Raw genomic sequence first — 288,358 nt, 5'->3', positions numbered from 1 at the left:
TTCCAATCACGATCAAGGTCATCAGAATGAAGGGGGCTTGAAGAAGAACTTGTAGTAGTAGTAGTAGCAGCCCTCCTTGACCTTTTTCTTGCTGGGGATCTGGAAGACAATGGATCATCCTCAGGAGGAGTGGCTTCCTCGGATGATACCTCCACTTGAATATCATTTTCCTGATGGGCCCCTACTTCTGGAGGAACAAGCGTTGTAGGCAGTTGTAACGCTCCATGAACCTCTAGTTGCACCTCCCCATGCACCTCTACTTGCGCCTCTCCTTGTGCATGTACTTGCGCCTCTCCTTGCCCATGTACTTGCGCCTCTCCTTGCCCATGTACTTGCGCCTCTCCTTGCCCATGTACTTGCGCCTCTCCTTGCCCATGTACTTGCGCTTGTACTAGTTGCACTTGTGGTTGTCGTTGCGGCTGTGATTGTTGAACACTCGCTAGCTGAGTTACACCCGGCGTAGATTGGATGGTACTTTCTTGTGATGAGCCAACATCACTGGTCGATGTTGATTGAGAAACTAAAGTGGTTGCCTCAGCAGCACTCATGGTCTTGGACTTAACTTGGCGTGGTGGCACTGAGCCCAATGAAGCGGAGGTGCTGCTTCCAGCTTGGTCCCCGGCAGACACCGCTGCTGCTGCAGGCGTAGTTTTTTTCTCCCAAAAAAGGTGTCGGTGGGCACACCAGTCTCCTTGGTAGGTGGTGCCACTTGCTTCTTCTGCTCCTTCTTATGGGCAGTGGCGCTGGCAACTTTTTTCGCTGAGGCGCTACGGCCACCTTTCTTTGGGGCCATCTTCTTCAGATGTCAGAACAGCCGGCCGCAGTGGCACGAGTTGCAGAGTTGTCTTGTCTGTGGCCACACGTGACGTCACGTGATGTTGTGCTGCACACACCGTTGCAGGACTTCTTCCTGGCACTGGTGGTTCTCTTTTGCACCTAAAAACAATGGAAGTCAGAGGAACATCAGTTAAACACCCCAAAAAGTCGATAAACACACATAAATCACCACAATCCAATGCCATCTATGCCCTCAATGATGTTTACATTCAAGGCACCCCACAGAAAGACTTGGTCCATGCACCCCTGAGTACCCCTGGGCCTAATGGAAGAAAGCAAGGCAAACTGGGTGCAGGCCTGAGCACACTGCCTGCCTTCAAAATGGGCCCTTGACCCCCAACTACATGGCCAGACCCTGCCTGGACCAGGCTTCAAAATGGCCCCCACCCACATGGCCAGGCTCCAACACCACCCCAAAAAGTAAAAAAACAAACAAAAATCACCACAATCCAATGCCACCCATGCCCTCAATGATGTTTAAATTCAAGGCACCCCACAGAAAGACTTGGTCCATGCACCACTGAGTACCCCTGGGCCTAATGGGTGAAAGCAAGGCAACCTGGGTGCAGGCCTGAGCACACTGCCTGGCTTCAAAATGGCCCCTTGACCCCCACCACATGGCCAGGCCCAGCCTGGACCAGGCCTCAAAATGGCCCCCACACACATGGCCAGGCCCCAACACCACCACAAAAAGTCGGAAAACACACACAAATCACCACAATCCAATGCCATCCATGCCCTCAATGATGTTTACATTCAAGACACCTCACAGAAAGACTTGGTCCATGCACCACTGAGTACCCCTGGGCCTAATGGAAGAAAGCAAGGCAAATTGGGTGCAGGCCTGAGCACACTGCCTGCCTTAAAAATGGGCCCCTGACCCCCAGCTACATGGCCAGGCCCTGCCTGGACCAGGCCTCAAAATGGCCCCCACCCACATGGCCAGGCTCCAACACCACCCCAAAAAGTCGAAAAACAAACAAAAATCACCACATTCCAATGCCACCCATGCCCTCAATGATGTTTAAATTCAAGGCACCCCACAGAAAGACTTGGTCCATGCACCACTGAGTACCCCTGGGCCTAATGGGTGAAAGCAAGGCAACCTGGGTGCAGGCCTGAGCACACTGCCTGGCTTCAAAATGGCCCCTTGACCCCCACCACATGGCAAGGCCCAGCCTGGACCAGGCCTCAAAATGGCCCCCACACACATGGCCAGGCCCCAACACCACCACAAAAAGTCGGAAAACACACACAAATCACCACAATCCAATGCCATCCATGCCCTCAATGATGTTTACATTCAAGACACCTCACAGAAAGACTTGGTCCATGCACCACTGAGTACCCCTGGGCCTAATGGAAGAAAGCAAGGCAAATTGGGTGCAGGCCTGAGCACGCTGCCTGCCTTAAAAATGGGCCCCTGACCCCCAGCTACATGGCCAGGCCCTGCCTGGACCAGGCCTCAAAATGGCCCCCACCCACATGGCCAGGCTCCAACACCACCCCAAAAAGTCGAAAAACAAACAAAAATCACCACAATCCAATGCCACCCATGCCCTCGATGATGTTTAAATTCAAGGCACCCCACAGAAAGACTTGGTCCATGCACCACTGAGTACCCCTGGGCCTAATGGATAAAAGCAAGGCAACCTGGGTGCAGGCCTGAGCACACTGCCTGGCTTCAAAATGGCCCCTTGACCCCCACCACATGGCCAGGCCCTGCCTGGACCAGGCCTCAAAATGGCCCCCACCCACATGGCCAGGCTCCAACACCACCCCAAAAAGTCGAAAAACAAACAAAAATCACCACAATCCAATGCCACCCATGCCCTCGATGATGTTTAAATTCAAGGCACCCCACAGAAAGACTTGGTCCATGCACCACTGAGTACCCCTGGGCCTAATGGATAAAAGCAAGGCAACCTGGGTGCAGGCCTGAGCACACTGCCTGGCTTCAAAATGGCCCCTTGACCCCCACCACATGGCCAGGCCCTGCCTGGACCAGGCCTCAAAATGGCCCCCACACACATGGCCAGGCCCCAAAACCACCCCAAAAAGTCGAAAAACAAACAAAAATCACCACAATCCAATTCGACCCATGCCCTCAATGATGTTTAAATTCAAGGCACCCCACAGAAAGACTTGGTCCATGCACCACTGAGTACCCCTGGGCCTAATGGATGACAGCAAGGCAACCTGGGTGCAGGCCTGAGCACACTGCCTGGCTTCAAAATGGCCCCTTGACCCCCACCACATGACAAGGCCCCGCCTGGACCAGGCCTCAAAATGGCCCCCACACACATGGCCAGGCCCCAACACCACCCCAAAAAGTCAAAAAACACACACAAATCACCACAATCCAATGCCATCCATGCCCTCAATGATGTTTACATTCAAGACACCCCACAGAAAGACTTGGTCCATGCACCACTGAGTACCCCTGGGCCTAATAGAAGAAAGCAAGGCAAACTGGGTGCAGGCCTGAGCACACTGCCTGCCTTTAAAATGGGCCCATGACCCCCAGCTTCATGGCCAGGCCCTGCCTGGACCAGGCCTCAAAATGGCCACCACCCACATGGCCAGGCTCCAACACCACCCCAAAAAGTCGACAAACAAACAAAAATCACCACAATCCAATGCCACCCATGCCCTCAATGATGCTTAAATTCAAGGCACCCCACAGAAAGACTTGGTCCATGCACCACTGAGTACCCCTGGGCCTAATGGATGAAAGCAAGGCAGCTTAGGTGCAGGCCTGAACACACTGCCCGGCTTCAAAATGGCCCCTTGACCCCCACCACATGGCCAGGCCCTGCCTGGACCAGGCCTCAAAATGGCCCCCACACACATGGCCAGGCCCCAACACCACCCCAAAAGTAAAAAAACACACACAAATCACCACAATCCAATGCCATTCATGCCCTCAATGATGTTTACATTCAAGACACCCCACTGAAAGTCTTGGTCCATGCACCACTCACTACCCTTGGGCCTACTGGCTAGTGTGGCTTTACAGGCACCCCAAAATAAAATAAAAAAAATCCACATATAGTGAGCTAAAATTCAATTACATTAATGAGATTTAAGTTCAACAAAACTCACAGAAACAGTCGTATCATGCACCCATGACTAACCCTGCGCCTACTGGATACTGTGGCTACCCACAATATATTTTTTTTAAAGTTGTGAAAAAGTTTTAAAATTGTAGTTGTAGCAACAGCAATGCCCCAAACAAACAACACCAACTTACTTGTTTTTCAGTTTTTATATAGTCTTTATTTCGAAGATTTCCTTCATAAAAGACATCACATACACAAAAGCATTTCAACAACGATAAAAGAAAAACATTTCAACAACGATAAAAGAAAAATATTATTCAAGATTTACTTAAAACGTAAAAAATATAATCCTTAATAGATGCTAATAACCACAAAGTACATTTTTATAGACAGTTATCAGCAAAGAATATACTAGCAATATCAAGAACAATTTACATATTACACAATGACTAGACCAACAGATATAACAGTCGTTATGTCCCAGTTCGTATTCAGTCAATTTCAAGATAATCTCAGTAAATTAATGATGGACGCTACTTGTTAGCTTCTTTGATGTACCTTGCTCGAATGACCCAGGCCCATCCAAGATATTTCGCCATGCCAATAGACACCCACTCAGCTGTATTTGTTTTTAGGATGTGTATTGCTTCTTTACACACCCGTACATTAGTTCGTCGACAGACTGGTTTAAGCCACTTCTGGCGGGGTGCATGATAAGCAGGACATTCGAATAGGAAATGGCTCTCAGTTTCATTAAGTCCTAAACAAAAGGGACAATGCATTTTCAAACTATTCTGCCATTTGTTAGTAAATTCCCTTATTGGTAAGGTGCCTACTCTAAATTGATGATAGAGTTTTCTATCTAGGCCTTTGGTGATGTTATCCCAATATGTTTCAAGTTGGGAAATAACTTTATAAAGCAAAAAGGAACTAGTAAGTGAAGAACCAGCTGAAAGTAAAACCATATCATCTTTAACAACTGTCCAAAACAACTGTTTAAAATCATTCTTTGAGGGAAAGGTTTGGTTGCCTGGATCTGACCAGTGTAAAGGTAGACCCATTTTAAAGAGGGTAGCTTTAATAGTTTTGAACCAGGGTATATACCCTGAGCCAAAAGACAATTGAACCTCCCGAATCTCATTAGCAAACATTATCAGTTCTGGGGTAGACCAAATTCTTCTCCATAAAGCAACCATTCTAAATAGAGCTTGATTTTTAAGTGATTGGCAGCCCATATCGAACATTAGGGGGATTGCGGGGGTTGAGGGCGGTAAACCTACCAGGCTACGAAAGAATTTGTTCTGGATTTTATCCAGTGGTGCGAGTTCCACATGACCCCACAGATCAGAACCATAAAGAATGGCTGAACTAATTTTAGCCTTATAGATTTTCATGGCAGGGAGTACTCGTTTCGTGAGGGAGCAACGCTGTTCCTTTACGAGACACCCTGATAACCTAGCTAATTTGAGGCACATGGCCTCGATCTGTTCTCTCCACCGCAGTCTATAGTCAATAGACACGCCTAGGTAGGTCATTACCCATACTTGCTCCAATGCCACTTCATTCATGGTAACATGACCCCTATGTGGTTTACATTTTGAGAAAACCATAAACTTGGTTTTCGAGACGTTAATCTCCAGGTCATTTAGTTTACAAAACTCCGTGAATTTATTAATGGCCGTTTGCAACCCCACCTGGGTTTTAGCCAGAATCAGGGTGTCGTCGGCAAATATTAAAAGTGGGAATTTAGTCCCTCCCAATACAGGGGCATCAGTTGGAACAGACGAAAGGAACTGCACTACCTGATTAATAAAAAGAAGAAAAAGGGATGGTGCCAAGACACACCCTTGTCTAACTCCCCGCGTAACAGGGAATGCGTCGGTTACCTGGCTTTGAGAACCCCATCTTACTCTCGCAAAATTGTGATTATGTAACCTAATTGTTAAGTCTAATAAATCAGGAGGCATTCCCATTTTTCTTAGTGCCAACCACATCTTGTCTCTGGGGACCAGGTCGAACGCAGATTTTAAATCTACGAACGCAGCGTATAATGATCCTCCACCTAGATGGACTATCTTCCAGTAGATCATGGTGAATCTAACTACCTGGTCGATAGTGCTTGTATTGGCTCTAAAGCCTGCCTGTAGTGGGGACAAGATGTTTTCTTCCCTCACCCATGTCTGTATTCTGCCTAACAACAATCTGGCCATTACTTTTTGAAGTGCGTCGATAAGGCTAATGGGGCGATAGTTCGCCGCACTAGACTTATCTCTTTTTTATGCACTGGAAGGATCTCCGCCCCTCTCCAAGAGTCCGGAATTTCAGCGCCCTTAGCAATGGCATTAGCCAGGGCGGTGATGTACGGAACCCAGTTTCCCATATCATATTTAAAAAGATCTGCTGGAACACGGTCCATACCGGGTGCTTTGCCATTTTTAACTAATTGCAACGCAATCTCCGTCTCACGTTCACTAAAATCCACAATCCGGCAATTCGCCAACTCTGGAAGAATCAGCATACCCTCCTCACTAGAATTACCACTTGTTTGCTTGCCACAAAACTGAGCTGAAAAAAACTCAACCCACGTTTCTGCCGAGACATGGTTGGTCGGCGTTTGCAAATCACTGCATCCTCCCCATTTCACTACCTGCCAGAACTTCAGTTGGTTGCCTAATAAGCTAGCCTCATAGAGGTCCTGCCAACGATTGTCCTCCCATACAATTTTGGCTTGTTTCAGGGTTTTTCTATACTTTGCCCTCACTACTTTAATTGCCTGAGTATCCCTAGTTTTAATAACAGATATAAGGCGACTATGTGCCTTCCTGCAGCTTGCATCATACCATTTTGCACCCAAATTACCTTTGTTATTTGGATTCTGGCCACCTTTATGCGTAAAGTGGGTTTTCAGTGAGGTAAATAATGATTCATGTATTAAACCTACCTGGTCAAGAGTGCCCTTATTTGCCAATATTAGCTTCAGCTTTTCTGTAGCCAATGAGACATCTTGGGAAATCCTGGCCAAGACACTAGGGTCTTCCATAACCCTATCCCAGCGAACCCTGCGACAGTCGTTAGTATGAACTACTCTCGCTGATGTGTAGATCTCAACATTTTGTTTTTTATCTATACCCATTTCCATTTTTAGCGTAGTTGACAAAGGGTTATGGTCACTTTCGGATCGTGTAATTACTTCCATGTCTACCAAGAGGTTCCAGTACTCCATTTTAAATAAACAGTAATCAATGCGGCTGTTGCTATAGCCATTATCAAAAGTGGGATTTCCTGCAAGATCTGACTTGGACCTCCCATTGGCTGCCCTCAGGTTCCACTCCAGACATAGCCCAAGCCATTGTAGTACTGCCTCTGTTGCTTTAATAATTGGTGGTATAGTTAGACTAGGAATATTCCAAAGCTGGTCTGCTTCCTCATAGCAACCATCATCCATAGTCAATATGGGCTCAAATGTACAATTCAAATCGCCCATTAGCATTACACAATTGTCAATACCAATGTCATTTAACAAGAGTTCGAGATCTTTCATCACTTCAGGACATTTTCCCCCAGGTCTTCCCCTTGCATATACATTGATCATGAATAAATCCCGAGTTTGAGCCCTAGTCAATTTCAAACCCATGAGATCATCATTCAATGTTGGTAACTCATACACCCTAACATTTAGCGATTGGCGAACCCAGATTACAAGCCCCCCAGACGGCCGTCCCCTTGGGCCTTTGTGAGCTGGTTTGTAAAAGTTCAAGTAGCCCAGCCTAAAAAGTGCATCCGTTGACCAAGATTCTTGGAGGACAATAACATCATATTGCTCAACAAAGACCCCCCAGTCAATCTCAGCCATTTTACCCCTAAGCCCTGCAATATTCCATGATAATACCTTTAAACAATTTACAGGCTCACATAGGGGTTCAGACAATAATAGGTTTGGTGGGTCTATTAGTTCAACTGCACCTTCGCAGACCAAAGTAGAACACATGCTCTCTGTGTGATCTACCACCACCAAATCAGCAAGAGGATTATTACTCAAGAGGTCGTCCAAGATTACTGCTACATCAGTTCCTGGAGAGATAACTTCATCCACTGGTTCCCGAATACAGTTAAGATGTAGGGGTATGACAACATTGGTCAAACCTAAGTTTCCCTGACCATTGACCATTATGCCACTATCATGTCAATCTACTCCATCCAACCAACTAAGTGGAGCAAATCGATTAGAGAGGTGAGGCCGAAACAAAGGATGGATGGACACATCAGGGAAGGATCGTTCTCTTGGACCATTACCACTAGAGAAATGATTGTAACTCGGGAGGGTATTAATTTGTGGGTAGAAATATTGTAGTGATAGGGTCTGTACATCACCAGTTCTACCAAATCTGGGCTCTCTACAAATATGTTCAGCAACCCAGGGTTCTCTGAAGCTAATGACTATGCAGTCACCCTCTAAATCTTTTTTACTATATCCTACCCACTCTACTCTTCTGACATTGAGTATAACTGCCTTCGAGGGCGGTGGGAGGGGTCGGTTCTTATTTAGCCAATAATTAACTTTATTACGCAATTCATTATAAGATTCCTGTTTACCCACTTCCAAGGGGACCACACCAGTTAAAATGACAGTATAGGGTAGTGATTCCGGTGGGAGGTTCACATTACGTTTTATGTTAACCGTGGGAGTTTTTTTTTTAGCTGGGTTAGTTTTAGGTAAAGGCTTGGGGGTTTTGGGTATAATGCTAGGGATGGGATGAATATTATTAGCTGTGGCGATTTTACTATTTCTATTTGCTACGGGGACCTGAGTACGTCCAGAGGTAGTTGCTTGATCGGAAGCACATGGAGCGTTTGACGGCCCAGCCAGTTTTCTTATAACCCCATCGCTTGTGTCCCTCAATTGCTCTGGGGGGATTACTTGTGGCACCACCAGGACTGAGCGTTGTAAAAGATTGTGAGATATGGACATATTTTCTTTAATTAATGTTTCCATTAAGTCCATTTTATCGTTCAAGAGCCTTGTTCTTTCAAAGATAGGTAATAAAAGCGATTTGATCAAGAGCTCAATTTTCCCCAATAAAGTGACATCTATTCCGCCAACTGGAGCATTGGTACTCCCTGAAGGTTCTAAGAACCTAGATGACAAAATAGGCTGAGAGGTAACGGCAGAGATTGGACTTGCCGTTTGCTGATTACCCTCACTATGAATTGAATCCTCTCTTTTCCTTTTGCTCGTTTTACAAACGGGCGGGTTCTCCAAAGACATGGGGTGGAAATTATTAGCAGGACCAAGTATATTACTAGGGGGCAGCTTTACAGAGTCACTATCCTTATTCACAGGAGAATGTATAATGGAGCTACCTTCCAACATATTGTCAGAATCGGAGTCTGAGTCACCATTATCTTCCACCAATACTACATCCTGATTAACTGGAATCGAAATAGCATCCCTATCAATCAGAACAGTATCTGTCTGCTCAGTCAATGGGACCGGGGAACGAGCATTACGGATCGGTCCTAGTGAAGAGCGCCTACCAGTCACCAAATCCAGTGATAGGCGCTTTTCAACCAGGGCGATTTCATTTTCCAGAACACGAGTAGTGCGCTGGAAAAATTGGTCTATAGTTCCGGTGAAGACCCCATTAGAAGTAGACATCTGCACTTGCCTGACTTTGCCAGAACGAAGAGACATAATAAAATCGTGGGGGCAAATAGATTAATATACAGATACAAAAAATACCATAAATAATTAAAATATCACAATAGTACCACGAACACTATGGAATACTTAACAAATCGACTAACGTCCTCAAAGACCAGCTATGGAAAATAAAATAAAAAAAAATGTAAAGGGAATAGCCCTACCCGGCCTCAATCGGCCTCGGACGGCCGCAGACGGCCCCGCCCTTGTCCCGGGCTTCTCCCGGGCTTCCCGCGCGCTCTCCCGCGCTGCGGGAGTGCTAGTGACCAATAAAGCTTATGCACACAAGAGGTGGGAGGGGTAGGAGGGGTCGGGGAGAGCGGCCCAGGTGTTACTGATCAGGGCTGGCGGGCGCTCCTGGGAAATGCAGTCCCAGTTGAGCACACGCACTCGCTCGCAGCCCCGTGAAGACACTGTCCTCGGCGTTCCCTTCACAAACCTTCAAGCGGCTGCAACAAAGTATCCCAAACGATGCGGGACCCGCGGAGCGGGTTCCGCGAGAAGTAAAATAAAATGCAGGTCAGTCCCAGACGGATGATTTCAAGTTCAGCAAAGCGTCCCACTCGCCGTCTCAAAGGGTAATGATTTTAAGTGCTCGGTGGAAGGGTAGGAGGGGTCGGGGAGAGCGGCCCAGGTGTTACTGATCAGGGCTGGCGGGCGCTCCTGGGAAATGCAGTCCCAGTTGAGCACACGCACTCGCTCGCAGCCCCGTGAAGACACTGTCCTCGGCGTTCCCTTCACAAACCTTCAAGCGGCTGCAACAAAGTATCCCAAACGATGCGGGACCCGCGGAGCGGGTTCCGCGAGAAGTAAAATAAAATGCAGGTCAGTCCCAGACGGATGATTTCAAGTTCAGCAAAGCGTCCCACTTGCCGTCTCAAAGGGTAATGATTTTAAGTGCTCGGTGGAAGGGTAGGAGGGGTCGGGGAGAGCGGCCCAGGTGTTACTGATGAGGGCTGGCGGGCGCTCCTGGGAAATGCAGTCCCAGTTGAGCACACGCACTCGCTCGCAGCCCCGTGAAGACACTGTCCTCGGCGTTCCCTTCACAAACCTTCAAGCGGCTGCAACAAAGTATCCCAAACGATGCGGGACCCGCGGAGCGGGTTCCGCGAGAAGTAAAATAAAATGCAGGTCTGTCCCAGACGGATGATTTCAAGTTCAGCAAAGCGTCAACTTACTTGTTAAATCTCAAATCCAAAAGGGAAGTCCAAAAAGTCCTCAAATACAAATATCCAGCAGCAGCCACAAAAAGTAATCCTTCCAGGTCCAGATCCAAATGAAAAGTGACCAGGAGATGGACAAAGCACTGGGAGCAGCCTGCTGGACAGGAACAGGAAGTTGGAGACTCTGGGGCACTTCCTTCCCCCCACCCCCCAAAAATGGACTCCTTCCACAAAAAAGTGCAGCCAAATCTCAAACTGAGGAGTTATTCTGATCAAAATCATGATTTTCAGAAGGTTTATGCTGCCTGCGGTGGATTTCTTGTGCAGAATTGCAATTTTTGCAATTTCGGAAACGCGAACTGTTCAAATTTCCCGCCGGATGTCAGCTGCACGCCGCATCGACGTGTTCGGCATTGTTTACTCCCGTAAGGCGTAATCCCGGGCCCTTATGACGTACTCGCGTTGTCAAACTCTCGCTGTGCAAGATGGCGAGCCGCGATAATTTAATTGCGTTCGAAAAACTCTCGCGCGATCACGCAGCAAGATCTAAAATGGCGCAGCACACGCAAACCAGGAGAAAAACAACTCGGCGGACTCAGAATCACGGTAAGTCAATGCCGCGCGCGATATTGGATTTTTCAAGCGCGACCAAGCAAAATAATTCGTAGCTTGCGAATGTGCGGATTTGTGGGCAAATTCGCACGATTCGCGAACCGTGAAATTGCCAAAAATCCACAAATTCGCCCGCGAAACGGATTTTATGCCCATACTTACAAACATCATGTAGGATGGGATGAGGACTCTCCTAATCATAAGATCCAGTTAAAAAATCAACCAACTGCACAAAGGCAGTGCCCAGTTAAGCAAGAAGCTGAAAAACAAGTCAGGGAAATATTAGATCAACTTGAATACCAGGGGATCAATTGAAACATGCACCTCGTCAATGAACAATTCTTTGTTTCCTGTCTCCAAACCAGACAATATATATCGTCTAGTATTGGATTACAAAGATTTAAAATCTTGTTGCAAAAGTTTTGCAGTACAAAATGCACACAGTGCAGCATTAATGAATAATTAACGGCCCCAGCAACGCCGGGGATGCCTGGCTTCACCTTGGGGTGCCCTCTCACAGGGAAAGCCAGGACGGGTTCCCCAGCAGTATACAGCGCCAGGACGCCACGTAACGAGGTAACAGTGCGCTTTACAAGTATACATACATTACATTACATTACAATAACATTGTGCGAAAAAAATATAAAACAACATTAGATATTTCTAACGGTTTCTTCTGTCAAAACATTGCACCAGAAAGTAGGTATTTGACCACTTTCTCAATTATGGGGACACAGCGTCACTTCTGTAATCTCCCACAAGGATTCAAGAATAGTCACTGGTTATTCTCAGCGAGCATTATCATATGTGGATGACAACTATCTGACAGATGATGACTTGGACAGGCACTTGAATAGGATGAATACAATAATATTGGGAATCGCCTCTGAAGGGTACAAATTCAATTTAAAAAAATCTAGAATTGCCCATTTAAACGTCCTCTTTCTAGGATATGAACTTTCAAGTGAAGGCAAAAGCCTGGCAGCAAACTTTCTAGAGAAATGTGCACTGCTCCAACCTCCAAAATCGCTGTAAAACTTACAGTCGATTCTAGGTTTCCTGAATTTCGGAAGAACTTACATACTAAACTACGCAGAAAGGGTTAAACCTCTCTACAAATTAATCAAACCTGATTTCAAAACAGTTAATTGGACACAAAAACACACAGAAGAAATTTTGCGTTCACTGCAAACAGACATGTTAGCAACTAAACATTTGCAAAGACGCGTAAACGTAAGCAATTTAGTGATCCGAATCATTCCAGGACAATGCGGATTCACGTACTTAACTTTTAACGAACGTGAAAAAGTACCAATAGCTTACAAATCACACTTGTGCACACAAGCAGAAATGAAATTCCCTTCAACAGAAAAAATTCTGACAGCGGCTCAAACTGCAGTAGCAAAAGAGAGAGGCCTCGCACAGGGTATGCGGATTATGGTCGTTACACCTGTTCATGCCTTAGAGGCAGTGACAAAAGCAAGCATTCCAAATGCTAAAGCTTTACATCCAAGATGGATATAATTGGTTAATTCTCTTGCTGCAACAGACATTAAATATGTTTTTGACCAATATTTGAAAACACAAGCATTTCTATAATACAAACAATAATGTCCTACTGCCTACTGAAATTCTGCCTCTAGAGCAGTATGAATGTATAATTTATACTGACGGATCAGCTCAACCCGCTACAGGGGGTAAACAAGCCTATAGCGTGGCGTGAGCGATCGTTAAAGGTCGCTGGCGCGATGGCAAATTCCGACCAATGGTCACTAAAACTCAATCGCTAAGAGATTGTACAGCTCAGCGAGCTGAACTACAAGCATTCAAGATGGCACTTGAAAATATAGTGTGCGATTCGTATTATTGTGTGCAATCTTACAATGAATATTTGCAAAACTGGCTTCAAAACGGTTACAAAGATGTAAAAGGTGTCACAATCAAGCATGAAATGCTTTGGGAACAAGTAGTTCAGTTACCACAAGGACTACAAAACACTCATGTGATACATACGCTGAGTCATCAACGTTCATGTTGCAGGGAGTTCATTGGCTGATGAAGCCGCGAAGGCAGCTATGCAAACAGCTTCCGTAGCTCCAATTAGTCGTTCAAAAACGAAAATAAACAGTGAAATAATGCTAGCTGTCAATGCCACAAACAAAGGCAGCGGTGCAGCATTATCGAAAGGTTTTCCACTCAAATACTCGTATATAACTGATGCGAACAATGTTCCGTTTGCTCAAATCCCTGGAGTGGGGGATAGGGTAATTCCAAACATGGAACATAGATTAGGACTAATCCTAGCAGCACATGAAGGGCTTGCCCCTGCACATGCAGGTGTTTCCACCACAGTGTCATTATTAAAACAGCGATACTGGTGGCTGCGCATGAGGAAACAAACCAGAAACTATGTTTTGGAATGTTAAATATGCTAATAGATGAAAGTCTCTACTGTGAAAGGTCCTGCGCAGACGCCCCTGTTAATTTCGGATAAACCATTAGCTTGTGTTTACCTGGACCACTACGATCCCTTACAAAGGGAAGGCAACTGCAAATATATCATGGTCACAGTGGATTTGTGCTCAAGGTTCATTTGAATATGGCCTCAGCGCTCGGCTGACGCTCAAACTGTTATAAACGATTTGTGAGTCTTTATCGGCACATATGCAGTCGGCGCACTACATTCTGACCAGGGTCCTGCGTTTAGCTCTCGAGTTTACAAGAAGGCCATGGCCAAATTTGGCGTTGCTTTGCGGTACTCTAGTCTATTCCATTCTGAGGTCAATTCGGTAGTGGAGAGAAAAAAACGGGACATAAAGCAATATATAACAGCTACGGTATTAGGCTCGGATGACGGGTGGGTCAAACATCTAATAAGTGTCCAACATAGTCTTAACAATCTGCCAAGAAAGTCTCTAGAGGGAATCACTCCATATGAAGTCCTTGGGACCAGAATGTTAGTACCGGACGTCGATTGTCAGACTTCAGTGGTAGACCAAAAACCATTTGATATCAAAGAACGTTTGGCTGTTTTACATGACTTAAATGAAATAAGAATGAAACAAAGTAACATGTTTCTGAAGCCTACCACCACTGAAGAAAAACCAACCATCCCATCAAGGCCTGTCTGGATTCCTAAGCTTGGGGATCTAGTCAGAGAGAAGATCGCGGACAAGAAGGAATTGGGGCCTTCTTACAGACAACCGGTACCTGTCCTAGCAATTCCCAGATCAAGAACAGTATTACTGCCGCCCATTGCTTGTAAAAAGGAGACCAGGTTTGTGTCAATCGACCTGGTCAAACCACATCATGTGACCGATCATAAGCAATTGGCCAAGTGGACTCCGCCAATGTAACAGATGCCCTAATCTAGCTACTTTTCAAGAGGTTCAAACTGAGAGACTCATCACCTTTGAAGAATCTGCAGTGCGAAATGAAGGACTATGCAACAAAGCAATGGAACTTGTACCTCTTGAAACCCAAATAACAGTTTGTCAAGAAACACCCGTTTATAATGAAGTAAAAAATGATCAAGTGGTTCCAGCGATTTCAACTAATCCTGATGCAATCCCTACCATTGACATAACTCCCTCTGGCTATTTCATTAACTTTGATACGTTTTCTGTGGATCCCAGCGAACCAATAAAAAGAACTTTCAAAGAACGAGTTACAGAACTTTTTCATCACCTGGAAAAGACGTATCTGGTTTCACCATGGATTGAACTTTGGATAGTGTTTTATGTGTGCTTCTTCTTCCAATTTGGTTGACTCTGGTGATAACTTTGGGAATGCTGCTAAATGGAAGATATGTCAAAAAGGACACAGCAAGTAAGAACATCAACTTAGTCCTCAAGCCACACAAATCATCCCATTGTGAACAAAGAGACTTGTCAACAGTGAACATCACAGCCGTTCCTAAACCTGGGGGTATAGCTTGGGACAGAACTGACTATGACATTTTTGGCCCGTCGGAGCTGTTGAAGATTCTACACCAATTCAAGATCTCATTAAATGACTTTGTTTCATATAGTACCTTTTCTGATGATTGGGACTTCGAGACTGTTAATAATATGATGTCAGACCTAGAAATGTCTGCAGTATTCACAATCATGAATATTTAGAAGGTATATCAGACTATGAACAAATGTATTGTTATAATCATTATGGTCATCACTTCTTGCACAAATCTGCAAGTCCTAGAAATGTATTTATGTATAACCTATAGGAACATTGTCCTACGCCACCAAAGGGAAGCTCAAAAACATCTACAAGATAATTCCAGTACTTTTCAGGGTTCAATGTATCCAATGCTGAGTCATTTTACTTTAGGAATGTAAACAAAACAGGCATGAAAAGTATGTTGACATATACCAAACAGATTTATTCTGCAGCCTTTTATCATCAATTGTCTAAACTAGGTTTCGACTTTTGGAAAGACAACATTGACACGAAAACTGTCTGGGGCACAAAAGATTAGCAGGTACAGGGGATAGAAGCTATGTTTAGAGCCTGTATCATCCCTGAGCAAATTATGTTTTTGAATGACACTGTCCAACAGACATCTTGTCTTGGGTTAGCCAAGATAAAAGACCTGAACAATCCGTCCATACCTACACCTACACCTGATAGTAACACTTCAGAGGGGGAGGTCGACGTACATACTGTTTTGCATCACAACAGAACAGATCCAGATTGGAAAAAATGGTTGATCTGGCCCACAGACACAAACAACTGTCAAGATAGATTACTGAACAAAACACAGGGTTTCACATTCACTAGGCCAGACCCAAGATATGTTCAAAGACACCATCCAGGAATAGTAACATCACACAGTGTAGGGAAACTGTGCCTTGAATGGTTACATAGATGTACACTCAAGGATGCAAAACAACACTTATCTTTACTTAAAGATGGCGCTGATCTTAGGGAATTCTTGCTAGGACCAAGAACACCGCGTTATAAACGTTTTATATATGCCGGTATCTATGCTGCATATAATGAAGCATGGAAGATTACACAAGCAGAGACTGGAAAAAGAATACGAGAAATTGATCGTATTCATTTAGACAAAACTCTCTCTGTGGTTGACAATGGGTTAACGACTCTGTAGTCCAGGATATATTCTTTGGACAGCATAGTGTCTTCTGCCATAGACATCATGGAACAGGACTTGGTCATGTTGGAACATGGTCAGTCGCAACTACGTTCTATCATGCTATTAGGCTGGATGTTGCAAAACCTACATTCAGGCTATGCGCCTGGGCGTTTTATCAATACTACGTCACTGTTTTCAGAATTCAATCTCACTGATAAACAGATCAAATTGGCACAAAGGGGAGCAGACTATATGGTGCTTAGCATTGATAAACTGGAAAGATTGCCATTTATGGTCGCTGAAAAGCCAGCTTCTGAATGGATAGTACAAGGAACAATCACTCTGCCTGTTACAATTTCCCATTTTCAGTATTGCCTAAAACATATACCAGCAGGCACATATGAAAGGTTGGGCGAATAATACATCAAGACATCCTGGGAATTACCGTACACTCACAGATGTTGGAGTGGGGGAAGAGAAGTGTTTCTTAGTGGTAAACATTGTGAAAACGCACTAAGGGGTTCTCTCCTTTGTCATGGTATTAATTTACACAGGGCCTGCGATGGTTCCTCTACCAACTTATCCTGCCACCAGCTGCGGTGATTGATCCAATTTTTGGACAATTTTTCAATGGAAGTTTCCTCACGATCACAGCTGCTGTGCATGTTGCCAGGTTTACCATATCTGGTAACTGTGTCAGCCAGATACATGCCCTCTTAGCAACAAACTACCCTGTACATTTCTCAGAAATGTTATGTCGTATCTTAAACATGTTTGATACGAGTGGTATTGTACATGTATTTAAGATCATATTTTCTGGACTGTTAGCACCTTTTGAAGCAGTCCTAGGAATATTTCTAAACTTCATGCACTCAGTGTTTGGCGGACTGCCTCTCATTTTGGGACTCGCTGCAGGGATTCTATTTTTGCTCCTACTGCTGCGATATAGCAAGCCAATTCACCAGCTACAACCAGTTCTCCATGGAGACAACTCTACTGGCGATGAAGTGTTGTGAGCGCATCGTCTAGATTTTGGGACTACCTCAACTACGAGAATTAAATACACATGGTTTCTGTCATTCAGACCAATTAGGCAACATTGCATCCTACCTGTTCTAAGCTCCCTGCTTTGCGGAGAAAAATACGTGTCAGACTCATGTCTCACACTCCCATTGTCATGCCAATGGATGTTGATACTTTGCTTGAACCAGTAACGGCCCAGGCACTGTGTTGTCCCCAGCGGCTACCAATTCTGATGACGGCATTCATTAAGATCTCACAGACGCAAATTGCAACTGCTGAGGTACGAGAGGAAACAGGCGCGCAGGTACCATCCATTACAAACATTGCTAATGCGACCAATGCTAACGACGATGCTTCACATTTATGTGCGGTTAATGTTCTAAACAAGGTAATCCAACTTTCACCTACAATGGTAGACGACTTCTTTACAGACTTAGAAGATTTAGGGCCAGATGTAGGTCGGTCGGTAACGGCCGAAAATCAGTATTTTCGGCCATTACCGAGCGGTATTGAGCGATCGGTATGTAGGTGATAGAAATTGGGCCAAATCGGTAAATTTACCGAATCGGAAAATTTACCGAATCGGTAAAAAAACGAATTGGAAAATGTACCGATTCTGAAAATTTACCGATTCGGTAAAAGTACCGAATCGAAAAATTTACCGAATTTGAAAATTTACTGAATCGGTAAAAAAACGAATCGGAAAATGTACCGATTTTGAAAATTTACCGATTCGGTAAATAAAATAGGATAAATCGAAGAATGAGATGTAGGTAAGCTCTGAAATACCGAATTTGCTTCAAATTCGGTATTTAAGAGTCGGTATTTACCATGGATTCAAATCAGGTGGTAACCAGGTGCAGCCTATAAAAATGGACCCAAAATGCAATGCTGTTTGCACAATAGCGGTAATTGCAAACACAACAGTGATGGACAGAATGTGGATCAAGGTCACACATAGCGGCATTTTATGTCATCGCAAGACGGCTACGGCTACAGGAGGAAGGAGAGAGGGAATGGCTGAGACAGGAGCAGGTCTACAGGCAGAGGGTGACCCTGTTCATGCTCACAGAGGCAGAGATACAGCAGAGGTACAGGTTGGATCCAGACACCATCTTGGAACTAATCAGGGACCTCCAACCACTGTTGCAGCACACTACCCCAAGGGCACATGCAATTCCATCCCAAGTACAGGTGCTGTGCAGCCTCCACCTGCTTGCGTCTGGGAGCTACCAGAGCGTGGTTGCTGTGGCGGGTGGGGTGACCCAGAGCAGCCTCTCAAGGTTTTTTCACAATTTCCTTGACGCCATGTTGCAGAGGCTGGAGCATTACATTTCTTTTCCTGCCACCCATGCTGAACTGGTACAAACCAAATCTGACTTCTACCAGATGGCTAGATTTCCCCATATCATCGGCTGCATTGATGGCACGCATATCCCCATTTGTCCCCCTGCTGCCACGGAATACATCTACAGGAATAGGAAGTCAACGCACACCATCAATGTGCAGGTGATTTGCAATGCAAAGTGCGCCATCACTGACCTAGTGGCAAAATACCCTGGGAGTACCCACGACTCCTACATATTTCAAAACAGCGGCATCTATGCACGGCTGGCTGCAGGGGAATTTGGTGAAGGATACCTCCTAGGTGAGACACAGTGTCAGACCCCCATCATACCAATTGCAGTAAGAAGTACATGTATGCATGTGAGTAATGTTCAAGTTCAAGTTCAAGTTCAGAGATTTATATAGCGCACTACTCACCCAGAGGGTCTCAAGGCGCTAGAGGGGGGGTGCTATTATTTATCGAATATCCAGGTTTTTAGCTGCTTTCTGAAGGAGAGGTGGTTCTGATTAAGGCGGAGGTTGGAGGGGAGAGAGTTCCAGGTCTTGGCCGCTAAGCAGGAGAAGGATCTGCCCCCCATGGTGTATCTATGGATGCGCGGAATTGCTGCGAGGGCTTGATTGGACGATCGTAGTTGGCGGGTGGGGGTGTAGAAGGACAGTCGTGTGTTGAGGCATTCGGGTCCTAGGTCGTATAGGGCTTTGTGTGCGTGGGTGAGGAGATGAAACGTTATTCTCTTGTTGACGGGGAGCCAGTGAAGGTCTTTCAGGTGATCGGAAATGTGAGCTTGACGAGGGATGTCCAGTATTAGTCTGGCTGAGGCGTTTTGGATGCGATGGAGTTTTTTCTGTAGTTTGGCTGTGGTTCCGGCGTAAAGGGTGTTACCGTAGTCCAGTCGGCTTGTGACCAGTGCGGGGGTGACCGTTTTTCTTGTTTCGGTGGGGATCCAGCTGAAGACTTTTTTGAGCATGCATAGGATGTTGAAGCAGGATGATGAGACGGCGTTGGCTTGTCTGGTCATCGAGACAGAGGAGTCCAGGCTGAAGCCCAGGTTGCGTGCATGATCCGTAGGAATGGGTGCGGTTCCCAGGGCCGGTGGCCACCAAGACTCGTCCCAGGCAGCGGGGGATGAACCTAAGATGAGGACTTCCGTTTTGTCCGAGTTCAGTTTTAGACGGCTGTTCTTCATCCATTCGGCAACTTCTTTCATTCCTTCGTGGAAGTTGGTTTTGGCGGTGTTTGGGTCTTTGGTGAGAGAGAGGATCAGCTGGGTGTCGTCTGCGTAGGAAATGATGTTGAGGTTGTGTTGTCGCGCGATGGATGCGAGGGGGCTCATGTATACGTTGAAGAGGGTGGGACTGAGTGACGATCCTTGTGGTACGCCGCATATGACTTCGGTGGCCTCTGATCTGAAAGGGGGGAGGCGGACTCTCTGGGTTCTTCCAGCGAGGAACGAGATGATCCAGTCCAATGCTTTTCCTTGTATTCCGATGTTGCTGAGGCGTTGTATGAGGGTGCTATGACAGACTGTGTCGAAGGCTGCGGAGAGGTCAAGTAGGATGAGGGCGGCTGTTTCTCCGTTGTCCAGTAGAGTGCGAATGTCGTCTGTTGCTGCGATGAGGGCTGTTTCGGTGCTGTGTTTGGCTCGGAAGCCGGATTGTGAGGGGTCGAGGGATTTGTTGGATTCAAGGAAGGCGGCGAGCTGACTGTTGACGGCTTTCTCAATGACTTTGGCAGGGAATGGGAGGAGCGAGATGGGGCGGTAGTTCTTAAGTTCAGTGGGGTTTGCTGTGGGTTTCTTTAGAAGGGCGCTGAGTTCGGCATGTTTCCAGCTTTCTGGGAAGGTAGCGGAGTTGAAGGAGCAGTTGATGACGTCACGGATATGGGGTGCGATGATCGAGTCTGCTTTGTTGAAAATGTGGTGGTGTAGTGTGTTTATCTAGGGACCTGTATCGATACTCCAATTTCTGACCCTTGTCCGGTTATAAATCACTAATATCCATACAACGGCACAGAAACCCGTTTCATAAATTAGTCATAGCGCATGCTGTCACATTAAGCAAGCACTATTCCTCCAGCCCCCTAGAAAGCACACCGAGTTCTCTAAACAAACCAAGCCTCCAGCAGACCTTGGAAATCCCCGCTGCTATTGTTTTGATTTTGTTCGAGAACTCCTGTAAAGAATGTAAGAATGACCAGTTCTTAATTGACGTCTTATGTCCATCCTTACGTCAACCCCGGCACCTCTCAGGTATAAATATACCGACACTGCCCTAAGTAAAGACATGGTGGTGATGAGCTTGGAGCAGCGACTACTTGCCGGAGAGCCCAGCTGATGCGAGAGCGCACGGACGCTGCCCCTCCCTTTTTGACGCGCTGAGGAAAAACGCTGCCTTTCCTCTTGCCGAGGAATCCAGCCTCCAGCGTTTCCAGCTTGCCCTTGCGGGTAACTGGGATACAGAGTCCTGAGAAAGAGATACCAGCCCTCCTGCCTTCTAAATCCCAGGTACTGAACTGACTAACCCCTTACAGAGAATTCTTGAGTCAGACTCTTGGCAAAACAAACTTAACTTAAACTGCTACTTACTTACTCCCTCCCATGTATTAGGCTTAGGTCAAGTACACCGGGGTAGGCGTAGTTAGAAGCACCAGTTGAGTAAGATTAGTCAATGTATATATGTATACATCTTTTATCCATTTTAAAGTAATATATGGCTAAGAAACCATATCAATGCTTTTACAGTATTATTTTATAATCCTGCTTTTACTGTATTTATTTTACTTAACCATCAGTATTACAATTGTAGCGATTCATTTCTCTTGTATGAGAAAAGAGACAGATCAATAAATAACACCTTTTATTGAAAACACCCGTTTCTTCTTTTCTCTACAATCTGGTGAAACTAAGTATGCACGTATTGACTGAGTAAAATAGCTGTCTTTTGTTTTCACACGACTCTAGAGATATACTCTTGATCAGGGAGAGCAAAGTTGTCATGTTCTATGGTTGTCAGAAACTAAATCCCTTCTTGTCTATCCAGGGAGGTTAAACTCCTCCTCGCCTATTCGAGAAAGTTTCTAGTGAACTCTGAGCTAGCTGGCACACAAAACTTAAGTCTAATATTGTCAGTAGAAGACCTAGTTAACCTCTGTCCTACGTCTATACTATTGAAGATATTATTCCAATGCGCAGAGCCTATTGGGAATATAGGAACTACACTACATGGCGCCCAACGTTTGGTAAGGCGATAAATCTAAAGCAAGGCATTAGAGTAACTCAGTCGTGCTTTTTCACACAGACCCTTTCTCCCATAAATACTCCAAAGACGTCTGGAGTGGGTCAAAGGTTAAAAATCCGCCAAACTTAGTAGGAGGAGACTCCTATGTATGGTTTGTGGTTTATTCAACGTTGAAGGATACAGTGTTCCAAAATATTGTGCACCTAATCTTGGTTTCCTTGGAAACCTGATCTGCAACAAATTCCTTTCTGTCAGTAAAAATGTCAGAAACTGAAGAAGAGAGGGAGACAGCTAGAATAGCAGCTCAACTCCTAGCGGAAGACACAAGTCTCCTACAGCAAGACCCGGATGCAATACTCATCCCGGTCAGCATAAGAAAAACTATAACACTTAAACTTATAGAAAATGGACTAACACCAAGAGGTGGTACAGTCATATTCGTAATTGAGGCACACGAATATCGGCAGACAGAGGTATTCTATTCATGGATAAATGTTCCAGCAGCAAACGCTGTCACAAAAGAGTTCCACTATTATAAAATAGAGGAACCTCCGGATGACTACACTCCTTTCGAGGAGGTGGAAATCCCATTAAAATACCAAGAGCACCTGCTCTGGTTTAAAGGCGCCCTAAAACATAATAATCACATCACCAGGCTCGGTCCACTAGGTAGACCAGGAGCAACGTGGCCGGTTCTAGCCAGCTACACACCACATCCAGACATTGAAAAAATGTCAATAGCAGAACTTTTAGCACAGCTAAAACAACTGATTAAAATACATAGACAATTAGTCCAATATGTAATACGGTCTTCAACAGTCCAACCAACTATTAACATTCCACAGCTGACCCCTCATCAGGGGAACATAAATAAAATCACACCACAGAACATACAATCATGTCTGGGTAAAGTACCCATAAAACGGGAACAAATTCCATTCTGGTTAGCACAGAAAATCACTCAAATAGAGGCAGTATTTCCGGATACTACCCCTACTGAGAAACACAGAATTCTGACTATCTGCCTTCCAATGGGGATCGCACCACATGTGGAGGACTGTGACACTTGGGGCACAGTCTTTGCTTCCATTTACACAAAAACACATGGTGTTCCGTCCGTGGCGGTAATACCTGATGTGCTAAAACTGATTCAAAATGAATACGGTCCAGAACCTGCTTTAACTCTGGGTATGAAATTACTGAAAGACTTCAAGCAGGTCTCAGCTTTATTGTTATCCAACATAAAAGGAGAAGCAGCATCTGTGGCGATCTGCCAGAAGTTGAAAGAAACAGATATAGCAGAACAACCATTTGAACTTGCCAGAATCATAGAATAGTTTGGGTGGGAAACCAGTGAAACCCCAACTAACTGAAAATCCTGAAAAGGTATTTATTAAAAACAATCTAACCGCTCCAAAAAAGAGCTGGGATGGAAATAAACAATCCACTCCCAAAGAAAAAAGATTCCAGTCCAGAGGAAGGTCTCCTCGGCGGAGAGTGAGATCTCCGGACCAAGGACACAAGTCTCCCCAGAGGGAGCCCTCTGAGAAAAAATACAACCTTAGAAATAGGGATAATTTGAAGAAACCTGATAGATATCAAGATATTGATACACGTCCCTCTCGATCTTTTCAGACTTCCTCGCAGAAATCGGAAAGAAGAGGACGGTCAGAACAAAGGGAAGAGCACTTCAAGTCCAAAGACAAGGAGCCTGCTCATCAAAGTAAAAAGTTACAATTTCCAAAGAAGAAGGTAGCCAGTATTAAAGTGATCAAACATGCTGAGGATCCTGAGGACACAGCTGAAAAACGGAGAGTGGGCTCAGACAATGCTAGACAGCGCAGCAGAAGTGAGCATAGCTCGCAAGATCCTGATGAATCATCTGTAGACAGTGGACACGAATGAATACATTCAGGTGGAAACTGCAGACACCAGAGTTAGCAAACCTCATAAAATATACGAAATAACATTACGTATAGAGGGAGATAAGACTAGGAAAATAAGGGGTCTATTTTGGGATAATCTCTCCAAAGGCTATGACATCCTTTTAGCTGAAAAAGACTGGCCTCCGGAGTTTGTCAGGGAGTGCCCTCATGGCGAAGAAATGATTATGACTGCCTTCTCAAATCATAAAAAATATACACTTGCAAGAAAGTGGGCAGTAGCCCAAGCTCCTGCATTATATAAAAACCATGTGGGATGAGATGAGGACTCTTTTCCTCACAAAATCCACTTAAAATCACAACCAACTGCACAGAGGCAGTACCCAATTAAGCAAGAAGCTAAAAAACAGGTCAGGGAGATCTTAGATCAACTTGAATACCAGGGGGTGATTGAAACATGCACCTCACAAATGAACAATCCTTTGTTTCCTGTCTCCAAACCAGATGATTCATATCGTCTAGTTTTGGACTACAGACACCTAAACTCATGTTGCAAAACTTTTGCAGTACAAAACTCACACAGTGCAGCACTAATGAATAGCATAGTGCGCAAAAAATACAAAACAACATTAGACATCTCTAATGGATTCTTTTGTCAAAATATAGCACCTGAAAGCAGATATTTGACCGCTTTCTCAATAAATGGCTCGCAGAAAATTTCTGTCGTTTGCCACAGGGGTTCAAGAACAGCCCAGGATTATTCTCAGCGAGAGTAACAGAGTTACTACAAATGTATGATGATGAGGCATTATCTTATGTCGATGACATCTATCTAACAGATGATGACTTGGATACTCACTTGAAAAGAGTGAACACCATAATACTTGGGTTCGCAGCAGAGGGTTACAAATTCAACTTCAAGAAGTCAAGAATTGCCCATCTGACTGTCCTGTTTTTAGGATATGAATTATCAAGTGAAGGCAAAAGCCTGGCAGACAATTTCCTAGAGAAATGTGCCGTAATCCAAGCACCAAGAACTCTGAAAAACTTACAATCAATTCTAGGTTTCCTGAATTTCGATAGAACGTACATTATAAATTATGCAGAGAGGGTTAAACCTCTCTATGACCTAATAAGACCAGATTTTAAAACAATCAATTGGACTCAAAAACACACAGAAATTTTGAGATCATTGCAAACAGATATGTTAGCTAAAACAAAATTGCAAACATGTGATAACACACGCAACCTTGTAATTCGGGTCATCCCAGGAAGATGCGGATTCACATACCTGACCTCTAATGAGGGAGAAACGGTACCAATAGCATACAAATCACATTTGTACACAAAAGCTGAAATAAAATTTAGCCCAACGGAAAAAATTCTAACCGCGGTACAGACTGCTGTAGCGAAAGAAAGATCCCTAGCACAAGGTAAACGAATAATCATCGTTACACCAATACCAGCCCTAGAGGCGGTAACTAAGGCAAGCATTCCAAATGCTAAAGCATTACATCCGAGATGGATACAGTGGGTTAATTCTCTTGCTGCAACAGACGTGGTATACGAATTTGATCCTAATTTAAAAACACAAGAATTTCTCCAATATGAATTTGAATGTCCTCTGCCGACCGAAATCCTGCCTCTAGAACACTACGGCTGTATAATATATACAGACGGATCAGCACAGCCCGCAGTTGGGGAAAACAAGCCTATAACGCCACATTCGAAATTGTTAAATACGTGTGGCGCGGAGATAAATTGAGACCTCTGGTAACTAAAACACATTCAGTGGAAAATAATTCAGAACAACAAACTGAAATAATAGCGTTACAAATGGCGCTAGATAATGCCGATCGCGAATTCCCGACACTAATAGTGTGCGAATCATATTACTGCGTCAAATCATGTAATAAAGATTTGCAGAACTGGGTTCAAAACGGTTACAAAGATGACACAGGTGCCACAATAAAGCAAAAATCGCTTTGGGAACAAGTAGTTCTTTTGCAGAAAGAACTACCAAAGACTCACGTGATACATTCATTGAGTCATCAGCGTGATGGCGTTCACGCTGCAGGGAATTTATTGGCTGAGACAGCCACAGCGGAAGCAACTAAATCGGCTTCCGTAGCTACAAAAAAGCGTTCAGGAAAATACGTTGACGGGGAAACCATGCTGGCGGTGAAAACGTCATCAAAAGGCGACTGCTCAGCGCTACCCATCACCTATCCATTCAATTATACATACATAATCGATGCAAACTCCGTTCCTTTTGCTCAAATCCCTGGAGTGGGGGATAGAGTAATTCCAAACACGAACAGGAGAATATTGTTAATAGCAGACGCACATATGGGTGAGGGTCTTAGACACCTTAAGCTAAAGGATTCTCTGGAAGAATTGCAATCCAGATACTGGTGGCCAGGAATGAGCCTGCAACATCACATATTTGCGAAAAACTGTCCAAACTGCAACAGAGATCGCAGTGGCGACCGAGACGGTGTTTTGCCATGGCGTTTCGCTCACGATAGGATTAAACAATTAATATATAAAACCCAGTATGATTAATGCGTCAAATTAACATATAGAGACTATCATTACTTAAAATGTAGACCCCAGCTCTCGGCTGACGTCTGAACTGTTATAAAAAGATTTGCAAGTCTATAATGGCATATACACAATTGGCATGCTACATTCTGACCATTGCCCTGCGTTTAGCTCTCGAGCTTATGGGGGGGGGCATGGCCAGCATGGGCATTGCATTGCGGGACTCTTATCACTTCCTTCCTGAGGGAAACGGGATGGTGTAAAGAAAAAACCAAGGCATAGAGCAATCTATAACGGAAAAGGTATTAGGTTCGGGAGCTGGGAGGGTCAAACATTTAATAAGTGTCCAACGTAGTCTTAATAAACTGCCAAGAAATTCTCTGAGAGGTCTCAGTCCGTACGAACTATTGTTTGGGACTAGAATGTTAATCCAGGACCTCGATAGTCAAACTTCAGTGGTTAAAGAGAAATGCTTTGATATCAAAGATCATTTGGCTATTTTACAGGACTTAAATGAAACAAGAAAAAACCTGAGCAATATAAAGTTTAAACAACAGCCAACAACCACTGAAGAGAAACCACCTGTCCCAGCAAGGCCTGTCTGGATTCCAAAAATCGGGGATCTGGTCAGAGAGAAAATAACGGTGAAGAAGGAATTTGGGCCTTCTTACAGAAAGGCAGTACATGTCTTAGCTATCAACGGAACAAGATCAGTTGTACTACCGCCCCTTGCTGGTAAAAAGGCAAACCGAGTTGTATCCATCGACCTGGTTAAACCACAATCATGTGGCCGATAATAATTAGTAGTCCAAGTGGACTCCCAAGAAATAGCAGAGCACCAAAATTTGCTACAAACACAGAGGTTCAAACTGAGAGACTAATCACATTTGATAAACCTACAGTGAATCAACAAGGACTATGCAACAAAGCCATGGAACTTAAACCTCTTTAAACCCAAATCACAATAATGCATCAAGAAACACCAGTCTACAATGATGTAACCACAGACTATGCTAATGAAACAAAGCAAATTCCAAAAACAAAAAGGAATCCAGAAGCAATTGAAACAATTGACAGAACTGCATCAGGCTACTTCATCAACTTCGATGATTTTTCTGAGGATCCAAGCGAATCTGAGGAATAGCCAACAACTTCAAAGACTTTTAAAAACAAAGCAAAACAACTCAACTACAAGAAACCTATCTGATCTCTCCATGGATTGAATTTTGGGTGGCACAAGGTGTATTTGTCCTCATACTTTGGCTCATCCTGGTACTATACTTGGGTCATTTCATTGAGGGAAAATATGTTACAATGGACACAGCAAGTCAGAATATCAACTTGGTCCTAAAACCACACAAGTCTTCACACATCGGAAAAGAGAACTTTCTTCAGTAAACTTCACAGCCAATCCTATACCCGGTGGGGTAGCATGGGACAAAACTGATTACGAAATCAATGGCCCTGTCGAGCTCCTGAAGTATCCTCATCAATTCAAGATTTCATTAAGTGGCTTTGTAAAATCAAGTACATTCGCTGATGATTGGGACTTTGAAAGTATTAATGATATGATGTCAGATCTAGTGATGTCAGCTAAATTTACAGAACATGATTATTTACAGGGTTCATCTAATTATGACCAGATGTACTGTTACAACCACTATAGTAACCATTATCTGCATAAATCTGCTCAACCTAGAAATGTTTTTAATTATAACCAATGGGAACATTGTGCAACTCCACCAAAAGGCAGTTCGAAAACATTTTATGAAAAATGTCCATATTTCTCAGGGTTTAACACAAGTAATGCATAAACGTTTTATTTCAAACTGTTAAATAAGACAGGAATGAAAACCATGCTTACAAATACAAAATTGATCTATTCAGAGACATTTTTTGACAAAATGAATACATTCGGTTTTGATTTCTGGAACAATAACATTGAAATGAAAACAATCTGGGGTACAAGAGATTGGCAGGTCAAAGGTATAGAATCATTGTTTAGAGCCTGCATGATCCCAGAACAAATTATATTCTTGAATGACACAATTCAACAGACAACCTGTTTTGGCCTAGCCAAAATTAAAGACTTAAACAAACCGTCTATTCCAAAACCAACACCTGACAGTAATAACACTACAGATGATGAGATAGACGTATCCCATATTTTAAACCAAAACAGAACACATCCTGATTGGAAAAAATGGTTGATCTGGCCCACAGACACAAATAACTGTCAAGATAGATTCCTGAACAAAAAACAGGGGTTCACATTAACCAGGCCAGACCCTAGATACTCCCAGCGACAACATCCAGGGATTGTAACTACATACAGTGTAGGAAAACTCTGCCTCAAATGGCTACGAACATCCACACTGGCAGAAATTAAGCAACACTTGACTTTACTTAAAGAAGGTGCTGACTTGCGTGATTTCATTATGGGACCACGCAAACAGCGTCAAAAACGTTTCATAGCGGCCTCTATATATGCAGCTTACAACGAAGCTTGGAAAGTAACTCAAATTGAAACAGCAGAGAAAATACGGGAAATTGACCGTGTTAATTTGGAAAAATCACTTTCTGTTGTGGACAATGGGTTAATGACTCTGTCTTCCAGAATGACACTCCAGACAGGGAGGGAAAAATTTGGCCCAGTTTGAAAATCTCTTCTATTCGAATTGATACTTTAAGCAGAATGAAGACTGTGCTCCTACAGAAGCCAGTTCACTTGACGTCATCAAAAGAAACGTATGATCTCCAAGTTGCAAGGACAACGGGAGAGATACATGCATTGTTATCAACAAATTGCCCCCTACACTTTGCAGAAATACTAAGCGAAATCTTAAATATTTATGATACAAATGGTATCGCGAGTGTATTTAAGACCGTTTTTTCGGGACTGTTAACTCCATTCAAAGCAGTCCTGGGAATATTTCCAGATTTCGTCCATTCTGTCTTTGGTGGACTTCCACTCCTTTTGGGACTCGTAGCAGGCATCTTATTTTTGCTACTCCTGCTTCGTTATGGCAAGCCATGTCACAGACAAGACTCCAGCAACAATGGAAGAAACAATCCTAGCTATACGCTATCGGGACCCCATAACTAAAGTCCTTGGATTAGCCCGGCTAAGAGATCTGAATATGACCTGGTTTCTTTCGTTCAGACCCATATGGCAGAATTGTGTCTTACCTGTATTGAGATGCATGCTATGCGGCGAGGAATGCGTGTTGGACACATGTCTTACACTACAATCAGAAGTACCATTGGATGCAGATACTTTGTTGAGTCCAGTAAAGGCTCATGCATTGTGCTGTCCCCAGCGGCTACCTATCCTGATGACGGCATTCGTGGAGACTTCACCACTACGATTGAAGGGTAGTGAAGTACAGGATGAAAGCAGCATCAACCAGGTACGGCCTCCTGTAAGCAATGCTGATCAAAACATCACTGAAAGTGAACATGCGCACGACTGCATGGTAGCGACATTTTCCAACTTGGTCGAACTTTCACCTGAGGCAGTAAACTGTTTTTTTGAAAATCTGTCTGAAATGATGTTTTCACCAGAACAGAGAGAGGGACTATAAGCAAACGAGCACACAGCGTTCCCTGAACTCTGAATTTGGCCTTCGGTTTTAAAAACAAAGCTACTGACAATTTTTTCCTTCTTCCCCTGAAAACTAAAACTTTTTTCCCAAATCCAAAATATTTACTTTTTGGCACTTATCTTCTGCTTAAAGTAGAACTATTCTTAGAGAACAGAGCTTCTATTTTTAGGAACTCTAGAGACAATACATTACCTCAGCCTCTAGCGTATTTACAAGTAATTGTGTTTATATGTGATGGAGTGGCCTCGCACTTTTTTCTTCTGTATTAAGAGCCATTTCATGTGTTATTTTCGCAAATCATTCATGCTGAGATAAATTGTGCATCCCTTTTTTGAATTATTACACTGCTTGAATGCATACAGTACCTATACTAATTTTCGTGTTTTTCGAATCTGCCTATTTTCAAATGCAAAAAATTTATTTTGGGGTGGTTCGGTATACACATGCACTATTAGTTATGTTTACTATTGATTAGGTTAGTAAATATGGACATGAATTCGTGGAGTGGGTGTAGTGTGTTTATTTAGGGACCTGTATCGATACTCCAATTTCTGACCCTTGTCCGGTTATAAATCACTAATATCCATACAACGGCACAGAAACCCGTTTCATAAATTAGTCATAGCGCATGCTGTCACATTAAGCAAGCTTTATTCCTCCAGCCCCCTAGAAAGCACACTGAGTTCTCTAAACAAACCAAGCCTCCAGCAAACTTGGGAAATCCCCGCTGCTATTGTTTTGATTTTGTTCGAGAACTCCTGTAAAGAATGTAAGAACGACCAGTTCTTAATTGACGTCTTATGTCCATCCTTACGTCAAACCCGGCACCTCTCAGGTATAAATATACCGACACTGCCCTAAGTAAAGACACGGTGGTGATGAGCTTGGAGCAGCGACTACTTGCCGGAGAGCCCAGCTGATGCGAGAGCCCACGGACGCTGCCCCTCCCTTTTTGACGCGCTGAGGAAAAACGCTGCCTTTCCTCTTGCCGAGGAATCCAGCCTCCAGCGTTTCCAGCTTGCCCTCGCGGGTAACTGGGATACCGAGTCCTGAGAAAGAGATACCAGCCCTCCTGCCTTCTAAATCCCATGTACTGAACTGACTAACCCCTTACAGAGAATTCTTGAGTCAGACTCTTGGCAAAACAAACTTAACTTAAACTGCGACTTACTTACTCCCTCCCATGTATTAGGCTTAGGTCAGGTACACCGGGGTAGGCGTAGTTAGAAGCACCAGTTGAGTACGATTAGTCAATGTATATATGTATGTATATCTTTTATCCATTTTAAAGTAACATATGGCTAAGAAACCATATCAATGCTTTTACAGTATTATTTTATAATCCTGCTTTTACTGTATGCATTTTACTTAACCATCAGTATTACAATTGTAGCGATTCATTTCTCTTGTATGAGAAAAGAGACTGATCAATAAATAACACCTTTTATTGAAAACACCCGTCTCTTCTTTTCTCTACAATCTGGTGAAACTAAGTATGCACGTATTGACTGAGTAAAATAGCTGTCTTTTGTTTTCACACGACTCTAGAGATATACTCTTGATCAGGGAGAGCAAAGTTGTCATGTTCTATGGTTGTCAGAAACTAAATCCCTTCTTGTCTATCCAGGGAGGTTAAACTCCTCCTCGCCTATTCGAGAAAGTTTCTAGTGAACTCTGAGCTAGCTAGCACACAAATCTTAAGTCTAATATTGTCAGTAGAAGACCTAGTTAACCTCTGTCCTACGTCTGTACTATTGAAGATATTATTCCAATGCGCAGAGCCTATTGGGAATATAGGAACTACACTACAGTGGGGACATGGGTCGGTTGGCGACCCTGAGTGGATGAGGTTCATCAGGCGGATGGTGTCTTCGGTGATGATTGGGTTCCAGGCGTAGAGGTTGTTGGAGTGCTGTTTTAATTCGGGGGTGGGTGAAGAGGGCTGGTCTTCGGACTGGTTTTTGAAGCTGTTGTGTATGTCGGCGATTTTGTTGTGGAAGAATGAGGATAGAGAGTCGCAGAGGTCTTGGGAGGGAGTGATGTCGTTGCTGCCAGCGGTGGGGTTGGTGAATTCTTTGACGATGTTGAATAGTTCCTTGCTGTTTTGGGCGTTGTTGTCAAGTCGATCCTTGAATGCTGATTTCTTGGTGGATCTGATGAGTTGGTGGTGTTTGCGGGTGGCGTTCTTGAAGGAGGCCATGTTGTCAGTGGTTGGGTTTTTTCTCCAGGCTTTCTCGAGGGTACGACAGAGCTTCTTGGATTTCTTAAGGTTGTCATTGAACCAGGGGGCTTTTTTGCTACCCTGCTTGATTTGGTGGTTTTCAAGGGGGCTAGTTCATCGGCGCAGTGGGTGATCCATTGTGCGATGTTGGTGGCTGCTTGGTTTGGGTCCGATGATTTGGTAGGAGGGTTTTGGTGAAGCGATGTGAAGAGCTGGTCGGTGGTAATTTTGTTCCAATTTCTTCGGGGAATAGGTTGTGGGGGGTTGTGGGTCGTGGTCTTATTGTAGTTGAAGTGAACGCAGCTGTGGTCCGTCCAATGGAGAGCTGTGGTGTGATTGAAGGAGATGTGCTTGCTGGAGGTGAATATAGGGTCGAGCGTGTGTCCGGCAAGGTGGGTGGGGGTGTCAACAAGTTGTTTGAGTCCGAGATTGGCCAGGTTGTCCAGGAGGTTGGTGGTATTGCTGTTGTTTTTCTTTTCCAGGTGAAAGTTGAGGTCTCCCAGTAAGATGTAGTTCTCGGAGGGGAGGGCATGTGGGCTGATGAAGTCAGTGATGTCTTCGCTGAATTGTGTACGGGGTCCTGGTGGTCTGTAGATGAGGGTGCCTCTGAGTGTGGTGTTGGGGTCGGTGTGGATCTGGAAGTGAAGGTGTTCGGCGGTAGCGAGGATATCGTCGGAATTGGTCGTGATGCGGATGTTGTTTTTATGGACGATGGCAATGCCTCCTCCTGTTTGGTTGGTGCGGTCCTTTCGGATGATCTTGTAGTCGTCCGGAATGGCTATGGCGATGTATTCCCTTTTCATTCCAGGAGACAGTGCATATGCCCTCCGCTCATTCATACTGACCTCCTACCTCAACCCCTCAACACCCAGGCAGAGGAGGTATAACCAGGCCCACAAAAGCACAAGGAATGTAGTAGAATGGACCTTTGCATATGGAAAAGCAGATTCAGATGCTTGCACAAGAGTGGAGGTGCAAGGCTGTATACCCCCATCACCTGCTGTAAGATAATTGCTGCCTGTGCCATGTTGCACAACCTTGCTGTGCAGAAGGGCACTGAGGTGGAGTTGTCAGACTACGAGGATCATGATGACGACAATGCTGTGCCAGAAACCCAACCTGCTGGAGTGTCAACACCAAGTGATGGCAGATACAGACGTGAGGAGATTACAGACAACTATTTCTGAGTGAGTAAAGAGACACAGACAGATTGTGAATGTGAAAAACGATTTTTAATGTTGCCACAACGTTCATGCACTGATGTGGAACAAAAAATAAGTATTGGAACGTGGGGACTGCTAATGTCCCAGGTTGCCTCACCCACACTGTCAATGTCATTTGCGTCCGCGCTTCGCAGGGCCACTGGGGTGTTGCTCACTCCCTTCAGCATGGCCTGCAGGTTCAGCTGAGCGCCTGGAGCTCCGGCGTGGCTCAACAACTGCGCTAGCCGGGCCGCTGCGGCTGCTGCTGTCGTCTGCCTCAGCCATGTCCAGGGCAGGATTCACAGCAGTATGGGAGATGATCATGGCCTCCAGGGCACTGGTGATCCTGCCCATGCCCCTGGTTACCTCCGCGGTGTTCTGCGTGAGGCTTTCCTGCATGTTCGCGCACCTACGGCATCGCTGGGATGATGCCGTGGCCAGCCGGTTCATAGCCCTGTTGTGCACACGCGCATCCCTGCGCCTTGTGTGCTCCTGGGTATCCATTTGTAGGCACAGCTGGTTGATGGCGGTGGTCATGTGAAGCATTCCAGATGCAATGTTACTGTTGGTCTTTGCAACCTCCCTGTTGGTTTCCACTAAATCACTGATGCCCTTGGCCATGTCTCCCATTTGCTGATTTAGGATTCGAAATTGGCGGTGACAGGTCTGAATCGCTTTCCCCTGCATGCGCTGGATGCGCACCATGCTCCCCTCAAGGCCACGGAACACAGTGCCCTCTCCAGGTGGACCTGCACTGCTGGGAGTGCGTTGACGGCTGCGAGTGCTGCTGGACTGATGGGTGCACACCTGTGCAGTAGGAGTGACTGGTATGGTTGCTGGAGCCTCACCCTCACCTCCCGCCATGACTCTCAGTGGGGCCACATTTCTCCTCCTGGCTGGTGAGGTAGCAGGTGTTGTCAGGGACCGTGATGGGGAGTTCTCAGGTGAGAACAGCAATGGGGGGGATTGGGAAAGGTCTGGGGAGTGGGCAAACACAAGGGGACGAACAGTGTCATCCTCATGGGAGATGGCAGTGGCGTCTTCGTCCTCCTGCGAGGCTTCTGAGGTGCTTGGCCCTGCCTCAACACTCTCCTCCCTCGCTGGTGCAGTTCCTTGGGTTGCAGATGGTCCACTGCCTGATGTTGGCCCTAGGTATAAAGAAGCGTATGTACACTGAGTGCTATTGTCTTACAGTCACTACAATAAATGCATTGCACATTTCACTTTCATTACTCTGATTGGCTTTCAATGCCTTGCTGTTTTCTGTGCACTTACATGTGGTCCTACATTTGCTGACTACATTTCCCATAATGCATTGCTCATGTATAGTGCTAGCAGTACTGAACTGGGGTTGGCCTGTACACAAAGGTTAAAGGGAAGCAGTTTGGTTTGGGGTGTCATGCTGCGCACGCCTCTTACCTTTTCTAGAAGCTCTGGCTGAGCTGTCCACATCTCCTACTCCCACAACACTGTCAGGCTCGATGGTTGAGGCCACCAGTTCCTCAAGGTCAGTCAGGGGGGGCGCTGGGTTCCTGCCTCCACCGGTCACACCAGCCTGCTTGTGGATCTCTGCCATTTTTTTTGTTGGTGAGGCTCCTGAGGTCGTAAAATCTTTTCTTCAGGTCCTCTTGGCTCCTGCTGGTCACACCGACAACATTCACCTTCTCCCCTATGGCAAGCCACAGTTTTCTTTTGGCTGACTCTGGTACTGTGAGGGACAGCCTGCCAAAAAGCTGTTTGTGGACCCTCACCACTTCCTCCACCAGTACCTGCAGCTCCATGCTGCTGAACTTTAATTTTCGTTTTCTTTCAGCCTTCTGGCTCTCTGTGCTGCTTGCCATTATGACTCTCTTTCACTGCAAACAAATCTCTCCCTGCTGCTCTGTCTCTCTGCTCAGCTCTGACTGCCTCTCCAGAACCTTCTAATGAGTTGCAGCTGCCTGGGTAGCCACTTCCTGGTTGGGAGGGGGAGGGTGGTAGCACCTGATTGGCTGTTTTCATTAGTTTCACTTTTGCTTGCTTTCCAATTCGGAATTTACAGATTCGGTATTTACCGATTCGGTATTTACCGATTCGGTATTTTCAATGCATTCCTATGGGCCTTTGGGCCCATTGGGATGAATGGGAAATACCGAATTGGAAAATACCGATTCGGTAAATTCCGAAAGTCCGATACCGACTTTTACCGAATCGGTAAAAAATACCGATTTTTTACCTACATCTCATTTACCGATTTTTGAATACCGAATCGGTAAAATTCGGTATTTAAGAATCGGTAAAATCTGATTACCTACATCTGGCCCCTAATGTTTTCTCCAAACACTAAAACTGACTTTTGATTTGGCACACAGTTTTCTGAGAGACTTTGAATTCGACCTTCCTTTTTTCAAAACAAAGTTCTAACTTTGGGACTCTTTTTTTCTAAGATTAATTTTATTTCTCCAAAATTGTATTTTTTCCTTTTTGGCACAAGTAATCTGCTTAAAGTAGAACTATTCATAGAGAACAAGAATTCTTTGAAAAACTTCCAGTGACAATATTTGACCTTGTTCACATACACAAACAGTTTTATGTAATCTGACATGAAATGGTCTTGGTCTCCTTTTTATCTTCTGTATTTATGAGCCATTTCATAAAATGTATATTTTCGTGATTCATTCAGACTGCATTTACAAAAGTCAATTATATGCTCAGAATAAACCATTGCTTTAAATGCGTACAGCACCAATGCGCTTTTGTGTACTGCCAGTACCATTGCATGTTTATGTTTTTGGGTGGGTTTTAACACATCATGTTAAGATATGTTTTATGTGTTTAGAACTTAGTAATGTCGTACATAACAAAGTGGAGTGGGTGTTGTATGGCGTTTTAGATTCCGAATGAATTTTCCCGATTCATGCCGTCATATAGGTATAATTTGCATTGCCCTTATATAGGCATAGAAATCAAACCCTTATTTAGGCATAGCCCATGCTACCCAAATACAGGCATGGCTACTTCCATCCGTTCATCAACGTCACTACAATTTCTTGGAAAACCAGACTCTTAAGCAGAAGGGACTTTCCCTAGCCTGGATATTGATTTCTCCAAGAAACTCATTATTATGCATGAACAACTATTCCTTAGGGGTTCATCCATGATGTTCATATAGCCGACTTTACGTCAAATCTGGCATTCCTAAACACCTTCAAGGTATAAATATACCTTCACTTGCTGTAGCAAAGCACGGTGTGGTTCGGTGCAGTTCGACTACGACTTGCCCGACGCAGCTCGCTACAGCAAGTGCCGAAGGAAGCCGAGTCTCCAGTTGATGCACTGACAAGAAGCTGTCCTCCTCTACCGAGAATCCAGCACCAGTGTTTCTGACTCCCCTTGTGGGGTGTTGGGAAATCGAGTCCGAGACAGAGATACCAACCTCCTTCATTCTAAAGTTATGGAGCTGATTAGAACCTAGAGAAACCTTTGGCAATTCTTGGCAAGAACTAAAACCTACGCTAAAGACCACGCTGACTTCTTCCCTTGTACTAGACCTAGGTTAGGTACATTGGGGTAGGCGTATTTTAGAAGCACCAGTTGAGCATTTTAGCCTGTGTTATTTATGGATGTATTTTTATATGTCATAGCACTAGACAATGCTATTACAGTACTATTTTATAATACTATTCCCGCTGTAAGCATTATACTCTGCATTCTAATGATTGTAGCAGTTCACCTCTCTTGCATGAGAAATAAAACTGTTCAATAAATCCTTTTATTGAAAACGCTTGTCTCACTATTTCTCGGCAACTCTGTAGAAACGAAGCATGCACGATTGACTGAGTAAAATAGTTGTCTATTATTTCCACGACTCTGAAGATATTTGTTCCAGTCCTAGGGAAACAAAGTTGTCATGTTTTTGCGGTTATCAGAAACAAATCCCTTCTTGTTTATTCGAGAAATTAAGTTTAGTATATTTGATAGAGGCATACTGACCTCAGTCCTATGTCTAATCTATAGGATATATTGTTCCAATGCGCAAAGTCTATTGGGAATATAGGAACTACACTACACTGCAACCTGTTACTGTCATTGGCACTCATTTTAAAAGGGTGGGCATCAACATTATTGGACCACAGCACAGCCATGGGCAACAGGTTTATTCTGGTCTTGGTGGACCATGCCACTCGGTACCCGGAGGCTATCCCTATGCGAACAGTGGGTGCACCCACAGTGGCCAGGGCACTGATGGGGATCTTTACATGTGTGAGCTTCCCCAAGGAGCGTGGTACCAACTTCACTGCAGGGTATATAAAGGCCATGTGGAAAAGGAGTCGGGTAAACTACAGATTCTCCACTCCTTCCCACGCTCAAACTAGCGGGCTTGTTGAGAGATTCAACTGGACCAAAGCATGATAATGGGCCTATCAGATCCCATGAGGAGGAAGTGGGACGTTCTCCTGCCGTGCCCTTTTTAGGTTTCGACTGCAAAAAGCTGCGCAAGCAGCTTTTGCGCAGGAGAAATCTAATGAGAACTGTAGTGTGGGTTTGGGTCGGCCCTCGTCATTCATTGGCTGGCTCCATAAATGGAGCATAGCCATTGGACGAGGGGCCTGTCCGTCAATGCCGGACCAGATTCGGGGGCGTTCCCGAGATTCTTTGGCTTTTGCCGACGTCACGCGACGTCAGCCGAAAGCCGGGAACGCCCCCGAATCTGGTCCGGCATTGCCGGCACCTGATTTTCGAGTATTTTGTCCGCTGGCAGGTGCCCACCCTGCCAGGGACCTTGCCGCTGTTGTGGTACCCCGAGCGAGTGCCCACCTCGCTTAATATTTAGATTTAAGGCCGGTGCCCACCCGGCATTGCTCCGTGTATTCACCGCCGCGGCCCCGAGTGAGAGGAGGAAGCAGCGCCCGCCTTCAAGCCCGGGCCGCGCTGGGATTGGCCCAGCCGGTCGAGCCCCCTTCCGCGTCATCACAGGAGGAGGAGGAGAGAGCCGGAAGGAGGAAGCAGCATCGACCGTCCCGAGGCTCCCGAGCACAGGAGGAGCCCCGGGGAAAGAGAACGTCCCTCCGCGGCCCCGGAGAGTCCCGAGGAGCGGGAGCTCTCCTCCAGCAGCCGCCGGACCCGGTGAGTGCCTGCAAGGGGAGAGGGGCGTCGGGACACAATGTCGGTGTCCGCCCCTCCCCCCGTAGTGCGATCTCGCACCCAGAGAGCAGAGAGCTCAAACCAGAGACCCGGGGCAGGGGGGGTTAGCCCATTCTGCCGCGGTTTGCACGCCCAGATCACTTTCTGCTGATCTGCAGCCCAGAGCCGTCCACTAGGGCTTGCAACAGCATGCAGTTTCCTTTCAGAGGAAGTATGCAGCATCGAGCCTCGCATTCTCTCGTGCAACCCCACCCGATCCCAGGCAGTTCCATACTTTACCCCTTAGCCGTGCTTCAGTGTCGTGTGCGCTGGACTTTGAGAGCCCCACTGATTTGCAAGATCTGATAAGGGAAACAGTGACGCATATTTCATTTGCATGCAGTAGCCAGCCGAGCACGCTGTCTGAATAATTAAACGCATTTAAGCATTTTCCTTATCTAGCGAGCTTTTGAAACGTACCTAAATGTTCGCACCGAAAATGCGCGCACCGTATGACTTTGATCACTTCTTATTGTACAAATAAACATGCCTGGCTTTAAGATTTCTTTCAAGCTTCGGCCCGGAAATATCTGTGCAGGTTTCCCACAACCTAGAGTGCCTGCATCATTGATATCAACATAGGACTCATCTGACTCAGCATGTCATCAGTGAGATCCCACAATCCTCCACCCCTGGTGCACCCTTCACAGTGTACCTTCTCTTGCCCATCTCGCACTGTAAACTAAACTACATTCTCCATATTCAGATGTCCTGTATGTGCCATTCTTTAGTCGTCCCCACCTCGCCTAAAGTATACACATTGGTGGTGGCCCTCAACATTTTGAACAGGTGCAGCACCAAGTCTGGGATTGTACAACCCTTCTCAAGAGGTTCGCACTCTCGTGGACATCTAGGGCAGAGTTACACTATGGCGAGGCTGCTCAAAATAACAATGGCCGACCAGGTGATGGCTAATTCTCAGTCTGTGGCCCACCAAAAATTCACCAGAAACAGAGGCTGTGCCAGTGACAGCAGCAGGATTCTTCAGATGCGGACGTGAAATATCAGCTAACCAAGAATGTGGTCTGAACTCGCACATTCACCAACTCATCCACCTGCACATTCATCTTACTGATAAGGCACCCACTCTAGAGTTGTCTGCAGCCTACACCTTTAGTGTACTTATTATTCTGTGGGCGATGAAAGCTTGTACTAGGCTGCCCTGCTGGTTCTGTTCTGCGGTAAATGGAAGATTGCATGAATTGACTTCTGTGAGAGGGAACAGCTTGATTTACTAATGCCATACTTTCCCTTTTTTGTGAGAAAGTTAACATTGCGCTTCTGCTTCCTAATTTGCACCTGTCCTGTGATGGGAACACGTGCGCTGATGCTACTGTAGTTGTCTGTAACTTCCTTCTGAAGTTGGGAAGTTTTCATAGTTTCTTCCCTCAGTGTACCAGTTCTGTAAAGAGGGTTGTTCTGTATGTGTGAGAGACCCTTGTGATATTCCCTCTGTCACTGCCACCTGTCTTTCATTTATTATTTTAAAGGAAGATTGCTCTGCTGGGGTCTGTTATACATTTACTGTGTTGTGAAGGCATGTATGAAACTTTCCACTAAACAGAAGACCAAACTATTCACATCACCAATACTTGTTTTAATGCATGATGTAGGTGAGTTAGAGGGAATGCATAAGTTTCACGCATGAAACAAGTAATTTTTGTAATGGAATAGAAGACTGTAACATTTGAAAACATAGCTGACTAGTGGCTCTGTCATGTGTAACACCTCCAGCATGTTCTGGCATTTTAGGCAACAACACTTTGTATGCTGGGATTTTGAGCCTATGATGAAACGGTTAAAAGCATAACTACAAGCCCAGTGATGCAGAATGCTGTTAGTCAGATAAAATAAAAATAGACCATTGTATCTTATGTCATGATGCCAAAGCGCAGAGTTGTGAAAGGCAAAATACAATGTAGTTCCTAGCTTGGTCCCTTTTATTCTTCTAGCCAAAAGTAGGTTTACAGCCTAGTACGTGAGTAGGGAAAGGTAGCCAGTCAGAATCAAATGCCTGCATCTTACTGCTAATGGATTAACATTAGAACTCCCTTGAAAACCAAGGACATTGTTTTACCAGAACAATGCAAAAAGCAACGGTTAGACATAGCTGGAGACACAGAGGGAAACAAGCATTTACAATGCAACGGTTTCGCCTTTGGAAAAGTTAGAGCTATTGGCAATGTAAAGGACAATGCCATTTATTTATCTGTTTTCAAAACCAACACATAAATACAAATGTTGTCATTTACAATGCCAATAGCTCAAACTTTTCCAAAGGCGAAACCGTTGCATTGTAAATGCTTGTTTTGACTGCAGTGAGATACTGCAGATGTGGGCCAGCTTCAGCACCTTTGAACTTCTGTACAGGTATCCTATGAGAGGACCTCTCAGTCTGGTGAAGGAGGGCTGGGTAACCAGATACTGGGAGCAAGTGCAGGAAACTCTGGAAGCCAGTCAGGAGGACATAAAATGGCACTATGACCAGAACCCTACTCAGAATTTTAGCCTGGCCAAAAAGTAGGCCTTTATTGAGCCTGTGGAGCCCAGTGTCCTACAAGACTGCTACTCTGGGCCCTATGAGGTGAATGAGCGCAAGAGTGATGTCTCCTATCTGGTGGACCTCAAAACTCCCAGAAACACTTTTAGGTTCCTGCATGTCAATTGCCTCAAACCCCACTTCGAGAGGTCTGACTGACCTTCCCAAAATCATAGGTCAATCAAATACAATTAGCCTTAAAATGAATGGTCAGCATATTCGCTGTCTTTTATATGCAGACAACTTAGTGATTTTTGATCTGACAGCAATATGCCTCCAGAGAAAATTAGATATATTTGGAGATTACTGCAAGATGAAGAAATTAAAAATAAATATGGAAAGCACCAAAGTGCTCACAATAGGGAAACAAAGGCACAGTCTATGCAGGGCAATAAACAATACCAGGAACGAGAGTGTTAAAAAATACAAATACTTTGATGTATGGTTCTCTCATGATGTAGGATGGAAGGACCATCTCACCTCAGAACAAGTCAAAGTGCTTTCATCTGTAGGGAGATTTAAGAAATGCAATAACCGTTATGGGGGTCCCTCCCTGCTGCCAGCGCTGGTGCCATATCAGGTAATGATAAGGCCTCAGTTTCAGTATGGTGCTGAGGGGATCAGCTTGCTGGGCAAAAAGAGGTGGGACCATAAAGAAGGTAGGTGCCTGAAAAGGCGACTTTCTCTCCCATTGTCATCTTTGGTACAGACAGACAGAATGGAAACAGGCCTGACAGCATGAATGGATATAGCACATGCAGAGATTATAAAATGCTGGCTACGAATAGATAGCGTGGAAGTCCTACAAATTTCCCTGCTAGTCTGGGCCTATGATGTTTGGAGGAGGATACTAAATTATTATAGGGACCTAAAAATAGAATAAGGATTAACCCAATAGTCATGACTAAGGAAGGGCTGAAAAGAACAATAAAACAGGTCTCATGGGAGGAGGATTTCACATATTTGAGGATTGAAAATTGGTCTCCCACTTGATAAACTCATGGTTGGGAGGTGAGGCCTTTCGCTATTTGGAGAGACTTCCAAACACTAAGATGCGCAAATGTCTTCTGAGAATTAGATGTGAGATAAATCAAGTCTTGTTGTCCGAAAGATATACAGCCTGATTCATGAAAACCGGACTTTGCGAGTCTCAAATTGCGAAAAACTGCGAATCGCAATTGAGAAACCGCAGAACGGAATTCATGATGTTTTGCAACAAAAAAAAGCGAATCGCACGCGGCCGCAAAAGCCGTTAGCGATTATCGATATTCGCAGAAAAATCTCTATTTCCGGCTACATCCGTGTCGAAATTGCGAATTCGCTAAAAGCGGGATCGCAAAATCGCGAGATCGGGAAAACGGGAAGTCGCTTTTCGAGCACAGTGATGACATCACAAACAGGAAGCAGCCCGTTCCCAGCCCCATTCACCACAGTGAGGCAGACCTCGAGTCAGCAACTGGGAGAGCTCCTGCAATTCTGTTTGGATACAACTCTGAAAGATCAGTGCAGCAATGTCTGAGGATGCAGTTCCTGGGCCCAGCAACACCACAGGGCGGAAGAGAAAGTTAAAATTCTCCGAGCAGGAGCTGGAGCATTTAATAGAAGGGGTGGTGGCCACCACTCAAAACTGTTTGGGAAGGACTCTAGGAGGGTGCCGGAGCAGGAAAAAAGCAGGATCTGGCAGGGTATAGCGTACACGGTGAACTCCGTGGGTGTGGCTGATAGGTCACTGGACGAACTTAAAAAACGCTGGTACGACCTCCGAGGTCGTGCCAAAGAGAGGGTGGCTGAGCGCCTTGGAGAGTCATCGGGCACTGGAGGGGGAGGACCTACAGTCCCTCCAAACACCCCCATGGAGGACCAAGTAGAGAACACCCTGGAGACAGAGGCGGTCATCAGAGTGACTCATCTGGACTCATCCTGCCCCACCCAAGACAACCAAGGTAAGTGGCATACGACTGCGACCCTGTCCCCTATGAATGTCCATGACCAATTAGCCTCCCATATTGTTCCATAGTCATGCCATCGTTCCACATCAGGTAATGCCCTGAAGCATTGTGGGACATGTAGTGTGGCCACAATGTAGATGTACCACAATGCAGCCAGACAGGTTCCAAAGTACGCAAAGCCATAGCTAGTCAGGGAATGTCACCCAGCATGCATGTAGCAACTGCACGTGTGACAGATACATGCAACTAATGAACGTCCACTTCCCCTCACAGGTGGTGCAGACAGCAGCGACAGCGAGAGGCTGCAAATAGATGAGGAGGCACAGGATGAGGAGGAGGTGCCGCCACATACACAGCCACCAGCCCCTGCCCCAGCAACTACTCCCGCAGCCAGGTCCACCACCAGTGTGCCTCCTGCGTCTGGCGCAGCAACTACTCCCGCAGCCAGGTCCACCACCAGTGTGCCTCCTGCGTCTGGCGCAGCAACTACTCCCGCAGCCAGCTCCACCACCAGTGTGCCTCCTGCGTCTGGCGCAGCAACTACTCCCGCAGCCAGGTCCACCACCAGTGTGCCTCCTGCGTCTGGCGCAGCAACTACTCCCGCAGCCAGGTCCACTACCAGGGTGCCTCCTGCGTCTGGTGCAGCAACTACTCCCGCAGCCAGGTCCACTACCAGGGTGCTTCCAGCCCCTGCCGCACCAACAACGCCTGCCGTGACACCACCAGCAGCTGGTGCTTCAACATCAGGGCCTGCGACAGCGGCAACACAGCGGCCACCCACTGTGTCAGGCCAGCAGAGCAGGCATGGCAGGCCTCGCCTGCAGACCAATGCACCTATCAGCAGGAGGGGGAATGGACAGGAGCTGGTGAGAATGAGCGTGGAAAGACGCATGCTCCGTATTCATCAGCTGCAAGCACGCCAGCAAGGTGCCATACAGCTACAGCTGTACAACATTGGGCGCAATGTGGCCGGAGTGGGGGACCAGATGGACCGCATGACGGCAGCCATGGAAGGTGTGGGGGAGGGAATGGCCCGCATGACTGCAGCCATGGCAGGTGTGGGGGAGGGTATGGCCCGCATGACTGCAGCCATGGAGGCCAGCACTGCTGCAAATACATCGCAGCGCAACGCTGCACGCCGCCGCCACCGTCAGCTATTGACCCGGCTGACCGCCTACACCAGGTCCAATTATCTCATAGGCAATGCCACATCACAGTTGTCGCGGCGGTCCCTTGCACAGCAGCAGCAGCTCATCCAGTTCTGTGAGGATGTGGCCAGGGTCCTTGAGCACCTGACCAGTGCCGTGACAGCACTACACCCTCCTGCTCTACCTGCCACTGTTGGGGGTGATGATGCCAGTGAGGGGACATCGAGTGTGAGCAGCCACTCTGCCTCACACGTAGGGGCACTCAGGCGCAGCACCAGGCCCACAGCAGCTGCACGTGCCTTGGATAAGGATGAGCCACAGAGGCGCTTGGGTGGTACGCGCAGGAGGCGCACATGACTTCATATGACTATTACAGGCACAGGCTGAGTATAAGCCTGCCCTGTCCTTTCACACAGCAGTATGCTGAAATACTGTTAGCAATGACAACATTTAAAGTGGTACCATTATTGTGAATGAAACAATAATATTTATTTTAGCAGCACACATTGGCGTTGTGTCATTATTACTTTTTGCATGCATTTGTGATTTGTGGGGTGAGGGAAGAGGGTGCATTAGAAACTGTTCAGTGTGATGTGGTTGCGACATCTGTGGCCTTCAGCTGGATTCTCCCCGCGTGCATGGCGCGCATGTGCAGGTGGCCGGTCGTCCCCTTCAGATTCACTGCCAGAGATGTCGACAGGTGTCCGGCGCTTGGTTGCAATGTTATGTAGTATTGCGCAGACAGCCACAATGCGGCAGCACACTGCAGGACTGTAATACATGGCCCCACCTGTCTTGTGCAGTATGCGGAACCTGCTCTTGAGCAGCCCAAATGTCCTTTCTATGCAATTCCTTGTCCGAATGTGTGCAACATTGTAGCGCCGTTGCTGGGGTGTAGCAGGGTTGAGGTATGGGGCGAGGAGGTAATCACGGAGGGCGTAGCCACTGTCACCTGAATGAGAGGAGCAGAGGGTGAGTGCCTGTGCTGCGCTGCTACTTCATAGCAATGTGACATTGTCGACAAAGTGTACTTACCAAGTAGGTGTCCTTCCCCAAAGTCTCCCCTGGCCAGTCGTGTGTGGAGGCCGCTGTGCCGGAATATGTAGGAGTCATGGGTACTCCCTGGGTACTGGGCCACAATGTCAGTGATGTATGTTTTAGCATTGCAGACCATCTGTATGTTGAGGGAGTGGTAGGACTTGCAATTGCGGAACATATACTCCGTGGCAGCTGGTGGGCAGGTGGCAATGTGGGTACAGTCTATGCATCCGAGTACATGTGGAAAATGGGCTACATTGTAGAATTGTAGCTTGGTCAAGTCCAATTCCTGTTGGCTGGTGGGAAATTTGATGTGTCGGTGTAGCTGGGTAAGCATAGCGTCAACAAAAGTCTTGAGGCAGCGTGACATGGTGGGCTGGGATATCCCCCCAGCAGCCGCTACTATCCCCTGGAAGCTCCCGGAGGCCAGGAGGTGCAGGCTACACAATACCTGCACATGTGTAGGCACCGCATTGGTACGCCTTGTTGGGTGCTGCATCAGGGGGTCAAGGTCCTGTATTAGCTGGATTATCATTTCCCCATTCAGCCTGTATTTTGCATATATCTGCTCTCTGGTTTGGCCCAGCAAGGTGACCCGCTGGCGGAATATCCTGTCCTGGATCCGGCCTCTCCTCCGTGCTGCTCGCTGTAGCCTTCGCCGCCTGACCACCATGTACATTCCTGGCATTGTGGAACTCCTAATGCTGCTGCTGATTGTCCTTATCTGTGATTGGTCAGGCCTGAACCTGTTACTGATTGGCCAACGGTTTTTTGAAAAATATTTTTGAATGGCTTTTATGGTTACCACCTGCTTTGAGTTGTCCTTAATTTGCGCCGCGCAAACTGCGATTTTTGGGTTTTTCGCTATTTGCGGTTTTTCATGATTACCGATTGCGATTGTATAGCCAAATCGCAATTTATTTCGCAGGATCCGTGGATTGTCGCATTTTCCGATTCGCTAATGCTCTCCTACCGGGATTCTGCGAATATTATTGCGAATTCGGTATTATGTGTTTGCGATTTCATGTTGAATGCCGATTACGGACATTGCGCCCGCAATTGCATTTTCGCAGCGATTGCGGGCGCAATTTTGCTTCATGAATCAGGCTGATAGTTCCTTGTTAAATGAAGAACAAATATGGACTTTGAAAAATGCCATGGACAATTGAGTACTCGCAACATTTTAAATCTTTGAGCAAATGGAATGCGTTATCCCACTGTGACGTGAAAGTGTCCGGAGGAGAACTACTGTCTATCCCTACTCTGGAGTTTAAGCTGGGAGCACCCATGGAGCTTTTACACAAACTGAGATCGTACTTTGGGAGCAATACGGAGACATCAGCTGAATTTTGAATTATCATGGCGATATTAACCAAACAAGTGCTTAAAGAAAGTTTTCAATGCAGATATGCAGCCCTGATGAAGTTGTGAATGCAATAAAACACGCGTTGGCTGAAGTTGGATTGACAGACCCCTGAATAAAGCAACTCACAACTGTTGAAGAATGTGTACATCTCTTGAAGACTGGATTTCTTATTTTTCATAGTATGTGAAATAAGGCTGTATTTAAGTTTGCTTGGAACATAGGTGGATGTTGGGTGGGTATCCCTCCTTATGACTGCACCTCTTTATTTATATTCGGAAACATTGAATTAAGTGTGTATTTCTAAGAGCGCACCAAGGAGCTTCAAATCACCCCCTGTTGTTAAATCTGGAACTGTAGCCTACCCGCACTCCATCTTGATTGGCCTGAACTTTTGACTGTGACTCATTCCAGTGCGACCACGTACCCACGGTTGCCACTTAATGCTTTTAGGCCCTATATTGTAGATTATTCTTTAAAAATTCAGAACTCATGTTCTACTGATTGGACTTTTGTTGTTTTGGTCTTGTTTTATTTATTGGAAGAGGTGTGGCACAGTGGCCTGGGCAACTGACTCCGGAACCCGGGAGCTCACAATTCGATCCCTGGTGCTGGCGGCATATCAGCCTAGCACCATGTGACTCTGGGCAATAGCTCACTATGGGCCAGATGTAGGTAATCTCCATTTACCTATTCTTAAATACCGAATTTTACCGATTCGGTATTTAAGAATAGGTAATTGGGATGTAGATAATTTTTCGTTAAAAATTACCAAATCGGTTTTATTCGGTAATTAAGAATCGGTATTTAGCCAGGATACCTTGACTCCAGTGGCTTAGTGAGCACGGGACCCACATCTGGGCATACCCTTCCCACATAGGGTAAAAAGCAAAACACACAAGATGATGGACGGAATGTTGCACAATGCCAAATGATTCATCCCTAGTCACCGATCTGGGTTTAATCCTGGCTGAAGACGGCTGATAGCCAGAAACCGGTCCTAGGATGCTTGAATCCGGTCCAGGGAAGACATGTCTTGGCAGTTCAAGCTGGACTGTTCCCATGAGGCTGAGGGTCAAGGCTGATTTGCATATGGCCATGTCTGAACTGGGGTGGTGTGGAGTGCAAAAAAACAATGGATTTAGGCCCCGATCTCTGTACTGGGGTGAATGTATGACATTGTTCTGCATTCTGTCCATCAACTGTTGTTTTTACATCTAAGTTAAGCCTGACAGCTCTGTGTCAAGCTACTAGGGGGGTTCCTTATGCCTTATACTTACTTGGATTGTGAAGGCTGCTTGACCAGGCCTCACACACCAGTCAACAAATAACCCAATTTCTAATAGTAAATCGTTCATGCTTTTTGTTTTTAACAGTCATATAAAGAGAGGATATTGTTGGACTTGGCCCTTTTGGCAGGTTCACCCCTAAACATTTTGCTTTTAAATGTGACCTGGTGTTAGTTGTTTTAGGCTTCTGCGCACTTTAACACTGTTACCCAGTGTAAAGTGCGTGTGCAGCCTGAGTGCGCGTGGTGACATTGGCCCGCCCTCCCATAGGAATGCATGGGGGAGATGAGTGTCCATGGTAGTTCCTGATGTGAGAGGAGTGCAGGGGCAAGTTTGGTATGTGCGAACTGGTGAGAATAAATGCTGTGCAATGGTGTGCGCAGATTTATTATGTATAGTGGAGAAGTGCCACTTCTACAAGTTGGCATGTCTGTGTGCAGTGAATGTGAATTGCCTGTCTGGCTTGTGATTGACAGGAGCTGGCTGGTGTGCCTGGCTCCAGGAGTCAGGATGGGTCTGCCCGGTGGTGAATGGGGAGATCTGCATGTAGATGGGAGGGAGGAGTTGCACCTGGAACCTGAATAGGGCTGGCCCTTCCCTCCACAATGGTGGCTCCACCCCCTGTGGTGAGTCTGCTGTCCATAGCCTGTCCTGTGAATAGGGAGAGGGGCTGAGCACAACAAAGTGCTCCAGAACCAGTTGCATCTGGTTTTCCCCTTGCCCTGCACCCTTGAGACAAAGGGAATTTGTGTATAAAACGGGGTTGTGTCCCCATGTAAAGTGTTCTCTCTTGTTCCTGACTTGATGGGGGCCTGCTGCTGCTGGGCGCCAGGAGGAACCGCCACTGGAGACTGCCTCCCTGCTGAAGGGCCCTATGAGCTGGCCCCTGGGCTCAGCCTTTGCCCCCCCTCTGCACTCTGCAAGACTTTCCTCTGGATTTTGGGCTGCAGCGCCGGGGAAACCTTTATTTTTCACTCTGAAGAAGCGCTGGATCTTACCTTCCTGAGGAGCGCTTTATTTTGGTGCTGAGTGGAGCAGCGCTCCTATTCTCGACTGCTGCAACAAAGCTGCGATCCTTTTCGAGGAGGGAATCCCCAATGCAGAGATTCCCTGCCACTCTGCTTATTTACGGCGTGGGAGCCTACCCCGCACATCTGCCAGTCTTATACCCCTAGCGGGTGCCCACTCCTCCAGGGGCTTTGCATTCAAAGAAGTGGGAGCCCACCCTTCGTGAATGCCGTACCGGAGGATCACCGCTGCGGCCCGGCTTAAACAGGAAGCCAGGCAACCTGTGTGGTGACGTGGGTGGGGCAGCAAAAGAGTCGGAAGCCGACGGGAGCCCACCCCGCGCCCTGGTGTGGAAAGGAGAAGTGAGCGGAAAGAAGAGTCCAGGCGGAAGCGTACCCTGCACTGGACTTTGCCCGAAGGAGCAGAGGAGTCCAGGAGAGCCCCCGCGGTCTAGCCTGTGAGGGCGGGGCTTCTGCGCCATGAGGAAGTTGCTGCGGCGGATGGCGGGGCTAGCGTAAGCTGAGGAGAGCCCCGCAAGTACAGCAGCCGGAGGAGAAGTGAGGAGGAGGGGGGGCCGAGGCACATTGCCGGTGCCTGCCCCGCGCATTAAAAGTCCCAGCATTGCCACCGGAGGAAGGAGACCGGAGGATGCACCCCGAGAGAGGAGCCGAGTCTCCACACCACTCCGGTGAGTGGGGGATGCTGTTAAGGGACTGTGGGTGTTGGGAGTGGCCCCCGAAGTATCTGTGCTAGTCTCACTCCACAGCGGCACCACAGAACGCGGGCCGCTGCACTGATGGGGCAATTGTTCCACTCCAGAGGCCCTGAGTAGGACTCCAACGAGCCCCTGTTTGGTGCTGATTTCTTCCACAGCTGCCCCGTCGACAGTGGGCAGCTGCAACATTTTGCCCCACTACTCTAAGAGCCCCAATGGGGGTTCAGGAGGCGTAGTGGCGCCAGCCCCATTCTTTTCCTCTGGGCCCTTGTTCTGTTTGAGTCCTGTTGAAGGTCAGCAAAAATGGTCAGGCGATTTAGTCAATGTTTCTTAAGTAATTTTGCCCGGCGTTAAACGCCTCTAATACCTTATGAAGATTTATCAAAATAAAGAGGCAGGCGCTGGTGACAGGAAGACAGGAAACACGTTTTATTCCGACGGAGCAGAACACATCAGATCAGACAACAAGGTATCGTCTCGAGGTGCTCTCTGTAAGCCTCTCTGAGGCCTGATCTTTTATACACTGGTTTATGAATGAGTCCGTTCTTTATTACAATAAAGACATTGTGAAGTAGTGAAAGATGACATCCCCGGTACCCCCCCCCCGTTCCGGCTCATTCCAACACGTGGCTACAGTAGAGGTCCTCACCCCCCATGCAACAGGAGGGGGCTATCACGCAGCTGAGTGTTTCGCCGATTCCTTTGGAATGTGTGCGCCTGATCGAATCTCAAGGGGTGGGGAGGCCATGATCAATAGTAGCTTCTTTGAAAAGGGTCGAGTGCATACAGTAGTGGGCAATAAACTGTATCCTCAGGCCAAGGGATGACCAGCGGTTCGTACAGACAATCGGGCTCAGAGGAAGGGATCATCAAAGGAGAGGTATTCATGGAAGGAAAGGGTCAGTGTGGATAATCACGCGTTGAGGGAGGGTTTATCGACTGAGGGGCATTCATGGAAGGAAAGAAGGTGTTGGTCAGGCGCGGGGTGTGATTCTCAGAGACAGAGTCATGTGGAAGGAGAGGTCATGACTTGTACATGTGAGAGCGGAGGCAGCCAGGGTGCATGGGGGAGGCTTGCAGGGTCAGGAAAGTGTGCTGGTGACCGATCGTGAACAGGGAGATCATGGTACCTAAAATGGCTGTCGTGTATGTTTATACGTGAGTCTGAGGAATGGACAAGATGGCGCAGATGATGTTTAGTTCACGATCTAAAATTCCACAGTCCTCCCTTTTAACATGTCTCGCCAGTTTGTCAATTCGGATCTATCCCCATAAGACCACATATTTCTGTCTCATAGAGGGGACTCATGTGCTCAGTTCTGAAGTCCAAAGTCTTAGGGCACATATAGTTAGAAATGAGTGAACACAAAGGTGGCAGACATTGAATACCTAAGCAGCATCCACACAGTACCACAACTGGTATCAGTATAAATGTAAACAATCTCCATCCCCAGTCCTTCAAAGTGTCCCAAAACCAGCTTCCAAGCGACCATCCTTCTTGCTCTTGGTGAACCTCTGAGGATAGTCTGTGGAGGTGTTCAATTGCTTTGTAGACTGAAGGCGAGTTATCTGGCACGTAGGTGCAACAGCTGGAGCCGATGATGCGGCATGCTCCTCCACGGTCGGCCAGAATCACATCTAGGACAAGGCGGTTTTGGAGAGCCACCAGGCGGACTGCCTGAAGCTCAGCCGTGTTGTTAGCAAGGACGCCAGCCGTGATGTTAATGGTTGTTTCTATTGCCTGAGTTAGGTGTCGGATAGCGCGGCTGTTTGCCATTGGTCCCCACAGAGGAACAAGTCCCTTTGCTGCATCCAGGAACTGTGCTCCGGTGGAGTCGGCTTGTTCAATGTCTCCGGCGCGCTTTTGCCGGTGATGGTAGGCTGAGGCCACATACGTGGGAGGAAGAATGGAGGCGATATAGCACGTACCCCTCCAACCTCTCGGGAGCCAGGTGTAAGCTTTGGTACCACAAACAAAGTACATATTCGGAGAAGCAACAAAGGAAGGAGGATCAGCTGAGACCAATGTTCTGGTGATGCGGCAGGAACTGTGTCCCACCAGCTGCGTTCCCTGGCCTTCGAGACACACAAATCCTGTGACATTGATGACAGACAGAGCCACGGTCAGGGTGGCAGCTGTTTGCTTCCGCAGGTGGGAGAAGGTGGGTCTGGCTGGATTGTGGAGTACTTGCACTTCGACTGTTTCTTTGGCAGGGATGTTCATAAGGAAGGCAGAACCTGAGACCGCAGGACAAATGGGGGCAGACGTTCTTCCTGTTTTGTTCAGCCAGAACCCATAGTAGAAGTGTGACACTGTCTGACCGGAAGCGGCGTTGTCCTTGTTGCTCTCCTGCAAGAGGATCAACCAGGCGAGGCAGGAGCCATGAACTGAGAAAGGAGAAGGAATGAAAGGTATGGAGTGTTCAGTGGCATGCGGGAGCAACCCGCAGATCCAGCAGTTCGTGGCATTTGTAGCAAGGTTGTGCTGGTGCAGCAGTTGCACGAAGGAATTGTTCCAGAACTCCCTACGCCTCTCTCGGAGCTGAGGCGAAAGGGGGATCAAGTGATGCTCCTTCATGGTGGTTGGCTGTACAGTGGCCAGCAATGTCTGGTGAGCGGGTGAGCTGTCCTCCAAGATCCAGAAGGAAGTCATGAGGAGGAGGCAAAAGAGGAAGACAATGAAGAAGGCGATTGTCTTTGATTTGTGCAGATTGTCAGTCTTTGGGTTCCTGTAGTGGGTATTTCCTGTTGCTTTCATTATCTTCTTATCTGGCGCTTCCATCATCTTCTGATCTGGCGCTTCCATCATCTTCATCTTCAAGGTGCTCGGTAGTGGGCAGAACCACAGACTTTGTTTAACTTCTCTCCGGGTGACCCTTGGTTGTTTTTAGGTCACCGTTCTGAGATTTTAACTTAGTCAGTGGCCTACTTAGCCGAAGCTCCCTCCTTTCGACGCAGGAAATACCCTTCCCGGGATGGCACAGTGGGATCAGAGAATTTTGCAAGTTCAAGTGCCTCGGTATCAGGATAGCAGTTCAGTGATGGCCGATCTTTGTTCAGGAGCTCTTCTTGGGTGTCGACGTTTTCTGTCGTGGCCAGGGTCGAGGAGACCTTCTTGCAGTGATGGCCGTGCAGCCAGTGCCTCTTTCCCTCCACTCGAAGAGCCGTCCGAGTGGTGATCAGTACTTGCCAGGGGCCCGTCCACCGGGGTTCCAGACTCTTAGCTCGTTGAAAGTTCCGGACTAGAACATAATCTCCCGGTTAGATATCGTGACCGGGGCCCCTGGAAGCATCGGGGATGGCCTGCTGCACCTGTTGATGAATGACAGACAACGTTTTAGTTAATTTGCACAAATAATCTGACAACAGGACGTCGGGGACGTCGTGAATGGAGGTTGGTTTGGGGGCAGTCCAGAGGTTCATTGGTCGCCCAAACACCACCTCGTAGGGGGTCAAGTGGTGCTTAGTGGGAGTGGAGCGCATCGATAGCAATGCCAGTGGGAGGGCATCTGGCCACTTAAGTCCTGTAGTGGCCACTATTTTTGACAGTTTCAATTTCAGTGTAGCATTGTGTCACTCAACCAGGCCAGCGGATTGGGGGTGGAAGACCGCATGAAACCTTTGTTTTACCCCCAGCCCCTTCAGGATTAGTTGGATAACTTCAGCTATGAAGTGGGGGCCATTGTCGCTCCATAAAATTCGACAAAGGCCGTAGCGAGGGAAAAACTCTTTCAGTAGTACTTTGGCAGTAGTCATGGCAGTGTTATCACGGGTTGGATAGGCTTCCACCCATTTGCTGAAGGCACATACAATGACTAGTACATACTTCAAGCCTTGGCATCTCTCCAGTTGGATGTAATCCATCTGAAGGACTTCAAAGGGGTGGTCGGGGGTCCCAAACCCTCCCCGGGGTACCACAGTTCCTTTCCCGGGGTTGTGTTGTAGGCAGATAAGGCACTGCTGGACCAGGCGTTTGGCTGAGTCGGGGATTTTGTTGTTGTGCCAGACTTTGGAAATGAGTTCAATCATGGGGGCAGAACCTATGTGTGCAGGGGAGTGTGCCATAGTCAGTATGGGGATCAAGTATGAGTCAGGCAGCAACCATTTGTTTGTGTCTTTTGTCCGCCAGCAGCCTTCGTCGTCCTTCAAACCCACCCGTGCCCACTCAGTCAGTTCGTGAGGTGTGCTGGCCGACTGGATGTCCCTAATCGTTTCCCTAGCGTCAGTCCATTTTTCTGCTTGTGACCTGGTCACATACATGCGTGTCGTTGTCCTATTCTCAGCTGTGGTTCGGGCAGTGATGTCGGCCAGTGCGTTTCCCTGTCCAACTAAGTCCGTCACCTTCTTGTGCGCCTGGCATTTGATCACTGCTAATCGTTCGGGGAGGAGAACTGCTTCAATCAGGGCGGAGACTAGATCTCCGTGGAGAATGGGTGTGCCATGGGACGTCAGGAATCCCCTTTCCCTCCACAAGAGCCCAAAATGATGAACCACCCCGAAGGCATACTGGCTGTCTGTGTAAATGTTCGCTGTGGTTCCTGCTGCTATGATACATGCTCGTGTGAGGGCAATCAGCTCGGCCGCCTGTGCGGATCGTTGTGTGATGCGGGCGGTTTCAACTACTGTTCAGGCTGTCGTCACCGCATAGGCAGCTGAAGTGGTGCCATCTGGGAGTTTGATACAAGAGCCGTCTACCCATAGTTCTCCATCAGGGTCTGTAAAAGCAGTGTCTCTAAGGTCAATTCTACTTCTGGTCTGTTCGTCCGTGAGGGTCACACAGTCGTGTATAGGGGGCACATCGGGGTCATTTTCAGGCAAGGGCAACAGTGTGGCAGGATTCAAAGTCGTGCATCTCTTCAGAGTGATGTGGGGTGCAAGTAGAATCAATTCGTACCCCGTCAGTCGTGCACTAGTCAGGTGTTGGGTCTTGGTCTGGTTCAAAAGGGTGTCAACTGCATGGGGTACTAACACCGTGAGAGAGTTTGAAAGTACAATTCCCTCACTCTGACGGATAGAGACAGCAGCGGCGGCTACTGCTCGAAGGCAGGCAGGTAAAGCTCTGGCGACTGGGTCAAGAGTGGCAGAGAAGTAGGCACAAGGGCGTTGTTTGGCGCCGATGGGCTGAGTTAGAACAGACAATGCGCATCCTTCCCTTTCGTGCGTGAAGAGGGAGAAGGGCTTGGAGTAATCTGGTGTTCCTAGGACGGGTGCCGAGCAAAGGGCATCCCGCAACTCCTTAAAAGATGCTTGGCATTCGGGGGTCCAAGGAAGTGGGAAGGGTACATCTTTGGCCAACAGGGAAAGTAGGGGCTTTATAATGAGACTGAAATTTGGTAACCATTGTCGGCAAAAAGAGGTAAGGCCCACCAATGAACGGACTTGCTTCTGTGTTTTTGGGATGGGTGTGTCTAGGATGGTTTGGATTCGGTCGGGTGTAAGTTTCCTCCCTTCTTTGGACAGGAGATGGCCTAGGTAGGTTACTTGAGGTTGGCAGAACTGCAGTTTCTTCTTGGAGACTTTGTGGCCATTCTCCGCAAGAAAGTGCAAGAGTTGGATAGTGGCCGTGATTGCAAGTGGAGTGGTGTCGGCCGCCAAAAGGATATCATCGACATATTGGATCAACACCACTCCATCTGGTAGCTGGACGGCGTCCAGCTGTCTTTTGAGGGCCTGGCTGTAAATGCTGGGACTTTCAGTGTAGCCCTGAGGAGCTCTACAAAATCGGTACGAACGGTTTTTTAATGTGAAGCCGAAGAGATAACGGCTGTCTGGATGGATGGGGATAGAGAAAAATGCATTCTTGAGATCGATAACGGTGAAGGTGGTGGCAGTGGACGGGATGAGGGTCAGAATGGTGGTGATGTCTGAGACTACGGGGTACTGTGGTACCACCACTTTGTTGACTTCTCGCAGGTCGATGATGAAGCGGTACGCTTTCTCATCTCCCTCACCTTGCTTCTTAACAATGGGTAGGATAGGGCTGTTGCAAACATTACTAACCACTTCCTCTACCACTCCTGCATCTACCAAGGACTGAATAATCGCTACCAATGCCTTCTTGCCTTCGGGCGATATCCGGTATTGTGGGAGTTTCGGGAGCATTGCGTCTGGTCGAACAGTTATGTGCACAGGGTCGATCATCATTCGTCCTACATCCGAATCGTTTCTGGCCCATAGATACGGGGGTAGGGTGTCGAGCAAGGTTAGGTCAGCATCAGTGATAGAGTACATATGTCGTGCGGGGCAGGATCTGGACATGCTCGGGTTGTCGTACAGGATGACTCGGACTCCATCTGGGGAGCATCTAATAGTAGCTCGGAAATGTTTTAGCAGGTCAATACCCATAATGGCGTCGGGGGAGTTGGAGGAGAGCAGAAATGTTGTGTCCGTGGGGTTGTTTCCTAGGTCAAAGGAGATAGGTACAGACAGGAGCCAGACAAGGGTGCCCTTGGAATCAGTCGTTTTGATAATACACTACGTGTCGCTCCAGTATCTACCAAAAATGGAGACTTTGTACCCAGGACCTTAGCGGTGACGTAAGGACCTTGCTGGTCAACACAGAGCTCGACTGGATCCCTCCCTCGCCCTTGGCAGTCCTATGCAAAGTCGTGAGCATTGTCGCAGCCGGACTGTTGGCACTGATTCTGTCGGGGGCGGTCAAATGTGTTCGGTCTGTCAGGTTGGTTACTGCTGGTGTCGTGGGTGTGCCCTCGTCCCTGCCCTCTAGTCCTGGGGCCATTTGTCGTGGCCCTTGGCTCGTTATTTTTAAGCATTTCTCGGAGGACCGGGCGTTGAGACTTCCAGTGGCCAAACCCTTTGCAAAACGCACACTGGTTCTCATCGAGGTCTGTTCGCGGAGCGCCAGGTGTGGGTGTGCGGTCTCTAGGGCGTGAATTTCTAGGGGCATTCGACTGGTAGTTTCCCCTATACTGTTCCCTTCCTCTTGTCACTCCCTGCAGTTGAGCAATCATCACTCGTTCTTTTAAGTCCTTTTTCTTTCTCTCAGTCGCCCTCTCGTTCTCGTTCTTTTGGTGTTCGTAATTCTGAGCCATCTGAAGGATAGCTGCAGGTTTGGAGGCCCCCCAACTACTCTCGCTTGTCTGTAGCTTCTGGGAGACCTCTTGTAATAGCCCCTTTACGTAGTTTTGCACGAATAGGTGTTGTCCGGTTGCGGTGGTCATGTCTTGGCCACTGTAGTCGGAGAACACTGTCTCAAATCGGGAGAAATATTCTGATACGTCTTCCTGGGGTTTCTGGCGGCAAGCCGTGACTATTGACCAGTCTACCTTTTTCTCTGGGATCAATGTCTTTAGCTTCTGCACTATTTTGTCCGGGAGTTCCAGTATGTCTTTTACAGGTTTCCTACCGGGCTCTCGCTGCCTATCTAGTTCACTGAGTTGATTCCAAGTATGTCCGAACAGATCTGTGTGGTTGGCCTTCCGGATTTGCTTCCACACGTCAGCCGGCAGACATAACCCAAAAAACAAATCAATGTCCGCTAGAGTCATTATGCTTGAGCCCAGGGCTGTATTTAGTTCAGTATAAAATGCTGTCGGGTTCTTTCTTAAATCGGGCAGGGTTTGCCTAAAGGTTAAAATATCTTGTCGATCCCATGGTTGATAAACCCAGTTGTACACAACCCTCCCTTTTGCATCTGCGTGGTTAATATCGTCGTTTGTTCCCTGACCTCTTGGGGGAACCCAGTAGGGGGCGGCTTCTCTGATAGGCATCATAGTGTTGGCTACTTCTAATGGGGGCTCGTCCGGGACTGAGACAGTGAGCTTAACCTCTGGTTTCTGTTCAGTGATGTGGCGGAAGACCTCAAGCGTTTGCATGAAGAGGTCCGTCACGTCATGCTCAGTCCCATCTCCAACATCGATCTTTCTATATAGAGTCGTCAGCTTAGCAGGACCCTTAGTTTGATACCTATCCTCATATGCGTTTAGAGTGTGGAAGCTGAACCGTAGGATGAAATGCCGTTTGTGGCTACCGGCATGTGAATTGCACATATCCATCGCATATTCTTCGCTCTCTTTCCGTTCTACCAGTGTCTTTGCTATTTTATCAATCCCATCCCGTTCGTCTTTGCTCAACCTATTTGGTCTTGCCGTTAGTTGCTTGCTAGTCTCAAGTTCATTTGATGTTGTTACCGATGTGGCTGGTGCGAAGGCCGTAAGGGCCGGGGCACTAGCGCTAGAGTCACCCTCGCCCGCACTCAGGACTGGTAGGTGCTGTGCCAGTGGTTGGCAGGGGGCATAAGGAGGGGGCATGTAGATGATCGGAGGACCTAGCAGTAACTCGTCGTTTGCCCGTTGTTTGGAGGGCATTTCTGGGTAGAGCGCAGAGGGGGTCCTAACAGGGCATTGGCCTGTTGACCCTGATTCTTGCAATTGTCTAACTTCCTCTCTCCTTTTTATCTCTTCATCTAGTTCCTTCGCTGCCAGGTGGGCTGCCTTTCTCAATTCTTTCCCTATTTTTGTTTCTTCTCTTTTCCTTCGTTGCTCTGCTTCTTTGCGCCACATGCCGATACTATCGAGCATAGTGGGTGTTGCCTTATTTATTCTAACAGCTGCTTCTAGCGCTTTTATTTTATGATCATCAAAAGAACCTATCAGTGGCCACTGATTTTTGGGGTCCCTTTTCGTATATTTATGCCATAGTTTACTATAAGCTATGGTGACTAGTCCTTGTTTAGTGAACATGTCCTTATTAGGGGTGCCTTCCAATGGAGCTGGATGGTTCATCTCTAATAAGCGGTCCGGGTTGATCCAACTACTGACCAATGGGGAGAAGATAGGCATGACGGGTTACAACGGGGACAAAAGTCTGCACTACCTATCCTTCACTACTTCGCGAAGACTAGACAGAATATTTTTATTCTGCAGTATTCGCAAATAGGGAATACCCAAAGAGAGAACCAATATCGAACAATTAATGTTCGTTCAATCAAACAATCAATGGCGAGAAAGAAATAGGCGCGACGGGTTACAACGGGGGCAAAAGCCTGCACTACCTATTCTTCACTATCTGCAAAGGAGGACAGAATACTTTTTACCCTTCCCCGTTTGTAGACAGAGAATTCTCGAGAAAAACAATCCTCGAACAAACAATGTTCGGGCAAACAATCAATCAGTGGGGGAGAAAAGATAGGCACGACGGATTACAACGGGGACAAAAGCCTGCGTTACCTACCCTTCGCTGCATGCAAAGGAAGAGAGAATATTTTTATCCCTCTCAGTTTGCAGACAGAGAATCTCCAAGAGAACCAACAATTCGGAGAGTAATACTAGTATTTTCAATCAAACAATCAAATATTTCTTATTTTGTCGTGTTACACGACCTTACCCGGACCGCATGGACAGTTTCTTGTCTTCCGTTTCCAGCGCCCGATCGTCCTCTACTCTCTGCTGCTACCGTGGCACTCCTGATTAAGCATGAGCGCAAAATCCGCTACGCTCGCGGATTTTGCAAATTTTCGGTAAATCCGCGATCCGCGAACTCTCGCGAATTTACCGAAAATTCGCAATCCGCGAGCGGCGGATTCCGAGGCCAAAAGTTCAAGCCTTCCTGGCCTGTTGTTGTAACTAATTTACGATGGCGCCGGCAAGCTGCCAGCGCCATCGTAAAATAGTTACTAAATTAGCTTCAACAGGAAGCACTAATAGATAAAATCAAGCAGGCGCTCGTGCATCTGCTTTATTTTATCTATTCGAGCTTCCTGTTGAAGATAATTTAGTAACTATTTTAGGATGGCGCTGGCAGCTTGCCGGCGTCATCGTAAAATAGTTAACAGGCCAGGCAGCTGTGCCCTCTTCCCAAATATACCATCGAAAATCGGCTGTGATGCTGGACAGAGGCCTTTGCATCCTTGACTGTCACGAGCGCAATCCTCGTGCTGTTCCTGGGGACAGGAGCTTTTATAGCTCACTCAAGGGACCCCTGCGCCCTTCGGCGCTATTGCATAGTAACACACACCTGGTCGCTGTAGACAACTCTCTGGCACTTTAGGCAGCTGTAGTGTAGTGTAGTGAAAGCACTATACATTTAGCCAACGAGGTATGACACAAAACGGTGGCGTCTTCTTGAATAAATATGAAGGGCAGGGTTCATTCTGGCACGATGGTCCTGGCACAAAAATTAAACCTCAACCGGAAGCACTTACAGATATCATTTAAGCATGTGCCCTAGTTGAAGCTTAAATTCAGTGACTCATTCATCGGCCCAAAAAACAATCGTGAGCGTTGTCAAGGCTGGGCAGCTGTGCCCTCTTCCCAAATATACCATCGAAAATCGGCTGTGATGCTGGACAGAGGCCTTTGCATCCTTGACTTTCACAAGCGCAATCCTCGTGCTGTTCCTGTGGCCAGGAGCTTCTGTATCTTCTTCATCCGCTTCTCTGATCGGTCTCTGACCTTTTATACACACAAGAGGCATGTGCACTCGCATGGAAGCCCCGCCCCAAATCCGCTAATCCGCAAATACGCGGATTTTGCGGATCCACGATCCGTGAATACGCAAATCCGTGAATCGTGGATCCGCAAAATCCGCCCATGCTTACTCCTGATGGTTCCCAGTCAGGACCAAAGATCACTCGGGGAGAGGTCTGCTCGGAACCAGTGAAGTTCAGATGATCGGCTGTCAGACGAGGGTCTATTGGACAGGAGCTCTTCCGATCGTTGCAGTCGTTCACTCTGTCGTTGTGACCTCTCCCACCGGATCCACGTGTCGCTGATGGGCCCCACACGTTGGGACGCCAATTGTTGAAGGTCAGCAAAAATGGTCAGGCGATTTAGTCGATGTTTCTTAAGTAATTTTGCCCGGCGTTAAACGCCTCTAATACCTTATGAAGATTTATCAAAATAAAGAAGCAGGCGCTGGAGACAGGAAGACAGGAAACACGTTTTATTCCGACGGAGCAGAACACATCAGATCAGACAACAAGGTATCGTCTCGAGGTGGTCTCTGTAAGCCTCTCTGAGGCCTGATCTTTTATACACTGGTTTATGAATGAGTCCGTTCTTTATTACAATAAAGACATTGTGAAGTAGTGAAAGATGACATCCCCGGTACCCCCCTCCCCCCGTTCCGGCTCATTCCAACACGTGGCTACAGTAGAGGTCCTCACCCCCCATGCAACAGGAGGGGGCTATCACGCAGCTGAGTGTTTCGCCGATTCCTTTGGAATGTGTGCGCCTGATCGAATCTCAAGGGGTGGGGAGGCCATGATCAATAGTAGCTTCTTTGAAAAGGGTCGAGTGCATACAGTAGTGGACAATAAACTGTATCCTCAGGCCAAGGGATGACCAGCGGTTCGTACAGACAATCGGGCTCAGAGGAAGGGATCATCAAAGGAGAGGTATTCATGGAAGGAAAGGGTCAGTGTGGATAATCACGCGTTGAGGGAGGGTTTATCGACTGAGGGGCATTCATGGAAGGAAAGGAGGTGTTGGTCAGGCGCGGGGTGTGATTCTCAGAGACAGAGTCATGTGGAAGGAGAGGTCATGACTTGTACATGTGAGAGCGGAGGCAGCCAGGGTGCATGGGGGAGGCTTGCAGGGTCAGGGAAGTGTGCTGGTGACCGATCGTGAACAGGGAGATCATGGTACCTAAAATGGCTGTCGTGTATGTTTATACGTGAGTCTGAGGAATGGACAAGATGGCGCAGATGATGTTTAGTTCACGATCTAAAATTCCACAGTCCCCGAGTGGGGCTCATGAGCCACGTAGTGCCAGGCCTCTTTCTTTGATACCCAGTTGCCCCACCAGGCAGAGGGCGGCTGCAACGTTTCAGGTCCAATCGTTTTCAGGGCACAGTGGTGCCAGTGCTCCCATGTTGGCATTTGTTCTTAGGGCGCATTGAGAGCCCGTGCCCCATCATTTGGATTCTGCAGCTGCCCAGCAATTAGTGGGCAGCTGCCGCGTTTCGGCTTGTTCTCTTGCGCATCTTTGCTTTTGCTGCCTGCGCAGCACGCCCTGACTATTTGGACCGAGGGCATTTGAGCCCCATGGAAGGCCAGTTGGCCCGGGGTCAGTAACTTCTGGGATTATTGCACACGGTAATTGCGTACTGTACTTGTGATGATAATTGCCTAATGCGATTTATATGTAATGTGCAATGCCTTTCTGCCTGTTTCATACCTCTAACTGTGTTTTCATGATTAGGAGGTTGTTTTGCCTTGTATAGTTTATGCTAGTCAGTTTATGTTTCACTGCGTGACCTATGCCTATGGTGGTTAGTATTGCGTAGTGTGTACCTACCTTTTACCAGTGGTTACTGGTGGTGTTCTACAATTGTTATTTTGTGCTACAATTATCCTATGTTCTACATCTATTTCTACTAAGTGCTGATTCTGACAGTGGCCCACGTGGCCCTGTCTTGTGTAAATAATCCCCTGTAAATACTGCCCAGTGCCAGTTGGCACAGTGTATATGTGTGATTATTATCTAATGTGTTAATGGTAATACAAAGCCTATTTTTATATATACCCTTGTGTGGAGTTCCTTTTTGTGGTGTGCCTAGTGTGTTGCTGCTGTGTGTGTGTGTTTCGCAAACACTTTACACATTGCCTCCGGGATAAGACTTACTGCTCGTGCCAAGCTACCAAGAGGGTGAGCAGGGGTTATCTTGTCGTGTAACTCCCTTGCCCTGACTAGAGTGGTGGTTTCTGCCTGGCTTTGTCGCAAGCCTTAGCCAACCAGAAATCCCATTTCTAACAGATATTATGAAATGCAAGGCCGGAACAATGACAAGGGAGATTGGTTAAATGTTTGAGTCTGCAGTGGAAAATCATCTGTCAAACCACAGGGGGTATACCAACCCAGCCCTGATGTCTGAAAAAAAAATGTGTTAGCTACAAAGGTAGATTGAAAAGTACACTAACCTGAATGTCTAATTGGCTTTACAGCAATACAATCTTGCATTCAATCTGCTTGCAGAACCTCTGCCAAAGCCATGCCGGGTGATTGTAAAGAAGACCTTGTAAATGCTTCAGGCTGTAAATTAAGCTGCTTGCCTCCAAATACCTCTGAACCATTTGTCTGGTGGTTCGTGAAAAGTGGCTCACTCGTTTTAAAGAACAGGCACTTCAATAATGGTGGTCACAATTATGAACATTTTTTGGAAGGATGGAAGGCTGTGCATTGGGCAGATCTCCATAGCAGGCACATAACCCGCTGAGCAGCCTTGCTAGCCAGGGTAAAAATCTGCAACAAAGTGATTTGCACCCACCTTCTCCTTTCCCCATGCACACAAGGAGTCCAGAGGTGAGGAAGGCTCAGTCGATAGCTGTGGAGATATATTTTTTTAACAAACAAAAAAAAACATTAACATTTGCAATGCCAATTGCTCAAACATTCACTAATGCGAGACATATTGCATTGAAAATGCTTGTTGTTAACTGCAGAGCACGTCCGCTCCAGCGACTGACCACTTGCCCTTGTGGCTAGGTCAAACTTGAAACTCCCTCTGCACTTCACAGGGTTTGACAGAAATTCCGATTTACAAGGCAGACATCACACCCATAAATGTTCACGACAGTGCCTTTCGTAATTACACGCTGTGTAATGCTTCGGGTGGGGGAGTCAGGAACGTGAGATGCAGAAGGCGGAGCATGTTTAGTTTATTGGCAGACGCCATATATGGCCGTGTCTATCAATCCTTTCAGTAGGCAGGGCCGGACTGGCTGTAGCAGGCACCGGGCGGTTCCCCAGTGGGCCGCTTGGGTGGGGGCTGGTTTTGTGCTTCTGGGGGGCCGTTTTTGTTACCGGGGGTCAGCAATATCAGCCCCTTGTAACAAAATCGGCCGCAACCGGCCCTCGCAAACTGCTCGGCTGCAACCCCCTCACCCCAGGGGGGCCTGCTGAGCAGTTTGCCAGGACCAGTTTCGGTTCCCAGTCCGGCCCTGTGAGTAGGCTCACACCATGCAGGTCACACCACACAGTACACAGGCCAGATCGGCTCAAACACGTCATCACAAGCACTTTTAGACACTGGTACGCAATGGCAGCATTAAAACAGCATGCGCAGCACCACAGACACCTAACACCAATACAAGGGCATGCAAATTGCACCGTGTGCAATGTAAATGGCAAACATAGATCAATACAGCATAACATAACATGACCCGACAAACATAAGGAAAAAACATAACAAATTGCAATATACCACCACAAGGTAACACAAAGTAATAGAACACAATACATTACATGCCAAAATAAAACAACATAACACAACAGTAAACAAATGAACATAAATATATCATAACACAATAAAACACAACATAACAAGAAACAACACAAAATAGCATAACCTTCCATATCCTAATGTAACATATAAACAGTGATACGTCTCTTACAGGCAGATGCATCAAAGAAAATATGGGAGCAAATGGGCAGATTCTCAGATTCTGGCCGTTTGTTCCCGGTATTTTTGCATTTGGGATGCATTATGCTAGTTACATGTTGCGCACACACATGCCCTTAGGGCATGTGTGTGTGTGTAACATTTGTGCACAGGTCCATTTCAGGGGTGCAACAGGGTGTCCTTTGGACACCCTGGCACCCTTGAAATAGCGGAACATTAGCGATTCGGTAATAGCTAATCGCTAATAAGGAATGGCATTCCCATTCAGTCCTAGGCCCATAGGACTGAATGGGAATGCCATTCCTTATTAGCGATTAGCTATTACCGAATCGCAAATAAAGAATTTGTAGGAATTGCTAATAACATTGCGATTCCTACATGCATCCCGTCTTTAATAGCAATTCCTTAAAATTCGCTATTAAGGACTCTCCAAAACATAACTTTGATGCATCTGCCAGTAAGTGCTCAGAAATAGATGATATTTTCATCAAAGGCTTTGATACATTGTGTCAACCCCTGAAGGAAAATAGGCCGAGTCTTCCCTGGCCAACAGATTGCAACATTATATTTACCATAGGCAACCAACTATCTAAACTTTCTTCACACCCGGTGGGATTGCCCTTAGAAAATTAATACTGAAGGCAAATTCCTTGATCTATAATCGCAACGCAAAATAGCCCCATACAGAGCACTGTGCCCTGCAGACAAGTGCTCCTCTTTGGACGTCTGCCTATGTGTGATGCAATGTGTTTATTTAGGAAGCACCTTCTTTCGACAAGACAAGACAGAGAAAGCCAGAAAAGGTGGCTAGTGATATCCAAAAGTTACTGGAACAATTGGCAAGCAAGAATCCACATAATTACTTGGTATAATCGATTTCTGCTACGTTTATTATTCTGCTGGCCACGTCCCTGATAAAGTATGAGCAATGACTGTAAATTGATAAACTGCATGTATTCCAACGAGGCGAAGCAGCAAAACAGGGCAGAGACTTATGGGTTCATCTTATTACAAATACAAACTTGCAAATTGCTATGTTGTTTTTTTCAACAGGCATTAGTAGATGAAGGATGTAAGAGAAGATGATCTGTTCCTGGCTAAGATACTTCAATAGGGAGAGCTATCGTGGTCCCCTTCACTCACCCCCACAATCATTTTCCTCATTTAATGGACTTTTTCCATTGCGTGAAAATATGTACTTGGAAAAACACTGCACATCATTTCAGCCATGTTTTTCTATTATTATATTTATCATGAAAAGGTAACCTTTTCCCATGGTAGGGCCTGTCAAATGGTGGAATTCAGACATGTCTGCATTCTGGGAGGGGTGTTCTTTTCAGGCTCAGGTGGCAAGGCCAATGGTTTGGCGGCAGATGATAGGAGCCGGGTGATAGGCCCAGAGAGATCGAAAGTGCACGAGGGGCTGCGCCGAGGTTTGGCAGGAGGAGCGGGGTTAGTGGTCGCGGAGCTATTATTATTTATTTGTGCAACACTTCAAAACGGGAGGTTGAGGAATGCAGGGCATGCCGTCTCGCCCATGCCTGGTGGATGGAGTTCAAGGGTGCCAGCTATTAAGCATCAGAGGCCCCCGGTGGAGGGTGAAGCCTGCGAAAGCATGCGCGTCCTAGGGCAGGTCAGGCAGGCGGGGAGGTCGGAATATCCGGCAGGGCTTGCCTGAGTGCTCGGCACTGCTGCAGCTGCTGCTCACACCTGCAGTGCTGCACTTGTATGAGGACCGTAACGTGGCCCCCTGCGGTGCAGCCCACCCCCTCAGGGGCTCAAAAATTTCACTCGTCCAATTCAGCACAAGCCCAATATCTGTTAGATATAGGAGTCTCACGTGCCCGCACAACATTTTGTAAAGGGGGGAGCGGGTGGTGGGTAGGGTTATCGTTTTGCGCTTTGCCCTTTCACGAGATGCCATTGGATTTGAAACGCCATAGAGACAAGCATTGGCATATTCAGCAAGTCAAGCAGGCACCTACTAAAATAGCATGGCGCCCCTGTTGCTAATGCCAACAGTTAGGCGCTATGTAGGGTGATCAGCCGTCCGTAAATTTCACGGACAGTCCGTGATTTTACTGTTTTGTCCGTTGTCCGTGCAGGAAGTTTCCACGGACGGCATTTGTCCGTAATTTTAGCCTTGGGGCTGGGTGGCTCTCTACAGGGGCCAAAGGGCAAATGTTCAGCAGTTGAGGTGGCTGAGCTCGGGCAGAAGGGAGGGGGTTTACTGTGCAATGATTCAGAGGGAGGGGCAGCCAGGGTGCTGGGCTGCTTCATAGAAATGGAAATGTGGGGCCAGGTTAATCTGGGGATGTAAAGGCTGCTTGAATGAGACATAAATAGGTGTTAATTGACCCTAAGCTACCTGAGGTGAAAGATTTCTTCCTCCATGGTATTGTTAAGTTGCTGATGCTTGGCAACCACTGATGTCACAAACCACTGTTACATTACATTGCGACTTACAAAGATGATGCGAATAGCTCTTTCATGCCGCTCACGTTTACAATTCAGAAACTCTTTCCCCACTCTTAAAACAGGTTCTTTGCATTGTAAAAAGATGTTTAGCTAATGAAGCATGATTCAAAGACTTTGCAGCTAAAAAAAAAACCTTTATGACATGCGGCCCCTGGTTAGTGGGAGTACCGGCTGGGTGGTGACGTGGGGAGGGGGAGGGGCAGAATGGGGGGTAGTAATGTATGGATTACAGACTATAAAAGGTAAGTAAACATAAAAATAAATAAAATGAATTTCGTTGCACACATTGCATCACCAAATGCGATGCAGTGTGTGCAACGAAATTCGTTTTATTTATTTTTATGTTTACTTACCTTTCAAAGTCCGTAATCCATACGTTACTACCCCCCACCCTACCCCTCCCCACGTCACCGCCCGGCCGGTACTCCCACTACCGGCCGCTGCTGGCAATGACAGCACTGAGGAGAAAGCGGACGAGCTGCCAACCAAAAAGATGGGGAGGGGGCGCGCTGCACCCAAGCAGCGTGTGCGTCCCTGCTCGCTCAAAAGGAAATACTCCAGGGGAGTGCACTCATGAAAACAGGTGAGACATGCAGCCACCATTAGCCATTTGTACGTTTTTTAAAGGACAACCAGACAAGCCAATTCAGCACATGGGAGGAATCAGACCCCACAAAGTAAAGATAACAGATCACTTACAGTGCAAGTGCTGGGTAGGCTCGACCGAAAAAAGGGACCTGGAAAACAAATGATTTTGCCAGGTTAAAGTGGCGGTTTAAAACTGCACGAGAAGCTGCAGTGGCAGGTCTGAAACAGGTTTTAAAAAGTTACTCTAGGGAGTGGAACAATGGGTGCTTCTTCCAACTAGCAGCATTTAATTTACAGGCCCTGGGTACATACTGTACCATTTACTAGGAACTTAAAATTAAATTAAATCTGGCCCATTTTACCCTGTTGAAGGGAGAGAGCTCAAGCACTTTGCCACTGGTTAGCAGGGGTGAAGGGCACAGAGTTCCAAAGCCAACATAAATAAGTTTAGCAAAACAGAGGGGTAAAGGTAAAAAGTCTGGGGTTTAACCACACCAACGGTGTCAGGTCTAACACTCTGATTCTCTGGGTTCTTTTTTTGTGAATCAATCTGTTATTGCATTCGCGCTCTTGAAGTTACTGAAGGGCCTCATGCTGCACTTTTTTTTTTTTTATTTTTAGAAAACCTTTATTTCCATGTAATACAGTTTACGCAGCTCATCGCCTACAACCAAATATAGTTTGGCTGGCAGCGCCAGTGATGCAACATCTCCCAATCTGTCATTGAGGCATAGCAATTGTCTACTCCTACACAGCATGTCGCCTACAACCACTTCGGGCCGGCCGCGTCTCAAAAATAATTATCATTGCATATCCATACATCGAGACCCGAGTACAATCGCAGGCTCATGCCAGCAAAGCGCTATTACCCCAGCTTAGCTGAGCATGAAGGAGATGCTATCACCAGCCGACATATCACCCAGGAAGCATAACTAATAGGATCTGGCGTAGGTTTGCCTGATTCATGAAGGCGATTACATTTATGACGTTTCATAACTCTAACCAGGAACAACATAGGTTGCAGTAACAATTTATTCGTCCTAAGCAGACATAGCGTGTAAGAGCCTTTCTCAAGCGCATCCATACAACTAGCATACAGAGTCTGGCAGACGCCCCGGGAACGCGGCCCAACGTGTCTCGAGCCATCTGCAGTGGGAAAGCCTGTAATTAGAGGGGAGTAGCTCTAGTGACAGCAGGCAAGGACAACCTCTACCTGAGTGTCGTGTATGTCAATGTAAGGGAGTGGTGGGGGGGTGAGGGAGGGGATTAAGTGGGGGGCTGGGTGGGGGGTGATGCGCTGCACAGAAGGAGGGAGGCAAGAGGAAGGGTAGGGGGGGAAGTGGGGGGACCAGACGTGTCCCTTCTTTCCGGTAAAACTGGGCCTTAAGACAGAGCAGGCACAGATCCATTGTCTAATGATGTCGCTGCTCCAGCCGAATCGGGGGACGTCACTCTAGCTCTAGTCCATTGGATAAAGGGTTCCCAAATGTCCCGGGGTCTAGATGCAGCCGGCATAAGCTCCCAATAAATTCCCAATTGTGTGTGACCATATGTGACCGCTGACAGCCAAGCATCGAACGTTGGCCGTTTTTTTCCGCCCCCATCTGAGAGCAATCTGTCGCCTCGCATATAGTAACAACAAGGCATGCAGTTTCCTACTGCCAGGTGCAGTGTCCATTACCATACCTAACAGGCCCAAATGCGGAGAAGGGGTGTCTAGTCTACCAACAATTTGGTTAACTGCCTCGAATATTTCCAGCCAATAACTAGCGAGTGTGTGACACCTCCAGGCCATATGTAAGTAGGTAACATTATCTGTCCCACATCTCCAACATCTAGCGTCCTCCCGCAAGTGCATTCTATGGAGACTCACTGGAGTATGGTAGTAGCGGTGTAGAAATTTAAAGTGCACTAGCCGTAGCTTGTAATTAGGGGACAATTCCAGAAGTTGTTTACAGCAGAAGGACCACTGGACGTCAGTTGAGGGAGGGTCTATTTCCTCATTCCAGAGGGCCAGAGATTTAGGTGTCACTATTGGGGCCTGTTCCTGCATCTCAGTATATAATCTGGTCACCAGTTTCTTTGGGAAGGCGTGAGCCAAAATGTTCTGTAGGGCGTTGAGTGTGGGCGGGGCCTCAGGGAATCCCTCCAATAAGGATCTACATGCCATTTTCAGCCGATGATACGCAAATGTTTCGCCAAACGAGATTTCCACCCCTTCTTCTGCGGTCCGCTTATCTCTAAACTTCCCATCCGGGTACAGGTCGGCGAAGGTGTGCATCTGGGTGCCACCGAGGACCAGCTGTCCCCCGCAGTGCTCCAGACAAGCCAGCATAGGGTTGTTTTTCAGTGGTATGGCAGGTGCAAATAGTAGAGGTAGCCTCGCTCGTCTTTGCAGCTCTCGCCATGCCCAGCGCAGTGTATTAGCCGAATCAACATCAGTCATTGGGCGAGGACTTTTCTGGTAAAGGGCAACTGCCAGGGACAATGGCGATAGTGAGTCCGCTTCGACCGCCACATGCGGCTGATAAGGAGTAGGGTATGCCCAGAAATGCAAAAACTGAGCCTGTGCACATATGGCATAAAGATGCATATCTGGAGCCGCCAGTCCTCCTTGTTTAAGCGGCAAGGTCAACAGGGCCCAAGACACCCGGACCTGTCCGCCCGCCCATACCAGAGTGAGCAAGTGTGATCTAAGACACTTAAAGAACTGCGCAGTGAGTGGTATAGGAATATTTGTGAACAGGTAAAGGAATTTCGTCAAGACCACCATCTTGGACAGGGCCACTCTACCAGCAATAGACAGTGGCAGTTTAGACCATATCGCTACTTTAGATTCAGGCCAGTCTATCGCTCGCCCAAAGTTTAGCGTCCAAATATCTTGGAGATTGCGGCTCACCCAGACTTCCAGGTACTTGACCTCATCTCCAGTCCAACGCAGTGGGAACTCAGACCGCACCTTTGGGGTGCTATCCGTCAAGGGGAATATTACCGATTTAGACCAATTAATCGATATGCCCGAAAGACCTCAGATTTTGACAAACTCTCTCAGCAGGGGGTCCAGATTAATTGAGGGGTTTAGGACGTATAGGGTGACATTGTCAGCATAAATGGAGATCAGCAGGCTACGAGAGCGGAACGCAATTCCCCTAGCAGTGTGATGTTGCCTAACCCTCGCCGCAAGAGGTTCCATTGCAATGGCGAAGAGGAGAGGCGACAGAGGGCAGCCTTGCCTCGTGCCTCTAGTCACCGCAAATGGCTCCAAGATCAGACTATTCACGCACACCTTCGCCATTGGGCCCGTGGCGAGGAGCCGGATTTGGGCTATAAATAACGGACTAAAGCCCATTCGCTCCAGTATCCGGAATAAATAGGGCCATTCGAAAGAGTCAAACGTCTTTGTGGCGTCTAAGAAAACTGCTGCAGCATGCACTGATGGTATTAGATAGTGCAACACCGAGAACAGTGTCCTCAGGTTGTGGGATGTCGATCCCCCATGTATTAAACCTGATTGGTCCGGGAGGGCCACCATCGAAAGGAGGGGTTGGAGACGTTCTGCCGCTATTTTCGCATAGATTTTGGCGTTGACATTAATCAAAGAGAGCGGCCTGTAGGAGTCAAGGGAGTGCTCGTCCATGTCTGGTTTGAGGAGCGTAATTATCAGGGCCTCCCGCATAGATGCCGGCAGTATCCCAGTTTCCAGGGATTCCGCATACACCGCATGCAGCCTTGGCGCCAGTTCTTCTGAGTAGGCCTTGTAGAAGGCCGTCGTCAGGCCATCAGGGCCGGGGGCTTTGTTCAGCGGCATACTTTGTATTGTCTTTTTAATATCCTCCACTGTCACTGGGAGTGCCATGTATTGGCGGTGGGCATCATTGAACCAAACTAGTGCAATGGAGTCAAGAAACGCTTCCAAATGTTCAGGAACACCTAGTTGCGTCGTAGAGTAGAGACCAGCATACAAGGTTTTAAATTCCCGCAGCACCTGTTCTTGCCATGTCGCGACACCCCCTTCCAGCCCATCAAGTCGTGTTTCGTGAGTAGCCTCCATATGTGAGGTCAGCATGTCCAGTTTCGCATCAATATTCCGTAGGCTGGACCGCACATCCAGCATCAGCGAAGATCTTCCTCCTGATCTGTCCCATTATCCTCACCTCCGGTCGCACCAGTCCCCGCCAGCGGCATGTCTTTGGTCTTCGCGGGCTTGGCGTTGTCAAATGATATTTTTGCCTGCTTAGCGTCGTTTCTTCCCATGGCGATCACCAGATGGGTACACCTGGCGGCAGCAACAGCGGTATGGTTCACCATCCAGCGCCCGCGTGGCAGCAGCACCCTACTCACCGACTCTCCAATCCAATAGGGGCAAGAGCGGTGCACCCCTCACAGCCGGCTCGCCCTCCGCCGACCGTGACCAGTTCATACAGCAGTGGTATCCCGCGCGGGTGGTCTGCAGGAGCAAGGGAGACCGGCAGCAGTATCACTTGTCCCTCTTCGCTGAGTGTAGCCCCCTAATTGATCTAGGCAGGGCTTCAGTGTGTCCCGTATGTCTACAGCGCTATCCACAGGGGCCTAGAGGGTGCACCGGGGGGAAGCCCCCACGCCAGGTCCACGGATCGCCACCTGTAATGGCGGCGTGTTTCACCTCCCCCGCGCAGCACACACCACCGTCTTGACTAGCAGGCTGTCCAAGGACAATTCGGTCCAGCCCACAGCAGACAATGTCAGCCTAAGCCCAGCAGATTCAGTGCGAGCCCCGCAGATCACAACTAGTAGAATCAAGGCCGCTGCCTCACAAGAGTCGGAGGACGGAAGAGCTAACATGGCGCCCCTCGCCGTCTTCGATTACCGCCGGCAATCACCGCGTCTCCCGTCCACTCCGCTCTGTCGTAGGCATGCCTCCGGTACAGCCGCTCTTAGGCCTCCCCTTGTGGCATCCGCTTCAGGCCCGCAGAGACGCCCGCCGTCTCCGAACCGCACCACCGGGTTCGTGGAGGGCCCAGCATGCCGCGAGGTATATTTCCGGCTATGCGGGGAGGAGGAGCTCACTACCTCGGGCTCCGGCGCGGGCCACGTCCCGGGTCAGTCCACACTGCCGCCAAAAGTTCTTCAGCCTGGGCAGCCGGAGAGCCAAGAGTCACTTGCTGCAGTCGCCAGGGTATCAGGATTAAGGGGCGCTGTTTCCCAGCACACAGGTACGCCTCGTTGTAGGATTATTTAAGGATTTATAACCATGGCCGGCGGAGCTTGCTCAGATGACAGCCATTTCGCAGTCCGGCTAGCCACGCCCCCCAAGGGCCTCATGCTGCACTTTAAAATAACTAGTTGAAGAGTTTTGACTTCCAGCGTACTTCTTCATTCCTTTCTATCTCAATCTTGCTCCCTCTGAATCTCTCATCTCTAAGTTGCTCGTTATGAGTATCTAGATATTTTGCACCCTATGATTTAACATGACCAAGAGGCCTGTTCATTTCAGGGAAGCAGAGCTGACAAGTGTTCTGAGAGGAACCCAGAAGTTCAACTGGGACACAGGTAATTGTAAGGTGAATTAGTAATCACGGGTCTGATACACATGGTAGTTCAACCATTCTTGCAGAGGCCGCCCCGCAGGGGGCCTCGAGGGCTGACGCCTTAACGGACGCCAGAGCACAGGAAGGATCCGGTTCCAGCCGCCGGAAAGCGCCCAGAAGAAGAAGGGGCACTTTCATCGCGCCAGGTTGGCGCCTAGTCGCCTGGCCAATTGGGGGGCCAGGTAAGGTTGGACCCTCCCCCAAATGGCAGCAACCGCCCATTTCACGGCGGGAAAAATTGTGGGGGATAAGACGCCGCTCCCCATATTGCAGCTCCTCACTACATCGTGGAGCTGGGGAGCGGAGCAGAATGATTTTTGAGTTGTTCGAGATGTCCTTGGCAGAAGATGTACTGAGCAGCTTGTCGGGCTGTAATTTTTTGTGCTGCTTTCAGCCGGAGGACCCATTGCGCCGTGTGGGAGTGTGCAAGAGATCTCCCCAAGCTCCACGAAGGGGTTAAGCAGCAGTCGAGGAGTGCTGCAGTGAGGCCCAGTCGGTGTGCTCAGCTGGCGAAGCACGGGGAGTCGGGTGGTGCCCGATCAAAGAAGAAGCACCCCCCGCCCCAGGCCTGTGGAACGGTTAGGGCAGCGGAGCGACATCGGTTTGAGGCACCAGGCAAAGGGCTCGACTCCCCTCGACACCCAGGGGCAGAGGGAATCCGACTGGCCGAGGACAGCAGCGGAGGCAGTGAAGTGACTCTGCATGACGGACCATGGCGTTGCCGACCCCCTGCGATCCAGAAAAGGGGGCAGTGCCCAGCTGCCCACGGAGAACTCCCAGGCCAAGGCGGGCGGTGACAAGGAGGTGAGGTTGAGGTGAGCACTGATCGGGGTCTTACACGGAATGTATTGGGGGAGCAATGGGTGCGAGTTTGTTCCATAATGAGCGCGTGCCCTCCCAGCCGGGGTAAATAGTTCGCAGGGCATAACACCGGCGCTGGCGGAATGGGGGCTATGGCAGGAAAGCGCACGCTCGCTAGCATACAGGGAGACCCAGTGCGAACACCACGTGGGAACAGCATGTGATAGCTGAGTAATTCCTGGTAGCAATTCCCGTAGGAAGTGATCGTCGACGGGGAGAAGGGCCCCCGTTCCACCCTGTAATGGTGCAAAATATGGAGCAGACCATGGTAGAAAGCATGGAACAAAGTGTAGGGGCCTCATCCACATAACCCACCCCCCTCCTCCTATTTTCATGTAGTCGTGAGCACCGCGAGGCCGGGAGACTCCGGACAAATCGCAGGCACTGAGTGAAAAGCAAATGCGAGTAGACGATAAGTTACATTGAAGATTTTGTGGAACTGGTGAGGAGTAGGCATGGAGGGGAGCGCGCGCTACCAGAGGTGTCGAGCTCGCAGGGGGTTCGAAACGCAACGCTGCCTCGAAAGAGGGGGCAGGGCGTGCCTCCGTTGCTTCCGGTCTGTGCCCTGTTATTTACAGACAGGACGAGGTTGAAAGAGACCATTGACTGCCGCTAGTATTTTTCTGTGTTTCCTCCGTCAAGTTGTTTCGGTTGCTGATACCCGTGGGTGCGCCCAGCGAGGAGGGGCGCATTTGGGGGGAAATTTGTGTAGGTTGATTCTTGCCGTGCCCCGTTTGCTGCCCGAGAGGACAGGGTAAATGGGGTCGAGCGGGCACATCACAGAGGGTGCAGATTGGGGGACCTCTGGACACGCGAGAGCTGAATCGCGGGCTGGGTCCACACCGGGCTTCCCAGCCCCCAAGGTTGGACGCTCTGGCCGTTGTGGCGTTCCGGTTGGGTGGGGACCTGGCGTCCCGGTCCACGCCCCCGGAGTCTTTTTGTCGAGGCATGGCGGTCATGTGAGGATAGTACTTGTCCAGTAGGGATGAGTATATTGTAGGGGTCTGCGATTATCCCCAGGGGCACGGGTTCGGCCCCCAGCGGGTCCACCCAGCTTTTCATCCACATGGGAGTGGAGGAGATGAGTCCCAGTTTCAAGTGCGGGTTGCACTTCTCGTCAATGCTGTGCCCTATGCCAGCGGTGATTAGCATGTGGAGGATTGGCCAAGCGCACATACGTTGCAATTAGAGCCAAGCGGAGAGTTTATGTAGTGCCCTAGGCATCTCCAGAGGTGTCATCGCGCCGGCGGCTGGTAGGAGATGGTCTCTTTTCCTGGGCACTCTTATGTTATGTTTAAACACGTGCGTACGTGTTTACCAGGGTCGAAGGGTCTGGAGTTGAGAACAGTATTATAGGAGTATGTTGCGTTACAGCACGCCAAAGCTTCCAGCAGGTGGAGCCCGTGGTGTGCAGTAAGTAGGCCCCCATTGCAGGAATATGCCCTCATGAAGGATGGTGACCTAGGGCCCGATTCACAGAATGAACTTAAGACTCAATCCTAAACTTACTACTATTTTGGTATTCACAGAATGCACTTACTACTTTTGGCATTCACAGAATGAACTTACTACTTTTGGTATTCACAGAAGTTAGGATTTTGTCTTAAGTTTGTCTTAAGACAAACTTAAGACAGACTTAAGACAGACTTAAGACAAAATCCTAACTTCTGTGAATACCAAAAGTAGTAAGTTTATTCTGTGAATGCCAAAAGTGGTAAGTGCATTCTGTGAATACCAAAATAGTAGTAAGTTTAGGATTGAGTCTTAAGTTCATTCTGTGAATCGGGCCCTGGGTGTTGGACGCTCGGAGGGTCCGCGTCGCTTGCCACAGCTTTTTGTGACTGAGGCTCCGGCTGGTGTGCGGAGTCGCCGTTTGAGATGCCGGGGATTATTGAAGATGCTGTCATGCTTGCAGCTTTTCATCGGGGTAGCGGAGAGGGCCCTGACATGAAGGACGGCCCCCGCGGGGCACCGCAGGCCATGGTTATTTCTGCACTCGGCATCTGTCTCGCTGCACAGACTAGGAGTGTGGTTGCCGTACCACCTAGATAGGCAGGCGCTAGGAGGCAGCCTCCCCCATAAAACGAGAGGAAAACGGAGTCTGACACTTCGATAGCTTTGGGCGCACCTAACGTACTTCCTTTCTGTCTCTGACGTTTCCTGGATGTGTGGAGGAACGAGGGTGTGCATCCTCGGGCCTGGGGCATTCCATAAAAAAAAAAAAAGGAAAGATGGGGTGAATAAATGAATGTCTGTTGTGAAATAGTTTCACGAATTGTGGTGGAATATGGACCGAGTGGGGAGTTGCATGGCAGATGAAGCCGCGGTGCGGCTTTATAGTCGGAGTGCGTCTCTGCTGTTATACAGGAAGTATTGTGTTGTCGGGGTTTTCAGGGGCATCAAGTTGTAGGCTTGTGCAATCTTTTGTTGCATGTTTCGAGCACGCGACACATATCTGGCACCTTGCTGGACCGCTGCTTATGAGTCGGGACTTGGTGAGGCAAAGAAGTTTCTCCAATGTATCGAAGGACATAGGGGTTGAAATTGTGTGAAATTGAGCAGCTGTACAATTGTACAATGTCAGCGGGAAATGAGAGGGTTTACAAATCGACTTAGTGCGATCTTTCACCAAAAAAAAAAAGGAGAAACCACGCTTGCTTGCAGTTCCAGCCGGTGAGAAAGCAAGGTTCCCAAACAAAACATTTTATTTTCATTACTAAATGCCACATTTCAGTTGGCATGTTAGCGTAGCAAGGGTGTTTGGGGGGGTTTCACCCTGGGGACGTAGTGGCTAAACAAAGTGGATCTAACAAATGTGTTCCTTCTGTGGGCGACAGCGTTGCGCGGTCATAAGGTCTCCCCAGTTGGTGTTGCTCACACGCCATACCTCTTCGATAAGGAGGAATTTGTTGCCTGCTCTGATTATTTAACATGGGTGACTTAGAGTGTTTCTTTAGCAGGCCGCTGCCTGCTCTTAAATCCTAAGGGCTCACGGGGGGTCGCCACTGAACCCCCACGATGGCTGGCGAGGAGTGGAGCGGGATTACTTGACTGCGCCCAGAGTCACAGCTGATGAATGACCTATTGGTCCCCTTGATCCAAGGGGAACGAATGTTACTCTCTGGGGGTATGCGGGGGCTTGCCTGCATGAGCGTGAGAGCCTGATGGGGACATCTGAGACCTCACCTTTCTGCGGTTGGGGTTGCAGTTCACTCTCCTGTGCGGGAAGCGTCTGTTCCTGCGAGGCTGTGAGGGCTACATATCTATTGACGGTGGTGATTACAAAGCGATGCAATTTTACAGCAAAAAAAATAAAAAAAATGTGTTTGTGCGCTGCTATTCTCATTTCAAAACCCTGGCTCCAGCCCGAGAACAAATACACTCAGTCGTGCCTGCATGTTTGAGCTCCAGTATTCAATATTGGCCCAATGCAAGCATGAGTTAGTTACTTTCTGGAGTATATACATTCTGGTAAGCTCTTAAATCAAAAGAAAATCTGACATATAATTCTTTATGAGGGGTGCCTCAAAATGCAGGCGCTTCTGACCCCTTTCGATTGAGTTCTGCAGCTGTTCATACTCACTCGAGAGGTGGAGCATTGATGCCTCAGGTTCACCGCTATAGTGTATTTTGTTTTGCACCAGCTACAAATCTTGAGCTGGTGGTTAATTCATTGTATCCACCATGCCCTCACATTATAAACGTATATTTCAAAATGTGCAACTGTTATAAGTAAGGTTAGTTGCCATCGGGTGCGGTATCAGGCATCCATAAGCTGCAGCTGACTGTCTCCCACTTTTTATTTGCATGTATGGCCCTTGCCGTGCTGAGACGGTGCTGATGAAGCCGCATGGTGAACAAGTGGACCAATATACAACGGCAAGGAGGGAGCGGAGCACGCCATTGACAGCAGGCTTCATAAAAAGAGCAACAAAGGTGGAAATACAAGTGTCACAGGAAGGGGGGAACTGCAGGAAGACGTAAGCCTCCCTAGCGGTGTGGTGGTAAGAGAGGTACAGCGGATGGTTTTGGAGGCACACCGACGGGGCGGTGTGTGGAAGGAGGGCCACTCAGTATGGGATGCCGAACGGCAGGGTGAGTAAGCCTGACAAAAAGGGGTAGCAAACAGAGACGGCGCTCGCAGCCCAGACCCAACCGGACGGCAGGGCACAAAAAGAGACTATCGAGTTGGGGCCTAACTCTCGGGAGAGGCTACACCCCACATGCAAAGGAACGTAGAAAACAACGGAACAAGTTGGACCCCAAAAGTGCCAAGAAAGTAGATACGCCTATAAGCGGCATAACAAACTGTCATGGTGATTCACGATTCTATGATATGCAAAGGAGGTATGACAAGCAAATGATTTATGACCAGGAATGATGGATGACAAATGATTTACGACAATGTAACACAAATGATATATGATGTCCAAGTTATGGCGGTCCATGACACAAATGATTTATGGTACACAAATGATTTATGACACATGATGTACGATCCTATGATATGCAAATGAGTGATGACAGACAAATGATTTATGACCGACAAAATGATTTATGACAAATGATTTATGACAAGGACGCCAATCATGTATGACGTCCAGTTTATCATGACACAAATGATTTATGACATACGGATAAGGTATGACACATGATTTATGTTAAGTCGTGATAATGATTTATGCCCCTGGCCATAAGAAAGTTATGCCCAAGGGGCAGAAAGTGAGTTGGTATATAATGGTAATAAATCTGCGGCCAAGAACGACCACAACAAAAACGACACCTCGTGTTGGCTGTGTTTGTAGTAATACGTATGTAAGGAAGTTGGCAGGTCATCCGGTAATGGGCCTGTGCGGGAGTTATTCCCTTCAGTTTCACTTTGAGCGTTTGGAGGTTGTGCGCAAGCTAGATCCACAGGGTTTCTGCAGCCTTCTAGCTCTGATGGACTCCATGACGCTGTTACCCTGCCCTTGTGAATTAACACACTATGGTAATGAGCGTGTAGATGTCCATTTTCTGCTTTCTCTTTTGTAAATTTATTTCTTGCTTCATTTGTCCATATCACTTTGTCATTACTTCTCTTTGTTTTGATCCTCTCTTTCATTACACCGCTCTTTCTCTCTTGCTCTGCTTTCCTTATTCACATCTCACTCTATTTATCTTTCTCTTCCATCTCTCTTTTTTCTCTCTCCTTAGTTCATTCTTTTTTATGAGTTTGTTTCCTATTCTTTCGCTTGTTTTCTCACTGCTTCTTCCTCTAATTTTCCACAAGCTCTGTGTTTCCTTCCCTATTTTCTTTGTCTACACACAATCTCTAAATCTTTTGTTTTTCTCTCTTTCCCTCCCTTTCTTCTTTCTCTTATGTCTTACTTTCTATATCTCTCCATTATCTCTCCCAGGTCTCTTTCCTTCTCTTTGTCGCCCTTTTTTCACTTATCCTTTCTCTCTCCCTCTCTTGCTAGCTCCCTTAATTTCGATTGCCCTTTTTTCTTTCACTCGATTTCTTTCTATTTTGATCTCTCTAAGTCCCCTTCTTTAATTCTCCATTAGTTATCTGTGGTATCTTCCACTAATTCTCACCCCCGGCAGCTCAGCTGACATTGGAGCGGCTCACGGTGAAGTCATGCCGAATGTCACCGCGACCAGCGTTCTAAGTCGAGCGCCTGAGTGAGTGAAAGTGTCACCCGCCGTGGTTACCGCTGTGGCTGGGGTCGCTGATGTTCATACTTGCTTGAGGTTTAAAATAAACTACCATTTGGACTCCAAGCCTGGTTTCCGGTCATTTTATACTGCATTTCACACTGGCGACGAGGACCTTCTTATCACAGCGACCCCAACACACTAAGAAGAAAAGAATCGGGTATTGGAAGAATACCGCGAGCGGAGTAAGCAGACTGTAGGGCTGCGAGTCGCCGAGGGAAGGGCAGCAGAAGGTTGGCAAAGGCTACGATTACTGCCACATCCTAAAAACCCACCAGTGCAGAGAATTATCGCACCGTGAGTAGAGCCAATTGTGCGAGCAAGGACCGTGCTGTCACTAGTGCCTGAAGGAATAGTGTGTATGTCCTGGTGGCGGGCTTCGCAGGGATGACTGGTGTAGAAGAAGGAAGAAGCGATGGTTTCCCGTCTCATCAGGAAGGAGTGCCGGGCATACGCGTCGTAAGAAGGGTGGTGGACTTGTGTGCCTGAAGTGTCTGTCGGAGCACTTTGACCTGCCGGCATCGCGACTGTTGGGAGTGCTGGCTGCGTGAGGTGAGAAGTAGCCTAAGAACTTTTCGGGGTGTTTAGTTGCTTTCCCGAGACGTTGCCAGACCCGACAGCGAGCAACTGAGCAATCCCTGCACGGCGCACGAACCTTAGCCCTCAGAGTGCATCGGTGTTGTCGAGCAGTGCCAGCTACCCGTTTTCTCGGTTTACCCCCAGAGACTGAATGGATGACAGAGGTTATCGTAACGCCAGCGGGAAGATCCTGACCTCGGCCCAGCGCTTAACTCACCTGTGTTCCCCTTTTTGCTCCTCGCCATTTGCTCGCAAGGGTGCTAGGTGGATATCGGTCTGGTGTTCTCCTCAGACCGGGAATATCCGGGTCCTGAACAACGACTGGGCAATATTTTCAAGATCTCTATCACTCAAAGGAGAACTGACTGTAACCACAGTGCCACCCGGTGGTTAAATTTGGGATCTATTGAATTATATGTGAGAGGGCAGCAACCTTATCCTGTTCAGTGAAACTATTTTGTTATTTACTCGCACTGTGCTGATGTATGGTAGCTAGTCACTGCATTTACAAAGTTTTGCTCCCATTTACTATTTGGAACTTTAAACATGCAGAGTGTGACACCTCCACCTTTCTTCTTGACCAACCCAGGGGAACCCGCTATTCAGTGGAAAAAGTGGAAAAAAGTGTTTTTAAATTATGCCACCGTGTGTGGCCCGAACCTGGGGTTAGAGAGAAAGGTGGCACTATTGGCGTATTACCTGGGGGCGGAGGGGGAAGAGGTCCTTGATCACCTCCCAGACCTCGGTGTGCAAGAAGCGAGGGGGCTTAATGAACTAGAAGTAAGCCTTTAAAAACTAGATCTGCACTATCTCCCGAAGACTAGCACCATTATGGAGCGATACCACTTTGGGAAAAGAGTACAGAAAGAAGGGTAATCTATAGAGGATTTTGTCTCAGACCATAGGAAACTAGCTGCGACATGCAAATTTTGGGGAACAAGTGAGGAAAGGATCAGGGATCAGTTCGTATTAGCATGCAGGATGGAGCGGGTACGGGAAGAACTGTGGCTTAAGGATGACCCACCCCTAAGAGAGGTCCTAATAATAGCCAAGCAGGTAGAACACATGTTGCAGTGTGTCAGTGAGATAAAACAGGACAGTGGGGAGAAGAGAAGCGAAGACAAACCCAAAGTAAGCGAGGTGGTGACTGAGCCAGAGGCGGTGTCTGCGACCAAGGGACAGAAGATGGTGAATAAAAGACAGAATGAAGACAAATCGGGATGGTCATTCAAGGGTGCCTGCTACCGGTGCGGGAACCAAGGACACATGGCCAATGATAAAGAGTGTCCTGCTCTCAAGTTCACATGCAACAAGTGCGGAAAGAGAGAGGCCATTTCAGGCAGTATTGCAAAAGCGGACAGGGATTCAGTAGACAGGGTAAGGACAGGACAAACACGGTCTGTGATGAAATTGTTGTGCAAGTGAAGGAAGGTCAGGTCTGCAGCCCTAAAGACACCGTAAAAGTAAAAGGCACTGAGTTGGAAGCACTGTTCGATTCCTGTTCAAGGATAACAATTATTAGTGCGAAAGAGTTTTCACGTGTATCCAAGGGGAAGATAATCTTAAAGAAAATGGATGTGAGACCCGGAGGATATGCAGGTCGTCCTATCTCTATGAAAGGATACTTTTGGGACATAATCGAATACAAAGACAGAACAACAATGTCCAAGGTATATGTGTCCACTGTCGGTGACAACATCTTGGGCTGGCAAGCACAGAAGGAGTTGGGGGTATACCTGAATCCCAACAGCAACCCCCAAATTTTGATACAAGAGGTACAAGAACAGGAAGAGAGGCTAGTGACAGAGTTCAAAGAAGTGTTCAAAGAGGAGCTGGGGTGTCTGAAGAATTACTGTCACAAGATCAAGTTAAAAGAGAATGCGAAGCCGGTAGTAGCCAAAGTCAGGAAACTACCCATTGCCATCCAAGAAGCAGTGAAGACAGAACTCGAGAAATTGTGCAAGGCAGGGATTATAGAACCGGTGGAAGCGACAGAGTGGTTGGCACCCATCGTGGCCGCACAGAAAAAGGATGGGTCAGTTCGGCTGTGCATCGACCTTAGAGCCTTGAACAAGGAGGTTGTAGTCGACCGTTTCCCGCTACCCAATATCACCCAGATGATGAGCATGCTAGAGGGTGCGAGGGTATTCTCCACGCTTGACCTTACCTCAGCCTACTTTCAAATCAAACTTCATGAAGAGTCGCAAGAACTCACGGCGTTTGTAACACCCATGGGGGCATACAAGTTCAAAAGGATGCAGTTCGGCTTAGTCTCTGCTGCAGCCGTGTTCCAGAGGCTCATGGGAAACATTTTGAAGGAGATTTCAGGGGTTGTATGCTACCAGGACGACGTCCTAGTGTCCGCCAGAGACCATGAAGAGCATGATAAGAGACTGAGACAGGTACTATCAAGGTTCCGGTCACAAGGACTTACAGTGAAGAGAGAAAAATGCGTGTTCAGATGTGCGGAACTAGACTTCTTGGGGCACAAAGTAACGACAGAAGGGATCCGTCCCAAGGCTGAACTCCAGAACACCATTGTAAATCTGGCGGCCCCGAAGAGCAAGGAAGAGATCAGGTCTTTCATGGGAATGTTAGAGTTCTACGGAAAATTCATACGGAACCTCGCAGGGAGAACGCATGCCATCAGGCTGTTGTTGAAAAAGGAGGCTGTGTTTGATTGGAGTCGAGAGTGTCAAAGGGAGTTCGAGGATGTGAAGAATGCTCTTGCTGAAGCATCCAGTCTGAAGTCTTACATGCCTAATCGTGAAACAATAGTCACTACAGATGCAAGTGCCAAAGGGCTAGATGCGGTGCTTACGCAAATAAGTAAAGACGGAGAGGAAACGATAGCCTTCGCCTCAAGATCCCTGCAGAAGTCAGAAGACAACTACTCCGTGATCGAAAAAGTTCTTTAGCAATATTCTGGGCATTGAGCAAATTCAGAGATTTCCTGTGGGGCACGACGTTCACCCTTCGTACAGACCACAAGCCATTGGTGGAGGTTTTCAGTAAGAAGGGGCTGGATGCGATCACCAGTAGGATCAGGCGTTGGGTGGTCAGCCTCCAGGAGTACACCTTCAAGGTCGAGTACGTCCCAGGTGCCCAGAATCTGGCGGCAGACTGCTTGTCCAGGCTGGTGAAAGAAAGTGATGGGAAGGAGACACAAGACAGAATGGAGAAAGATTTGGATGATCACCAAAGAGAAAATGTTTGTACCATCCAGAGAGCAATAGGCGAGGAGACATGGAAGTGTGCACTAAAAGATGACGGTGTCTTAGATAAGGTGTGCAAGAGAGTAATGGACGGATGGAAACATGAAGATAAACGCGTGGAGGCTCTTCGGCCATTCTGGATTATAAAGGATGAGTTGTCCGTAGTTGACGATTGTCTGTTCAGAGGAACGAGGTTGGTACCTCCTGTGACGGTGAGAGAGAATCTTGTTGACAATTCTCACGATGGCCATCTGGGCATCACCAAGACCAAACAAAGGCTGAGAGAAGACTATTGGTGGCCGAGTATGGACCTGGAGATTGAAAGGAAGGTGAGAGACTGCATCCCATGCAGCATCAGCGACAAAGTGCTGAGGCAATTGACACCTCCAATGGTGTGCAGACCACCACCATCAGGGCCCTGGGAGGAGTTGGCGTTGGATATCGTTGGTCCGTTGACAGGAGAGGTGCGCACTCCGTATATTCTGGTGCTCATGGATCTGTACTCCAGATGGCCAGAAGTGAGGTTGGTGAGTGAAATCACGACTAAGATAGTCATCGAGTTCCTTCAAGGGCTGTTCGAAAAGGAAGGATTACCCAGCAGTCTACTCACAGACAATGGTGTACAACTGTGCTCGAAGGAAATGTTGGATTTCCTTGGGGAGAGAAGAATCACACACAAGCGTTGTGCCCTGTACCACCCAGAGACAAACGGCATGGTAGAGCGCTTTAATAAGACCCTCAACTAGAGTATCCAGTTAGCCAAGGCCAGTGGTATGAATTGGAAGGAGGAGGTATGGAGGCGCATAGAAGCATACAGGTTCACCCCGCACCAGACGACGGGGGTCACCCCATTCGAAATGCTTCGAGGAAGGATTCCTAACACCAAACTGTCACCAGGGTGGATGGGGTGGCGTAAGGGTTGGTCGGACCACTCCAAAGAAGCGAAAGGGTTGGTGAGGCAGGAAAAAGCTATGGGGGAGAGGAAAGAAAGATTCGACAGGCTTAACTCTACACGGGAGGCTGGTTTCAAAGTAGGGGATGACATAAAGATCAGGACACCTACCGGCAGGGCAAGTTGGTCAGGATACAGTAGGCCCACCAAGATCAAGAAATTGTTCAGGAATGCGGTAAAGACCCAGGAGGGGAAGATTTGGAACCTGGGGAGAGTAGTGAAGTTTTGCCCACCCGGCCAAGGTTCAGATAGAGGCAGTGAGAGGGAGGACGACTCCGAGGAAAACAAGGGTCCCCCTCCCAAAAAACGGTGGTCGAACCCCCAACCTGGTAGAAGGGTTAGCCAGAGAATGACCAGGCCACCCAGACATTTTGAGCAGTACGTAATGATGTAATTTTTCAGAAATACTGGTTGTTGTGTTATTTTCTTTTCCGTTGGTGATTTACGCAGGGGAGGGGGATGTGTGGTATCTTCCACTAATTCTCACCCCCGGCAGCTCAGCTGACATTGGAGCGGCTCGCGGTGACGTCATGCCGAATGTCACCGCGACCAGCCTTCTAAGTCGAGCGCCTGAGTGAGTGAAGGTGTCACCCGCCGTGGTTACCGCTGTGGCTGGGGTCGCTGGTGTTCATACTTGCTTGAGCTTTAAAATAAACTACCGTTTGGACTCCAAGCCTGGTTTCCGGTCATTTTATACTGCATTTCACATTATCCTTTATCTCTCAGCCTCCCTCGGTTTTTCTCTCTCAGTTTTTCTACCTTTCATTTGACTTCACTTCATCTACTGTCCTCTCCATCTCGATTTCCCTTGCTCAGGCTGTCTCCTTCTCATTTTCAGCTCTGACACTTTCATTCTCTCGTTTTGTTCCCTTGTTCCTCTCTTGGATTTATCCAATTAAACTCACTTCAGTTGTGTTTTTATTGATATAACATAGATTTATAAGTGCTTCAGAGCCCTGTAGATTCATAGTGATTGGAATTTACGGTGGCCACGTCTTTGAAGTGTTTACAAGAAGCTCAGAGGTGTTCTGCTTTTTACTTCTCCCTGTTAACTCATAGCAGGGTGTTAACCTTCTGCCACTCTGGGCCCTATCATACTAAAAGAGCACTGCAAGGGCTAATTTAACACACTGTCCCTGCCATGAGTCGTGTTTAACAGCTGAAGCAGCACTATTTTACCAGCAAAGACAGTGGTAAAAGATAGACATCCACATGTACTTTAAAGGTATGTGGGGCATATTATCAAGAACAGCATTAAAATTATCGCTGGTTTAGAGGCAAAAAACTGCAGCTAAAGCGGTGATAATGTACTTGATAATATGCCCTGGAGAATTCCAATAGAAGCCCATGTTCACACCAGAACATGGGCTTTTATGAGAATTCACAAGGGCATATTATCAAGCCCATCATCACCGTTTTGGCGGCAGTTTTCTGTCGCTAAACCGGCGATAATTTTTAACGCCATTCTTGATAATATGCCCCTGTGTTCTTTTGACTGAAAATGTAGCAGCATTTGTTATTGCTTCTAAAGTCAACAACAGAGCACTGCAAATTACATGCTTTGTTACTCCTGATGGCTAAACGTAGAGTGTCCATACATTGGAGGTGGGGATGGGGAGACAGGAAAGCACCCGCAGTCAAGGCCTGGATCCAAGACGTCACTTTCAGTCACACTCAATTATCGACTTTCTGGGAGTTAATGCCTGTAGCCTCCAGGCCAAAAGATATGTGTAGCCCCTTCTTGAACTGACTAAAAACACTTCAGGAAGGCATCCCTGGCTCCCCTGCCCGAGCTACATCTCGCACTTCTCTCGAACCACATGCAGATACGCACCCAGTTTAGTTAAACTCTCTCGAATGGTTGTTGGGACCTCACAGCAGGTTCAACGTGAGTAGCTGATAATAGTATTGATATGGTGTGTTCTCCATGTGGACTAGCCTAATGCCTACTGTCTTTAACTCGGTGTGGTGAGATATGTACGAAGCCTCCTGTCTGTTTTGAAAATGTTGTTTTTTGTTTGCTTGTTCACACATTCGCGACAAACATGCTCTTTAATTATTCAGTCTTGAGAAAGCAATGCTGAATGCGTATTGTTGTAAAAAATGTCAATAAAAAAAAAAGTAAACAACAGAGCACAGCACACAGAGACATACACAAAGCAAAATAACAACATAATTGAAACATACAATGGCAGTACACAAGGAAATTGCCAAGGAAATGTATCATGGAGTACTTCATGTCCTAGATTGAGTCAAAGGCGTTTATTTTAACTGAGGCCTAGGATAAATGCCCCTTTCTGTGTTTTGTGGATGCATCTGTTTACCTATGCACTAGTGGTTTATGTGTGCTCAATATCCCTGTCAATGCCTTTGTACAAGGTCCATGGCCTTTTAGAATAATTCAGTCATGAAAACATTTTGTACAAGTGAACATTTTCATTATAAAATAAAATGAAATATCCATGTTATTTGAATGATTTTACAAATGTAGATAAAACAGCCAGAGAATCAGAGAAAGTAAAAGGGAAGACAACAAAGGCATATGAAAAAAGAGCAAATGATAGGAAAGAAGGGAAAGGGAATTGAATAATATGAAAGAAGCAAACGTACGGCATCTAATATTTCCTTAATGTGTCTAATCCTTCTTTACAGATGGTTTGTCCTCCATTTCAGTATATTACACACAGTGGTTAATGCGTTCTCTGTTTTCGGTCACCCTTGGTGCTATGGGTCGAGCATACAGCACTGTCACCGAAGTGGCTCCTTATCGTTTTCATTTTCGCCTTTTTGTGGCTAGAGGAGTTGTATGAAGGCAGCGAGTGCCTGGTATAGTGGCATTTTATGGTTGTTATATAATTTACTGCATTCATCTTTAGATGCATAATGTTAATTTTCAGGTGTTTGTTTGAGAAGAAGGTCACGTGGTAAAGGTTTTACTTACATGTATCATTGAAAGGACACTGTGAAGCTCTACTATATCCAATATGTTAAATCTGGCTAGGGTACATAGGTGTCTTGCCTACAGCTTTGTTAAGTGCAAAATGTGAGGTAGCGTGTGTCAAATTCGTCCAAATATGTCTATCCCGGGGAAGTATTTTAGGTCTTTGGTCCTTTCTTCCAATACACTACGATTTTTAATAAAATAATCAGCACTGGCTATTTACCCCTAGATTGGAAGAAAGTTTCCATTCAACCTTTAATAAAAAAAACTGGGCTTGATTCACAAGAGTCTAGAAGTCATAGGCCCATCTCCAGGTTACCTTTTCCAGCTAAACTGCTGGGGAAAGCTCTTAATATGGAACGCATGTTACATATTGACTCCACCCAATACAGTTTTAGAAATGCACATAGTATGGAGACAGCACTGGTAGCAGCTTCGGAGGAGCTGAGATGGCAAGGTTGCACTGATACTCTTGGATCTCTCTGCAGCTTTTGGTACAGTCAATTATACCATTCTGATTGACAGGCTCGCCAAGATAGGGATAAGCAGCCTTGTCTTCAGCCTAATAAAATCCTTTCTATCAGAGAGTGTGCAGCATGTTGCATTAGGACAATTCATTTCTGATAATTTCTGCCTGCCATGTGGGGTGCTCCAGGGCTTTTCGCGGATCCCTATGCTATTCCATCTTTCTGTCACCCCACTGGCCAGGCTGATCAAATCATTTGGGTTCTCGTGGTACCTTATACCAATGGTACCCAAATTGTGGAATCGATAGCGAGCAACCACGAAGACACTTCTTCAAGATTCAATGCTTGCATGTTTCCAATAGGTAACTGCACGATTTATAACTGTGTAAAACTTAACTCTGAGAAAACTGAGGTTCTTCTCTTGGGCTCAGATGCTTCATTTTGGTCACCATATTGGTGGTCTCTGGAAATGGGGTTCTTCCCTCGCCAGTTTGAAAAGTGAAGAACCTGGGGATTGTCTTTGACAATAAACTCAACTTTGAAGATTTGGTCAATGCCCATGCCTCACCAGTATTTTTCACACTACAAATAAGCAGGAAAATGTGCCCCTTTATACCCACAGATCTTCAGAAAACAGTGGTTACCTCTCTTGCTCTATCCAAACTAGATTATAGGAATGCCTTATTCGGTGGCATCCCAAAAAGATTTCTTCATAAATTGCAGATGCTACAGGCATGACTTCTGGCAGGAATCTCAAAATATCCGCCCGTGCCTCAATCCCTGATCAAGCTACAATGGCGACCAGTGGCAAAGAAGGTAGAGTTTAAGGCCCTCTACATATCCGTTAAGGCCTGGCATAACATTAGCCCAGTTTACCTCCAGGACAGATTTATTTAGTATACTCCAACAGAAAACTCAGATCCTCTAAAACCAAGAGTTTAGTGCTACCAAGGACCAAACGAGCATCCTGGGGAGGAGAAGCTTTCTAATGAGGATGGAAAAGCTATGGAACTCTCTCCCATGGCCGAAAGAATAGCTCAGACCCCATGTCCTTTAGGAAATCTCTTAAGATCTGGCTCTTTAATAAATGAGCAGCTCTATTTTAAGGTTCCCATTCACGTCAGCGGCAGTGCCAAGATGTTCCCGGGCATTCGAGGGCTATATATAAAATTAAAAGAAACTTTAAAAAAAGAATGTTGTATGTCAAGTTAAGCTTTATCTAATATGTGTTTGGGTGGCAGCCACCCGTGAGGAATTATGTTTTTGGTAGATTGAACAGCTCTGTTCCAGGTTATGTTTTAGGTCTGACCTTGAAGGACTGGGTTCTTTAAGGCCCAGCGGTGCCAGGGAACAACACCTGAAACCTTCGTGGGTTACCTGTTCTGGCGTACAAGTGACAGAGACACGGGACACTTCCTTCGGCGTCAAAGATCAGCGTTTATTACTGCAGGGATACAGAAATCGCAAGAAGTACAACATAGTGTAGGTTCTAAGAGTCTGCTTCAAATTGCAAAAGGGAATCGCTCCTTTTATACACATTTTCGTCATTGCTCGACATAACGAACAAAAGGTTACAACTCAGTTCCCACAGTAAACTTCAAAAGGATTTCATTCATGTTTTCAGAAGCCCGGAACATGATTATAGTAACATTGCTGGTTACCAACTGTAAAAGCACATCATCTCGCCATAAGGCACATTCCACTCTAGTTGTAAACAGGCGAAAGAAAGAGACAGGAACAGGTGTAAGAAAGACAGACAACCGTAACAGAAAAGTGTGGGGGCAATATCGGAAGCGTGATCACAGGATCAAAAGGACTCAAACCTAACATGTGTAAAGCTGAAACAATAGACCAACACGGCAGAATAAGCCTCAAGCTGAGCCATCTGCCTTTGCCGTGTCATTCCCCCGGTCGTAAAGACGACCCTAAAGAATATTCATGTTCCGCCAGAGCTTGGGAATCCCAGGGTCACGAAGCGGACATTGTCCCTTCGCTGGCTACGTGAGGGCAAGAAACAAAATGGATGCCGTATCTAAAATGGAACCCGAGGGTTCAGATAGAAAAACCCGTAAAGGAGACGAACCCTTCTAAGTAGTGTAGCGTAAACGCATACACCTACTAATCTCGTCATTTACGGTTCATAGATACCAAACTCGTCCATATCCGAGAATGCCCAAAACGTCGTAATGATTCTCACGGAACCTCAGACGCTCCTTTTGCCCTCAGGTAGGCAAGCACTAGTCGAAATCAGAATCAATTTCGATATTCATCAGATCATTCAGGTGTTGTTGAAACATCATCCTATCCATCAATGTCTCTTTGGTCACAGATGGCCTTCTTATACACGTTGTAGCACAAAGGCCACATAAGGCAGGACCACACTGCACACAAAGACAACACGTGAACAGAAACGCTACAACGACTCCTATGATCATCAGAAGCTTCCAACCCCAAGTCGACATCAGACCCCAAAACCATCCTAGAAGCGTCCAATCTCCCTCGTCCACGTGTATGGACTCCGAGATTTTATGCAACTTTGAGATGGCTTGATAAACAGTTGGAGCATTATCAGGGATGAAAATGCAGCAGCTCGAATGGATTACCTTGCACACACCACCTCTATCTGCAAGTACAACGTCTAGAACCATACGGTTCTGTAGCGTCATAAGTCTATCCGCTTGAAGCTCTGCTGTCAGGTTACCAAGGGCACTTGCAGTGATATTAGCAGTCAATTCTACCACACGAGTCAACTGTCTCAAATTCCTACTATTAACCATAGGACCCCAAAACGGTAGGAAACCCTTAAAGAAGTCTCCTGCCTCTTGACTGGCAGTGTCCTCTTTACTGACGACGCCTCTCACAACTCTAGTCTTGTGATAGTTTGAGGCAACCGTAAAAGTTGGTGGTAAAAGATTCGCGATATAACAGGTGCCTGAAAAGTCACGAGGCAACCACGTATAAGCACGATCGTAACACACAAAATAAGTACCCTTGGCAGTCAGGAAGACAGGGGAAGAGAGCATCGGTAAGACATACGTCTCAGTACAAGCACTCTTCCCAAGCTGAGCTCTTGGATTTCGACCAAGGCCTTGCAGACAGAAATGGCCGAGATGAGGTACGATCCAAATTGGAGATGAGCTTTTAAGCTGTCTATCACTTACTAACATACTATACTCAACCTCACTCAGATCCTTGTAAGCTCGCACCTCTTCCTCTGGGATAATTGTTGCATCAAAAATATCTTTATCTAAATCAGCAATCGCTATCACCAAAGGCTTGTGGTACGGGCCGGGACTAAGGTCTGTGGAGCGAGGCTCTCGACGGGGGTAGGAATCTAGTGCACTACGGAACATAGTTTGGAATGCTCGAGCTGACCCCTGGGTGCTGTAAGGAAGAACCAAATACGGAATATCTTTATCCATAGTATGTGGCATTTACCCACACACCCAACAATTGGTAGTATTCATCACCAACTGATGCTGATGCAGGAGTTGGACAAAGGAATTGTTCATAAATTCCGCACGTCTGGCCTGTTCATGTTGAGGCAGAAGATGAAAGGAATGTGGTGAAATAGTGGAAACAGAATTTAGGTCAAGTGAGAAGGAAACGGGTGAAATGGAAAGCAATAATAATTGAATCCCAAAGTACACTCCACCCACTAGTAGCATAGAAACAGTCAGGAACAACATAAAAACCTGAAACAGAAAACATTTTGTTCGAAACATCTTATGCAATTTGGATCTTTGTACCGCCATTTTGTCTATGTCCGACAGCTTAGAAAACTCCATCCTCTAAAAACCGTCCGTGACGTTCTTGACGCACTTCGTTCTGAGTAGCGATTATCAATTCCCAGGAGTTCCCAGAAATTGACAAAAGGCAATCGACCTAGTGTCAGAAACCTGCTAAACAGAAGGAGGTACCCGCACGGCCCTACGGTCAACCCAGAAGGTAGGTCTAATCAATTTATCTTTTAATTAACATAAGTCTCCTAGCTGCAAGGAAAAAAATATATATACACAATATGCAAAATCATAACATTCATGGCAACTGTAAGGGGTAACGTGAATTCAAAAATAAACAAATGCATTAGTCTTTATTGCGCGATCGAAGAAAATATCGAGTTTTTCCCGGTCGAGTTTGCTCTTCAAATAACGGTTCTGATGGCAAAACAGTGTTCGATTGTTCAGGTAATAGTTCAGAACTTGAACTCTCCAATGCTGATGATAATGGTATCGTTTTCGATGATTCGACAGGGATATCTGATTGAACTAAATCGTTCCCTACAGGCTGGGCATCACTAAATGGTACATAGTACAAAGGGGTCTCGGTTTCAGTCGAGGCGACTCTTTTCTTCATCCATGTGTCTACTGGCAAAGGAAGCGGAGCCTTCTTGGTGTGGGTGGCATGCACCCAGTGCTTTCTTCCTTCCAGTCGAACTGCAGTCCTCGTCGCCAGTAACACCTGGTGGGGTCCCACGAATCTTGGCTCAAGATTGCGTTTTCGTCCGAAATTTCGGGTAACGACCCAATCGCCAGGTTGGAGCCGATGACCAGGACCTTCTGTTTGTGCCGGTAGAGCCTCGTAAACCTGTTGGTGAATCAAACTCAATTTAGCAGTCAGATCATGAAGATAGTCAATCAACATTGGATATTCAAGTCTGTTAAATTCCCTAGGCCTTGGGACTCCCCAAATGTTCGCAGGACGGCCGAACACAATCTCATATGGGCTAAGCCCTACTCGAGAGTGCACAGTCGCTCTGGTCAATAAGAGGGCTAGAGGCAAAGCATCTGGCCATGATAAACCAGTCGTGGCCTGGATTTTGGCAAGTTTCAGTTTCAGGGTACCATTGTATCCTTCCACCAAACCCGCCGATTGAGGATGATTAGCACTATGGTATTTTTGATGAATACCAAGGCCACTGCATACACTTTTCATCACACTTCCCACAAATTCACTTCCGTTATCCGACCATACAATCCGTGGCATGCCATACCTAGGGAAATACTCTTTGAGCAACACTTTTGCTGTAGATAGGGCAGTATTATCTTTAAGGGGGTAAGCCTCAATCCATCTAGAGAATGCACAAACTACAACCAAGACATACTTCAGGTTGTTGCATCTCTCCATATGGATGAAATCCAACTGAATAATTTCAAAGGGACATGTAGGAGGGGCAAAATGACCAGGTGTAGTAGGAGTGCCCTTGCCAGGATTGTACATCAAACATATCATGCAATTGTTAACCACTCTCTCCGCACATTTAGTAATTCCCTCATTCTTCCATACTGGGGACAACAACTTACATATGCCTTTTGCGCTAATATGTGACGTGCCATGAGCCATGGTAACAACGGCAAGCACATATGCATCCGGTAACATCCATCTCTGCCTTTCTGACAAATCAACCCAACATCCATTCTCATCTAACTTCCCCGTGCTTTCTTTCCACTGAGTCTTTTCCATCTCGGTAGCCTCATTCTGTATCTCTTTCACACTCTCAACTGTGTCTTCACACATACCAGTCTCCGCTGGCCATCTTACTGAACTCGTAACGTACATTCGATTTGTCAGATCTCTAGCTGTCTCCTTAGCAATCTCATCCGCAAACGCATTACCGCGGCCAACATCATCTGTCACTTTCCGATGCGCACTGCATTTGATTATTGTCACCTGTTTAGGCAATGTAAGTGCATCCAAAAGGTCATTCACAAGTTGTCCATGCTGTATCTTCGTGCCATGCGACGTGAAAAACCCTCGTTCTCTCCACAATCGACCAAAACTGTGCGCTACGCCAAATGCATACTGACTATCGGTAAACACATTCACCCGCTTTCCTCTAGACAACACACACGCTCTCGTCAACGCGATCAATTCAGCTGCTTGGGCCGAATTCTGACTCAATCTCGCAGTTTCCACAACCGTACTCAACGTCACTACAGCATACGCAGTCGTCGTATCACCATTCGGCAACTTGAAGCACGAGCCATCAACATACAAAGTACCATCGGGATCTATCAATGGAGTGTTTTTCAGGTCAATGCGACCCTTCGTCTCTTCTTTAGTTCTCAAGTAACAATCATGTGGTGCTACATCATCTGATTCCATGTTGATCGGCAACAATGTTGCTGGGTTCAACACATTACAACGCTTTATCCGTATATGACTTGCCAAAAGTGTCAGCTCATACCCAGACAGCCTTGCGCTCGTCAGGTGTTGAGTTTTCGTTCGGTTCAGAAGAGTGTCAACTGCATGCGGAACCATCACCGTAAGCATATTATCCATGACCAAACCTGCGGACTGTCGAATGGACACCGCAGCTGCTGCTGTTGCTTTCAGACAACTCGGTAATGCTCTAGCTACTGGGTCTAAGGTTGAGGAAAAATACGCACATGGGCGTTGTTTGTCGCCAAATTGTTGCATCAAGACACTCAACGCACAACCATCCCTCTCGTGAACGTACAGTGTGAACGGCTTACTGTAATCGGGAGTACCTAACACAGGAGCCGAACACAACGCATCACGTAATTCCGAAAAACTTTGCTGACACTCTTCAGTCCAAGGCAAAGGAGTCGAAACATCCTTGCACGTGAGAGCCAACAATGGCTTCGCTAATAATGAAAAATTTGGAATCCATTGTCTGCAGTATGACGTAATACCTAGAAAGGCACGCACATCTCTCTGAGTTTTTGGCACAGTCATTCGAGCAATCGCTGCAATTCTTTCTGGGGTCAACCTTCCCCCTTCTTTTGACAATAAGTGACCCAAATAGGTTACTTCTTGACAACAATATTGCAGCTTAGAAGGTGACACCTTGTGATGTAAGTCACATAAATGCTGCAACAACGACACTGTAGTGGTTCTGCAAATAACCTCGGTATTAGCAGCCACTAATAAGTCATCGATGTACTGAATCAAAGCTGCACCCATCGGTAATACAAATGCATCCAGTTGACTTTTAAGGGCTTGACTGTAGATCGATGGACTCTCACAATAGCCCTGTGGTGCGCGTTTAAATCTAAAACTGCGACCACCTAGTGAGAATCCGAATAGATCTCTGCTTTCCTCAGCAATCGGAATGCTAAAGAAAGCATTCTTTAGGTCAATCACCGTGAACCAGGAGGCAGAAGCTGGAATTAAGGTCAACAAGGCCGTGATATCTGGCACCACAGGAAATTGTGGGACCACGATCTTATTCACCTCTCTTAAATCAATTACAAAATGGTACACAGGAGGTTTAGATGGATCAGTTCATTTCAGGATGGGTAACACAAGACTATTACACACATTTCCCCAAGTTTCTTCAATGACATCCTTTTCGATCAGGTCATAAATGATCGCTAATAGCGTTCGCTCTCCATCAAGAGAAATACGATACTGAGGTATACGTGGTAATCGCACATTTGATTTCAACTGAACCACATAAGGTGGAATGTCCAACAAACCCACATCATTGGGGCCCGTTGCCCATAGCGACGCAGGAAGGGAACTCAGTTCCGGTGGGAACTTATCGATCGATAAGTACATAGGAGAGATTATTCTCTGACCTAATGTAAGCTCCACTCCCGCAGGAGAGCAGTACAAAGTCGCATATAATCGTTTTAACAAATCCAAACCCAAAAGATTCTCGCCACAACCAGTGGAGAGAATCAAGGGAGCCTCCAGCTCACGAGGACCAATCGTAAGGGGCAAAGGGCTGGAGACAGGATTGCTAACAGGGGCGCCAGAGAATCCAACGGAAACATTCGTTAAGCCGGACAAAGGTGCGCCAGGGAGTTTTGAATGCATGATGGAACTTTTTGCTGCACCAGTGTCCAACAGAAAAGGCTCAACTACGCCAGATGTAGCAACTGCGACGTAAGGCCCTCTCTGATCAACCGGAACTGACACTACTCCCTCTCTTTGTCGGTGGCTGTCCTAGTAACGATCACCTGCCTCAATCTCATGTCCAATGTAATAATCGTCCACATGGTACTGTGCCGATCTATCGGACCTCGCATTCCGCTGATCAAAAACAATTATTCGCATCCAACGAAGTAGGAGAGCGCTCATTCTGATTCTGAGAGTTACCACGACCTCTATCTCGAAATGCCTGTTGGGGACCACCACGTCCCCCTCGAGCCAAAACATGATTATAGCGATCACGTAAAGTGGGACAATTAAATTTGATATGTCCCTCTCCCCTACAATATGCACACTGATTATATCCAAGCATAGATCTAAAGTCAGAGGAGTCAGAGCGTGACTGCATCCTGGAAGACTGTGCCTGTGGCCGATACTGCTGTTGCGAATCATTTTGATTCGAACGCAGAGGATACGCTTGTTGCAACAAAACCTTCATTTTAAGCTCCTTCGTTTTCTTATCTGAACGATCACTTTCTTCTTTTTCCCTATTTTCGTAGTATTGAGCCGTCGCTAGTATTTGAGCAGTGGTTGAAACGGCCCATGCACTTTCTGAATTTTTCAATTTGTTGCATAATTCAGGCAACAAATTTAACACAAACTTATCAACAAATAACCGCTGTCCTCCCTCCGTACTCATGTCCTGACCACTATGATCAATGAATGCTTCCTCAAATCTAGTAAAGAAATCGGAGACACTTTCGTCTTTCTTTTGCTTACAAGCCGACAATTTGTCCCAATTCACCCTCATCGCTGGCATAAGCGTTTTCATGAGCGTAATGATTCTTTGGGGCAAATCCGTAATTAACTGCTCGGGCTTAGCCCCACCAATTTGTCGTCCATCAGCCGCTAATAGCGTAGCCCAATCACCACCCAACTCAGCTAAATGATTCTCTTGGCGGATTTTTGCCCAAATCGGTTGCGGTACAATATTACCAAACAACATGTCGATGTCAGCAAGGTTCATAATAGAAGCATCCACCAGTTGGGATAACTCCTTATAATAACCTGCCGGATTTTTGCGTGGATCAGGCAAGGATTGCTTCACCTGTAAGACTTCTGATCGCTTCCATGGGAGGTGTATCCAAACCCTTTGAAAATACGGCAGAACCACAGGATTAGCGTTCGCATCCCCTGGCATCCAAACTGGCGGAACCTCTCTCATAGGATACTGACCGGAGTTCGCTTTTGGAGTATCCTAATCGTCATCAAACGACACCCAAGAAGGCACTGTAGACCTAAAGGCTAATAATCGCTCTAATGCACGTCGTACATCTGCACCTACGATCATGCCATTTAAAAAACGACTCTGAAGTTCGGTCATTTCGGGCGGTACGTCATCTAAGTCATCATTATCCCACTCTTCCCTCAAGGAGTTGCACATTTCTTCAAACACAAATCTCTGTGTTGGCTCATTGAACTGAGAAAATGTATCGAAAACTATGCGTGAGGTGTATTTAGCAGGGTGTCTAATCCATCTACGCGCCATAGTTTCTAACGTCGCTCTCTCTCTTCCACCAGGGATTTGACTTCGTCTCTGGGGAGTTTCAGAGACATCGGATTGAGGCAACGATCCGGAAAGTGGGGAGTAGAGGGTAGCAACTGAGTTAGGGATACGATTACGAACGGAAGGAGAAGAGGAAAAAAGAACAGGAGCAACAGCATTAGAAGTGGTTGTAGGATCAGTGGGGGTAGCAGGAACAATAGACTGAGAAGGTACAGGCAAAGAAGCAGTAGGAAGAGGAACAGATAGAGGAGCAAGAACAGGACCAACAACAGGCTGACCAGCAGCCGCCAAAACAACAGGAGGGGGAACAGGAGGAACTACAGGAGCCGTAGCACCCTGTGCATAAGGAGGTGGTGATTTCATTAAATACGCTAACAAAGGATCCTCTTTCGAGTCTTCTTCCTTTTTATCGAGATTTGACGATAACACCGGATAACATTTATCCGCCCACATGTGATGCAGTCTAACTGAAACTTCCGTTTCTTTATCTGCTTTATCTTGATGGTGACGTTCTGCATCTTGCATTATCGTAATGATACTACTTTCTTTCTTATTTTTCTTAAGCTGTTTGATTTCTTTCTGCCTGGCCTCTTTGCGCCATAACCGAAAGGAATCGAACATAGCCGGCCTAGATTTTCTTTTAAACAGTTTCGCTTCGAGATTATCTAAAATTTTAGTGTCGAAACTTCCATGTGATGGCCAACTAGGGTTACCTGTTCTGGCGTACAAGTGACAGAGACACGGGACACTTCCTTCGGCGTCAAAGATCAGCGTTTATTACTGCAGGGATACAGAAATCGCAAGAAGTACAACATAGTGTAGGTTCTGAGAGTCTGCTTCAAATTGCAAAAGGAATCGCTCCTTTTATACACATTTTCGTCATTGCTCGACATAACGAACAAAACGTTACAACTCAGTTCCCACAGTAAACTTCAAAAGGATTTCATTCATGTTTTCAGAAGCCCGGAACATGATTATAGTAACATTGCTGGTTACCAACTGTAAAAGCACATCATCTCGCCATAAGGCACATTCCACTCTAGTTGTAAACAGGCGAAAGAAAGAGACAGGAACAGGTGTAAGAAAGACAGACAACCGTAACAGAAGAGTGTGGGGGCAATATCGGAAGCGTGATCACAGGATCAAAAGGACTCAAACCTAACATGTGTAAAGCTGAAACAATAGACCAACACGGCAGAATAAGCCTCAAGCTGAGCCATCTGCCTTTGCCGTGTCATTCCCCCGGTCGTAAAGACGACCCTAAAGAATATTCATGTTCCGCCAGAGCTTGGGAATCCCAGGGTCACGAAGCGGACATTGTCCCTTCGCTGGCTACGTGAGGGCAAGAAACAAAATGGATGCCGTATCTAAAATGGAACCCGAGGGTTCAGATAGAAAAACCTGTAAAGGAGACGAACCCTTCTAAGTAGTGTAGCGTAAACGCATACACCTACTAATCTCGTCATTTACGGTTCATAGATACCAAACTCGTCCATATCCGAGAATGCCCAAAACGTCGTAATGATTCTCACGGAACCTCAACCTTTAGACAGCTTTCTTGTCTCACCAACCTCGTGTTTTTATTAAAAAAAAGAAAAGAAAAGTAATTTCAGACAACCGTCTTCATGCATTGGGCTTTCCAAGTCTCATTCACATTTTACTTCTGCCCACTGCTTTATGCAGCATGCGGCAATGTGCCATCCCACTGTATATCTTCATGGTCTTACATTTCATCTGGCTACATGTGGGCAGTTGCCTGGAAATGAGCTCACTTAGGTGCCAGAGCTAGTGTGCCCAGTGGGGCAGCCCAGTTCAGCCATTGGCTAACCTTACTGTGAATGACTTCAATCTTCCCTTTCACAAGGATAACATTCATACACAAGATAGTTTCTTAAGTTCAGTGACTACTATGACAGAATGAGCTTTTGAGGCAAAATAAATATTTAGCTTTTAGCTGTTTTTTTAGATTGGAGCCCTGCATCGTCCCCTAACAAAAACGTTTTAGAAAACCCATAGCAAAACTGGTATTAAAAACAAAAAAAGGCCGAAGGCCGATGCAAGACCAATTAGCTGTGGCAGTGCTTGTTTATATTGTTGTCACTTTTCTGCCTATTGCTTCTGTAAAAAAAAATAATTACATTAAAACATTGCATGCATGCCAAGGCCAGACCTTGCAATGCTTGTTCCATCTTGAAATAGCAGAGCGAGCTGTAAAATTGTGCCTAACTACCATCAATGAGATATTCTCTTCTCGATGCGCTCTCTTTTCTGCTTCTCTCATTGCATTTTTCCTGCAGGTTTGCAGAACCCGCCGGAGAGCCCAGGCTGACGATGTAGAGGTTTCCTCCATAGGGATCGCTGTTGTATTCCCAGTGTTTTCTCACCCTTGGCAAGAATCCGCATTTCAGGGAACTCGGGGATATATTGCAACATTGACATTCCCCCTTCTCTGGCTCGTTTCTTTGCATTTGCATTGTGTAATTTCCCGTTCATTGTTGCTGACAATGCCGCCTTTCCAATGTATGCTCTATCTAAGAGGTATTACTTTTCAGCAGCTGTGCTGAAACCATTATCTTGCTGTCAGATTTGTTTGTTTTGATTTTTGCGCTTTTATTTCCACTATGGAAATAAGGTTTTGCAACTCATTCAGCAGACCCAGCCGGTTCACGGCATTGTGAGTGAAAAGCACTTGCCTCTGCCATAGAATGGGCATCTTTTCAGGACTTCAGAGACTACTCTGGCTGATACAATATTAAAATGAATAGCTGCAAGTTGGCGTCCCTGCTTAATTCCTGTAAAAGGGTGGGAATAATAGGAGTTAGCTCACCCCTGCTGCTGAATGGTACTTCATTGGCAAAAGCAGCAAGTCACAATTTGACAATTTTTCAAGTTTTACTCATAAAGGTCTCAGTAAGAGTTGAGAGAGGAGGATACCGGTTGGAAATGGGTCTGCAGACAATGGGTCCACAAACATCGAACCTGATGATTCTGGACCAGGACATACGGGAACCAGAATAAGTTTTGCCCACCTGAAGATAAAGTAAACCTGCCATCTAGGTCTGGCCAAGTACAAAAGCTATAAGACCATGTTAAGTGTATATTTGAGCCTGGTATTTGGGAGAAAGAACACATAATTGGGCTTGGTATTCCTAGGTGCACGTGTTATTCCACATTCCGAGGGAGTGGATGAAATAACTGATAATCCTCGTTCACTCATGAGGAGATTCCGGCCAGAATCATTAATTCCTGCTCTGATATCTCCTCACAAAGCTAATGGGTACCTTGAAATGAGGGCCAAAGTCTCTCAGCCACTTAGTAAACAACTGAGCAACAGTTAATTATGGTATTTTGGGGTGCTCTGAGATAGTGAACTGTAGGAAATGCTGGATCTGCTATAGCACGGCCTGTCTGGAACGTCCTTAATGTGGTGAAAGGTGGGCTCAGATTCCAGATATTCATTTATGCATTTTAGAAGGATCTTTGGACATTCTCAGATAGTCAGACCATAACTGGCAAATTTACAGGTAAGAAATACTGTTCTCTTGGGTATCAGGCACAGTACAGTTGTACTTCAAATCAAACATAGGAGGGAGGGAGAAGCAAAGGTTCATTCAGCTTCCGAGCAGTACTTGTCATTAATCAAAAAGGTGGGGGAGAATGAAACACAAATAGTCTCTCTGCCAGAGTCTCAGAAATACTTTTTCGGAGACCCTCAATCACATGTTCGCAGTCTGCAGTGTGTATATAGTCTCCACTTAGTGTGGGTTGGTGGATAGTGTCATCATGAAGTCTATCACTTGAGTATCCTTTTCTCCAAGCTCATTGTAACCTCCACCAGGAGGGAGACTGTTTGTTGACAGTGGTGAACAAAATAAAATGTCCTCCTATTCTGGAGGTAAATCTTTATTGAGGAAAGAGAAGTAGAATATGGGTAAGGATAAAACACAGTGCGGTGTTAAGTGGATGAGACACTGATCCATGACACCTCATGGCCGGGTCGACATGTTTCAGCCTGGAACATCCTTTGCAGGTCTGTGGCTTTTGGCAGGACCAAAAAATGTAGGAATGCCTTATGTTTCACTTACACACACAGCCACTCAATGATACAGCCATTCAGACACCCATTTACTCACCCATATAGTCACCTACACACCCACTCACCCACCCATACAGCCAATGACACATCCACTCACTCACCAATGCAGCCACTCACTCACCCACTCACACATCCATATAGCCACTCAGACACTGACTCACACACAGATGCACACAGTCACACATATTATATGTAAAAAGTAGTATCACTCATTAGTAGTACTCTAGTACACTAAACAAACTTTTGTAGTAGCTTAAGATATGTGTTTAACACTCATGCATTCTTAGAAAACACTTACACAAACTGGAGGATATCATCAGTGATGTAATCAGCGATGGTACTGACCATGTCATGAGTGATGTAATATGTGAGGTCATAAGCATTGCATTGTGGGGGGCGTATGATATAGTTAGTTCAGGTAACTACAACTGCTGAATTTTGCGGGTTTTGTACGAGTGAAATATGAGTCGAACTCTAACATCCCTGTAACCTTTGGTTTCTCAGTGAATTTCTAAGGTTTTTCTAATTCTATTTCCTAACTATACCGTCCCTGTAACCTTTGGTTTTTTAGGTGAAGTTCTAAGTTTTTTAAAAATCTATTTCCTAACTATAACATACCTGTAATCTTTGGTATTTTTAAGTGAATTTCTATGTTTGTTTAGCTAGTAGCTGCATTTGTAGAGGGGTGAAGAAAAGGGACGGGTCCTCCGACCAGCTCTCAGTAATCTTGCTGTGTGAGAATTACTGGAGGTAGCAGGAGGGGTTCTTGGCCCCCAAGGACCATCAGCATCCAAGGGGACCTCATTCCCAAACGAGTTGTGGCACCAGGTGGCCACTTTGCAGAGTGGTTGATTAAGGGGGTGGGGCCTCCAGCGACGTCCCCGGGGATGGACAATTTCTTAATAGACTAAGGAGGGTGCGTGCCCCTCTCACTCTCTGGGCTGTTTTTGGCCCGGGGACCCAATACCCTAGAGCCCAGCCTTTTTATTTGAAAATTGGGGATGGAGGGACGCACAGGCCCACTACTGAGGCTGACTTCAGTCGTGGGGAATCCATTCCCCAGGGCCAAGCCTATGTGTAATAGGGGAGGGTGCCGCATGTCCCCACATCCCTCTGGGCCAATTTTGGCCCCTGGGTCTCCATCTCCCGGGGCCCAGCCAAGTCTCCACTGGGACCGCAGGGGGAGCCGCAATGCCTCAGCAGTCCCTTCTGGCTCCCCACATCCTGCGGGAGCCAGCATTGCTTACAGACATAGGGAGCTGCTAAACATGCAGCTCTCTGTGTCTGAAAGCAATTCTGCTCCACTTGCAGCAAGCAAGAGCATTTTGTCAACTCTTGCTTGCCGGAAGCAGAGCATTTGCTGTGACTTGGTAGGAGACGTAAAGCTCCCACCAAGCCACAGCAAACAGCTAGTTCCCAGGGGTGGGCACCCCAGGAAATAGCAGGAGCTGGCCCTGAGGGTGGTGGCTCCAGGAGGGGGGCACACGGTCCCCCTACTTTCTTGTTTGTACGGCCTACCCTGAGGAGGTGGTGTTCCCTGGGGCTAAGAATGGCCCGGGAGGGGGCATGCAGCCCCCTCCCATTTGAAAGTAAAAAGTTGACCTCAAGGAGGTCGCAGTCCTCAGAGGGTGCGTGATGACCCCCATTACAATTTAGATGTCCCCAGGGAGGTGGTGGTCTCTGGGATACGGTGGTCCACAAGGCCCCCTTAATTTATATTACAGTAGCCCCCGGTATGTGGTGGCTCCCAGGGCATGGGGGGGAGTCCACATGATCCCACCATTTGTTAGAAATTTCAATGTGTGCATGTTCCCGGGACCTGGCTCACCTGGGAGCTTAATAATAGAGAAACACACTACTCATTTTTCTTTGGGTGGGAGCTGCGGCTGCAGCCGATGCCTGTCAAATTTTTCTTTTTTTTTAAACATTATTTTGCCTTGGTGGGGACCCACTGGAACTGCCCCAGATGGCCTAAGGGGATAGGGTATTCCTACCCTGCACCCTTCTCTTTTTTCCATTTTTTGTTGGGACTGGTTTGAAGTGTTGGCGGTCATTCAGATCTGAGCACGGGGACTGTCGGATCCTGAAAGGACAATGACTTTTGTTCTTTATTTGCACAGAAATGAAAGTTAAAAAATGCACTGAGTATTTGAGACAAACATGTTTTTGAACCAGATTGACAAAGGCAGGGAATGCCAAAACGCGTCTCTGGGAGACAGACGCATAATAAATGTTTTTAACCCCACCCTCCCTTGAGTGACAGGACTCTTTTTTCAAAGTCAAGGAGGTTTGTGAATAAATGTGGTGCTTAGCGGTTGCGTCATCCAGAACACCACCTGCAATAAGGCGCTGAACGGAAGACCGCCCTATGGGGTGGAAGTGTAGTAGCAAATGTTTAGGTAAAACAGGAAAGGGAGGTCTCCTAGTGTATCAATTCGGGACATAATCAATAAGTGGATAGGGCAATTTGATGAATATATGTCTTTTTCTTCATGAATAGGAGTGTCAGACATGGTGTAGAAATGAGAACTACCTACCTTTGAGCTACTATCAATTAAAACGAAGCTCATACGATTAAACACTTGCAGGTATGCACAATGTACCATTGACTGTTTGCTACCTTTAAAGAGACACTAGGTCATAGTTTCACGGATCCGAATGGATAGCCCTATGCATGTTGAATAGTAGACCACTGTACCAAAAAATGCTCATTTGAATACACTGTATACTATGGAAAACAAGAATATGTTTGTGCCGCGTTAAAAAAAAGTAACAAAAGTTTTTTAAAAAAATCTGTGGATGTTATCTAATTGTATGTTCCTTTTTATATAGAATTGTTTTGTCCTGAAGAAGGTGGTATTAAGAAATACCGAAACGCTGCGTCGACAACTGTAACAACCCAGCTTTTTGCACATCTCATTGTACTGTATGGTTTTTAACTGATGATGTTATTTTAAATCTTGGCACAACATTGATGTTTTGTTGATCAATTTTAATAATCTGTAATAAATTGTTGAATTTTAATACTGTATCTTGTTTTTTAATCTTTTTCAAAATGTGATTAATACTGTGGAGTAGTGTACACTTATCTATTTTTGGTACTCTGACCTGCTAAGGCTATTCATTATAGGATCCTTTCAAGAGTTGAACTTTTGGGACCCCCCAAGGTAGCAAATGTTTAGCCACTAGACCTGATATTGTGGCAAGTCTGATGACCAGGGCTCATGGTGCTTGTGACTGGACTGGGGAATTTACGAACTTGGAAGCAAGACTTGCAGGCACTGACTATGGAGCCGGTCTGAGGTTCGCTCGCTTATCTGAAGGATTCTGGAGCGGGCTCTGCTCATAGTCAGAGAAGCGGAGGGTGAGTGGTGACCATAACAAGGAAAGAGAACCAGAAATCATGCGCAGTGCTTTATATTTTAGAACACTCAACATGTTTGTTTGTGCACACTTGGGATATCAACTACAGTCACTGGGACAGTTTGTAAAGAAAATGAAAGTTTAAAAATGCACGGAGCATTTGAGATAAACATGTGTTTAAACCGGATTGCCAAGGCAGGGAATGCCAAAACGCATCTCTGGGAGACAGCCGCATAATAAATGTTCTTAACCCCACCCTCCCTTGAGTGACAGGACTGCCTCCGAGTCGTCTGTGTCAATAACTTTTCACCTGGAGGAGTCCCGTTCGGCAGGGGTCTGCCGCTCTCCCCCTAATGCCTCAATCCTGTCTCGGCTGGGGGGGCGCCGCCATGTGCATTCAGCACTTACTCCAAAACGTTCTTTGCCGGTCTTTGGCGGAGCTCCAGATCGAGAGGCGTCTCAGATAGCAGCTCCGTCTGCTGCACCACATAGAACACCAATCCCGCCTCACAGTAGAAACGGGTCTGACACATGCACGGGTCACCTCCAGGTAAGATTTATTGATAACACTGGAAAGATGGTATAGCACCAGAAGGGAAAACACCTGGCAGACGCGTTTCGGCCTGTGTCTTCCTCAATGCCAGCTTTGTGTTTGTCCTGTTCGTGTTTCGCGGGCTTTCACATACTGTGTCCTCACATCCTATTGGACCATTGTTGTTCAATCCGGAGAGCCGCTTTTAATGTCTATTCAGTATGCTCTATTGCATTAGCTGGTTATTAAAAATGCCCCATTGTGCTTTGGTCTCCATAAACTCCCACAAGCAGGCTTGCATGTAGCTCCAATACAGCGAACGATGGTTAAGTAACCCGCTCCAGCACACAGTGTTGCCCTGACTATGTCAGCTGTCGGGCCACATACACACTGCCTCCGAGTCATCTGTGTCAATAACTTTTCACCTGGAGGAGTCCCGTTCGGCATATATAAAATGTGGTGAGTTTGCCATATAGATTATGACACCCCCTAATAGTGGGTTCAGGTCAGAAAGAACCCACCAAGGGTGTATTATTATGTGAGGGTGGCACCAAAGGTATTTCCAGCTACCTGATGTGCATATTTGTAATGTATTACATGGTATTTAGTAGTGTGTGTGTAATGAATGTACTTTACCTTTTTATAAGAAAAAGCACTGACTGGATAATAATTTATTGAGTGGTGTTGTTGTGTGCCAGCGAATTGGGATTGCTCGCCCTCCACTTCCCATGAGCAGGCCTTGGACCATTCTGTTTTGCTACCCTTAGACTAGAGAATCAAGTGCTACAACGGGGTAATTGGCTCCCAGTAAGAAGACAATTGAAGACTGTATTACTTGTGCAGGGCTCATCCCTCACAATTAATAAGCACATTTCTCACACTCCCCTCTTTCTGTGTAATACCACTGCCACTTTTATTTTCTCAGTTGATATGTTCCTCCGGTTCTGATTCCCTGCCTCTTTCAGTTCTCACTTTTATAACTCTCGCCTGATTTTATTCCTTTCCTTCTGTCCTTTATTCCTGACTGCCTCTCTCCGCACCAAGATTCCCACTTAATATCTACCCCTCACATTTCTCTTCTGTTTCTGTTGTTCTTTTCGCCAATCATTCTCCCCCTTATCTCTCCCTCCTTCCTGCTCCATTTCTGATTTTTATCTCCCCTCTCCACATTACAGAGTAGGTTGCTGGCAAAGAGTGCTCGCAGCTGCAGCCTCTGCTTACCAGGTTTAATTTCACTCCTAACATGCCGCTCTTCATTTTCCTGGAAGGTTTTGTTCCAAGCCCTCTTGCTGAAGAAGTAATACATTTAGACAAGTCTGTGGATTTGATTATCTCAGCGCAGAGTCCCTAAAGGGTGCAATGGGATCACAACTAAAGAAGCAGTAACTAGATGATCACCACTCCTGACAGAGTCTGCAGGGTGCAAGACACAGGCAGGGCCAGTAAGCAAAGTGCAGTCAAAGTGAGATGTCATTGCTGGCTTGATCTGCAGCACTACTGTGAACTACTGTCAACCCCCTATTGCTAACAGGACACATTTAGAGCTATTCTCCTTCTTCTTCTTCTTTCTATTATTATTATGTATAATTTTTAAAGAGCATATCTACCTAAAAAAGGGTTTCAGACGCCAGGCTCATCGCGAAAACATAAGTCCGATCCAGGTATTCCCGAATGACATACCCAATCATCAGGAGTTAGGGTGGTAGAAACAGCCAGGTTTTTATCAGTTTGTGGAAAACTGTGATAGAGCTCCAGGTTCTTAGCTTCTGAGGCATGGGATTCCAGAGCTTAGGGCCAGATATGGTATTGCCCGGCCTCCTTGTTGGGATTTCCTAACGCTGGGAACCACTGCCAGCTCAAGGTTGCTTGAGCGAAGTGAGCGCTTGGGCAGATACCAAGAGCCACATACAATAGAGACACAGCCATGTTCAGAGGGCCCCTAGGCTCATCCACTGTAGTAATTCATGGTTAGGGCTCATGTAGACAGCCCAGAGATAAGAGTGGTGGATGCTCTTCAACATTAGGGGTTTGGGTGAAGAAAAGCTAGAAACTTGACAAGGGCTTCGTTGTTACTGAGGCATGGTAAAGCTTAGACTTACAAATTCTTAATGCTCTTGCACACAAGCAAATATCTTCCTCAACAGAAACCTATTTCTTTTTAATGCCTGCACATACTCTTCTCTGAAAACACTAGAATCTTTGCGTTTGCAAGGCGATGATGTCACAACCAGCGGTTGATGGCAGATAATTATACTTTGTGAGTCACCCAGCTGAAGAGGCTGCCTGCTGCCCCTCTCTGCTAAAAAGCGTATGACTGGGAACCCACACTTCTCACCTCACCCCCAATTAGCAGAGTTGGTGTGTTGTGAGTACCATGGTAGACAGCAGTGGACCTTGCTGGTAGCTGTTGCCCCTTTATACCCAGTGGCGGCTGGTGACATTTGAAAATGGTGAGGCGTAAATACTGCACTGTGGCGAGCCCGAACTACCTACGGGGGGGGTCCCCCTCGAGAAAATTTTGAAAAAAGAGTGGGCAAATGGTGCATTTTCAAGCAAACTTGAGAAAGAGGTGGCTTGCAAACATGTCTGGGAGTAGCCAGACAAGTCTCTTTGCACTTACACAGATTACATCACACTCCCTGCATTCACATAGGCACACTACTCACCCTGCACTCATAGACCCATTACTCACCCTTCCCTGACACATCACTAAGCCTGCATTCACCCATCAGCATCACTCACCCTAAAATCACACAGGCACACTGCTCAACCTGCACTCACACAGTTATCACTCACCCTTCACTACACTCAAAGATGCACACTGTTTCGCTTTCCCTACACTCACAAAAGTAGACTGCTCACCCTGCACTCAGAAGGGCATACCACTCATCCGGAGTATTCACACCACTCAACCCTCACTCATGAGGGCATACAGCTCATCCAGTGTTGTACTCATACAGCTGAGAGAGCGCTAAACTGAAGTGAAAAATCGTAGGGGTGCATCATATGTACAAGTAGTCAGCACCCGTATATATAAAAGGGTTTACTAATCATGTTCAAATGCGATGTAGGGTTGAGAACTGAAGTACTTGATGTTAGAACTACATACAGAACAAATGTTAAGGGTTTTGAAACACTAATGATGCCGTTTAAATAGTGCACCATTGTATGTTTAGGTCTGCATTATTAAAATTCATATTTGCATTTATATATATATATATACATGATAAGCTTGCTTAAAGTAGAAAAGGTATTTGCTTTAAAGTTGGAGGCCTGAAGAACGAAAGGATTGTTCATGTAGGATGTTGGGCCTATAAAACGTGCAGAGGTCCAGTCGTGAGAGAGATGAAATCGTGTAGGCCTGACTGGAAATGTTTTGCTTAGCATTAAATGGTAGAAATGTTTAGTAAAAGCGGCCTTTGGCTAAAACTAATCAACGTTAAAGAATGTGTGAGCCGATTCTCATGTATTTCCTTGCAGGTGCCGGACCAAGTAGACAGTAAAGTAGAAGGGCCCATTGTGTATGAGTGTTAGGATGTTAGGCTCATACATGGAGGAGTAGCCGAGGAATTTAAAGATACAACTTGAAGCGGCTGAGAGTCTGGGACCCAAGGACGTTTGAACCGACAAGGATGGAAAGGGGCCATAATGGAAAATTCTGGAAACCAACACCTTCGAGAGGGGCGTACCTGAAGGCGTGTCGCCAGTATTGTGGGGTTTTGCATTAGGGACAGCACCCCGAGGGTGGAGGTAGAGCAGATGGGCTGAGGAGCTAGAGAGAGCGGTTGGATTGGCAAAGAGCTTAGGTAGGACTGAGGATTCTCTAGACTGAGGAGAAAGTGAGTGAACTTCCTTGGAAGTCACCACGGCTGACACCTTTTGCTAGGATGGGCTATTGTTGAGTAGGGATGTCACATAGTATAGTGTAGGGATAGATTAACTTGACTTTTTCTTTTCAATGCATACCAGAACTCAAGTTACAGCAATTTTTGTTAGCCTAATGATTCTGGAATTGATTCTCGTATTATTCATAAGCCGCCTAAGACTTTTCCGTAAGATTATGTTTGTATTAGTGCCTGTTTATCTTCTGAACCTCGTGTTGAGGTGTTTGTATCTTCAGCTGTTTTCATTTATGTAATAAATCTTCAAACATAGTTTTAGTCAGTAGTTCTTTGGGGGAAGCAACTGGGAATTGTAGAAAGTATTGATTGGTGGTACATAGGTTACCTAATTGACTCTATGACAGATAATAAGGTCCAGTCGACCTGTGACGGGATTTTGGAAGTGGTAAGCAGGCTCTAGAATGAAAATCCCGCCTTCTCAGTTGGTAGCAGAGTAGGATGGTTTATCTTCTGGAGTGAGGGTAATCTAGAGTAGGTTGAGATTTTCCCGAGGCCCATAGAGAACCAATGACGAGTATCCAGAAAATTGCGGACGGAGGATGGCGTTTCATGGAAACTGATGGAGAGTAACGGTGCGGCAGAAAGCAGCAGCTCGGAAGAGAGTGAGTATGAAAAAGGGTCATGCGTGTTAGATTGCGGTGATACGGTTGTATTGTTGTGTTGTATTGTCTTGCGGAGTTGAGTGCCTGTAGTGCGTGAGGAAGATCAGGTTGTGAGCGCGCGCAACCAGTGAAAATCTTAGGCTCAAGTGGAGCTTAAGTGGTTCGGGTGTATCGAACACCTATAGTAATTGTCGACCATTGTTAAAGGGGGTCATGAGGTACCATTGACCGCCCGCAGGACCGAGATAGGGGGGATGAATGTGTGAGTGCGTGGGTAACGGACGCTGGTCGGAAGTTGCCATGTGTCTGTAACCTATCAGGGAGGCGATTGTCCGGTCGTTCGTGGACAGACATTTGCCGGTTCGGTGACAATTACAGTTAGACTGTGGCCGTACAGTCAAGGAAGTGGCTGCTTGGTCGGAAGTGAACATTTCCAGTGTATGATTGGGACGCATGCGTGACCGGGAGACGAGCGGAGAGAGGAGGGGAACTGCTGCGAAACGGAGGCGAGTGATGTCAGAAGGAGCCGCGCTGGGATAGGGCGGCTAGTGAGGAGCCGCGCTGGGATTGGTGGATTGTCAGTGGGAAGTAAAAGAGCGCTGTAAACAAAGAAACATTGCCGTTTTTCATCATGAAATGTTTAAAAGTGTTGCGAGATTGTTTTAGAGGTAAAAAGACGTTAGAACCTCGGGGTGGGGAAGAGGCTCCAGCTGAGGATACCCCAGCCTATTATATGGCTACGAATGTTGGGTTGCATACCATATTGTGGCCTGAGAACTGGTGTAAGATGACTGACGGAAAGGAGGAATTGACTTTTCCTAAATATGGAACATTTAGAGTGGAGGTGCTGTATCAGCTAAAAGTGATTATGGCTTCTTTGCGGCCTTTGCCCAGACCAACACAGTTTGAAGCATTAAACGCGTGGATCAGGGCAGCCCATGAAAGGAACAGAGATAGGAGACAAGAAAGGGTGAAAAGATCAGTTAGGGCGGTTCAAGATGCGAGATGGGATGCATTAGCCAAGAGGTGGAGAGTGCAGACCATCGAAGGAGACAGGTTGTATCCGTTGTTGGTCAATGCAGGGGACGCGCAGAGAAGGAGTACCGAGGATGAGGACAGTGAGACAGACGACAGCCTGATAGAGAGACTGTTGTCGGAGAGACCACCTCCATATAATCCGGAGACGGGAGGGGGGTCAGCACCGACGGGGAACAAGGAAGACCCCGACATAGACGGTGGTGTCCCGATGGACAGCTGTTTGAGCTCCTTAGGGGACAAGTTTGGCCCGACAGAGGGAGAAAAGGCACCCCAACCATCTCCCACAACGAGAGTAGTGGGAAGATTCACGGTGCAAAAGGTGCACACCGAAGAGGGTGTAGATTCACAGAGATTGCCAGACGCCCTTACGGTGCCTGTTACCATAGGTCCCATAGTATCAGTATACAATCCAGAACAGACAAAGAGCGAGAGTCCGCTACAAACAGAGAGAGAGAGAAGTGTCAGCGAAGGGAGGAGTAATGTGGCGGACGGATGGTGCCAATGGCCAAGGCCAGTAGAAAGGAGCACCCCTTTGGCAGCATCGGCAGATTCCTCTGGAGAACAGGGGGGTTTGAGAGGACCGATGGACTTGAGAGGACCCCGGCCAAGGTCCATTAGAGAATTAAGGCCGGACTTGAGAACTTGGGATACGATTGTTGATACCCAGAGCAACAGGTCGAGGAAGGAGTTCGACAATGGAACCCAGGAAAATAGGGGGGTGTCTCACTGCGTGCCTAGCGAAAGCAGGCAGGAATGGGAACGCGGAAGTGTGGAAAGTAGGGGGGTGTCCCACCACACCTCTGGCGATAATAGACAGGAGTGGGACCATGAGGGTTGGGAAAACAGAAGGGTTCCCCCTAACACACCTGAAGAAAACAGACGAGTGAGTCAGGACGGTGGCGGGAGGGACTCTAATGGAAATTCTAGCCAAGGAACATTGAGGGCGGCAATAAAAGCAAGAAGGATTGATGTCTTGAGACTAAAATCAGAAGTGGAGGAAATAGTGGAAGGTACATTGCCACTAGAGAGAATTGAACTTTATGAACCAGATGAACTGTTGTTTGTGGCAAAAGATGTCACTCGGAGGGCTAGGACAGCACATGAGAAACTGTCTGAATTGGCAAACAAGTATGTTGTGGATTTGACAAAGACAAAAGCATTACAGGGTGGCCATAGGTTACAGTACTCAGACCAAGACCTAGAGGAAAAGAGGGTGATCGGATTAAAAACCCACATCAGGGAACTGATTGTGGGAATCCGAACATGGACCCAATTGGACAAATGGGAGGAAAGGAGGTCAAAGAGAAAGAGCGTTAGACGAAGCGCTATTGAGACATCCCCGGGAGGAGGGTTGATGCAGGCAGAAGCGTACCCCTTACGGGAGGTGGCTCACGGGGGATATGTACATGTACCCTGGAGTAGGGGAGATTTGTCTGCCTTTACGAACTCATTTCCAAAGTTGCGAGAGAGTCCAGTGGAATGGTACAAACAGGTAGAGAGGTTTGTTAAGATCTCAAAGGTATTGTGGATTGATCTAAACACACTGTTCGACATTGTAGTTCCAGGAGACCTGTGGATAGCATGTAAGGTTAGTGTTGAATGGCCCACAGAGGAGCCGGATCGAGATACTAGCACAAATGGACCCTCACCCAAGGTGATGATAAAATATGAGCAGGTGATCACGTGGTTGAAGACTAAGGTACCACCACAGGACATAGACTGGGTGAAGATAGATCGGACTAGGCAGGAACCGAAGGAGACAGTTCATAAGTATTATGAGCGGCTCTTGCAGATTTTTAAGCAGTACAGTGGATTGGATGTGATGGATCCAAAGGACATGGGACAGTTTGTGTCCAAGTTTGTCCTGGGACTGAGACCTGATATCTGTCTCATGATACAGCAACATTTAATTTGCTGGCAGAACAAGCCTCTGGACGAGATCCTGAGGTACGCAAGGTATTGCAGTGACGAGATAGATTCCAAGACAAGGAAGCTTAAGGATAAACTGATGTTAGTACAGATGCAATCGGGAGGACTGGGCCAGTCAGGCAATGGCACATTGGGGAGAAAATCAGGGGGACAGAAAAGGGACAATGAGGAGGGCCCAAGGCCAAGGATAGACCTGGCGGCTCTGAAAAAGACGACAAGGTGTCACCAGTGTCACGAAGTCGGACATTGGAGACGCGAGTGTCCCCATAACCCAGACAATCAAGTACAAGAAGAGGAGGAAGAGGAGGTCCAAGCCCCTCCTGAACAGAGAGTAACAGTAACTAAATTTAAGACGACAAAAGGGGGGACTTCAACCCCTAGGGCCCCGGTTCCCCAGCCACCGAAGATTACAACAGGGAACAAGGTTTACAAGCAGATGCCCTTCATAGTTGAAGGGGACGAGTATTATTACTTTGATCCAGTGACAGGACGGTGCCTGAGTGGGGAGGAGGACTGCACCCTCGGGGCAGTGCTGGAGGTAGATCAGAGGGGACCATTCGTAGAGGCCGATGTAGCTGGACACCCCACCACCTTTTTGGTTGACACTGGTGCTTCCCGGTCTACTGTGCGGTCTGCAGTTGTCCCTAACTTGCCCCTTTCAGGACAGACTATCCAAGTGGTAGGGGTTGCAAACAGAAGAATGACAAACCCTCTGACAGAACCAGTCCCAGTCAAGATCGGGAGTTTCAGGGATAACCATCAATTCGTGGTGTGTGATTCCAGTCCCGTGTGTCTGTTGGGAAGGGATCTCCTGCGTAAACTCAATTGTACCATTTACTGTATCCCACAGGGAGTAGAATTACAGACGAATGATGATGATGCTGCCTTCAAGGTTGCAAATACACATGTGTGTATAGAGTTGTACCCTGCTTTAACTGTGGAGGAACTCCCTTGGGATCTGAGGGATGCAGTCTCACCGGAAGTGTGGGACTTTACAGGAGAGGAGATCGGGTTGATCAAAGGGGTAGAGCCAGTTAAGATTCAAGTAAGACCGAATGCTGAGTTCCCAAGAACACCTCAATACAAGTTGACCCCGGAGACTATTGCAGGAATAAGACCTGTTATTGAATCCATGATTAGACAGGGAATTTTGAAGGAAGTCATGGGCAGTCCATGCAACTCCCCGATCATGGGCTTGCAGAAGCCTAGCGGGAATTTCAGGATTGTGCAGGATTTGCGGAAGGTGAACAACATAGTTGTTCCATGCTGTCCAGTGGTACCGAATCCATCAGTGATACTGTTTCAGATACCGTTCCAAGCTGAATGGTTTTCTGTGATTGATTTGTGTCAGGCTTTCTTTTCGATCCCATTGCATGAGGAGAGCCAATTTCTTTTTTGCGTTCAAAATAGAGAACCGCGTCTTAACATGGTATCGTATCCCTCAAGGGTATACAGAGAGCCCATCGATCTTTAATCAGCTACTGAAGAGAAATCTTGAGAATCTGGTGCTGCCACAGAACTCCGTTCTTGTACAGTACATAGACGATCTCCTTGTTGCGTCAGACACAGAAGATGCTTGTAGAATTGACACCATCGCTTGGTTGAATCATTTGGCCGAGAATGGACATAAGGTATCCCCTAACAAGTTACAGTACTGTATGTCTGAAGTACAGTATCTGGGTCACAGGATAGAGAAAGGAAAGAGGAAAGTGTCGCCAGACAGGATTGAGGCGATCATGAAAATGATGGTGCCTACGGCCCAGAGAGAGGTTAGGATGTTCCTGGGTATGGTCGGCTACTGTCGCCAGTGGATTGCCAATTTTTCCCTGAAGGCGAAGCCATTGCAGAAACTGACGCACAAGGATGTAAGTGATCCGGTACCATGGGACAAAGATTGTATGATGGCTTTTCTTGAGTTGCGAGAGGACTTGTGTCGCGCTCCGGCTCTGGGAATGCCTGATTACACCAAATCATTTTCACTGTTCTGCTGTGAAAGGGAGGGGTGTGCTTTGGCAGTTTTAGAACAAGATCATGGAGGAGTCCGTAGACCAGTTGCTTACTTCTCGGCTACCTTAGATCCAGTAGCCGCAGCGTTGCCCGGATGTCTTAAATCCGTTGCTGCAACAGGTGTCAGCATTGAGGTGTGAAAGCATTGTGATGGGTCACCCACTGATAGTACATGTGCCCCACTCAGTGGAATTGTTGATGACCAGGACCAAGACACAACACCTGACCAATAACAGGCTCCTGCTACTTTGATGCCATTACCAAATGACTTGGATGATGATTGGGAAGACCATGATTGCCTTGATGTGACTGAGCTGTGCACCAAACCCAGACCGGATATTGTCGATGAGCCACTGGTAGACCCAGACGAAATTTACTTTGTGGATGGCTCATGTGTAAGGGACAATACTGGTCAGTTGAGAGCAGCGTTTGCTGTCTGTACTATCACTGGAATAGTCGAAGCGGGCTGCCTGGAAGGAGTACACTCCGCGCAGGTGGCTGAGATAATTGCGTTGACGCATGCCTGCCTGGCAGCCAACAAGATTCGGATCACCATATATACAGACAGCCAATACGGGTTCGGTGTGGTTCATGATTTCGGTCAATTGTGGTCCCAAAGGGGTTACATGACATCATCAGGTTCCCCTATCAGGAATGGAGAATTTATCAGGTTGTTGCTGGAGGCTCTGCAAGGTCCAGCCGAAATTGCCGTCGTGAAATGCACTGCACATACAAAGAGTACTGACTTTGTGTCCATGGGTAACCGTTATGCTGATGAGGTCGCACATTATTGTGCCGAGCAGGGATACTCATTTACTGAACAAACAGTTGAGGGAGCGCAGTAAAGAACAGAGTTAAGCATGATGCTTGAGGTGGCAGACACCTGGGAAGAATTGAAGAGCATGCAGGAGCAGGTGTCTGACTATGAGAAAAGAGTGTGGGAAATGGCTGGTTGTGTCAAAGGAGAGTTGGACTTATGGGTTTCGGCTGATGGGAGAGCGGTGTTGCCGAATGAGCTGGTGAGTCCGATGGCACGACAGATACATGGTCCTGTACATCTGGGAAGAGATGCCATGATGCGTGTGTTCAGACAAACTTGGTACAACCCAAAATTCAGGACGGCTGCGGAAGCAGTGTGTCAAAGGTGTGTTACATGTCAACAAATGAACGTTGGGAAAAGAACGCCAGTTACTATGGGTCACATTGGGAGGTCCGGCTGACCTTTCTACAGGATGTAACTGGATTTCATTGAGATGCCGAGGTGTAATCGCCTTAGGTATGTCCTGGTGATCGTGTGTGTGTTTTCCAGGTGGGTTGAGGCATACCCAACTCGTAGGTGCGATACACTCACAGTAGCAAAGTTGTTGTTGAGGGAATTAGTGCCACATTTCGGGGTTCCGACCTCTTTGGAATCGGACAGAGGGACACATTTTAATAGCGAAGTTGTGAAAATGCTCTGCTCTGCACTGAACATTGACCAAAGGCTGCATTGTAGTTACCGACCAGAGGCTTCTGGCATAGTGGAGCAAATAAATGGGACCCTCAAGGCCCGAATGGCGAAGGTGTGCTCATCCACGTCCCTGAAATGGCCAGATGCTTTGCCGTTGGTACTAATGAGCATGCGTAGTACACCAGACAGGAGGACAGAACACTCACCTCACAAAGTACTGATGGGGAGGGCTATGAGACTGCCATCTATTCCTACAACCGCCTTGCTAAATATCACAGATGATCTGATCCTTGATTACTGCAAGGGACTTTCTGATGTCATCCATTCTGTGTCCCTTCAGGTGCGGGCTGCTGAAATTCCGGCTTCCAGAGACCTTTGTCATGACCTGTGCCCGGGTGACTGGGTCCTGGTGCGGAAGCACGTCAGAAAAAGCTGCCTGGATGTGCGCTGGAGAGGACCTTTCCAAGTTATTTTGGTGACGAATACTGCTGTGAAGTGTGGAGGGTTGCCAAACTCGGTCCATGCTTCCCACACCCGACAAGTGCCAGCACCCTTGGAAGAAACAGCTCCTCTTGTAGAGGGTAACACTGATGAAGAGGAAGATCCACAAGAGGGGACAAGTCAAGCTCTGGGGGAGTCTGAAGAAGCTGGTATCTCCTCTGATAGAGCTGAAGGAGATCAAGACAACAGTGACACTGAGTCTGCCTCTGAAGAGGGAAGTGGCTGTGAAGGTGATCTGAGCGCAGAACAAGCTGAAAGTGGTGAAGAACAGGGTGTGCAAACGAGAAGCAGAAGAGTGAAAAGTGCAGAGGCTCATTGGCCTGAAAGGCGGAGGCGCCTGAACGTGCGATTGGTCTCAGAAAGGGATCTCGTTCCTGTGTCTGAAGAGTCTGAACAGGACGAGGGAGAACAGGAGACGGAGCAAAGAGGTCCGAGGAGGTCAAGGAGGGTGAGAGTACCTTGTCGAAGATACGCCACTCCCGAGTGGATCTACCCTTTGACAAATGCCAGGTGTACTGAGATCAGGGAGGGTGAGGTCGGTGGCAGTGACCAGTACAATCCCAAATGTTAAGTTGGAAGTGATACTGTTGGTACCTGGACTGGAGATTGAAGGCGTATTGACACTTACCATTCCAAATCCCCCTTACCTGAGCAAGATACGTGATCTAATCCTGGATAGATTGATTTTTCCTACATTTGGTCCAGAAATACCATCTTATGAAGCAGTAGTCCTTCGCATGGAACTGTTGGATTATGTGCTTTGTGCAGTTGGAGCAAATATAATCATTGATTATTAGAGACTTTGTAAATAGCTGTCAAGATCAACCTAGAGCCGAGTGGAGGAAGAAGAAATTTAGGGACTTTCCACAGAGGACGGAGAAGGGCTAGGGTTGTCTATTGTTGCTGCAGAAGAAAAGGCTGCAAAAGAAAAGCAGAACGGGGATTTCTGCCTTCAGAGGTGTGGTTCGGGAGACTCAAACAACCAAGAAAAAGAGACTTTGAATAGTTGTTGAGAACGAACTCCTTGTTCTGAGACCATGGAGGCTGGAAACCCGACTCGTAGAGCTAAGTGTATAATAGGTACCCTTTTAGGAGGAGTGATACTCCTTATAGCATTAGTAGTTGCAGTTTCCTATTTAGTACCACACGAGCAGGCAGTGAAGGTTGAGGGAACACCGACACCCATCACTCCTAGCAAGACAGAGGTCAAGGTAGGAGTAGAAAAGGCTTTGTTAGTAGAAGAAAGTCGTAGGTTACACGCAGATCTGTCTAAGGGAAACTTTGGACAGAATGCGTATGCTAAGTTGTTGTATGAATACATTGATGCAATGGATGCGAAAGACTGCTATGTGTGTATGCAATTGCCGGCTTCAGTAGATGAGGGTATTAGATACCATCACCTTCCATTGACATATGGAATCTCATGTAGTATACTGCTTAGCATACTTTATGGGCGTAACCATTTTGAGTATTTCTTTTCGAATTATGATGCTGTCTTACCGGAAGTCCCTGCTTATAAACACTTGAATAAGTTTGACTATTATAAGTCAGAGGACAGACTTGGATATTTTTCATTCCGACCCAAGAATTAGACACCTCATATGCTCACCGGCACAATTTGACATGCTTGTTATCAGAGACAGAAAAAAGGTTCCTAGAACAGGTTGAGGACAGGTACACGAAGCAAAAACAGTTGCGAGATTCAGGGCAAGGTAAAGTTGATTGGACAGATGAGGAGAAGTAGCACAAGTCTAAGGGGAGTTATGGTCCAATAGCTCTAGATGAAGTGCAGACGTATTATGAAAATGTGTATGTGGGTCATACTGCATGTGAACATACTTTCGCACTGGAGTATTTTACTGAAGATTTCTTGAAGAGTGTGGTGCAGGTGAATCCCACTGTGTAATTTGTCTGTGGAAGGAATGCGTATGTGAGGTTGCCGGAAAAATGGTACGGAACTTGTTATTTAGCGATCATTTTTCCCAAAATTTACCATACTGAGGATATTGCTCTCCTAGAGGGAGGACATCAGACGAGGGTAAAGCGAGGTGAAAGTGCGGGTGCGATAGTGGGAGATGTGTTTGGAGCAATGATACCCATGTTGGGAGTCATTCTGAATGACGTGAAGATACGGCGATTGGCAACTGTGGTGGATGAACTGTCAATGAATACAGCAAAGTCACTAGTGTTGGTTGAGGGTGAGATGTGCCACATTTATGATGGCCTTTTAACGGGGGCAAGTTGACAGACTCACGGTATGTTGGAACCCGTTCTTTTGGTAAGGCAGCTCGTACGATTTGATTTCCTATACTCCTGCCATAAATGTGGCACTTGCGCGTGTTGTAATTCCACAATAGAGGGAGACCTGTTCAGTCACAGAGGTATCTTCTGGAAACAAGAAAGCTTTACAAATTGTAAATCAAAATATGTCATCTACGCGATTCTTTGCCCCTGTGGAAAAATTTAAATCGGAAAAACAGGTCAGGAGATACGACATCGGATATCCCAACATAAATCCAGGATCCGAAAAAATGTACAAACAGCACCCCAAGTAAATCATTGGCATATGAACACACATACTGAACAACAATTACAGTGGACCATAATCTCCAAGGTGGAACTAGACGACAGAGGAGGTGACCTGGAGGTCAAATTATCGCAACGAGAAGCAATGCTCATCATTAAATTCAACACTGCAACAGAAGGTCTTAATGAGTTGTCTGAAATTTTCCATCTTTAGAGAAAACCAATCACCACACAGCAATAGAGATCCATTCGTAAACTTTTTTAGTGTAGCAGCTGTCACCATACACATCGTAGTATGCCTGCCACAAACCACCACACCGCAAAACGCCTACATTAAAATAACCCCACACTACCGGCACAATGCATGCATGCATGCACCTTACGGCAAGAGTCCAAAAATTCACATTGACCTGACATGAGCCTTCACCTAACCGTGACTAAGTTACACAAGAAAACAAGACCCAGTGATTTTATGCCGCCAAATTCCAATTCACAAGATATGTGGTCAAAACAATCCCCAAGGTTACATCCTATGTTTTTTAATAGGGAACGTTCCCCAAAATATCGACCAGGCAAATTGAAAGAAAAAACTAAACGTAGGAATTAGTGACCAACACTGGACAATTGAGTGAAGCTTCACTAGGCTGCTTCATTTGTGCACAACTATACTTGGCCATGAAATATTAGATCTATTAGATCGTTCAGCTCTGCAGCCACCAAGCGCTATTTAATACTTTCCTCATATGTCAACTCTTGGTTTTACAGTGGTGAACGAGCGAATCCTCCCGCATCATAAGGCAATCCATTTACAGCCTCTAAACTACATTTCCCAGAAACCCGGACAAGGAAATGACGTCTTATTACTGCGTCAAAGGGAATGGCTGCACAACTGTTTGTCAGAGTCAAACGCATTGGAGGGAGACGAGCAGTGAACCTGCAAGGTAAATCTCTGGGTTTTCCACCTTGTTTTAACATCGCATAACAGGACTTCTAGTTAGTGCATTGCCCGGCACATTTTCAACGGGATAATTTATTAGGCCGAGCCACCGCATATTTCAATACGGCATTAAAGACGCCTCGACACTGTTCGTAAAACATGCCGAGCCTGTCATCACCATCTAATGAACGCTTAACCCTATTTATTATACAAGCTGTAGATTCCACAAGAACAGCGGCGATGTTTGTGTGTGTAAGAAACGAACGAGACGGAAATGTGATCACATCTTCTGTTTACTTTTCAGATTAACTCGGATTACTAATTTAAGTGAATTAACAAAAACGGCCTCTAAGGTATGTCATCCGTCCAACGGATTGCCTCTGGCATGTATTGGCAATTAGGTATAGCTGTTTGAAACGATGCATCCACTTCGTTTTGCAGGCACCCATTGGATCAAGTACAGCCATCAAATAACTGATAACACTGAAAGGGAAACAACACATGCTACATGAAAGTAAAGATCCTTTTAGACATGTACAACCGTCGCATTTGCAATGAAGTTGGTTTAGTCAGATCTTTCTTGATTCTTATTTTTATTACTTTTATGATTTTTTTCAGAATGATTGACACCATGGAAGCCAACAGTTTAAGATTTGAGATTTGAGGTGAGAGGGCCAATGCAGCCACACTGAGTTTGATTAGTTAATTCTTCCTACAAGAAAGTAAGACAAGGTTTTCCATTATGTTTTTCAGAAATTATTCTGAGGTCCTGAAGAGAGTTCCTCTTCCAAGTGACTCGAAACGCGTCGACCATCATCGCATTAGGCCAATCGTCTAAAAAATGCTTTAAAGACTTATTTTAATTTTTCATATGTTTAGATGGCCTACTATTCAAATTTGTGACTGTAGTTTTGCAAGCAAGCTTTACTCACATCATTTGATTAACACCAAATTCCGTTGAACAGAGTCACTGTGTGTCATTATCATTATACTCTTCATTTTTTCTTTTCTTCTTTTCCTTCCAACTTCTTTTCACTTTTTTTGAAAGAATTGTATAAATGAGGATGAATGAGAATTCAAGAGTGAATGTTTCATAGAATGTTAGTGATTAGTGATTGAAAACGTTTTTTAGGTAGGATTTTTCTTCCTTTCTTTTCTCTCTCCTGTCAATTTAATATTATTTTTTGAAAATGAACAAAAAATGTATCGTCCAATTATTGTGTTGTGATTTTTGTATTTGAAATAAATAGATTTACTCTAATGATAAAATCTTTTGAAGAATCAGTTTGAGTCTGTTCTTCATGGTTCAGTACTGAAGCGAACAAATTGCAGTATTGGCAATTGGTTGTTGTTTCATTGACAATAGCGCCGCGTTTGACAATGTGGAGAGGCCCAAACTATCGTCTAAGCTAGCCGGATGGGCATCCCCAACAACCTTTTAACAATGATCATGCTCCTACATTCCGACACATGGGTTCAAGTCAAACTGGGCTCAGGAACGCACCTCTCATGAAAAATTAAAACATCAAAAGGTCTCAAACAGGGGTGCGTCTTGGCCCCCATGTTATTCAATCTATTCATGGCAGACCTAACCCTGGCACTCAATAACTGCAATTCGCATGCACCTAGTTTAGGGGCTCCCCAATATCTAATTTACTTTACGCGGATGACGTTGTCCTACTCAGCCACACGGCAGTGGGCCTGCAACAGCTCCTGAACTGCCTAGAGGTCTATGTAGAAGAAAACAGTCTCTTAATAAACTTAAGCAAAACGAGGACTAGGACAATCAATAATAAACGAAAAAAGATCCACCACTGGTACCTGGGTAATACATGCATCGAAACAGCAGAGGCTTACAAGTACCTGGGAATTTATATAGACAAACAAGGTTTATTCAGTCGCCAGCAAGAGGAGATCAAAAGGAAAGGGATGATCCTTGCACTTTCTCTGAAAGGTTTATCTGCTAAACTGCTCGGCCCCACTCTGAGTCCACTCTTGATGGTAGCCGGGCTAAAATACTACCTTTTATTACTTACGGTACTGAGGCACTATGTGGAAGAGCTAGCATCCTCCTGGATAAAACACTTGCCAAAGCATATAGATCAATGTTCTGCCTCCCGACCTACAACTCACCGGCACAAATTCGATTGGAGTTTGGTCTCATAAAGCAAACCTGGGCCAGCTATGGAACTTTTATCAACTGCTGGTATAAGATTAGGTCAGAAAACCACAACACACTAAACCATCTTCTCTAGCAAGAAATCCAACAGAGGCAGAACTCAAACGCAGGTCAATATCTCCACAAGGCTCTGACAACCACAGGCCTTTCCCCTCTATGGGACACACACTCCTCCATTCCGCGTTTAAAAAAACAGTGTGGAGGACGATGAAGATACACTCTCTGCTAGAGGATAAGGTGACCTTTTTTGCCAGAGCACACGCCTGGATGTCCTTGGCCACATATAAATCCCTAGCCCCTCAACGCTAATTCAACTTGGGATACTCAAAAATACTGAAATTAAAATTCTTAATGTACCGGCTAGGAGTGTTACCAACTACGCAGCAGCTCCCTCCCTGGAATAGGGTGCAGGCTTTTAATCTATGCAGCCTCTGCAAAAAGGATCAGGGCGACATCACACACATCATCTGCACTTGCACGGAGATGTGTCAAGAAAGAAGGCTGCTGCTAAAAATTCCCCTTAATCAAAGAGGGATCAGGTCAAGGAGACAAGTAGTTTTGGCATGCTTTGATCCCTCATCGCCACAATTGAACACAAGGCTAGTCAAATTCCTTGAAGCAGCTCGGGCAAAAATGCCAAATTGATCCTTAATGTGCAGGGTATCTGCTCATGGGGGTAATCTTATTACATGGCCGACTAACTGTGACAATGGATCGCATTTTCCTTAAAGGTCGCAAAGGCACAATCAACTGGGACGTTATAACTGTAATGACACAAAAGTGTTTTAGCCACTCACGCTGCGACGCTAATGAGGGAGCCCGAACATTTTAAACATGGTTTTATTTTTTGTATGTATTGCAATGGTTTTAAGTAACTATGCAAATAAAGTTTTACTTATTGTGTGAGTTGCACCCACATCTTTTCCTGAGAGATAACAGTCTTCTGGTTAACCAAGCTGCATTCTGAGGACTCTCCTGGTTCCAGCAGAATCAAGTGCCACTTTGAGCATCAGGTCCTGGTCTCTGGTGCTGCATGGGGGTGTTTGGAGGTGATGCAAAAATCTGGGCTACCAACTTGTTCCAGCTGGCTTCTTCAGCTGTTGTGTCCCTAAGCTGTGAGCAGGAGGTCCTTGGACCATTGGAATCTCTTGCTTCAGGTGGGCTTCAGCGACAACCTCTCCGTGAGCAGGGACATGCCCTCTCCTTGGCTGGCCAGCAGGTGTAGTCATGGCAGGGCAGCCTCTCTTTGCCAGTTCCCTGGTGCAGCATGTCCTCTTCTTCAGTTGATCGAGGTCTGGGTCTGGGAGCCAGGAGTGCCCTTTACATGCCCAGAAAGTGCCCTCATGGTAGAATGTGGTTGGTTGCCAATAGTCTACCAGGTTCCCTCCCTCCTGATGACCACTTCACATGAAATGTGGCATCTGGCTAACTAGGATGCACCACTGTGCCCACTTCCAACATGACTCAGCCCCTCACTTGACATCAAGAGCACCTTGGTCTAACCCAGAAGTGTGGCTACCAAGGAAGCTACACGCCCCTGGAAACCCATTTGCAAATGGCTTTCACTTTCCTGTCCTTAGTCCCAGCCTGTCTGCCTAACCATTAGATCAGCCCCTCTTCCAAGATTTGACAGTCAAAGGCGACTTCTCCTTTAAAGCTCACCCTTTGGGCTAACAAACATGTTGCTTCCTCAATAGAGAGGTAACACCTCTCTGCCATGCAAGCATCCCTTGATTTCTTTCTTAGACTTGTTTTACTTATCTGTAAGTTAGTTACACTAATTGGGTACATGACAATGCAACATACATGCTTTAGGATCAAGCACTGGCAGTTATGTCTGGTTAGCAGGGCTCTGTGCTTGCATCCAGTATATAATTTAGATGTGGTTGCAGATTGCCAATATAATCATTTTTGAATGGATGGATAGATTTCAATTCTTTTTCATATCCCTTTAGGTCCTTTGCCAATGCAACCACGTTTATCAAGTTTTTAATAAGTCTACTCATATTTGTCATTGTGAGTATGTTTATATTTCCTAGATTCGAAGGGTCAACAATTGCCAAGACTTCTTTTCAATTTTCAGGAGTGGCAGTTGCAGGTAAGAGTGGTGGGCGGTGAGGCGGGGTGGCGGGGCAGCGGGGCACTTGACGACAAGGGAAAATTAAATAAATAATTAATTTTCCAACATCATCGTCTGCCGAGTCCACTCCCACCCCCACTCGACCACTAAAACCTGCTTGGGCTGCTCCTGTCAATTTTCAAACAATGCCTCTTTTTTACTGGACTGTAAAGTGTCTTGTATAGTTAACCTCATAGGCCCCTCTTCAGCCCACCATATAATATCAGTAGTTCATTACTATTTGAAAATGCTTAATTATTATACTTATCAATCCTAATTCTAGCCTTGGTGGAAGAAGCTCAATGCCCTCTGGAAGCAATAGCCAAACCTTCCAAATACGTTTGGATTCATCTAACATCTTTTTGTTCTAAAATCTCACCTCTATAAAGCAACAGATTAACAATTTTCATAATATATGATTAATTTAGTACCTCCAGCGATGTATGTCCTAGTTCATAATCCATTCGTTTTAAAGCTCCTGATACTGCTTTCATTTTAGCGCCAATATTTTTATCTACTTCTTTATGTTAAGGTTACCTTTAAAAGTCATGCCCAGATATCTGTACTCATTCACAGTCTTCAATTGTTGCTGATTAATGGCCACATGTACAAAGACAATCGTTTGTAATTACCAAATAGCGAATTTGTGCGATTTGCTATTTGGTAAGTGCAAACACCAATGTACAAATGTGTCTTTGATACATTTTACGATTCCAGTGGGTCGCAAATAGACCTATCTCATGAATATTATTGAGGTATGTCTCTGTTTGCAATCCATTGGGAATCACAAAAATCACAGGGATGGTGGTGTGCTGGGGTCAGCAGACCACCATGTATTTGAATGTTTTTAAATAAAGCAATCTTTTTTTTTTAATGCAGACAGTTTTCCTTAAAGGAAAATGGGATGTGTTTCAAAACACAAATGAAACATTTTCTTTTCATATTTTATCCCCTTCGGTGCTTCGGACAGCCCCCGGCCGTCATAGGTCACGGTGGGTGTGTGCGGAGTACGGCCGGGGGCCATCCGAATCCCGCCCACTCTCTGAATCTCCCGCACAGGGCAAAAATCGGCACAGCGTGCAAAAGGTTAAGAGTAGGCGGTGATCAGTGGGACCACTGCCTGCTCATAAAAAATGCTTTTGCAAACAGTCACAAAAGGAAAGTGTCCCTTGGGGACCCCTTTTCATTTGCCAATGGGTTACCACCGTATTTCGGTTGCAAAACACTCACATATCACAGCGATTCGATATTAGGAAGGGACACCCTAAACACGCCCCTTCCTTCATATCGAATTGCAAACCCAAATATGTGATTCGGTAATAGGTTTCTTAATCAAAAATAGGGCTTTGTAAAGAGGGCGCATACACGGAATGGCTGCCTAGCTGTGTAGCTCCCGTTCCTTGGATCATTATCCTGCACATATCCTTCGCCACTGGTGAGCAAACTTATACTGCTGCACACCATCGGATGCAGCGAGAGGCCCCTGCACTCGACCCGAAGCTTGGGCCTCCAGCGGCTTCCTGGCCGGCGAAATCGCCATTTGAAAATCTGCCGCCGAGATCCTTGGAAACTGCCGGGTGCGGAGGCCGGTCAACGGGAGCTACGCGAGGCCGCTGCTCGCCACGAGGTCGCAGGCCCCATCCGCGCCCTCGGCTTTGTCGCCTGGGATGGTCCTGGTTCTGTCCCCTATTGCTGGAGTGGATCGCTGCCGACTGCGGGAGCTGACTGACCCCCAGGAGTGCCCGCCCGGAATACCTGGTTTGCCTCCGGCGGACCCACCTCCTGAGACCCGCGCCGTCCACCTTGGCGCCGACCGGGCTGTGTGTCAGCCATCGAGAGGAGACGCCAGAGCCGCCGCTGCTGAGCCTGGGCATCTGTAGCGGAGGAGATTGCTCGAGAGCCTCGCTGCCGTGCTGGGTGTGGTGAGGGGGACCGGGGATCCGGCGGCGGCCTGACTGCCCGGTGATTGGCGGGGAGTGGGGGCAGGCACACCAGCCCTGTGGGAGCCCTGGCCTGGTGCGTTTTGTGGCGCCTGGACCTAGAGCAGTCTCTTATTTGGCACCCTGAACTGCGTTCACTGCTGCAGCTGCCTATTACGACAAACCTTGCCGGCTGTTGGAGCCTGCGCTGACCGCATTGCCTTGCTCCCCTGCGGTGCCTGCTGCTGGCTCATCTTTATTTTTTTCTTTGAGGACCACGTTGATAGCTCCCCGCCATTAGATCGCGGGCTGGATAACCACGTAGTGCCTCCTTGCTCGGAGTTTACTCAGCGTGGCACGTCACTGACCTGTTGCTACTGTGGAGCCCCCTAAGCCTATCAATACCACGCACTTGCACCGTATATGCAGGCTGGCGACCAGAACGCAATCCCCAATCTCCGCTAAAACTGTTTCCAGCAATTAGAACCACTGCGTGGGTTGTTGAGTCGTCGACTGTAGCAGGTGGCGATTGCTGTCGGCGCTATCCCTCCTCACATCTACAGCTTTGGAGAACTGCGGGGACAGAGAGAGCGGCCTGCCAGGCAGAGGGTGACCGGAGAGCAGAATGGTACGCCCTGAAAACCGCCAGACAAAAATCAGCTTTGATGGAGCGAGGAAGGGGGCAAAATCGGCGCCTACTGACCCAGGGCCCAGCGATGCAAATTCGTCTACCATTGCTTCTCCTGCCAAGGACTTCGACCTGCACTGCCTATTTCAAGAGATGAGACAGGGGTTCGCCACAGTCGTAAAAAAAGTTGATGGGATGACGTCTCGGCTGGATGCCTTGGTGCATAAGGTGGACCAACACGACGAAAGGATAACATCCACTGAGCAGCGTATCTCGGACAATGATGACATCACCTCCTCCCATACCACGCAATTGGCCCGCATGGACAACCTGCTACAACTCATAGCAGCCAAGAATGAGGATTTGGAAGCCCGTAGTCGACGCAACAACATACGCGTTACGGGTATTCCGGAATCCACGGACACGGGCAGAATGGAACTTTATATCGAGAGGCTCCTCAAAGGGTCAGTTGGGGAGGATGCGTTATCTCCTCAATTCATTGTCGAACGTGTGCACAGGTCTTTGGCCCTGTGCCCAAGCCCGGTCTGCCGCCGAGGCCAATCATTGCTAAATTACTAAATTATCGTGACCGAGATGTGGCACTTAGGGCTGCCCGGACTCAACAAACCCTGAAGTACAATGGAATCACTTTCTCCATATATCCTGACTTCACCCCGCTGGTGCAAGAGGAGCGCCGCAAATTCCTACCTGTGAAGAAGAAACTGCGAGAGGCCCAGGTGGAGTATGCCCTGCTCTACCCGGCGAAACTACGTGTCACACATCGGGGGACCAATCGTTTTTTCACTAATCCCCAGAAAGCTGAGGACTTTCTAACAACAATTCGTAGGGCCCGGAGGGGCGGCCGAGATGCTGAGGCGGACCCGGAGGAAGAAGACCCACCCTTAGAAGCGAATGAACATTGATCTCAAAGCTCTGACTAGTCCGGCCTTAATGCCCTCTTCCACGGCCTTATTCGGCCCCTGCTCAGGGTGTGTGGAAGTCATGGATTTTCTACAGCAGAATGAGACTGGCTGGCCTCTCCAGTGGTAATGTACTCCAAGGACCACTATCTATGCCCTGGCCTCCATCGAGGGCCGTTTAGTATGGGAGGCCATCGGCTGGAGAAGTGGTTGTGCGCTCTTGCTGTTGTTTCCCTCACGGGTGCTCCCCATGAGTATTGTTCAGATGTTGCAGTTGAAGGGGGGGAGGGGGAGGGGGACGGACGTGGGGGGGGAATGGCGGCTGCTGGCATGATTGGGATGCTGGGGTGGGAGGGGGGATGGGCTGTTTCGGGGGGGCTTTCCTTACTTGGAACGGATGTTCGAGTTATGCACTGTCATGGTTACCTATATCGACTGCTTAGGGTGGGCTCTGTCGCATTGTGCAGAACAAGACTGGCTGAACTGTTATCTTCCTGTTTATGGCTGCCTTAAATGCTGATGCACAATTTACCTGCATGTCATGGAATGTTAGAGGGCTTAATAATGCCAAAAAATGTCGGAATGTCATTGCTTATCTTACCAGACATCATGTTCAGGTGGCCATGTTGCAAGAAACTCACTTGTCACCGCAGGGGCGACCCGCCTTTGCGAGTAAATGGGCCGGAGCCCGTGTCTTCTCCTCTTACTCCACCTACGCGAGAGGGGTCACCATTCTTCTTGCTCGTACTGTACCCTTTCATAAATAGCGAGGGGCGTTATGCTCTCCTTTGGGGCAGACTGGGTCGTGACACATTTACATTTGTTACCTGCTATGCTCCTAACATAGATGCGCCCGCCTTCTTTACCACACTCTAAGGCAAAATCATGGACGTCGGATCTCGCCACATTATTTGGGGTGGAGACTTTAATTTGGCATTGCTACCACAAATGGACAGAGCAGACGGGATGAGTCACTACAAGCCTAGGGCTCGGGAGGCGCTGTATGGCGAGATTGCTGAAGGTGGATTGGTGGACATATGGCGGCACTTACACCCCACTGGAAGGGAAGGCACGCACTTCACCTCGCACACGGGCACATGGGCGCGGTTAGATTACTTTCTCCTTACCAGGGAGGTAGCTGCAGGGGTGTTAAGGGTGACACATCTGCCAAGGACATACTCTGACCATAGTCCCGCACTGCTACACCTCCGCATACCTGGGTGGGATAGCCCCAGACCGAACTGGAGACTACAGCCTGAGGCTTTGTTAGACACTCTTTTCCGAGTCGAGCTGGGTGAAGAGATAGCTGCATTTTTTCCCAGAAACAGGGGAACAGTAGACTCGGTTGAACACATTTGGGAGGCCTTCAAAGTAACCATTAGAGGATACTGCATATCCAAAAGCTTTGGGGTCCTGCGGGATATCCAAAACACTATTCGTACACTGGAAAGGGAGCTGCGGGCGTTGGAGCTTCGCATGGTGACAGACGACAGCCCTGATGCGCATGCTGACTTTAGGGACACATTGTCGAAATATGAAGAGGAGGCTAATAGGGAAGCTAAATTCCGAGGAAAACACTGGCAGGCGAGAAAATACTGTGAGGGAGATAGGCCAAGGAGGGCACTTGCGATGCTTACACGGGCCCCACGGGATCGTAACACCATACTGGAGCTTACTGACAAACACGGGACCACAGTCAGGGACTCGGACGCACTGCTTGATGCCTTTACATCTCACTATCACACACTATATACCTCTGCCACTGTAGCTGATACATCTTGCGCAGCCTATCTGAGTGAAGTGACACTCTGCTGGCTCAGCGATGGCGACAGGGCGTTTCTGGCGGCCCCCTTTGAACTGGATGAAATTCACGAGGCCATTATGTCCCTCAAAAACGGCAGGGCTCCCGGTCTTGATGGTATCCCTGCTGAATTTTATAAAGCGTACATAGATATCATGGCTCCTGTCCTCCGAGAGGTTTACGAGGAGTCGCTGGGCGACGGCGTCCTCCCTGGCTCCATGCGGGAGGTGGTCATTACTTCCCTCCTGAAGCCCGGCAAGGACCCTAGCTCCTGCGGTTCTTACCGCCCGCTCTCCCTCTTAAACTGCGATGTCAAGATTCTTGCTAAGGTCCTGGCTACTCGCCTGTCCCTTCTTATGTCCAGGATCGTATTGCCCGATCAATCTGGGTTTGTATCCGGTCGGTCTACCTCTCATAACCTTCGCACTTTATTCTTGTTGCTCCGCACAGTGCACCCTGGCCTTCCAGTGGCGGTCGTCTTCCTTGATGCCTCTAAGGCATTCGACTCGGTCGAATGGCCTTACTTATTCTCTGTCTTAGCTAGCATGGGATTCCCGGAACTCTTCATCTCCTGGGTCCGCTTGCTCTATACTCGACCTACGGCGAAGGTTCTTGTCAATGGTCGCCTTTCAAACTCCATCGACATTACTAGAGGCACGCGTCAGGGATGCCCACTATCTCCCCTCTTGTTTGCGATAGCTGTCGAACCACTTGCCTGTAGACTCCGTCAGCTGCACCGAGAGTGGGCGATACAATGCTTGCAGCGCCAAATTGATGTGTCTCTCTACGCTGACGACATCACACTTTATATCAAACACCCTGATCTGAACCTCAACCCACTACTGAGAGAATTCGTTGTATTCGGCGGGATGTCAGGTGTACACATTAATTGGTCCAAGTCGCAATTCTACCCCTTGACCGAAGCGGTTGCCGACTTTCCCCTTGATTACCAGCTAGAGTGGTGTCAGACTGATCTCCGGTACCTAGGCATCCAAATTTCCCGGGATAGAGACGAAACGCTGCGATCCAACTATGGAGTAGCACTGTGACTAGTTGGCCCATCAATCTGGCACCCATGAACATTGCAACATTCAGCACAAGTGAAGTATAAATGTTATTATATATGATGTTCTCTCCCTCTAAGAGTAAGCTTTGACTGCCTTCGCTTGCTACCCTCTCAAAAATCAAGTTTGAATATGAGGTTCTTAACATTTCAGTGAGCTTTGTAGTAGTACCCATTCTCCGGGAGGTAGGCTCGCTGTTGGAGCGCAATCGCCCCGCAGAGACTCCCGCTGCCCTTTTCTGACCCGGGGCATATTGAGCAGCTTCACCCTGGCGACGGCTCTCCTTCGGGTCTCTCTGCCCAGAGCCTGCCTGACCCCAAGATGGCGCCCGCAGGCACACCGCAGCCGCAGATCGAGACCTTTCCTGGCTCTTGGAACCCCTGCACCGGCTCCTTGCTCAAGCTTTGAACCACTCCTGCACCTCTGACCTGCTGCACGCGCTGCCAGTCAACGGGGGCCTTTTCCACTGCGAGTCTGCTGAGGGGCCCTATGGAGGACACTGTGGACCCGCCTCCGGACCTGCCATGATGGTGCCCGTACCATAACCGCAACAGTGTGTGTATTAGAGGGGCCCCAGGCCTGCTCATGCCATGACGCCAAAGACCACTGACGGCAGGTCCAGGTGCCCACTTTTGACCGTGCGGCCATTGCACCCCGACACAATTAGAAGGGCCACAGACCATATTACCCTCCGCCGGTCTTTCAGCACTGCGCGCACACCTACTGGGCTTTAATGGCGGTGACTGACCGCGATCCATGTCGCACGAGGCCTGCCTAGATGGGAGAACAAATAGCCTTCCTGAGAACGACACCTGGAGGTCTAGCAGGTGCGCATCTCAACTTTGATGTGTCCTGTGTGTCATTATCATTATACTCTTCATTTTTTCTTTTCTTCTTTTCCTTCCAACTTCTTTTCACTTTTTTTGAAAGAATTGTATAAATGAGGATGAATGAGAATTCAAGAGTGAATGTTTCATAGAATGTTAGTGATTAGTGATTGAAAACGTTTTTTAGGTAGGATTTTTCTTCCTTTCTTTTCTCTCTCCTGTCAATTTAATATTATTTTTTGAAAATGAACAAAAAATGTATCGTCCAATTATTGTGTTGTGATTTTTGTATTTGAAATAAATAGATTTACTCTAATGATAAAATCTTTTGAAGAATCAGTTTGAGTCTGTTCTTCATGGTTCAGTACTGAAGCGAACAAATTGCAGTATTGGCAATTGGTTGTTGTTTCATTGACAATAGCGCCGCGTTTGACAATGTGGAGAGGCCCAAACTATCGTCTAAGCTAGCCGGATGGGGCATCCCCAACAACCTTTTAACAATGATCATGCTCCTACATTCCGACACATGGGTTCAAGTCAAACTGGGCTCAGGAACGCACCTCTCATGAAAAATTAAAACATCAAAAGGTCTCAAACAGGGGTGCGTCTTGGCCCCCATGTTATTCAATCTATTCATGGCAGACCTAACCCTGGCACTCAATAACTGCAATTCGCATGCACCTAGTTTAGGGGCTCCCCAATATCTAATTTACTTTACGCGGATGACGTTGTCCTACTCAGCCACACGGCAGTGGGCCTGCAACAGCTCCTGAACTGCCTAGAGGTCTATGTAGAAGAAAACAGTCTCTTAATAAACTTAAGCAAAACGAGGACTAGGACAATCAATAATAAACGAAAAAAGATCCACCACTGGTACCTGGGTAATACATGCATCGAAACAGCAGAGGCTTACAAGTACCTGGGAATTTATATAGACAAACAAGGTTTATTCAGTCGCCAGCAAGAGGAGATCAAAAGGAAAGGGATGATCCTTGCACTTTCTCTGAAAGGTTTATCTGCTAAACTGCTCGGCCCCACTCTGAGTCCACTCTTGATGGTAGCCGGGCTAAAATACTACCTTTTATTACTTACGGTACTGAGGCACTATGTGGAAGAGCTAGCATCCTCCTGGATAAAACACTTGCCAAAGCATATAGATCAATGTTCTGCCTCCCGACCTACAACTCACCGGCACAAATTCGATTGGAGTTTGGTCTCATAAAGCAAACCTGGGCCAGCTATGGAACTTTTATCAACTGCTGGTATAAGATTAGGTCAGAAAACCACAACACACTAAACCATCTTCTCTAGCAAGAAATCCAACAGAGGCAGAACTCAAACGCAGGTCAATATCTCCACAAGGCTCTGACAACCACAGGCCTTTCCCCTCTATGGGACACACACTCCTCCATTCCGCGTTTAAAAAAACAGTGTGGAGGACGATGAAGATACACTCTCTGCTAGAGGATAAGGTGACCTTTTTTGCCAGAGCACACGCCTGGATGTCCTTGGCCACATATAAATCCCTAGCCCCTCAACGCTAATTCAACTTGGGATACTCAAAAATACTGAAATTAAAATTCTTAATGTACCGGCTAGGAGTGTTACCAACTACGCAGCAGCTCCCTCCCTGGAATAGGGTGCAGGCTTTTAATCTATGCAGCCTCTGCAAAAAGGATCAGGGCGACATCACACACATCATCTGCACTTGCACGGAGATGTGTCAAGAAAGAAGGCTGCTGCTAAAAATTCCCCTTAATCAAAGAGGGATCAGGTCAAGGAGACAAGTAGTTTTGGCATGCTTTGATCCCTCATCGCCACAATTGAACACAAGGCTAGTCAAATTCCTTGAAGCAGCTCGGGCAAAAATGCCAAATTGATCCTTAATGTGCAGGGTATCTGCTCATGGGGGTAATCTTATTACATGGCCGACTAACTGTGACAATGGATCGCATTTTCCTTAAAGGTCGCAAAGGCACAATCAACTGGGACGTTATAACTGTAATGACACAAAAGTGTTTTAGCCACTCACGCTGCGACGCTAATGAGGGAGCCCGAACATTTTAAACATGGTTTTATTTTTTGTATGTATTGCAATGGTTTTAAGTAACTATGCAAATAAAGTTTTACTTATTGTGTGAGTTGCACCCACATCTTTTCCTGAGAGATAACAGTCTTCTGGTTAACCAAGCTGCATTCTGAGGACTCTCCTGGTTCCAGCAGAATCAAGTGCCACTTTGAGCATCAGGTCCTGGTCTCTGGTGCTGCATGGGGGTGTTTGGAGGTGATGCAAAAATCTGGGCTACCAACTTGTTCCAGCTGGCTTCTTCAGCTGTTGTGTCCCTAAGCTGTGAGCAGGAGGTCCTTGGACCATTGGAATCTCTTGCTTCAGGTGGGCTTCAGCGACAACCTCTCCGTGAGCAGGGACATGCCCTCTCCTTGGCTGGCCAGCAGGTGTAGTCATGGCAGGGCAGCCTCTCTTTGCCAGTTCCCTGGTGCAGCATGTCCTCTTCTTCAGTTGATCGAGGTCTGGGTCTGGGAGCCAGGAGTGCCCTTTACATGCCCAGAAAGTGCCCTCATGGTAGAATGTGGTTGGTTGCCAATAGTCTACCAGGTTCCCTCCCTCCTGATGACCACTTCACATGAAATGTGGCATCTGGCTAACTAGGATGCACCACTGTGCCCACTTCCAACATGACTCAGCCCCTCACTTGACATCAAGAGCACCTTGGTCTAACCCAGAAGTGTGGCTACCAAGGAAGCTACACGCCCCTGGAAACCCATTTGCAAATGGCTTTCACTTTCCTGTCCTTAGTCCCAGCCTGTCTGCCTAACCATTAGATCAGCCCCTCTTCCAAGATTTGACAGTCAAAGGCGACTTCTCCTTTAAAGCTCACCCTTTGGGCTAACAAACATGTTGCTTCCTCAATAGAGAGGTAACACCTCTCTGCCATGCAAGCATCCCTTGATTTCTTTCTTAGACTTGTTTTACTTATCTGTAAGTTAGTTACACTAATTGGGTACATGACAATGCAACATACATGCTTTAGGATCAAGCACTGGCAGTTATGTCTGGTTAGCAGGGCTCTGTGCTTGCATCCAGTATATAATTTAGATGTGGTTGCAGATTGCCAATATAATCATTTTTGAATGGATGGATAGATTTCAATTATTTTTCATATCCCTTTAGGTCCTTTGCCAATGCAACCACGTTTATCAAGTTTTTAATAAGTCTACTCATATTTGTCATTGTGAGTATGTTTATATTTCCTAGATTCGAAGGGTCAACAATTGCCAAGACTTCTTTTCAATTTTCAGGAGTGGCAGTTGCAGGTAAGAGTGGTGGGCGGTGAGGCGGGGTGGCGGGGCAGCGGGGCACTTGACGACAAGGGAAAATTAAATAAATAATTAATTTTCCAACATCATCGTCTGCCGAGTCCACTCCCACCCCCACTCGACCACTAAAACCTGCTTGGGCTGCTCCTGTCAATTTTCAAACAATGCCTCTTTTTTACTGGACTGTAAAGTGTCTTGTATAGTTAACCTCATAGGCCCCTCTTCAGCCCACCATATAATATCAGTAGTTCATTACTATTTGAAAATGCTTGATTATTATACTTATCAATCCTAATTCTAGCCTTGGTGGAAGAAGCTCAATGCCCTCTGGAAGCAATAGCCAAACCTTCCAAATACGTTTGGATTCATCTAACATCTTTTTGTTCTAAAATCTCACCTCTATAAAGCAACAGATTAACAATTTTCATAATATATGATTAATTTAGTACCTCCAGCGATGTATGTCCTAGTTCATAATCCATTCGTTTTAAAGCTCCTGATACTGCTTTCATTTTAGCGCCAATATTTTTATCTACTTCTTTATGTTAAGGTTACCTTTAAAAGTCATGCCCAGATATCTGTACTCATTCACAGTCTTCAATTGTTGCTGATTAATGGCCACATGTACAAAGACAATCGTTTGTAATTACCAAATAGCGAATTTGTGCGATTTGCTATTTGGTAAGTGCAAACACCAATGTACAAATGTGTCTTTGATACATTTTACGATTCCAGTGGGTCGCAAATAGACCTATCTCATGAATATTATTGAGGTATGTCTCTGTTTGCAATCCATTGGGAATCACAAAAATCACAGGGATGGTGGTGTGCTGGGGTCAGCAGACCACCATGTATTTGAATGTTTTTAAATAAAGCAATCTTTTTTTTTAATGCAGACAGTTTTCCTTAAAGGAAAATGGGATGTGTTTCAAAACACAAATGAAACATTTTCTTTTCATATTTTATCCCCTTCGGTGCTTCGGACAGCCCCCGGCCGTCATAGGTCACGGTGGGTGTGTGCGGAGTACGGCCGGGGGCCATCCGAATCCCGCCCACTCTCTGAATCTCCCGCACAGGGCAAAAATCGGCACAGCGTGCAAAAGGTTAAGAGTAGGCGGTGATCAGTGGGACCACTGCCTGCTCATAAAAAATGCTTTTGCAAACAGTCACAAAAGGAAAGTGTCCCTTGGGGACCCCTTTTCATTTGCCAATGGGTTACCACCGTATTTCGGTTGCAAAACACTCACATATCACAGCGATTCGATATTAGGAAGGGACACCCTAAACACGCCCCTTCCTTCATATCGAATTGCAAACCCAAATATGTGATTCGGTAATAGGTTTCTTAATCAAAAATAGGGCTTTGTAAAGAGGGCGCATACACGGAATGGCTGCCTAGCTGTGTAGCTCCCGTTCCTTGGATCATTATCCTGCACATATCCTTCGCCACTGGTGAGCAAACTTATACTGCTGCACACCATCGGATGCAGCGAGAGGCCCCTGCACTCGACCCGAAGCTTGGGCCTCCAGCGGCTTCCTGGCCGGCGAAATCGCCATTTGAAAATCTGCCGCCGAGATCCTTGGAAACTGCCGGGTGCGGAGGCCGGTCAACGGGAGCTACGCGAGGCCGCTGCTCGCCACGAGGTCGCAGGCCCCATCCGCGCCCTCGGCTTTGTCGCCTGGGATGGTCCTGGTTCTGTCCCCTATTGCTGGAGTGGATCGCTGCCGACTGCGGGAGCTGACTGACCCCCAGGAGTGCCCGCCCGGAATACCTGGTTTGCCTCCGGCGGACCCACCTCCTGAGACCCGCGCCGTCCACCTTGGCGCCGACCGGGCTGTGTGTCAGCCATCGAGAGGAGACGCCAGAGCCGCCGCTGCTGAGCCTGGACATCTGTAGCGGAGGAGATTGCTCGAGAGCCTCGCTGCCGTGCTGGGTGTGGTGAGGGTGACCGGGGATCCGGCGGCGGCCTGACTGCCCGGTGATTGGCGGGGAGTGGGGGCAGGCACACCAGCCCTGTGGGAGCCCTGGCCTGGTGCGTTTTGTGGCGCCTGGACCTAGAGCAGTCTCTTATTTGGCACCCTGAACTGCGTTCACTGCTGCAGCTGCCTATTACGACAAACCTTGCCGGCTGTTGGAGCCTGCGCTGACCGCATTGCCTTGCTCCCCTGCGGTGCCTGCTGCTGGCTCATCTTTATTTTTTTCTTTGAGGACCACGTTGATAGCTCCCCGCCATTAGATCGCGGGCTGGATAACCACGTAGTGCCTCCTTGCTCGGAGTTTACTCAGCGTGGCACGTCACTGACCTGTTGCTACTGTGGAGCCCCCTAAGCCTATCAATACCACGCACTTGCACCGTATATGCAGGCTGGCGACCAGAACGCAATCCCCAATCTCCGCTAAAACTGTTTCCAGCAATTAGAACCACTGCGTGGGTTGTTGAGTCGTCGACTGTAGCAGGTGGCGATTGCTGTCGGCGCTATCCCTCCTCACATCTACAGCTTTGGAGAACTGCGGGGACAGAGAGAGCGGCCTGCCAGGCAGAGGGTGACCGGAGAGCAGAATGGTACGCCCTGAAAACCGCCAGACAAAAATCAGCTTTGATGGAGCGAGGAAGGGGGCAAAATCGGCGCCTACTGACCCAGGGCCCAGCGATGCAAATTCGTCTACCATTGCTTCTCCTGCCAAGGACTTCGACCTGCACTGCCTATTTCAAGAGATGAGACAGGGGTTCGCCACAGTCGTAAAAAAAGTTGATGGGATGACGTCTCGGCTGGATGCCTTGGTGCATAAGGTGGACCAACACGACGAAAGGATAACATCCACTGAGCAGCGTATCTCGGACAATGATGACATCACCTCCTCCCATACCACGCAATTGGCCCGCATGGACAACCTGCTACAACTCATAGCAGCCAAGAATGAGGATTTGGAAGCCCGTAGTCGACGCAACAACATACGCGTTACGGGTATTCCGGAATCCACGGACACGGGCAGAATGGAACTTTATATCGAGAGGCTCCTCAAAGGGTCAGTTGGGGAGGATGCATTATCTCCTCAATTCATTGTCGAACGTGTGCACAGGTCTTTGGCCCTGTGCCCAAGCCCGGTCTGCCGCCGAGGCCAATCATTGCTAAATTACTAAATGATCGTGACCGAGATGTGGCACTTAGGGCTGCCCGGACTCAACAAACCCTGAAGTACAATGGAATCACTTTCTCCATATATCCTGACTTCACCCCGCTGGTGCAAGAGGAGCGCCGCAAATTCCTACCTGTGAAGAAGAAACTGCGAGAGGCCCAGGTGGAGTATGCCCTGCTCTACCCGGCGAAACTACGTGTCACACATCGGGGGACCAATCGTTTTTTCACTAATCCCCAGAAAGCTGAGGACTTTCTAACAACAATTCGTAGGGCCCGGAGGGGCGGCCGAGATGCTGAGGCGGACCCGGAGGAAGAAGACCCACCCTTAGAAGCGAATGAACATTGATCTCAAAGCTCTGACTAGTCCGGCCTTAATGCCCTCTTCCACGGGCTTATTCGGCCCCTGCTCAGGGTGTGTGGAAGTCATGGATTTTCTACAGCAGAATGAGACTGGCTGGCCTCTCCAGTGGTAATGTACTCCAAGGACCACTATCTATGCCCTGGCCTCCATCGAGGGCCGTTTAGTATGGGAGGCCATCGGCTGGAGAAGTGGTTGTGCGCTCTTGCTGTTGTTTCCCTCACGGGTGCTCCCCATGAGTATTGTTCAGATGTTGCAGTTGAAGGGGGGGAGGGGGAGGGGGACGGACGTGGGGGGGGAATGGCGGCTGCTGGCATGATTGGGATGCTGGGGTGGGAGGGGGGATGGGCTGTTTCGGGGGGGCTTTCCTTACTTGGAACGGATGTTCGAGTTATGCACTGTCATGGTTACCTATATCGACTGCTTAGGGTGGGCTCTGTCGCATTGTGCAGAACAAGACTGGCTGAACTGTTATCTTCCTGTTTATGGCTGCCTTAAATGCTGATGCACAATTTACCTGCATGTCATGGAATGTTAGAGGGCTTAATAATGCCAAAAAATGTCGGAATGTCATTGCTTATCTTACCAGACATCATGTTCAGGTGGCCATGTTGCAAGAAACTCACTTGTCACCGCAGGGGCGACCCGCCTTTGCGAGTAAATGGGCCGGAGCCCGTGTCTTCTCCTCTTACTCCACCTACGCGAGAGGGGTCACCATTCTTCTTGCTCGTACTGTACCCTTTCATAAATAGCGAGGGGCGTTATGCTCTCCTTTGGGGCAGACTGGGTCGTGACACATTTACATTTGTTACCTGCTATGCTCCTAACATAGATGCGCCCGCCTTCTTTACCACACTCTAAGGCAAAATCATGGACGTCGGATCTCGCCACATTATTTGGGGTGGAGACTTTAATTTGGCATTGCTACCACAAATGGACAGAGCAGACGGGATGAGTCACTACAAGCCTAGGGCTCGGGAGGCGCTGGATGGCGAGATTGCTGAAGGTGGATTGGTGGACATATGGCGGCACTTACACCCCACTGGAAGGGAAGGCACGCACTTCACCTCGCACACGGGCACATGGGCGCGGTTAGATTACTTTCTCCTTACCAGGGAGGTAGCTGCAGGGGTGTTAAGGGTGACACATCTGCCAAGGACATACTCTGACCATAGTCCCGCACTGCTACACCTCCGCATACCTGGGTGGGATAGCCCCAGACCGAACTGGAGACTACAGCCTGAGGCTTTGTTAGACACTCTTTTCCGAGTCGAGCTGGGTGAAGAGATAGCTGCATTTTTTCCCAGAAACAGGGGAACAGTAGACTCGGTTGAACACATTTGGGAGGCCTTCAAAGTAACCATTAGAGGATACTGCATATCCAAAAGCTTTGGGGTCCTGCGGGATATCCAAAACACTATTCGTACACTGGAAAGGGAGCTGCGGGCGTTGGAGCTTCGCATGGTGACAGACGACAGCCCTGATGCGCATGCTGACTTTAGGGACACATTGTCGAAATATGAAGAGGAGGCTAATAGGGAAGCTAAATTCCGAGGGAAACACTGGCAGGCGAGAAAATACTGTGAGGGAGATAGGCCAAGGAGGGCACTTGCGATGCTTACACGGGCCCCACGGGATCGTAACACCATACTGGAGCTTACTGACAAACACGGGACCACAGTCAGGGACTCGGACGCACTGCTTGATGCCTTTACATCTCACTATCACACACTATATACCTCTGCCACTGTAGCTGATACATCTTGCGCAGCCTATCTGAGTGAAGTGACACTCTGCTGGCTCAGCGATGGCGACAGGGCGTTTCTGGCGGCCCCCTTTGAACTGGATGAAATTCACGAGGCCATTATGTCCCTCAAAAACGGCAGGGCTCCCGGTCTTGATGGTATCCCTGCTGAATTTTATAAAGCGTACATAGATATCATGGCTCCTGTCCTCCGAGAGGTTTACGAGGAGTCGCTGGGCGACGGCGTCCTCCCTGGCTCCATGCGGGAGGTGGTCATTACTTCCCTCCTGAAGCCCGGCAAGGACCCTAGCTCCTGCGGTTCTTACCGCCCGCTCTCCCTCTTAAACTGCGATGTCAAGATTCTTGCTAAGGTCCTGGCTACTCGCCTGTCCCTTCTTATGTCCAGGATCGTATTGCCCGATCAATCTGGGTTTGTATCCGGTCGGTCTACCTCTCATAACCTTCGCACTTTATTCTTGTTGCTCCGCACAGTGCACCCTGGCCTTCCAGTGGCGGTCGTCTTCCTTGATGCCTCTAAGGCATTCGACTCGGTCGAATGGCCTTACTTATTCTCTGTCTTAGCTAGCATGGGATTCCCGGAACTCTTCATCTCCTGGGTCCGCTTGCTCTATACTCGACCTACGGCGAAGGTTCTTGTCAATGGTCGCCTTTCAAACTCCATCGACATTACTAGAGGCACGCGTCAGGGATGCCCACTATCTCCCCTCTTGTTTGCGATAGCTGTCGAACCACTTGCCTGTAGACTCCGTCAGCTGCACCGAGAGTGGGCGATACAATGCTTGCAGCGCCAAATTGATGTGTCTCTCTACGCTGACGACATCACACTTTATATCAAACACCCTGATCTGAACCTCAACCCACTACTGAGAGAATTCGTTGTATTCGGCGGGATGTCAGGTGTACACATTAATTGGTCCAAGTCGCAATTCTACCCCTTGACCGAAGCGGTTGCCGACTTTCCCCTTGATTACCAGCTAGAGTGGTGTCAGACTGATCTCCGGTACCTAGGCATCCAAATTTCCCGGGATAGAGACGAAACGCTGCGATCCAACTATGGAGTAGCACTGTGACTAGTTGGCCCATCAATCTGGCACCCATGAACATTGCAACATTCAGCACAAGTGAAGTATAAATGTTATTATATATGATGTTCTCTCCCTCTAAGAGTAAGCTTTGACTGCCTTCGCTTGCTACCCTCTCAAAAATCAAGTTTGAATATGAGGTTCTTAACATTTCAGTGAGCTTTGTAGTAGTACCCATTCTCCGGGAGGTAGGCTCGCTGTTGGAGCGCAATCGCCCCGCAGAGACTCCCGCTGCCCTTTTCTGACCCGGGGCATATTGAGCAGCTTCACCCTGGCGACGGCTCTCCTTCGGGTCTCTCTGCCCAGAGCCTGCCTGACCCCAAGATGGCGCCCGCAGGCACACCGCAGCCGCAGATCGAGACCTTTCCTGGCTCTTGGAACCCCTGCACCGGCTCCTTGCTCAAGCTTTGAACCACTCCTGCACCTCTGACCTGCTGCACGCGCTGCCAGTCAACGGGGGCCTTTTCCACTGCGAGTCTGCTGAGGGGCCCTATGGAGGACACTGTGGACCCGCCTCCGGACCTGCCATGATGGTGCCCGTACCATAACCGCAACAGTGTGTGTATTAGAGGGGCCCCAGGCCTGCTCATGCCATGACGCCAAAGACCACTGACGGCAGGTCCAGGTGCCCACTTTTGACCGTGCGGCCATTGCACCCCGACACAATTAGAAGGGCCACAGACCATATTACCCTCCGCCGGTCTTTCAGCACTGCGCGCACACCTACTGGGCTTTAATGGCGGTGACTGACCGCGATCCATGTCGCACGAGGCCTGCCTAGATGGGAGAACAAATAGCCTTCCTGAGAACGACACCTGGAGGTCTAGCAGGTGCGCATCTCAACTTTGATGTGTCCCTGCGTGTACACCACCCCTGCTGGGAGATCCAATGCTGAAAACACATCTAGGCTGCACGCAAAGATCCACTCCAACCTGCAAAATAGGGTAACCAAAAATCACGCAGAACCTGACTATACCTGAGATTGCACCGGAGAATCAGCCGAGTACTCGCACATTGGCTAAGCTGGCAACTATTGCCCAACAGATCCATGGGAACTTCTTGCCGAACTACCTTCCCCCTCACCCTCCTCGTGCTACTCCTCTCCACTTTCCTGCTATTGACCTCTGCCTTCACCTGTCCTGGCCCTAGTCCTCACCCGGTTTATATCCTCGCTCTACTCCTCTCCACTTTCCTGCTGCTGACCTCTGCCTTCACCTGTCCTGGCCCCTAGTCCCCACCATGTCTATCTGCGAACTTTCCCTCGTCCTTTGAGATCTAGCTATTTTGTCTGATGCCCGATGGAGCTACCTGCTTTAGCTATAGGGGAGACAGGTCGGGGATTCCCTCCTTGGACTTCACCTACTCAGTCGGTCTTCAGCCAGACTTCCTTTCGTCTCTCCTGTCGTCGCTTCCCGCATCCTCCCTCTATTTTTGTCTCTCCTTCACTCCTCTCTCAATGTATTGAGACTGAACTATTTTGGCGAAAGCCCGATGGAGCTACCTGGTTTAGCTATAGGGGAGATGGGCCGTGAACTCCCTCCTTGGTCGTCACCTACCCAGTCGGCCTTTAGACAGACTTATTTAGTCTCTCCCTGTTGTCTCTTCCCCTATCCCCCTCTTCTCTCCTTCCATGCCCCCTCCCCTCTATGCTCCATTTATTTTGCCCTCCATGTTTCTTTAATTGTTTTTCCCATTGAGACCGAGCTCTTTGGCCAATGCCCGGTGGAGCTACCTGATAGCTATAGAGAAGATGGGTTTTGGGACTTCCCCTCGACCGTCACCTACCCAGCCGGACTTTGGACAGACTTTCCTTTTGTCTCTCTGCCGTATCTCCCTCCTAGCCCTTTACCCTTACCCCTTCCCCTCTACACTTCAATTATCTCATCTTCTATGCTCTTGCAATTGTTTTGTCTAGCACCTGATGTAAATTGGAGCTGATTAGGGGCCAGATGCAGGTGTCAAAATACCGGTCGGAATCGGCCGAAAATACCGTTTCCGACCGGTATTTTGACATTGGTATGTAGGGGCACTGAAAACATACAGATTCGGTAATTTTACCGAATCGGTAATTTTACCAAATCGGTAAAATTACCGAATCTGTATTTTCCTATGTAGGTAGCACTTCTAACAGTGCTACGGGGCCTTTAGAATTCGTTATTTACCATATAATACAATTGCATGGTAAATAACGAATTCTTGTGTACATGCACATCTGTGCATGTACACCTGTGCCATGTGGCACATGGCGCCCAAGCCAGTTACAGGGGTGCAACAGGGTGTCAAAGTGACACCCTTTCCCCCTTTGCTAATCTGTATTTTTACCGATTCGGTAAATACCGAATCGGTATTTGCTATTGAATCCTATGGGCTTCAAGGCCCATAGGAATCAATGGCAAATACCGATTCTGTAATTACAGAATCGGTAAATACCGAATCATACTGATTCGGTATTTTTTACCGAATGAATACCTACATCAGATTTACCGATTCATGAATACCGAATCGGTAAAATTTGGTATTTATGAAGCGGTAAATCTGATTTACCTACATCTAGCCCTTAATCTTGTAATGTAATTTCTTTTGAACCTCTTGTAAAGCGCTCTGATACCTCCGGGTCTAGCCAGCGCTATATAAAACTCTTGAATAAATAAATAAATAAAAGACCCAAAACTATGCTGTATAGTTGTTTATAAAGGAAGGCACACTATGATAGTACATATACAAATATATGTGTGTGTGACATTTTTACCATATAGTGGTACATCCTTTAATATATATACACACATGATATAGTGTGATATTTTATTTAGCCATAATATTACTATGCACACATTTAGATATAAAGGGGCCTATTACGAAAGTCTGCCTGACAACATATCGGTCTGGGACCGCCCGACCTTAGGTCGGCAGTTCCGACCTCGGTATTACGACATCCATTGTTCAATGTAAGCTTGTGCGGCCGGCGGCAAAGGTCCGGATGGATGTTTGTGAACATTCCTGCATTGTGTGGCAGGCACCATGCGGTGCCTGCCACACGGTTCAGGGATGTTTAGGGGGGCTCCATAGGTGCACCCCAGGCCCCATTGAGGAGGGCCAGAGGGCGAGGGGGTCCTTATAGGGGCCCCCAAAGACACTTTCCGACAGCCTTTTCATTTCGGAAAGGCAGTCATGAAATGGCTGTCAGAAAGTGCAAACATAATCTCGAAGACAGAGCCCAGCCTGGTTCTGCCGTCATTCAAGGGATTATGCTGGATTCTGAAGTCGGAACCACGTTTGAATCCCCCGCTGTTTTTATTCTGACCTCTGTCATTCTAATATAGCAGTCAGAATGAAAACTACAATGTCTGGTCGGAGGCTTTCTGCCCGACATCGTAATCGAGCCCATAATGTTGCAAGAATTCAAGCTATTGTTTTCATCATATATCAGCAAATTTAGGACACTTTCACACACCCTGGAGCAAAAGATTGCATATAGAACGACATGATGTGTGACAGGCAGAGAGAGCATTCATTCATTTCAGGAAGGATCATCACTCCAAGCACATCTGACCAGCTTGCACTCTTTTAGACACTGGGTTGAGTTAGGTGAGGCCAGTTTTTACGGAAATATCCCATAACTGCAGCCTTTTACCTATTAATAGTTAGCTTTGAATAGTTTAAAGGAGAAAGAAATACCAATATCATGCTAGATGGTTTTATGCTGTTCACCATTTTTGATATTATCACAAAAAATGTGATATTTTTCACCAGTTTAGCTTCTTCTAAAAGCCTTTAATGATACTAGTCCAGATGTGTTGTATGTGTGTTGATTCAGGGGAAAGAGTATGGGCAACTTATCTATAACCAGTACATCTATGACAGGATTGTCTGTTGTCTTGATACATACACTTTTTCAGTTAAGTCATGGGAGAGGGTTCATGGGGCACCTGTGTATTTTCTCTACTCAATACGGACATTTGGTACACCATATACTTATACAACCTGTGGTTCAAGAAAAGTCTATCAGTTGTGACCAAGATTTCTAGGCAACATGATATGTCACTCAACCTGAGATAATGCTGAAAGGCCACCTAGTAATACAGACATGTCCAATTAAATATTTGTATAATGAATTCTCTCAGATAATGCAAGGGTCTCATGCTCTGCTGAAAGATTCATTAGGCGTAACCATTAAAAGGTAGTCCCCGGTTACGTGACTGATGTTGAATAAATATGTGTCTGTTTGAGTATCATGAATGTAACAAAGGTTATTGTATGAGTCTGTTGACTGAACATTTGACTACACAAGTGCCCCCTACAACAGGAGTGGAAGTAGTTCTGGTAGTTACTGTCAGTTTTCATATCCATGATTAGACTCGAGAGGTAGCCCCATAATCAAAGGGAACAGGGCACTACTGAACACTGGAATGAATGAAGGTTTGTATTCACCAGGATACCAAATTGATGCTCAAAGTCAAATCAGATTATGCAACAGCACATTAACAACTGTGCAATAGGGTCTCCCTTTTAGGACTTGTGGTCTTCTTTATTGCTTCAATTGTCTCATTTACATGTGTTTATTGTATATAAAGGTTTTTAATGTAAATGTTACATATGAATTGTTTTTTATGTGTGAGTTGTTATGACATTATAAGAAAAGTTCTTTTTTATTAAATTGATGATGTTATATCTCTAGTTTGGTGGCACATTTATTGCTAGTTGGGGGTTCGAATAAGTACATCCTTTTCCAGTGTAGTGGAATGCAACCCTGTGGTGAATGGTGAATGATTGTGTGTAGAAACTTCTGTCCTCAAAGGGAAAATATTTTTCCTCTATAGTTTTCCCTATCCAACGGACACATTTTACTCATGAGTTGAGTTTGTTTCACTGGAAGCGATAAGTAGGTAATTTATATTGCCAAGCTACAGATAGCACATTTCTGTACATTTTCGTGCACATACTCAATGGCTTAGTGGAGAGCTACTGCATGTAATAGAAGCAGTCAAGATGGGACCAAGATAGGGCAGTGACTTGGCCAGTCTGGTGGAATACTTGCTGCACTCCTTGCATAATAATACAAATTTGTCTCTATTGAAAGTGATGGAACTATCAGAATATGCTAACCCTCAAATGCCCAAGGGCCAAATAAAATATCTATTGACTTCTTTAAACCAGAGCAACAGAGTAGTTTCTAGTCCTAATCTATTTAAATAACATACTTAATTATGCCTGAACTCTGGAATCACAGCGAGGATCTTTAATCTACCTAATTTATAAAAAGTGCTTAATGGAGATCCAACGAAATAGCTCCTAAGTAATTATGTTTCTAGATACAGAAGTGCAAATCTTTGCAACAATAATATTAGGAAAATTACAACAATAAAAGATTAAGCTAATTTACTGGACTTATCTTAAACAAGATTCTGGAGTAAGTGCTCTGTACTGGATAATATCATGCTCTAAGATTAGTGAATCTATATAGAAAATGGCAAAAAAATTGGCTGTACGTGTTTTTTGTCAGATATAGCTAGGCTTTTTTGTTTATTATCATAGGTAGGCTTCTGATTGGATATAAGCTTTGGCAGGAATTAAATGATTGGGAGATAAAACAGTTGTTTCTAAATCTCATCATAAATCTTCATAATAATGCCTGGATAACAATTAAATTACTGAGTTTATTGGAGACTCTCACCTATAACAGCAACACATAAAGCGTTAAATGTGCTTGTGTGTTAGATCTCTTGTTAATTTACCTTCACTTGGTGGATTTGACTCCTAGTCTAAGCTTGATAAATTCTCACCAGCTAAGCCTTGGACATTACCTCTTTAAATATTTAGGGTCTGATTTAGAGTTTGGCAGATGGGTTACTCTGTCACTAACATGATAGATATCCCATCCGCGGTGCAAGTGCCATTGGATATAATGTACTTGGAATATGGTGGAGTGATATCCGTCACACATGTGATGGGGAAATGTGTCTGCTGAACTCTAAATCGGACTCTTATGTATGCAGGTGACCAAATTTTATTGGTAAGAACTCAAGTCTTATTTTAGAGACTATTAAATAAACTCCAAGACTATAAGAAGATAAATAAGTTAAAAAATAATTTAAATAAAACAAAACATATTTGCTAGTTCAGTTAAAGCTTCATACTAGGCAATCAATAATCTAATCATAAAAAGTCTTCTTACTTTTATTTAGGTATGGTGATGGAAAGAAAGTCAAACTGAAAACAACATCCTAAATTTGCATCCCAAAAAATTCAGGCAATGATTGCTGCAGTCAGACGTTTTAAGGAACACTGTGAGGATAAACTATTGGGTGAGACTTTAATAACCTATACAATTAAAATCAATCCCTTATTTTTCTGTGGGATTCCCACCTTCCTTGGCAGACTGCTGAGTCACTTAATTTTGATCTCCAGAAATGTGATCAGAAAGTTGTTGAACTTGCATAAGGTTACTCTACAAGCAGACATTAATTTAGAGTTGAGATTTATTGGGCAAGTGTCTGATCATCACTATATCTTTTATATGAGACAACTTGAATTGGTGAATATCGTTAGCATTTAGCAAAACCATATCTAGCCAATTTTGTAATTATCCGAGGGAGCTTTCGGGAAACAAGCTGCTTTTTTGAGCTACCAGAATCGGAAGAATTATTAATAATGATGATCTGAATTTGAAATCCTTAGCCAAAAGCATCAGGCAGGGGACATTTAGTTATAGAGTAAGCAAATAAGAAGTTAAATTAACTGCAAGATAATTAATTGAAATCGAAGACATCAGACAACAAGGTTACATTGAGTCCAACCTTACTGCTAAGGCAAGCTTAATTTCTTACACATTTGAATGTTATACCTCTTGCTATTGAGTTTACTGGAGCATAGAAATTTTAAAAGAATAATGTACCGTATTTCAAGAAACAATACAATATGGGGTCGATTCCGATCCGGTAAAATCCCCGTCCGTACGAATTGTATCCGGAGCCGTTTCCGTACGACTCGTACAGACGCCGTACGACCGGACGATTCCGATCCCGATCGGCCGACCCGTACGCGATTCGTACGGTACACGTCGATTCGTACGGAAAAGCACACGATCACCTACACACCGTACGGCGCGTACCCCCCATGATTGCAGGGGTACGCGGCGTACCCCTGTGGTCATGCGGGGTACGTGCCGTACACCCACTGTACATGGGGTACGGTGCGTACCCCATGTACGCTGGGTGTACGGCACGTACCCCGCATGACCACAGGGGTACGCCGCGTACCCCTGCGATCATGGGGGGTACGTGCCGTACCCGGGGGGGGGGGGACGTTCCGTACCTGTTTCGGCGCGAACTCTGCGTTTACGACTGTTTTAGGCTCCCGTAGGAAAAGGGTCGTACGGCGCGTACCCGACACAAATCGTACTTGCTGGGTCGTAAAAACGTGCCGCGATGTCGCGTACAGCGGGTTCCCAGTGAGATTCGTACGGAGATTTGAGTCGTACGGAGTCCTGTACGACTAGTACGGAGTTCGGCACCTAGTACGGATCGTACTTCATCGTACGTACGGGACGTCTACGGATACGATTCGTACGGGGAAAAAACTCTCCGTACGACCATTCGGAGCGTATTTTACCGGATCGGAATCGACACCTATGTCTTTACAATCTGTACAGTACTGCTAGATAAATGAGAACCATTATTTAAGTATGTTTTTAATGGTGCAGGAAAGTGTACTGTTGCCGTGCAACTATGGTATCATGGTATCACAAAAACAGCCTTCAGGTGATTTATTAAATGTGTGTCTACAGTGGAAAGGAAATATCTTTTCTGTAATCCTGCATTCTACTTTTTTTTGTTACTTTTCTTTTTTTAACTGTGTACCATATTGTAAACTAATCAAATTTTAGTGAATTGTAATCAATTGAATGATTAGATGTGGTAACAAACTTATTGTATAGAGATATTTTTGTACCTGGCTCTTTCTACAGGGTCACCCCAGTTGTTTGCCTTCATTTGCTGTATTTATTTTTGTTGCGTTTGTGGTCTCTGCTCACTCTACTCCTACTAAACAGCTCTTCCTCTTAAACATGTCAACATTGGTGTGCACGTGTTTGGTCCATTTAATGTACATATAAGTCCCTAGCATTGGTTACTAACTGTACCCAGGGACTGCTATTTAAATCACCTTGTGGTCTGCAGCACTCATTGTGCCATCCACTAAAGTAGCACTGTGAAAACATTTCTCAAGTCTGCCACTCCAGCTTGTAGTGCAGATTTAAACTTCTATATAGTCCAGACAAAATAGACCTTTTCCCCAGCCTTAACCTTCCATTTTAATACTTATAAATCACCCTAAGGTAGGCCCTAAAGTCTCATAGGACATGTGGCACAGTATTTAAAAATGTGTGCATGAGTACTTAAGTTTTAAATGTATGGACAGTTAAAAAAAACAATGTCATTTTTCACTGTAGTAAGGCTATCTTTCCCATAGAATAACACTGGGATACCTTATCACACTTAGTAAGTGATAACTTCAGTTTGAAATCAGATACAGAAATACTTTGTTCCACTCATTTGAATTGTAATTTAACATTCTCTTTACTGGTGAAGTAGGATTTTAAATTATTATTCGGAAAACACCACTTCCAGAAAGTTGGCCTAACCAAATATGCCTTTCTGACAGTGTCCAGGATCACAAGACTGTTAATGGCTCACCTGTGGTGTAATGTTTAATCCTTCCAGACAGGAAACAAAAGGACATTGGATGTGGGGAAGGGTATTCCACTCCTGAGCAGGATGGCGTGGGGGGTTTTACTCTGCCCTTCCTAAGCTTCGGGGGATAGCACTCAGAACCTCTCATCAGAACACTCATAGACCCAGCCCAGAGGCACCACAGAATACCTCTGATGCGGGCGTTGGCCTGAAATGAGTCAGGCATGAATTGCTGGGCAGTGGAATCCAATACATTGCTTTCTTTCCAGGTGTAACCGGCTGAGAGTGCATTTCTCCAGGGGATAACTTCTTTTTTTAGCAAATAATGCGGCCGGCCCAGTCGCGAAATGCACCGCCGCAGGACTCACAGTGGGGCCACGCCTGTTTATTGGGGCAGGCATTGTGTGGCACAGCAGGATTTGTTGTATTGGAAGGTATCTTTGTTGGAAGACTTCAGCTGGATCATCAAGTTTTGGTTATCGTGCTGGTGGCAGCCCACATGGGGATTCTTCTGCACTACGGATCCCAGAAATTGCAACAGTTGCTGTTTTGAACACACCTGAGAATAAAAATAATAGAGGGGATTTTATCCGTTAGTATTGTGTCTCTTTTACCACGCAATTTTATTTATTATTTTATTTTTGTGTTTTATAGAGCGCAAACTTGACCCGTGAGGGTATCAGAGCGCTTTACACAGTATACAGTGGTGAACAAACAAAAAGTTTAAAGTGCAGAAATAATCAAAATCAACAAAAAGGATGGCGAGGGGCATGGGTGCTGAGTACATAGGGAAAAAGGGGATACAGGTGTATAGCTACAATCACAGTTAGAGTCAGTAAAAACAAAGGTCCCAGATATTCCCGGCGGGGAGAATTGGTGATCTGGGGAAGAAGCGATAGTCTTAGATTCATCTGGCACAATGTGGTGGTTGAGGGCAGGCCTTAGTCGAAGAATTTACAGATGAGGAAGGCCTCCTTCTTGAAATGTGCGAGAGAAGGGATTCTTTCAATTTATGGCCTCTAGAGGGAGCCAGTTCAGCGCTTTCATATGTGGGGAGATGTGGTTGAATTTCCTGGTGCCTATTAGTAGTCTGGCGGCCGCGTTGAGGCAGGCTTTTAGAGGTGCTAAGGAGATCTATGGTAATCCTGTAAGGGTGGAACATCCATATTCCAGTCTAGAGATGACTAGTGCTTGAACTGCCATTTTTAAGTCAGGAGCATCAATGAAAGGTTTCAGCTTCCATAGGTAGCTCAGGTGGAATCCGGCTGCTTTAGCCATCGAGTTAATGTGGTCTCGCATGTTCAGGTTACAGTCGAGGATTATGCCCAGAGATTTGGCAGAGTCCACAATGGTCGGCGGGAAGTTCAAGGCTGTGATGGCCTTGATCCACATCTGAATCTCCGGATTGGCTTTTGAAGGGGAGATTAGGAGAAATTCTGTTTTCTTTTCGTTAAGTTTAAGTTGGTTATTGGCTGACCATTGGACAGTCAGTTTCAGGGTCTCATTCAGAGAGAGGATCTCCTCGAGCAAAGAGATATTGATGTATATTTGGGTATCTTCCACGTACATATGGTCCGAGATGTTGGCAGTACGAAGAACTTCGGTGAGTGGCTCTAAGTAAAGATTAAAGAGGGTGGGGGACAGGGTTGAACCTTGGGTGACTCCAACCGTGACCGGGGTGGGAGCTGATAGGTTGCCGTTGATGAGGAATCTCTGAGAACGGTTGTGGAGGAAAGACCTGAACCATTCTAGGACCACACCATCCAGACCTATCCTGAATTTGAGGCATTCAAGTAGTTTTTCATGGTTGACCGTATCGAAGGGGAGGATAGATTTAAGAGGATTAGAAGGTAGGTTTTGCCTTGGTTTAGGGCTTGGAGGGCATCGTCCACAATGTGAAGCATAGTAGTTTCAGTGCTGTGCCCTGTCTGAATCCAGATTGGAAGTCATTAAGTAGGTGGAAGTTGTTGATGTGCTGATTTAGTTGCTGTTGTACACACTTCTCCAATACTTTGGCTAATAGCGGTATATTGGCGATAGGTCTGAAATTGTCAGGGGAGGCTGGATCCAGAGATGTTTTTTTTAAAATAGGGAGGACTTTGCCCGCTTCCAAGGGGTCCAGAATCGAACCCTGCTGGAGAGAGGCGTTGATTATTGCAGTCAAGCAAGGAACGATGGATTGGGAGGCGGCAGCAAGGCAGTTGGAAGGTAGTGGGTCATTAAAGTGGTTATTTGGTTTAAAGTAGAGAGGATTTTAAAGATGGAGTCTTCGGTATAGTATTTGAAAGTCAATCCAGCGGGCTTGTTTTTTAGGTGAGGCCAGAGGGTGTGGTGCGGAAAAGGGGGCAGGTCAGGAATGCCTCTGATGAGGGTGTTGGCCCGAAACACATCCGGCACAAATTACTGGGCAGAGGAATCCAATAAATTGCTTTCTTCCTGAGTGTAACTGACTGGGAGTGCATTTCTCCAGGGCGTAGCTTCTTCTTTTAGCATATATATACTTATATATATATGTATAGAGCAAAGGTTACAAGGACATTATAGTTAGGCTCAGATTTCACTCGTACAAAACCAGTGAAATTCAACAGTTGTAGTTACCAGAGCTAGCTATAACTTATGCCCCAGCAATAGACTGCTTATGGCCCAACATAGTGTATCACTCATGACATGATCAGTAACATCACTGATGACATCTCAAATTATATCACTGATGATATCATCCAGTGATTCAGAGTGTTTTGAAAATGTTTGAGTGTTAAAAATATATATCAAGGTACCACAAAAGTTAAATTAATATAGTTTGTGTTCTACTGATTAGGTAGTATTTCTGAACATGTATTATGTGAGTGGCTGTGAGACTGTTGTTATCTGTGTGCGAGTGGCTGTAATAATGGCTGCATGGGTAGATGAGTGGGTGTGTGAGTGCCTGCATTGGCCGATAACTGGGTGTATAAGTAGCTGTATGGGTGACTGAATGGCAGTGTGAGTGGCTGTATTGGTGAGTGAGTGGTTATATGGGTGGGTGAGTGGAGAGCATTAGTGGTGAATGGTTGTGTGAGTAGTTGTATTGGTAAGTGAGTGGTGTGTTAATAGCTGTATATGTCAGTGAGTGGAGTGCAAGTGTCTGTATGGGTCTGTAAGTGGGTGTGTGAGTGACGCAGTGGTTGAATCAGTTACTCAGTGGCTGTTTGAGTGGCTCTAAGGGTGAGTGACTGGATGTGTAAGTGGATATATGGGTGAGTGAGTAGTTGTTTGAATGAGTGTGGGTAAGTGAGTCGGTGTGGGAGTAGCTCTATTGAACATTCAGTGTATTAGTGGCTGTATGGGTGAGTGAGTAGGCATGTGAGTACTTGTATGGTTGTGTGCATGGGTATGTAATTGGTTTTTTGGGTGTGTGAGTGGCTTTGTTGAGAGGCTTCATGGGTGAGTGAGTGGCTGTGTGAGTGGCTGCATGGGTGGGTGAGTTGGTTGTTTTTGTGTGAGTGGCTGTATCTGTGACTGAGTGACTGTGTGAGTGGCTCTATCGATGGTTGAGTGGGCATGTGAGTGTCTATTGATGGGTGGGTGTATGTGTTGCTGTATGGGTGAATGAGTGGCTGTTTGAGTGGTTGTTCAGTTAAGTGAGTTGTGTGTGAGTGGCTGTTTTGGAGAGTGACTGTGTGTGCATGGTTATATAGATGTGTAAATGGGTATGTAAGCGGCTGTATGGGTGTGTGAGTAGTTGTATGGGTGAGTGAATGGCTGTATTGAGAGGCTGTATGGGTGAGTGTCTGGCTGTGTGAGTGGCTGTATGGATGAATAAGTGGGTGTGTGAGCAGCTGTATGGGTGAGTGTGTGGCTGTGTGAGTTACTGTATGGGTGAGTGACTGGTTGTATGAGTAGCTGTATGGGTGAATGAGTCGTGGTGTGAGAGGCTGTGTAAGCGAGTGGCTCTATTAATGAATGAGTACTTGTAAGGGTCAGTGAATTGGTATGTGAGTGGTTGTGTGTGTGAGAGTGGATGTGTGAGATGTTGTATAAGGGCATGAGTGGGTGTGTGAATGGTTCTGTGGATGATGTCATCAATTATGTAATTTGAGATGTCATCAGTGATGTCACTAACAATGTCATTGCCCAGCCTTATTTGAATGGGGGAGTGGGGTCGCGGAGCCTCCCTCCCCGTGCCGATTTCAGCCCCTGGGGCCCGGCCATGTCTCTCTGGGTGCCCTGATCCCACCCAGGGCACTCAGTGTGCCCTGAGACTGGTGGGGGAGCCTCAAGGACCTCGCAAACCCAGCCAGCTCCCCGCCTCCATCTCTATCCGTGCCTGAGTGTCTGCGGGCAGGGAAAGAGATTAAACCTCTGCTTTCAGCAAGCGGGAGCGGTTTGACAGCTCCCTCTTGCTGGAAGCAGAGTGTTTTTTTTTGCTTTGTGGGAGCTGTCACAGCTCCCACCAATCAAAAACAAACAGCTATGTTCTGGGGTGGGCACCCCAGGACATAGCAGCTGATGGCCCTGATGGGTGGCGGTCCCCAGGACCATGATTGGCTTCAGGAGGAGGGCTGCGCAGCCCCCTTCTCTGTTGTGCACGGGTCAGCATCAGGTAGGGGGTGGTCCCTGGGCCATACATAGCCCCGTAGGGTGCCCACGCAGCCCCTCTCCTTTATTTTAATAAATGTATTTGGCCCTTCGAAGGTGAGGGTCCCTGGGACCAGGGGTCCTTTGCGGACTCCCTCCATTTTTTTTATTTATTTAGCCCCACAGAGGGGATCCCCTCCATGTTTTTGTAGTCCTGGGGAGGTGGAGGTCCCCAAGGCATACAAATGCCCTAGGATGGAGGCCACATGTGCCCTCTCCTTTTTTTATTATAAACATTGGCATGCGCTCAGGACCTGGCCCACCCGGGGCTTAATTCAAACCAAGCACGGGAGACCACGTTTGTTTTTTTATTCCATTTTTGCACAAATTCCCACATTTTCTTGATTTTGCTGCAATTTTTTTTTTCAAAAATGTTTTGTATGCCCGGGTTGAGTACAAGACAAAGGCTAGGGGAAGCAGTACTCCACCTCGGCAAAAGCCTCTTTCAGGCTCGCACTGCATGGCTACAAGGCACAGATTAAGCTGGCCAAGGCGGCCTTCTTGGAATCTTCCTTGAAGCAGGCGCCTAATAAATCCCAAGCCCTGTTCAAAATTGTCAGGGACTTGTCCCACCCTGCCTGCGTGGCTAATACGGTCCGCGCGTCGCAGGCTTTGTGCGACTCTCTGGCGGATGCTTTCGAGGAGAAGACTGCTAAGATCTTAGAGGGCCTAACAAACCCCTTGCCTGTTGCCCTCGGCTTGGGAGCTACGGTGGGCCCGCTCAGTCGACTCCAGCCTACTGCTTCTAGCCCTGGCTTGAGAGCTCCAACCGAGTCTCCCAGTCGACCTTGGCCGACTGTCTCTGCTCTCCTTTTGGGAGCCTCTGGTGCGGGAGCTCCGGTTGGCCTGCCCAGTCGACCCCAGACTGATGCCTTTGGCCCTAGTCTGGGAGCTCCGGGCAGCTCACCCAGTCGACCCCAGCCGACTGACTCTGCTCACATATTGGGAGCCTCTGGTGCGGGAGCTCCGGTTGGCCTGCCCAGTCGACCCCAGACGGGTGCCTTTGACCTTAGTCTGGGAGCTCCGGGCAGTTCACTCAGTCGACACCAGCCGAGTGCCCCTGTCCTCTGCTTGGGAGCTCCGGATGCCCCCTCCAGTCGACCCCAGCTAAGGTTTTTCCCTTCCCCCTCCTTTGAGGAATTCTGTAGTTTGGCACATACGGTGTCTTCGGGCTCCCCGCTCGACCCACTGCCTCCCAAATTTTGGAAGGTTTTTCACGCAGAACTTTTCCAGCCTCTGTTCTCGATCTGTCTCCAGTCCTTGGAGTTGGCATCTGTGCCAGAGTGCTGGAAGTTAGCAGTAGTGTCACCTCTGCTCAAGAAACCAACGTTGGATTCGGCCTGTCTTTCCAACTATAGGCCAATCTCTCTGCTCCCTTTCCCTATTAAGATTCTGGAGAAATGGGTGACTCGCTCACTCTCAGGTTTCCTGGAGAACATCGGTTGGTTCGATGAGGCCCAGTTTGGCTTCCGCCCCGGACACGGGACGGAGTCCGCGCTGGTAACCGTATTGGACAATCTTCGTTCGCGTGTCGACAGTGGTCGGGCAGCCTTTTTAGTGCTGCTCGACATGTCGGCCGCGTTCGATACGGTTTGCCATCGGACCCTTGTCAGGAGACTGGAGGAGTGAGGGTTCATTGAGGGCGCAAGAGACTGGCTGATATCCTATCTTGGCAGCCGGCAACAGCTGGTTTCACTCCCCCCATTTCGCTCTGAGCCAAGGAGTGTAGGACACTGGGTTCCACAGGGCTCGGCCATCAGCCCTATACTTTTTAACCTGTACCTCCGCCCCTTAGTCCAGCTAATAAAATCCTTTGGTGTCTCGGCTTTTAATTATGCCGATGGCACCCAGCTGGTCTTTTCTCTGGAAGGGAACAATGCGGTTTCGCTGGAGACTTTCCATCGCTGCATGGCAGCCACAGCGGACTGGTTATGAGCTAACTCCTTACAATTTAACAGCTCTAAGACGGAGGTGCTCTACTGTTCCATAGACCGGATTCCGCGGGCACTTCCAGAGAATTTTTGGCCTAGCACCTTCCTCGAGCCAGTGCTGGCGGCGGAATCAGCTCGTAACTTGGGGGTGATCTTCGGCCCAAACTTACAGCTCGACACGCACGTCAATAAAACCACCTCTACGTGCATGATGCTGCTGCGCATGTTGCGCAAAGTTCTGCCCCTTCTCCCCGTTCAAGCCAGGTCGGAAGTAGTTCGTGGTACCATACTAAGTCGTCTCGACTATTGTAATGGGCTACTTCTGGAGGCCCCAAAAAACCTGACGGGGAAGCTGCAACGGGTGCAGAACATGGCCGCCAAGTTGGCTCTCTCCCGCCCTAGGTCCAGCTCTTCCACTCTAGCTCTAAGAGACCTACACTGGCTCCCGGTACACCTGCGGGTACAGTACAAAGCTGCGTGTTTGGTGTTTAAAGCTGTACATCAACAGGGTCCTATCCCTCTGCATCTATGTTTGCGTGGTACTCTGCTCCACGGCCTCTCCGCTCTTCTTCGGCGCATTTACTTGTAGTCCCGAGGTTCCAAAGAGTGAGGATGGGTGGCCGCTCCTTTAGTGTTGCAGCGGCTAAACTCTGGAACTCCCTGCCACTATCTCTGGGAAGCCACAGGGACTATTTTCCGTTCAGGAAAGCTTTAAAAACGCATTTGTGGGGGAGGAGCTTGGCGGGCATCCGAGATGGCCGCTTGAGCACAGCGCTCTCCGGACCCTCGCCGCCCCCGGCATTTTATCCTGACTGAATCCTGATTTCTTGCAAGAATCCGTGTGGAGGACGTTTGGCTGATCAGCCTGGCACCTTTCAGAAATTGATTTGGATCTCTTATTCCTGAGATATGATGGTCTGAACTTTTGGACTCCGCCCTCGAGGTGCGCCCGGGACGGGGTGCGGTTCTGTAGCCGTCCTGGAATTGAACAACAACGGCAGGAGATCTGGCCTTGTGGGTCCCCCTTCCTAAGTTTCGGTTTCGATTCTGTTCCGACTTGGGCCACGGGTGTGACTATCGAGTTGCGGCTGAGACCTGGAGGCGGATCGGCTGTTGGGTTTACCTGCGGACCATTTGCTGGCTTGGCGACCTCTACCCGAGTTGTGCCCCTCATTTTTGTGTACTTTTGATCCTGTGCTTTGGGTGTCGGGCCCGTCGACCCTGGTGGCTTGTCCTGTGACGCATCTTCAAAATGGCGGGCAGAGGGGACAGAGAGACGCGCAAGACGAAAGCACCACTGCGCGGAGCCCCGGTTCAATCAAATGTCATGGACCGCTACACTCATTCTAAGGGGTCCCCCGTAGCTGCCCTGCCTGGTTCTAGTACAGCGTCCGAACGAGTTTTGGAAGAGTCGGCGGAGCCCTCCCTACAGGACATCATGGGCGCCATCTCGGGCGTGAGGGAATCCACCGGCCTACAGTACGAGGCCTTGGCCCATAAACTTGACACCGTGGCTATTGAGGTTAATCTTATTCGTGCTGATCTCGGCAAGACGAATGAGAGGGTGCAATCGTTGGACATTAAATCGTCCAGCCTCACGAAGGACGTCTCGGAGCTCCAGACAGAAATCGGAAATCTCCGTCGGGTGCACAACTTCATGACCCGACGTCTGGAGGATTTTGAAAATAGGGCACGTCGCTGCAATGTTCGCCTGGTTGGTGTACCGGAGAACCCTGAACCCCACTCGGTGGATCTCCTGGTTGAGGATCTGGTCTTGAACCATCTTGCCCCTTCCGGCCTTACGAAGTTCTTCACGGTGGAACGCGCACATCGTGTTCCCGGGGGCAAGGTTCGGCCGGGAGCCCCGCCGAGACCCATTGTAGCGAAGCTTTTTCACTATAGAGACCGGGACGCTATCCTGCAGGCCTCACGGGTGAAGGGCCCGGTGGCCTTTGAGAATGCTACGGTGAACTTTTACCCGGACTTTTCCCAACAAGTTCAGAAACAACGGATGGAGTTTCGTGGGGCCAAGAAACGTCTTCGGGATCGGGGCTTACGTTATGCTATGCTCTATCCCACCAGACTTCGGATCGAGTATAATGAGCGTACCCTTTTCTTTGATCGCCCAGATGCTGTTAATGACTGGCTAGACTCTTTGCCTGACCGTGCTCCTGAGACTGAATCCGCCGCTCACCCTGGTGGTGCCGAAGGTGGTGTGGAGATCTGACTGTTTGGCTCACATGTTTTATTATGAATACATTTTCAGGATTGTTGACCGGCGTTCCTCTGTATTGTGATTATTTTATCTTTCTTTTGTTACTTTTTGTTCTTGATGTTTCTCAGGGGCGGGTGGAACGGAGACCTTTCCTCCTCCTGGGTCTTTGTGTAGACTAGGGGTTATGGGGCGACAGGCACACTGCAGGTTGGGGTGGCTCTTTAGCTTTTTGCAGGGGTGCAGGGTGGGGGGTGTTTTCCTTCAGTTTGGGGGAGGGGGGCTGGGAAGTTCTTTCTTTCTTGTGTGTTGTTTTCAAGGCGAATTGCTCCTGTGTCTGTTGCTGTTTCTGGTGTCTTGCTCGTGGATGAGGGGTCTTGGCTCGGGTGGTTGGGATGGGGGGTAGAGGGTTGAAATTTGTTTCCTGGAACGTTAATGGCCTGGGAGATCGTATTAAGCGCAGTGTGGTCTTGAATTGTATACGACGTTTGTCGCCAGATATTGTTTTCATGCAGGAAACCCATTTGATTGGTAATGTTTGTAATGCGATGAATAGATGGGGCTACCGCCTTGTGGCGCACTCGGGGTTTACCTCCGGATCTAGGGGTGTGGGTATCCTTGTTCGAACCTCCCTCCCCCTAGCGATTGACGAGGTGATTCAGGATGACCGTGGGAGGTATACTGTCTTGGTGGGTAGATGAGGGCCGCACCCTATCTCTCTTTAATGTTTATGTTCCCCCGGGTTTACAGACTTCTACTTTCACTGATTTGGGCCGTGTTTTGTTAGATCTCCCTGAAAGTACTCTCTTCCTGGCCGGAGATTTTAATTCGGTGCTTTCCGGCCTTCACGATCGCCATCCCCCTAGGGATACTCCGCAGGCTCAGCAGTGGTTGGGTGGGTTTCTAGATACCTTTGGCCTTGTGGACTGCTGGCGACTTTTGCACCCCACTCAGCTCCAATACACTTTCCATTCTGGGGCTCATGGCAGTCTGTCTCGGCTGGATTATTTCCTGATGCCCGCGGCCCAGTCGTCAGCGGTTCGCGAGATTTTGCATTTGCCAAGGGGTATTTCTGACCACTCGCCGCTCTGGCTTCGTTTCGAGGTTGGGGTGGAGACAGCGGGCCGAGTGGCTCCAATTAACCCATGGTATCTTTCCTCTCCTGAGACTCGTACCCTCTTGCTCAAGTCCATAGATGCATATTTCCTGGAGAACGAGGGGTCGGTCCCTTCGGCTGTGTCCCTGTGGGAAGCCTTTAAAACTGTGATTCGTGGACAGGCCCTCTCCTTGATTGTTGAAGCCAAGAAAGCCGGGAGGAGGGAGGTGGTAGACCTTGAGGGGGAGATCTCTGCTTTGGAGGATGAGTTGGAATCTGGTGTCACGCCTGAGAAGCTCCATGCCCTGGGTCTAAAACAGTTTGCATATAAATCCCTGGTCACAGACGCTGCTAAGGTGATGTTTCGTGAGCAACAAGGCAGATTGTACGATGTGGGTGATAAGGCGGGTAAACTCCTAGCGTGGTTGGACAAGAAGGAAAGAGTTAATCGTGTGGTGCCTGTGATTCAGTCTGCGAGTGGTGAGAATGTGACTGATCCGACTGCCATTGTTGATCGTTTTGCGGAATATTTCCGTGTTGTATATGCTCCCGTGTCTGAGAGGGACGTGGCTGACTCCCGCTTACTCTTGCGCGATATCACTTTGCCCTGTGTCACCGACCTGGACCGTATTGCTTTGGACTCCCCTTTTACGAATGATGAGATAGCGACTGCTATCCGTTCGCTCCGTTCGGGCAAAGCGTTGGGCCCGAACGGGTTGCCCATTGAGTTGTACAAGCTACGCCCCGATAAGATGGCGCCGTATCTTCGCGCCATGTTTCTAGAATCTCGTGAACGTAACATCCTTCCCTATGATCAGCGTCTGGCGACAATTGTTGTCATCCCTAAAGATGGTAAACCACGTGACCTCTGTTCCTCATATAGACCCATATCCCTGTTAAATGTTGAACCCAAGGTTTTGGCAAAACTTTTGGCACAAGTTGTGGTAAACGGTAGAGTGTCGGCTCCCTTCTCCTTGGGCAGGGGTACCCGTCAGGGTTGCCCCCTGTCCCCGTTGTTGTTTGCGCTCGCTCTTGAACCATTGGCGGCCTGGCTCCGGTGGGAACCGTCCCTTAAAGGGATTCGCTGGGCCCCGGACTTCGAAGACCGCGTCTCGCTTTATGCGGACGACATCCTTTTGTACCTTACTTCCCCTCGCAAGTCTTTAACTGTTTTATTTGACGTTCTTGTGTCCTTTGGCGCTAACTCAGGCCTCGTCATCAATTGGACTAAATCCTGTGTGTATGTTTTGTCTGGTGTCTTGCCTCCGTTGCCGAGCAGACTTCCTCTTCAGGTGGCCAGGGATGGCTTCAAATACTTGGGGGTTTTTGTTACCTTGGACTCGTCCCTTCGTTTTGATCGTACTCTCCTTCCCCCGTTACTTCGGCTACGTTTGGACGTTGCCCGTTGGCGCAGACTTCCCCTGTCTCCCCTGGGTCGGGCGGCCCTGTTTAAGATGATGTCATTGCCGCGGTTTCTCTATGCTCTCCAGAATTATTTTGATCCTATCCCTAAGTCCTATTTTCGGGAGATTGAGAGCCTTCAGAGGCAGCTTATTTGGGATGGGCGTCCGCGCATAGCTCTCGCGAAACTTTCCATCCCGTGGTATGATGGGGGCATGGCGCTCCCCGATATTAAGAGATATTACTGGGCTTCCCATCTGTCCGCTATCAATCACGCTATGTTTTCGCCAGGTCGTAATCCGGCGTTTGAAATGGATAAACTTCAGCTTCCGGGAGGTGATTTTAACAGAGTGCTTTATTCTCGCTCCGCTGGGCGCCATCTTGTGGGACCTACATTGACTGCTTTGACGGTGTGGCGTGCCGCGAATGTGAGCTTGGGCTGGGAGGATCGCTTGACGTTGGCGACGCCGCTTTATGCTTCTGAACGTCTGGGCGGTCTTTGGTCTTCCAAGGGTTTCGACCGTTGGGACATGATTGGGATTTCCAAGGTGAGGGATGTGTACTCTAAGGGTTCTGTGCGTTCGTTTCAGGCCCTCCAGGCTGACTATGGCCTGAGTGGTCGGGAATTCTTTCGTTATTTACAGCTCAGGCACGCCCTGGCTTCGGTGTTTGCTCCTGGTGAGATTCCACCTGACTCTTCCCCCCTTGAGGACCGTATCCTTGATGGACATCTTCCTGATAGCACTATCTCCCTGATCTATAAAAAGTTGATTAACAATCGGTCCGACTTATTGGCCCGACTTCGGGAATTGTGGATGGGAGATGGGTTAGAACTTGATGATGAGGATTGGCAATCAGCCCTCTCCTCCCCGAAGGAGGTGGCTATTCCGGCTCGTCTCCGTCTGGTTCAATTGAAGATCCTTCATCGGGTGTACGTGACGGGACCGCGACTGGTGGTGATGGGCTTTTCCTCCGATGGATTGTGTAAGCGTGGGTGTGGTTTGCGTGCTACTTTCCTGCATATTCTCTGGGAGTGCCCGATGGTGGCTGCTTATTGGGCGGCCGTGCTTGAAGTGATGGCTGTGGTGACAGGTGTGTCCTTGTGTCCGGAACCTCGACGATGTCTTTTGAATGTTTGGGAGCCCACGGACTATTCGGTGGCACAGACTAGATGGGCCACCCTGGGCTATATGGTTGCGAAGCGAGACATTGCACAACTCTGGGGGGCCTCCAGGCCCCCTGACCTCTCGAAATGGGAGGATAACATGGATTGGTCCATGTTCCGTGAGAAAACTGTCTATGTGGCCAGGGGCAGACCCAGGGCGTGGGTGAAGATGTGGGGTCACTGGAACGACTACCGTGGCGACATTTGTACTCCTCCCCTTGTGGGCACTGTTGGGCTTGCCCTGTCTCCATAGGCAAGCGTTCTTGGAACCTTTCATATAGGGGTTGTGCTGGTGTCTCCGGCCCTCCCCCTCCCCTTTTTTGTACTGACTTCTGTTTCCCTCCCCCCCCCCCCCCTCCGAGCTCCTCAGTGCTTAGTGTTTTGCTACTGTACTTCTGTTGCTGTCCCCCCCTTACATCCATTGAGCTGACCTTCGGTACTATACTTTCGCCTTTTGTGTGTGTTTGTTCTTTCATATAAATAAAATCTGTTTTTGTCCTGTAAATAGAGCTGAGTATTGCATTGTTGATTGACTTTTACCCCTGCGGGCATATATGATATGTGTCTACTCCTCTTTTAGTGGCCGGCCCGTGTGGTTGTAGGCCCATCCTTGTACTTTTTTTGCTTACTCAAATAAAGGTTTTTCAAAAAAAAAAAAAAAAAAAAAAAAAAAACGCATTTGTTTCCAAAAACTGCTTGAGCGGATAAAGTGCAACTGTTCCTAGATCAAAGCGCCAGGATGCCCTTTGGGTGACAGGACTGCGCTCTATAAATGCACAAAATAAATAAATAAATTAGGGCAACATTTCCTGGCTGAATTGTTGGCAGCCAATCAGAGCTCTGCAAATTTCTGCACAACCGTATTATTATTTGTGAAGTCTTCATGATCTCAGATATAAAAATTTGGATTTCCTTTAATATTTAGAAAACTACTGAATGGGTTTACACCAAATAACAAAAAGCACAATGCGGACCAAAAGCTAGCTTTCTGCCAAAATTGGTGTCATTCCATTCATCAGTTCGAGCTGCAGGTGTGTCTAAAGAGTCTATTGAAATTTATATGGAAAATACACTGTCTTTTACCTCCCTTTTTCTCTGCCCTCACTTGACCATGCACATGAAACACTGGGGCACTTCTTTTGGAAAATGTTAGGAATTTCGTTAAATGTAGCCCAAGATATAGGCAAGTAAAAAAACGATTTTCCAATGGAAAGGTAGTCATAACTATAACTAATATATGTTCCACAATTCCCAATGCCAGCCCTCCATGCTTACCACCACTGTATGCAGACAGAAGCTCAGGAAGATGGCACTAATGCAGCCAGAGAGTTTCAACAAGGTTTGTTCTTTTTATTATTTTTCAATTAACACCAGCAAAGTGCCTGTGCATTTAAGACAAGACGACCTACGCAGTTCGGCCTATATCCTTCGTCTGTGTCATAGAGTTGAAGTGCAGAGTGTCTAATAAAGGGTCTAATAAAGGGCTAGACCCAACCCCCAATCACATCATAACAATACTTTAAAAAGTAACATGTACCACATGGAGTTTCATAATGTTCTACGAAATACAACGCATGTATAGGTAAAGGGCCTCAATTCACAATATATCCAATATGTGAATTACAATTTATTTGGAATTAGTAAGTGTTGGACTTGGCCCTTTTTGCAGGGTCGTCGCTGAACTTTTTGCCTTCCTCCTAGCCTTTTTTGTGACATGTTGGTGGTTTTAGGACTCTGGGCACTATAGCACTGCTGTTCAGTGTTAAGTGCCTGTGCTCTCTGTGGAAAACATATTAAGATTGGTCTACACCTGTTTAGAATATTTAATTTACCTGTCAGTCCCTTGTAAAGTGGTATCTCATATACCCGCAGCTGATAAATTGAATGCTACTGGTGGGCTTGCAGCGCTGATTGCGCCACCCACCAAAGTAGCCTTTCAAACCGGTCTCAGGCCTCTGCCATTGCAGGACCTGTGTGCGCAGTGTTACTGCCACTGTGACGTGGCACCTAAAGTACGTGCCCTGTCTGTGACCCCCCTTTTACTACATGTCAGTCACCCCTAAGGTAAGCCCTAGCTAGCCCTATGGTTGGCATTTCGGTGTGCTATGTGTCTGCCCGCTTGATGTGGATTGCATGTCTGGCTTTGGAGGGACAGGGGCTGGTGAGGTATGTGAGGAATAGTCCTGTGACCCTGAATAGGTCTGTGCCTGCCTGGGTGAATACTGGCTCTTCCCCCCTGTGGTGGTCTGATGACCAAGCCCCACCTGACAATGGGAAAGAGGAGCTCTGTAAACAGAGTGCTCCCCAAAAAAAAAACAGAGCCTTTTCAAGCTGGTTCCCCCCTAGCCCTGTGCCAAGGGCAGACAATGGAAAAGGGTGTATAAATATTGGGGCTGTGACCCCATGGAAAAGTTGTACTTTCCTTGTGCTTGGGACTTGCTGCTGCTGGGCCCCAGGAGGAACCGCCACAAGGGACTGCCTCCCTGCTGGAGGGCCCAGTGTGCTGGTCTGCCTGGGCCCAGCTTTGCCCCTCTGAAGTTCCTGGACTCTAGAGCCTTGTGAGCGCTATACGTTTATAGTTGGTGCCCCAGAGAGGGGAAATTCCAGCCTTTCCCGGACAGGAGGAGGGCATTTGCCCGAAGAAAAGTAGCGCGAGGGCTCTGCAACGCTGGGCTGCAACGGGTATGCCGAGGGAATCCCGGGATGGGAATTCCACTACATTTAGGCTACTGGAGGCAGGAGCCTACCCCGCATTACCGCTGTTTTTGAGCTCTGATTGGCGGGTTCCCACCCTGCATTTGAGCTTGTTCACCAGCGAGAGCCCACCCCGCAGTGGCGTTTGCTTTACAGCGGGAGCCCACCCCACACTTTGCCACCGAGAAAGGCACCACGGCGGCCCGGAAGCCAGGCAGAGGTTGCCTGGTCTAGGGTGCAGCTTTATCTTGTAGGAGGGCGAGAGCCTACCCCGCCTCTGTGAGCGCAAAAGCAGAAGAGAAGCTGCCCAACGGCAGGTAGTCAGGCAGAGTCGAAAGCCTGACCCGGGGTGTGGCTGTGAGTGAAGGGCTGCGCGGAAGAGGAAGCGAGGCTGAGGTACAGCCTGGGTGTGGGTGGGGCTCCATGTCCACGAGGAGCCCTGCGTAGTGCCTAAGTTGCCAGAGAGCAAGGATCGGTCCGCCCGCCTTCTGGCAGCAATGGAGATCCACGTCGTGTCAAGTTCAGGGTGAGCCCGCTTCCTTTTTTTTTCATTATCCGCCAAAGAAACAGGCCTGCCCCTGTTCCCCCAGCGATGAGGATCTGGCCATACGGGGAGAGCTGCTGGAGCGGGACAAGTGTCGCTAGAGCTGCCTGGAGGGGGAAGTTGTGTTAGCCTACTCTGCAGCGCTATTCAGGAACTGCATTGGGAGCTGAGGAAGGGCACATGGTACGCTGGGGGCCAGGTTTCTGCCTTCACACTCGCTGCAGGAAGGCCAGGCTAATGACACCTCTGGCAGCATTTGGAGGCTGATTTTGAGGCCTCAGGTAGAGAGGGGCTTCAAAGGCACTATTAGTGCCAGTGCTCACTTTTGCATCAGCTGCACCGCGAGATCGTGGGGAGCTTCAATGGAGGGGCCCCTTTGATTTTGCAGAGTCCAGGTGTGGGGTTTCCCCGGCACAGTGGTGCCCAAGCCTAACTTCCAGCTGCACCGTGAGAGAGAGCGGGCAGCTGCAACACAGGGGCATTTTTGTTTTCATGAGGAAGGAGTGAGATGTGCTCCTCTGCCCCGGCCCATTGCGCACTTTGCTTGGGCTGCATTGGCAGCAGAACGGCCAGCGGAAGGCCCCAGTACAAGCCCTGACAGTTGGGACATAGGACATTTGGGCCCCATAGGAAGGCTAGTTGGCCTGGGGTCATGGTTTACGCTAAGGTGCTGTGTGCACTTTATCTGTGATAGTGACAGGGCACAAGGCTCAAAGGTGCTGTGTGCACTTTTTTCTGACAGGGCACAAGGCTCAAAGGTGCTGTGTGCACTTTTTTCTGTGTTAATGTGGTGCACTGTTTATGCCCAATGTGATGCCTACTGCACTATGTGTTCTATGCCTAATGTGATTTATGCTTGTGATGCCTATGAAATAATGTGTTTATGCTTAGGATATTTATGCATACTGTGGTCTATGCCTAATGTTAATGTGATATCATTATTGTGCCAGTAGTTACTGGTTGTGTTTTACAATTGCTACTTGTGCTTTCTAAAAGGTTCTGACAGTGGCCCAATTAGCCCTGAATATTTGCCGGTGCCAGTTGGCACAGTGTATATTGTGTGATTATGATTCTAATGTGAAAATACAAAGGCTATTTTTGATATAACTGTGTGTGGAGTTTCTTTTGTGGTGTGCCTAGTGTGTTGCTGCTGTGTGTGTGTGTTGCGCAAACGCTTTACACATTGCCTCTGGGATAAGCCTGACTGCTCGTGCCAAGCTACCAAGGGGGTAAGCAGGGCTTATCTTTAGCATGTAACTCCTTTGCCCTGACTAGAGTGGTGGTTTCTGCCTGGTTTAGGCGCATGCCCTAGCCAACCAGAAATCCCATTTCAACAGTTAATCTAATCAATTTACTGTGTTTGCACGAACTCAGAACAAAGGGGGTAATATATTATACATCATTTGCGAAGGATGTATGCCTGTTTGTTTTTATTGTTTGTATATATGTATATAGATATATATACGTTTTGTTCTATGATATTATGCCTTCTTTTCATATGTACAAAGCTAGTGTTTTATGAAGGCATTTTTGTTGAGTATTGCTTCACACACCTTCATGCGAATAATGTTGGATGTGTTCTCATGCTAGTGTTCTCACCACAGCATCATGAGGACACCATCTCATTCTCCTTGTGCACAAATGCTACATACACGATATCATGCCCTCATTGCAAAGAAACCAAGGTGGCCTTGTACTAGCTCTTAAGTGAATAAACTGAAACCATTCCTTCCAGAAAGGGACTTCAGTACTGTTGCTCAAGCCCTCGTTCTAATCTGGACAGTGGCACCAACCTACTCCATGGCCTTCTAGACGTCATGGTTGCCCCCATTCAAGGGCATCCTTTATGCCGCAGTGGTCCTCGCTGAGCGCCTGGAAACTATAGAGTGCCACCCGGCCTCTATGTGCCTTGAGGCCAGGGCGCACGCATTCCAGGGACAGGGGGCGCCCAAAAGGCTAAAATAAAGGGTATGTGGACATACCATGTCGCTGAATTTTTTTATTTACTTTTTATGTTTGTTTGATGGCTATTGTGGAATTCTTTTAATCCTCTCTATCTTTATTAAATGTGCTTGTCTTTAGAGACACACTTAACTTGCTCAAACCTTATATATTATAAATATTATATAGCATTTATTTGTTTCATTTATAATTGTAAGTAACCAGATTTATCTATATATTTCTTCAATGGACCGCAATATATTTCGACTAATGTATGACGTTACTTAGCATGCTATTATTTAGCATGCCTTTTCTACGAAGTTTTTACTTCGCAAATGCCTTTACTTAGCAGTATTTTATTACGCATACCATTACTTCGCAAAATCAATTAAAAGCATTAAATTGGCATTACTTAGCAGTACATTACTTCGCAGGATTTTACTACGCATAAAGATTCTTTTTTTTATTTTTTTCCCTACACACCAACACTACCCTCCACACCCCCTACACTTCCCAAAACCCTAAAACACTACCCTACACTACACATACACTACATCAATACCCTAAACCCTAAAAAAACTTCCCCTACACTACACATACACTACAACACTACCCTAACCCCTAAAACACTTCCCCTATACTATACATACACTACAACACTACCCTAAACCCTAAAACACTACCCCTACACTACACATACACTACAACTCTACCCTAAACCCTAAACCACTACCCCCTAGACTACACATACACTACAATTCTACCCTAAACCCTAAAACACTTCCCTATACTACACATACACTACAACACTACCCTAAACCCTAAAACACTACCCCCTACACTACACATACACTACAACACTACCCTAAACACTAAAACACGACACCCTACACTACACATACACTACTACACTACCTTAACTACAGTGCCCCACTTACCTCTCTCGGCCCGTAGTCCCTCTCTTCACCTTCAACCATGGATCCACTCTTCTCCTGCGAAGTAACGGCATATGCTAAGTAAAGGCATATGCGAAGTAAAGGCATTCTAAGTAAAAGCATGCGAAGTAAAAGACAATGCTAAGTAAAAGATGCTAAGTAAAAGAAGTGCGAAGTAAAAGATGCGAAGTAATGGTTGTTTACCTATTTCGACGGTCAAGTTAATAGTCCTGATTTTTTAGGTATTTTATGAATAGGACTGTACAATATTTCCAATGTAGACTTATCACAAAATAATTGAGGTATACTCTAGTTTTGATAAAAGGTTGCATCAGAATCAATGTGGATTTTTATGAGGCCCAGCAATGCATGGAGTTCTGGTGCGCTTAATAAAATCAATAACGCTACGGAAAATAAAGTGTCTCTTTGTACAGTACGTACTATAATTACATATAGACTCATTTCATGAAGACATTTAAAGAGAAGTACAAATAGATTCCTCTAGGCCTTTGTTTAAGTGTTTCTAGAGGGTAGTGCGCAGTTTCCTTAACAAGTGGGATATTTTTATTGAAGACAGCACGTTTGGTTTCAGAATAGATGCTATATCCCTGCCTGCAGAATCACCCAGGGATTAAACTGCCCATGAGGTGGGAGCAGCCAAATAACGAAATAAGTGGAAAAACGGAATGTGATTGCAGGCTTTAAGCAGGCACATTTTCTGCCCCTTGCGACCTTGGAGGTGGCTCATCGAGGACCCCGGTGGACGCCATCTTTTCAATCTATAAGAAACATGAGTGACCCGCCTATTATGGGACCCCCTGCTCGGTGCATGTTTTCCTTTCTGTCCTCTAGAACCCCCTCTGTTTTGTTATTGAAAAAGGTGAACCTTTTGGACTGTAGGAGGCAGAGGGCGGGGAAAATGTGTGCAAGGGAATATTTACTGATCTCGTGAAGGGCCGCTCCGGTGAGAGCAGTAGAGTGAGGCGAGACGTGTGGCGCACATATGTTGTGACAGGCAAGGAATGGAGTGCGCTGACGAGGTAGAATAAACCTGCTGGTTTGCCCGGGGGCAGTAGGGGTTGGAAGCGGAGGGTGGGGGCCTCAGTAGAGTAAACAATAATAGTAAGCACTGTTGACATGCGCCCTGCACTGCCACTGGAAGAGTAGTACCTGATATGAAGATCTGAGGAGCGCTCTCTGACCGTGAGAATTCCAGGCCTGGAAGAACAGGAACTGACACTAGCTAGTGTAGTGTGGCGCTCTATTCATTACGCTGCATCGTAACGATGTAGAGCGTCGCCGCCATTTTGGGGAGTTAGGGAGGAGCCCGAGACCATCGCTGACGTGTTCCCAGCGCACTCCCCGCGCATATAATTATAAAGAAAATACTTACCTGCATTCTGTCCCCAGTGTGTCATTGGGGTATAACTCTAAACATTACAACTGGCGACGAGGGTGGGTTGTAAAAAAAAAAAGGAGGACTACGAAGAAGCCCAAGCCACAGAACCCCGCAGAGTACCCACCAAAGATCGAGGTCAAGGAGCAGAGACACGCCGCAGGCAGTAACATGCGGTGAGAAGAGCGCGGCAGAGGAAGGCGTCCACAGTCACAAGCGCAGTCCACCTATTGAAGGAGCTGCCCCAAGCACAGCAGGCAGAGGCAAGAGCCGACTATAGGCAGAGTGACTTTCCCAACTGCGAGAGCATGGGAGGAGGCCTCCACCCACCGCCTGCATGAGGTTCCGAACAGTGCCCTTGTGTGAACGCCCGGCCGTGGAAAAAAACAACCCACAGTGAGTACCACAGCCCACATAGGAAAAAGGGGCAAGGCAGAGAGACACTCATCAGGCACCGGCACTACGCTCATAGGGGACAGCCTGACCACCAGGGGCCCTGACGAGCAAACAGGTCACAGCACAGGGGGCGCACCTGCACCTCAACAGAGCCCCACACCCATATACAGACGGAGCGGCAGGCAGTCCCGGGGGGGGGGAGAAGAACGACCCGAGAGAAGAGCAGAAATGTGCACCCAAACCTCCTTGCTCACAACGCCGATCCCCTTCCTACCCAAACCAGGCGATCCCTCAATAAAGTGGGAAGACTGGAGGGAATACTTCATGAACTATCTGGAGGCCCTAGAGGACGCGAATGGGGAGGCATTTCCCAGCAAAAGAAGGAAGAGTATATTGCTCCATAACGTAGGCCCAGAAGGCATCAGAGTTTTCCAGAATCTAGTTCCTGCACCACGACAAGCAGCTGATGACGACGTGTTCCAACATGCGATGGAAGACCTGAACAACCACTATGGACCGGCGGTGTGCACATCCATAGATTGATACAATTTCCAACCGAGAAAACAAGCGGTGGGGGAGTCGATAGACGAGTATGTAGCAGTATTGACGAAATTGGCAGTCACGTCTAAGTTTGGCACTCTACTCGACTAATTCATTAAAGACCAAATAGTCATGCACACCACGAACTCAGCAATACAAGACAAGTTGTGGGTGAATGGAGATGCGACCCTGAAGGAAGTCATAGCCATGGCGAAGAAAGCAGAGCTATCAAAAAGGTGCGCGAAGGCAGCGAAAAAGGAGATTGCCACCAGGCCCCTGGTCAACAAGGTCTCAGAAGCGGAACCACAGGAGAGAGGCAAAGTAGGAGCGGGAGACACAAGGACACAGGCCAAGTGGACACCCAGACCAGAGCAGATGAAGAAACCCGTCGACCTGGTTATAGGAGGAGTACCGATAAAGATGGTAGCAGATTCCGGGTCCCCGTATACAATAATACAACGGACAGTGTGGGATAAACAATTCAAAAACCATATAGGACCTCACCTGGAGCCCCCGGATATTTGACCAGTCGCATTCACAGGAGAGCCTATCCCTATGGTAGGGTATCGAAGCTTGAATTTCGAGTTTAAAGATCAGAGAGCAGAGTGCAAGCTCTATGTAGCAGAAAAAGGTCCTTCAGTTCTAGGATGGGTCGACCAAGGAGATTTATGCATACAGTTGAACCCGGGTGGCACCACACAAGTGCTGATGACCAGCCCTGAACCACAGCCCGATGTCACAAAAATGAAGGAAGAATTTCCCACTGTGTTTGGGGGAAAAGTTGGAAAATTGACTAAACTCACACACAAGATTGACCTCAAGGCAGAAGCAAAACCTGTGTGCCACAAAGTGAGAAACATCCCGATGGCAATTAGAGAGATGGTACAGCCGGAATTACAGAGGCTGGAAGACAATGGCATCATTGAACCAATAAACAGTGCGGAGTGGCTGGCACCGTTAGTGGTAGCGATGGAACCGAACGGCAAGGTCCGCCTGTGTGTGGCCCTGAGAGTATTGAACAAAAACATAATAGTGGAAAAGTTCCCGCTACTGAGAATAGACGAAATGCTGGCAAAAACGAAGGGGGTGAAATGGTTTTCCACCATCGACCTCACCTCGGTCTATCATCAGATAGCCCTACACCACAAAAGACGAAAACTGACATCCTTTATAACCCCGTTTGGGTGATACCAGTTTTGCAGGATGCCGTTTGGACTAGCATCGGCAGCAGCTGTATTCCAGAAACTTATGCACAAGCTGTTCAATGGCAAGGACGAAGTACAGTACTTTACAGATGACATATTGGTAATGGGCAAGAACAGAGCAGACCATGACGCAAAACTGTCCACTTTCTTGCATGTCTTCGAACGCAATGGACTCACAGCAGAATGGGACAAGTGCCGGTTCGGTATGTCGTCCATCACCTACTTAGGCCATGAGATCTGTGATCAGGGGATCACGCCTAAACAAACCAACGTCAAGGCCATATGTGACGCACCTCTGCCGAGGAGCAAGGAAGAGGTCCGATCCTTCTTAGGAATGGCCGAATTTTATAGTAAATTTGTGCAGCACTTCGCCACCAAGACTCACCACTTGCGCCAACTCCTCCGAGACAAGACATCCTTTGTGTTTACAGAGGAGACACAAGAAGAATTTCGGAGGATCAAAGAAGACATCAGCACGGCAGTTCCTCTACACGGGTATGATCCTCTAGCAAGATCCATACTAACAACAGATGCGAGCGAAAGAAGATTAGTAGCTGTCTTAATGCACGAAACTAAGAATGGGAAGACGGCCACCATCAGCTTCGCATCCAGGTTTTTGTCACCCACGGAGCAAAAGTTCAGTGTAATAGAAAAGGAGATGTTGGCAACGGTCTGGGCCATGGAGGAGTTCCGCCAATTTATCTGGGGCACGAGATTCTGGCTCAGGACGAACTACAAGCCGCTGGTCAAAGTCCTCACGTCCAGAGGACATGCGAATACAACCCCACGCATAGCCAAGATAACGTTGAAATTGTTGGACTACAGGTACGATGTAGAACACATTCCGGGAGCAAGAAAAAAGTAGATGATTTTCTTAGCCGAGCTTCAGCCATGGAAGAAGCCCCGCACTGCTCCGAAGACGAAGATGTAGGAGTAGCATTCATGGAGGATCATGAGAAAGTAATAAGTGTGCAGGAGTGGAAGGAAGCTTACGAGAATGACTCTGACATCAAGGCGGTCAAGCGATTCATACTACATGGATGGCCAGAGAATAGACACTTGAAGGTAGGGCACAGGAAATTCTTTAAAGTGAGGGATGAACTATCCAGAGGAGACCAAGGGAACTTCCTGCTAAGAGGAGATAAGGTGGTCCCTCCTAATACTTTAGTGCCACACCTACTTGCCATTCTGCATGAAGGGCACCGGCGCATTGTAAAAAAGAAGCTTAGGACTAAACAGATGTACTGGTGGCCGGCGATGGATAACGAGATAGAAAGGCACGTCCGCGAGTGTGTACAATGCCAAAACACGGACAAGTCACAAAGCTTAATGCGCCCCTCGTTGGGAAAGTTTGACAACCCCTCTAACCCGTAGGAGGAGTTATCGATAGACATTCTTGGTCCGGTGCTAGATGCTCAAGGAATTCCGAAATATGTAGTGGTGGTCATAGACAGGTATTCCAAGTGGCCAGAGATATACATACAAGAAGACACGGACACGGACAAGGTACTAAAGTTTCTCTCAGCCATTTTCCTGAGGGAAGGTATTCCCCGCTCCATCCTAAATGACAATGGGTCTCAATTCACGTCGGAAAAATGGAACACCTACATGGCATCAAGATCAAGCACACTACGATATATCATCCGGCAGGCAATGGCTTAGCCAAAAGGTTTAATAGAATCATCATGGGCTCGGTACAGTCCACAATAAGAGCAGGAAAGGACTGGGAAAAGGAATTGAAATGCACGCTGTAGGCCTACAGGATCACCCCGACCAGCACGGGATACAGTCCTTTCAAGATTCTAAGAGGACGGGATCCATTCACAAAGGACAATGTCGCGTGGAAGGAACGCACCATCACAAGCAAATGGTCCCCAGCAGTAGTTCACCACAACTTGGAAAGAGCACAAAGAATATACACCAAACACTTTAACAGAAGACGCAATGTGAAGGAGGCTGAGTTAGAGAGAGGAGAGTGTGTCCGAGTCAAATTGGCCCAGCTGAGAAGGAAAGGTGACCTGTAAGTTCAGTGCACTTTTGCAACTGAAGGAGGTTTACAACCGAGCCGCTTTGTTGAGCGATGGGAAAGTTTGGTCTCAAGATCGGATGTTCAAATGCAACAAGATAATGCAGTGGAGTAAAGGAGAAGGCGTGCAGGCAGAACATCACCAGGCTCAACACCCGGCGGGGGAAGAAGATGGTAATCCTGGTGTGGGAGAGAGAGAAGAAGAGTTGGAGATGGGGAGCGATCCAGACACCCGCGAACACCAGAGAAGCACAGGTGTAACACCTCTAAGGGAAAATCCAATGGGTGCTGAAAGAACAGGAGTAAGAACTCTCTGAGAAGTCACTGAGAACCCTTCCATTACTCCAGTGAGACGCAGCTGCGCTGGCAGAACAGTGGTAAGACCGGCAAAGTACAGAGACTATGAGATGGGTGATGTGAATGAGCCAGCAAGCAAATATACTGTGGGACATTGTTTTCATTTATTGTTAAATCCATAAAGGAGGGAGATATGTAGTGTGGCGCTCTAGTCGTTACGCTGCGTCGTAATGACGTAGACCGTCGCCACCATTTTGGGGAGTTAGCGAGCCCTGCGGTAGTGGACTCAGAGAGGTAAGGGGGGGATGGTTACGGCGCATCTTCTTTTTTTCCTCCCTGCTGTGAGGTCCTGCTCTAGTGGACTCAGAGAGGTAATCAGGAGATGGTTGCGGAGCGTCTTCCTTTATATCCCCCTGCCATGAGGTCCTGCTCCTAGCGGACTCGGCAGGGGATTGTGGGAAGGTTGCGGCATGCCAGGCACACTCACCCATTCCCTGCCATGTGATCTTGCTTTAGCAGACTCGGTGAGGGAATGCTTTCGGCCACATTCTCTTGTAAAGGCGTGGTGATCTGCCTTACCTTTGCACCGCGAGTTTTGGTTCCGCCTGCCCATTCTATGCAACCTTGCCTGGAAGTCCGGCTGTAGCTGACTAGGAGGATGATTTGTGGCAGACGTGGGACACTTTCTCAAGCTTTGGGTGTTCTCTCCTATCTGCAGACCTATTACATTTCTGGGGTCCTACTGTGCGGTTCCAGGGCGCTTGCATCTGTTTCAGCCCTGCTTTGTCCAGTTCGGGGCATTCATTGCGGGGTGCTATGATTGTGCTAGTTCCGGCTGGCTGGCTAGTCCTGTGTCCGATGGATGGTTGGGAACATGTTGATTGTCTGTGGGCAGTCTGCTTGTGAAAAATCTCCGGAAAGTTTTACATTTCCTACCGGAAGAGTGCCACAAATCAGTAGTACATGCCACAGTTACATCTAGGCTAGATTACGCAAATGGCCTATATCTGGGCCTTCCCAAATACGCCATTTGCCGCCTTCAGATGATACAGAATGTGGTTGCGAGACTGGTTTGTCGTATACCATTCCGACACCATGTCTTTCCGCATCTGCAGGAGCTCCATTGGCTCCCAGTGGAGAAAAGGATTACATTTAAGGCCTTGACTTTGGCCTATCGGGCCCTTAAGGAAAATGCCCTGGTTATCTAAAGGAAAGACTGAACATTCACAGTCAGGTGCTGGGTCCTGTTTTTACTGTGGTCGTCCAACCCATTGGGCTGTGCATGGCATTTTTTCCTGTGGTTCTGCTGGAAGTGTATGTGGATTCTTTCCAGTAGCCTGTGTCATGTGCCTTTGCCCCTGCTGCTCCATTCCTCTGTTCACACAGTGTTGTGGAGTGTCTGTGGGAAATGGCTGTGGTGCTTGTTTCTGTGGACACCGATCGAAACAGACACTGTTGGTCTTAGGGCGGGGCGATTCTCCATTCTTTTGTCGATTGAGCGACAGCCTCTTCTTCTTCTTCCCTTCTGTCGCTGCTGTACTTTTCCTGTCCCTCTGGTGCTGTTAGATTAAGGTATGGGTTTCTCTTTTGCCCTATCTATGTTGTACTGCAAGTTGGGAATTTTTCTGGCATTATGTGCCTCCCTGGATGCAGCTGCTTCTTCTTCAGGGTCGTCCATGGCGGTCTTGCGCCTCTGTTGGTTTTTTCATGGTGGTATGCTGCAGTCCAGGGGCTTTGTTGGTGCCCTTTTTCCCTTTCTTTCTCTGGGGTTGAGTTGTTTGCCCCCGCATGGTGGCAATGTTTGAGTAGGTAGCTGGGGTTTGCATGCTGTTGGACCCTGTGATGTGTTGAGGGCAGTCGTTGTCTTGCCTTTATGAGGGCTTTCGGTGCTTCCAGCTGGGGGGCCCCTGCCGCCGATGTTTTCTGGATTCAGCGTGCTGCTGCCTCTCGTTCTCGCCAAGCACCTGGCTTAGGGTCAGGGGTGGTCACCCCGGTGGGTGGTTGGTATGCACTGCTTGTTCGGTGTTGGGCGATTTGCAGCGGACCTAGGTAGATGGGCTACCATTGCTCCTGGCCAACTGGGTGTTTAATCCTGTCCATCCTTCTCAGGGATCGGTGGAGGGATGTTCTCTTCTATTTCTGCAGTTGGTCCTTCTGGTGTTCTCTGTCCTGTGGTGAACTTGCGATGCTTATCCCCCTTTTCTCTCATGTGTGGTTCAAGCCCCTATCTCTTCTTCTTGTGGGTTGGGAATTTCGTTCTTCCTTCTCTGGATGTCTTGCTGGTCGCTGCTTCTTTTTCAACAGCAGTACACCTGCTGCAGGTTCTACCTTTTTTGATTCATGGGCTGGGTTGGATTTCCTTCTAGTGGCCCGAGTGTTGTCCCTGGTGACAGGGTTCTGGGGTGGCTTGCGCGGCTGTGCCCCCCGGTGCATCATTGGCTTTTTCCCCAAGGTCTTTTCTCTGCTTCCCTTCTGATGATACCTTGGGGCATTCTCCGTCTGTATCTGTTACTGTCAGGTCTTTTCCCACTAGTTCTGTGTTCTCCTGCTTTCCCTCTGGGTTTTCGGCTGACAGCTCTGGTGGGGGAGATTTTGGTTTAGTGGTTGGTCGTGTTGATTCCTTTCTTGTCCATATTTTCCATGTTGTACCTTCCGATGTTGTGCAAATGGTGTCCCCCTTCTGGATGGGGAGTCCTGATCTGTCGGCTTTGTCTGCTCCAGAGATGTGGTCGTGGGCTCAGCCTGCCTGTTCTTCCTGCTCCTGGGGGGTCGGAGGATGTTCAGTTGGGGCTCTTTGCATCTGGCCCTCCTGTGTCATCACATTTTGGTATGGTCGGCCTCCATCTTGGTATTGGTGTTTATACCCTTCTGGGTGTTGTCCCTCCCATTGTCTGTTTCTGGTCCTTTGTTTCTGGGCTGCTTTGCTGCTCTGGTCTTTGTTTGCGCTTCCTTCCCCTGGAAGGTGTGCTGAGTGGTGGCATTGTTTTGCTGGGAATTTTCCCTCAAAGTGTTACTTTTCCTTGCCTGGGTCCTGCGTTTGCTACATGGTTTGGTTCTTGGGGTTCGCCTCCATGATATTTGCTGGGCTTCCCTGCTTTTGCTAGTTTCTTCCTTACCTTTTGGTTGCCTTCTTGTCTGCCTGACGCATTGGTGGTTTGGGTTCTATTTTGTGGTTGGTCCTTCTTTTTGCATTTTTGTCTGCTGGGTTGGTATTGGGGATCCCCTCCACTTTGTTCCAATTGTTGCCTCTTGTTTCCACGGGTTTGCCGTAGCAGTGCTCCAGTATTGTTTGTCCTGATTCTCTCTCTGGGATTGGGGTTTTGTTCCTTCCATTGGATGTGTTTTTGGGTGTGGTTGTTTTGCCTATACTGGATGGTGCCTTTCTGGTTGGTCGTTTTCATGTCTGTGCCTTTTGGCCATGTGTCGTTGGGTTGTTTCCCTCGGGCTCCACTCTTGGGGGTGGATTATGTGGTCTCTTCGGTTGGACTTCTGGTTCCCTGGCCCACGTTGTGGTTGGTTTCAGAGATGGTCTACTGGGTCTGTGGCCGATTCTTGGCTTGCAGTCATGGAGTTGTCCATAGTGGGTGTCCGTATTGCGGCACTGTGGATGTCTCCTCCTACCTTATGGTCCTCTTTTGGATTGGAAGTTGGTGGGGTGAATCTCTGTCATTTGCATGATTCATTCGACACTGTGTTTTGATGTTGTGTTTCTGTGTGGGAACGTTTTGTTCTCTTTTTGGAATGGACTGTGTTCTACAGTCTCTTCCTTTAGATTCAGTTTTCACTATGTTCTTGATGAAGCAGATTCTTGCTTTGGTATCTGCTCATTATGTTATTTCTGTGGTGAGGAAGATGGACAAGGAGGTAATGCCTTGGCTACATACCTTTAATCTTAATTTCTCTGAGTCCTAGTCTTCCTCGTCACAGTTTAGTTTCTCATCCCTCCCTGCCCAGTTGTGTATGGCTTTATCTTTTCTTGGTTGTGGCTTTGGTGACAGGATGTGATGTGGGTAGACTTTCTCTTTATAGGAGGAAGAGGATGTCGGTCGGCCATATGGGACGGGTGGGAGGCTACTAAGCTAACTTTCGACTTGGGATATTCTGTGGGAGGCTAAAGTTCATTATGTAATTATTGTGGCGAGGAAGATTAGGACTCGGAGTAATGAAGATTATCGGTAAGTAACCAAGGCACTAGTTGAGGGGTAGCAACCCCTTTCCATTTGACGTCCTAGGCACTGTCCTTGCTACCCCTGGTTTCAGGGGTCATGGAATCATTGTCAGGATCTGCATGTAAACAGAGCTATGTGACCCTTTTTTACTTTTTGGAAGTTTCCTCTCCTTGTCTTACCCTAGCCACTCTGCAAGAAAGAGGAGTCTGTGGTGAAGCTAATGGTCAGACAATTGGACACCTGTATGACATCACTACCATTGGCATTTTGGTGGACTGACTTTCCCAGCTGTGGATTGGATACACATCAGCTTTCATCAATGGACTATGCTGCATGTGTGGGCTTCAACATTTAAATAACACAAGGAAGGGATAGAGTTAGAATATAGATAGAGCTTTATGTGGTTTTCAGTGCTGAAACCATGAGGGTGGCCATATGAGACCCAACATAGGAAAAAATAATCTAATCTAAAAATGGCAGCTAGGAGGAACGAAAGAGCGGACAGGGAGGCAAGAGATTGTAGCTAAGCACGATTCAGAACCATTTCACCCAATTCACCAGCAAAGAAAACATTTGATAAACTGGTGATGAACTGTGCGTTACCTCACAATTCCTAAATATATTTATTAAAATATTATATATATATATTACTGACCATTCTGTACGGAAACAAATTATATATATAAATATTCTATTGCTGTGCATCTTAGCTAAAACATTGACAAAGTCAATAGCTCACATAGGCGAGACCTATTGACTTCACCAATGCTTGTTGCTAGTTTACTACAAACAGTAGAGCTGGAGATGAACTAATTCAGCAGTGCGGTCTGTCCCTGCTGCCAGAGGTCTGATGAGGGTACATGGACGTCTGTTCGCGGTTGTTGCAGGTCAGGTTGCAGTTGCAGTAGCAGATGTATAATTGATGCTGGTTGCAACTGGGGAGGTTTAGTAAACACTAATGATAATGTGTGATTGCTCCTTGTGGTTGTAGGTCAGGGTCGGGTGCACTGCTGGAGCAGGGTCCTGGGTTACAGAGCGGTAGGGTTTGTCCAGGGCAGAAGCTCACAGAACATGGGGGCAGGTTTACAATAAGGTGATGCATCTGTATAGACTCGTCACTTTCCCTGCACCACCATTGGAAACCCTTGCGCCACTATGGGTGTGCCGTATTTACAATACACCATGGCGCAAGGATTGACAGATGCGTTAGAAATTCTGACGCATATGTTGACGCAAAAGTCACACATTGCTGGAGTCATTTTGCAAGCACGATGCAACTCCAGCAATGCAGGGGGAGGCCTATCCTCATTGCACTGCATCACTCCTTACGCCTGCTTCAAGCAAGCATAAGAATTTGACGCAGTGGCGTCCTAGATGTGACGCAGTGAAATCTTGTAGATTTCACTGCGTCACTTCTACGAGGCTTTTTTGCGCTGGAACATTTTACCTGACGCAGGTATAATGTGACTCAGGGCTTTACAACTTGACGCATCTCCCTAGATGCGTCACGTTTTAAATGGGCCGCATTTTCACACCGCTGCTGCGTCACAAAAAGTGACGCGATAGTGGCGCAAAGATGACGCAAGGGGCTTGTAAATCTGCCCAACGCACATTTTATCTTTGCGCTTCAGGTACAGTTAACGGTGCACTGGCAGATCTCCGTTCTGTAGCCTGAGTGATGCAGGTCTGGCTGGGGGTTTATTGACAGAGCTGCTTGTTGGCCGCACTCTCGAGCCTGGGGCTGTTTTCCCCCCAATCCTTGGGCTGCTGTACTCTGACCAGGAGCTTGTATGTGGGAGGGAGGGCTCAGGAGAGAGTTCGGTCGATGCTTGGGAGCCACTTTGGGATTCAACACCGAATGAAGTCTAAATAAATGCAACTCACTGGCTGTAATCGTGAGCTATTTTTAAAACACAGCCCCCGCAGCCCCGGGCTAGAGCACCAGAAATCAATCCTGCCTTACACGGGCTGGATGGCAGTCTCTGTGGTGTGTTTAGGGTGGGGTGGGGCGGGGGTGGAACAATCCATATGCAATCCGACCCTCGTTAACGTCAGCGTGCCTAATAAATACGGGAGAATTCAATTTCGTGGGCAGTGCTCCCCGGTGGGCCAGCCCTCTCGTCTCATCAGAAACAGCATCTTCGTTCTTCCTGAGTCAGCAGTGCCTGCGATAGCAGTGGTACCCAGAGCTGGCTGATGTCATCAAGCCTGGCTGGACCTGTGATGGTTGCGTGGCCGCGTGACTCATCCACCGGGATGCCTCCCTGTGCACACGTCACCAGCTCACACTCCAGCCTACAGTAGCTCACTTAAGGATACTGCCTTCCAACACTAGGTCATTGTATTTTTGTATTATAGACGAAATGCTCGTAAAAATATAAAAATCACACAAAGCAGCCATAGATCACTGGAGAAAAATCAGAAATTTTGCAAGCGACTTTAGCACTGGTGGCTCCTGGTGCGACAGTCTTTTTTGGTGCCTCTAATGACCTCCATCTCCAGGGATTCCCTCACTACCACCCTTCAACAGTGCCCCTCATCTCTCCATAGCCCCACTCACAGCACACACATTTCATTTGTTTTATAGCGCCACTCACACCAGTTTAGGGTGTCAGAGCACTTGCCAACATCATATGCACACATTATACAGAGACAATGGGCCTCATTTATGATGCCGTGCGTTACTTTTACGCCGGCGGTGCGTCACTTTTTGTGACGCACCAGCAGCGTAAAAAATGTGCCTTGTTGCACCATATTTACAAAGTGACGCATCAAGGTAGATGCGTCACTTTGTAAACCCCTGCGCTACATTATACCTACTCCAGGTATAATGGGCCTCATTTATGAAAAGTGACGCATCGCTGCGTGAAAACAGCGATGCGTCACTTTTCACTGCGCCCTCCTTGTGACACCAATGATGGGTCATATTTACAGTATGATGCATCATGGCGCAAGGATTTACAGATACGTCAGAATTTCTGACGTATCTATATAGCGCAAAAGAGACGCATTGCTGGAGTGTGTCACAAAAGTGACGCAACTCCAGCAATGTAGCCTTTCACATGGGGCAAGCCCATGGGAAAGGGCCTGCGTCAGTCTTACGCCTGCTGTGAGGCAGGCATAAGAAATTGACGCATTTGTGTCCTAGAAGTGGCGCAATGAAATCTTATAGATATCACTGCGTCACTTCTATGACTCTTGCGTCAGAACGCCCCCCCTGCATACATTATACCTAGAGTAGGTATAATGTAGCGCAGGGGTTTACAAAGTGACGCATCAACCTAGATGCGTCACTTTGTAAATATGGTGCAACAAGGCACATTTTTTTCGCTGTTGGTGCGTCACAAAAGTGACGCACCGGTGGCGTAAAAGTGATGCACGGCATCATAAATGAGGCCCAATGTATGCAGGGGGGGCGTTCTGACGCAAGAGAGAGTCATAGAAGTGACGCAGTGATATCTATAAGATTTCATTGCGCCACTTCTAGGACACAAATGCGTCAAGTTCTTACGCCTGCCTCACAGCAGGCGTAAGACTGACACAGGCCCTTTTACATGGACTTGCCCCATGTGAAAGGCCACATTGCTGGAGTTCCGTCACTTTTGTGACACACTCCAGCAATGCGTCACTTTTGCGCCTGACGTATCTGTAACTCCTTGCGCCATGATGCGTCATACTGCAAATATGACGCATCATTGGTGTCGCAAGGAGGGCGCAGTGAAAAGTGACGCATCGCTGTTTTCACGCAGCGATGCGTCACTTCATAAATGAGGCCCAATGAGTTTAAGTCGTTCTATAACAAATGTTACAAAAGACAATGAGGATTACACCGTGGAGGTGTCACATGTCATCCATAATAGTAGGCAGTATATTTTAAGAGTGTTTGTTCTGGAAAAGCACAGACTCAGGATTTAAAACGTACCACAATGGCTGGGGTTGGCTTTACTAATAAGAAAGTGTTTCTTTCCTAACGAACCCTTTTTAGCAAAATTAGGATATATGAATCACTGTGAAAAACACCCATAACATTCTAGCTGGTGCCACGCAGTGTGCTTGCAGCTCTTTGATGACCCTTCACTCCTCACTGTGCTATATTAGCAGGGCCGGACTGGCCGTTGTGGGCACCGGGCAATCCCCCGGTGCGCCGCAAGGGTGGGGGACAGTTTTGGGCCCCTGGGGGCCATATTTGTTACAGAGCCGTTTATGCAGCATAGCTGCAAAATCAGCCCTGTAAAAAAATAGGCTGAAATATGGCCCGGCAAAGAGCTCGGTTGCACCCCCAACCTCTCCCCAGGGGGGCCGGCTGAGCGCTTTGCCGGGGCTGGTTTTGGTTCCCAGTCCGGCCCTGTATATTAGGGTTGTAACTTAAGAACTGCAAGTAACAAAAGGATCTCTGTGACAAAAGCAGTAACCCACTGAGCTATCCACCTTCGTGCACAACTCTGTGATCTGCATAATATATGTTCTTTGCAGCAGGCATATCAACTCTCTGTGCTAACTTCTGGTGATTCAAAACTGCCACTAGACAAAACTTCATGTCTATCCAGCAGAAACATTAATCACCACAGTATTCCTGACGTTTTTTTTATTGTTTCCTGAAAACTGCTGGAGTCAAAAGGAACTTCACAGTAGATGCTTTCAAACCAATATGCTATTTCTAAATACAGCACCCCCCACCCTCCAGCCCAGCGCCAGCTGCGGCTGCACCGTTGCACCATTGCACCGCCCTAAAGCCGGTCCTGTTTGCAAGCATTTGAAAGTGTTTTGTGCTGAGTCACTCATGAAGAAAAGCTAAGCAAGAAATGTGCTGATGTTCAAATACGGGCTAGAAACAGCAAAGCAAAGAATGCATGTGCACACTACATGGTTACAAATTATTTGTAAGCTATCAACAAGCATTTGCAATGCAACCAGCCTCGTCTTTGGGACCTTATATGTATTTAGCTATGCACCACATTAGCCTGGGTGGTGAAACATCTACTGTTGTTTAACATGGAAGGAAAGTAAGCACCAAACTGCGTGACACACCAGGTATTATTTTTGTTTTAAAACATAAATAAAAGTCATTGTCAATTACAATGCTAATAGCTTAAACTCACGTAAATTGCGAGGCCTATTAAATTGCAAATGCTTGTTAAAACTACATCAACTGCAAGACCTGGCCCACTTAAAGCCCTGTATACATGCCAACATTTATTGTGTAATGTAACTGTCAACATGCACAGAGATAAAGTGACGTGATCAGTCAAGCTGCTTTTCGTACCACTTGTACAGAGGCTGGTTCCCTCTCAGTCGGCCTTCACAAAACCACTGACGGCCAAGTTACGGCCACATAAGGCGTTGCTTTATTGGCTAAATGTAAATGTCATGGTACTTATAGAGCGCACTGTCACCAGACGGTCACCTTGCGGTGTCACCTATGCGGTTTCCTGGCGCTGATACTCATACCGCTGTGGAACCCCTCCTGGCTTTCCCTGTGAAGTGTCCACTCCTTGGCACCCCCAGGGTGAAGCCAGGCATCCTTAGCGCTGTTGGGGCCAGTGTGGAGGCTAAGCAAGCTATTGCCCAGAGTTGCAGCGTGGGGCCCATGATTAGAATAAGCACCGAGGCGAGAATTAACAGGTCCGAGGAAATTGAGGAAATTGAGCCCGAGACCGGGAATCGAACCCTGGTCCCTAGCCAGAAATCTGCATCAGGGTCTGCCGCTCTAACCATTGAGCCACACTCCTCCTAATACCAGAAGAGCATTGTCCCCAGACTTGGCATCATAAATTCATGAAAATACCGCAGCTTCTCTCCCTGGGCCCACCGGAAGATGTCTGCTGTGTTACACACAACGCTAGCCGAGGCCTAAAAATCCACACATGTGCCATTAGATAGAACATCTTGTAGTTAGATGAGGGGGGTAGCTTCTGTTGGTGCAGCAGGTGCAGTGGCACCGGGGCCCAGAGAGGCCCTTTAGCCCAAATTATTGCTGAATGTAATGGGGCCCATTCCTTCCTTGCGCCAGGGCCCATGACAGACTGGGCATGCCACTGAGTAACGCAACAAAATAGTAGCGAAAAACAAGTGGTAGGATTGTAGACTGGTGAATACCCTCCCCCCCTCCCCGGAGCGTCCCGTCTGGCCAAGGCATTCCTAGATCTGTTGAGCGAAATGTTATCATTACTTTGCCAAACTGCGCATTAGGCCAGCATCACTTAAAACGTTTGCATGACTTCACTGAAAGTAGCAACATGGTAACTTATCGCGAGAAAGATGGCGAGAGTGCGATTGAGCGACAGTTATTGAGTGGCAGAGGGGAGGGAGAAAGCTGGAGAAGACTGATCTATATGGAGAGAGGGGAGCTGGGGAGAGAGCGATAGTCTGGCTGACGCGATTAGGGTGGCTTTATTGTACCGGAAGGAATAGAGGGCGTATATATAGAAATATAGAGATCTCGCACGAGAGAGAAACGGAGATAGAGGGGGAAAGAAAGCTAGAGACATGTGGCTGAGTGAAAAGGGGAGCGACGGGTGGTTATAGAGAGCTAAAGAAGAAGAGAGAAAGGCTAAAGAGAGTTTATACAGGGGCAGCGAAATGAGATAGGGTGCCTAAGAAAGAGTGGGACAGAGTATATACAATGAAGAAATAGATATACCGAGGAGAGGAAACAGAGAGAGCTAAATAGGAAATAAAGAGCGGTAAGAAGCACAGGGGTAGAGAGATGGGTGGCTAAGGTAGAAGGAAAAATGTTTGTTATTGTTATGTATATATGAGTGTACTGGTTGCAGGTTGTGCAAACACACTTTTAACATGTCGAGTGTTTATAACCACAACAGATAACAAACCACTCACGTGCTGGGGTGTTGTGGAAAAGAAAGGCCTCTGCCTTCTATTCATCCTTAAGTGAGTTTGAACATCATCAGGAGGGGCGTGGTTGTAAGTAGTGCAGGCACTGGCGCCGAGGAATATGAGGAGTAGGGTGACCAGAATTTTAAAGCAAAAAACTGGGATATTTCACAGAAATAGAAGAAGGACTATAATATAACGTCAGGCGAGCACACAGAATAACAGCGCTCCTCAGCAGAGAATTATAAAACTTGCACTTAGTAATGGGGCCCCATTGCCCTTGCTTACATAATGGTACTTGGCAACTAAGTACATCATTGATCATCAGCAGACACATTTGTGACCTGGCCAAAGAGGAAGGGACCTGTGGCACAGGCAGCCATTTTTACACTCACCAAGGCCACAAATGCAATTTTCAGATGCGCACATCCATGACCAGAAGCAGCAGTCTGGGAAACAACCATATAATTCCACCTACACACTGCATTACATTGATTATTATTATTATTGTTAATATGATCCTCAGTATTATTATTATTATCAAGAGTAGATCAAACAGATATACATAATTACTCAATGAAACGTGCAGCGTGCTTATTGTAACAAGTCAAGAGTTAGAAAATAAAACCAAAAAAAGTCTGGAAAAAGACCGTTGGCCTCTAACCGAACTATGGTGTCGATTAGGATGGCGGACGGACCTGCGTCCGTCCGCCACCCCCGAGGTGGAGGGTCCATCCGCAGGGGCAGCGGCGTTCCCTCCATAGGAATTAGGATGTGACCGCCACCCTGGCGGTCACATCCTGTATATTTAACATTGGGGCAGTTGCTGCTTAAAGCAGCACCCGCCGCAAAGTTAAAAATGCATGCTTTGCATGTGCATGCACAAAGCGGCAGGCACCGCGCAGTGCCTGCCGCTTTGTGCATGCACTTGCAGGGGGTACCATAGGTACCCCCAATGTGCACCCCCCAGCCCCCAACACCCTAGGGGCCCACAAGGGGCCCCCAAAAGCAAAGGTCCACATGCTTTTCCACGGCGGAATATTCGTCGTGGAAAAGCATGTCTCCGCACACATCATAATATGGCTGGCGGTGTCTTGCAGACACCGCCACCATATTGTGGTCCACACCCCGCGGATCAGCGGCAGACGGACCTGCCGTCCGCCGCTGATCCCACCGCCATCATAATCTGGCGGTGGGTGTTTTCAAGGACCGCGGCGGTGAATCAGCATCCTCCGGGCCGGCGGTGGCTTCCACCGGCCCGGAGGATGCGGATTCACCTGCATCATAATCGACCCCTATGAGTGATTCCAGCATACACCAAGACATGACTAATCGGCACCCTGGTGGCTGGGATTTAGCCCACCACAGGGGCGGTACAAATCAGAATAAATAAAATACCTCCGTGGGAGCCTGTGCAGGCTGTCAGCAAAGCGCTGGTCTTAAAAATAGAAAGCAGAGGACGTGACGTGTCACCTCTTCTGGTAAGTACAGGTTTTCGCGACCGAATTCTGCTCTGTCCAAGGTCCTAAATAGTCGGAGCAGATTTTGAGGGAAAAAAACAGGCCCGAGTGCATTTGTAATCCTAAACATTAAATTTGTGTTTTATTCTCATCCGATTGATACAATAGATTACGTTTGAACGTCAGTCAAGGGCACTCTGCTGTGTAGAGAAAGAAAGTGGGGGGATAACTTGTTTTTGACATAACACTTGCTACACAGTTTATAGCAGTCAGAAGGGTGAAAGGCTGAGTCAGCCTTGTCCAGATTCGAACAAGTGGCTTGGAGGCTTAAAACAGATTCTTCCTCGGCAGCCTCTGTCCCCAGTTCATGCTCCACCTGCAGCCGAGGACCGCTGTTGCTTTTTTACGGCCTGGCACACGTCCGGATCACCAGCTTAATACCTCGGTGCTTCATTGTCCCTGTTTTCTGTAATAGCTAACAAGGCCAAGTCAAACGGCAAACTTTCCTCATCAAAGGCACTGGGGTGGCACTAATATGGGGCATTTACCGCTGAGAATGCCAGCCTCGGATAAACAGACAGCGCTTAGCGGGGGGCTTGGGGGAAATGCGCACGCCGAAGAAAGTGCACGAACGGGAGTGCGGGTGGGAGGGGCCGAGAAGGATGGACTGCAGGAGGATGGGAGGAGGTAGGGGAACAAAATAGTGCCTGAAGTAAAGGGGTCAGTAGCTGTGACAGGATAACAATGGCGACATTGTCGTCATGAGGCAGGACTAACAAGCATAACACCTATTGGAAGGCTGCATTGAGGAAATAAGCCCCAAAAAAATATGGCGGAGAGTGGGCGGAGCTTCCACAAAGCTTCCCCACTATAGTGTATACTGCATGCCTCGCAAAGCGAGCAGTGCATGCTCTGCACCGCTAGCTGAAGCCTAAAAATGGTGTGAGCCCAGTATCCTAAAAACTTGGGCAGATGTATACAAAAAATATAAAGGATTCCTTTTGGAAAACACATTTAAAAGGGAGAGAAATGTCTGAGGGAAGAAATGAATCATAGTTCCCAGTCAAAAATTAGTTAACCAATTATTGTATAATAAAAATATTTTGACCAAATACAGACACACATATTGGAAACAATGGTGTTAGATGCAATAATGTAATATGTATTCAATAGTACAAGTAAAAATCAAATTGAATATACATAAAAGGTGCCACATGTGCTCATAAGTAAGATGGCACAGAGCTCCAGTGAATGTAAAATGCACAAGACAAATGTGACAGAAGCACATCTAATAGACAATGGCTGGCATGTAATTCTGCTTTGCTCTTGGAGTTTGCTGAGTTTTTCCCACTCCGTGCTCTGGGCAACTTGGAGTATTTCCTTGCCTCGTTCTCGCCAACATTAAGGGCTGATTAGGATGGCAGTCGGACTTTCATCCAACCGCCACCCTTTCTCAAATGGGACCATCAGAAAGGCTGTTGGCAGTCCCGCCAGCGGCATTAGGATGTGTCCGCCACCACGGTGGTCGCAATGCCTATGTTTTGCATTGTGGTGGGTGCTGCTGGCTGCAGCACACGCAGTGCAAAAAGGGGCCAATTAACATATCCCTGCACTACATGGCAGCACATGGTTTAGGAATACGTAGCGGGGCATCATCGGTGTCCCCCAAAACCCACAGCTGAGGGCCAGGGGGCAAAAGGGTGCTGCTACAGGCCCCCAGAGTCCCTTTCCACCTGCCTTTTCATGGCGAGTGAACTGCAGTGAAAAGGCGGGCGGAAAGGGACATTGTAATCCCTGCCACCATTGTAGGGAATACAACCCCCCTTAGCTGCACCGGTGGACTCAAGCAGCCCGTCGGATGCGTGTCGGTCAATCTTTCTGACCGCCAACCATTCGTCTACCATTGTAATATGGCCAGTGGGGATGTATGATGTTACAACGCATACTTTTACCACGCCTACCATTACCACGCATTTTTTACAACGCAGGATCCATGACAACGCATACCATTACCACGCATGTATTTACAACGCATATACCTTTACAACGCATACAATTACAACGTAAGTATTGGTAAGTATATAATATTTTTTAATATTTAATTTAATTAAAATTAATATAATGTAATTTAATTTAATTTAATTTAATTTAATTTAATTTAATTTAATGTAATTTAATTTAATTAATTTAATTTAATTTAATCAATTTAATTTAATGTAATTTAAATTTAATTATATTTTATTTTTACACTGTACCCTTTTACCCAAAAACCCAAAACTGACCCTGAACCCAAAAAATACCCCTTTTACCCAAAAACTCAAAACTGACCCTGAACCCTAAAAATACCCCTTTACCCAAAAACCCAAAACTGACCCTGAACCCAAAAAATACCCCTTTTACCCAAAAACCCAAAACTGACCCTGAACCCTAAAAATACCCTTTTACCCAAAAACCCAAAACTGACCCTGAACCCTAAAAATACCCCTTTACCCAAAAACCCAAAACTGACCCTGAACCCTAAAAATACCCATTTACCCAAAAACCCAAAACTGACCCTGAACCCTAAAAATACCCCTTTACCCAAAAACTAAAAACTGACCCTGAACCCTAAAAATAACCCTTTACCCAAAAACTGAAAACTGACCCTGAACCCTAAAAATACCCCTTTACCCAAAAACTGAAAACTGACCCTAAACCCTAAAAATACCCCTTTACCCAAAAACTGAAAACTGACTCTGAACCCTAAAAATACCCCTTTACCCAAAAACTGAAAACTGACCCTGAACCCTAAAAATACCCCTTTACCCAAAAACTGAAAACTGACCCTAAACCCTAAAAATACCCCTTTACCTAAAAACTGAAAACTGACCCTAAACCCTAAAAATACCCCTTTACCCAAAAACTGAAAACTGACCCTGAACCCTAAAAATACCCCTTTACCCAAAAACTGAAAACTGACCCTAAACCCTAAAAATACCCATTTACCCAAAAACTGAAAACTGACCCTGAACCCTAAAAATACCCCTTTACCCAAAAACCCAAAACTGACCCTGAACCCAAAAAATACCCCTTTACAAAAAAAACCAAATAATATTTTTAATAAAATAATATACTTACCAATACTTACGTTGTAATGGTATGCGTTGTAAAAGTATATGCGTTGTAAATACATGCATGGTAATGGTATGCGTTGTAATGGATCCTGCGTTGTAAAAAATGCGTGGTAATGGTAGGTCGTGGTAAAAGTTGCGTTGTAAAGGTTGTATACCGGCCAGTGGAGAACATGGTTATGATGGCCGTGGGACCGCCACCAACAGGCTGTCAGTGGCAGTACCACCATCATAGTAATCAGCCCCTAGTTGGTGAGTGCGAGTGAGGAAAATCTTGCTCCAGACCACGCCTGGCGAGATTTATCAACTTGTGCGGTCACGGCTTACCCAACCACGGACGTTGAGAAACCTTCTGTTCGCGTTGAGAAAGCTGCCGCTCAAGTAGAACATCTACTCAAGCAGCAGAAAGAAGCATCCCCTCTTGTGCTGCGCATGGTGCCATTTGTGCTGACTTTCCAGTTCAGGACAAACACACGGCACTAAAAATCAGTGCAAATGGCGTGACCTAACGCACTCTGTCGCTTGCGGAACTCCGCGTAGCACTGAGTTTATTGGTCACTCGTGGAGTTCTGTGTAGCAGAACTCCAAAAATCAGTAAAATCCATCCAAGCCTATCAGGTACACATAAATGAGTGCTGGATTTATAAGTCATATATAAGCGTGTGGTAATCCCATAAATATTGTAGACCATCTAAAGATGATGGTGTTGAAGTTTCGATCCCTGGTGGTCAGTTACACTGGGTCATCATCAGGAATGGGTATTGGTATAATTGGAGTAATAGTATCCTTAACTAGGTAACCTAAAGACGTCAGGTGAGCAGGTGGGTAATTTAGCAGCCTTTGTAGACAGAACGATCCAGTAGGGGTATGCAATTTTTGATTAAACATTGGGAATTAGAATTTCATCCTTTCCTCCCTCCATCTGAGTTTTCTCTTCTTTTCTCGAATTTAGGTACAAACTAACGCTCAAGGAAGAAATCTATGTGAATACATAACATGCATATTCAGTGTACTTTTGCCCATGATAAAACATACCGCTCTATCAGTGGATGCTCAACCTGATCCACGATAAGAACAATCCAAAACTCAACACAATAGCTCTATCAGTGAACGTCCATTCCCCATTGGTTAAGTATGAGGAAAAGTTGAGGGTGGCAGAGGACTTCTCTCGAAATGCTCACTCTTATTCCCATATTAGGCTTTGCAAGACAGGGTATGGGTTGGGTGCAGAATGGGTAGACCATGAAGGAGAGTTAGGCACAGAAAAATAAGGATCGATGGGACCCGATAAAAGGGACAGTTAGGTCAAAACGATGGGACCATAGGATTGAGACAAAGGAGATAGTATGGGGGAGATCATACCTTAGAATCGGTATTCCCACTAACTCATACAGACTTTTGACACCATCTGTAGAGCCTAAACAACGTTCAAAGGGAAACTACAAGCCCTGGAGTGCAACATGTTCTTGGATGAATGTGCCGAAGATGACACTGGGCTAATTGGCAGCTCGAAAGATGGTGACTATGCCCCTGCCCTGTGTGAAGGGTTAGATTTGGCAAGTTTGTACAGATGCAGTGGCTGGCAAGGTATTAGCATGGGGAGGAGTGCCCATTAGTGCAGCACTTGGACTGCTTTTACAATAATAAGGGAGGCAATGAGCTTTTACTTGCTGCCATGTTTTATGTGTCAGTGAGCTACTAAACATGGGGTAATATATCTCAGGCAAAGAGTTGTGTGTAACATGCAGTTCACGAGAGATCAACTGAGTATTCCACCCTCCTGAGATCATTAAAAAGATAACACTGCAAATGGTCATTTTTACATCTATTAAATCACCAACAGGAATACCAGTGTGCCGTTTGCACCACCTAAATACTACATAATTAGATTAGTATAAGTTAGGATTAAATAAGGGGTTGGGTCATACTTATGCTTTCCTGTCTGTGTATTGCACTATCACTTACAGACCCCATTCAATGTTCTGTCTTTCACGAACCTCACTGACATACTCAACTCCCTCAAAGCCATTTCCTGTGAAGATAATGTATTACCCCTGAACTTCGTCAAAGCTTTCTTCAGGAAGCTGTTTCACATCTCCTCACTATTGTTAACACCTCCCTCACTCAAAGAATCTTCCCAGAAGCTCTGCTGATATGACAGATCCTCCGACTGCTACACAAACCTACATTAGATACCCATGACCTCTCCATCACTCACCCACCCTTCATCGTCAAGATCATTGAATAATCAGTCATCCCTCACATCTGTGATCTCATCAATGATGACCATCATTTGCGTGACTACCAATCTGGCTTCAGATGATGCTGCAGCACAGAATACACTACTTTACACATCATAGATGATGCTCCTCGACCAGAGATGAAGATGACCCCAACCTTATGATATTGCTGGATCTCTCAGCTGCCTTCAATATAGACGATCAACCAGTTCTCATCCACTTCCTGGACTCTTACATACCATTCATTGGTGATGTCCTTCACTGGTTCTCCAACTACCTTTCCAAACATCACCAGGTTGTTCATAAGGGTGAGTACCTCTTGGTCCCAAAAGACTTCTATCGCCTGCAGATTCCCCAAGGGTTCCATACTACCTCCTGTCATCTTTGACCCCTAGATGGAGCTGCTTGGGGTTCTACTCACAGGTAACAGCATCAAGATTTACCAATATGCCAACGAAACACAACTTGGCTTGAAAGTCTCCTCTACTCTAGGCAACCAATTCCTCAAACGCTGTCTGCACCTCATTCAGACTTGGGTGCCTAGCACCAACCTGATGCACAAAGCAACAACGACAACATTTCTGCTATTGCCAAGAACAATAAGCAAGAATAGTACACACCTGGCTCAATGACATGCAACCTGACAACTTTGAATCCCAACTTCACCGAATTCCCAGTCATTTACTGTTAAGGGAACCTTCAATACACCCTGATGACCTCACTTCCAAGGAACACGTTGCCAGAGAGCAAAGATAGCCTGGTGCCATCTCTCTCTGCTAAAGAAAGTGAAACTGTTTCTTCCATAAAGTGACTTCATAACTTCTGTTCATACCCTTGTTCCCTCACATTTGAATGGCGGCAACTTCCTGCTCCATGGCCTCTTTCTCTCCACACAGTCACCCCTTGATAGCACACTACACTTCACAGCACAGCTAATGCAGTACTGGAAGAAATTGGAGGGGAATGTCTGGCCTGAGGAATGTGTCGTAAAATGATGGTTGTGCAGGACATATCCTCTGCTTCCCACCTATTACAGGAGTTGAACATGTGTTCTCTTCAATTTACGCCCACCCTAATTCTGTATTTCAATGAAAAAGGCCAAATTAGCACTCTATTTTTTGTAGGTCGACTCCTTACTTTTTCAGGTCCAAGGGGATTGCAGTTTGAGTGCCTAGCGCTATTTGGCTCTAGGCAACATGAAAACATTAATTTAACAGCAATGTTCCTGCAGTGGGGTATGCACTTATTAAGGAACTGATCACCTGTACATCTCTCAGGGTACCAATAATATGTATATGCAATTTCAAACCCTATTAACAATAGAGCCTCAGGGCTGGGAACTGTGATAAAAGAGCAACTTTCTGCTGAGACTCCATACTGCTCCTGACTGTGTGCACAAGCACACAAGAAGCCAGTACAGGCTTCCTGCCTCCAGCCCTGGGGCTTCAATATGAGTGCCCTGCTGTCCAGTATGATAATTATCAAGCATGATGTAATCCTACACGGAGGTATTCTATTTTATCAGGTGCAATTACTAGCGCCTATTACAGGTTTTGCCCACAATACGGGCACAACATTGGATTTTGGCACTTTGTGCACCAAAATATGACTGTGCCACTGTTTGTCGGACATATTCCACCTGGTATATTTCAGCAGGTTTGATTTTCTCACAGCCTCAATTTATCAGGTGTGTTCAAATCCCCACAATTCATAATTCCAATAGGTGCGGTAGCAGCACCTTATATAGAGTACTCGTAAAGAAGTCCATACTTGCTTTAAACAACCCAGTATTAAGTACACCAGCGTGCACTTCTCTTGACTGCCACACAACTGCATGAAAGCAATAATGTTGTTTTTTCCTAAATCTCACAGACTCGCATCAACTTCTCATGCGAAATCAAATACACCACGAGAGAAATTATAGATAAGGTTGTGAGGGTAAGAAAGCAACAACTTTTTTAACAGAAGACCGTTGTCTTGCAGTGAACATTTTCGGGGTGTCTCCTGTGTTTGTTAGGGTTAATTCTCTGCTCTGTGTGACAGTGCCATCATTTATAAATGCTTAGCTTTCCTTTTATGTTTGTTACTTATTTAATTTCCTTTTTGATTTGTTATTGGGCACAATTGTCAAATTGGTTTTTCTACTCATCTATGACTACAATTACAGTGGACATACACAAATTGGTATTTAGACAGAAAATCAAATAAAAAATATCCCCTTACCAAAAGATAGAGTTTCAAATATCGTGATATGGAAATATCGTCAGCAAAATATTGATCTCAAGAATATCGAATTTAAGGTCAGTAATATCGCATCTTAAAATATTGAAGTCATAAATATAATTTGCAAACATATAGTTGTTCATAATATGTTTTTTTAATAAAGTGTTATGTATTTAGTATGTATTTTAAGTGTATGTGATGTAATTTATTTTCATAAGGATTGTTTATGTTTTTTAATATAAGCGTACATTGTTAAATAGTTATTATAGTAAATGTAATTACATGTGTTTTTTAGATCCGTATCTGGTTGTGGGTTTATAAGGGAATAGGGTGGGAAGTAATTTAGTTATAATAAATTAATGATTATTTTTGATTTAGTATCATTTATTTAATTGATATTTAATTGATATTTAATTGTGCTTTCAAATTTGTTTTGGTACATTTTATGTGTGGATCTGTAGAGTTTATAGGTGTAAAGGGTGGGAAGTAATTTATTTTAAATTACTTAATAATTAGTTGTTTATTACTGTCAATTAATTAATTGATAATTAATTAAGTTAATTGTGTAATTTTGTCTAGGTGCAGTTCTGGGGTCATAGGGGTAAAGAGTGGGAAATAATGTATTTTTAATTAATTATTAATTAGTTGTCAAATAAGTAATATGAATTAGTTAATTGATAATTAATTATGTTTATTGTGTAATTACTTTTTTAGGTGTGGGTTGTGAGGTTTATAGGGGTAAAGGATGGGAAGTAATTTTTTTAATGATTTAATAATTAGTTGATTCCTAATAATAATTGATTAATAATTAATTATGCTAATTGTTGAATACATTGTTTTTAGGTGCAGGTTTTGTGTTTATATGGGTAATGGGTGGGGAGTTAATTAATATTAATTAATTTATAATTAGTTGTTATATACTATTAGTTATTTAATTGAAAAATAATTTTAATTGTGTAATTAATATTTTTTACGTTTAATTTTAGATGCAAATTTTGGTAATTATATAGGTGGGAAGCTAATTAATTTCAATGAATTTTAATTAGGGCTTCCGGTTTTATGGTATTTGGTTTTGTAACGTTTCCGTCTGTATTTACCCATATTTATTTTTGGGCCATTTTATCTGTATTTATCCATATTTATTTTGTGTTTTGCGTATAAATGAAGATGAACAACTGTACATTTCCATATTTATTTAACTGATAGGCGTGCACTCATACTTTGATATCTGTCGTGTGTTAGCTATTTAAGCTGCCAAATATTACATGCCAATACATACACTGGTAAATACTAGCATTATACCGTAAATGTATTTTGACATATGCCTTCATTTAATTATATTTCATCCAGTTTTTTAATTTCCCATACTGTCCATATGCTCAGCTGCTGTCCTATAATTCATCAAAGACAGCATGGAGAGTCACTTAAAAGGATCATCATTTTCTGTCTTTATCCACTTTTAAAAATAGATGCAGACAGAAAACACATTGTTTTCTGTTTGTATTTATTTGTAAAATTCCGTAAAAATGGAAAACAGGGAGCCTTAATTATAGTTTATTTTTTAATCAATATTATTTGTTTAATTGATAGTTAATTATGTTAATTGGGCAATGAAACATATTAGTTTGTAGATTTTAGATGTGGGTTGTGGGTTTGTAGGGATATGGGGTGGGAAGTAAATTGTTTTAAGCAATTGATGATAATTCTTTTAATTAATATTCATTATTAATTTAATAATTAAATATGCTATTTATGTAAAATAAATGTTAAATGTTATGAGTGTGTTGTGTGTTATGTGGGGGCTATGTTGTCCGTAGTACATTAACTATTCATTAATAATTAATATTTAATTAGATTGTAGATGAACATTTATATTAATAGTGTAAATAATTTTTTAGGTGCATGTTGTGAGTTTTGTGGTGTTATCAGATGGAAAGTAACTAAATTACATTTATGTAATAAATAATGTTTTATTAATAAATAATTTCAGTAAATTTTATTTGTATGACAATTATTTGTGTATTTTATTTACAATAATATTTGTAGGTATTTATTATATGTATTTAACATAGTATTCATTTTTTGTTTTTGAATAAGATATATATATATATATATATATTTTCCAACATATTTATATATTTGTTTATTTATTTTGTTTTTAAAATAATTTTACTTTGTTGAAGATATTTTGTTTGTTTTTAATGTTGAACTGACTGGAGTGGGAATAGTAAATTGTACGCTTCCTCTATCCAACACTTTCCCTACTGTTGCATTTATTGAAGTGGCAATAGTAAATTTTAACTCTCTGCATTTCATCACTTTCCCTACTGTTGTACAAACTGGAGTGGGAATAGTACATTTTACCCCTCTACTATACAAAACATTCCCTACTATTGCACCTATTGGGGTGGAAATAGTAAAATGTACCCCTCTGCTATCCAAAACTTTCCCTACTGTTGCACCTGTTGGAGTAAGAGTAGGACATTTTACCCCTCCCCAATCCAACCCTTTCCCTACTGTTTTACTGACTGGAGAGGGAATAGTAAATGTTATCCCTTCACTATCCAACATTTTCCCTACTGTTGTACTTATTGGAGAGGGAATAGTAAATTGAACTCCTCCGCTATCCAACACTTTCCCTACTGTTACACTCATTAGGGTGGGAATAGTACATTTTACCCCTCTGCTAGCCAACACTTTCCTTACTGGTACACTCATTGGGATGGGAATAGTAAATTCTACCATTCTGCTATCCATCACTTTTCCTACTGCTGTAGTGATTGGAGTGGGAATAGTAAACTTGACCTCTTTGCACTCCAACAGTTTTCATACTGGCTAGAATGGGTACAGTAAATATTACCTATCTGCAATCCAATGCTTTTACTACTGTTGCATTTATTGAAGGTAGATTTGTAAAATGTAACCAGTTTTATTATTTTAGCATTGTGTGACATGGGAGTAGTACATTTTTTATATATTTATTTTAATAGTTTGAGTAGTTTTGTATAAATTGTAGTCGGAATTGTATATGTATTACATTTTATATTTTATAATTTATTTTATGCTGTTATAATTTAAATTATTGTTTTTGTTTATTTAAAATTATACATTTTTTAATTATTAATATTTTTAGTGTGTAAAATAATTTTAACTAAATTTGAACAATTTTAAGTTGTTTTAAGTTTTTTACTTTAATTTGAATGTTTTTTTTTTAAGATTGTATGTTAATGACATATGTATATTTATAAATGTACATGTTTATATATTCTTTTTAAATTACATTATAAATTTAAATTATTAGTTTAATATGTTTTTGTAAGTAGATATATATAAATATATATATTAACTAATATATATGTGTGTTTAACATTTGTAAGTTAAGTTTATTTGTTATATTTGTTAAGATATATTAAATATTTAAAAATATTTTTTAATGAATGTTACTATTTAATATCTTTACTATTTATTTACTATATATATTTAAAAATCGAAATTTAATACAACTATATTAATGACATCAATATTTTATTTCGATATTTTTGTACTTACCATTTTAAAGTTATGATGGCAATGTTTTTATCCTCGATGTTTTGGTCCCAATATTTTTGTATCTTGATACATGCAGGGTCGATATTCTGTCCGTGAACCACACGTTATCAATAATTTGCTTACTCTGCACTAACACAAAAATGCCAGTACCTATGGATAATAAGGAGCAACATCTATAGAAAGTCAGGAGGGAGTGAACTTGGGAGGAAATCAGAACGGCAGAAGGTTTTGCTAGGCTATCATATTCCTTTGATGCAGGAATATTTATGCATCTAACAGCAATTTCAAAAGTAAGAATTATTGTCAATGCCAATAGGTTTGGCTTAAAAGACTTTTCTATGGAATGTGAAGATTTACAAGTAAATAACATGGGGATGGATATGTAATCCTGTGGAAGCAACGAATTGTAGAATAATATTGGTGTAGGTTAAAAGGTCAGGTGATAGTTGCACTGCCAAGCCATAAGGTAAACATCCATGCAGGTAGTTGACTGCCCTCCTCACATCTGTTCTTGTGTAATAGAAAATCATCATAGATTGTTTAGTTATTTGAGACACTTAGGCCCTGATTACGGTCTGGCGGTCCGCGGACTGCCAGACTTGCGGGGACGCGGAGGTGGCAGTTTCCCGATCAGTATATAACGATGTAGGTGGGACCACCACAGCCTCGCCTCAGCCACCAAGGAACCGCAGTTCCCTGGCGGTGTTGCAAAGGTCAGGAGGCAGTAATATGATTGGTGGTACCACCGGGGGTCCCGCTAAGCATGTAAGCATATTGTGAAACTGCCATGAAAACCGTGGCAGAGAGGAAACAAATGGGGGCCCTGGTGCTTCATGCCCTGTAGATGCACAGAGGGGGGTACAACATGTGCCCCCCTGTGTGCATGCACACCAGTTCCTGGACAGCCTGGACTTTTCAGTCTATGCCGTGCAGGAACTGTTTTTGGCGTTCGCATTGCGGTGCCCATTTTCAGGGCACAGCTGTTGGAACATCAAAAACAAAGCCTGACAGACAGGAGGAAACTCATAATTTGGCAGGCGGTCTGACCACAGCTTTGCATTTTTGTGACGGGCGGACCCGGCGTCGCACCCACAAAGTCATTATCGAACCCATAATTGTCTAGCAACAGCTGAATTGTCAAGCCAGATCATAAACATGGAAGTAACTCTTCTCTATGGAGGTGATCTAGGAGCCCCCGCTGGTAAATGAAATTCTAGGGCAAAGCTAAATAAAGCTATGGAAACAAAGGTTCCAGATACCACAATGTGTTACCAGTGCAATGCTGGAAGGGGCCTGTGCACACTGAAATCAAGGCTACGTAAGCAACCAATCTATGTGCCTGGTAGACCTCTGCAGGAGAGAGCTGATTGAGGATGGAACACATAGCTTGATGAAAACCTTGTTTACAAAAGAAGCAGACATGCTGAAGATCCTGTTAAACAATCCAAATGGAAACTATGAAAACCGGCTCAGGCAAATGTAAATTTAAGCATCGACCAACATCCCATAGAACAGGATTTTTGAAAGACAGCAGCCCACAAAACACTATGTAGCCGATTACGATGTCGCTCGGAAAGCCTTCCGACCGACTCAAACGCGAGCTTTCCAAATGACGGATTACAATGCATTGCATGTAAAACTCTTACTGAGTCAGTCGGAAAGCAATCTGATCTACCCAATCATCCGGAAACAAGCCCGATCCGACTAACTCGTTCGGAAACGCAGAAGAATAGGCATTCCAGTTACGAATCTGACTCAGTTTACACGATGGCCAGATAACAATGCTTTCGACACGGTTTCGGAACAGTGTTGGTTTGTTTTACAAATGGCAAGTGGAAAATGATGAAAACAGTCACAACAAGCATTGGCACAGCCAAATTAAAGAAAGTCAGCTATTAGCCACGCCCACCAATCCACCTATATAAAGGACCCTGATCCTTGGCTAGAACACAACTGCTGTCAGATCTCACTCCACATTCTCTGATTACTGCCTCTCTGCCCCACACACTCACACTTCACCCACCACACACCTTGAACAGATTTTACTTTACACAACTTATCACAAACACACACTCTTTTTTATATTCACCCTCACCCTCACCATGCACCAGAGGAAACAGCCACATTTCACAGAGGAGTTGGAAGTGCTTGTAGATGAAATGATCAGAGTAGGGCCAGGATAGTCAACAAGGTGAACGCTGAAGCACCTGTCTTGTGCATAATAGATATCAGGAATAGGTACTATGATGGGCAAAGGAGATTAAAAAAACTGCTAGCAAAAGAGCACACTCAAAGCCAGCAGACTGGCACTGGCCCTCCTGCAGCACCTGTGCACTTCACTTCCTGGAAGGAGAAGGTGCATGCCATCCTTCCGCCAGAGAGCGTCTATGGACTAGCAGAAGCCCAAGAGTCTGGTAAGTACCTACTCCATATTCCAATAAAGTTACCAATTACACCTCTATAGACTTCACTGTAAAGGATACAGTTAAACAAATGACTGTTATTAGAAAAAAACATATATACTCGATAAGCATGTGATGTGTATGTAAATTGATAAACAACATACCTGCAATTAAATTAAAACTATTACCATGTACATACTTCTTACAAGCTCACTGCAAGGCTTTGTGCTCCAAACACCAATCACCAGCTTCAGCCATCTTGCCAGCACATTTTCACCCACTCTCAGGAAAGCTGAATCACAGCTAGGCTGTTTGAAATCGCTGAGAAGGTGCGTATGGGCACAGGGATGATGGCAGTTGTAGTGACAGCAAACACTCTTCCTCCCACACAGCCCAACAAGCCCACCTGGAACTATGCTTTACTGACAGTGAGTGGAAATGTACTGGCAAGATAGCCGACACTGCTGCATGGTGTCTAGATCAGAAGGCCTTGATAGAAGTTGTAGTCAAGTCAAACAACAGGCACCAGTGTCAGACATCTTGAATGTACACTTTACTCATTGTCAGGACATCACTCTTCCTGATGGTTTTGTTCGGCTGCCTGGGAGGAGTAGTGTTTGCACTTACTGCATCTAACATCAGGCTCTATCCTAAACACACCTTCCCACCAATCTCAAGCAGCACACATGGGACTATGCTGCCCCTGATGATGAGTGGAAATGTACTGGTAAGATGGCTGACACTGGGGACTGGTGTGAGGAGCATACAGCCTTTATGGGAGCTGTGGTCAAGTCAGACACCAGGCACCAGTGTCAGCCATCTTGCTAGTACACTTCCCCTAATTGCCAGGCACCACTCTTCTTGGTGGTCTGGTTGGGCTGGGTAGAATGATTGTGTGTAGTACAGGGCCTCATGTGAGATCTGGCCTTTACACACACTCCTTCTTCCACCCAGCCCTACAAGCCCACTATGAACTATGCTTTCCTGATAGTGACTTGAAATGTATTGACAAAATGGCTGAGACTGGGGCCTGCTGTTTGGAGCACAAGGCCATGAGGGGAGTTGTTGTAAAGGCAAACACCAGTGCCCAGTGTCAGGCATACTGCAGGTACAATCTGACACACTGCGAGGTAAGCTTAAGTCCTCTTCGACTGGTGCGCTGGGGGGGAAGGTGTGTGTAGGACAGAGCCTAATTGGAGATGGAGTCTGTACAAACACTCCTCTACTCACCCAAACCAAACAGCTCATGACAGTGAGGGGATGTGTACTAGCAAGATGGCTCACAGCGATCCCTGGTGTCTGCATTGAGCACAACTACTATCATGGCTTCGTGTTCCAAAGACCTATCCCCAGTGTCTGCCATCTTGCTAGTCCATTCTCCACTCACTGTCAGTTAACCATAGGCACAGATGAAGTCGATGTGCCATGTGGGGAAAGAGTAGTTGCCATTATTCCAAATCCCATCAGGCAATGCCATACACACACTTTTCCCACCCATCCCAAACAGCAGTCCTGGGATCCACTTTGAATGAGAGTGAGTAGGAATGTACCAGCAAGATGTCTGACACTGGTGCATGGTGTCTGGAGCACAAGGGCCTGATGGCAGTTGCTTTCAAGTTCAACACCATGCAGCAGTGTCAGCTAACTTGCTAGTCTACTCCCCCTCACTGTGAGGTACGCATAGCCACAGAGGAGTTAGCGGTGCTGTGTGGGAGGATGAGTATTTGTCAATAAAACTACCACCATGTCTGGGCCCACACATACTTTCCCACCCATCCCAAACAGCCCACCTGGGACTCCACTTTCCTGAGAATGAGTGCAAATGTACTGGCAAGATGGCTGACACTGGGGAGTGGTGTGAGGTCTCAAGACCCCAATCTTGGACATCTTAAAGGTACATTGCCACTTGCTTTTAGTAAAGCATTTTTCCAGGTTGGCTGGTTGTACTGTGTGGGAATGTGTATGTAGGACCGGGCCTGATGGTAGTCGGAATAACAGCAAACACTCCTTCACACACACAGCACAACCACTTCAACTGGCCTATGTTTACCTGACAGTCAGTTGAAGTGTACTAGCAGGAGTCCTTACACTGTGGACTACTGTCTGAACCTATCACAACTACCATATTTGCCTTTGTGCTACAAACACCAGGCACCAGTGGCAACTATCTTGCAAGTACACTTCGCAGCATTGTCTGGAGAACACTCTTCCTGGTGGCCTGGTTGGGCTGGGTGGCACGAGGTTCACAAATACACCATAAACACTCAAACCTCAGCACATTAAATTAGTTTGCCACCAAATGGCATAAAGAAGAGTTGTGATATCATCTGACTATGGAGTCAATGTACAGAATACATGATCTGTGTAGGCACAAAGCTAAGCAGTCACACATTTGGTTCCTCACAGCCATTCACTTGTGTATAATGAGATGAGAAGAATAAGCACCTTGCTTACACCATTCCCACAAATTTCAGGGTAAATAAACAGACTGAGAGTGTGTACGCAGCAACACCTTTGTGATTGCTAAAGACATGGACTAAGCCCAGTATACCGGCTTGACATATATCAACATGGGGAGCTAAAGAGTACATATGTCACCATGAAAGTACAGACGTGGACAACACCAACCCACCTGTGTCATTCACAGGATGCCAGGAACCAGTCAATGTCTTTGGACATGTAATGTGAACTAAATATGACATGCCCATTTAAGCACATAGCTGGACATGCTCATGAATCCCATCTTGTCCAGAATACATTGTTCTCTTAAAACATAAGCCAGCATCATGGATGAAGGAGGCCAATCTCTGTACATTAACTTATCATTAGGTTCAGTAACCTATGTAATGGGTAGGGCAGTGGACATTCACATCAATTATTGTGTTATTTCTGCACCCACAGGGCGAGCAAGGGAACCTCCCTGGAAATAATCAGGACAGCCAGTCCCAGACTCCGGTCGACCAGGAGCTCTCCAGCATAGAAGTTTCTCAACCATCCTCAGACAACAAGGAATGACCTGGCCCATCAGGTTTTGGTCACCAGACAGCACAAGCAGTGACTACATTAGAATACTCTGTGACCACTCCCGCCTCAGCTGATAACACCTAGCTGACCCCTACCCTGATGGACACAGCAGACTGAGTCACCACAGACAGCACAGCAACACGGGGCCCTCTAGAGTTGATGGACAACAACACCCCTGTCAATGAGGAAGGAGGCTCAGTGTTGACTCTGTCACAACCAAATGGTACTGCTCGGGTGGATAGGGGTGGTGGGAGGGGCCATGGGACCTATGCCATCATGCAGCTGGTGCTTCTGAGGAAGATCACCCAAACTTCTCCCGGCTGATCAAAGCCTACCAGTCTTAAGAGGGAGAGATGGGCCAGGTCATTGGGATCCACAGCAACATGGAGAAGCTGCAGACCGGGCAGAGCCAATGCCTTGAAGCATTCGATGAAAACATTGTCAATCAAACTGGGGAGCTGAGGGACATTGGTAACAGCCTCTGCCGGATTGCAGACCACCTAACCACACCTACCTGTGTGCCCACAACATCTAAAAAGATGCCGCTCTGGACTTCCTGTTGTTTTTTTGGATCGTATTTCTGATGAAGTCCGGATGGGCACACGCAAATATGAAAAGTTCCTGAAAATCATTGTGTTGCGCATGTGGAGAAGAGGACAAAAATATGAAAATACTGCGGATTAACTTTGATTAATATTGCGGAAATGCTCAATGGTGAACAGTTGGTTGGATTGAGTATCCAGTTATGCAGTGCACCTGGGAGTGGAGCGTGGTTTTCTGCGCTCCCCACTTTTGTACATTAAATATAGTGCATGCAGGGCTAAGCACTCCCCAGTTTTGCACGCAATTTATAGAAGGTTGATAGCAACGAGTGAACTCTTGGAAAATATGGTGTGCATACCACCCCTTTCATGTTATAAATATAATTGCCCATTGTTGGTGTTGCACCCTGGACAAAAGAACAATGTTGAATGACGAGCGAAATAGATGGAAGACTCCACGTTCGGGAAAATTCGAAAGTTCGGAGCAGCAATTAGGTTTATCTCGGGAGAGCTAGCATTCAGAACGACATGTGGAACATTACAGGACTTTTTTAGGAATAAAATTTAAAATTCAAGTGAAGTTCATCGTACAAACAAGTGTTAATTTTACACAAGTGCATGATGGATATTGTATTTCTTAGGGAAGCACGAGGGGAATCAGGTGATTAGTCCGTTTTTATGCACGGGGGGTGGAGCATGCACACTTTGTAAGCGGGCTCGAACCAGGGGCCGGCACACGTGAATTTTCTGGCTGCCTAAGTGCACGCTTAGTGATTGAAAGAAAACAGAGCGAGCAGGTATGTGTTGAACGGAGCTACTTTAGAAAGTAGGGGTACGAGTGAACATAGAAATTAGGTTTAGTTGGATGGGAGGAGAATGGGGAGTTTTCTCGTACCACTTGGGAGAGAGAGGTTAATACGGAGAATAGGGTTTCCAAATGCTCTGAGCCGATTAAATTGTCAGCAATGTAAACACGGAGAAAGAATGGAATTCAGTCGAAAGGCGCAAGAGGAATTCAGAGTGTGCAGAGTGTACGTAGGGGGTGGTATCACAAAAGTAAATGGAACACGGGTTGATGTATGTTTACTATGTTTTTGTTGAGGGGGAATCACGAGGTTCACAAGGATTTGGTACTACACTAGATTCTAAAGATGGTTTAAACACAAAAGTATTGCATATTGTATTGAAGCATAGATTTTTATGTGCTATGTGGAAAACGTTACAAGCAATTTTCCGGTAATTGTTGATTTTATAGTAACCCCTGACGAAGGGCTGAGGCTATAGCCCGAAATGCATTGGGTTTGAAATAAAAAGATGCCGCTTTGGACTTCCTGTTGTTTATTTGGATCGTATTTCTGATGAAGTCCGGATGGGCACACGCAAATATGAAAAGTTCCTGAAAATCATTGTGTTGTGCATGTGGAGAAGAGGACAAAAATAAGAAAATACTGCGGATTAACTTTGATTAATATTGCGGAAATGCTGAATGGTGAACAGTTGGTTGGATTGAGTATCCAGTTATGCAGTGCACCTGGGAGTGGAGCGTGGTTTTCTGCGCTCCCCACTTTTGAACATTAAATATAGTGCATGCAGGGCTAAGCACTCCCCAGTTTTGCACACAATTTATAGAAGGTTGATTGCAACGAGTGAACTCTTGGAAAACATGGTGTGCATACCACCCCTTTCATGTTATAAATATAATTGCCCATTGTTGGTGTTGCACCCAGGACAAAAGGACAATGTTGAATGACGAGCGAAATAGATGGAAGACTCCACATTCGGGAAAATTCGAAAGTTCGGAGCAGCAATTAGGTTTATCTCGGGAGAGCTAGCATTCAGAACGACATGTGCAACATTACAGGACTTTTTTAAGAATAAAATTTAAAATTCAAGTGAAGTTCATCGTACAAACAAGTGTTAATTTTACACAAGTGCATGATGAATATTGTATTTCTTAGGGAAGCACGAGGGGAATCAGGTGATTAGTCAGTTTTTATACACGGGGGTGGAGCATGCACACTTTGTAGGCGGGCTCGAACGCAGGGGCCAGCACACGTGAATTTTCTGGCTGCCTAAGTGCACGCTGAGTGATTGGAAGAAAACAGAGCGAGCAGGTATGTGTTGAACGGAGCTACTTTAGAAAGTAGGGGTACGAGTGAACATAGAAACGAGGTTTAGTTGGATGGGAGGAGAATGGGGAGTTTTCTCGTACCACTTGGGAGAGAGAGGTTAATACGGAGAATAGGGTTTCCAAATGCTCTGAGACGATTAAATTGTCAGCAATGTAAACACGGAGAAAGAATGGAATTCAGTTGAAAGGCGCAAGAGGAGTTCAGAGTGTGCAGAGTATACGTAGAGGGTGGTATCACAAAAGTAAATGGAACACGGGTTGATGTATGTTTACTATGTTTTTTTGAGGGGGAATCACGAGGTTCACGAGGATTTGGTACTACACTTTGGGGCATTTTATCAAGAAAGGGCTTTACATTATCGCCGTTTTCATCGGCAGGAAACTGCCGATAAAGCGGCGATAATGTGCTTGATAATATGCTCTATGAATTCCAATCGAAGCCCATGTTCGATAACATGGGCTTCGATTGGAATTCATAGAGCATATTATCAAGCACATTATCGCCGCTTTATCGGCAGTTTCCTGCCGATGAAAACGGCGATAATGTAAAGCCCTTTCTTGATAAAATGCCCCAAAGTGTAGTACCAAATCCTCGTGAACCTCGTGATTCCCCCTCAAAAAAACATAGTAAACATACATCAACCCGTGTTCCATTTACTTTTGTGATACCACCCTCTACGTATACTCTGCACACTCTGAACTCCTCTTGCGCCTTTCGACTGTTTTCACATCTAACATGGGCTTCGATTGGAATTCATAGAGCATATTATCAAACACATTATCGCCGCTTTATCGGCAGTTTCCTGCCAATAAAAGCAGTGATAATGTAACGCCCTTTCTTGATAATATGCCCCTAGATTCTAAAGATGGTTTAAACACAAAAGTATTGCGTATTGTATTGAAGCATAGATTTTTATGTGCTAAGTGGAAAACGTTACAAGCTGGTAATGATGAATTTTTCTGTAGTTGTCGATTTTATAGTAACCCCCGACGAAGGGCTGAGGCTATAGCCCGAAATGCATTGGGTTTAAAATAAAAAGATGCCGCTCTGGACTTCCTGTTGTTTTTTTGGATCGTATTTCTGATGAAGTCCGGATGGGCACACGCAAATATGAAAAGTTCCTGAAAATCATTGTGTTGCGCATGTGGAGAAGAGGTCAAAAATATGAAAATACTGCGGATTAACTTTGAATAATATTGCGGAAATGCTGAATGGTGAACAGTTGGTTGGATTGAGTATCCAGGTATGCAGTGCACCTGGGAGTGGAGTGTGGTTTTCTGCGCTCCCCACTTTTGTACATTAAATATAGTGCATGCAGGGCTAAGCACTCCCCAGTTTTGCACGCAATTTATAGAAGGTTGATTGCAACGAGTGAACTCTTGGAAAACATGGTGTGCATACCACCCCTTTCATGTTATCAATATCCACCCAAGCCACAGAGAGGGACGTGGAGTCCGGCAGAGAGTCCAGAGCACCCCAGTTGCCTGCAGATGAGGGTCCCCCCGCTAGGAACGTCAGAGGAAGAATTCATGAGAGACAGATGGCTATGGATCGCTCCCAGGAAGTGACAATGTGCCCCTGATATCCTCCATTTTGTGCCAAATGTTAACTTTGTTGACTGTCATTGAACTGTCCCACATTGGATGGAGGGTCTAAGTTGGACTTTGGACTCAAATAACTGTGGATTTACTTTTGAAGTTACCATCTACAAAAATTATGACTCCTGTCTGCAGTTTTCTATTATTTTTTTGAGCCCCCCACCATTGTGTGGACTGATCGCCTACAGTCCTGCACAAAATAAATCACTTTTCACAAAATACTTGCTCATGTCGTGACTTTGAATCCCAAATGTACAGATTGAAATGACGCACTAAATAACAAAAAAGAAAGTGTTTACAACATTGGTAACACATCACATCCAAAATGTTAACTAATGGCTTGTGAGTAAATGTACCTTGTCACCGCATGATAGATAGACACAACCAGGTAATCACACAACCCGTAGTACATGGTACAGATTCAATGGAAGTCTATTGTCTACAAAACTATCACCATTTGCCAGCTCAATCACCAATCATTGTCAGCAAACCAGCTCATCATGGTACATTTTTGTTTCAAAAAATCTTTGGATGTGTGAAAAACAGATAAGACACACCTCAATGTGGAGCACAGATGTATTCTCCAGATACAACGTGGCATCTTAACTCAAATTCAGATTGCATCACACAGTAACAAAATGCTCCCAAGTAAAAAGAAATGACCATCAGGTCAGAAGGAAGTGCGTGCCAGGGATTTCAGCAACAGTTCAATGTTGGAGTATGTCATAGCATCATGGGTCTGTTGTGGTCACAACTCTGCAGTTGACATGGCAAAGTAACCTGGTAAGGAGAAACATAGACCAGAGTCAGTAACTCAGGAGTAAGGTAGTCAATTGTGCAAAATATGTAATCTAAAGCACAAGTTTGTCAGTGTGAACATTAGCTAGGATTCACAGTAGCACTGTACATGTTAACCTACAAATGCGAATGAACCATTTCTGTAAAAACCTCAGGAAAATTATCATACACTCACAGGCATACATACACATTGTACACCAGCAACACACAAACAAACAGGTTTGTCATCTCCTAGCATTGCATACTTACACTCATGTGAAAAAGTTGTGGATAAGCTGTTGTTTCAAATCCAAGCCCTCCTCCTCATCACCACTGTCATCATGCCCCAGTCCTGGATCCTTTCTCTCTGGCAGCTGCTGGTCTCCGTTGCCCTGTAAGGGAGGTATTTCCTTCCGTACCGCCAGGTTGTTGAGCATGCAGCATGCTATGACGTTCTGGCACACCTTCAATGGGGCACATTGGAGGGCTCCTCCTGTTCGATCCAGACACTGGAATCTGGTCTTCAGTAGCCCAAAAGTCATCTCCACGACTCTCTTGGTCCTACCATGGGCCTCATTAAACTGCACTTCTGCAGATGTGACAGGGTTACGTAGTGGTGTTAGTAACCAAGGCTAGTTGGGATATCCAGAGTCTCCTAAATTTAACACAGAAAAAAATGCTGCTGTCTGACAATTGAGCGCTATTTGACATACAATTAACACACACAACAACATACACATACAACATCACCTACCAACAAGCCAGGCATGGTCACGTTGCAGCAGAGACATCAAATGCGGGATGATGCTATTTCGCAGGATATATGCATCATGTGCTAAATCAGGGAAACATGCGCAGGCGGGGGGGATGGACATGTCAGCCAAACATAACACCTGGACACTGATAGAGTGGTAATGTTTTCTGTTCTGATACACTTGGTGGGATCAATGCAATGTGGGTGGCATCAATAGACTGAATAGAGCCAATGAAATGGGGTATCTGTCCCAAGCATAGAATTGCCCTTTGCTGTCTGACAACTCTCCAGGTGTCGGAAACTTTATGTACTGGTCCAGGTAATGGAGCAATGCCTCCAACACATCCCGAAGGACATGGCCGAACATTGCTTGGGAGATTCCACCAGATGTTTCCACTGTGTACTTGAATGAACCTGTGGCAAAGAAATGTAATGCTGCCATAACCTGCACCTTGGGGGTCAGTGCAGTTGAATACGTGCAACCAGGCTGCAAGAGGTGGGAACTGCTCAGACAACTGTTCAATTATTGGCCTTGTGAAACCGTATTTTCGTATAGTATTCCGTTCTTCCATGGTCTGTAGGTCTGGAAAGGGCCTGTACACTGGAGGTCATCTGCGATACTTATGTGTAGAGTGCAAACACAGTCAGTACTGTAGTTTAGTTCCTATATTCCCAATAGGCTCTGCGCATTGGAATAATACATCCGATGGTTATGATGTAGGACTTAGGTCGACTAGGTCTCTATCGAATATATTAGACTTAATTGTGAGTGCCAGCTAGCTCAGAGGTCACTAGAAACTTTCTCGAATTCACAAGAAGGGATTAGTTTCTGACAATCGCATAAACATGACAACTTTGTTTCCCCAAGATAAAACTGATCTTCACAGTCGTGGAAACAATAGATAGATATTTTACTCAGTCATTCGTGCATGCTTTGTTTCACCAGAGGTGCCGAGAAATAGAGAGACGGGCGTTTTCAATAAAAAGTACTTATTGAACAGTCTTCTTTCTTGTGCAGAAGAAATGAATTGCTACAATCGTAAGACTGGCTGTAAAGTATAATGCGTACAGAAAGAATAGTATTATAAAATATTACTGTAAAAGCAAGGTATGGTTTCTAAGCCATAAAATACATACATAAATAAATAAAGACTAAAAGTACTCAACTGGTGCTTCCAAAATACGCCTACCCCGATGTACCTAACCTAAGTCTAGTACGAGGGAAGAAGTAAGTGTGGTGTAGCCTAAGTTTAGTATTCTTTTGCCAAGAATCTATCCAAGATTTCTCTTAGGGTGTAATCAGCTCCGTACCTTGCTTTAGAATGACGGAGGTCTGGTATCTCTCTTGTCTCAGGACTCGCTTTCCCAACACCCCGCAAGGGGAGCTTGGAAACAATGGAGCTGGATTTCTCAGCAAGAAAGCGTCTCTCACAGTGCGTCTGCTGGAGGGTCGGCTTCCTTCAGCACTTGCTGTAGCGAGATGCGCCGGGCAAGTAGATAGTCGAACTGCTCCAAACCACCGTGTGTTTGCTTGGGCAAGTGTGGGCATATTTATACCTTGAAGGTGCCGTGTTTAACGTAAAGGTGGACATAATAACATCATCAAAGAGTCTCAGTTCTTTGAAAACTCCATGAGTTCTAGGACATATCAATATTCAAGCAAGGGGAAGTCCCTAACTGCTGAAGCCGAGTTTTCCAAGAAATTGTTGTGGATTTTCAGAACTAGTGGAAGTAGCCATGCCGTATTTGGACTGCATGGGCTATGTCTAAATATGGTTATGATTCCTATGCCTATATAAGGACAAGGTTCTTTATACCTATATAAGGGCATGAATCGGGAAAATTACACTAGGAACCTAAAATGATATACAACAGTACAAAGCAACATGCATTTAAACAAACAGAACATGAAATCTGAACAGAACTAAAACTACAGACCACTAGAAATCCACATTTCAATGAATAAGGTTGACCTAGATACATATTACAGCATTATGACCCTTGGCAGATATGTTACCAAGGTATGGTGACACAGCAATTACAGTGCTGTAGTTTAAAATTAATTAGTGTCCGTCACTGTTCATGTGATCAAGCATCACATAGTCAACAACTCCCCACCAAATAATCCAAGATATAGGTGTGTGAGAACAATTACATGGTTAAAATATACCCACAATAGGATCATTTAATGCCGGATATGTGGGACACCAAATACACACAGTGTCTCACAATGTAATTTATGCACACTACTGTCACAGGGTGGACACTGTCATGTTCTCATGTTTGCAGTACATATACAATCACATACACAAACCATTTACTATGTAGGAGTTGCATATATGACGCCATCATCCACTTAAGTCTGGGACAGAAAGATACACTAGTAAATCACATAACAAACACAAGTTGATGTGGCTGCTTAATGTCACAGGCTACTCATTCAAAGGTAAATGCATTATCCATGACAAAGACAAAAAACATTTACAGTCAGAAATCACACGGATTGCACACTGGGTTACACAGTCCCCAAATGCAGTGAATATGTCAAGAATGCACCTGTATATCCCCAAAAACTCATTGGTATTGTGACCAAGCCTAGGTGGGTAAATGGATTAGTTTTGTTTCATGTTAGTATTAGCCTCACAATCAGTGTGTCATGTGCCCCTCAAGGTTTGCTCCTCATTGGGAGTGTGAGCTATATTTATTTGGAGGTCCATTTTATCATGAAAAAACTCCCTCCACACATGTAATGCACAAAAATACATCAATTACAGAAGTGTCTGCCCTGCCGAACGATTACTCAAGATACGCGGTAGCCTCATCCTAACCGATTCAGACAGAGCCATAGGCTGCAAGTTGTTATGGTGATAGACACTGGTTTCTATTCAAGGGATGCGCTCGGTGCAGCATGACTGATTCAAACACAGACATTGGCGGTTGGTTGTTATGGTGACAGATGTAGGTTTCTATTCAAAGGACGCGCTCAGTGCAACAAGACCAATTCAGACACAGCCATTGGCTGTTGGTTGTTATGGTGACAGACGCAGGTTTCGTATTGTGTCCTTATAGCATGGAATCTGACTCGGTAACCTCCCATTGCCAATGTATCAAAGTCACTCGCGGTCCAATTATATCTTTTCTGACCGCGAGGTGGGCGTGTTGTCTGCAATCAATGAAATGCATTGGACCGATTTGGAAAATGCAACGTTTGCGAACATATCGCTTTGGCCGCATGGAATGAAGACCGCCTCTGCGGTTTAGGTATAAGTCTGACTGTTCCGTAGAGACTTCATTTGCCTTCACTACCTACATCATTCTTACACCTCCCCATCTCTCTGCTGCTGTGTCAACATCCTCTGGGAGCTGCTATGGCACGTACAGATGGCAGGATCCAAGCCTTCACACATGAAGACAAAAAGGTCCTGCTGGATTCCCTCCTACCTCCGTACAGCCAGCTCTATGACAAACCAGAGGAGCAGGTGAGTGATGATTACACTGTATTGTCTTTGTTCATATGCAATTACCATGCACTAATAGCATTAGGAATCTTATAGGCAATCATGTAAACTGCTTTTTGTAAGTTTAACAGTGTATAGATATCTGTTCTGAGCATGTACACTGCTGTAGAAGTGTGTGCACTGGGGTACACATCTTATCACTGATCTCCTGGGATGAAGTCGTCATTGAATACAGGACAACTGCACATAATGCCACTTGCCTACCCCATAGACATTGTTGCCAATCTGACCATGACCTATGTGTACAAGTGGTTGACTCAGAAACATGTTGCATGTGAACTAAGGGTCTATCACCATGTCATTCTTACAGGTCAACTCCCAGCAGAAGGCCGATCTGTGGAGGACCATCCTCCGGAAGGTGTGGGTGTCACAATTCGGCATGTCTGTCACTGCCAAAAACGCTGTCAGGACCTTTGTGGCTTGACCATGAAGATCGCTGAAGTCCAGCTGGGCCTAACATCTCCAGGCAAGAGGGGCGGGTGTTGAACACTGACACCCCACATGCTCCAGATCCTAGCGGTGGTCTTCCCTGACCTGAATCGGAAGTTGAAAGACACACAGCAGCAACGAGAGGGTGAGTATGTGCCTTGTCGCTCACCTTTTTGGAACATGAATTTTGTGGCATTTTAGCCTGCTAACCTTTTATAGGTTGGAAGACACCCAAAACCACTGATCAGTTTTAAAAGATGCATATGCACAAGGATTATGAGATGCCTGGTAATCCCCTTTTCATCAGGGACATGTGAAGAAATTATGATCAGGGTAGTGACTGTAGTGCCACGCTCATGTGATCTGCACACATTACAACATCATGTGCATGAAAATAACCTTCAGGAGTAATGCGATTGCTCAACATGTGTTAGTACATTGACTGATGTATGACCTGTTCTCAGTGTGGTCTCAACAAATCTGTGAAGTATGTTATTATTGGAGCACTCAAGTGTGAAAAGCCCATGCTTTACATCCCGGCAGCAGGTGACGTGTATTTTGAGGCGGTGGTGAGTTTTGCTTGGTCAGTGTGCCAATGTTAGGTCCAAGCTGTGGTGCCCAGTGTATTCAAGTGTATCCCATGGGCCAATTACCGGTTTGCTAACTCATGTCACCTGTCACACTGGCCTTTCACATGATTGGGTGTCAGATTCCATTCTCTCCATTCAGAAGACTGACTCCATGTGTCTGACTCTGCAACAGTGACAACACATGCCATTCAGTGTCAAACTCAGGTGGTTACTGGTGGAAACATGTCAGCAATTGTAAGGTATGATGTCAGATACACATTCACAACGGTTGACATGTGTGTAAATGCTTTTGACTCTACATACTTGATGGCTTTGTAAACCATGTTTTGATGCATCACTTTCAGAGTCAGAGATGTGAAATGTGCATATTGTTGGTGTAAGTTAACAAAATGAGATTGTAAACAAGAGCAATGTAAGCTGTACAAAGTGTACATAATGTCTAAAAGAAATGAGGGACCTTCAGAATTGGCCCCTACAAATGGGGTCTGCTGCAGTATAGAGAGGATGGGTACACAGTGTTGGCTGGACTCTTACAGAATAGAGGTTCATTACTAATATCTGTACACACAATGCAACCAGACAGCCCAGTGGCATAGTGTTCCACCTGAAGCATTGTGGAGATGCAGTCATTGGACTTGGAAGTGTGTTGACCATTGTTCTCATCTGAAACTGGTGAGCTGTCTGAATGTGTACGACATTCTGAATCATCTTCCTAACACTGTGCATAGATGGCACAAGACTGTGCCTACTACCTTGGTATCTCCACAGTAAGAGTCAGTTTGTGACCTGACAGCAAAGGACCGAAGTTACAGGACAAATTAGTACAATCACTGTAATCTGTGCGAAATGACTAATACCATGACTACACCAGCTTGATGAATGGCAATAAAGTCATATGACCTATAACATCAGAGCCAGTGCTTCCCAATTTGATGAGTAGGGATTGCAGAATAGATACCATGTCTCAATTCAATTGTGTGAATCCTATTTACATTGTGAGGTCTAAACTCGCTTTCATGAGATGAGACAGGTTTGTCATGACACAAGACCGTCAGGAGCAAAATACGATACATCACCTGCTACATAGTGAAGTAGTTGACATTGCCGTTGTGGAATTTGATATTGATACACCCAATGTTGCAGATAACGTCATGTGTAAGGGGGCAATGGTTAACTGGCATACTGATAAGTGCCATGTGCGGAAATATCAAAATGTAATGGCCAAGCCCAAATGCTGTTTTTGGGTGATGTGTGAAGATTTGAGATGATACCTATGTGTCAAGCACATATGGATGACTTATGTGAATCTTTTTCATGCTTTATCACAACATCAGCACCGGCCAGCAGAGGAGGCAGTACCACAAACTGGGTCCAGTGCTGAGTCTGAGGAGTAGGGACCCTTCTTTTTGCAGCTGCCGCTGTCATATCGGAAAAGATCCTGCATTTTGTAGTTTCAGTCACTGCAAATTGGCGTTGCTGATAGGCCTTCGAAAGAATCCTTTCCTTGATCCTGTAATCTGCAAAGTTCAGTAAAATAGTTCTTGGGAATGTTGAGTTTGCGAACCTCTGTGCTGGAACTCGATGGGCCCTAGTTATGGTCAGGTCTCCTTCAAAATCGGGTAGAACTGATTTCTGGATGAAGGAGTTGACCCACTGGACAGTATCAGAGCCTTCTGTTCCTTCCGGAACCCCCACAATCCTTAAATTTGATCTTCGTGAGTGATTTTCAAGCTCCTCCAGCTTGTTCTCCATAGAGATCCTCTTCTTTGCTGCTTCCTTGGCATCCCCCGAGGCTAGATTCATACGATCCTCGAGGACAGAAATCCTCCCATCTGCCTCTTGAATTCTGCTTGGGAGCACCATGTATAGCTCTTCAAATGTATCCATCCTAGCATGGAGAGCAGCTATCTCGGTTTGCTGGTTGTTCTTTATTTCCCGGATTTCGTCTAGGATCAGGTTTAACATTTCACGGATATCTAACTGATATCTTACTTCCGTGGGTATACTAGCATCTTCTGCCTCTTCTGCTCCTGATGTTTCATTCTGTCGAGTCTCCCCTTCCATGGCTGACTCCTTCCTTGCCAAGTGGGGGGTTTGGGGTCCAGAAGTCGATAGAGCCTCAGAGCTTTGACCCTCCCCCTCCGTTAGAACAAAGTCTCTAGTATCAGCAATGTCAATAGAGACAATAGAAGATTGTGGAGGAGGTGGTGGCGCTAGAGATTTCGGGGAAACTTTTTTGGCAAATAGAGGGAAGTGTCTCAGTTCCTTTGCTCCATTATCACTCTTCCTTTTTTCCTCCATTGTCTGGGATGGTGTTAAGACTGAGACTGAGACCTGGGTAGGGGTAGGAGTGGGGCTCTGCACTTGAGCCCCTGCCTCAGGTTGATCCAGAGAACCCAAACTTTTACACCCCTCTACGGCTATTCTCATATGACCTTCATCTTGGAGGGAGGGAGGGAGGGAGGGAGGGAGAGGAGGGAGAAAGTTCATCCTCTGAGGACTCCGGCGTAGTGTCTTCAGCTGAGTTCTCCTCTCTAATCTTATCTTTACCTTTCTCTTCTTCGGCTTCGGCTGCCTTACGTGCCTTACGTGCGGCTTTTTTGGCTTGAGCAAGTCGGGTCCTTGCCTTTGAACGGGCGGCCATTTCGACTTTACTTAATTTTACCACTTCTGTAGTGTAGTTCCTATCTTCCCAATAGGCTCTGCGCATTGGAATAATACCTACAGCAGTAAAGGCCTAGGCCAGACGTTAACTAGGTCTACTACTGTCGATACTAGACTTAAGTTTTGGGTTTGCCAGCATAGCTCAGAGTTCGCTAGAAACTTTCTCGAATGTTCAGGAAAGAATTAACTCCCCTGATTAGACAAGAAGGGATTTAGTTTCTGACAACCATAGAACATGACAACTTTGCTCTCCCCTAATCAAGAGTGTATCTCCAGAGTCGTGTGAGCACAAGGCAATTATTTTACTCAGTCAGTACGTGCATTCTTAGTCTCATCAGATTGTAGAGAAAAGGAAGAGACGGGCGTGTTCAATAAAAAGGTGTTATTTATTGATCAGTCTCTTTTCTCGTACAAGAGAAATGTATCGATATTATTGCAATACTTATAGTTAAGTAAAGTGCATACATTAAAAGCAATAGTATAAAATAATACTGTAAAAACATTGATATGGTTTCTGAGCCATATGATGTTTAAAATGATTAAAATATATTTACATACACATATACATTTGACTAAACGTACTCAACTGGTGTTTCTAAATACGCCTACCCCGTGTACCTGACCTAAGTCTAATGCGTGGGCGGGAATAGAAAGTTACAGTTTAAGTTAAGTTTGTTTTTGCCAAGTGAATAACTAAAGAATTCTCTGTGAGGGGTTATTCAGTTCTGTACCTGGAAGTTAGGATGAATGAGGAATGGTATCTCTTTCTCTGGTCTCGATATTCCAGGCTGCCTGCGAGGGCTGCCCGAAAGCGCCGGTGCTGGGTCTCTCGGTAGGAGATAGCAGCGCGTCTCTTAGCGCGTCAGGAAGGCGGGGCTGCTGCCAGCGGGGTCTGCTCTGCTTCTGGGCTTCGGCAAGTAGGGCTGCTCCGTCTCGTCACCACGCGTGTGTTTGCATAGGGCAAGATCGGCAATATTTATACCTTAAGGGTGCCGGGATTGACGTAAGGATGGACATAGATGCGTCAATAAAGATGTCATACGACTTGCTCGTTAGCACATTCTTTTACTGAAGTTCTCTGTGAAATCAAAACAATGGCCGCACGGATTTTCCAGGTTTTCATAGGTTTGATTTGTTATGAGAACGTCGTATGCCTTATCAGGGGCTGGAGGAATGTCTCTTGTCTAATTAGATCTCAAGCGTTATGACCTAATCAGATAACACGTTCCTGTGCCGTAGTGTGACTGCGTCAGATAACGGTATCTGCATCATGGGGGCTTTTCTTGCCTCATGGGCTGACTGTTAGTTAACTTGATAGTTAGTTTAACCAGAATAGGGTCAGGAATAGGGGGATCGATTCAGAACCTATAGGAATACATGACACCCACTCCACGCTAACTATGGTCATATTTACTAATCTATGCATAGTATAACATAGTACAACATACTATAGAGTATAGTGTATACCTCACCACCCCAAAATACATTAATGCATTTTGAAATTTTCAAATATACTGAAAAATTGCAGTCATATATATTGTATGCACTTAAGCTATGAATTAAACGCTAAAGTAAACACGCATTTGTAGACATTATTGCTCATTTGGTATATGAGAAATACACATGAAATGGCTCTTAATATGGCTATACAGAAAGAAAGTTCGAGACCATTTCATCACATAATAAAATATTTGTGAACATACCAGCGGGCAACTAAAGTTTATAAAGTATCTAAAAATAGAAATCTTAGTTCTCTAGGAATAGTTTCTTACTTTAAGCAGAAGATAAGTGTCCCGAAAATTTTGTAAAAAATAATTTGGGGCTGCTAAAAAATTGTTGTCCGTGAACTGGTGGGAAAAATTGTTCATGTGACTTTATTTTTAAAGTTGAAGGCCGAATTCAGGGAACGCCGTGTGCGAGCTTGCTCAAAAGTCTCTATTTCTGTTCTAGAGAGAACATCATATCATTAAGGCTTTCGAAAAAACTGTCAACAGCTTCATGGGAAAGTTCCACTAAGTCGGAAATAGGTGTAACCATGCATTCGTGCGCATGATTGCTGACAGAAGGTCGTACCTGATCGTTGCTGCTTTCATCTTGAACTTCACTACTCTTCAATCGTAGTGGTGAAGATTCCACGAATGCCGTCATCAGGATTGGCAGCCTTTGAGGGCAGCACAAAGCGTGAACCTTGGTAGGAACCAACAATGTATCTGCATCCACTGGCGCATCCGATTGTAGCGTCAGACAGGTGTCTAACACGCATTCTTCTCCGCATAGCAGACACCTCAATACAGGTAAAACACACCTTTGCCACATTGGTCGAAATGATAGAAACCAAGTCATGTTCAGGTCTCTAAGCCGGGAGAGTCCCAGGATTTTTGATATCCGGTCCCGGTATCCAATGGCTAGGATTGTATCTTCCATTGTCGCGAGAGTTTGATCTGTGACATGGGTTGCCATAACGAAAAATAAGGACTAAGAATAGGATTCCTGCAATTAGTCCCAGGATCAGGGGAAGTCCGCCAAAAATCGAATGGACGAAATCTGGAAAAATACCCAGTATGGCTTTGAATGGTGTTAATGCCATCGAAAATACTGTCTTAAATACCTTTGAGACCCCAGTGGTATCAGAAATATTTAAGATTTCGCTCAGGATTTCCGCGAAATGTACGGGGGAATTAGTCGATAATAATGTATGTATCTCTGCAGTCGTCCTTGCGACTTGTAGATCATACGTTTCTTTTGATGACGTGAGCCTTGTAGGCGTCTGAAGAAGCACTGTTTTCATTCTGCTTAAAGTATCTATTCGAATAGAAGTAATTTTCAAACTGGGCCATGCCCTTGCCTCCCTGTCTGGAAAGGAGCTGGGGAACAAAGAACGTCCACAGCACTTGACCTTCGCAGTCGTAGTGACTAGATAAGGAGTCCCGGGCATAAGACTACAACATTTGCGGTCTACAATAAGAATGTAGCTCCCATTATAGAGTCTTTGAAAGAATGGTTCTATTTCAGTTGCAGGTGCGCCTTGCTGGTGACATGAAAGGTTGTATGAATTCCCTTCACAGGCTCCATGCAAACTAATTCCGTTACACAGAAGCGTGCCGCTTAGTGACATGGCACAATTGTTGCCACTAAGAAACACTTTCTGTCCTTTATTACTGACACATGCATGTGAATAGGGCAGGTTCCAAGTTGTTTTAAGGTACCCCTTCCCCAATTTCTCGTACATGCCAGCCTGTATATATTTTTGGCAGTATTGAAACCTGAAGGTTGAGATTGGAATATTTATGATTCCGTGGATTATCCATTCACTGACAGGTCGTTCTGACATTGTCATTGGTAATCTTTCTAGTTTTTCAATGCTCAAGATTGTATAATCAGCACCCTTTTGCGCCATACCGATTTGTCTATCAGTAAGGTTAAAGATTTGGAATAGTGACGTTGTGTTGATTAAACGCCAAGGCACATAGCCTGAACGCAGATTTTGTAACGTCCAGCCAAGCTGTACAATAGAACGCAATTGAGACTGACCGTGTTGTAATAACAGTAAGTCTTGCGATAATATATCGATTGCTGAAGACACAATGCTGTCCAATGAAAAAATTCTGGAGGACAGAGTCATTAACCCATTGTCCACTACAGAAAGTGATTTTTCCAAATTAATACGGTCAATTTCCCGTATTCTTTCTGCTGTTTCAATTTGATTAACCTTCCAGGCCTCATTGTATGCTGCATATACAGAGGCTGCTATGAAACGCTTTTGACGCTGTTTGCGTGGTCCCATTATGAAATCACGCAAGTCAGCACCATCAGTAAGTAAAGTTAGGTGTTGCTTAATTTCAGGCAGTGTGGAAGTTTGTAGCCACTGAAGGCATAATTTGCCCACACTGTAGGTTGTTATTATCCCTGGGTGATGTCTTTGGGGATATCTAGGATCTGGCCTGGTCATTTTGAACCCCTGTGTTTTATTCAGGAATCTGTCTTGACAGTTATTTGTATCTGTGGGCCAGATTAACCATTGTTTCCAATCAGGATGTGTTCTGTTTTGGTTTAATATATGGTTTACGTCTATCTCTTCATCCGTATCAGAGCTATTGCTAAACATTGTTGGCTTTGGAATAGACGGTTTATTTAAATCTTTGATTTTGGCTAGGCCAAGACAGGTGGTTTGTTGAATAGTGTCATTTAAAAATAGCATTTGTTCTGGGATCATGCAAGCTCTAAACAAAGCTTCTAAACCCTGTACTTGCCATTCTTTTGTACCCCAAACACTTTTCAAATCAACATTTTTGTCCCAATAATCAAATCCAAAAGTATTCATTTCTTCGAAGAATGAATCTGAATATATCAACTTTGTGTTGGTTATCATGGTTTTCATCCCTGTCTTGTTTGACAATTTAAAATAAAATGTTTCAGCATTACTTGTGTTAATACCTGAAAAATATGAATATTTGTCGTAAACGGTTCTTGAGCTCCCTTTTGGAGGTGTTGCACAATGTTCCCATTGATTATAGTTTAAAACATTTCTAGGTTGTGCAGATTTATGTAAAAAATGGTTACCATAGTGGTTATAGCAATACATACTATCATAATTTGTAGAACCTTGCAGATAATCATGTTTTGTAAATTTAGCAGACATTACTAAGTCAGACATCATGTTATTAATGCTTTCGAAGTCCCAATCATCAGCAAATGAGTTTGGTTTTGCAAAGTCACTCAAGGAGATCTTGATTTGGTGTGGATATTTCAGGATCTCGACCGGACCATAAATTTCATAGTCAGTGTTGTCCCAGGCTACCCCACCAGGTATAGGATTGGCTGTGAAGTTGGCTGAAGAAAGTTCTCTTTTCTCGACGTGTGAAGATGTGTGTGGTTTGAGGACCAAGTTGATGTTCTGACTTGCTGTGTCCATTTTAGCATATTTTCCCTCAATGAAGCGTCCCAAAGTTAATACCATGATGAGCTAAAGTATGAGGATAAATGCACCAAAACCCACCCAAAATTCAATCCATGGAGAAATCAGATATGTTTCTTTCAGTTGGTTCAAAAGTTCCTTAGCTTTGTCTTTAAAGGATTTTGATGATGGATGTGTCTTTGATTCACTGAGGCTTTCAGAGGAATCATCGAAGTTGATGAAGTAGCCGGATGCAGTTCTGTCAATTGTTCCAATTGCTTCAGGATTTTTGTTTCTTGAATTGTCACCTGGTACTTCATTATAGATTGGTGTGTCTCTGCTAAATGTTTTTATTTGGGTTTTCAGAGGTCTGAGTTCTATTGCCTTGTTGCATAGTCCTTGTTGTTCTTCTGTAGGCGTTTCGAATGTGATGAGCCTCTTTGTTAGGACCTCTGTACTGGTAGCAAACCTTGGTGTTCTGCTACTTATTGGGAGTCCACTTGGCCTACTGTTTGTTATCGGCCACATGTTGTGGTTTTACCAGGTCGATGGATACAACTCGGTTCTCCTTTTTACCAGCAAGTGGCGGTAGTACGACTGATCTTGTCCCGTTGACAGACAAGACAGGAACTGCTTTTCTGTAAGAAGGCCCAAATTCCTTCTTTACCGCGATCTTCTCCCTGACTAGATCCCCGACTTTTGGAATCCAGACAGGTCTTGCTGGGACAGGTGGTGATTCTTCAGTGGTTGTTGGCTGTTGTTTCAACTGTATGTTGCTCAGGTCTTTTCTTGTTTTGTTTAAGTCCTGCAAAATAGCCAAACGGTCTTTGACATCAAAGCTTTTTTCTTTAACCACTGAAGTCTGACTGTCGAGGTCAGAGATAATCATTCTAGGTCCAAATAATAATTTGTACGGACTGAATCCCTTCAGAGAATTTCTTGGCAAGTTATTTAGACTACGTTGGACACTTATTAGATGTTTGACCCACCCAGCTCCCGAACCTAATATCCTTTCCATTATAGATTGCTTTCTGCCTTGGTTTTTTCTTTACACCATCCCGTACCCTCAGGAAGGAAGTGAGAAGATTCCCGCTGAGCTGTGCTCATTTGGCCATGTTTCCCCCCCGGTAGGAGGGCTTGAGTGAAAACAATGGTCGAACGTAGTATGCTCTTAGCGTATATGCCATTTAGACTCGCAAATCTTTGTATAACAGTCCGGACGTCAGCCGAGTGCTGAGGATCGACATTATAAGTGGAAACTAGCCTGTATATGTTAATCGCAAGCCCTGCTTTTTATTGGTCATATTATCTGCCTTGATACGACGAGGTATTAAACTGTTTCTCTCCCCACTGCGATCTCTGTTGCAGTTTGGGCAGTTTTTTACAAACATGGTGTGATGCAGGCTCACACCTGGCCACCAGTACCGTGATTGTGATTCTTCCAGAGAATCTTTCAGTTTGAGGTGTCCAAGACCCTCACCCATGTGTGCGTCTGCGATTAACAAGCTTCTCCTGTCCATGTTTGGAATCACTCTATCCCCCACTCCAGGGATTCGAGCAAAAGGGACGGAGTTTGCCTCGATTATGTATGTATAATTGAGTGGATAGTTGATCGGTAACGCTGAGCAGTCGCCTTTTGATGACGTTTTCACTGCCAGCACTGTTTCACCGTCAATGTATTTTAATGTACGCTTTTTTCGAACTACGGGAGCCGTTTTAGTTGCTGCCGCTGTGGCTGTTTCAGCCAATGAATTCCCTGCAACGTGAACGCCATCACGCTGATGACTCAGTGAGTGTGTCACGTGAGTCCTTGGTAGTTCTTTTTGTAAAAGAGCTATTTGTTCCCAGAGCAATTTCTGCTTTATTGGTGCATCTGTGTCATCTTTGTAACCGTTCTGAATCCATGTCTGCAAATCCTTGTTATATGATTTGACGCAGTAATATGAATCTGACACTATAAGTGTCGGGAATTCGCGATCCGCATTATCTAGCGCCATTTTCAATGCTATTATTTCAGTTTGTTGTTCTGAATTAGTTTCAACTGAGTGTGTTTTTGTTAATAGAGGTCTTAGTTTACCTCCGCGCCACACTTCTTTTGTAATCTTACATGTGGGGTTGTATGCTTGTTCTCCCCAAACGGAGGGTTGAGCATGTCCGTCTGTATAGATTACACAGGCGTAATGTCGTAGAGGCAGAATGTCGATTGGCAGAGGATACGTCTTTTCATATTTTAGATTTTTTAATTCTTCTAGTTCTGGATCAAAGTAGTAGTATACTTTGTCCGTTGTGATTGAATTCACCCATTGTATCCATTCCGGATTCAATGTTGTTGTTGGTAAATTACACGGTGTTGTTAGTGCCTCAAAGGCTGATTCTGCTGTTCTGACTGTGATATGTCTACCGTCAGCTATGTCTTTTTCTCTAGCTATTGCGGTTTGAACTGCACAAATGATTTTTTCTGTATTACTGAATTTCTGTTCAGCTTCTGTGTACAAGTGTGATTTGAATGCAATTGGTACCTTTTCTCCCTCATTAGAGGTCAGGTATGTGAATCCGCATCTCCCTGGGATGACTCGAATCACAAGATTGCGTGTGTTATCACGTGTTTCTAATTTTGTTTTAATTAGCATGTCTGTTTGTAAGGATCTCAAAATTTCTGTGTGTGTTTGAGTCCAATTGGATCTTTTAAAGTCTGGTTTAATTAGATCATAAAGGGGTTTGACCCTTTCTGCGTAATTTGCAATGTATGTTCTTCCGAAATTTAGGAAGCCTAGAATTGACTGTAGGTTTTTTAGTGTTTTAGGAGCTTGGATTATGGCACATTTCTCTAGGAAATTGTCTGCCAGGCTTTTACCTTCACTTGATAACTCATATCCTAAGAATAGGACTGTCAGATGGGCAATTCTGGATTTTTTAAAGTTGAATTTGTAACCCTCTGCTGCGAACCCAAGTATTATGGTGTTCACTCTTTTCAAGTGAGTATCCAAATCATCGTCTGTTAAGTAAATGTCATCGACATAAGATAATGCTTCATCATCATATAGCTGTAGTAATTCTGTTACTCTCGCTGAGAATACCCCCGGGCTGTTCTTGTACCCCTGGGCTAACCGACAGAATTGTTTTTGAGTGCCATTTACTGAGAATGCAGTTAAATATCTGCTCTCTGGTGCTATGTTTTGACAAAAGAATCCATTGGAGATGTCCAAGGTTGTTTTGTATTTTTTGCGCACTATGTTATTCATTAGTGCAGCACTGTGTGAGTTTTGCACTGCAAAGGTTTTGCAACATGTGTTAAGGTGTCGGTAATCCAAAACTAGACGATATGAATTGTCTGGTTTGGAGACCGGAAACAAAGGGTTGTTCATTTGTGAGGTGCAAGTTTCAATCACCCCCTGGTATTCTAGCTGATCTAGTATTTCATTTACCTGTTTTTTAGCTTCTTGCTTAATTGGGTACTGCCTTTGTGCAGTAGGTTGTGATTTTAACTGGATTTTGTGAGGAGGAAAATCCTCATCCCATCCTACATGATTTTTATATAAAGCAGGTGCTAAGGCCACTGCCCACTTTCTAGCAAGTGTGTATTTTTTATGAATTGGGATTTGATTCGAGAAGGCAGGCATAATTACTTCTTCGCCATGAGGGCACTCCCTGACAAACTCTGGTGGCCAGTCTTTTTCAGCTAGAAGGATATCATAGCCCTTGGAGAGGTTATCCCAAAATAATCCCCTTATTTTCCTAGTCTTATCTCCCTCTATACGTAATGTTATCTCGTATATCTTGTGGGGTTTGCTAACTCTGGTGTCTGCAGTTTCCACTTGAAGATATTCATTCGTGTCCACTGTCTCCAGATGATTCATAAGGACTTTGCGAGCTATGCTCACTTCTGCTGCGCTGTCTAGCATTGTCTGAGCCCACTCTCCGTTTTTCAGTTGTGTCCTCAGTATTCTCGGCATTGTTAACTACCTTGATACTGGCTACCTTCTTTTTTGGAAATTGTAATTTCTTTTTTTGTTGAGCAGGTTCCTTGTCTTTGGACTTGGCGTGCTCTTCTCTTTGTTCTGATCGTCCTCTTCTTTCCGATTTCTGCGAGGAAGTCTGAAAAGATTGAGAGGGACGTGTATCAATGTCTTGATATCTATCAGGTTTTTTAATATTATCCCTATTTCTAAGGTTATATCTTTTCCCAGAGGGGTCACTCTGTGGTGACCTGTGTCTCTGGTTCGGAGATTTCTCCCTTCGCCTAGGAGACCTTCCTCGGGACTGGAATTTCTTTTCTTTTGGATTGAATTGTTTGTTTCCATCCCAGTTCTTTTTTGGTGAATTATTATTAAAAAATATTTTTTCTGGACTTTCAGTCAGTTGCGGTTTTACTGGTATTCCACCTAAACTATCTCTACCTAGTTCTTCATAGGATTTTTCTATGATTCTGGCAATTTCAGCTGGTTGGTCTGCTATATCTGTCTCTTTTAACCTCTGGCGGATCGCCACGTTTGCTGCTTCACCTTTTATATTGGCTAATAATATAGCCGAGACCTGCTTGAAGTCTTTCAGTAATTTCATACCAAGAGTTAAAGCTGGTTCTGGACCGTATTCATCTTGAATTTGTTTTAGCACATCTGGTATTACCGAAATGGATGGAACACCGTGCGTTTTTGTGTAGATTGAAGCAAAGACTGTACCCCAAGTATCACAGTCCTCTATGTGTGGTGCGATTCCCATTGGGAGACATATAGTCAGAATCCTGTGTTTTTCTAGCGGGGTGGTGTCAGGAAACACCGCCTCTATTTGGGTGATTTTCTGTGCCAACCAGAATGGTATTTGTTCTCGTTTAGCCGGAACTTTACCTAGGCAGGATTGGATGTTCTGTGGTGTGATTTTATTTGTGTTCCCCTGGTGAGGGGTCAGCTGTGGAAGTTTAATCGCTGGCTGAATTGTTGAAGTCCGCATTACATACTGGACTAATTGTCTATGAATTTTTAGTAATTGTTTTAGCTGTATTAACAGCTCTCCAGTAGACATCCCTTCGATGTCTGGGTGTGGTGTGTATCCGGCTAAGACCGGCCACGTTGCTCCTGGTCTACCTAAAGGACCGAGCCTTGTAATGTGATTGTTATGTATTAGGGCGCCATCAAATAAGAGCAAATGCTCTTGGAATTTGAGTGGTACTTCCACCTCCTCGAAAGGAGTGTAAATGTCGGGTGAAACCTCTATTTTGTAATAGTGGAAGTACTTTGTTACAGCATTTGCTGCTGGAAAATGTATCCATGTATAGTATACCTCTGTCTGCCGATATTCGTGTGCCTCAATTACGAATATGACTGTGCCACCTCTAGGTGTCAGTCCATTTTCTATAAGTTTTAAGGTTATAGATTTCCTTTTGGCGACCGGGATGAGTATTATATCCCCGTCCGCATCTAGTGCTGCAGTATCAGCTGCTGCTATTTCAGCTGCTAATCTAACTGCCTCTCATTCATCATCATTGTCAGACATTTTACCGAGAGGAAGCTTATTTTGTTTGTTTGCAGATCAGGTTTCTTATGGAACAAAGATTAGATGCACAATATTTTGGAACAGTGTATCCTTCAACGTTGACTAAACCAAGAACCTTACATAGGAGTTCCCTCCTGCGAGGTTTTGGAGGATATTACCTTTCACCCACTCCAGACGTCTTTGGAGTATTTGGGAAAAGGGGTCTGAGTGAGAAAGCACGACTGAGTTACTCTAAATGTCTTACGTTAGTTTTATCGCCCTTTCCAAACGCGTTGGGCGCCATGTAGTGTAGTTCCTATCTTCCCAATAGGCTCTGCGCATTGGAATAATACCTACAGCAGTAAAGGCCTAGGCCAGACGTTAACTAGGTCTACTACTGTCGATACTAGACTTAAGTTTTGGGTTTGCCAGCATAGCTCAGAGTTCGCTAGAAACTTTCTCGAATGTTCAGGAAAGAATTAACTCCCCTGATTAGACAAGAAGGGATTTAGTTTCTGACAACCATAGAACATGACAACTTTGCTCTCCCCTAATCAAGAGTGTATCTCCAGAGTCGTGTGAGCACAAGGCAATTATTTTACTCAGTCAGTACGTGCATTCTTAGTCTCATCAGATTGTAGAGAAAAGGAAGAGACGGGCGTGTTCAATAAAAAGGTGTTATTTATTGATCAGTCTCTTTTCTCGTACAAGAGAAATGTATCGATATTATTGCAATACTTATAGTTAAGTAAAGTGCATACATTAAAAGCAATAGTATAAAATAATACTGTAAAAACATTGATATGGTTTCTGAGCCATATGATGTTTAAAATGATTAAAATATATTTACATACACATATACATTTGACTAAACGTACTCAACTGGTGTTTCTAAATACGCCTACCCCGTGTACCTGACCTAAGTCTAATGCGTGGGCGGGAATAGAAAGTTACAGTTTAAGTTAAGTTTGTTTTTGCCAAGTGAATAACTAAAGAATTCTCTGTGAGGGGTTATTCAGTTCTGTACCTGGAAGTTAGGATGAATGAGGAATGGTATCTCTTTCTCTGGTCTCGATATTCCAGGCTGCCTGCGAGGGCTGCCCGAAAGCGCCGGTGCTGGGTCTCTCGGTAGGAGATAGCAGCGCGTCTCTCAGCGCGTCAGGAAGGCGGGGCTGCTGCCAGCGGGGTCTGCTCTGCTTCTGGGCTTCGGCAAGTATGGCTGCTCCGTCTCGTCACCACGCGTGTGTTTGCATAGGGCAAGATCGGCAATATTTATACCTTAAGGGTGCCGGGATTGACGTAAGGATGGACATAGATGCGTCAATAAAGATGTCATACGACTTGCTCGTTAGCACATTCTTTTACTGAAGTTCTCTGTGAAATCAAAACAATGGCCGCACGGATTTTCCAGGTTTTCATAGGTTTGATTTGTTATGAGAACGTCGTATGCCTTATCAGGGGCTGGAGGAATGTCGCTTGTCTAATTAGATCTCAAGCGTTATGACCTAATCAGATAACACGTTCCTGTGCCGTAGTGTGACTGCGTCAGATAACGGTATCTGCATCATGGGGGCTTTTCTTGCCTCATGGGCTGACTGTTAGTTAACTTGATAGTTAGTTTAACCAGAATAGGGTCAGGAATAGGGGGATCGATTCAGAACCTATAGGAATACATGACACTTCCTCTCCCTCTTTCATGGGCTTGCCCATTGTGGTCTCTCCTTTTCTTTGCCTTTTCTCTGCCTTTACACCTTCCTTTCACCCTCTTTTTTCCTTCACTGCAGGATTCCAAGGTTATTTCAGGTTGTTTCAGGTTTAATTGATATTGGGTATTAAAAAAAAAAGGAAAAAGAAAAAAAAATTGTAAAACTTCTGCAGTTATTCAAAGCAAACGGTGCTCAAGCCTCGATTGCTCAGCAATCAAAGCTGAAAGTTTTGGTCAGGGGGAAGTTTTTCTTATTTTCAGATTTAGATGAGGCGCAGTCTCTTTTGAAAGAGATATCAGGGGGTAGGGAGTGAAACGGAGCGAGAGGAAATTTCTTTGCGTTCACCTTCTTCTTCCCCTTTCCCCTCTCAGCCCAATGGTTTTTTCTCTTCGTCTTCTCCTGGTATCTTGTGGGCATCTTGCGAGGAAGGAAGAGGCATAGAGTGAGCTAGCGTTCTATAAAAGGGGAAAACATTTTTTTTTTGTAAAAAACGGGGTGGGTCCAGTCAGACGGGTCACTAAGGGTGTATGAAGAAGACACCCAGTTGAGAAGGAAGGGAGGGAGGAATGTGGTCAGCGTGGAAGTACAGGGTGTTGCCACATTCCTGGGGTGGGGGGGCGCAGGGGGTGAGAAACGCAGTAAAAAAAGGTACATAAGCAATGGATGTAATAGTTATTTTCTCAGTATTTGGTACTTGACAAGGATAAGACACTTCATTCAAGATGAATCATGATATATGTAAGATACTGTCAATCAATGCTAATGGTATGTTGAACAAACAAAAGTATGGGGCTCTCTTGAAATGGGCAATCTCACTAAATCCTCAAGTAGTATACTTTCAAGAGACACATCTGAAAACGAATGACCCTAATTTATTTATTCCGAGATATTTTAGTCAAGGTGTTTTTTCATCTGCAGGGGTTGCCCAGAGAGGGGTAGCAATTTATTTCTCTAGGAATCTACCCTGGGAGTTTATTCAGACCAAAAGGGACTCCAAAGGAAGGTGGCTTTGGGTTACAGTTAACTTCATGGGAAGGCTCTAAATTTTGTGAACTATTACGGCCCAATTCTTGATGATGTTTCTGCTTTGAAAGAAATTTATGAGGCGTTAAGAGGTGTCCCAGGACAAATTATTTGTGGAGGGGATTTTAACTTTATCCAAGATCTGAAAAGGGACACTTCAAATAAAAATAAAAAACAGCTGAAGCCTAGAACTAAAGGCTCTCTCAAAGCATTCGTAGTTGAATACCAACTACGGGATCCCTGGCGCTCCAAGAATGTAGAGAGGGAGCTGTTCACATGCTATTCTCATCGTTTCCGGACTGCATCCAGAATAGATTTTTTCTTGATATCAAGATCTTTGCAGATCTCAAATAATCTGATTGGATGCAATCCTTTCTCCGATCATGGCAGAATCAAATTGGATCTTGTTCTGGGAGGGGCCGATAGGGAGCGCCCGAGATGGCAGTTAGATCGTACTTTGCTTCAGGACCAAACCTGGGTATCTGGATTTAGATCATGGATTGTGGAATATTTTGAAATAAACCAAGATTCAGCTGAACCCTTCTCAGTCTGGGGCGGGTTTAAAGCAGCAGCACGGGGCAAGATAATCGCTTTCACAAGCGCCCAGGCAAAGGAAAGGAAACTAAAAATAGCTAAACTACAATCTACTGTCGAGGAGCAGTATTTATTACAGCTTCAGTCTCAACCAAACCATTTGGAACAAGCTAAAGCATGCTTAAGGGATTTTTTTTTATTCTCGAAGAAATAAATAACTCAAAAACTTTCCAGCAAAAAATCTATGAAGACAGTCAGATGGTTGGGAAATTACTAGCCAACTCTGCAAGAAAAAAAACAGGAGTCTTCTCATATACTGAAAATTCAGGACCCTCTGAGTGGGATCGAAGCGGTAGAAAATGAGAAGATCGCTGGGATTTTCCTAGACCACTTTAAGAGAATCTATTCCACAAACTACCAGGTAGAGGAAGAAAAGATTCACGAGTATTTCGCGAATTCAGAGATTCCTAAAATCTCGGAATTTCGGAAGACACAAATAGATAGGGAATTAACTGTTTCAGAAATTCGTACAAGTGTAAAGGCAACCGCTGGGGCAAAGGCTTGTGGCCAGGATGGGTACCCTATAGAATTTTATAAAGTATTTCTTGCGGAATTAGAACAACCTCTATTAAAATTATTTAACCATATTAAATTAGGAGGTACCGTTCCTGGGGTTTTCAAAGAATCGACAATTATATGCTTTTTAAAAAAAGATAAAAAAAAGGATGATGTAAATTCATACAGGCCAATCAGCCTTTTGAACTCCGATTATAAAATTTTTTATGAAAATGTGGGCAGAAAGATTTGTTCTCGCAGTTCAGGAAGTAATCCATTATGACCAGACCGGGTTTATTGCAGGACGTTATATGGCCGCAAATACGGAATATCTAATTCAGGCATTGGACTATTTGAACACCAATTCAGTGCCAGCTTGTATTTTAATGGTCGATGCCGAAAAGGCATTCGACTTGGTGAACTGGGACGCCCTATTTTATTCTCTCGGCCAATTTGGATTCCCGGATCAAATAATTAAGATGCTACATAATATATATTCTGGAGCCTTTGCTCAGGTAATAATTAACGCACAACAGGCCGGTAGGATCAATATAACTAGGGGCACTAGGCAGGGCTGTCCCTTATCTCCCTTGCTTTTTACTTTTTTTATTGAGCCCTTGGTGGCAAGGATCAGGGATAATGCAGCTATCATGCCCCCCATCATCGGCATGTCTAAACTAAAACTATTTGCCGACGACATTATTTTTTATCTTGCTCCTGAAAAGGAGGTAGTTGAGAACTTACTGAAAGAGTTTAAAGCCTATGAAAAGATTGGGGGATATAAGATAAATGCTAAAAAAACTGAAGTCCTTGCTTTAAATACAGATACAGGATTTCTCCCTAATTTCTTGCAAGTTCAAGCTGCGAGAAGAGACCCAATAAGATATCTGGGTATTTTTGTAACTGCAGAGTATGATATGCTTTTAGATCTAAATTACACTAGAATGAAAAATAAAATCAAGCATATGTTAGATAAATGGCTTTTGTTACCTCTGACAGTGATTGGTAGGGTGTCAATGGTTAAAATGTCAGTTTTGCCTTTACTTATATTTTTGTTCACTAATGTACCGTTAAAAATTAATCTGTCTTTTTTTAAAGAATTAGAAACAATGTTAAGAGGATTTATCTGGGGTAATAAAACTCCTAGAATTAAGCTCCCGGCGGTGCAACTCTCAATAGATCAAGGAGGGCTAGCGTTACCCCACTTAAAAACATACTACGAAGCTGCTTTTTTTGATATAGTGGCAGGTCTTTTGAGGGTGTATCAGACAAGAGACAATTTTTTTTTGGAGAAGATGGTTCAAGAAGCGGGCTCTCAAATCCCAATTTTTTTAAAGACCGCAAAACTTCCCAAAAAATCGAGGTATAAGACGTTGAAAGAATATACAACGCGCTTATTGCTGCTTTTTAAAAAAACTTGGTTCTGATGGTTCCCAATATCTAAGTTTGTCTGAATGCAGTAAAATAGGCCTTCCGTTAAGTTTGTCGAAGATTAAAAAATGGGATTTGTGTGGGTTTCGGGAATTGAGAGACTTGTTAGTCCAAAATAGGGTTATTAGTTGGCAAGAGGTGATAACTAGAACCAACATTTTAAGGCGACTGTCCTTTTTTGAATATCTACAGGTTATTCATTTTATTAAAAAGGAAGGAAGTGGTTTGTTGAATATCCCTAATAACTTACTAAATAACCTTTATGGTAGGTAGAGCAGCGGGATAGGGCAGTGGTATAAATTGCTCCATTGCTCTGGTCAATCCCCACTCATTGTTAAACATCTGAATAAAGTAAGTCTCTCGACCCAGTGCTTTTTTTCTTTGAAAGATTGGGAGGCTCTCTGTTTACTGGGAAACAAATCCTTGCGCGCTGCCAACTATAAGAGGATGGCCTTTCTGTCTCGTTGGCTAGCCTATTATACGCCTGAGGTTATGGAAAGAATGTTTCCTGGAACAGAAAACAAGTGTTTTAGATGTTTAGCACACGGCCAGGGAGGATGGTATCATATTTTTTTTGCCTGCCCGATGTTGGAGTCTTTCTGGAAAGAGATATTCGCGGAAATTGAATTGGCCATTGGAAAATCATTTCCGCCTACGGTAGAAGTAGCCTTGTTTGGCATAAGCAAGGATAGAAGCAATATCAACAAATCGGAGGAGGTATTTATATTTATATCATGTGCGGTCGCTCGCTCTTTAATACTACAAAACTGGAAATCAAGGGAAATTCCATCACGTATAAAATGGTTTAATAAGATGAGGAGAACCTGTCTCTTTGAAAAAGCATATGCGGGCAGAGTAGGTTCTATTAGGAGATTTGAAAGGAATTGGAAATATTTTGGGGATTTGGAACAACTGAAGGAGGGATGAGCAGCAAAAGAAGGATAAAGATAAAGAAAGGGTCAATACATTTGATTGCACTAGCACTTTTTTTAGATATCACTTTATCATAGCTTTTTGCACATGCAGTAGCACTTTATTGCAGGTTTTTGCACTTTTTTGCAGTGCCACTTTATAAATTGCGGATTTTGCACAGACCCTTCTTGATAAAATTGTTGTTTGTATTCCTTTTTTTTTTTTTTTTTTGTGCTTGATGAAACTCTTCCCCTTTTCCTAATTCTCATGTCTGATATATATATGTATACAGATGTCTTTCTTTTTTATTTTTATTTTTATTTTTTCTATTTTTAATGTGTTTTTTTTTAAGTCTGTTTAACCATTGAAATGATTATTGAAAAAGAAAATTGTAAAGATGCGTTGTACCATTGATCATCCATTGCTATGTTCAATAAAAAAAAAATAAAAAAAAAGAGTAGGGACCCATTGGTGCAGAGGGTGAGGGGAGCCACACCGAAGGCAGGTCTGACACAACATTTGTTGGATCTCAAGATGATTCAAGCTCCAGTGACGACTCCCTTGTGGGAGTGGATGACCCAGGGACTGACTCCTCTACATCGGAGTCCACCACCACCCCTAATATCTCCATCCTCCCAGCTGCTCCTCAGACCACTGTCCGTGGCCGCTCCGTAAAAGGGGACTCACCTCCTTCGCACCAGACACCTCACTCCCTGCCCCTGTTTCCCCTGATGCCCTCAGTGTGGAGGCCATCGACATCCTTAGGCAGATCTCTGTGGGGCAGACAGCAGTGATGAATGTCCTCCAGGTGCATACCAATCATTTAGCACAAATGGTATCATCCCTGGAGGGCATTCACTCTGACAAGCCTGCCCTACAAAGATCCAATCAGGCTATGGCCTCCACACTGATGGCAGCAGTGTCCCAGCTCCAGCTGTCCCATCCTCTCCTGCCTCTTCCCCATCCTCTGTCCCAACTCCCCTCCCTGACCCAGGCAAACACAAACATACACATGCACCCACCTCAACAGCCACACTTAGCACACACACACACACACGCACACACACACCCACACGCACACACACACACACACACAAACACACACACACAGATACAAGGACAAACCCACATGCATGCACACTCAGAAGACAGACAGCACCCCCACCCACACAGACAGATCACCAGACAACATACATGCATCCAAAGACACTCCACAGATCTCAGAACACTCTGCCTCCACAACCCCTAACATTGCCTCTCCCTCTTCTCCCTCAGCCCAGGCACCCGACCTCATCCCCATTGAATGCTTCCCTACCAAACCCTACACCCAACTCCCAAGAAGAGTAAATACCTCCCCCTGGACCTGACATCAAGATCTGCCCACCGAGAAGAAACAAAGCCCCAAATGAGCCCCCACCAGAAAATCCCCCCGGTCACACTAAAGCAAATCCCCTCCAGTAACCCATACTTCCCCAGCCCAGCACGCAACCTCAAGACCCAAACACCCCCTCCTAAAAATGTAAAAACCCTCCCTAGTCCTGTCCAGACCATCAAAAAAATTGAAAATAGCCAAATTAGTGAAGCCCAGTCCACCCTCTCCATCTAGCTCTCCCACTACAACTGCCCCCTCAATCTGAGCCAACCACTGCTGTGGACCCACCACTCCCTCCATCAAACCCTACCACTGCAGTGGACCCACACCCCCGCCTGATTCCATCCCTCCCAAATCCCAAACCAGTCCTCCTTAGTCTTGTCCCCTTGATGCCTGGCGTGCCCCCTAGATGCCCCTCCAGTGGGAGGTGTCACTTTGCGTGACTAGTGCAGGCAAGTGATGAAGGGAATGATGTATGTTTCCAGTAAAAAGGACAGTCTGCATTGGAGTGGCCATTGGCCTTTTTTTGTACTAAAAGAATTATTCAATTTTGATGAATAAAGCCTGTTATGATTTTGTTTTCAGATTTGTATGTCCCCAAAATTTGTTGTTAACTGTCATTCATGTGTGAATTATTGTGATGAAAGTGTACAATGATGTTAGTATGGCATGGATTGCATATGGTTCATGGAGTACAAGTACTTGGTTAGTATGTATCCTAGAGTGTTGTGGCTACTTTGGCTAGCTGTCAATGTTAACATTGGTTTTGTCTATGAGCATGACATGAAGACACAAACCTTTAATTTTTCAAATCATATTGGCACAAAGGTCATGCTTTCATATGTCAACATAGCTCAAGTGTCTCAAAGTACATCAGTTTAGGAGAGGCATGCTGCATATGTTTGTAATGTGAAGGAATACCACTGACTCCTCAAAACACCTGGATAGATGTGGAGTTTGACTAAATTGTAGTGACTTTGGACACACCCATGTACACCAAGTAATGGTTAAAACTTCCAGATCACACAGCGCTGAACTGGTACTGCTGTTGAGTTTATTGTGTTACCTTGTGGATCCGACTGCTGTGCAGATGCTACAGGAGCCAGTGTCACCTCCATGCTCTTATTTGCCACACAGGGGAGGATGTGGTTTTTGTAATATGAGGCTTAGCTGTTCATGTGTTTAGCAATGCTCATGTTGCATGTCCTAAACTAGCTTAATCAAGCGTAGAGGTAAGAGAGACTTATGTTCCATTTTTGGGAATGGAGTGGAGACTTGTACGTAATGAGGGCAGGACAAATATTGAGTTCTTCTGAGCGTGTTAAATAGGAGTGTAGTTTGCAGGCAGTTCTTGTGTAGGAGACGTGAAGTTTCCTCATTGCTACAAAGTGAGTGGTTTGAAATTCGGAGGTGTGAGTCAGAGTGTGTGAGCTTGCAAGACTGGTTAAATCCTGTGCAAGGTATGCTAGGAATCGCTAGATGTGATGTGGTAGAACCAGCTAGACAAGGTTGGAGTCTGGCAGAAGAAGAGAGCTATAGTTTGTGGCACTATGGTGAGGGATGACTGTAACAGGTTAGTGTCACTGAGTAACGGTAGTTGGTAATGTGCAGAAGTCAATGGAGGTATGGAGCATGGGATTCAGATGTGGATGTGACAGGGCCACAGTGAGACAAGGTTAAACTTGGCATTTGTAACAAAGTGGATGAGGGTGTGTCAATGGTATACACCAGTTGTAACATTTGGGGTGCTGTATGGTGAAATGTGAGGTGTTGTCCAGTTGATGTATGTTGTGTTTGAATCTGTGGATGTATTTGTTTTTTAAATGACTATCTGTAGAACTTAAGCAGAGTAGGGTGGGTGAATGGTGATATGCGAATGCCTGAGAACATATTCATTGAGAAATGTAAGTGTCTTGTTGAGCGATGTGGTGATGTGTTAAGTGCGCATGTCAGAGTGGGCTGAGATGATGCACATTGTGATATGAGTGCAGTCCAATACATTACTAAGGGTGCAACTGGTGATGAGAGTGGTCTATTTGACGTGTTACGTTTAATCTCTGCTGAGGAGGTAATGAGTACAGTACATTGTATACATGTCATGTATGTGAGAGGTGTTGAGTACATAGTGATGAGTGGTGCTGTGAATGTAGGTGTGGATGTAAGAAGGGAAGCGCCAGTGTGAGATTCGGTTTGGAGGAGTTTGAGTACAAGGCCAGGCAAGTTTATGGGGCACACATGCTTTTCCAGAGAGCTGCACCAAGTGGGCTTATGACTTGCTTGTGTATTTATGATAGTTTGGAGAGATGAGCATGTAATTTGAGGTGGATGTGAGATGAGGCATACCCGCATAAATAGAGAATATGAAACCAAGAGGTAATGTTGAAATGTAGATGTGTAGATTATGTGAAGGTAAGTAGGCAAAAACATTTGGCAGAGGAAATATGAGGATGTCGTATGTGTTTGCTGCAGCTTGCTGTCTGCCCCTGAATGTTCATGATTGATTGTTGGAATGGCCGCTTTGCGTTCACTGGCATAATTAAAACCTATTGTCCGCACAGGACAATTTGCCTCAACCTAGCCTTACCTTGTCTGAGTTGTGTGTGGGCATGAGTGGCGAGTTACCCTTTGTAGGTAGTACTTGTCACTGATTGATCATTCTTCCCCTTGGATACACCCCTAAGATGGAGGTGGTGACTGCTTATATTGAAATGTCATGATGCTGAAACTTTGGATGGCAGTCGCTTGCATAGAGGGCTACAGCCCCCCAAGTAAAAAGTCAATGATGTGTGTTGTTGAGCCACCTGGAACAGACTACTCAAAAAACGAATCCAGTAGACTACACACAAATGGGTACTAATGGCATTCTGACTTTGAATGTCAGGGGTATGGGGAAACCAAGGTAGATGGACTCATTGTAATGATATCATTGGTTGTGCAGATGTAAAAACAGTGCACTGTCACAAAACACAAATGTGACGCCGAAACATTGCATCCAGGTCCATAAGTGTTTGCATTGTCGATATCTTTTTGCGTCTTTAATCTGTTTTGGCAAGGATAGCCCTTGTATGGGTCCATACGAGGTCCCAACAACCACATTGAAAAGTGGCTCAGAGCCTGAGGGCAATATGTCTTTGTGGAAAATCTCCTTGAAGCCTTAAAATTGTAGGTTGCAGTGTTTCATTACCAAATGTGGACAAACAAGCTTCATTCTGCACATATCCCTCATCCTTACAAGGTGTACCCATATTCTCTGGCTTGAGGATGGTTATGTCAATTGTGACCTTAAGCCTCATGTTAAGCCCCCCCTGCCCATACCCCCAGCATCCTCTCCAGTGGTGGCAGGTCAGCTTACACAATGTACTGTGCTGTGCACTGGTCACTCCCACACTGTCAGTGGATCCTACGTCCTGAGACTCATGAGTACTCCTACTACTCTGCAGTACACAATCTACACATTCAGAATGGAATTATTTGTTAGCAGCACACACTGCAGCCTGAGGAGCTATATGCTGAATTGGTGTGAATGACATTCTCAGAAGATGAGCCTATACACTTACAGATTTGGTGTTGTCTGCAGTGTTACAAGTCCACACATGGTGAATGTATCCTACATTGTTGTTGGCCATGAATGTTTCTAATTCCTGATGGATTTTGTCCCCAAATATTTCACTGGTGACTGGGACACAACATCTAGGTTGTTGGAGTGGGAAATACAGAAAACATTACTGAGTGGCTGGTTTTGGGGACTTGTATGTTGTCTGGGCCAATATCAAAGAACTGACCACTGCCTTGAGAACATCCTGCCATTGTGGCCATCCCAATTACTTTGTCATCTCGTAATTGTGTTCCCCAGATATGTTATGTATGGGAATGTTGACTGGATTCGTGTGAGTTAAGTATGAATGGGTTGTTGTGATGCTGCTGTTTGTCTCTTCCCGGGTTTCTTTGACTTGATTAAATATATTCTTTATTTGTGCTGATTTGTGAGTTAATTCTGTTGAAAAATATGTATAGATTTGTATATTTATGAGAATATATTTGATAAAAGAAATGAAAATAAAAAATGTATATTTTTTAGATTTGTTGTAATTATTCTTGTTGATTGGGTTAACACATTGGTTTAGGTGCTCACTGTGTTCTCCTGGATTAATTCCATTGCATAATTATTCTGGTCATGTGGGAGACTATTTGTGTGGTCTGGGCCAATATCCTCAGGCCTTTGCTGTAGACTGAGGCATCACAATATCATCAATAGACTGTAGTTCAGTTGCAGGCTGTGATGTTAGTCATGCTGACAGTTGCTCCAACATGCCACACCCATCCGATTGAGCAACTGGGTTGCTTTTACTTTGCAACATGACAAGCTTTGATGAACACAGAATGGGATAAGTCAGGGCAACTTGTGTCCTGCCCTCTCTGTTGCTTGACAACAACAAAGCTGATGTTGCTGATTATGGATCATCTTCCACAGATGCACACTAGTCAGGCAACCATTCATGAATCCTTCACAGTTTATTGTTGTGGCCTATACATTCCCCCTACTCTGAACGCATGGCAGACGTTTTCTGATTTCAAACTGGATTGAATCTTCCTGAAGTTTATCTGGCTGTGCGTGCAGTGATCAACACCCTGTTGTTGGTACATGGAACACTCAGAGTGATTCTGTGCCCTGCCACTTTGACCACTCATGTGTTGGAGAAACCTCCCGCCCAATCTCGATGATGCATATGAGCTTGTACTTGAACGCAGGTGACTGTATCTCTCTTGGGCCACCTTGAGTGATTGGAGAGACCTACAATCCATGTGGCAATTTCTTCAGTGAACATTGTTAAAACCCAACAGTGACCTAGCTGAGCCTATGGCCACACACTCCTTTAACCATGTTTGTAGGAATTTTTAATCCTCAGTAAAGTAGTAGCACCACACCTGCTGGTACACCAACGGCACATAGTGCATGGTGTCCAAAAGGATTCTATCCCTGAGCAATCACAATGCTTAACATTCTTATGCATAATAGTGTGCTGTGGCTGGTCCATGGGAGGTGTCCCTATGTAGCCTGCATGGCGTAAGAATTGGGTAAAAGCATACAATCCTGTTGATTGAGTGTACCTGTTTGCCATTCTGTCAAACAGGGACATGGCAGGGTGGCTGCAACTACACACGTGTTTTTGATTCCAAGCTAAGTGCCCAAGTAAAGTGTCCCCCTCTTTTAGGATGGGGAACTCTTCAGGGCTGTCCCCTTTCCCTACTTCTCTTTGCTCTGACAATGTAGCCGGTAGCACAGCAACGTTTTCTGGGGTGTTAATGATGGTGAGTTCCACTGTGCGATGAAGTACATGTAGTATCCATGTCGACATACTGCTCTATATTCAGTCTATCTGCAAGGTAGTTCCAGATATTTGTGAGACAATCAGATTTTCAGGGTGTTTGGAGGTTGTGTTAACTGGGCCATGTGTTGTATTTATGACCTTTGTGTGGATTATCCACCACAAGAACTGAGGGTGGATGGGCTGAGTATGATGCGTTACCTTGCTGTTTCTTGGTACATATGTATCTGTAACTGTGATGATGCAAAGTATCTCATTGTGTGAATCTTAGCAGGGCCATATCCTCATTACGCCCACAGATGGTTTTCATAAACAATCTTCCAGTTACATGGCACGGCTATGTTTCACTTCCTAAGGAAGTAATGCTCCCCTGCATCTTGTTTTTTTTGCCATCACCTCGCAGTGGCTGTGCCTGGTGCCAACTCCAGGCACTTTGACACCATGCTGCGAGTGTTGATCTGCAATAGTGTCATGATAAGTGTGGCTCAGTGTAGGCTGCATAAGCCAAAGCAAAAGCTGTCAAGGCTGTGCATTTTAAAAGTAACGTTTTGTGGCAGGACCACTGAAATGGGTAGTCTTAAGTTTGTTTGGTAGGCAGTGAGCATGTTCTCAAAATGCAGTTCACATGACATTGCGGGATCAATGTTACTCCCTGAGGCACAGCTCCCCCTGAGGAGCTGACAGCCTGGTGAAAGTGTGCATTTGGGGTATTGGGCCTGTGGCTAATGAAGGACATGTTCCCGTACACTCTGTCTCTTATTCAGCACATCTTGGCTCATTTCTATAGAAGAATTGTTGGGAAGGACCGAGCGCATGGAGAGACACAGGATTGAGCTCAGTGTGGGACCTATTCAGGGTCCGGGAGCACATTACCTTTGTCCGTTTGCAGTGAGATCCTGGCATTGCAGGGGTCCATTTCTTGGCACAAGGCACAATGATTGCTGAGATGGGAAACAGGAGGAGAGCGACAGACACTGATTCTGCGCATCGGCATGTAAACCACAGCCTGCACTTCATGGATGGATTTTGGAGACTGTGGATCTTATTTATTTATTTATTTATATAGCGCTCTGTTACCCGGAGGCGTCTAGGCGCTTATTAAGGTAGTCCGCGGAACACTGCGTGTAGGAACCACTGTGTACCCCATTACACTGTGTAAAGCCTCGCTTTCAGTCCTTTCTTGAAGGATAAAAGATCGGTGGAGTTTTCTTAAATGAAAAGGTAATTTGTTCCACCATCTAGAGGTGATATTGGAGAAGCTTTTGCCACCCCACATCTGGAGGCAGGGGGATGGTACCCTCACCTGCTTTAGGGAAGCCGAGCGGAGTGCGCGGGCTGGTAAATACCATTAAAATTGTTTAATTATGTACTCGGGACCTGAGTTCTGTAGGGCCTTGAAAGCGACACACAGTGCTTTAAACCTAATTCACTTCTCGATCAGCAGCCAGTGCAGTGTATTAATGGCCTGTTTGGCCGATGAATATTTGGACAGACCAAAGAGCAGTCTAGCCGGATAACCTGTAATTTTGTTATTACTGATTTGTTTGCTCCAACTAGTAATCCATTACAATAGTCGAGCTTGGACAACACTAGGGCTGCTACTACTGTTTTCTGCAATCCTATTGGTATAAAGGGCAGTATCTTCTTAAGGATTTTCAGGATGTAGTTGATGGAAGCAGTGAGTTTGTTTACGTGGTGTTGGAAAGTAAGGGTGATGTCTACGATGACTCTGAGATTTTTTGCCTTATTAACTGGTATTGGGAGGGTCCCAAGCTCCGCTGGCCACCATTCTGGGGACCAAAAGGAGGTAACTTTTCCGAAGAGAAGTACCTAGGTTTTGTCTGAGTTTAGTTTGAGACAGTTCTCGGCCATCAATATGCTAACACATCTTATACACTCCTTGAATTAGTGTGCTATTTTTGGATCGTTGCTAGCGATTGATACAATAATTTGGGTGTCATCAGCGTATGACACCAATTCAAACCCATGGGATTTGATCAGACATGCAAGAGGAGCACATTTATTGATGTGTTTGAACAGATGAAGAATGACCCCCTGCCACCTGCTCACTAGCTATGGAACACATATATATTATGAGTCCTACACATTGTAGCCTCTGTGCATTTCCCTGGCAAGGGCAGTTTCAAAAAGCACACTGCTGCTCTTCAGGGGCAGGTTAGACTGGCCAAATGAAACTTGCTTCCCTGCGAGGCTCCTATATACAACTCAACCTCCCTGCACCTGCCGTGACCTGACACTGATGGGCGGGTGAGGGAGATAACACTGTTTCTGTCAGGGCACGCGAGGCAGGGCACCAAGGTGAGTATGCTCCAAAGGCTGGCCCCCAGCCTCAATATACAACACAGCTGGGGAGCGGACAAGATACAGGCACAATATTGCAGTTACCTGGTGGGGACTGCGGAAGTAAGTCAGTCTCTTGGGGTTATTTACATAGGCCCCAAACATACCGGCCCACAGGTGACGGTGGTGCACCGGCCCATCGACCAATGCACAAGTGCCTGGATTCCCAATCCAAGCCTATACAGAACACTTTCTAAAAGAACTCAACGCCCATAGGGCTCAATGGGCTTCAGCCCCCCATCTTGGTGTTTGTTAGCTCAGGCTGAGACAGCTTCCCCCACACACACAGACAGCTCTTCAGCTCCTGTGGGTGGCTGGTCTGTGGTCTTTGCGCAGCAGAACCCGACTGTTGCACAGGTTTTTGAGGGACCATTTACTATATGATGAGGTTTTGTTGGTTTTTCAACAGCCCATAGAGCACCAGCATCTCCACTCTGCCCATTCCTTAAAGTTGACACTTACATTTGTTAACACAGTGTGAGAATGCCTTTCCTGCCAAGTAACCAAATTTAGGCTTTGTTTTTTGCTGTTTTCTGCAGTTTGTACTCTACCCAGGGGTATTGAGGCACTTTTCATGAACACCTGTTATATTATTCAAGGACACATTGCTGGGAGTATTAGCCCCTCAAACCCCCCAATTGGCCTTACATTGCTGGAAGTATTAGCCCCCTACACACCCAATTGGCTATCCATTGCTGGGAGTATTAGCCCCCTGAGCCCCAATTTGGCTTAACATTGCTTGGAGTATTAGCCCCCACACCCCCTATTGGCTTTACATTACTGGGAGTTTTAGCCCTCCCCCCAATTGGCTCTACATCGGTGGGAATATTAGCCCCCAGACCCCAATTGGCTCAACATTTCTTGGTGAATTAGCCCCCACACACCCAATTGGCTTTACATTGCTGGGAGTATTACCCCCCTAGACCCCAATTTGGCTCAACATTGCTGGGTGTAGTAGCCTCCTACACCCCATTTTAGCTCAACATTGCTGCGAGTATTAGCCCCCCACCCCCCAATTGGCTTTATATTGCTAAGAGTATTAACCCCTAACCCCCAATTTGGATTAACATTGTTGGGAGTATTAGCCCCCACACCCCCAATTGGCTCTACGTTGCTGGGAGTATTAGCCCCCCCACACCCCATTTGGCTTTACATTGCTGGAAATATTAGCCTCCCCAATTTGGCTCAACATTGCTGGGAGTGTTAACCCGCCAATCCCCTCAATTGTCTCAACATTGCTGGGAGAATTAGCCCCCATGTCCCCAATTGTCTTTACATTGGAAGTATTACCCCCCCCCCGGAAATTGCCTCTACATTACTGGAAGCATTCCCCCCAAATGAATTTGACTTTAGTTGCACCCTTGCTTTTTCTTGTATTGTGTTTTGTGGGTTGAGTTATTCTGTAGGTGTCTAACTTACCGTCTGCGACTATCACTTCGATTGGGCTTGTAGTATTCATTGTAGATGTAGAGTAGAGGGATGACATGCACAATGGAATGCATAGCTGCACAATCTCGGTCCCAGGAATTGTGTTGTGATGTGATTCGGAGCTGGAATACTCCCCTTCCGACTGTCTGACGTGTTGGTTGGTTCAACCGATTCAGCACATAGGAAGTACGCATTGTAACTGGGCGGTCTGATTCAGACTCGGAAGTGGCTCTGAACTGCTCCATTCTGCGTTACCAAGGGCTTCTCATTAGGAACTTCCAGTCGGATTCAGAGAAACCGAGTCGGTCGGTAAGTAATGGGTTTTGGGGATCGTAATGTGTAGCTCGGGTAAATAGAATCGAGTATGAGTCGGCCGCAATGTACGACTCCGAAAGGATCTTGGATGCCCTTCCAGACGACATCGTAATTGACCCCTTAGTAAACCAGGAGACACCGGAACAGGGAGGGTATTTATTATGGTTGCAATAGCCGACATCTTGGAAACAAGTGAAACAACACAGTCATTGGAGTTCAGCCAATGTATTAACCCAGAGGTGGAGACACGCTACATCTGATCATGACAATCCGCTCATGGTATGAAGAGGTGAGGAGTAAAATGCTCAAGGAGATTTTTGAAAGTCTTGTTCCAACAGATGACAATCAGCTTGTGGACTGCTTATTGGCTGACTATCAGCACAGCTAGAAAAATCAATGGGAGAGCGAGTGTTTTAGGGCGTGTCCTGTTCCCCAAAAGCTCACTATACTTAAACAATGTGGACGGGCCCACTATGTGTATGTAATGACTTTGGTCACTGTTTGTGGCATGAATTTGGACCCATTAGGTGTTGGTAAAAGAACCCTCACACACCAACCTAGTTGGTGTCATGCTTCATCATGGGGTCCCAACCGGGCAGCCGAATGCCCCCGGTTGTTCTACGACGCCTAATTACAGCAGAGCTGGTGTTGGTGCGTATGTGTGATGTGATGTGATATTCTACAGTTAAAAATACCTCTGAGAATCCTTGCCTTTATTTTTTAATGTTGGCGGCTCAGGATATGGTTAAAATATGTGTGGTGCAACTATTTAAGGAGTAATTACCTTTAAGTTGGCTTGTGTTTGGCTTATGGGTGGCGTCTACATGTTTCAGCCCCGCTGTGTGATTAATCGGGCTTTCTTCAAGACCAAAAAGGTGATAACTGAGTGGCGAAAGGTAAAAGTTGCCACCCACGTGAAAAACCAGTGTGGTACCTACACACGTGCTAAGGTGTGTGGTTAGAAAAATGTCAGCGTACTCACAGAAACTTTAAAATAGCAAAAAAGTCCTGTGGGAAAGAAGAAGACAAAACAAAACATACAGGATTTCACAACATATTATGCAATCTTAATGGTTAGTCATAGTTATGTAATTCTCCTCGGGGAAGGCCACTACAGTGACTAGTGTATTTGCTCACGCAGATCACGGGATGCGTAGACACTCTGATGCATGCTGCATTGGTTAAAAAGAGGGAGCAACGTGATTCAAGCTGCGCTCCTGTGTACCGCTTTGTTCGCCATAAGTTGGCAGGGTATGCTCAGACGTGAGTCCCTTGCTCACTTTGCCACTGGATTCAAGCAAGCCTGACTGAAGACGGCTGGAATGCCAGAAACCGGTCCTAGTAAGCTTGTTTCCGGTCCAGGGAAGGCATGGCTTGGCAGTTCGGGCTGGACTGTTCCAATGAGGCACAGGCTCAGACTGATTTGCATATGGCCATGTCTGAACTGGGGTGGCAGAGTGGGCTAAAGAACAGTGATGGATTAAACCCAGATCTTTTGACTGGGTGTGAGTGTTTGATTGGTTCAGATGCTCCGTCCATCACCACCCCCTTTTGTACCCCTGTGGATTTGTAGGCGCTGGTTGTACAGGTGAAGGCGCGGGGCGATGCGTGCAATTTCTTACAATGATGTCTGTGGCACTAGATCGTGCGTGTGGGCCACCGGGGTGAGTGCCTAGCATTCCGGGGCGCACTGCGTGCATCATTGTGGTTTGGTCATGCACTGATAAGGTTTATATAATATGCACCCAAAAATGGCCCGATAATGGGGACATTGTTACGAGAAATGTACGAGAACAGTGCAGTGTGATACACAAGTTTATAAAGGTTAAAAACATGTACCAATACAATCAATAGTTACAATGCTAAGAAGTTTGTGGCAGTAATCGGGGCTCGGGGGAGGAGGCTCATCCCAGATCCAACCGGAAAGTAAAAGTAAACAGCGCGGCGGTAAGCTCTATCGGAAAGATAGGCTCACTGTGGTTGCTGCATTTGATAGCATACAAGGCCTTACTTGGTGAAGACGAGTCATCTGGTGGAAACCTAATTGTGGTACCCCGTGGACCCGCCTCGTGCATGAAGTGCAGGTGTTGGTGACTTATGGAGTGTCTGCCCCATATTCGGTATGTGCGGGAAGGCATGTCCGTGTCTAATCATGACTCAGTATTCCGGAGTGGTGCGCATGCGCGAGCATGCGCAATGGCCTTTCTTCCTGATGTGAATTCAGACGGCCATACTGGAAGGGGTTTTCAGAAGGTGGGAAGGCTATGGTTAAAGTCACTGAATGTGTACACGGGCACGTGTAAGGTAGTTTATTATCGCAAAATGGGAGTAAAGGAATAAAAGGAAACATAAGCCTGGCGTGCCATGAACAGGTATGCGCCTGCAAAGTGCACTGTAAACAGTGTGTGAATAACATTATCACTGAATATGTCCACGGGCAAGAGTCAGGTGTTTTTTTATTTCACGAAGGCAATGAAAGAAATAGTAAGCCTGGCGTGCCCTGTACTAGATGTGCCTGCGCAGTTGCACTTGTAAATGGTATGTGAATACTGAGATATTATCAAACACATGGGCAACAGAGGCATGGGCACCTAATGTGCCATGTGTTCTGGATAGCTACTAGTTGGTCACACGAAGAGCATTTATTCAGGATCTCTCGAGTTGTAGTTTAGCATCAGTGGTGACGGTGACCACCATAGAGCTTGTCAATGTTGTGCAGCCCAAGTGATATGAGGTTACCAGTGTGACAGTTGTGGATGCTAGGTGTTGGTCTCTTGTATGAATGAAACAGCTCAGGATAAATCCTATGGGCACTGTGGGTCACATAATCGGCGTGAGTGTCCATCATTTGGCAGCTCTTATTTGGGGAAGAGTGCTGGGGACGCTAACGGTTGTATTCAAGTGTTGGCAATTACGCTAGTCCTTTTTGTTATTGCCTATTGAGACTGTTCCAAGGGATATTGTCGTTTAAGCCAATTTTGTGGCTGGAAAGAGGGTAAATCCATCTTTGTTCCTTGAGTAGTAATTGTTGTTGAATGTTAGGCATGTTGGGGTCCAGGGCTTCAATGATGACCCAACTCATTTCGTTGGGTGTGTGTCTAGCTTCCAGGAAATGGTTGTTCATTTTAGTTGTGTTATTTTTGCATCTTATGGAGCTCCGATGCTCACATATTCGGGTCTTTTCTTTTCTGTTTGTCATCCTGATGTAGGTTAGGTTACAGGGACACACAATGCGGTATATCACATGTGCAGTGTTGCAATTAGTGTGGTTTCGCAACTCCCACGTCTTGCCAGGCTCTAGGTGTAGTGTTTTGGTGGTTGTGGTCAGGTGGCATACGCTGTAATTGCCACATGCAAAGTGGCCTGTGACTTTCGGAAGGCCCCAGGCATTCAAGACTGTGTTCCCTCATTTCTGTGATGGTATAGGTCTAGTGGAGACGATGGCATCTTTGATGGACTTGGCTTTTTTGTGGGAAAGAAGGGGTGGGTCCCATTTGAGGTTTTCTGTCCCGAGGATTTTCTAGTGCTTCTTTATTATGTTAGAGACTTGGTTGGAGACCGTGTTGAAGGTGGTGACACACGTCAGAGGTATAGGTGTGGCTTCACGTGGATGTGTTTCGATCAGCTCTCCGTGTTTTTGGTTTCTTGCTCGTTTTTCCGCTTTGTCCGTGAACCGTCTGGCGTATCCACGATCCCTGAGTTTGTTGCTCAGGTCTTTGGCTTGTTCCTTGAAATCCGTCAGGTTGCTGCAGTTTCTCCTTAGCCGCAGGTATTGTCCATAGGGAAGGTTCTCCCTCAGGGGCCTTGGGTGGAAGCTGGAGACGTGTAACAGTGAGTTACGTGCGGTGGGTTTAAAATGTGTTTTGCTTTTGAGATGGCCATTCTCAACCCCAATGTCAAGGTCCAGAAATGTTGTTTTTCGGGGGTCAAAGCTGTACGTAAATTTGAGGTTTTGGTCGCAGGTGTTGAGCCATTGGCAGAATGTTTTGGGTGACTCTGTGTTGTCTTCCGAGATGAGTAAGATATCGCCTATGTAGCGTTTGTAGAATTTTATTTCTGGGATCCGTGATACATTGTTTGAAAAGATGTATTTTGTCTCAAAGTGGTGTACGTACAGGCCTGCTATACTGGGGGCGAAAACGCTCCCCATTGAAGTGCCGTACTTCTGGAGGTACAGTTGGCCCTCAAATTCAAAGAAATTGTCTTTTAATGCGAGTTTTGTGCAATCCCAGATGAATTTTGTGGGTGTATGGTATTGCCAATCAGTTTTCTCCAGGGCTATCTCAAGGACTCTCAGGGTGTCATCTTCTGGGATGCTCGTGTAGAGGCTCTCCACTTCAAGGCTTACTAGAAACGATGTTTCTGGGTTGTATGTCAGACCATTGAGAAGTCTGAGAAGGTACTTTGTGTAATGTAGACAGATGTTTGTGGTCTTGACCATGGGTTGGAGAAAGAAGCCACAGTAATGCGGCAGAGGCTGTAGTAGGGAACCAATGCCGGATAAAATAGGACGCCCAGGAGGTGTTGTTTTGTTTGGCTTCTCCGGGCGTTAGCAGTCCTGTGGTTTCTGCTTCTTCTACTAGGTAGTTGATGCGTGATCTTAGGTTGTTACTTGGGTCTTGGGTAAGTTTTTCATTGTTTTTTGTGTCACTGAGAAGTCTTATGCACTCTCGTTGGTAGTCTTCTTTGTTCATGATAACCGTTCCTCCACCTTTGTCGGCAGGTTTGATGACAATGGAGTGGTTGGATCTGAGTGATTGTATGGCTGCTCGTTCTGCTGTGCTGGTGTCCTGGAAAGTACTGTCCTCGTTGAGCTCTTCGATGTCTTTAAATATCACTTGTTCGTATACTGCTATCTCCGGGGAATCGCAGTGGGGGGCGGCATAAAGGTAGATTTGACTCTGAATTGTGTGTCCCCTTCAGTTTCAGGGGTAGGTTGAGATGGAGAGTTTTCAAAGAAGGCTTTCAGTTTCAATTTCCGAAAGAATGTCGCTAGCTCACACTGTAGATGAAATTTGTCCAGTCTGGCCTCAGGCACGAACCCGAGTCCCTTCTCTAGGACAACCTGTTCTGTTGGTGTCAGGATATGGGACGAGAGGTTGGTGACCAAGCTTATCTCGTGATGGAGCCTGGTTGCTGGTCTTTGGATTTGCTCCTCGTTAGAGCTCCCTCGTACTGGTCTTCTCCCCAGTGGACTTGGTTCCCTCGGCATCTTCTCCCTCTGCCTCATGGGCCTCCCCCTAAAAAAGGAAACTGCTGGTTCTGGTTTAAGTAGGGGGGTGGAGGTGGGGGTCCAAACGGCATGTTCCAGCCATATTTATATGGTGGGTGAATGGGAGGGTATTGGCCAGGGTAATGCATATTCAGTCCTGGTGGGGCTGGTGTCCATGGTTGTTGCCATCCAGGGTTCCTTCCTCTTCCTTGTTGCTTTCTTCTGTAGCTGCTTGTGCTAGAGTTGCTGCTTCCTGATGAGTCTTCATCCGAAGACCCCCCCTGATGTGTTGCTCCTCCTGGGGCTTTATAGTCTGTGTCTGCATAGGGGTACGTTTTCAAATAGGAATTTTTTTGAGATCTTTCTGAAACTTGATAATTTTGCTTTGTGTCAGGTGTTCTTTGTACTCATTGATTTCCTTATTGGTCTTGTCCAGTCTTTTTTTGTAGGAGGTGAGAGTGGCCTTGAAGTGTGTTTCAGTGACCTGGATTTCAATGAGGATGGCCTCAGAGAGGCGTTTGGCTGTTTGGATTATGAGAATGATCCAATGGCTAGTACATCTCCATGCTATTTGTGCCCAGTCTTTGCGGAAGGTCTCGTCATCCAAGAAGATGCGTGGGGCATTCGTGACTATGAGTCCTCTCAGGGCAGTGTTATTTCTCAAATATTCCGTGAGGGTGACCCTGTGGAGAATAGTTCTTATGTGGTTGCTTTTTTTCTCATTCAGGCTTTTCCAGTCCGCTGTTTGGGCAATTGATGTTGCCACGTTGAAATCTGCCATAAGTGGGGGGGTTGGCTAAGATGCTGTTAACATCATCTCGGGTGAAACCCAGCCTTGATTTTCTGGCATGATGTAGCTTGGTATTGGTGCACTGGATAGTGTAAAGAAATGGTAGCTCTCACAGCTGTGCACTGCATAAAATCAACGGGAGAGCAAGGGTTTTGGGGTGCGTCCTGTTTCCCAAAAGGATACTATACTTAAACAATGTGGATGGGCCCACTATGTGTATGTTATTACTTTGGTTACTGTTTGTGGCATGAGCTTGGATCCATTAGGTGTTGTTAAAAGACCCCTCACACACCAACCTAGTTGGTGTCATGCTTCATTATTGGGGTCCAAACCGGGCGGCCGAATGCCACCCGGTTGTGCTACGATGCCTGATTACAGCGGAGCTGGTGTTGGTGCGTAAGTGTTATGTGATGTGATAGTCTACAGTTAAAAATACCTCTGAGAATCCTTGCCTTTATTTTTTAATTTTGGCGGCTCAGGATATGGTTAAAATATGTGTGGTGCAACTATTTAAGGAGTAATTACCTTTAAGTTGGCTTATGTGTGGCGGTTACATGTTTCAGCCCCCGCTGTGTGATTAACAAGGCTTTCTACAGGACCAAAAAGGTGATAAGTGAGTGGCGAAAAGTGAAAGTTGCCACGTGAAAAACCAGTGTGGTACCTACACACGGGCTAAGGTGTGTGGTTAGAAAAATGTCAGCGTACTCACAGACACTTTCAAAGAGCAAAAAATTCCTGTGGGAAAGAAGAAGACAAAACAAAACATATAGGATTTCGCAACATAATATGCAATCTGAATGGTTATGTCATAGTTATGTAGTTGTCCTCGGGGAAGGCCACTACAGTGACTAGTGTATTTGCTCATGCAGATCGAGGCATGCGTAGATACTGTGATGCATGCTGCATTGGTTAATAAGAGGGAGCAACGTGATTCAAGCTGCGCTCCTGTGGATTTGTAGGTGCTGGTTGTACAGGTGAAGGCACGGGGCACTGCCTGCAGTTCCTTACAATGATGCTGTGGCACTAGATTGTGCGTGTGGGCCACCGGGGTGAGTGCCTAGCGGTCCGTGGCGCACTGCGTGCATCATTGTTGTTTGGTCATGCACTGATAAGGTTTCTATGCACCCAAAAATGGGGACATTGGTAGGAGAAATGTACGAGAAAAGTGCGGTGTGATACACAAGTTTATAAAGGTTCAAAACACGCACCAATACAGTCAATAGTTACAATGCTAAGGAGTTTGTGGTAGTAATTAGGGTTCGGGGGAGAAGGCTCATCCCAGATCCAACCTGAAAGTAAAAGTAAACAGCGCTGCGGTAAGCTCTATCGGAAAGATAGGCTCACTGTGGTTGCTGCATTTGATAGCATACAAGGCCTTACTTGGTGAAGACGAGTCATCCGCTGCAAACTTAATTGTGGTCCCCCATGGTCCCGGCTGGTGTATGAAGTGCCGGAGTTGGTGGCTTATGTAGTGTCTGCCCCAGCTCCGGTACGTGCGGTAAGGCATGTCCGCGTCTATTCATGACTCAGTATTCCGGAGTGGTGCGCATGCGCGAGCATGCGCAATGGCCTTGTTCCTGATGTGAATTCAGGCGGCCATATTGGAAGGAGTTTTTAGAAGGTGGGAAGGCTATGGTTAAAGTTACTGAATGTGTACAGAGGCATGTGTAAGGTGGTTTATTATCGCAAAATGTCAATAAAGGAATAAAAGGAAATGTAAGCCTGGCGTGCCATGAACTTAAAGTGCACCTTTCAAGTCGATCCAAGTAGCAGAAGTTCCTCCAACACTATGCAAATTAAATTCAAAAAAGGAACTTGCAAGTAATAGACATTGAAGACAAATATGCTGTTCACTCATGATTACCAACAAACAGGAACAGACACAAACATTCCCTTAGAAGATACTTTTCAACAAAGACTGCTTTAGTGCGTGTTCCATTCCATCCATTCTTCACACACCATTTTATAAACAAAATGGAGTCCACCCATTTGTAACACTACCACACAAATGATTGATAACTTCACCTTTACCAGAAATGAGGAGGTTCCAGGGTCACATCTCCTTTACTTGGCTCAGCATCATGTAAACAACGTATACCTCGTGGACTGAGATACCTGCACAAGCGTTTCACTGATGCCTCCATTCTTCCTCACATATCCTCTTTTGGATCACTGACACAATATTAAGGTAAAAAATATCATTTGACACAAATATCATGTTACAAATATTGTTTACCAAACTATTTCCCTATATTTATAATGGTAAGTACAAAAATAATGGAAAGAAAAATATCGTGGACACGAATATCATCAAAAAATATACAAAAATATTGATTGTTTAGTATAAATAGAGTTTACAATAGTAAATGTTAAATATTTTAATATATAAATTTAATATAATGTAAACTAAATAGATTACACTAATGTTGAATACTTTATATATATATCTATATAAACACACATATATATATATATATATATATATGTAGATGTTTTTGCATTTATATAAATATATATACATATATGTAGTGTAACATAATTGATAAAATTATTTATTTTACCTTATTTTTTTCTTTGGTTAACATTTATTAATGTGAAAATAAAAACACACGCCTATATAAATATATATGTATGTATGTATATATATATATATATATATATATATATATATATATATATATATTCACTGAAAAAACCATAGGTTATAGACCATATATAGTTAGGAATTAGCATTTACAAAACCTTGAAAATTCACTGAAAAAACCATAGGTTATAGACCATATATAGTTAGGAATTAGCATTTACAAAACCTTATTTTACTCACACAAAACCATTGAAATTCCATATATAGTTAGTTGCACTAACTATATATCGCGCACCCGCAATCCACTGCTGATGATGTCACATATTACATCATTCATGACATGGTCAGTGACATCACTGATGACATCACTGATGACATCTCAAATGACATCACTGATGACATCACTGATGACATCTCATTTGACATTACTGATCACATCACTGATGACATCATTCATGTGATAATACGATGAACCTCTTCAGACTCTTATATAACCTTAGATACACTCAGTGTAAACAGACACTCACAGACTGTCACTCATCCATGGAGTTACTCACACACCTAGTCAGTCTTGCAAAGAATCAATCACACCTCCATTTCCTCAACTATATAGTTATACACACCTTACTTATTGAAACATATACTAACACATATTTACTCTGTTATACAATCCCTGATACAAGTTCACAATGATCCATACAGCCACTCACACATTCACTGGCTCTTATGCACAGTTATTTATATATGTCAACTCTCACATGTACTGTGTTTTACATATGTACTTACTTTGACATGTAGCACTGAGATATCCATTCACTCACCAATACACTCATGCACACAGTCAACCGCCCATACAGCTGTTTCCACATGCACTTTTGAACCCATACATCTAGTGAATCAACTGCTCACACATCTATGCACAGAGTCATACACCTCCCAGACACCCACACACACACTCAGTCTCCCATACAAATACTTGGGCAACCAATCAATAACCCATATAGTTAGTCATATAGCTAATGATCAACACATGCATCAGATTACAGAACAACAGACACAATGATGCACAATTTAAAACAGTTTAGTCACTAACCCATGCACTCAGTGAGACACATTTAATCACTCACTTATACAGTCAGTCATGCACCTACTAAATCCTTCATCCAGACACTTATACATCCACTCATTCTTCAATATGTAAGACATATTTTAACTTTACAGAAACATACAGTCACTGGATGTTGTCATCAGTGATGTCATCAGTGATGTCATTTGAGATGTCATCAGTGATGTCATCAGTGATGTCACTGACCATGTCATGAATGATGTAATATGTGACATCATCAGCAGTGGATTGCGGGTGCGCGATATATAGTTAGTGCAACTAACTATATATGGAATTTCAATGGTTTTGTGTGAGTAAAATAAGGTTTTGTAAATGCTAATTCCTAACTATATATGGTCTATAACCTATGGTTTTTTCAGTGAATTTTCAAGGTTTTGTAAATGCTAATTCCTAACTATATATGGTCTATAACCCATGGTTTTTTCAGTGAATTTCAATGGTTTTTTAATAGCAAATATCAAAAGCTGTCGAATGTCAAGTACGTGGTAAGTACAAATATTTTCGTGTTTATGCACACTGATCTGCTTTGAATGCTGCCCCCCCCCTCATTTCTATTAGGAGTACTCTCTCTTTGCAGATAGTGAAGGGTAGTTAACGCAGGCCTTTGCCCCCGTTGTAATCCGTCGTGCCTGCTTCTCTCTCCATTTGATTGATTGTTATCCAAGCATTTACTGTTTTAGAATTGGTTCTCTTTGGTTCATTCTCTATTTACAAACAAGCACAGAGTCGCAATACTCTGTTTAGTCTTTGCAGATAGTGAAAAATCGTGTAAAAAAACAAAAGGAATCAAGCAAAATCAGTAGGCCACTAATGGGATCTCTTTTTGACCTCGCTAAAATAGAAACATTAGGGACAACCCCTCATGAGAAATACGAAACTAGTGAGATGAACTGAGCTCCACACCATGATGGCTGCAAGACAGCTCGGCTCGCCACCCACCCCGCCCAAAATAACGATAAACTCTATGCAAATATTACAAATATATACAACACACCAGCAAAGTAACAGGGTAAAACATTTTATTAAATAACTATTTACATAACTATTTTATACTTTTTGTTGCCCGATCCGGCTAGCTCAATCGATCGAGCATGAAACTCATGCACTCTGATAGTTCAAAGTTTTGAGGAGTGCTTGTTAGACTGTCTGAAGCTTATTTGCACCTGCTACAGCTTCACTATTCTCAATGTAAGTGGGGGCTGTTTGAGGACGTGACTGCATTTGAAAACAATGTGATGCGGTGCCTCCCTGAACCGCTTGACGGAGGCCCCCGAGGGACGGTGTGATGGCGCGGACTCGGAAGGGGCGCTTGGCTCCGGCCCCCTCCCCAAGTCGTGTTGCCCTGGTGTGGCCTGAGATCGCCCCCGACATAGGTGGCCGGCTCCCGGGGTCAAGCGGAACTTTTTGCCTTTTGGTGACTCTTCCATTCTTGACCTTGTCCCACAATCCGTTTGACCTAAAGACACGCTGTAGTGGGTCGCCCCTTTACCGTTTCACTTGCCATTCCGCCCGCTTTTGCTACACTGTGCCTCTTCCGCTATTCAGCTGTTTACCGCCCGCTCTTGCGACTACAGCGTCTCGCTCACCATGTAGTTGAGTTGCTCCCGCTCTTGCGGTGAAGCGATAGGCGGCTGCCACAGGACTCTCAAAATGGCGGCCGGCTCTTCAGATTTGGGCGTGGTCCACTAAAATGGCCCTGCGACACCTTGGAACTCGGACGCTTGTCTGCTAGGGCTTGGGCTCCATTCTCGAAAGCGTCCCCTCAGCCTTGAAGATTCTACAAAAGTCTTGGGGGCCCCCGACTCCCGCAGGCTTCTGGTGGGGAGCGGCTGCCATGATTGCTCGTGGAATGGCCACGACGGAGCTACGAGATGGTGGTGCTCTCATGCTGACGCCAGCTTCAGTCTGAAACATCCAGAAACACTGTAGACTACCAATTCGATCAGTTCCGGTACCGCCCCAACGTGATCCGGTAGAGAAGAACTTGCCCTCCCCTCTTTGACTGATGGTTCTTGTTGCCTGTCCCTTCTGTTGTCATTTAACAGAACTATTTAGCCTGCTGAAAGGGGTTGTGTTCCGACCGCTGGTTGGTGGAGACATTTTGACTATATTCTGGGCCTGCGTTGTCGCGTAATGCGTCATATGACGCGCCGCGTTAGCGCATCCGGAAGTGCTCCGGTGCGCGAAGCGCAGCTTCCTGGAAGCGATCCGGGGCGCGGCGCGCAGCGCGTAACTTAAGCATAACAGGTCATGTGACTTGTTAATAAAACTTTTCATTGGTTCATTTTACATTTCTTATTCTAATGATGAAAGGCTTGGTCATATGACCTAAAAATTACACTTTTTATTACTTTCGAACATTATTTTTTCTTAAACATATATGTTATAATGTTCCAAGCTAATGTACTTTCCCGGAAAATTTACAACTGTCCTGCAAGTAAAATATATTCCTTTTTCGAGAAAAAGGGCGTTTCTTCGTCCCATGACGGAGCCGTTGAGCAAAAGAGGCTCGGCCTGCTGTCTTAGTCGCCGATACGCCTGAATATCAGATTCTTATCGATCACTTTATGTTGCAGGAGTAGAAAACACAACAGCCCTTGACCATTTATCTTTACAGCGTTCCTGCGTATTATACCTTTTACCCTTCATGTAATTGGACTGCTTTATTTCACTTTCCTTTTACTGATTCGAAAACAGTGACTATTATTAAAAACTTTACCAATGTAAATACTACTACCATGTTTTCTTTTAAAAACCTTTATTGTGAAAATGTCAGTATACAAATACGGGCCTATAACCACGTGGGCCGGTCACGGAGCAAACTGTAATCGTATATGATGAGGAGACATTTACACTGTAGAGGAACGTAACGGGCGGGCCATTAGGTTGCAAGAACTAAGGTGTCTAACAGTTGCGGAATCGGTGGACGTACATTTTATAATTAAAATACGACAGGGCCAGTTACAATAAAATTATCTAGATATACATTTGCGGGCAAGTACCATGGGTGACGTTAATTCGAACTTTCAATAGTACAGTAATCAATAACACATCAGAACTTAATATCAATAGGGATGTCGAAATATTCAATCAATTCTCGTCCCCGCCCGCCATGTGCTTCAAAACTGCATACGTATCTCGTGATATCAAGGTTGTGCAACCAGTACACAACAAGGAGTTACGAGTCCCATTTATTCCGGCGCCATTTTGGGCGAGGACGGGCAGGTCCAGGATATAGTCAAAATGTCTCCACCAACCATCGACTATGATGTTGTTCATATGCTGAATTTATTAGAGCAACACTCATCTGTCCACATGAAATTAATTTGCCACAATCTAAACATGTCATTTTAATCTTTCCAAAGTTCTTCTGAATATTTGGGACCGTTTCCCTTGCCTCTCATGCTGTCATTGCCACATCTTTGGTGAATGTACTGGCAGGTCGGGGGTTGTCCTCCAAATCTCTCTTTTGTGCAGCACTATAATTAATCGGTGCCACCTCTCCATATGACGATGCATGGTATAATTACCATAACTATATTTTTTTTCGGTTCTTCTGGAGAGTACATCTTGGCAGATGAGGCAGGTAACGTACCGGGCATTTACCTTTTTTGCATGTAGAGGAAAGGAAAAAAAATTCGAGCGTCCGAGTTCTAAGGTGTCCCAGGGCCATTTTAGTGGACCAGGCCCAAATCCAAAGAACAGGCCGCCATTTTGAGAGTCCTGTTGCAGCCGCCTGTCGCTGTAGCAGCAAGAGCGGGCGAAACTCAGCTAGACGGCGCTCCACTGCAGATGAAGTGCCTCAACCTGGAGAGGCGGGAGAGGCTCGTTTGCGCCGCCTCCCCCCCCCCTTCGGGCACCCCACGCCGTCTTTCGGCACAGCATTGTAGGATGGCCACACCAGTGCGGCAACTTGCTAGACACCACCTCGGTGCCATCCGGATCTCGGCGCCCCACTGCAGATGAAGTGCCTCCACATGGAGAAGCGGGAGAGGCTCGTTTGCGCCGCCTCCCCCCCCCCCCAGGCACCCCACGCCGACTTTGGGCGCAGCATTGTAGGATGGCCACACCAGTGCGGCAACTTGCTGGACACCACCTCGGTGCCAACCGAATCTCAGCGCCTTGTGGTGTCTTCCATTCCGAAAATATTGTTGGCAGCATTTTGAAAGGAAAGATAAACAGCCGTTTGTGGCCCTCACTACACCGTTCTCCTAGTGACTCTCACATTGTTACATTTAGGAAGAATGTTGAAGAGTAGTATGTTGAAAATCTGAAGCCATTGTTCTACAAACTCTCAACCAGCCTTGGATGGAAAAATCCTGAAGAATGTACAAACTGAAAACCAGTTTTTGTCTGTATAGCATCAGCAGCAACGCTTGAGTCAGCTTTGTGTGAAGCCGCCATTTTGATTCAATCAATAGCGTCCCCCTGCACACATTCAGGGACCTGGTCGTGTCTTCAGGTCAAACGGATTGTGGGACAAGATGCACAAAGGAAAAGAAAAAAAGTTCAGCCGGACCCCGGGAGGCGGCCGCCTATGTCATGGGCGATCTTAGGCCACACCAGGGCAATAGTGAAGCTGCAGCAGGTGCAAATAAGCTTCAGACAGTGTTACAAGCGCTGCTCAGAACTCTCAACTATGACACCACCTCGGTGCCATCCGGATCTTGGCGCCTTGTGCTGGTTCCGGCCTATTCACACATCGGTCCGCTACTGACGCCACCTCACAGGCCAACGGGGCACCCCACGCCGACTTTCGGCGCAGCATTGTAGGATGGCCACACCAGTGCGGCAACTTGCTGGACACCACCTCGGTGCCATCCAGATCTCGGCGCGTTGTGCTGCCTTCGGCCTATTCGCCGCAAGTGCGCACGCAACTCAGCTGCATAGCGAGTGAAACACCAAGGGGCGCCCCACTGCAGCCGAGGAACCTCCATCTTGGGGGCGACGCACAGCATCACATTGCTTTCCAATGCAGTCAGATCCTCAAACAGCCCCCACTGACTGACGCGAACTCACAGGCCAACGGGGCGCCCCACGCCGACTTTCGGCGCAGCATTGTAGGATGGCCACACCAGTGCAGCAACTTGCTGGACACCACCTCGGTGCCATCCGGATCTTGGCGCGTTGTGCTGCCTTCGGCCTATTCGCACATCGGTCCGCTACTGACGCCGCCTCACGTGCCAACGGATTTTCTACGCTTTTTATAGCCCTATGCCGCATAACAGGTCATGTGACTTGTTTATAAAACTTTTCATTGGTTCATTTTACTTTTGGTTTCCTAATGATGGAAGGCTTGATCATATGACCTAAAAATAACACTTTTCATTGGATTAAAACATTTTTTTTCCCAAACGATGAAAGCCCCACCTTGTTTCTGGATGTTTCAGACTGAAGCTGGCGTCAGCATGAAAGCACCACCATCTCGTGGCTCCGTCGTGGTCATTCCGCGAGCAATCATGGCAGCCGCTCCCCACCGGAAGCCTGCAGGAGTCGGGGGCCCCCAAGACTTTGTAGAATCTTCAAGGCTGAGGGGACGCTTTCGAGAATGGGGTCCAAGACCTAGCAGACAAGCGTCCGAGTTCCAAGGTGTCCCAGGGCCATTTCAGTGGACCACGCCCAAAAAGGAAAGAGCCTGCCGCCATTTTGAGAGTCCTGTGGCAGCCGCCTATCGCTGCACCGCAAGAGTGGGCGCAACTCAGCTGAATGGCGGATTTTGGCACAGTGTACCAAAAGCGGGCGGAATGGCAACTGAAACGGTAAAGGGGCGCCCCACTACAGCAGACGAGCCTCCACCTGGGGAGGCCCGTTCACGCCGCCTCACACCCCCCCCCGGGGCGCCCCACGCCGTTATTCGGAGCAGCATTGTAGGATACCAAAACCAGTGCGGCAACTTACTGGACATCACCTGGGTGCCATCCACATCTCAGCGTGTTCTGCTGCCTTGGGACTATTCGCACAACAGACCGCTACTGACGAGGCCTCCCCCCGCACCCCCCGGGACGCCCCACGCCGTTTTTCGGAGCTGCATTGTAGGATACCAAAAACCAGTGCGGCACCCAGGTAACATCACCTGGGTGCCGTCCAGAACTCAGCACGTTGTGCTGCCTTGGGACTATTCACACAAAACACAGCTACTGACCATTGTTGCTTCTTTTTTCAAAAAAATGTTTAAATGTATTTACTGTTTTTGTTGCGTTGTATATATTTATAAGTTATTAAAGTTTTATAATCCTACTACTTTGTTGGAGTGCTATATATTTTTAATGTGACACATAATTGTAAAAACTTTGATGTACAAAGAGGCATCCCTGGAATCTTCCGCTTCAGGCTCGGTCTCCTCCCCAATCACAATACAGGATGGTTTTCACATAGTAGGAACGCGTGTGGTGTGACGGATCTCATCGGGTGGGGGCCTTGATCTACTGTAACTCCTTTGAAGAGGGGTGATTCTTTACAGCTGGGGCCATAAACTACATCTGTAAGGCTAGGTGATAGCCTGGGACCGGCCTGGACAATCGGACACAGAGGAAGAGGAGTGTCAGAGGGTGCGGTAGTGAATAGGGCGAAAGGGAGGTGTCGGGCGGGCACAGGGTGTGATTCTCAAGGAAGAGCAGCGCAGATGGGGGGAGGTTTATTGCCCATGCATAAGACAGAGAGCGGGGGTGACCAGTGCCTGGGGGAGATGCTTGCGAGGGTGGGGAGCCATGCTAAGGATCGACAGCGTGCAGAGAGTGGGTCTGGTCAAGGCATCTAAAATGGCTGCCGTGCACGACAAAAGTGTGGCATTTGAAAAAAGGCAAGATGGCGCAGACAATGTTTTTCAACACTTCCTGATTTCCTTCGAATCGAACGTTAACAGACGTTATCTCTCCCACACTACCGGTCCCCCTGGGCTTAAACGCCGAGATGGTAGGGACTGCATCCCGTGGAGATAGGCCGAGACGTCACTCATCAGAAAAAATAAAAATAAAAAAAAAAGTCTATAAACATACAATAAGTTAAAAGTCAATCATTCTTGTTTCCTTGTAGTACGCGCCCCAGTCCACTTTCCGTTACGCGTACCGGGCGCACCCCACGAAAAAAACCGATTTATTTTTTATTTTTTTTGCCCCGCGGGGCCCTTTTAAAGCCTCCACATCAAACCTAGGGGGTCAGGGAGGATCTACTATGCCCCCTTATGGTCATTTCCCCCTTTGTTTTGGCCTCCTCTTGTCTCTCGATCCTACCGAGAGACAAGATGGCGGCCGCTCCGGACTGTTTAGAATGTTGACAGACACCGGAGAGCCAATCAGCTTCGCTTCTCGAAGTTCCGTTACGCGTCAAGTACGCGAACCGGAGCGCTACCCGGGACGCTGTCACAGATATATATCTTTTTTTGAACGTTAATTTCTCAAAATCCACTGGAGCACATATATTGAGACCTAGCAAAGGCACATCGGGCTAACAGTCCCTACAATTTTGCCAAGTTTCGTGCAAATCCATTCAGCCGTTCGGGCTAAAAGTGAGGCCAACCGCCCTATGGAAATTAACATGGGAAAAACGCGTTTTGGGACCCCCCTTTTTTCTCGGCCCCCCCTTGACGAACCCCCCCCAAATTTTCAGGGGCTGCTCAGAAACAAAATGTTCCATTTTCCTGAAAATTTCAGCCAATTCCGTCCACAAACGCCAAAGTTATTAGACATAGAATTTTCAAAAATCCCATAGAGAAAAAATCCTAACTATATATACCTACTGGCGACCGCGACTAAGTGCAGGGAGCACGAAACGCGTCGAGCTGGACTTCATACTTTCTGCGCAGCTTGCATTTCCCTGATCCGTGCTGCAAACCCTCATTAAAGAAGTTGGCAATTGACCTACCTGTGTTGGCCTCTCCATGTTGGGCAAACTTTGTTTTGGAGATTTAAGCGGCCATGCCTGGGTCGCGGAGAGCGCCACGCTGTGCAAGCAGTACCTGTGTTGCGTGTACAAGCGCGACAGTCTTCAGGACAGGAGCCGTTTAATGGAGGTGCAAGTAAGCAGTGTGGATCGTGACTGCAAGGGTGTAACCCACTTGGGATTCATTTGGAACTATTCAGCGGCATAAACGGCAACTCACTTGAGTAAGATAGGCACTACAGCTACCATCAGGCCAGAGTGCTGGCCACGCCCATATGGGCGGAGACTGTGATAATTTACAGGTGCCGGTAGAACTGCTGTTGTTTGCCTGCAGTCCAGAAGCCACAAGCTCATGACTAAGTGCAGGGAGCACGAAACGCGTCGAGCTGGACTTCATACTTTCTGCGCAGCTTGCATTTCCCTGATCCGTGCTGCAAACCCTCATTAAAGAAGTTGGCAATTGACCTACCTGTGTTGGCCTCTCCATGTTGGGCAAACTTTGTTTTGGAGATTTAAGCGGCCATGCCTGGGTCGCGGAGAGCGCCACGCTGTGCAAGCAGTACCTGTGTTGCGTGTACAAGCGCGACAGTCTTCAGGACAGGAGCCGTTTAATGGAGGTGCAAGTAAGCAGTGTGGATCGTGACTGCAAGGGTGTAACCCACTTGGGATTCATTTGGAACTATTCAGCGGCATAAACGGCAACTCACTTGAGTAAGATAGGCACTACAGCTACCATCAGGCCAGAGTGCTGGCCACGCCCATATGGGCGGAGACTGTGATAATTTACAGGTGCCGGTAGAACTGCTGTTGTTTGCCTGCAGTCCAGAAGCCACAAGCTCATGACTAAGTGCAGGGAGCACGAAACGCGTCGAGCTGGACTTCATACTTTCTGCGCAGCTTGCATTTCCCTGATCCGTGCTGCAAACCCTCATTAAAGAAGTTGGCAATTGACCTACCTGTGTTGGCCTCTCCATGTTGGGCAAACTTTGTTTTGGAGATTTAAGCGGCCATGCCTGGGTCGCGGAGAGCGCCACGCTGTGCAAGCAGTACCTGTGTTGCGTGTACAAGCGCGACAGTCTTCAGGACAGGAGCCGTTTAATGGAGGTGCAAGTAAGCAGTGTGGATCGTGACTGCAAGGGTGCAACCCACTTGGGATTCATTTGGAACTATTCAGCGGCATAAACGGCAACTCACTTGAGTAAGATAGGCACTACAGCTACCATCAGGCCAGAGTGCTGGCCACGCCCATATGGGCGGAGACTGTGATAATTTACAGGTGCCGGTAGAACTGCTGTTGTTTGCCTGCAGTCCAGAAGCCACAAGCTCATGACTAAGTGCAGGGAGCACGAAACGCGTCGAGCTGGACTTCATACTTTCTGCGCAGCTTGCATTTCCCTGATCCGTGCTGCAAACCCTCATTAAAGAAGTTGGCAATTGACCTACCTGTGTTGGCCTCTCCATGTTGGGCAAACTTTGTTTTGGAGATTTAAGCGGCCATGCCTGGGTCGCGGAGAGCGCCACGCTGTGCAAGCAGTACCTGTGTTGCGTGTACAAGCGCGACAGTCTTCAGGACAGGAGCCGTTTAATGGAGGTGCAAGTAAGCAGTGTGGATCGTGACTGCAAGGGTGCAACCCACTTGGGATTCATTTGGAACTATTCAGCGGCATAAACGGCAACTCACTTGAGTAAGATAGGCACTACAGCTACCATCAGGCCAGAGTGCTGGCCACGCCCATATGGGCGGAGACTGTGATAATTTACAGGTGCCGGTAGAACTGCTGTTGTTTGCCTGCAGTCCAGAAGCCACAAGCTCATGACTAAGTGCAGGGAGCACGAAACGCGTCGAGCTGGACTTCATACTTTCTGCGCAGCTTGCATTTCCCTGATCCGTGCTGCAAACCCTCATTAAAGAAGTTGGCAATTGACCTACCTGTGTTGGCCTCTCCATGTTGGGCAAACTTTGTTTTGGAGATTTAAGCGGCCATGCCTGGGTCGCGGAGAGCGCCACGCTGTGCAAGCAGTACCTGTGTTGCGTGTACAAGCGCGACAGTCTTCAGGACAGGAGCCGTTTAATGGAGGTGCAAGTAAGCAGTGTGGATCGTGACTGCAAGGGTGCAACCCACTTGGGATTCATTTGGAACTATTCAGCGGCATAAACGGCAACTCACTTGAGTAAGATAGGCACTACAGCTACCATCAGGCCAGAGTGCTGGCCACGCCCATATGGGCGGAGACTGTGATAATTTACAGGTGCCGGTAGAACTGCTGTTGTTTGCCTGCAGTCCAGAAGCCACAAGCTCATGACTAAGTGCAGGGAGCACGAAACGCGTCGAGCTGGACTTCATACTTTCTGCGCAGCTTGCATTTCCCTGATCCGTGCTGCAAACCCTCATTAAAGAAGTTGGCAATTGACCTACCTGTGTTGGCCTCTCCATGTTGGGCAAACTTTGTTTTGGAGATTTAAGCGGCCATGCCTGGGTCGCGGAGAGCGCCACGCTGTGCAAGCAGTACCTGTGTTGCGTGTACAAGCGCGACAGTCTTCAGGACAGGAGCCGTTTAATGGAGGTGCAAGTAAGCAGTGTGGATCGTGACTGCAAGGGTGCAACCCACTTGGGATTCATTTGGAACTATTCAGCGGCATAAACGGCAACTCACTTGAGTAAGATAGGCACTACAGCTACCATCAGGCCAGAGTGCTGGCCACGCCCATATGGGCGGAGACTGTGATAATTTACAGGTGCCGGTAGAACTGCTGTTGTTTGCCTGCAGTCCAGAAGCCACAAGCTCATGACTAAGTGCAGGGAGCACGAAACGCGTCGAGCTGGACTTCATACTTTCTGCGCAGCTTGCATTTCCCTGATCCGTGCTGCAAACCCTCATTAAAGAAGTTGGCAATTGACCTACCTGTGTTGGCCTCTCCATGTTGGGCAAACTTTGTTTTGGAGATTTAAGCGGCCATGCCTGGGTCGCGGAGAGCGCCACGCTGTGCAAGCAGTACCTGTGTTGCGTGTACAAGCGCGACAGTCTTCAGGACAGGAGCCGTTTAATGGAGGTGCAAGTAAGCAGTGTGGATCGTGACTGCAAGGGTGCAACCCACTTGGGATTCATTTGGAACTATTCAGCGGCATAAACGGCAACTCACTTGAGTAAGATAGGCACTACAGCTACCATCAGGCCAGAGTGCTGGCCACGCCCATATGGGCGGAGACTGTGATAATTTACAGGTGCCGGTAGAACTGCTGTTGTTTGCCTGCAGTCCAGAAGCCACAAGCTCATGACTAAGTGCAGGGAGCACGAAACGCGTCGAGCTGGACTTCATACTTTCTGCGCAGCTTGCATTTCCCTGATCCGTGCTGCAAACCCTCATTAAAGAAGTTGGCAATTGACCTACCTGTGTTGGCCTCTCCATGTTGGGCAAACTTTGTTTTGGAGATTTAAGCGGCCATGCCTGGGTCGCGGAGAGCGCCACGCTGTGCAAGCAGTACCTGTGTTGCGTGTACAAGCGCGACAGTCTTCAGGACAGGAGCCGTTTAATGGAGGTGCAAGTAAGCAGTGTGGATCGTGACTGCAAGGGTGCAACCCACTTGGGATTCATTTGGAACTATTCAGCGGCATAAACGGCAACTCACTTGAGTAAGATAGGCACTACAGCTACCATCAGGCCAGAGTGCTGGCCACGCCCATATGGGCGGAGACTGTGATAATTTACAGGTGCCGGTAGAACTGCTGTTGTTTGCCTGCAGTCCAGAAGCCACAAGCTCATGACTAAGTGCAGGGAGCACGAAACGCGTCGAGCTGGACTTCATACTTTCTGCGCAGCTTGCATTTCCCTGATCCGTGCTGCAAACCCTCATTAAAGAAGTTGGCAATTGACCTACCTGTGTTGGCCTCTCCATGTTGGGCAAACTTTGTTTTGGATATATATATATATATATATATGCATGCACTCCAAAATTGCACTATATGCAAGTTTAATCCAATTTAATCCAACACAGTGTGCTGGAAAAGTAGTAAAACACCCAACGCATTTCGGCGAACACTGATTGAGAGCGCAAGGAAAAAGCGGCTGCTCCAACAAAGCAATTGTATCAGGTATTCTTTATTCGGGCAAATGAAACAGACGTGTTTCTGCCTCACGGTATTGACCACAGGCTATATATATAGATATAGATATAGATATATAAATATATTTACTCAATACAGACCTAACAAATATAAACAGTTCAATAACGAAAATATATTAATTAATTTCGACAATAAATAAGGTATGGTAATTTAGAACCCCAAAACACACCTTTACAAAAAATTCTATAAAGTGAAAGTGTTGGACTTTAGAGGGATTACATTTACTATTCCCACTCCAGTCTGTACATCAGTATGGAAAGCGTTGGACTTCGGGGGCGTAAAATGTAGTATTCCCACTCCAGTCTGTAAAGCAGTTGGGTAAAGCATTGGACTTCAGAGGTGAGAAGAATTACTATGCCCACTCCAGTATGTGCAACGGAAGTGAACACATTGGACTTCAGAGAGGTTACAGTTACTGTTCCCACTCAAGTTTGAACAACATTAGGGAAAGTGCTGGATTTCGGAGGAGTAAGATTTACTATTCCCACTCCTGTCTGTGCCACAGTAAGGAAAGTATTGGGCTTCAGAGGGGTTAAATTTACTATTCCTACTCTGTGCAACAGTTCGAAAAGCGTTGGAGTTTGTAGGGATAACATTTACTATGCCCACATCAATCTGTGCAACAGTAGTGAAAGCACTGGAGTTTGGAGGTGGGAAGATTTACTATTTACACTCTAGTCTATACTACAGTAGGGGCAGCGTTAGACTTCACAGGGGTTACATTTACTATTCACACTCCAGCCTGTACAACAGTACGGAAAGTGTTGGACTTTGGAGGGGTAAGATTTACTATTCCCACTCCAGTCTGTGCAACAGTAGGGAAAGATTTGGACTTCAGAGGTTGCATGATTTACTATTCCCACTCCAGTCAATGCAACAGTGGAAACTGTTGGACTTCAGAGGGATCGAATTACCATTCCCTCTCTACTCTGTACAACAGTAGGGAAAGTATTGGACTTTTGAAAGGTTGCATTTACTATTTAACTCCAGTACGTGCAACAGAAAAGAAAGCACTCCATTTCAAAAGCATTACATATTTGAATAACCCTAATAGTTTATTTTAAAAAATATAGATCTCTTAATATAAACAATATTAATTTACAGAAAATATATATTAAAATGAACACAATTAAACACATTACATGATTATAAAACAATTTAATAATTAATTATCAATTAAAAATAATTATTTAATTATTATTTAGTTAACCTCCAACCTCTACAAACCTAGCAGCCCCGACTTGAAATATAACTAAAACAGATAAGTTTAACATGATTTGCATTATCAACTAATTATATTTACATCCTATGCCCCAACAAACCTAGCAGCCCACACCAAAAATACAACTAAAATAAATCAATCTGACATCATGTACAAAATTACTATCACATACAAACTTAAAAATGATTAGTTTATACATTATTAATTATTACTTAATTAACTTCCCAAGATATCCACCAACAAACCCAACAACCCGCTACAACACTGTTAACCACTATTAGCAATTAAATTAAAATATCCAAATCACATAAAATGACAATCTATATTTTAAAAAATGAATAACAATTATACAAACAATAATAATACCTAAAATTAATATATGCACTAAAACACATTAAAATATTCAAAAACTAAATTTTTCTGACCCAACTTATGGAAAACAATATAAAAAACAATGATATTCTTAACAACAATATTACTTACCTAAAGAACTGGGGGACTCATTACGATTTCAGGCGGAATCTCTTCCGCCGACACAGACTCAGTCCTGGGACCAACCGACACCCGGTTGGCGGTCCCGAACACCCCATTAGGATGCAATCAAACACTGTTTGTTTGCATTTCTATATTTCACTATGGGAGCATGCATTTCAGCCTAAACCAACGTAATGCATGCTCCCATAGTGAAATGGGAGGTGCAATTCATCCCTTTACCCCTTGGCACGCACCGCAAGGTGCCTGCCACAAGGTGCAGAGATCAGCCAGAGGGGTCCCAGCTGGTGGACCCCGAATGCGCTTCCCGACATGGTTTCCATGTCCGACAGACCGATATGAAAACCATGTCAGAAACCATGATAGTAATCTCAAGGGCAGAAAGGCCAAACCTTGAGATTACAGGCAGGATTCCGACTAGCGGACGGGCTCACTGAGTCTGTCGGAAGACAGTCGGAATGACCATCCAGTTTCCTTTACCGAAGGTTGGAGCCTTTACGGGCCATATCATAATCAGCCCCTAGATTCTTGACAACGATATTTCTGCATCACAATATTTTTTCATCACAATATTGTTCTTCCAACATTTCTGTCTCCCAATATTAAAAATTTGATATTTTGCTCAGATACCCCTCTTTCATTCCCCTCTTCTGCCCTGTGCAGACTTATAGATGCATGTTTCTCCTGTATGGCTTTATTTTCCAATCAATCGATTGTCTATGTACATATTAATGCGTAGCTGTGTACACAAAAGCCAATGAGGCTGAATGCAGTAATAAAAAACAAAAATGCCTACAACTGCCTTAGTGAACTGGTTTGTTAAGGTAAAAAGCTTGTACCGTAAAGTAGTGCCCTATCGACACTGAGTCAACACTATGATGCCTGTTGTACTTGTACTTTATCTTTAAGGGAATCCATATCCTGATTTTTTTAACCAGCAATGCTGAGCATCCTGTGACATATAGACCCCCACCCAACATGAGAAAAGTGAAAGTACAAGTCCAAGCATGAAAAAACAGACTGGCTAAAGACCTTTTCATTGCAAAAAACACAGTTGATGGACAGAATGTAGAACAATGTCATACATTCACCCCAGTACAAGGATCTGGGCCTAAATCCATCGTTTTGTCCGTTTTGTCCGTTCTTTGTCATTCTGTCCATCAACTGTGTTTTTGGCAATTTTCACCCCGAGTGGGCTGGGTATGCTCAGACGTGAGTCCCAGGCTCTCCACACCACTGGAGTCAAGCTATCCAGGCTGATGAAGTCTGATAGCCAGAAACCGGTCCTTGGATGCTTGATTCTGGTCTGGGAAAGACATGGCTTGGTAGTTCGGACTGGACTGTTCCCATGAGGCACAGGGTCAGAGCTGATTTGCATATAGCCAGTGTCTAACCCAAGGTGGTGTGGAGTGCAAAAAAACGATGGATTTAGGCCCAGATCCTTGTACTGGGGTGAATGTATGACATTGTTCTACATTCTGTCCATCAACTGTGTTTTTTGCAATTTTAAAGACTTTTTCATACCATGGGGACGGTGGACAGTTAGGGGGGTGTATTCGCTGGTACTGCTCAGTCTCAAATTGTGTGTGTGGGTGTGTGTGTGTGTGTGTATGTGTGCATGCGTGCATGCAAATGTGTGGGAGTATATAGGGGATGCTTACTCTGATTTTGACTGTGCTGCACCTGTCTATGAAAGGATTGCCAGTGCCTGCAGTGTGCTTCACTTATGGTGGGTACCTGTAGTAATAGAAATAGAATCCAAATCGTATCTGCCCTTGCAAGTTTATTCTTTTGTGCAGTGTGCCCTGTCTATCCTTTATGTGATCTGTGACACAAATGCATGCACTCTCTGCCCACTTCAGAATGGCATCATATTCAATGGAAGTTGGCACCGCCTCTGTGCTACTTTTGTTCATGAGGCATGCAACCCTTACCTCCGGCGGAACGTTGTTTACCCTAGTGTGAAACTGAATGCTTAGTTTCCCGCGCTATCGTTCAGACTCCTCCAATCAGCTTACATCTTCAACTCACTTCATCAATCCTCTGGCGAACCCATCAGCCCTCTGCAGAGGCTGGGTGACTCAACTCCTTCCTGCCTTCAAGGAAAGGTCAGAGGGGGGTAGCAGGCGTGTGCATCATAGTCAGCGAGCCATGCGACAGGTGGAGCCCGTGGGTGGATGAAGTGACCCGACCTGAGCCTCCCCTGACTTGTGAGTTGATGAATATGCAGCTTTCTCGTGGCTCCAATTACTTCTCTGCCATCTGTTTCTGGTTGGCTGGTTCCCTTAAGTGAAGGCAGGATACACGTGCTGGGATAGCGGCAGGCCAGCTGCCTGACCCTTCAGCCAGCTCTTATGGGTTAGGCTTTATACCTGTGACGAGGCAAGCAATGCTTGTTTGATGGAGGGGAACGAAGCCATGAAGTCTTCAGTAATGAAACAGTGTGATGAGCAAACTGCACTCTGTGCTGTTCTACTTGGTCGAGGACTGTTCTCTTCATACATTCCTTCGATCCATCTATCCAGCCATGCGATCCAAACATTGCTGCTTGACAGCACTCTGACTGTGCTTACTCTAGTTAAGCATCAGAGGGCATTGGTTATCATCATCATAAAACTTTATTTTAATTGCTTAGATCTTAAAAAGTACATCTCACAAAATTACCCCCACACGTTTATGCATGCAACATAAAACAGTCATGATTGAAAATAGAGATAATAAAAAGACAAAGTGATGCCCTCAACAAAGAAAGTAACAGGTATCAAGATGATACAACAGCATTAATTGGGCATTGCCCTCCCTAATCATTTAGAAGCTTCTCAACATGCACAACGGTTTCGAAATCAACCCATGCGCCATTAATTTTAAATAAGCAGTTAAAACAAGATTGGCAACCCCAACAAAACGTAAGCATTTAAAAAGGCATAAGCCTAAACACATAAAAATATACACCTCACTAAGTATAATAGCAAGACCGTCAGTTGATATTAAAAAAAGGGAAAGATCACCCATTGGCCACTTGGAAGCCCTGTTCACAGAATACAGAATACACTTTGAACTTCTGATCCAGAGGGCCATCAAAAATGTTGCCTCACCAAAGGCCACAACTCTCCGTGTATCACTGCTAAGCATTCTAAATGCTTTGAGTAGGTGTCTGGTGCCAATGCTCTTACATAGAGGGACAATCCTCTTTGATCTTAAATTCTTGTAGTAGGGGCAAAGAAATAGCAAATGTACCAAGGTTTCAGGTCCTCCCCCATATGCTCAGCACTGATCATCAAGTTGGGCCTGAGGTAGCCATTTACTGCATAATATTTTAGTAGTGAGTGGCCTGTTTCTAAATTGATGAAATGGTTTCCTCGCCATAGCTAAAACAATATCATCAATAGTTTGTTCGTATTCATTACAGGGTCTAAAGTCTATGAACACTAGAGTGAGTGATGCCGTGGGTTTGGCCACACTCTCCACCAAAATAGATTCCCAATAAATGTCTTTAACCCTACCTCCGGAGATCAAACACAACTTCACCTGGCCAGTCCAATACAGTTCTAACCCCAGTTTGCTCAAAGGTGCCCTTAAGGAGCGCATCCAAGAAATTTTACAAACACATGGTGAGGATATAAGATCCTTAAGGCCCACACAATCAGGGTAAGTGCTTCTGTGGTCCACACCTGATGGCAGAACATTAAAAGCCTGCACTCTACTTTTTGTACAATATTCCGATGGGCCAGATCCAGAAAAATTGTGTTTAGATGAGTTCTCACCGGGAAGTTGAGTAGAAATTGTAGAAACACTGGGGCATATTACCAACAAAGTGGCGAAGAGAGGTGTTAGCCACCTTGGCTTAACAACTCTCTTCGCCACTTCGGAAATGCTAGGCTGCACCATATTACCAAGAATATGGTGCAGCCTAGCGTTTCCCCCTGCGATGGCGATAAGTTTTACAACTTAACGCCAGCGCAGGCAGGGAAGGTTTGTTTATGTACAGGAAGGTGTTCCTTCCTGCACATAAACAAAGCTCAAATGCCATTTTGTAACTTACATGTGTGCTGCTTCATGCACATAATGAGTAATGAGTAATAAAGTTGTTAGCACTGGTTCTTTGGAAAGGATGTGGAGGTGTTTGGCGAGGTCTGTCGGGTCCAGTTGTTGATTGAAGTTCCTATAAATAGCGTTGCTTTTGTTGCTAAAGGAATGAAAGAGATTGTTGCAGAGGTCCTGAGAGGGGGTGATCAAGTTGTAGGCGGCCTCTAGTGAGGAGAAATCCTTAACAATGGCAAACATTTCTTTTCTTCTATTAGAACATTGGAATGTTGGGAGCTCCATTGAAAACAATGGAGTGCTCTGGGCTTATAATGGCTGGTATAAGCCTGGAGCTCCAATATTCCAATGTTTCTTTGTTCACAGCTCTGGCTGTGAACAAAGGCTTCAGGGAGCCTGAGGGGATTCCAATCCCCTCACGCTTCCAAAAGGCTTTTTATTTTTGTTAGAACATTCTGTCCTCGAGTGACAGAATGTTCTAATAGCCTTATAGCCCTTCGTAGATGGGCTATACCGCTATTAAAGTCCCTCTCCCTTGTTAAAGGCCCTCGCCTTCGGCTCGGGCCTTTAACGCTGGAGAGGGCCTTTAATAGCTGGTATAGCCCTCTACGGCAGGCTATAAGGCTATATTAGTGCTAGCATTAATGTGGTATGCCAGAGTGCCATGTTTGATGGTCTGGATCATTTGGAAATACGTCTCAGGGCGAATTTGAGCATGCTCCTATCTCTATTGTCCTGGCTCATTCTCTATTTGTTCTCCAGTTGTTTGCAGTGTTATTTCATCAATCTGAGTTCTTCCATGTACCGACTTGGTGGGGTCTAGATCTTGTTGTATTTCAGTGTTTGGGGGGGGGGGGGCCTGGGAGTTGGTGAAGGAGGTGATCCAGTTGTTGAAATTTTTGATGGTTTTGGAGAAGCTGTGGCTGTGTTTGAGTCGGTGGGTGTTGAGATAATTTTTTTAAGTCCTTGTCAGTGATGCTGTTCTAGTTTCGGCAGGCTGGTCTGGCGGTGGTGCATATGTATTGGACTAGGACGACGATGCAGAACTTGATGAGGGCATTATCTGTACAGTAGACTGGAGTGGGCTCCTCAAGTCTGATGTTGTCGAAGATGGTAAAAATTGGGTTCAAAAGGTGTCCGGCAACATGCATAGGTTCTTTTACTTGCTGGGTGAGATCCTGCTTCCAAATTCTTCAATGAATGCTTTTGAGTTGGGGTTAGCGTAGACTTCCAGATGAAAGTTCAGATCACCACGTAGGATGTGTTTTCTAGCGTCAAGGGCGATTGGTGCTATGAAGTCGGCGATGTTAGTCGCGCATATTTTATTCTTTTTGTGCTTGTTTTAATTGAATTTGTGCTATGTTTCTAAATAATTATTAATTTTACTGGTCATTTTATTGAATGTTTGCACTGCTTTTAAAATGCAGAATGTTACCTCTGAGGGGCATACTCTATGTACTTTTAAATCCTTAATTCGCTTTTGGGGTGCCCCCTGCTGAAAAAGAAATCCCGATTGCCTAATGAGCACTTTGACAGATTTTGCACTGTTGGGGGAGTATATCTTATTAGTAGAAGAATTTCTTCCTTAAGCCCACACTTGGTCCTTTTCAGCATACTTGCCAAATTTTCTTACTCTACTTCCTCAATCCTCCTTATTCGATGGCAATATACCATTTTCTTGTGTTGGCATGCTAGTTGCTTAGTGGGCAGACTCTATAATAAGCACATGAAGCCACAGACGCTTGCAGTGGGCGTGTCTAAGGCTATCCAGTCTGCACCCGCCCGCGGCTGAATCATTAACTTTAGTTACCTCATCCTGTGGTCCTGAAGTTGAACTCTCAGGTGGTAACCCAGGAGTCGAATTCAATAACCCTGGGTGTGGATTCTCTCTCGAAGCCTCTAAACCTCTCAGTTGCATTATCGATAAGGATCATAGACCAGGGCCTCATGGTGGGTCAGATGGCTCTACTTTACTCCCACCAGGAGCCTCCTTTTCAATTGGCCTTTTAAACTGTCACTCCTTTCCCAGACATGCTCTAGATATTTTCAAATTGTTAACTGAAAACTACTTGGATTTGTTGTTTCATACCTAAACTTGATTAAAAGACAGCTCGGCAGCAGATATTGCCTCAGTAATCCCCCCAGACTTCTCTATCAAGCACTTTGACAGAGAGGACAAACATGGGGGCTGGGTGGCCATTATACACCATTCCACGTATTCTTGCACAGTATCAAAATGTATCAACATAAATAATATTGAAGGCTTGTCCTTCACCATTATTTTAGCCCTTACCTTTGAATTATCAGGCATGCTTATCTTTTGCCCCTGATGCCTCGGCTGTCTCCCTACAGCTTCTGATTGACACCTTAGGTCAACTATCCCCTCTTCATGCCAACTATTTGGGACTAGGCGATTTTAACCTCCTTGTGGACAACCTTAACAACAAGCCTGCCCAGCAGTTTCTGTGTTCCTTGAAGGTTTTAACCTAGAACAACTAATTAAGGTCCCCACTCACAAAGCAGGACACACTCTGGATCTTATCTTGGCAAATCCTGCAATAGTCAAGGAAAACCCAGTCTTGAAACTTGCGTGGTCTGACCATATTTTGATGAATGAGCTTCCGCTTGACTTGAGAAGCAGTCTGCCTGAAGCTGTATTTAGAAAAAGCTTTAAAAACTTACTTTTTGACTCCTGCATAAATGTCATTTACCATCATTGCTGTTAGGCTTCATGTTTGTGGTTGATGTTGCACCAAGTGCTGATACTCCTCCTCAGAGGTAGCTGTGCGTTTTACAAATGAATTGTATTGCATGGAGTCAGTGAAGTTGGTGCATGGTCACAGTGGTCTGTAGATGAGAATTCTGCTTAGGGTAAAGTTGGCTGAGGCATGGAACTAAACGACAAGTGTTCCATGATAGAAAATGACGTGTCCATGGAGGTGGTGCAGCTGATGTGCTAGTGGATGATGGTGATTTAGCCTCCAGGTTTGTGAATTCCATCTTGCCTGGTGATCTTGTATCCAGGGGATGTGGCTTTGGTGATGTCAGGTACCGATGCAGGGTGCAGCCATGTTTCTGTGAGGAAGAGTTGGTGCAGGGAGCTATCATGCAGCTGATTCCAGATCTTCTGGGTGTTTTGTGAGCAGGTGTTGAGGAGCATGCAAGCAAGTACAGAGTTTTGTCTGAGTGGTTGCAAGACTGTGTGAGTGAGAGAGAGTGGAATGTTGAGTGCTGTTGGTGCAGTGAGTGTTAGGTGTGATTAAGTGTTTGAAAACTTACATGAGGTACAGGAGAATGCTCCCCCGGTGTTGTGTTGTGCAGTGAGACAGCAGCGTGTGGAGCAGTTTATGGTATTGAGGGCACGGAGGGGCACAGCGGGAGGGGGAGGACCTAGGTTTCTGACTTTGGGCACGGTCAAGGCTCAACTGGGTACAGATGTGCTTGCCTTTGGTGCACCTTCAGTGTGCCAGTGGTGTGCCTGCTGTGCTCGTTCACTGCACGCACAGGCTGCGGCTGCATAATGTAGATCTGGGGGAAGAAGAAGAGGGATGTTACGTACTGTGCAAATGGATGTTTGGAAATCCAATGATTACACTTCCTGTGTAGATAGATAATCAAAATGAGTCCTGTTGCTCGGCTTTGTCTTCTGAAGACATTGTTTATTGGGAAACGTCTATATATACATATAGGTACTACATTCACAGTAGGCTCTTTCATAATGCGATGGTTAATACGATATATAAAATTATTTATATTTGTGATTGCATCAGTTACATCAAAGATGATGTATTAGTTTGTAACTTGCTTTTGTACAGCTGTATACTACAATGTAAACTTTAAGATCTGTGAGCAAAATGTTACTGTTACCAAATGTATTGGCATATGACCTACAGCCCTCAGAGGATGACAGAAAAGACTATATTTCTGAGATATGAACTCCTGATGTGCCGATCGCCATTTCTCTCAGCTGACAGCATTAGTTTACAGAGCCATCCTGCCATCTTAAACACCATCATCACACAATCATTTAACTATTGGATCTCTATTTTGCCAAGCATCAATCTGCCAGTAATACATTATTCCATTCATCTTTCCTGCCCTAGAACCATCTGTTTATATCTGTCCTTGAATTACTGAAATCCTCTTAGACCTGTCATCCTTAGGGTGGTCTTACCCCAAACTTTTTGCCTGCTTACCTACATTTTTTGCTGTATATTTTTGTTGGCCTTAAGACTCTAAGCACATTACCACAGCTGAGCAGTTCTAAAGTGCATGTGTGTCTCCCATAAGCATGGTGACATTGGTGTATACTGAATTAACATATTTAGTTTACATCTAAGTGGCTTGTAAAGTGGTATACCGTATATCCAGGGACTGTATTCTAAATGCTACTAGTGGGCCTGCAGCACTAGTTGCGCCACCCATACAAGCAGCTTTCCAAACCAGTCTCAGTACTGCCATGGCAAGGCCTGTGTGTGCAGTTTAGTGCCACTTTGACTTGACATCTCAAATCACTTACCAAGGCTTAAACTCCCATTTTATTACACATAAGTCACCCCTAAAGTAGGCCCTAGGTAGCCCTAAGGGCAAGGTGCTGTGTAATTAAGAGGTAGGACATGTACTTTTAGGTTTTACATCTCCTGGTAGTTACAAACAGCTACATTTGTTTTTCACAGCCTACTCCTTTAAAAGGTTAGCATTGGAAATTCATTAAAACACTTTAAAGCTATAATTAGTGATCAAAAAGGAGTAAAGTTGGATTTAACATTACTATTTTCGAAATTCCACTTTTAGAAAGTAGGCATTTCTCTGCTCTTACTGCTCTGTCGGCCTGGCAGCCTGTCTCCAATACATGTCTGGTGTGAGTGAAAGCTACACTTTGTGCATTGCCTCTAGATAGCCACAAAGACAAGAACGGTGGGTGTGACAGAGAACTATCCTGCGTTCATCTGCATTTTTGATAGCTTTTCCTGGGCAGGGAAAGAGAGGGAGATCTGACACTTACACCTGAATAGGCAGTGTCCTGTTTCTCACACCAATGGCTGATTACCCCTTACTGATAGTCTGGAACCAGGCTTGGATGAAAGGGGGCCTGTGCACTTCAAGGGCCTGCTTTGAATTCACCTCCACTTTATAGGCACATTTGGGTATGAGTACTGGGTCCCCTGAAAATCAGACACTTCTGGACCTACAACTTCACTTTGTGTCAGAAGGACTGCTGTGCAACTTAAAGGACTCATTGCTGGACTGCTGACCTGGAAGGACTGATTTTTTCCTGTGTTGTCCTGCTTCCTGCTGCTCTCTGACTCTTCTGAAAGAGAGCATTTTTCTTTAAGAGTGCTCCAAGGGCTTGCAGGCTTACCTTCTGTTGCTCGAGACTCAGAGATATCAAAGTCTCTACACCTGCTCCTGTGCCTGGTTTACTGGAAGTGGACCCATATACTTGCAACACAAACATCGACGCATCTCCTGTCTGCATGTAGCAGAACCAGAGTGGGAGTCAAATCTGCGATTCACTCTCGGAACCAACGCAGCGCAATAAGAGCCCGGCATATCGGAACCATAAATCACAACTGAGGCAGCTCAGTGAGATCGATGCTTACCTCAACTGCAAGGAGAAACGCAGCGCATTGCTCCACGGAACCAACAAATCTTGTCCGGCCATCTCGCCTTTGGAAACTGATGCATTGCTATCCCTGCGCTGAGAAAAATCAACACATTCTCAAACTGTGGGGTCAACATCGACTCATCTCACAACGCATCTCGCTATTGCAACCAGGAAAGATTTTTTGTTCAATGGGGCCTGGGTTGGTTCTGTAGCCGGCCTGCGTTCCTTCGCGGGCGACCCGAACTTTGACTTTCCCCTGTTCCAGTGCAATCTCAAGTCACCACTAAAAAGCTATTTTGCTTCTCAGTGTCATTTTTCACTTATTCTTCAAAAATTCATATCTTTACTTGTACTTATTGGATTTTTTGTTGTTTTGGTATTGTTTTGTTCAGAATATAATAATCTATTTTTCAAAACCTGTGTGTAGTCTTTTGGCTGTGCTTTTATTGTGTTACCATGTGGGTGTGTTGCACAAATACTTTACACATTGCTTCTTTAGTGTAGCCTGACTGCTCTGTGCCGAGCTACTAGTAGGTGAGCATTGGTAGTCTCCAAGTGTGTATCTTACTTACCCTGACTAGAATTGTGGTTCTCGGTTGTACAGGGTGCATACTCTGACAACCAAAAACCCAATTTCTAACAAATCATTTTACCAAAATTTCGTCCTTGCTTTGATATGTCTTGCATTATTGATGATTCTTTAATTAGATTGCCTGTTTGCATGCCAACAACATTACCTTAAAATGGATGATTCATAATTTTTACAGATCCCTCAGGTGGCAAAAAAGAAGAATTATTTCCTGGCAGGGTACATATTCTGGTGTTCCTGAGGCATTTTTGTCTCAAGCGAGTATTAATGTACTGTAGGTCCATGGAAGCGTGAACAATCCCTCAAAGTCAATGTCAGAGCGCTCCTCTCCTTAATAAATTTGTTTTCAACTTCTTCTTTAATCTGAATCATTTATTGATGGCTCTCTGTCTGATCTTGTCGTATCATCTTGTCTTTGGTGAGCTAGCAAAGAAATTGGAGAATTGGTTGTGATCTATACTTGTAGCAGCCAGTGATACCACAACTTTATTCATGCCCACCTAGGAATCATCTCTTTAGTTGTAGGTGGTGGTATCAAAACCTCTAATGAACATAGTCTCAGTTGTTGAAAGAAGAACTAACATTCAGTCCATCCTACGGAGTCCTGAGTGACTGTCAGAATGCACATTGTAAGCTTTAAGACAAAAGAGAAATTATATGAAAGCGATGCTATACCTGCTCAGCTAGTTAGAACGAAGTTTGCATGGATGTTAGCTATGTGGTGTGTGTGATAATGTTGTGCACTTCTGATGGCTATACTATACATGTTCTCTGTAAGAAAAGCCAGCACGTCTGTATATGATGGAGAGGTCTGTAGAGAGGCAGAGAGTGAGTGTGTGTGTGTTTAGGGAAGTATGTGCATAATGATTCAAATTCCTAATTGTATTATTCCTTACTTCAAAAACCCTTTTACCATTCAAATAGTGACTCTGTAAGGTGTCTAACTTCTACCCAGGCACCATGTACCCTAGCTGGAGCCAATAAAATCAATGAAAACAGAAACACCTTTTGGTTCCTCCTGTATGCCCCTCCTACCATTATGGCAATAAAGAGGGCCAGCAGTCATCTCACTACCTGCCATCTACAAGGAATCTAGGTTGTGATCTGGCACAAGGAGAGGGGGTCATAAGTATTAGTACAAGAAAAAAGTTTTGGGGAGTAATGAAGATTACCACTGTGTAACAGAATCATTACCTCCTCAACACATTTTCTTGTGACATTATTTATTCTATGAGGATATACCAAAGCTATCAAGCATAACCTGATTCCTTGAGACATAACAATAAACTCCATATTGAATGCAAAACAATGTTTTTATGCAAAAGTTAGGAGTTACAAATTCTCAAGCTGTAGCAGTCTCTAACATTTCGGAACCAAACGTCAGAGACTAAGAATTTGCCACATCCAATCTATAATGTGAAACAAAAGTTGATAGTGTAATCCAAGTGGTTGCTTTACCTATGTCCAAGAAGATAGAGTCTCCACAAGCTTCAGCCCAAGAAGCAGCCATTCCATGGATTAATCTGCTGTACAACAACAAGTAAGGTTATATCCTGTGAAACGTAAGCAATGGCAATACATGTTTTAATCCATCTACCCTAAGTAGAAGTCAGTCACGGATGCTGCAAATATTCAGTGTCAGGAGCAGGGAGGGACTGGGGAGGGAATTAATAAGATTTTTTTTTAAAAGACTTACCTTATGCTGCTGGCCGTCTCACACCTCAGTGCTCCTCTGGTCTCCTGCTGCTCCTGGCAGTCTCTGGAACAGACTTCCCATCCAATCCAGATGCTGCTTGCATGCTATGACAGCAGCACAATGATTGGCCTCAGTAGGCTGGTTTGATGCTCGCTCAGGCATAGAAAGTCTGCGCCGTTTTTTCACCCGACTGTGGAATGCAGCTGGGTTGGAGAAATCTAAGTGCACATGTCTGTGTGGCCAACCTAAGACGGCCGGGCAAACCAGCATGTGCACCTACAGTGCCCACCACTCCTCCTCCCTGCCATGGCCCGGCCCGGCCCCTCCCAACACACGCATGGCTCAGCCAGTTGCTAAAAAAATTAAAATGATAATATCAATTTATGTTGTAACTGCTGGTTTTGAGCAGCGGGGCGATGCTCCTCCGTCATTATGGAGTAGCCGCTGCTGGTAGGAGCAGAAAACACCAACATTGACAAATAAACTCTCACATTAGCTATTTTCCTCTGATATTAACAAATACATTTTCACAGCCCTTAATACATCCAGTGTGTGAAGAGATTTTTCCTCAGGACTAGAGGTGCTAGTAAAAAAAGGTAGACAACATTATTTCCTCTTCCCGATGAAAGGAAAACTTTACCTTAGGACAAAAACCTGGTCCTAAATTAAAAACCAGCTAATCTGAAAACATTTGTAAATACGGGGGCCTAATAGGTAAGGAATCCAATTCACTGAGTCTCAGGCTGATGTTATTGCCACTGAAAAAAAACCTCAAAAAGTGCACGTTTCAAATCAATATTCTCCAATAGTCTTCTGCTGACCCTATATTGGAAAAAGCTGTTCAATTAGTTGGGGAAAGCAGTGATCGAGTGAACCATCAGCAACACCGACAGGAAGAGCGAGGTGGAGGGGCAGGCGGAAATCTCGAGAGTCTTTTTAGAGCTATGCATGAAGATCTTTTGGCGAAATTGATGCCTAAGTTCAAAATATCCGAAGGAAATCAAAGAGAAATAGCTGAGAAATGCACCAATCTTGAAAGTAAACTTGACGATATATGTACTAGAACAGAAGCGCTGGAGAGTGAAGTGGCAGTCCTTAATAAAGTGTCGCAGGCCCACTCGGAAATAATCTCTGATCTGAAAACTCAGAATAAGACTTTGCAGCAGGACATGGAGCGTCTTGAAATTCATGCAAGACGAAATAACCTGAAATTCCTTAAAATTCCTGAAGTAGCTGAGAATGGGGACGTAAAGACCTTGGTCTGTCGATTACTGAGAGAAGGAGTTTTGAAGGACAGACCTGATACTAACCTAGAGAGTGAAATACAGCGTGCACATCGGGACCCTTTTAGACAGCATTCGGGTAGGAATGCCCCCAGAAAGATACTTGTCAATTTTCTTTCATACTCAGTTAAAGATCTGATACTAGGTTGGGCTCTCACTGACTCTTCCCTTCAAATTGACTCTACTAAGTACTTAATCCGCTCCGACGTTGGTAGAGTGACAGCACAGAGACAGTGGGAGTTGGGGACTCGGATGCAGGAAATTAGAGAGTTGGGGGCACAGGTCATGATGAAGTTCCCGGCTGCATTACGAGTTGTATGGAAGAATAAGACATACAATTTCATTTTCCCTCAGGAAGTTGATAGTTTCATCATTACCTTGAAAGAAGCTCAGCACTAGGAACAAGGATAAGGATAAGGATAAGGTTATATTACTAGGGTTAGAAGAAGAATTTAATATATAAATCCCTATTTTGCTTACTAGGCTCATGTATATGGATGTTAAGAATTGATAATAAAAAATATTTAAAAAATGATACACTATAAGGGAAAATAAATAAGAGTAAAAAAAAAAAATGCATATATATTGTCGTAGCCTTCCGTTCTCCTTCCCTCAGGGTTGTGTGATGCTATATGGGGGCCCACCTCTTAATCGACCCAAGTCCGGTTTGCAACTAGCACGAACGTTTGGGCGCGATTGAGCGGGGGAAAAAACAGGAACCAGGGCGGGGACTTCTGGGGTGTGCCCTGCAAAGGAGACAAAAGTAAACAACAAAAGATCAACCCTTGTGTCTGCCGCCTACTCTATCTGACCTTGATATTCAATAGATCTAGCCTATTACCTGTTTGTATGCATGGTCTCTTCCAACTAATAACCAGACAACTTGTACAGGAGATAGATTCACGCACATGAGTTCAATATCTCTGGAATAAGCTCTGTCTGTAAATAATCCCCAAAAGAGACTTGTGTCCTTTACCATCCGGTTAACGCACGTTGTCTCTAAATGAAAGACGGAATCTTAACACGCAGGACTCCCAGCAATGTTCACCCCAAGATAGAAAACAATGTCAAACTCAGAATAAGGTTCAGTGATACTGATAAGCCTTAGCACACTGATTTGTAAATAAAGCACCATAGAACAAAAAATGACTGGATATCACTAGGCTAGGTATGAGGGGTGTTTTCCTCTCTGCACGAGACCGTCCGTCTCCTCCAACAGAGAGTATCACCTCCCCAGCGCCGCTATGTGCGCCCTCCTCCTCTGCACGAGTACGCCGGAAATAGGCGACTCCTCCAACAGAGGAGAATACAGGCGTTTAAACCTCTCTGCATGAGACCGGCCGGTCTCTTCCAACAGAGAGAAAACAGCCTAAGCGCCTCTACGTGCGCACTCCTCCTCTGCACGAATACGCAAACGTGCGTTTCTTCCAACAGAGGAGAATACCTTTCTGCCTTGTTACCTGATCACGACGGAGCAAGAAAACAGAAGCCGGTTCCGGAACCTCCGGACAAATGCTCTCTCCTCCGGGACTTTGGCTGAATCAAAGAACACTCCGCTGTGGACCCTCGGTACTGCAAAGCAATTATCGGCAGCGCTTCTAGCGTCCCTGCCTACTTATAGCCCCTGAGATTGTTTGTGTCTTCCTTATTGATTCCACCTGTGTTCCTAGCGCGGCTCGCGCTAAGCTCCATGGGTATTGTAGTCTTCCGTATTGCGCTATGCTAATTCCCACGCATCGCGCGTGAGTTGTCTTAATTTCACTCACTCGGTACAGCTAGCGGAAGCACCCTAGCTCATCCGAATGCATTTGTGACAGTACATTTCCCTTCTCCGATGACGCTAGCTGACAGTGGGTTTCTCCGGATGCAGTCGATGAAACTTTGCCACTAGTCTCGGGGCATGTACCCCCTCCCATGGCTCCCATGAGTCTTCTTCCTGACCATATCCCTTCCAGGACACCAAGTACCACACCTTTCCCCTTACTAACTTGGCATCCCTGATGCTCTCCACCTCGTATTCCTCTTCCCCCCGAACCGACACAGGTGTAGGTCTGATCGGGCAAGCTCCATGTAGGGGCTTTAACAAACAGAGAGACATTGAATACACGGTGTATTTTCATGTGTCCCGGTAGTTTTTTTTTGACCGCCACAGGGTTCACTAGTTTGGACACCCTATACGGACCTATGTACTTTGGACCAAAGGAGCTGGTGCGCTTAAAACGTATGTTTCTAGATGACAACCAGACCCAATCCCCCACCTTGTACTCCGGACCTGCTCTGCGGTGTCTGTCTGCTTGTTGTTTGTACCTGCTCTTGGCTCTTTGCAAATTTGCTCTCGTGTTCAGAATCACTTTGCGCATGCTCTGTAGCCTTTGTTTGAGATCAGGAAGTTTCCCTACTTGTTTAGGCACGACCACAGGGTTGAACCTCGGGTGAAACCCATATGTACAATAGAAGGGAGAGTAAGAAGTGGATGCATGTTTTGCACTGTTATATGCGATTTCCGCTACCCACAGCCACTCCACCCATGCCTCTGTGTTGTTGTTGACATAACATCAGAGGTACTGTTTCAGGGTTTGATTGAGTCTTTCGGTTTGACCGTCGGTTTGTGGGTGAAAGCTCGTAGACAGTGTGGTATCGATTCGGAGAGCCGCACACCATGTTTTCCAGAATTTTGCTGTGAATTGGGCCCCTCTGTCGGATACGGTAGTCCTGGGAATTCCGTGCATCCTCACCACGTGTTGCAACAACAAGGTGGCTAGTTGGCTAGCCGTAGGTACTTGTTTGCAGGGTAGAAAATGACCCATTTTGGTAAGATAGTCCACTACCACTATTATGGCCGTGTTTCCCTGACTCTCCGGCAACCCCACGATGAAGTCTATGGAGATTCTTTCCCACGGCTCCTCTGGGGTAGGCATGATTTGTAGTAGGCCCGCTTTCCGATGATGGTCAGTCTTTGATTGAGCGCATATTGTGCATTCTTTTACCCACGCCATCACATCTCTCCGCACCTCAGGCCACCAGAATTGGCGCAGCACCCGATCCAGCGTCTTGGCTTCTCCTTGATGACCTGCGCTAGGAACTGTATGACACCATCCAAACACGAGTTTCCTCGAAGATACTGCAGGAACGAGGATTTGTTTGCCCTTCAGAGCGATCCAGTCCCTTGATCGCCATTCAGGATGGGAACGCAACCAACTCCTCCATACCCTGGATCGCAGGTCTTGACGTACTCTTTGAAGGAAAGTCTCGGGGTGCGTCGCACAGAGGACTTTGCCTGGTTCGATGATGGATACCTCTGGGGGTGTCTCTCTCATGGGAGCAGTGTCTTGTCTGGTCAAGGCGTCTGCTTTCTTATTGTCCCTACCCGGACGAAAAGTCACCAGGAAATGGTATTCCGCAAAAAACTGCATCCATCTCAACTGTCTGGGCGTGAGATGTCTAGCAGACCGCATGAACTGTAAATTCCGATGGTCAGTATATACAGTGACCTGATGCACTGCTCCCAACAGCAGATGTCTCCATTCCATAAATGCGTCGCGAATGGCCAATAGTTCCTTTTCTGCTATGGCGTAGTGTGTTTCTGCCTCGTTTAATTTCCGTGACATGAAGGCGATAGGGTGTAAATAACCCGTGGTGTCCTGCCTTTGAGAAAGAACCGCTCCAATAGCGACGTCTGACGCGTCTGCCTCTACGATATATGGCAATGAGGGATTAGCATGTGTGAGAACTGGGCTGTGGTGAACGCTTTCTTCAACCTCACGAAAGCGTCTTGAGCTTCCTCATTCCATAGAAATTTGATTCTTTTTCGGGTGAGTCTAGTTAAAGGTACTACCATGTCCGAAAAATCTTTGATGAACCTGCGATAGAAGTTCGCAAAACCTAACAGGCTTTGAACCTCTTTGATGTTTTGTGGCCTAGGCCAGTCTTCAATAGCCTTTACTTTCCTCTCTGCCATGACTTGACCTGAAGGAGTCAGCATTACCCCTAGGAATTCCACCGTGTCCACGTGGAAATCGCATTTGGTTATCTTGCAAAAAAGATGATGTTTCCGGAGGGCTTGGAGTACTAAACTCACGTGTCTCATGTGTTCTGGTTCATCGTTGGAATATACCAGGATATCATCGATATATACAACAGTAAAGACGTCCAAATACTCCCTCAAAACCTCATTGAGGAAGAATTGAAACGCCGCTGGCGTATTACAGAGGCCAAAGGGCATCACCAGGTATTCGTATAGACCATACCTGGTCTTGAAGGCCGTTTTCCATTCGTCGCCTTCTTTGACTCTAACCAAATGGTATGCCCCCCTTAAATCCAGCTTGGTGTAAATAGACGCAGCTCTCACCTGCTCCAGAAGCACGGGAATCAATGGTAAAGGATACCGATTTTTTATCGTTATGTCGTTGATCCTCCGAAAGTCGATACAACATCTCAGCTCTCCATTGGCTTTCGGTATGAAAAACAGAGGCGATGCTGCAGGCGATCTCGAGGGACGGATGTACCCTAACTTTAGAAACTTGTCCAGGTATTCTCTTAGATAGTTGTTTTCCGATATAGTGAGAGAATATATCCTGCCACAAGGTATCTCTGATCCCGGGATCAAATCAATCCGGCAATCGTAGTCTCTGTGTGGTGGTAACACATCTGCCTGTGTGTCGTTAAACACATCCTCAAATCCTTGGTAACAGTCAGGAAGCAACACCTCTTTTTCTGCGGCTGTAGCGACTAGGTGCCTAGGATGGTCCTGACGTGTTTCCGGTTGTGATGGTGGCATACAGTGATTCAAACAATACTGCGAGTTGAACCTAATCGTTTTGTTTCCCCAATGCACGGAAGGTTCGTGTTCCCGCAACCAAGGAAGGCCCAATATGGCTTCGTACATAGAAGCCTGGATGATGTTAAACGAGATTCTTTCGTGATGGCTGTTTTCGTAGATCATGACGCACTCTTCGGTGTGATAACGGATAGGACCAGAAACCAACTCCTTTCCGTCCACTGCATAAACCAGTTCTGGAACTTCCTTCCGCTCTAGTGTCACCCCTAACCCCGAGGCCACCTCTTTGTCCATGAAACATCCGGTGGCTCCAGAATCTATCATGGCATTTATTTCCTTGGCCACTTTACCCACCATGAGTGTCATGGTTACTACGAAATGTTCTTTCGCCCTTGTCTCTCTTGTGTTCAAGGAAGGGATCACCTTACTGCCTGAAGACCTCCCTTCTGTGTCTTTCAGGCTTTGGCGTTTCCCTTCTCTTTCTCCGCAGTCAACACCGACGCTTGTCCGACCCGTGGTTTTCCGTACTTGGGTTTGACCGGACACTCTCGTAAATAATGCCCTTTCTTTCCGCAGCAAAGGCAAAGACCCTGTTTCCTGCGATGGTCTCTTTCGCTAAGGGTCAGTGAGGCTCTCACGGTTCCGATGTCCATCGCCTCTGTGGCACTGTGATTCTTGTCTGGACCTGCTGTCTTCTCACCATATGGCACGGTTTTATCTTTCTTCCTCACATCTCCTTTTCTTTCGCGCAGCCGATGGTCTAAACGTAGGGTTAGGTCTATGAGAGCGGCACACGTGACTGGTTGTGGATCGATCTGGGCCAGCACGTCCTTCATCTCGTCTGTTAACCCCCTATAGTACACTGCCGATTTCTTGGCCTCGGGCCAGTCCGTTTCGGCCACCAGCCTCCGAAAGCTGTTTAGATAAGCCACCAAATCCTGGCTCCCCTGGTGTAGATCCAAGAGGTCTCGATCCGCGGAGAACGTATCCGCTCTTCTATCAAATGTGTGCTCAAAGCTGACTCGGAACTCGTCCCAATCATGTAATAACGGGTCGTCGTTACGAACTATCGGGACGGCCCATTGAGCCGCTTCCCCTCCCAAATAGGATATAAGAAAAGCTACTCTGGCTTGATTCGTGAGAAACAATTTCGGTTTACATGTGAAATGTAATAGGATTTGGGTCATGAACACTTGGACCTTTTTTATGTCCCCATGGAATCTTTCTGGTGGAGCTAGAGGGACCTGTGTAGGCATCTCTACGACTAACGCGTTGGGGCGAGCAGTTCCCCCTATATCAAAGGGATTTCTCAGTAAGTGATCTACTCTCGCTTGTAAGGTGGCGTTCTCCTGGCGTGATGCGGCTAGGTCTGCCTGCATCAATGCCAGAGCTTCCACCACGTTTTCTAGAGTGGCCATGCTTCACACAACCGGGAGAGAGTAATACGTGGGCCGATAATTATGTCGTAGCCTTCCGTTCTCCTTCCCTCAGGGTTGTGTGATGCTATATGGGGCCCACCTCTTAATCGACCCAAGTCCGGTTTGCAACTAGCACGGACTTTTGGGCGCGATTGAGCGGGGGGAAAAACAGGAACCAGGGCGGGGACTTCTGGGGTGTGCCCTGCAAAGGAGACAAAAGTAAACAACAAAAGATCAACCCTTGTGTCTGCCGCCTACTCTATCTGACCTTGATATTCAATAGATCTAGCCTATTACCTGTTTGTATGCATGGTCTCTTCCAACTAATAACCAGACAACTTGTACAGGAGATAGATTCACGCACATGAGTTCAATATCTCTGGAATAAGCTCTGTCTGTAAATAATCCCCAAAAGAGACTTGTGTCCTTTACCATCCGGTTAACGCACGTTGTCTCTAAATGAAAGACGGAATCCTTAACACGCAGGACTCCCAGCAATGTTCACCCCAAGATAGAAAACAATGTCAAACTCAGAATAAGGTTCAGTGATACTGATAAGCCTTAGCACACTGATTTGTAAATAAAGCACCATAGAACAAAAAATTACTGGATATCACTAGGCTAGGTATGAGGGGTGTTTTCCTCTCTGCACGAGACCGTCCGTCTCCTCCAACAGAGAGTATCACCTCCCCAGCGCCGCTATGTGCGCCCTCCTCCTCTGCACGAGTACGCCGGAAATAGGCGACTCCTCCAACAGAGGAGAATACAGGCGTTTAAACCTCTCTGCATGAGACCGGCCGGTCTCTTCCAACAGAGAGAAAAACAGCCTAAGCGCCTCTACGTGCGCACTCCTCCTCTGCACGAATACGCAAACTTGCGTTTCTTCCAACAGAGGAGAATACCTTTCTGCCTTGTTACCTGATCACGACGGAGCAAGAAAACAGAAGCCGGTTCCGGAACCTCCGGACGAATGCTCTCTCCTCCGGGACTTTGGCTGAATCAAAGAACACTCCGCTGTGGACCCTCTGTACTGCAAAGCAATTATCGGCAGCGCTTCTAGCGTCCCTGCCTACTTATAGCCCCTGAGATTGTTTGTGCCTTCCTTATTGATTCCACCTGTGTTCCTAGCGCGGCTCGCGCTAAGCTCCATGGGTATTGTAGTCTTCTGTATTGCGCTATGCTAATTCCCACGCATCGCGCGTGAGTTGTCTTAATTTCACTCACTCGGTACAGCTAGCGGAAGCACCCTAGCTCATCCGAATGCATTTGTGACATATATAATCTATAAATAAAATAAAAAATTATATATTATAACACACATGATTGGTGTTGGTGTAGGTGCACTTCGTTAGACAATTTTTTTTTGTTGAGGGCCATAATCCAGATTAGGGATAGAGTCCTCGTATGGCGATACAATCGCCAAGGTTAAAACGGGGGGTTCCTCATGGGGGGTGAGGGGCGGTGGTGGGAGGTGGGTGCATAAAAAGAGAAAACATTTTCCTCATATACCTGTAAAAAATGAAATTGACTTATTAAGCAGAGTGAAATGGAGGCAAAATACCCTTTCCTTGGTTATAACAAATTTGGATTATGGAGAATAAGACAAAAATAATTAGCTGGAATGTCAATGGATTAAGGGAAAATAGGAAATTTAATAGAATCTGTGAATTTTTGAGCAAGTCTGGAGCCAACATTATATTTCTAGAAGAAACCCACTTAGAGCAGCAGGAATGTAAGGCAGCCTTTAAGAATCAAAAGTGGGTACAGGATCTTCTCTGCTCTGAACAGAGCGGTAGCTCCAGAGGAGTGGCTATGGTTATTAGATCTAATAGTGGGATAAGAGTTGAAAAACATCAAACTGATTATACAGGCAGATGGCTAACAGCATCCTTATTTATAAAAAACATACGGGTGACATGTGCTATATATTATGGACCAAACCAGGACTCTCCGGATGCTCTGGTTAGCTTAAAAACTAGCTTCCAGAATTTAAATGCTCCTATTATATTAGGGGGCGATTTTAATTTAGTATTTGATCCTAAATTGGATCGCACTTCTCGAGCTACCTCTGCCACATCATACAAATCCAAAAGAGAGCTCAGAAACATGATGAAGGATTTTAACTTACTAGATATCTGGAGAGTAAAGAATCCGAATAATAGAGACTATTCATTCTATAGTCATAGACATAGGCACCACTCACGCATAGATTT

The 288,358-nt window shown here is 46.0% G+C and overlaps 1 protein-coding gene across 4 annotated transcripts; it reads right to left on the bottom strand.

Annotated features, from left to right (window-relative positions):
• Nucleotides 1-50,158: 50,158 nt before the first annotated feature.
• Nucleotides 50,159-250,839, bottom strand: LOC144769478 (endogenous retrovirus group PABLB member 1 Env polyprotein-like). Of its 4 annotated transcripts, none has more exons than XM_078653605.1 (4): nt 250,687-250,834; nt 168,109-168,162; nt 149,573-150,128; nt 50,159-53,056 (listed from the first exon to the last, which is right to left on the bottom strand). In XM_078653605.1, exon 4 carries the CDS (start codon nt 52,557-52,559, stop codon nt 50,997-50,999), a length of 1,563 nt encoding a protein of 520 aa, XP_078509731.1. In that variant the 5' UTR covers nt 52,560-53,056; nt 149,573-150,128; nt 168,109-168,162; nt 250,687-250,834; the 3' UTR covers nt 50,159-50,996. The 4 variants fall into 4 exon arrangements, 2 of the variants coding, with proteins under 2 accessions (XP_078509731.1, XP_078509738.1); XR_013598705.1 differs by lacking the exons at nt 50,159-53,056; nt 168,109-168,162 and adding exons at nt 207,803-208,025; nt 208,293-208,677 and having other exon boundaries at nt 148,704-150,128; nt 250,687-250,839; XM_078653612.1 differs by lacking the exon at nt 168,109-168,162.
• Between the last annotated feature and the right edge of the window lie 37,519 nt (nt 250,840-288,358).

Source organism: Lissotriton helveticus, chromosome 1_1, assembly GCF_964261635.1.
Source record: "Lissotriton helveticus chromosome 1_1, aLisHel1.1, whole genome shotgun sequence".
NCBI lineage: Eukaryota > Metazoa > Chordata > Amphibia > Caudata > Salamandridae > Lissotriton > Lissotriton helveticus.
The sequence above is the reverse complement of the archived record's forward strand: the minus strand, read 5'-3'. Positions and strand labels throughout refer to the sequence as shown.

Bases quoted from the DNA above. Each gene is read 5' to 3' on its own strand.
- LOC144769478 (XM_078653605.1), bottom strand. From the start codon at position 52,559: ATGAAGATGATGGAAGCGCCAGATCAGAAGATGATGGAAGCGCCAGAT.